The following is a 288,358-nucleotide window of genomic DNA, read 5'->3' as shown; positions in this document are numbered from 1 at the left end:
CTTTTCATTGTAAATAAATTATAGTTAATAATAAAGTTCAGGATCAAGGCAATTAATCCACAAAATTCTCATATTGTTGATAGGTGACAGGCATTTTTTTTTAATTTACAGAAGTGTTGCCCAGTGGCCAGGACGAGGTGAGAAGAGAGGAAGTGAATGAGGAGGAGGAGGAAGGGATTGAGTACTGGAGTGAAGAGGAGTGGGGAGAAGAATGCGAGCAGTGGGAATTTGTAACGGAAGATGATGAGGAGGACCAAGAGTATGAGGAAGATGAAGAGGATGAGGGAGATTAAGAGGATGATGATGAGGAGGAGGAGGAGGAGGAAGAGGAGGAGGAGGAGGAGGAAGAGGAGGAGGAGGAGGAGGAGGAGGAGGAGGAAGAGGAAGAGGAGCAGGACCAGGAGGAGGACATGGGAGAAGGAGGTGCCAGTGTTGCTACGGATCTGTGCGTGGACTGCGTTTTGCAGTCTCCCTTTGTTTAACCAGGGTGACACGCGCGTGGTTCAAGTCTATGGCAGTGATAGTGTTTGTGTATCCTCTTTTTGACAAAGTGGATCACAAAGGCTGTGATTCTGAGTGTTTTGTTCAAGGTATTGCATCTGGTGATATCGATGACATTCAATAGATTGGAATTTTCCTGTGTGTTTGTGAGGTTGGCGAGTATTGAAGTTGTATCTATTGTTGATTCGGTATCTTGAATTTCGCCAATGGTGTTTGATGGCCATTCTCGTGGTGGTCGTAGAAGCTAGGATGAACCATGGTTCCAGTCTCCTAGTTTGGAGATGAAGACTTTGGCATCTACTCCTCTAGTGATGATATCTGCAGGGTTTGATAAGGTTGGACAGAATCTCCACGCACTGGGTGAAGTGATATCGTTAATGAGTCGTACTCGGTGTCTGATAAATTGCTGTTGTAGAGCCTTAGTACATTTTGTCCCTTCAGGGGTGTTGCATCTCAGATAGGCTACTGCACCGTATGCTAACATACTGCTGTCACAAAACACATGCATTTTATAACTTTCCCACTGATACATACTTTATGGTGGTTACACTTCAAATAGCGCATTAAAGATTTCTTTTTTGCGAAGGACACCCGCGAAGGTCTACCGTATCTTTAAGGAAATGCAGATGAGATAGTTATAAAGATTTTTTAATTCTCACCGTTCAGTCGTCGGATATGAAACCATGAGGGGGCTGAAAAATAAAATCCTGTGGTCTTGCCTTCTTAGTGCGGTTATTTAGTTCACACATTTTGTATTTTCTGTTGTAGTTATAGCTTTGGCCCGTGATCTCTTGTTCACACTTAATATCGCAGAGGTGAGGAGTCGCCAATGACCATTTCTTGATGATGGAAAGCTTGAGAGCCATACCTTGAATGCATACTTCTGTCCTGCATTGATAATTAGCTGTGACAAGCTCCATCAGAAACGTGAAGAAGAGGATTTTTACAAGGCGAAAAGTCCACAGCTCCGCTGTTCATGAATCTACAGTTAACATTCATAGCAACCCAACCGAGTTTAGACGCTGCCGTTCATCCACATTGTTTTGTTAAATAAACAACCTAAGGCGTTTTCCCTCTTTAATCAAATGTTTTGTAAAGTAATGACAGAGGGGAAAGCAGACCCAAGCAGTTAACCTCGACACATTGGTGAATAATCCTCCCTCCCCTTTTCAAAAGTAATTCATCCCTTGAAGGAATTCCTTGTCCGATTGTTTAAATTTCAAAATTTTACATGGGCTCGAAACAGAAGTGACGTTTATAAGTTTTTGAGCCAGTGTCTTATTAAAAGAGATCGTTGACAATCTATATTTTCACCCTCACTGAATGTCAAACCCGTTGCATTTTCTCTCCTCACATCACCTGTTCGCATTCTTTAACACTTAGGGGTCTTAATGGTTGTTCTATGTAAAACAGTTTCACTAACGTCACTTCCATTTGAACAGCAGGTGCCCAATAATTTGTAGCAGGCTAATTGAAACCTCAATCCACTTCATTCTATTTTCTCTTTTAAGGCAACCGATCAAAACAAGAAGCCATCAGCCGTATCAGTTTGTTTTACTTGGTTACGGTCTTCACAGAACTTTTACTCTGAATTTTTATCTGACCTCGATCGAGTGAGTCGATCGAGTAAGACGTCCAGAAAATACTGATGATGACTGGCGTCAAACACGCATAACGCAAATGGTTTGAATGGAACTTGAGAGCAGAATGAAAACTCCAATATAATTCAAGTTTAAGGTCAGGACACGCTAAATCAGAAAAATGCGTTGGAAATTCACACATACAAAATGAAGAAAATTAATATCTACACACCTCTTAGCATGACTGTATTTCTTGAAACGTGCTTGGATTCTTTTCATATTAATTTATAGTATTGAGTTTTAGAAATCAAGGTGCAAATATGGTGCGCTAATCTAGTACATTTCTTTTTTTTTCATTACAGTTGATTCTCTCATGCTCATTAATTAAAAAAAGAGATGTTGTCTATCTGTATGGTGATGTCATTCAAACTGTCATTCAAACTAGCGTGAAATATTTACTGGTTATGCACTTTGGTTGTTTATCAATATGTTTTATGCGCATTTTAAATGAAATAAACAGGAAATGGAGAGCCCGCTAAGTTCTTATTCCTTCCATATAACACGCCAGATACTTTGTGAAAGATAAAATACGCGACAGACAGCAGATGCTGTTAATGACCATATTTTGAGCGCAAAACGTAAATTATAGTGAGGGCTCGCTTCCACATTTCCCAAGTTATGACATGTGAATGGGTAAAAGTACTGCAATTGGAAAAAAAAATAATTATTGTCAATGTTCCCTCTTTGGGCACTATTGCGCAGAGGGATTAATTACCTCACGCCACGCGACACACCTTTGTCTATTCTTTATTGTTTACAGTATTAGGTTTCAGTTTTGTTACAGCTCTCGTAACGTGAACAGTGTTTTGTCAAGTGGCGTTGTTTTTCGTACGTTTATTGATTTCAATGGGTCGAACCAAGCGTTGTCCAGGTTGTAAAATTCCCCAAGCCGAGCACAAGTTCGGGAAATTTGATAAACAGTGTCCCGGGCCGGAGCCAGATGATGAAGAAGAGTTAGCAGATGAAGACGACACCGCCCCCCAAGCACAGGACGCTTCTCTGAACGATTCAACCATTCAAGCTACTTTGAATTCTTTGCTCGGTGCGGTCCAGTCGTTAACTACTGGTTTAGCAGAGGTTCAAGCAGATAATAAGAAGCTACGAGCCTTGGTGGAGAAGACAAAGGCGACGGATGGTCACAACGCGTCCACGCCCCCGCTTTCTGATGGCCATGATGTTGCTCCAGCATCACAACCTGTTTCTGCCGTTACTTTGCCCGAATTACGGGCCATGGCCCGCCTCTCCCGAAAAGCTGATCAACAAGTCGCCCAGCTTGGGTTAGCTGACTCCAGTGCGTCGACTAGTGATTCTGATGGTGACGACAGCGATCTGCAAAGTCCTCTTAGTACGAAGGCCAAGATAGCACGGCGGTAAGTCTCTCAAGTCTGGGAAAGAAGCCAAGATAACAAGCACCGTCTTGTATCCACAGTCATGGCCACATTGTTATCTCAGCATTACTCACGGTCGCCGCGACGTCAAATACGAGGAGCTTAAACTCGAAGAATTCGTTGCCGGTTATGGCCAGATCCTCTTGTCCCCAAATTTATCTGAGGTGAAACTTTCTTCCCGTCTTAAACATCTGGTTTAGCTAATGTATTTTTCCCAGCTTTACGAATGGCAGGCTGTTTTGAGTTTTCACGGCGCAGTTCTGTTAGAGATCGAACGTGGATTGCGCCAATGGGGAGATTCGTTTCTACCTTTAGAAAGCCGTACTTTGTATGGTCATCTCAAGGCAACCAAGCCGTCCGCGAGCGCTTCTTCTTCCGCGGCGTTGTTTTTCCCGCCCACCCACCCATTTCTTGTGAGTGTGTTTAGGTGAGGTGGCAGAGAGGTTTTTCGCTTCCTTGTTTGTCACTGTTCGGTCCTATTTAATTATTCTAGGATCTAGCTGAATAAACTTCTCTCTTGGCCATAAACAGATTGTGTTGTTGTTGTGTTGTTGGCGGGGGGGGGGGGGGGGGTTATAAAATCAAAGAAGAATTGTGAATTCCTAACTGTTATTCCTTTAGTATACTTTGTTTGCACTGTAATTACACATTTCTCCCTGTTCACTAGGTGAGGATTAAAATTGAAAGTTAAAATAATTACACAATGAATTGCCAGAAAAATGAGGATATCGGGGCAGGCTATTGCCTCTACAGTTGCACGAGTCACACAATATCAACAGATTCAATCGAGTTTCGATTGAGTTAAAAAATAACTTTTAATTAAAAATGTTTTTGACCATATTGTTAGGTCTTTGTAAAACATGAAGTCCTTTAGTGGGTGTAAGCTTCTAGAAGAGTGTTTTTGTTTCATAACTCGCGTTGTTTAAGTCGATTTTTCTCGTCAGATTTTTGGGGTCCTTAAAGTTGTTACTGATATAAGTTAACAATTTTATTACGAAAATGTCTCGAAATTGTTAACATGGATTATATCTTGTTCAAGTAGAACCGCACAGTAAATTTAATGCGCAAGACATAACTAGAAAGACCGAATTATGATTAACAAAAACAAATGAAAGGAGAGTGCTACGTTCATTGTTTCAGTAGTTTATCATCACATAAGTGAGCATTGCGCAGCGTTCATGACCACCGCTAAAGCGTTATTTTGGCGTCCATGTCTCGTTTGCTGGTTATAACACATCTAATAACTGTGTTGAGCTTGAAGCAAATATCTTGAGAATAATTGGCATTCTGAGTAATTTAAAACCTTTAAAGAAATTAATGAAAACAGTAAAAATCTCCAAGAAAAGACGAAAACTTCGCCCCTGCTTTCCTAAGAGTGAGTGGTAACGACAGCATAATTGCTTTCCCGAGAAAGTATCTTGTGAAGATTTCTAATTGTTACCCGACTTTGTTCAACGTGTAAATATTAAGATTCCAAAATGATTATGAGACGTGTTGTGGTTTTACGCCTCTAAAATAAATTACAATACCCTGCCAATTATTCCGTAAGATTTGTAAAAGTTGTTCTTCACCCCTGTCAAAATATTTTTGGATTACTTAGTTTCGATTAGACATAAAAATTTAATTAAAAGTTCAAACCTCTGATCTCACTTTAAGGCATGCAGTAATAATAATATCAACAACAAAGCAGAGAATCTTCAATTACAACTTTAATCATAGTGCCTGCTAAACATAATCAAAAGTCTGCGCATGAGTTGAGCCTCAGTAACCTATAACCTCGGAGTTTATCCTGGTTAAGGCAACTACAGCACGTACTTCCTTGTATATTACACGCCTACACCTACGCCTACAGTTGCTGTTACAAAAAAATTAACATTCCTCAGTGGGTAGAGACAATGTAAGTTCAAATACCTGGCTTAGAAACAGAAATAGACCTGCAGTTGTAATTCCAGCTCTAAGGGAGATAAAAAACCTCTACTTCATTGGGAGTAAAATGGTAGGTTCCAGCTAACACTGTAACCTTTTCCTTTACTTCACTTGGAGCCAAGAAAGAGTGACCAAAGTTGGTGTACGAATGAGCATTATGAGCTGCGTTGTTAGCAACACAAATATCGTGGCCACCGCCAAATGTTGGACCATAACTTATCCCCATATAGATCGCTTGGGAACCACGCTTCACCATACTTTTGAACGGCGCCAGTCCTTCTTTGTTTTCAAGCGAATAAATGAAAGCCTTGTCGGTCTTACGATATCCTTCATACGGATCATCATCTACAGGTCAAGACAATGAGAAAAAATTGCAATCCTTTCATAGAAATGTTTTTACTTAGTTTACTTATTCTATAGAAGCTGGAAACATACAGCCGGAGTTGAAGGAAATCATCTAATGACTTATTTGTTGCATATTTTTTGTCATGAAGGTATTGAGACTGAAAAAAGGGAAAGAGGAAAATACTAATATGTATATCTCATGAAAAATTACATTTATTCTTACTGCAATAAGCCCAGTCACGTTTGAAGACAGCCTCGAATGAGCACCACCTTCCAATAAAAGAGCCACTCTTTGTGCAGGAGTTGTAGGTACGGCCTTTATACTTGAAAGGGAATACACAACAGCGACCAGACCGGTCCTTTGTTCTTGCTCCCGGAGGACAATCGGCTAAGGAAACATTTTAGTTCAATGCATCATTAATAGCTTTTTTTTCGGATGATCGGTTTTAAATATTATTCACGAAATCTTCAAGATAGAAAGGGCATAATCTTCTTGCACCAAGTTTTGAAGTTAAGGGTTATGGTACTGATTTTACATTACATATTTGCACATGAACTAGGGAGGGTACTATTACTTTATAACGGTTACGTATGCGTGAGTCGTTTTCGTGATTTCTATCTATAACACTCAGTCTGGTTATAAAAGCTGGTTACAAAACTGTCGGAGAAAGTTGAGGTAACACATCTAAAGATTGATTCAAGTAGCTATAACATGAGTGCAGTCATAAACTGGTAGGTAGTGACGGATTGACAAAACGTCTTAGATATGATCGATATTCTTTTAAAGTCTGGATTCGCGCATGAAGTAGTCTCCATGTATCTGTATGTTTGACATTGGAACTTTTAATCTTGTTATCCGAAAATGAGAGGGCACGTTTGCTAAGTGTTGTTGGCATACATTGATTGACGTAGAGCGGGGAAGAGGAGTGAAGATACTAGATCAGTTGGGAGTCATTTCGACTATCGCCAAGAGATTCTTAACTTTTTTTGTTTGACAGATGTGACATCGATAGGCGGACTACATGCGAGTAAGATCGTCACTATTATGTTTAAAGAGGATACAGTTTCTTACCCCATGGAATATCGGTGTACCCACCAAAAACATTCTGGTCTTTCTGTATAATTGTTAACATATCTTTCTTTCCGTCGCAACGAGTGTGGAAGGCATCGCCAGCCCAGCCATGTGAAGAGGCTCGGTAGCAAAGCAACCAGTGAGAATAATGTCCAACGGCAGGAACCAGGAACTCACGAAGATATGCGAAGTAAGATTCATTTTTCGACAATATGACTGAATTTTTTATGTATCCTGCAACAGTAGAAATGAAAAACACGGATGGTTTATGCTATGTCTCTCTACCTAGAGAAAGAATCAGTGGTTGATCCACACTCTGGCTACTTTGCAACACGACGACACCATTGGAAAAATTATGTTCCAAGCACGAGAAAGCTACATTTTCATCACGTCGGTCTTTTTAGTGAAAACTTGTACATTAAAGTGTTCAAATTTTAGATCTCCTCTTTGCGTTTTATGAGCAGTATTAAAGACTTTTTGCTCCTTGCCTTACAACTGAATCGTTACATTTTCGTTATCGTTATCTTTATGCAATTTGCTGACCGCAAACTCCGTCAATCATAAGAGCAAACCTTACTTCATAATTGTTATATAGTGCTCTATAGAGAATAATACATGGGCGTGGGTAGATATGGAATTTCTCTTCGAATGTTCAACTCGATAGCTCACGAGTGAGCGCAACGAACGAGTGAGAGGTCGGGTTGAACACGGGAAAAGAAATTCCATATCCACAAACAACCATGTATTATTTTGTTTATCAGCTAAACACAATAGCCCTTTACTGGCAATGAATAGTCAACTTTAATAATGAATGAAAATAAAAGGATCGACCATCTCCGAATTAAAATCGTAAAGTGCGTTGGCTCTAAGGCTCAACATGAAAAATGCGTTGGAACACGACAAAAACAAACCATGGGCATAATTTTCAATATACAAAATTCTCGGATACACGGCCAAAATCGGCCTGTGGCAAATCTTCCAGTTGTGGATTTTCGTTCTGAGCCGCGAGAAAAATTCCATCACCAAGGCCACTGAAAACGTAATTTTCGGTTTTTCTTTCCATATTTTGCTTTTCTTCCCTTTTCTAGGAAAGTTTGAACGCCGTTCTTTCATCAACCTGACCGAGTGGCGCCAAATGCGAGTGAAGTGTCAGCATCTGATTGGCGATATAAAACACAAGTAAAAAAAAAAAATACGATATTTTTTCACGAGTGCTGTTACGGCTTTTCTCAGGGCTAGAAACCCTTCTATAACACTGTAGTTTATATGATAAATGCCGGTAACATATTGACAAACCTTCACAATTGTGTCCGTCTCCGATGAACCCAGGTTTACAACTGCATCGAAATGATCCTGGCGTGTTTTTACAAACCCCGCTAGTTAAACTACATGTGTGAGTATTTTGAGCACACTCGTCATTATCTGTAAAAAAACTCAGTAGGTTTATAGCTAGTTGTTTCTTTGCCCGAAGGCATGTAATACCGGGTTTTACAAAGCTAAGGGACCAGAACCGCTATATTGCAATACGAGCTGGCGAAGAAGATATATAAGATTTAGCATAATATGTTTAGTATGTAATCATGAAAGCAGGAATTTGTCACCATGTTTTATTACTTGATTATGACGCACTACCATTTTAACATGGCTAATATATACACTATAATCAGCCTACCTATTTCGCAATTTATTCCACTAAACCCAATTGCACAGCTGCATCTGTATTTGTTGATATCGTCAAAGCAGGTTCCTTTGTTCAGACAAGGACTGTTAGCACAGTCGTCTATATCTACAAAATCAATTTTTCGGCAAATCTCCAGCTGTCTTTGAATCATTTCACTATATGGTTATAAGGATAGGGGTTTTTAAGATTTAAACTATACTTTACTAGGAAAATATCATTCTTGAAATATGTATAAAAATGCTCGTTTCTTCGCATACAATAAGTCACGGTTTTCCATCGGTAAATCTTGTTAGTTAGGCCCATTTGTAAAACTGTTTCTCAGCAAGACCGTTAGTTTTAATTTATTCAAAACTTAACTCCATCATTTCGTAAAATGATTTTTGATTAAAGAGTTTGGTAAATCCCAGTTGACATCTGTAGTGATATCTTTAAATTAAGTCGATATACTTACCACAACTCTCGAATATCTCACAGGAACAATAATTAATGCCTATTTAATTAATTTTAAAGTGAGAATAAAACATTGCTTATCGAACCTGTTTCGCAATGATCCCCAGTGAATCCTTGTAAACATGTACATTTGTATCCTTCACTTTGGGGGATACAGGTTCCTTCATTGTGGCATGGATTTTGGTCACAGCCAGAAATTTCTGATAAAGAAAAAAAATTGAGAATGTGCTTTCAGGCACTTCAGGAAACTTAACAATATGGGATGCTTTTTCTTCATTCGTGCATGAGTCGTTTTTGATGCTTACAACGGTGACAAATACAAGGGTCGGAAAATAATCTCGAGGCCTTTGTCCATATGAAATCATCCCTTAATAACTCCTTCTAAATTAAGGCGTGTCATGTATTACAAAGTGCCTCTCGATCGAACATGGTAAAGCCGAACCAAGCTTGCCAATCAGAAAAAAAGTTTCAACGAGACGAGAAACAAGAGACATTTCAAAGTATTACAGCTAGCCGACCTCAACTGCAGGAAAGTCTCTTTTACTTATGACCTTCAGAGAGTAATCCACGGGAGGAAAATATGCCACATTATGCTTAGCGTTGACGTTGGTACATATCCTCAGTGGTGGGGACCGGCATCGATACACTTCACAAGTTTGTTCGTAATTAAAAGAAGTACTCATCAAAATAATAGAAAATTACCATATCATCCCAACGATTTTTCATTTCAAATAGAAAGGTAGCTTCACCTTTCAAACCCCTATCATTTTATCCTACAATACCTCGTTTTCGCGTTTGGCGACTCAGATCTGTCGCCACTATGAATACGGTGAGGAATCATGAAACAGATGAGTTCCTTACTTGCACAATTTTGACCATTTCCCACATAACCAGCCTTGCATTTACAAATAAATGATCCCTTGGTATTATGGCATTCGGCATTAGCATCGCATCCGTGAGTTTTATTTTTACATTCGTCAACATCTAAATAGAGAGAATTAATACCAAAAGCACAGAGTAATTCAAACTGTAGTAATCACAATTAAAATGAAGCTGTGGGCACGTTATACACTAAAACAATCCCTTAACATCGATTTAGCTAGTTGGTTCCAGAATATGAACTGCTAACAATTTTTGTTGTCGACAAAAAACTGGTACGAACGCGTTTTTACTTCTCACCTTGTTCACAGTGAGCTCCCGCAAATCCAACAGAACATACGCATCGATATCCCTTGCTTGTAAAACCAGACTGACAAATGGCGTTGTTATTGCAGCGAGCACGGCTACAAGCATTCTGAAAAATAATAATTAAAAAAATAAACAATAAAAAGAATAATAAAAAAGTGACGTTTAAATGTATAAAGAAATGAAAAACATAATAAATACAGTAGGTAAGGATTAAGTAAACAAATAAAAAAATTATATAATATCATCATTCTACAAAATATTTTTGGTGGAGGCTGTTGGTTTGGTTTTAATGTTCACAAAGGTAAGTACATTAACAAACATGGAAATGTTACAAAACAAAACAAAAATTCTGAAAATTATTAAAAAGGAACCTGTTGATTTGGTTCCAACGTATGAACACTGTAACAAAGGTAAACAAATTGAAAAAACGTAAAATTCTCCCTTAGAACTTAGGATACATTTAAATCGATCGCTTAAAGACATTGTCTCCGTACTTTTGTTCCATGGTACACATAGTTCGTTGCCTTCACCAGATCTTTATCATGTTCTTTACTTGTTGAGTTGTTAAGTTCACAGTTTTGTATTCCTGCTTCACTTGGTCCAAAATAAAAGTTGACACTGACACAGTTATGGTTCAGGTAGCAACTATATTCACACGTGTCCCTGTCAATCACACTGATGTTTGTTATGGTATGGTTCACAAGACGTTCTCCCACGAAGAACAGAGTGGATGGAAATGCTAAGATACGGCATTGATCTAAAAAAGATGAAACGTTTAAACCAAAACACTAGGACTGATCTGAGGAGGATTGTGGATGTTCTTGATTTTCATGAAACACTTTTTTATATAAACGTTTGAGTACCGGATATATGTTTCCACGCTCTCTCAGATCATGAAAGAAGAAATTCTGTCTGAAATAGGCGATATGATCCGTGTTATTCAATCGAAGACAAAACGTGTTGTTATTGTTATTAATATCATTTTTCTTTTTAATATGAATTGAAGGGTGATACCCCTTCATGGTGTTTTGACAATTCTGTCATGCTGTCAAACAATTTTGCCAATATGATAATTTCACAAATTATGAATACTTAAAAATCCGGCATAAAGTTTAAACGTGGTTATCACCCCTAGTTGGAGTTATTCTGACACTAAAACAAAAGAACATGAATTGAACTTAAGCACAATAGAGTAAGGATTGATGAATAAAAATAATTCAGAATCGAAATGAAATCCAGTCGTGAGGCCAGTATAAGCTAGGGATGATCTATTTTCCGCAAAACTCGGTTAGGAGGCTTATTGCATAGCTCGTTGCATATGCGTGCTATAACTGTGCTATGACTGAATGTAATCTAATTTGAGGAAATACTTGATAAACTGTCAACATAATTTCAGGTAATGTGTTGCGAAGTAAAGTTTGGGTTTTTCACCATAGGACAAGAAAAGGTAAATAAATGAAATTAGAATATCGCCTCCAAATTGATCCAAACTTGCGACGTACTCCCTTGAGTACAGGATTGGGAACAGATTTCTGCACTGAAAACCGGAGGATTTTTTTTTCAGTCTTTAAAAATCCCCCGCTTCAAAACAACCGAGACCTTTAACATTAAAAGATAAACGTAAAGAAGAAAATAAAAAAGTAAAATATACATGGGTAACAATCGGAAGTGAAATGCAAATAAATAGCATAAAATGACAACTCGTGATAAAAGCTAAGAAAAGGCATAGTGACATATCCTCACCATCCAAACAAGATAAAACATTCTTAATCGGCAAGAAAAAAACAAAGAGGAGGAGAACATCCATTTTTGCAAAATCCTGCTTTCTAAACATGTGTGGAAGCTGAGGGGAAATTGTTGCAAATTTGAAGAACTTCAAGTCTTAATTAGCACCAATAAGTTGACTCGCACGTATTCAATTAATAGCTATGACTGGTTTGAAGGTGAACGTCAGACGCATTAGTTTTCAGCCAATAGGACTGTTGTTGATAAGCTGCTATTTAAACATGCCTCATAGGAAGTTGTTTTATTTGCAGTTCCAACAGAGTAGTCATTTGTTTACATTCCGCGGAAATTTATCTTCTATATCTTCCCGCTAATGTGACGTAGTAGGCAGATGCAAGTTGTATCTTGGTAAGATATAGTGCTAAGGTATTAAAACATTCCATTTTCCTAACGGTTATTACAGGATTGGAAAGATATTTTTTCATTTATGTATTATATTATAAACGTTTGGCGACAGGCAGTGTAATATTTGTAATTCCTCGCGTAACTTCTCGAATTTTGCGGCACACAATGCGAAAGAGGAGAAAAAGAGAGGTTCAATGAACCCTCGAACGGGTAAGCTGGCTACATTAAAGGAGCGTCAAGTAAATCATTTCAAAAATTTTGACATACCGGCCTCTCTGAAAAATGAAAACATATTTTGACATACCGGCCTCTCTGAAAAATGAAAACATATGTGCCTTAAACGTTGGTTGAACTCACACACAGCTGTCTTCAGGTGGAATTATTTGAACTGATAATGGCCTTAGCTCGCAATTAAATGTCAATGCCTCAAATTTCAGAAGCCTTTTGTGGCTATCTGCTTAAAATAAAACATTCTGTTGTCGCAAATTTGTAATTAGTTGATTTCTTTCGTATTTAAATCTTATACTTTTCGCACCCATTAATTTACGTTTATTTTTTTTCGTTTTTTTTTCACGTATCATTTATGCATCATTATTTCATCGCTTTAGGCGGGCTAAATTACGCCGCCCCATATAATCATGTTTCATGCCCCTTCCGGCGTTGTATGTTCTTATTTTTGCCTCTATGTAAACCTCTTCACTGCGAATGTTTCGTGTTTCGTACATATCCTCAACATTTAAGAAGTTTCGTCTCATTGTATCTTTATATTTATCTCTCCAGTCTTCTTTGTAAGTAGATTTTTTGTTAAGATCATTTTCCGCTTTTTACGAATTTACTTCTTCACGCGCCCTTTAAAAGAGTAGTAAATCGAGTGCTGAATAGATTAAAATGTGTTAATTGAAACAGGCCCTTGCCTCTTAACACTCAGTATCAGAATATTTCGATTGTCTATTAAATAACCCTATTGTATGTTATTAATCTACGTCTCAGGCAGTGGAATAGAATAATTAAAGATATGTTTATTTGGGAGCGAAAAGATTGTATGGGATGAAGATCACGCAACAACAAGAGACCCTTATTCTCTTAGCAAGGGCTGGTAACTCTACGCTTTATAGGTTCTATTTCTCAAGCCCCCCCCCCCCCCCTTCCGACAAGCTCCTAGATTTGCGCCCACTGAGTTACCAGTCCTCAGGCCTTAAGGGGTAGCAACAATTTCCAAGGGTGAAATTATTTTCAAATGACGATTTAATGACCCGTAAGGCATTTTTCAAAAGTGAACATCAGCGTTTATTTAACAAGTATCTTCAATTAACTGTTCAGAAAGGGAAACACCTTTGTTCATTCAAGACTTCCTCGAGTTCTTCCTCTTCTGCTTCTTCCTCCTCTCCTTCTCCTTCTCCTTCTCCTTCTCCTTCTCCTTCTCCCTCAGATTCGTTAAAGAGGGGAGAAGGATTTTGGAGATCACATAGTTTTCAAGGGGAACAGAGGGGGTATCACTCGTCGGCAACAGAGGAGTGTAAATGGGGAAAATATAAAAAAAATTGACTGCCAATTAACTGCCAATGAGTGGGTGGGGGGGAGCTATAGACAAGTCTGTCAACTAGAATATTTTCCTCCCATTGATCACCCAGGTGCAGAGCTAAAAACAGTTTCAGTTCAGCCATGTACATGCACATATCATACTGAAGTGCTTCTCTTTATATTTAGTTCAAACAGCAAGGAACAGTAGCAATCTTCGTAGCAAGAGGAGATTGGTAAGGTTAGCCAACTCTTATGTCTTTGCTTTTCATTTCTAATTGATTTTTCTCTGCCTATTCTGTCTCCACATCTGTTTTACGGCAGTGTACTTGAAATATATTGACCTACGCTGCACTCACTTTTTCAAGCATGCTTAATGTTGAAGCAAACGGCCCAGAAATTTATTTCTAAACCTATGCTCGGGGAGCCGTATCTGATAAGTTGGACCTGCGGTATGGCATTCCTCGAGGCTTGTGTCTTGGCCCACTTCTCTTTGCAGTTCATGCTAGTGCACCGTTTGATGTCATAGAGAAGCACCTCCCAACTGTTCATTGTTATTCCGATGACTCTCAGTTAAACATCTCCTTTAGTCCCAAGGCGCACTCTGCCCAGGCTGCTGCAGTTGCTTCTATCAAACGACACATTCGAGACATCAGGGAATGGATGCATCAAGAAAAATTGCTCATGAATGATGCCAAAACAGAACTTCTTTTAACTAAACGTTTGAACGTGTCCTTTAGTAGCATGTCGTAATGATGCGGGATATTGATCAAATGAAGCCTTTAAGTGCTACTGTGGTTATTTCTTTATTCACTCCGAGCTTTCGCCGTTCTACGGCATCATCAGGGAGGACCGAACGGGCTACATGACCGAACAAAAGAACACTTGACCACCGACAACTCGTCGGTAAAAAAACATCTCACAACACACCATCGCAACAACAGCCATAACATTGAAGTCAAAGTAATCACGCGTGAAAATGACCCCGTCAATCTGCGATTGTACGAAGCGTATTACATCAGAAAGCACAAGCCGGGACTGAACTCCCGTGAGGAATGCACTGAACTTAACGATCTTCTAATTTAATGATTTATTTTAATGAGCTATTCTAATTAACTGGTTTTAACACATATTTTAGAACATTTTATTACGCCATTAGTTTTCATGCGTCCTATTGGCTAGTTCTACACTATGCTAATTTACAGTGGCACCTCCAACGTTTAAAACCATAGCGCAAATATTTTATCGTCCTCCCTGATGATGCCGTAGAACGGCGAAAGCTCGGAGTGAATAAAGAAAAAACCACAGTAGCACTTAAAGGCTTCATTTGATCAATATCCCACAGAACTTCTTTTGATTGGCACCTGACTACATCTTGCTAAAGTCACATTTGATGCCATAACTATTGGACACTGTCATTGCTCCACAATCTCCCGTTTGGAATCTGGGTGTGTGGTTAGATTCTACCCTATCAATAGGTGATCACATAACGAAAACAATCTCGGCAACATTCTATTATCTGTACAATATCAGGAGGATAAGGAAATATCTTAGCAAAGAATGTACTGAAATTCTGATACATGCCTTTATTTCTAGCCACCTTGACTATTGCAATAGCTGTTATATGGCTTATTGGCGTATCAGATTCAGAAACTGCAAAGAGCCCAGAACGCTGCTGCACGCCTTGTATTCGAAGAAAGTAAATTTCGTCATATTACACCACTGCTGAGAGCCCTACACTGGTTACCAGTAGCATACCGAATAGTTTTTAAATAGATTTTATTGTTTACCTTTAAGGCCATTCATAAACTTGCTCAGACTTAAATTTCCGAACTTGTATCTCTGAAAGACACTGGGGGTGGATACTACCTAATATCAAATGACGGCAAACTTTTTAACATTCCATCATGCAAGTCTCTTTCCACAACTGGTGATCAATCTTTTTACATGGCTGCCCAAAATTGTGGAACGATCTTCTCCTTATTACTAAAATTTATCTTTGGTTAATGCCTTTAAAAAGGCTCTTAAAACTCATTTATTTCAGAAGGCGTTTCCCAGCTAATTAGTTGTTTTTATCGTATTATAAAGAATAATTTGTAAATAGGATTTTAGAATCACTGGTTTTAGAATTTTAGACTTATTATTTACTAACAGATTACTAGGTACCATTTGTAAACAACAACATATAAGCTTTATTTTTGTTATTATTTTAAAAAGAAAATTGTGTCTCGGTGGTTAGCTTGCTGAACTCCTAATCTAGGGTTCAAACCCTGTCTGTGTCCCTCTTTGAAGTTTTCAGACAAGACTTCTAATTTCCACATTGCCTCTCTCCACCCAGGGAAATAAGTGGGTACCAGAAAAATGTCAGAGAAATCGGACAAATTCCAGATGGACTGGAATAAGCATCCCATTTAGGCCTTGGTTGGTTGAAGGATGAGTAGTGCCATACAATAAAAAGAATTAATATTATCATAATCATTGTTGTTATTATTTTTAATACTATTGCCATTATCACTGGTACTTCGACTATTATTATGAGTACTGTGACATCGTGACAATTGCGTTACCCTTTAGTCTCGTGATCAGTGATGCGCGACAACGCCTAGTAAGCAGATCTCGTTTATAGTTTAGTGTCGATGGTGCTCTGGTTTCTCGATAGCACCCAAGTTTCTTCGAGACTTCTTATTTCACGTTTCTTTCACGTCGTTGTCCGCCCCGATCGGGATAGAGGTATGTTCATGTGACATTGTAGCGCTCCTAGGTTATGTTTATTGTTGTACATTTGATTTAAGTACTCGTTATTTGGTGATTTCACGAATGATCAATTCTGTTGTTGTTGTATTGTTTTCGGATCATTCACCTCAATGGTTTTCGCTTATTAGTTAAGCTTGTGATAATTAAGTTTAGTTGGCCATTGTATGATTATTTTCAGTTTTTACGTGTTGGATCATAATAAAGGATTGCCATCGTGGTGTTGCGAAATGGTAAAATATGGTTCGACTCAGTTTGTAAACCTATCGCCGCCGTTATAAGTACCATTATAATCACCGTGATTTTGGCGATCACTTTTCTCATAAGCACAGATAGTAAAATATGGTCTGCAAAGCCTTAGCACTGTGGTACAAGTCTTAACTCCATGCCACAGCTGAAAGATGCCACAGTGCGTAGAAATCTTTGAGGGTAAGCGTGATAAATTTTAATTTTTAAATCTATATTGCTGTTATGTGGATGACATTTTCAATAGTGTATAAATAACTAATTTAGGGTATGACTCTGTAGAATAATTTTCTAGCTCCTCTCTTTGCTTCACTAGTGATCAAATTAATAACAGATTATTTACGTTATCCAAACAAACCAGAGAAAGAAATGTGGATGTCCTGTTGATGCACGCACAATAATTAAGATTATTAAAATAACAAATGGGAACAAACAGGGCACTAAAACATGTAGCAGAAATCAAAGATTCTTTTCAAAGTATGACGAAACATAGCATGACTGGAATTCAAGCACTGAACAATTTCTTGTTCGAGTCAGCTGGACTGAGGGCTTGGAAGGCATACAATGTGGGCACCGGCAGGTTTTTTTCGCTGGCACAGCCTCAGAAGTATGGTACTCCACAAGGTCCCACAGGTCGCAAAGAGCTTCAGCCATTTAGCCAACCGTTACAAGATGTCGGCAAGTTTCGTGCAGGAGTAACGCAGGCCCAAGTTGTCGGACCATCAGCGCCAACGGAGGTGCAAATAATTCAATCAGACGAAGCAGAGTCGGCAACGTGATCGGTCGCCTCCTATTCCTGCCCTGAACAAGGATATGTCAAAGTCTACAAGGAATTTAAAGGTCTAGAGAAACATCTTGATGTTAGACGCCACCCTAATCAAGTTAGAAAGAGAATCGAACTATGACAGCATTATAGCAAAGTGCAGAGACCTGTAAAACTGTTACAGGAGACTATGTGCAAGGTGAAGTTGGTGGTGCACCGTCAGTGACAGAATCCCCATCAGTATCCGCTGACAATCCATCACTGGAGGAGGGTTGGGTAATGAAGAAATCAAAGAAGTCAATCCGAGTTTCCGAGCGCGTTCGCTCTTATTTGCCGGAAACATTCTTCCAAGGAGAAGAAACCGGTGTTAAAGCAAATATCGCTGACATTGTATGTAAAATGAGGAGTCAAAGATCGTCAAATGGAGATAAATTGTTTTCAAAGGAAGAATGGCTTTCAACACATCAAGTTGCAAGATATTTCAGCAGGCTGTCAGCCCTTAACAAGAGTGGTGTCCTAAAGCGAAATGTAAGTGCTTCCCAAGAGGAGGAAGAGGACCTTGATTATATCAGCGAAGTAGAAGCAATGGAGACAAGATTCCAAATAAGAAGGGAACTAGAACTTTAATTTAAAACATGTATTTAATGTATAATTGCGAAGTAATCTCTATTTAATTATGAATAACCTGCAAAAGGCACTCATGAATACCGTTAGGTAAAAAGTACCGTCTATAATATCTGACGAGGAGCCTGGCAAAACAGTGGAAAGCAAAACCCTCTACATTTGAGTACCACAACGCTACTAGCAACCCCTTACCACATAACAATGAAAGTGAAGATGTTCAACAAATTCCAGCTGGTGTTACTGATACTTTATTCACTACTACAGACTTTTTAGAAGACAATGAACGACAAAATATCCTTAATGTTGCTCCAGCTGAAGGTAGTCAGCCACTAACTGTTTTTAGAGACAAATACTGTGAAGAACTAGCATATCCTGGAATATTTTTGGGACAGCCACGACCGGATACTGAACAACGAAAAGTAAAAGTAGCATATAGTGATATATGTAAATCAGAACTGAGACGGTCAAATAGACGAGCTGCAATGTGTGTGGAGAATATATTCCTTAAGACAAAAAAACTTCAAATGAAAATCCTTTTGGGAAAGTGCCACATTGCTCTTAGAAAATGTAAGGGAAATAGCCGAAGCATTAACGCAGGACAGTTGAAACAACATGGAGCTTTAGATAGGCTTATTTCTCATGATGAAGGCTACAAAATTTCTAAATGCTTTGAGAGGTTCACCACCATATTTTGAAAAAGCCAAGAAAGACTTGTTTGCAATGATAAGACAGTTGGGTCCAGCTGCCTTGTTTTGCAGTTTCTCATCTGCTGAAACCCAATAGGTGCATTTACTTGGAATACTTGCCCAGCTTGTTGACAATACGACTTATACTGATGAGCAAATAGAGAATTTTAACTGGGAAGACAGATGCCGTTTGATACAGGAGTGACCCAGTTACTTGTGCCAGACATTTTGATTATCAAGTCAACCAGTTTTTAACTCACTTTCTATTAAGCTCTTCAGAGCCTTTGGGTAAAATATCAGACTGGTTTTATCGAGTAGAATACCAACAGAGAGGATCACCTCATATTCACATGCTGATATGGCTAAAAGATGCACCAAAATTTCATATAGATAGTGACAAAGAAGTGACGACATTTATTGATAAAATCATTACATGAATTAGACCTATAGACCACCCAGAACTGTTAAAACTTGTCAGTAGACAAGTACATAGGCATATGCATACATGTCGTAAAAATACAAGCAATCCTTGTAGATTCAACTATCCACAGCCTCCAATGAAACAAACAATGATATTGTATCCATTTGATGAAAAGACACCCAATAGTGACATAAAGACATACAAAGAAAGCTGGAAATCAATAAAAAGTTATCTGGATGATTTACAAAATTGCGAAGATATGACATTTGAGGACTTACTACTTAAGGTGAATATAACCGAAGAAAACTATTTGCTTGCTATCCGTTCATCTTTAAATGCTGCTACCATATTTTTGAAACGAAACCCAAATGAAATACACATAAACAACTATAATGCAGATTATCTAACAGCATGGAGAGCAAATATGGATATACAGTATGTATTAGATGTATACGCATGTGCTGTATACATAGCAGATTACATATCAAAATCACAAAAAGGTATGAGTGAACTTTTGAGATAGTCTTGTACCGAAGTTATAGAGAGCAATTGCAATATAAAACAGCAAGTAAGAGATATTGGCAGTAAATTTCTTAATAATGTAGAAATAAGTGCACGAGAAGCAGTTTATATCACTTTGCAGTTACCCATGAGAAAAGCATCGAGACAAGAGAAAAGCATCCTCTCTTTAAGAAGGGCAAGGTAGTGGAAATGGATAACTATCGTCCCATCTCAATTATACCCACTGTCTCAAAGTTACTGGAGCGGGCTGTTCATCATCAGCTTTATCAGTATCTGCTTGAACATAATATTTTGAGTCCATTTCAATGCGGTTTTCGAAAATGTCATTCCACCAAATTTGCTGCTCTTTCACTTGCAGACACCATAAGAAGAAACATGGATCAAAGGATGTTAACAGGTGCAGTTTTCATTGACTTTCGAAAAGCCTTTGATACAGTTAATCATGACTTATTACTACAAAAGCTATCTTATATGGGTGTATTAGATAAAGAGCTTGCATGGTTTAAAGACTATCTCCACGATCGAACTCAGGTTTTGGACTTCCAGGGTGTATCATCTGACCCAGAGCCCATTCCCATTGCAGTCCCGCAAGGATCCATTTTGGGACCTTTACTATTTATACTTCATGTAAATGATCTTCCCAATGTTGTGAATCGCTGCAGTATGCTTATGTATGCGGATGACACCGTTTTGTTTTACGCCGCCTCCAGAGTCGATGCATTACAAGAAAGATTGAACGAAGAACTTAAACACGGAGCGAGCCTATAAAAGGTCAGCGGTTTGCACTTTGTTGGCTTCCTTCGCACCGATAATGGCGGCTTTCTGCAACGGTCACTATCGTTATAAATCTTCAGCTAAATCTCTTGTTGTCTGCTTTCAAGAAATGATACATTAAATTATTTATTTACAACCCCCACCATTTGCTTACCTTTTCAAGAGTGTCTTAAATGTCGTTCTTAGACAAAAAACTCAAGAAACGAGCGAAAACTTCCTTCCCGTTCGGAGAAAATTCAAATTTCGCGGGCGGTCAAGATCGATGAACGCATGTCCTCCGTTGAGAAAATGGACCTGCAATCATAAAGATCATCTATTTCTGTAACTTGAGCATGCCTGCAGGTTCTGTACGATAGTGAGGCTTGTACTTTGAGTTTTGGCGGCGGGAAAGTAAAACAACAAAACAAACAGAAGTTATGTGTTCGTATGTATACGTTTTGCGACCATACTAGGCCGCCATAGTGCAAATGCACCTCCAAACTGTTCTATTCAGAACAAAAAAATCCGAAATTCTGGGTACTACAAAGAAAAGAAAGAGTCTTTAAAGGCTAAAAAGGTCAAGTACGACTTCAAAATAGAGTTAAACAAAAAAGAAGAAGGCCGCCTGGAGTCGCTGAAGATGAAAATTGCATCCATCAAAAAAGAGCTGCATTTGGATAACAAACTCGTACCTGCAGCAAACGCTCGTTTTATGGAAATTTTAGTAGACAACTGGCTTGTACATAATGCCAAAACCGAGGCAAATGGTTTAGAAACTGCAAACTTTGTGGACTTTGATAGTATGCAGTCAGTAATCGAAGAGGAGACAAACGCAAGCTCGCCCCCAGAATCGTTCCAGGACAGCTACATCAAGACCCAGCTGCATAGCGAGAGCCGAGAAAATGACGAAATTTATTTAGTGTGCGGATCTGCCCTCGAACGCTTGTTTAGACATTTTATTGACGGAAATGATTGTGTTTGCAAATGTGGGAATGCTAAAAATCTTTGCTCGTGATAAAATGCACCTCTACACTAAGGGAAGCTTATATACACTCACAGAAAGCGAACTACAAATATTTAATATTTGTGTGTCTCAGTTCAAGTATCTTGGCGTGGTGTTTGATGAACGCCTCAGTTGTAACGATCACGTTAAATTCATCCTAGCTAAAGCTGGTAAAAGGGTTGGAGTGCTTGGCCGAATTCGCTACTGCATTACTTGGCATAGTGCGAAGATTATTTATACTTCCATGATAAGACCAATTGTTGAATATTGCGACGCAGTGTGGGGATGCTGTGGACAAGTAAATAAGAATGCTTTAGAGTCCTTACAGAGACGAGCAGGAAGAATTGTATGCAGAGCTTCAAGTAGCGAGGATGCGATCGACAAACTGAATTTGACAACTTTAGCCTAGAGGCAATCCAAGCACACTTTGAATTTAGTGAACAAATGTCTAAATGGGCAATGCCCTCAGTTTTTTAAGAACTATTTTACTTTCAATAAGCATTTATATAGCCGTGATACTCGCCAAAAAAATTTAATCCATCAACCTTCGGGACGGACAAAAATTGCAAAACAATCGTTTTATTACTATGGATCCATAGTTTATAATTCATCAAAGTAGAGTAATTTTTATATACATAATTTTAAATTTAGAAATCTAAAACCTTATAAATGTGTTTTATATCTTTGTGTTTGTATTTCGCATGAAATTGTAATAGTTTATACTCAGGGCTCCCATTGATAGCAAGGGGCTCTTTAGGGTTTCTGGCGGGGCTACCCTGAGGTTTATATTTTTATTTTTAAATAAAGGCATCCATCCATCCACAAATCATATTTATAAACACTTCACCTCCTGATGAAAGGGTAGAGCTTTTGAGGCGTATAGAAGACATTAAAGAAATGGATGATGACTCTGAAGAAATATATACCACTGGGTTACTTAAGAGATATTGTAAGCGCCCACCAAAATTAAAAAATTTAACACTAGCAGATTGGGCTGCATGGTATGACAACTGTAGTTCAGAGCCATATGTTGAGGAAACACATGAGATTGATATTGATGGTCTTCCATTGGAAAAATATATTGATGATGAACAAAATGATGATGATGAGTTTGTCAAGACAACAAACAGTAAAACAAGGAGACGTTCTAAAGCTTGGGTTTTAAGAAGTGTATAGTTTAACAAACAAAAAGAACCAGAAAAACATTATCGTGAACTTTTAATGCTGTTTACTCCATGGAGAAATGAGGAAACTGATTTACTAGGAAACTTTGCATCGTATGAAGATAGATCTATGGTACTCCCCAATGTTATTAAAGAACAAATGAAACAATATGCTGTTTGTAATGAAGATTTCAATGAAATCCAGCAACAAATAAATCAAATAGAAGACAGATATGATGATATAGCCCCCAGCACACAAAATATAGAACGACAACATCAGGCAAAAGGGGACCAGGATTTACATCCTGATTTTAGTGGCAATTATAATCTATCAGATGATTTCGGAATATCATCTGTAGACAATAGTGAACCACGGACATTGAATGAATTACCAGATGATGAATACAGGCATATGGTGAAAAAAACTCTGAATAAAGAACAAAAAGAATTTTTCTATCATGTATTGCATCTGATTAAGACCCCCTGAAGAACCATTTTACTGTTTTCTTAGTGGTGGTGCAGGTGTTGGTAAATCACTCTGAAGCAATGTGACAACATAAGCGCGAAGGAACGCCGATGGTTGCTGGAAACGCAGCAGAATCGCAAACAAGGGTACAGGCGAAGACGAACGACGCCTTGGGCTTGTTCGGCTGGTGTTTTAGGAATTCCACGGTTTTTCTATACCAAAGTTCTAGGAAGATCTTGTGAAAAGAATAATGTTTTGGGTCTCATTCAGACGTTTACGGCATCACTTAGGGCCACGCAAACCATGGGTTATCTGATACGAACGGTTAATGGCAAAACTGTATACCTCGCCAAAGTTACCGACCGATTGGTTACCACGGTTAACCAACTTCAATCTGCTCTTCGCCAGATTGACTCGACTTTCTCCGATTGGCAAACCCAGCTAAAATTGTTCGCTAAGAACGAAAAATGTCATTTTAACAACTTCATGGAATTTCTTTCGAAATTTTCTTTAGAGGTTACTCGAACTTTTTCGCAACAACTCCGTTTCACAGAAATTAATGATATTCTACATCAGGCACATAAATTACATAACAAACAATTAGTCGGGTTTACCGCATTACCTTCGTTTTTGGCTACCGCTCTACAGTACAGACTAGAAACAATACCATCCTTACAGGATACTGTTACGGCATTGAGCGCGGGATACCCCCTCTTAATACAACCTTTCGTAGATTACCAATACCACATGGGGAAGTCAGTTGCAATTAATTTTCTTTTTACCATACCAGAACTAACTTCGGCCAACAGTCTTTGCACAATTGAGTACTTAATGCCACTCAAATACAACCTTTCAGGTATTTGTTTCCAAGGTCCAGTTATTCGAGATGAATTAGCGTTACTTCGATGCCAACATACCGAATATATCTTACATCGTTCCCTTTTGGGTAAATGTTATCGAACTAATGAAACCTTTGTTTATCCTCAACACATTTTACAACTGGTCAATGACACTTGTTGGTTGGGCCTGCCCTGGCACAGACACTCAATTTAATTTCGTTCGCCGCCACCAAAAGGCACCCGATTGCTCAAACATCAACGAATTGTTTCATTTAGGAGGACGTTATTACTTATCTACACAGCATGGTTCAATTAACGTTTACAATACCACCAACGGTTCTTCGCACATTCTACATATTTCTCCTCTTATCGTTTATCATTTTCCTTGTGATCTCACTTTCGCCTCTCAGCAAACCGGTCTGGGAACTTGTCCGGACCACATCACCTTTCATCTACCACTTTTCTCTCATAAATCATTTCGCTACATTCCGTGGACACATAACGACGACAAAACTTTGCGATTACATTACAGCTCATTGAATCTGACACCGCCGCTTCAATTCGACAACAAAACAATGACTTCTTTAGACCACTTTTCGTATACTAGATGGGCAACTTACTACCCGGTTAGCAACGTTAAAAGACGAGATATCCCACCTACAGAAGGTTCAATCTACCACCCTAAACGATTGGCTTACTTATTTTACTTTCGGTCTTGTATGCATTCATAGTTTTGTTTTCATAATTCTATACTTAAGCCAAAATCCTTTCCATCGATGTCAACCACTGTTTTGTCTCGACGCAAACGCGCCTCCGCGCAACGTGAGGACACGGCTACAGCCAACGCTGACGACCATGAATTACACGAATTACAACCAGCCACTTCACAAAATCAAAATTCGGTGTGTCCTACTTGTAACAAGCCGGTTCCGCTATAAGAATATTCATATCTTCTTTTTAATTGTTCACGCTGATGTGTATATTTCAAGGGCTGCTATCACTTATGTATGCTCGTTGTTCAAACAGTTCTCACTTCGCCATGATTCGGCTTCTATTCGCCAAATGAATCAACCAATGTTGTTCTTTCACTTGTGTTTATTTTTTCACTTGTGATTATTTTTCGCGCAAATCAAATTTTAATCTATTTTCATCGTCTTCTCTTTCACTGACCTTCAGACCAGCGTATTACGTAGTTTTTCCAACGAATTCTTTTCAACTGTGTGCTATTCCTTAGTTTATATCCGTCCACATATTTCATTTGCAATTATACCACAAACTACATCAATTTTCGCTTCGCTTTTCTCTTCATGTCTGTTCCAGATTTTCACGCCATGGATTTCGACCTCTTCCGTCCCATCTCTCAATTGGCGGAGTCGTCAGAGAGAACTCATTTCGTTTGTATCCCTTCATATGGTTTTTCTCACCCAGTTTCACCCTTTTTACTTTCAATTTCTAGTGATTTTTATAAGGCATATTTGGCACGCCATGATAACCAGTATACTGTTTCCCTATGTCAACATTGCCAAACTGAACATACTTCACAACAATTTTGTCTCCCCGCAACTTTTACTTCTTTAGAAGTCGATTTCATTTTAGATTTTCTGGAACAAACTCCTCAGACTGTTTTTGCCCCTCGTTCATTTTTTTCCGTTATTCGCCACTGCGATTATCCCCTTTTTCCGACACGTCATTTTTGATTTGATGCAAATTTATCTCCCTCACCATATGCACATTCGATCCCCCTTCACAGAGGATTTACTCGAGCTTTTACGCAACAGCAGTTACGCCGTTTTGGCTCAATCTTTTGCCGCTACCTATTTTTCTTGATCACGTATCTTTTTTTTTGTTCCTGGTCATGTACAGTTACCCTCATACACCGGTTTAAATCTACTTAACTAATTAGTACTTATTTCTTTCTTAGTTCGTTGAGCACCACTTGAGCGGCGAAGTTTACTGCTCGTGGCTCTATTGGTTTGGTCTATTCACTTGAGCGGTGAAGTTTACTGCTCGTAAACAACTAGGTTCAACTAATGGCTCAACGACCACATAATTTTTTTTATTTTTATTTACCTCCTTCAGCAAACCACACCAGTTTTTACAAAAAAAAAGAAAGAAAAAGGGCTTATTTACTCCCCCTATTTAGTCACCACGACATTTTCGTGTTTTATGTTAGCAACTTTAACCATATATCCGCTTAAGAATGAATCCACTTATCTAACCGCATATTCATAACTCCTTTGGGAGCTGGGGACAGCTCCGTCTAAGTAGGGAGAATTTGTTAAATGATAAAATTACAATTATAGTTAATCTATAATATCGTAAGGGTTTTCTGTATTGGTGTTAGAAAGAAAAGGAATGGAAATATTATATTATTCTAAGTCATTTAATGTAAATTATAAAAAGGGCAGGTTGATTACTTCGTACGCCTTCTTGGTGGTCTTATTTGTTTGTGATCGTGAAGTTGACATGGAACTTGTGATAGGCCTTGTTCTTAAATAAGTTAATTTGTTAGTCCAGGAAGAGTAAATCTCCCTGGTAATAGGTCGCGTTCGACACCTTGGTGGTGATTTTCTCTTAAGATACACTTTTAGGTATAAATAACACTCTACAACAAGGTTATTTGTAATTTTTATATTGTCGATCTCGTTTCTGTTCTGGCCGATCTCAACCGTAAAGATATGAAAATTAGGGAAGAAATTGATTTTGTAACTGCGTAGACAACCCTAAGGTGCTTGCTCAGTATGTGGGAACTATAACACGTAGTCAAGCATGATTCGCTAGTTGAGATGGTACGATGACAACACAAGAAGATTGACGGCTTAGAAATGTAATCCGCAGTGACACCTTTATAAGCAGAGACTCTAGTTTTCCCTGATATATTGAAGCTAGTCCCCATTGTAACAACTTGAGAAGAGAAGCAAATAAAGAAGGATCAACCAGACCACAAACGAGTGTTAGAGAAATCAATTCTAACAATATGGTGCACCAACAGATGAGCTTCTCAGGGACAGGCTCGTCATTGGCATAAAGAGTCAAGGTCACAAAGTTGAGACTCCTAAGAGAAAAAATCTCTGGACTTCAAGAAAGCTACACAGATGTGCATTATGAGTGAAATCACCTCGCAGCAAATCAAGATGATCATAGTAAGACGTCATAGTGAGAAGAGAGATGGAAGAAGATTGTCGAATTTAGAGAAGAAATCAGAAAAGAGTAGACCCCAAGGTCCTACCAAACCGACTACTGCACTAACACTGCGGTCGTAAACAACTTCATCAAAGAAGAACAGAGTGTCCTGGGTTCAAGAAAATGTGCAGTAAGTGTCAAAAATCAACAATTAAAAGAACACAAAGATGACAGTTCTGATGAAAGCAGTTTACAAGTGGAAGCTGTATCTCTAGTCCAAACTAAAGTAAACCAGTGGCTTGCAGAGATCAGTATCTTCAAATCGGCTAAAGAAGACTTCACAACAACCTTGACATGTCTATTACATGCTGGAGTTACAAGTAATGTAATAAGCTTGGATGACCTCTCAGTTATCACCCAGTTAGGAGATCCACCCATGAACACCTCCTCAGTTAAGCTGAAGCTCTTTAAAAGTATGACATTAAAGCCAGTTGGTGAGTGCAACTGAAGCTTCAAGTCATAACATACAAATGTAAGCACTTGCTATAAGCAGAAAACTGTGAAAAGGTACAACTCATCCTCCTAAATGTCTGCGTCTCCGAGAATGTACACCAGATATGTGAGATCCCACCACGAAAATGTCTTTCAAAGGAAGAACTGTTCGCGTGATCATGATGACGATCGAAGAAAGGAAAGAAAAGTTTATACCATTGCGAGCAATCTGAGGAACTCAGCGTTCCATTGTAACGAAAAATGTGACAAAGGTTAGCAACATTGTGGAGGACAAAACACTTACAACCAGCGTGCAAGTTCAACATTTAGAAGTTGTAAGTCGATTGACGGAAACGAAACTCTCAGTTCCTGGAGACAACATGATATGTGGAGAAGATTATCACATGCCAGAACAAAACAAACGATACTTCTCAACAGACCAACAGGACTACTCAAGAAACTATCAATCCACTCGCAGGATTAATTCAAACGCTTCCTGGAGGCATACTACAGCAGCCTATCAATCAGTTCAAGGCGAAATTACCGAAACTAATCCTTCCTAAATTTCGTGATGACGTAACGACCTGGACAGGATTTTGGGATTCATACCAGACCGCAGTTCACGACAACGAAAACATTTCAAAAATAGACAAGTTTAACTATTTCATATCACTTTTGGAAGGTGCCGCAAGTCAAGCCATTCAGGGCCTTGCTCTATCAAGCTCCAACTACGATTCAGCAGTGGAAATTCTCGAACAACGATTTGGAAGACCGCAACAGATCATTTCCGCGCACATGGACGAGATCCTCAAACTCCAACCCTGTACAAGTGATCGCCCATTGCCTCTTCGGATTCTCTACAATAAGTTTAGTGTAAATGTGCTAGGATTATCTTCACTCGGAGTTACAGCACAGGAGTATGACAGTCTATTAATACCGATTATCATGTCTAAGCTAACAAACGAAATAAGGCTTGAAATCGCGCGAAAATCAACCGCTAATGTGTGGAAAATCGAGGAATTTTTAGAAACCATCAAGAGTGAAATCGAGGCGAGAGAATTAAGAGAAACGATCAAAGCTCAAGAAGTTCAAGGACGGAAACACAACCATGGTTTGGGAAAGTTGCCCTCAACTGCGAATACGCCGGCGACTGTGCTTCTCAAGAACGAAGCAATGTGAAGAAAGGTTAATATAAGTAAAAACTGGATTCCACTCCTCAACCATTTGGAGCCCAGTGTTTAATATATCGCACAGCTTTTACACTTTTGTGCTGCTTGTGATAATGTTGATCATGACATTCTTCTCTCTCGTTTGATGGGCTGGAAAGGAAGCAATTTGACTTTGCATCTGCCTTGCAGCATTAGAGAAAGAAGGATAGGAGGATCGGATCAATATCAGTATCTGGGCAACTGCCCACCTGCCCCTCCCCTAACCCAACAACAGTCAATTGATAACAAGTTAGGGTTAATGTTGGGTTAGGGGATGGGTAGGTGGGCAGTTGCCCAGATACTAATATTGATCTGGAGGATCTTAACAAGCTAACTCAGGAAAAATCTTTCCATTTAATGAAAACATAATTTGAGCTTAATAGTTACAAGGGATCAGAAAGCATGAAATGAAAAAAGTGTTTGGCATTTTTTGGCGTCGTTTACTAAGGATGGGTCTGTCATTTTTTAAAAGAACGATTCAGCTTTATGATTATTGTACTGTTTACTGCTATAAACATATCAAAACTGTGAAGAAAAAACCATAACATGCTGGTGATAGTTTGGATGTCAGTTTTTTCGAAGTTTCAGTATCATAGTTTGACCCCAAACCATTTTTGAAATGACCCAATTTAAAATGTCACGAGGGACATAATTATGACCCATTTTGACTAAATTCTAGATTGCACACTGCTCTTAGATGTGGAGTTCCATAAGGATATGTTTTAAGACCCATTTTATATTTTTTTAACAAGTCACCACATTGTTGGGAAATTCAATTTGAGCTATCGTTTTTATGCTGATGATTCACAACTTTATTTGTCCTTCGAGCCAACTATACCTGGTGATAAGGATGTCTAACATAAAGAGCTGTGTGAATCACTGGATGCTGGTTAACCACCTTTAATTAAATAACGACAAGACTGAATTACTGGCATTCTGTGTTAAATATTTTTTAAAGGAGAACTGAAGTCCAAATTCATGTAATTTTTTTCACCGTATATCGTACATTTATGTATGATGGAACAAATTTCCGTCATTTTTTTCCCTCGAAAACGACAGTTTTCATCCAGAAAACGAAGGGTTTTTAGTGATAATTGGCTCGACATTTGACTGTGGTACGTTGGCTCAGAACACCAATGTCAGCGGTTCTTTTTGTACCGTGTGACGTAGGATATGGGGATGAAGGTAAACACAGCAAGAAACAGGCAAGTTGAATTCAGGACTGCGGCTTGCTCGCGGGAAAGAATTTGTGGTTTTCCAGGAGTAAAGATTGTGCAAGGTGAAGCAAAAAATGATTCAAGCGCCTCTCATATAAGAAAATTGGTCTTCTATCCAGGGATTGTGTAAGAGAAAAATATTTTGGCTTTCGTAACCCTGTGTCTCTGAAACGTAGTTACGTGTCCAGATCATGTGCGGCGCATCTTTTATACTTGGATTGACCTCGATGTTTTCGGAATAGGGTCTCCACTTTAATTTTTCTTGCATACTGGTAATTTAAGATATTTCATCTTCCATTCTGTTTCCCATATTTTGTTATTTACCTTTTTTAACATTAGTTTGCAACGCGTTTGTAGTCTGGATTTTGCAATGGCATGTACGATAACGCACGCTGTTAACAATGTCGCAAGAAGTCCAAAAGGAAATAAAATTTTGAAATTCGTGTTGAACTTTGGTTTATAAGTTCTCTATGATGGATTAAATTCTTGGCTTACGCAAGAAAGGATGTACAAATACGGAAGCCCGAGTTGTTTGAGTTTATTCTTCTATCTGTTCTTGGCGGTTGAGTAGTTCTCATTGCTATATTTACTTTGATTACTTTCGAGCTAAAAAATGGTATACTGCGCGGTGTTCGATTGTAACAACGACTCCAGGTACACAACTGGTATATCCTACCATTGCTTTCCGAGGGATAAAGCTCTACGATCACAGTGGCTGGCAAAGATTTCACGAGCGGATCTGGTCGTTTTGAAAAACTCCAGGCTGTGCTCAGAACATTTTACACCTGACTGCTACGAACGAGACTTGAAAGCAGAAATTCTTGGTTTGAAACCCAGATCTACGCTAAAACCAGGTGCAATACCCACGGTTTTTTCGCATCGGAGACCATCAAAAAGACCTCGACTTTCATTGGAGAAATGTTCAGAAGAGAAAGTCAGAAAAGAAGTAAGTGAATCGCGAATTACTCTCTTGTAACTGGGTTGGGTTGTTGCAAAGCTTGGGTTGTTGCAAACTCTTGAAGCTGCTCATCATTTATGCATGATTGATAAAAAAAAATTGAAAGGTGAATGCAGTTTGGGGGAAATAACAATTTATATCTTAAAGGATATCGACCGAATAGGTTCCATTGAGAAACATTAAATTTTCACAGAAAAGTATTTCTTCTCCTTACGCAAAAACAACATCCTGCCATGGAATTCCTTCTAGTTTCATGTTTTTTTTTTCTGAGTAATCTTTGTACTTCGTCTCTTCTGAAAATTTTTGACCAGTAGGTAAACAAAATTAAATTGTTTCAGAATAAAGTGATTATTTTTTAATTATAGGAACATTATACCTGTCCCTTGTTAACTAGCAGGTGAACAAAATTAGTACAAATAGACTATATATAAGTTGTGGATATTATTCTTTAAATAATGAATTCTTTTAACCTTCTTTACTTCTATGTGGATAAAAACTTAATACAACTGGAAATTCTAAGTTGAAACCAGTGCAGGCTTTCAACCAAAGGAGGGCAGGGTCAGGTGTTATATTTTCCAAGAAAATCCCATTGAATCATTGTGTAACCGTATAGTAGCATAGTTTATCCCCCATACCCACATTTTTCATTCTCTCAAAGGGTCACTAACCCATACCATAACAGAGTTAATATTTTTTCTGTTATAGTATATAGCCTCTATAACTGCACAACCTAGTTGTGGAATCGAAGAACATGCAGCTTCAGCTTTAGAACAGCCTGCACCTGTTGATGTAGTGAATTGTGGAGCAAGTACATCAACCTCAGACAGCCCATCATATCCATTCCCACATGATTTAGGGCCTAAAAGCACGTTGGTTGAGTCAAGCAGTGCAGGTGAATTTGCCAAACAAGGGTGTGGATTTTGGGATCCAAGTCAATCTTCGTGGTCTCCATTTAATGATGAAATCTACTGACACCCAAGTCGAGGTTGATGTTTCAGAAAGCAGCACCCAGACTGAAGAGGTATTCCTTCCTGAAATTGAAGATAACAAGGAAGAAGCAACTGAAGCTGCTGCTTCCCCAGAAGTCTCTCCAAGAAAAGATGGCATCTACCTTCCCACAAAACAGAAAGATTCAGATGATTCGAACTTGTCAGGATCAGACAACGAACACCAAGGGGAAACAAAATGCGAAAAGCCACAGGATGATACCAAATACATTGTATTTAAACAAGAGCTATTTAAATTGTTTAAGTACTGTCCTGAGTGTGGTGCAGTTTTGATTAAGAGGAACCAATCCACACAAGGAAGCCAATTATTTGTCACCCTAGAATGTATGAATAATCATAAGTACTCCTGGCAAAGCCAGCCAATGCTTGAGGGGATGGCAGCTGGAAATTTGTTGCTGTCATCATCTATTTTGCTCAGTGGCTCTACCTTTACAAAAGTAGCATCTTTGGCAGATATCTTAAATTTGAAAATTTTCAGTGAGAAAACATTTTATAATATTCAAAACAAGTACTTATTACCCGTAATCAATGAGTTCTGGCTTAAAGAACAAAATTCCACTTTTTCTGAGCTAGGGGGGCGAGATCTGTGGCTTTCAGGGGATGGGCGTTGTGACAGTCCTGGCCATAATGCAAAATATGGGACATATACCATGATTGATCAGAAAACTGATAAGATTGTTGACTTCAAGGTTTTTCAGGTCAGTGAAGTAAATAATAGCAATGCCATGGAAAGAGAGGGTTTTAAACGCTGTATGGAAAACATCTATGAAAAAGGGGGGGAAAATTATGGTTGTTGCAACTGACTGTCATGTGGGCATTAAGGCTGACATGAAAACAAATTTCCCTGAAGTTGATCATCAATTTGATGTGTGGCACCTTTCCAAGAGTATAACTAAAAAGTTAACTGAAAAAGAAGAAAGAATGTGCTGATCTCTCTCTCTGGATCAGATCCATCTCAAACCACCTTTGGTGGTGTGCCAAAACATGTGGGGGAGACAAGGAGATGTTGAGAGAGAAGTGGATATCCATTGTCTATCACACTGCCAATATCCACTCCTGGGATTCAGCTGACCTGTATGAGGAATGTGCCCACCAACCAATCCCTCCAGCTATCGCAAGAACTAAAAGGTGGCTTAGGCCTGGCTCCTCTGCTCATAATGCATTGAAGGAGGTTGTATTCGATAAAAATCTGTTGAAGGACATTCAGCAACTAACACTAAGTTGTCATACTGGCAATTTAGAGGTGTACCATAGTGTGCAGACCAAATATGCACCCAAACGGCAGCACTTCTCTTATAATGGCATGATTGCTCGAACTCAGTTGGCAGCCCTAGACCATAATGCCAACACTGGTAGACAACAAGCCACTGTATCCAGGGGTGCCAACCAAGGGGAGCTGCAATACAAGGTAGTGTTTCCAAAATATACAAAAGAATGGGTGGCAAAGCCCATATTTGAGAAGACAACCAATTATCATCTCAAGCCAATGCTTAATGCCATTGTAGAGAGAAAATGCTTAAAACCACAAGAGAGGAGTGCAACAGTCACAGCACCACACATTCCTGAAAACATTGCCAGCAAACCCCAGCATCCTAAAGCAGATGTCATTGCTAATCATACTTCGAGATTTTCGAATAATTAGATACAACAACTTTGTCAATAACACAATCAAATGAAAATAAAAGCAATCATCGTAGCAAAAAGCAATCAAAGTTAGGTTTGAGGTTTATTTCATTCAGGCCACGCAGCTATCCCTAGTAATTAAATTAATCCATTTAAAAACAAAGCAAAATTAATAAATGCATGGATTGTACGTTAAACTCTTAAGCTTAGTAAACAAAAATAAGCGAAAAATAACAAGTCGAAACAAAATCTTGTATTTATCCCATTTAAATTGTGACTGTTATTTAATGATGTCTCATGTAGGATATTGTCTATTCAATTTCATGCAGATCTTGAGAGGTTCGCCAGAGCTCTTGATCGTCGTAGAGGAAAAAATTGAATAAGTTGTGCTGCCAAGTTACGTGGAAGCAACATCCACGCTTTTTTTATAATTGTTGATCATAGTATACCATAAATTCTCGCTTTTAATCGCCTTCGTAAGTATGAACACTCAAATATGTCTTATCTACCAATGTAAATTATCTTCAAACTGGTAAATTTTAGCAACGTTTGTTACTATGTTCATGTACCTTCTCGTAAGGTATTATCTAGATGGAATGGACCCTCTGTACAGGTCTAAAACATAGAGACCGATATCAACTTTTAGAAATTACAATCGGTAATGCAAGCGCAAGTGTGGCAGCTGTCTCTGCATTTATGAGGCACAAGTTGTTCGCAGCCACTGATGGCCACATTGACCATTTTACGGACCGTCTGGTAGAGATGGCTGATGATCAAGAGCTAGATCAGATGGCCTTGATGTCCTACTCCCTCCTGGTTTTTGTATGCAAAATGGTGAGTATAGGAATATAAAGTGGGATAAAGAAAGTTGGCCACACTGAATGAAAGCCATCTGTTCTATATGCGACACCTCAGTTCTGATGTTTAGTGATTAGATTAATCAATTTGAAACAAAGCAAAATTAGTAAGTGCATGGATAGGAAGTTAGACCCTTAAGCTTTGTAAACAAAAATAAGTGAAAAATAACAAGTCAAAACAAAATCTTGCATTTATTCCGTTTAAATCGTGACTGTAATTTAATGATTTTTCACGTAAGATGTTGTCTATTCGATTTCAAGTAGATTCTTGAGAAGCCAGGCTTGCCAGACCTCTTGATCCTCGTAGAGGTAAACATTGAAAAAGTTGTGCTTCCAAGTTACGTGAAAGTATCCCATGTCACTGCAACATCTTTTCAGTTGCCAAAGGAAGTTTGCAATGACAATGACAACGACAAAGCGTTGAAGAATTTCTTCGCATCAATTCTGCTTTCAATGTTCAAACCTTAAGTATTGATAACATTACTAATAGCTACAAACATACATGTATATCTACATATGTATATATATTTGTAATTTTCTTAATAAGTTTCTTTCTTGTGTTCCATTTACGTCATTGCTTTGTTTCTAACAGTCCCCTCCACAGCTCGTATTTCAGTCAATTGCATGTTTTAGAATAAGTAGAATCAAACAATACGACATTGAATAAGTTTGTCTCTTAGCTTTTTTTGAGATTTGGAAGTTTTACTGTGTGGATTAGATATGTAAGTAATCATTTGGTTTTTTTTTTGTGAACATATTTGTTGATTTAGTCTATAAGTTTTTTATTTCTATGTCCCCTCGTGGGCATACATGTGTACATTTTTGTGACAATTTCGCATATTCCTCTTTTTACAATAGTATGGATATTTCAGTTACCTTTCTATACTAATTTTACCTTCATCAAAAGTCAATACAAAGGCATTTTATTTAGGTTGAGAGATGTATTTGTCAAGTGTTCTCCATGCAACAATAAGATTCTTCACGCGTGGTTTTCTTCCCCCAAAATGCACTACCTTTTACTTTGTCATTAGGCCTTTCCTAAACAAGTATGTTTTATTGTCTTTTGTTTCGATCACTACTCATTTTTAATTGATTTCTCTGATGAATTGGTTTCATTTAGTTGTAATTGTTTTTACTTTATGAGAAACACTGAGCACTAGTGAGGGAATAAATTCAAGTCTGGCTCTTTCATTGCCGGCAAGTCTTTGTTACTCTGTCGTCTCAAATATCCCCTCATTAGCCCGCGACAAGTTCCGAGCTTCATTTGGTGACAACCATGACCATCGCTTTGCTTCAAAATATATGTGTGTGTGTGTGTGCACAGTTTTTTTTTTTTAAATATCGTAAAATTTGGCGGACCATAATTATTATTTTGGAACCTCATCCAAAATCAGCCACTGCTGAAAACAATTTACAAAACGCCTCCGACTATATCATACAAAAGAGGTAAATCGCTCAAAGACATACTCGTCAGAGTGAAGCTTTAATTAAAGGCTTTTGCGTCGCAAACGTAAAACCACACAGGGGAGTCTGTGTAGGCCTGTCTATGACCTTTTCAAGCCGAAGAACAATGCGTTAGCGCCTTAGTGCGCTTCCATCAGCGTAGACTTGTTAGTCACAAGAACAAACTTGAAACGGCTAATATTGCCAAGTCTCGATCACAATACAATGTAAATGCACGTGAAAGATCACGTTCGCCCTTGAGGAACACTGTAAATACTGATGCCGACAGGATAGACAAAATAGAAAATCAGCTTTCAGAGCTGAAAGATCTTATATGTACACGCTTTCAGAGTGATAATAAACATGTTGAAAAGTACAACAGTGTCATCTCTGAAAAATCAGTCGCCAAACCCACTGCAGCAAAAGGCTATCCAAGAATAATAAACGCAAAAAGCGTAGAAAAAATACACTACACAAGCGAGTGACTACAGAAAGGGAGAAAAATGAAAAATACCTTAAAAACCTTTCAGACAATACATTAACTGATCACCAAGTCAGCGTGTTAGCAAAAGGGCTTAAATTTATTGAAACACCCGTGACAAATGAAAATAAGATCAGGCAACAATTGTTGCGTGACTTCGAACAATTCGCTAGGCGAATGAGACTTAGATTATATTCCACGAGAATGACAAGGGGAACCACATCCTTTCCACGTCAAATCAAACTGGATACCACCAGTACAACCTTCTATTGCCCTTGAACGCTACTTCGAAAATATCAAGTTAAGCCTTGCTGAAATAGAAATAACAAAGCCAAAACACAACCTGTCATACAACGAACACAAAGCAGTCAAAGAACTGCAAAACAATACTGCCATCAACCTTAAACGTGCTGACAAAGGCACCACAACAGTGATTCTCAACAAGAGGGACAAAATTCAAGAGGCCCAGGTTCAGCTCGACAACAGAGACCACTACCGACCTCTTGAAAACCCCATGGTCACTGACACATTAAAAAAAGTTAATGAGCTTATTGCTCAACTGCACAATGGCAAACATTTAGACGATATGACAAAAAAGTGGCTTTCACAGACTCCCAATCCGCCCAGAATACCGATTTTCTACACTTTAACAAAAATCCACAAACCTTTGCTAGTGGGTAGACCGATTATATATATATATATATTATATATTATATCTGCGGAGGACCAACTGAAAGGATATCATCCTTTGTGGATCATTTATTACAGCCTATTGCTCAAAAGCAAAAATCGTATCTCAAAGATACGACTGATTTCATCAACTTTATAGAGAAAACGCAAGTGTCAAATGATACTATTTTAGTATCAATGGATGTAACAAGCTTGTACACAAACATCCCACAAGAAGAGGGTATCACAATAGTATGCCAAGCATACGAAAAATACCACAATAACAACCCTCCCATTCCGTCCCACTACTTAAAACAAATGCTCGGGCTTATACTGAAAGAAAATTCGCTCCAGTTCAACGGAGTAAACTATCTCCAATGTTTTGGAACTGCCATGGGAACACGAATGGCGGTTGCTTTCGCCAATCTCTTTATGGCAGAAATTGAAACAAAACTGCTTCACCAAAGCAGTATCAAGCCGAGAGTATGGAAGCGTTACATTGACGACGTTTTCTCCCTGTGGGATGTTCGTAAACAAGACATTGATCTATTCATAGAACAAGCTAACACGTTCCATCCAACTATAAAGTTCACGGCTGAGATCTCAGAGACTGAAATCACATTCTTAGACACGGTTGTCTACAAAGGTGAAAGATTCCAAAACGAAGCTATCCTCGACGTCAAAACTCACTACAAACCGACCGAGACCTTTCAATATACACACTATTCATCTTGCCACCCGCCAGGTGTTAAGACAGGCTTTATTAAAGGAGAAGCTATCAGACTTCTAAGAACAAACTCCTCGGAAAGAAATTTCCAGGAGGCCATGTGTAACTTCAAAACACGACTTGAAGCACGTGGTTACCCAAAAAGCCTAATTGAAAAAACGTTATCTGAGGTCTCGTTTGCCGCAAGGCAGTCGACACTTAAAAAACAAACCAAAAAAACTACAGGCAAAATATTGCCTTTTGTGACAGCATACCACCCAGGGGTTAAAAATTTAAAACAAATACTGATGCAAGAATGGAACCTCATCCAAAATCAGCCACTGCTGAAAACAATTTACAAAACGCCTCCGATTATATCATATAAAAAAAAGGTAAATCGCTCAAAGACATACTCGTCAGAGCGAAGCTTTAATTAAAGGCTTTTGCGTCGCAAACGTAAAACCACACAGGGGAGTCTGTGTAGGCCTGTCTATGACCTTTTCAATCCAAAATATATATGTGTGTGTGTGTGTGTGCACAGTTTTTTTTTTTTAAATATCGTAAAATTTGGCGGACCATAATTATTATTTTGGCTTCCTAATCAGGTGGCTCACTTTGTCAATAACAGAATATAGCCCTCTCGATGTGGTTGTGGGGAAGCTGTTGCTTATAATGTGCCTTGCTTAGCTTGGCACATTAAGGTTACTGGTATCAACCCAGTGATAACTGATGCCACAATACGGCATTTCATTACCTCAAAAGTAATAGGTTGCGTAGAGAGGTCAATTCAGTTTTGGAGCCGAACAAAAAGCTCACGAAAAAACCCAAGCTCTAAGCTCACAGATGGGCTGAATGACGAAAAATCTTTGTGCTTGGCTCATAACTTGGCAAGGTCAAAGACTTGCTTAAGAAAGGAGTTAACTTGTCTGCTACTTTTGATACTATTTATTATGATATTCTGCTCTCTCGTTTTTTGGTATAACTGGTGAGCCTCTAATATGGTTACTGTACCCGTCTGATCTTATGAAATATGTTTCTGTTGATGGTAGTTCCTCTGTGAAACATCCTCTTAGATGTGGAATTCCACAAGGATCTGCTTTAGGACCCATTTTACATCTTCTTTATATGTCACCTCTTTCAGACATCAAAGGATATTCAATTTGAGCTAACACTTCTATGCTGATGTTTCACACCTATTTGTCCATCCAGCCAACTATACCTAGTGATAGGGATCTAGCTGTGTCTAACATGGAGAGCTTCATGTATTTGAGTCTTCAAAGTTGGATCACTGCAGCGCTTAAATTTTATGGCCTACCTCAAGTGCTGCTACTTGACTCATCACACTTACAAGAAAGCATGACCACATTAAATCCATTCTTTTTAGTCTTTATCAGCTTTCAGTGAATCATTGCATAATTTTAAAATTTTATTCATAACCCACAAGGCACTCAACAACTTGGCACCATTGTACATTCGAAATATGCTTACACCCTACAATCCATTGGGTTAATTACGTTAATCATTTAAAATTTAGTTATTTAGATTTTACTTGTTTTCATTTTCACCTTTAAATACTCTTAATGTCTTACTTTAGGCCACCTCTACTTTGTTATGAATATGCCTCCACCTGGAAATGAGAAATCTTTCCACAGCAAATTGGCAACAAATGGCAAAAGAGGGGCTAATTGTCACACAGGGTTGTGTCACAATGTGGAGGCCCCTAAGCCAAGGATGTAAACAGTGGAAGCCTCACGACCACATGGATGAGACTTTTCTGGGAAATCAGACATGGTTATTGCTAGGCTAAAGCCTGAATGTTAGACTAAGTGAGGATGATTTACTGCGGAAGTGTCTACATGGCTAGAAAGAGAGGCAAAACCGTGAACATTGAAACATATTCCTTGCCGATTGAAAATGTTATGAAAAACTACACATAGCCCACGCGAAAACCACTTAACACTCCTTACAACTCAAAAGAACAAGCTCAATCTAAAGGTGAAAGACTGTAGCTCTCCTGTTTTTGATAGTGCAACACTGATAACTGGTCACTTTAGAGATGTGGCTAGTCATCTAAAGAAAATAAATCTACACGTGATCTAACTGAACTGCTTGCTCCACAAGCCTACACCGAAGTACAACAGCAGCTTACATCAAATATTAGCAATAGGTTGGCTTTGTCAGATGACCAGTTTTGCGGCGAGAGTCATCACCAGAGTGTCCATTTTCACATAACCACCAAAAGTAAATGAAGCTTTTTTTTGTTCACCATTCCTTATCAACACATTTTGAAAGATTCAAAAAGCCCTCAGAGCATTAAAACAATACGGTAGCCACACAGTTACCTATGACCATCACTGACCATCAAAATTTCGCAATAGCTGTAAGGTAAGAAATGAGAAGCAGAAGCCATTCAAAGTATTAACAGTTTGTTCCTTTCATTCATGTTTCATCTTCTTAGTTACTACATTAGTCTAAAACACATCTCTAAAGAAACAACTGTGAAATTTCTTCAACAGTAACAAAGTAAATTATTGAAAAGAAGATTCTGACAGTTTATAGTAATACTTTATGAGTTTAAATCAAATATTAGCAATAGGTTGGCTTTGTCAGATGACCAGTTTTGTGGCGAGAGTCATCACCAGAGAGTCCTTTTCAAAGCAAGTGTTCAAGTCAAATAAAATTATAGAAAAAACCACCAAAAGTAAATTTAGCTTTTTTTGTTCACCATTCCTTACCAACACCTTTTGAAAGATTCAAAAAGCCCTAAGAGCATTAACCCCAATACAGCAGCCACACAGTTACCTATGACCATCATTGTGACCATCAAATTTTCACAATAGCTGTAAGGTAAGAGATGAGAAGCAGAAGCCATTCAAAGCATTAACAGTTTGTTCCTTATATTTATGTTTCATCTTCCTAGTTACTAAATTAATCTAAAACATATCTCTAAAGAAACAACTGTGAAATTTCTTCAACAACAGAAACACAAAGTAAATTTTTAAAAAGAAGATTCTGACAGTTTCTAGTAATACTTTACGAGTTTAGGTGTATTTATTTATCAAGAGAGGCTTATGTTGCTGATTTTAAAACATGTACAAACAACCGCAGTTACTAATTTAACATATCAAACTATAGAACAATCAAGGAAAGCACCAGGAATGTATCGTTACACAGTCTAGCAAGTTTAAAATATAAATACCTTACATTTCCTTCAACATCATGAATGTATCCTAACTGAAGTATGTAAGCGACTCTAATTGCCCCATGATGCAGTCCGTTACATAGCAGTCTACAGACATGTTGCTGGGTGGATGTAGCTATTCACCATTCAGTTTGATCACATTCAATAATTAAAATTTCTTTTCACAAGAGAAAGAGAAAGCAAAACAGAAAGCCAACTAACACTAATTTTCTTAGAATAAAGAAGGCCATATGAGACACCACCACAAGCTCTGCCTGTTAAAGAAATACATCATCCATGACCCGTGCTCGACTTTTTTTGACAGAATTGTCAGTGTGGTGAGCTGCTTTACTTTGGGAAAACTTTTTGGACAGGATTACATGCATTGCAAAACTGCAAGTAATCATCAGTTCCAACCTCACCCTAAATACTATACAAACAACTGACAATTCTATAATGGTTTAGTTTTCATCATAAATGAAAAATCTCTGCTAGCACTATTTCCCAGAGTGCTACCCTATTTTTGTTGCCAAACCTTACCATCTTCTGAGCAATGTAACTTTTAAGCCACTAGCTTGTAAATTTGATTTAGCCAACTTTTTAGCAAATTTTAACAGTTAAACATAACTTTTATTTTGCTAAACAAAATATAAAATAATCGTAATAATAGAATAAATAAAGACTATTGTTTAGTTAAGATATCGATGTAACCAGATCTAAAATATTCTTGTGGCAATTCTCTGCAACCTTACAGGAAGTGACTAACCATTGTTCTGATGTTACTGTTTAGGGTTTCAAATAAGCTCTAATGATTTCATTCCAGAACGATCACAAGATGAGAGTGATAAGGAACCTTACTGTCCATGATGCAATAGCTGGTATCTCTTAATTGGTCTTGGAGATATACTCCAACATCAAAGAACTGTTTGTTGCTGGAGACAGTTAAGTGACTATAGATGACATCAAGGGTTTTCTACAGTTCCTTCCAAATTTGGGACAAGAAGAAATTTTCCTCAAAGAATATTTGAATACAACTTAAATTGGGCTAGGTGTCATCAACATAGAGCTCAACAATATCAAATTTATCCACTCATCCACATGTTCATTTCATGTAACAATACATAGGTCCTTCCCAGACCAAGGTAAGTTTTCACTCAGGCTATCTAGGAATCAATGGGAAAAGCCTTTTCTGGCCTTGTTTAATTTCCATAGGTACTGCTGTGAGATGGCTTCCAGCTTTTTGAGGTATAATACAGTTTGTCTTATTGTAGTGTGTATTTCAATGTAAATCTGTAACCACAACTAGCCATTTCACTGCCATTGCTGTTTAAGTTTTCCAATTAGTCCTCATTATTTCACTGCTCATTCACCTGTTAGATTTCTGAAGATGTCACCAATCTTGATTATGACTTCAATTAAGAAGTGGCTGTGTCCTTTTAGACCATTGACTTCCCATAAAATTAAAAGTGAGCAGGGCAAGGATTGTTTCCTTGAGTTTCTCTTTTGTCAAAATGATTAATGAACAAATTAAGAAACCATGTTCTCTAACTAATTAACAATAAGTTGCAGTCCACCTAGTCTTTGCCACTAGTTCAACATGTGTAACACATACAGAACCTATCCTTCTCATCCACAAGTTCATTTTGTATAACATTTCAAAGATCCATCCCTGACCAAAGTAAATATTCCTCTTCACTCAAGGCTGTGTGTGAGAACAATGGAATAGCCTTTTCTAGCCTTGTTTTCTTTCCATAGGTATTGCTGTATGGTGGATTCCAGCTTTTGCAGATAATAGTGCAGTTTGTTTTGTTCTGATGTTTTTATTCTCATTTCTTTTATTTTAATTTGAAATTAATGTAATATGCAATGTAATGTACTTTTTGTAATCTTTTTGAGGGCTTATTTTGCATTTCATATTTCTATATACACTTTGTTATACTTGTACTATTTTAATAGGTTCCCATTCAATTCAAAGTTGCTGCTGAACTTTTTGCATTTTAAACTACCCCAGTACTAGACATATTTTGTATATTTAAATATACAGCTTGCCAGCCTGGATAAATGCAGCTAATAAACTAAGATATAAAATAAATTTTCACTTTCAACCTGTAAACATTATTAACTCAAACTTGCATTGATTTTGTTGGATTTATTTTTTATCATTATCAATTATATTATATATGTTTATACATCCATTTCATAATGGAGACCTCAAGGGGGTTAGTTGGAACCACACCATGAAGAGGTTTAACTGCTCTCCATGCAGGCCCTCAAACTGTAGCTGCAATGTTTTCACAACACAGCACTAACGCAATGCAGCATTCTGCCATGAATGCCTCTATGTGTTTAACCAACAATAAAAAAAGAAAAGCAAGTATTGTTCATTTATCCCCTGTGAATCAGGAAAGAAGACGTTTGGAACATTTGAGCAACTTTTTAAACAACCTTTGCCTTGAAGGAATTCCCATTGACAGCTCTTAAGGCATTTAAGGAAGAACAATCTGACTTCATGCTTGGTCTATGATGGCAGAGAATTTGACAGAAAAAAGCTTATTTCTAATAATTCACCACATGTAACAGTTGCAACTGAGGACTACGCCATGTGGTTCCTAACACATGAACATTACAGTGGTACAGGTAAGAGTAAGTCTGTTTACCAGAAATATGATTGATCAGGCCAGTGTTTGAATCCATTTTCAGTGGCATGAGTTGACTAAGAGTATTCTAGGATGAGAGGCCCCAATATTCATATTAATTTACATGTCTTGGTAACTGCTGTGTCTACATACTGCAGATTGTTCCCTCTTCCCTGATGTCAATTACCAGAGACATTGTTTCTAACAAAAGTAAAATAAAAAAGTAACCTCTAATAAGATATTACAAACAATGTGTTTTTACATCATTTTAATTTTCTTTATGCATGTCCTTTTTCTCTTTTGGTACATGCCATTACCAATCAGATCCTGTAGCAGCATAGCTACTTTTAAAAGATATCTTTAAGCATTTCTTTTTAGGAAAGCATACAGTACTAGTTTATAATACCTGATGCAATGCAAAGCAATGTTGAATATGTGCATAGTTTTAAAAGCTGTATAAATGTTTATTATTACAATTATAAAACATTCTAGATAAATTCAACTTTAGTTTTTGAAATGTTGATTTATTTTGATTCTGGCTATCTGCAGCCAGACACTTCTTACAATAAAAACAGTTTCAAAGCTTTAGTTTTAATTTTAAGTTGCTATAAGATAGGCCATTATTTTACCTTTCTTGTTCCTTAGTAAGTTAAACACAGAACCCATAGGATGAGAAGTTGATGAATATTCACATGTAATTATTATTAAACCCAAGTAGACACATTTGTAACAAGTCATTTCCATGGGTCATGAAAATGATCTCATTATGAAATCAGTGTTAGATTAACCACTGACCAATTTTCAAGACCCATGAATTTATCATCTCATGAAATTTCCTGGGCTTTGGCATACCTTAGTAAGGATTTCACTGTCCCTGTTGATGTTGTTAGGGTACAGTTTAATGTGGATTGCCTCTTTCACCCTGCATGGGCAGAAATGGGGATCATGATTAATAAACTTTACCTCATTCCAGAGCAGGCAGAGTCTGGAATTGTGAGCATGCTCTGAAACAGCCAAAGTGCCTTCATCTGACAAACATTTTTAATGAAAAAAGACAGCAGTTTAGCTATTTTTTTGGCAGGAAAATGAGGGATGTATGTTGCTCATTCAAGATGTTTGTTGGCAACTTTCTTGTGTGGTCCAATACAATGTTGCATTTGGAGCAATGTTGCATTTGGAGTAGAACAGACAGCTAAGCAATTAGTAACTCTGCAAACAATCTCTTGTAGTTGTTTATACAGAAGGTTTGTCATCTTTAAAATCAGAGTTAACAGCAGTCAGTAGAGAGACACCAAAAAAACCACCACAGAAAAGAAATATGGTACATTTGATTCTCTTTTTTTTTTTGGAAATGATAGCAAGTTGTACAACTCATTTGGACTAAGAAAGCAATATAGAAGATGGTTTGCTGTTTGTTTGACCACAACAGATATCTTCATTTGCTATTTAACAACAATGCACTTGAGAAATGCAACATCAATCCAAGAACACCTAGTAGATTTGGGATGCTTTTTAAGATAAATTTGCAATTTTATGGCTAGTAAACAGCCCCAACAACCAAAGTAAGTTCAAATATATTGTAAGTTTCTAATAGTTGTGGCGGCATGTCTTTGGAAAGATTTCTAGTGTAATTTGTAGTATTTCGTATGTTTTTGAGGATTACACAGGATTTACCTGAAATTCATGGCTTCATCACCACATGAAACATGAGAAACTCTGTATCAGTAACCTTACTCAAAAGTAAAAACAAAATTTGTCATATTACTTGAATAACCTTACTCTATAATAATCAACAATAAATAATAACTTTTTCAAGCACTTCATTTTGTAAAGTAGTATCCAAAGAATTTATTAAATGAATCATGCCTGATAAATATTTGGTACCCCCCTCTAAAAACAATATTTTAAGCAAAATCACTTGTTTATTTATTTACCTTCAATGCTGTTCCTTTTAGAGTACTTTCATTATTAACTGATGACAGCTTTCCATGACTTCAATTATGAAAAACAGCCCAGTGAAGAAATGATGGTGAAGGTCCACTTTGCAGAATTGACACAATCAACAGCTGAGCAGCCAAGCAGCAATCCCTTTGATTTTAAACCACCATGGAATCAGTTGGTTTACCCATAAAGAAAAGAGCTCTTTCAACATAATCCAGAATTTCTGTAAGGGAAACACAAAACATGGTGGGATATTGTAGTCACATTGTCCATGGAGCTCATCAAGTTATGGTGTGAAAAGACTAACTGGTATTTGGTTAAGTCCATTTATATCATCAAAAACATAGTGAAACTGCTAAGGAAACATTTAAACTTCTTCATATCCGTACCCCTTGACACATTTATGAAATACTGTACATCCATAAATTAGCCTAGATGTGTTTTGTTCAGGAATTATCCCTAAATACTGCAAAGAGACCATTGCATACACAACCAGTACTGTTAAGGTATAGAGAAAATCTTTCATTCCAAGATCTTTTTCACAAATTCTCCTTAAACTTCAGTCATCTGACATTCTGCAAGTATTTTGTGTGGGCATTATCCTTAAATACTGAAAATTAAACATTGCAAACACATCCAGTACCAGTAACATACTGTATTGAGAAAATCTCTCATACAAAGGTCATCATCTTTTGCAAAATCTCCTTAAATTTCAGTCACCTAAGCAACAAAGTTTTCTGGGTCTCATAATTACCTCATTAAGGACACAAAAAGGCATACCTGTGAAGCACTCTCTCCTTGCTCCCCATTGTCTACTGTCAGTTCTCCAATGAATACAATTTTAACATGGTCATCTGCACCTCATAGCTGTCATAGTCTTAAACCTCATGGATCCTTTTTTGGTGAAAAGCATGTTTTGTTAGAACTTTATTGAGAATCACTTCAACAGTGGCTGTTGACTTTTCATTCTTGAGTGACATTTTCCTTGGCATTGCTTCAGGTTCACGGCTCAAGGTTCTGAACAAACAAGTAAAATATAGCAATGAATATTGATATATCTTTGTACATATGAACCACTTCGCAAAAGAAATGTTGAAAGACAAGCTTAGCCTTTTAAAACCTAACATAAGTATGCTTAATCTCCATCCACACTGTTCTCTACACATTTCTTAAGGTGCTAGCAAAGAGAATTTGTTTAACAATCAAGAACTTCTTTTGTTAGGGATCATTTCCCTATTCTTGTGACCTTAGTGTGTTTCAGGTGTGATATTTTAAGAAGAAATTATATGTGGATGCTAGTTACAAAGAACCCAAGAATCAAAAAGAGCTGCTTCTGCAGAGATCTTTTGCATAGGAGGCAATCTTACCATGATTCACTAATGATATGACTCCCTTCAATCAACCACTTTTTTCTTCACATAACAACATACATTTCACATCATTGTCATCATTGTTGGAACCTACCTTTGCTATTTGTTATGCAAGATCTCCTGGTTCATTACTGTTATCATTCCAGTTGGACAGTTATTATTGTGATCTTTGAGGTATTGATATTTTGAAGATTCATTCTGATACTCAATGCCATTGTTGGCGATGATATTGACCATAAACCTCTCTTGTCTGAATACTCACATTCATAGCTAAAATGGGAAAGATCACATGTCAGTATATCTGATCACAATGTTATGCTAATTAATTAAAGCACTTCCTTTAAACATTATATACTATTACAAAATTAAAATAAAATAATTCAGAGTTTCCAGTTGAGTTTAAGTGAAAATCCCACCCTATTTCAATTGTTTGTGATCTGATGTGAAAAACAGTTTAAGGTCATTGGCTGATTGATTTGATTCAATAATCTCATGTCAACATTAGCATCTGAATCGATGGGGATAAGCTTTTAAACACTTCAACAAACCAGAATAATTGGGTGCTTTTCAAAATTCATGTAATTGACAGCTGCATATCTTTCTTTCACTCAGTCAAAAAAAAAAAGAAACTTGCAGTCACAATTAAAATGTTCCAAGGTATATTGTTTGGAGGCAGGAGACTTGGTGCCAAAACACTTGTTTAAGCCACACCCCTACCTTTTTATCCTATTTCTCTGCAGCCTATTTGAGAATAAACATGGTAATATAAGTATTTGTATGACATTATAATAGCTACGTTTCAAATCTGGATTATATTTTTAAAGCAAAACAGGGACAAAATAAGTGTTTTTTAATCGCAATGCAACGAACCAAATATTTAACAATTATTAGCAAAAAGTGGAAGGAATATTCTATAACAATTCCCTCTGTTTCATCATGGGTATTATCCTTTCTGGGTATCAGAGCCAGAGGATGATTATTTTTTTGTTGCACTGTTATTAGTCAGCTGATTATCAAACTTACTGCATTTTGCTAACATTTTCCATTTTCACACACTAGTTTTTAAAAAATTTTAACATGCAATTACATCATAAAATACTGCAAGACATTGCAATATTTCTTAGATAAAATCAAAATCCAAAACAAACCTTGCCTTATTTTTTCAAAAGGTATGTGGCAAGCAAGCTAAGAATCTCTGCCAGAGATCGGTGACATCCATCACTTTTGAGAATGCTACTAAGTGTTAAACCATTGGTCTTTGTCTCCGACAAATCACATGTCAACAAAAATTTCTCAGCTAGCATGGCTTGAATGTGTTGTGTATTCCGAATAAAAGGCCAGGAACACAGTAACTAGATCAAGATGGCGGAAGAACTATTTTTAATCTAAAACAGAAAACCTCGTGTACAATACCAAATATGGAAAACAGGTCTCGTGACACTAACTTCTACGTAGAACAGGGAAACCAAAATTAGGAAAAATCTAACAATTTCCTCCCTTTTAAGACTAAATAGTACACTAATGAAAAGAAAGAATAAAACAAAATCCAAGAAACAAATTTCAAAGTATCTTAGATAACATGTTGGTACTGTGACCACAGAAAGAAAACACCACAGTTCCCTCTAGCCGCAAACATAGTCCTTCAACTTAGGAGGTGGTTTAACCAAACGACCGGCACGGGTGGTAATCAATTCAGGTTTCGGATCTAGTTGATGACCTTGTGGTTCTGGAGGGGAAAACTCCCCAATAGGCGTCACAGCCAAAGGTGGTGCATCCTTCCACTCAGTCTCCGTAGCTACAGGCGGTGTGTCATGTTCGACCTCCTCCGGAACAGCACAATCATCAATCGTTTCCGCGTCAGGTGGGCAAAGATTGCTATCCCGTAGCTGCTCGACATGACGTTTCCAGGTTTGGTCGTTTACCTTGACTTTGTACAGGACTGGACCCGTTTGTTCAATGACGGTGCCACGCACCCATTTTGGACCTCTGCGGTAGTTGCGGACCCACACGTTCTGGTCTTGGTCAAAAGACTTTAAAGTGCGGTCATTGGGCTGGAGCAACTTCTTGTTAACTTTTCTTGAAACATCCGGCTTAATCAGGTCCAACCTTGTCTTAACATTCCGACCCAGGAGAAGCTGTGCAGGGCTAAGCTCAGTAGTGGCGTGCGGCGCTGATCGATAAGCTAACAGGAACCTATCAAGCTTGTGTTGCAGGGTTCTACTGGACTTGTCAGCCTTAACTCCTTTCTTGAAACTCTGTACTAATCTTTCCGCCTGACCATTGGTTGATGGATGGTAAGGTGCACCAGTGACATGCTTTATACCGTTCGCAGTTGTAAATTTCCTAAAGGTTTCAGACGTGAACTGTGGACCATTATCTGACACCATCTGCTCAGGGAGTCCCATGCGGGCAAACAGAGAGCGCAGCGTGCTAACGGTTTCTTCAGCAGTGGTGATCTCCATCACGAAAATCTCCGGCCACTTGCTGTGGGCATCGATCACTACCATGAGCATCTTTCCCTCGACTGGTCCGGCAAAGTCAATATGCAGTCTTTGCCAGGGAAGGGAAGGGTACTCCCATCGATGCAGGGGTGCACGGGCTGGATTATTTGCCAACTCTTGACATCCCTCACAGTTTCGGACGGCCCCTTCTATGTCCTTGTCAATGTTTGGCCACCAAACAAAACCCCGGGACAGACCCTTCATCTTGACCATACCAATGTGACCCTCGTGAAGCGTTTCCAAAACTCTCTCTCTCAGTTTGGCTGGGACGACTACTCTACTACCCCACATTAGAACTCCATGATGAATCGTGATTTCGTTACCGCGATGGGCATAGTGGATGAGCTCTGGGTGAAGTTCGGTCCCTTGCCATCCTGACTGCACAAGCTCCAGAACACGGGAAAGTACTGGATCCCTACGGGTCTGCATTCTCAAGTCGTGCTCTGTAACGGGGAGGGCCTCGACAACGGTGGTATGGAATATTTCAATTTCATCGGGCTTGTCAGCGGGCGCTGATGGTTGGGGTAGGCGAGATAAACCATCACAATTGGCATGTTGCTTGGTACCTCGGAACTCGATATTGTATGAAAAAGCTCCTAGGAAGAGACACCAACGTTGAATCCTCGCTGCTGCTGTGACTGGCACCGCCTTCCCGGGGTCCATTATGTACTTCAAAGGCTGATGGTCGGTGACCAAGGTGAAGTGGCGACCCTCCAGGTACATTTGGAACTTCTTCACACCCCAGACCAAAGATTATGCTTCTTTCTCGATTTGTGAGAACTTCTTCTCTGTTTCGGACAGGGACCGGGACGCATAAGCGATAGGACGCTCTACTCCCTCAGCAGTACGGTGTGACAAGACCGCTCCGAGACCATACGAGGAGCTGTCTGTGGCAAGAACTAGTGGTGAGTAAGGGTCATAGCGCATCAGAACCCTATCCTGTAGCAACATTTCTTTCACCACAAGAAAACTAGTTTGTTCCGCAGCTCCCCACAACCACGTCACATCTTTCTGTAACAGCCGATGAAGTGGAGCAAGATGAGTGGCCAGATCGGGCAAGAATTTGGCGTAATACTGGACCATGCCAAGAAAAGCACGCAGTTGAGTAACATCCTGAGGTTTCGGCATCTCAGTGATAGCCTTTACTTTCTTTGGGGATTGGTGCAGTCCTTCTGCAGAGATGACGTGTCCTAGGTACTCCACAAAACTTCTAAGGAATTTACACTTTTCTCGGTTGGCTTTCAAACCATACTCTTCCAACCTCTTCAATACTGCGACTAACCGCTCCAGGTGTTCCTCTATGGTATGGCCGGTTATAATGATATCATCCAGGTAACAGAAGACCCCTGGTAGTCCTTGCAGGATCTGATCCATAGCTCGCTGCCAGATGGCTGGCGCCGAAGCTACACCATAAGGAAGGCGCTGGTACTGGAACAAACCACGGGTTGTGTTAATGGTGAGGAAAGGCCTGGAGTGCTCCTCAACCTCCATTTGTAAGTAAGCCTGACGAAGGTCAATGACGCTGAACAACGTTCCCCCACCTAGGCTGGCGTAAATATCATCAATGCGGGGAAGTGGGTACTCGTCTACCTCCAGCTGTGAATTGATGGTCACTTTAAAGTCACCACACACTCTTACACTGCCATCCTTCTTCACAGGTGTCACAATTGGAGCAGCCCACTCACTAGTAGCTACCTTCTTTATAACTCCTTCAGCTTCCAGCTCTCTCAATGCTTCGTCCACTGCTGGTTTACGAGCCAGCGCTACTGGGCGGGCTTTCCAGAATCGAGGCCGGGCATCCTCTTTAACTTGGATCCGTGCTTGGATATTCTTCATTTTGCCCAAACCTTCAGAGAAAACATCTCCATGCTTACTCAGGACATCTTCCAGGGCTGGGATGGTGTCGGATGTTTCCAGACGAAGTAAGGGCCAGTCCAGATGGATAGATTCCAGCCATTCTCTGCCAAAAAGGGTGGGTCCCTCATTCTTCACTACATATATGGGAAGTTTCTTTGACTGTCCCTGATACTGCACAGTCACATGGCAAAACCCCATAGGCTTCACTGACTCTCCTGTGTATGTGCGCAACTTCAAGGAGGTGTCCTTTAAAGGAATGTGGCGGAGGTAATCCAAATACACCCTCTCACTCATGACTGACACCACTGAACCTGTATCAAGCTCCATAGTCACTGGGCGGCCTTCAAGGTAGATCTTAAGTGAAATGGGCTTTGTGTTTTTAATGTCTGAGACATGGTACAGGTTCCCAAATTCTCCATCACTTTCTTCGGAATCATCACCCTCCATGACATTTATTCCAGCCTCAGTCATCTGTGAGGTGGCCTGTCTCTTCCTACATGCTCTCTGTGTATGTCCAATGATGCCACAATGAAAACAGCGTTCTTTCATGAAGGGACACTTTTGTGAGTTATGTGACCCTGAACAGCGGTAACAAGGTTTAGACTTCTTACTGTCCTTACCTCGGGGACCCTCGGCCCTAGGTGGTGGCTTGGATATGGCTTGTTCTTCCCCAGTTTTGACAGTGTCAAGTTTATTGATTGGGGTGCCTGGCCCTTGTTCTCCCTGAAGCACCTGAACATCTTTATTAGCCTGCTCAATGGCCAAACACTTTTGAACCGCGAGATCAAATGAAAGGTCGGCGAGTTTTACTTTCAACAATTCCGTAATCATCTTCGAGTCGCGGATACCTGAAACTAATCGGTCACGAAGGCGCTCGGTTCGCATGGCCTCTCCAAACTTACATTCTGTGGCCAAGTGCTTCAGCGTGGCTACATAATGACTAACTGACTCACCGGAATTCCTGGCTCGGTTGTCGAACTCATACCTCGCAACCAGCGCTGATCTTTCAGGTTTCAGTTGTTCCCGCATTCGCTCCACGATGATCTCATAGGTAATGGCGTCATTTTTCAGTTGTGTGGGGGCCACTAAATCCTTCGCCAATTGGTAAGTTTCCACCGGAAGGTTCGTCAAAAGTACGGCCTTCATTGTTTTAGGTTCCTTGATTCCATTTGCAAGAAAGTAAAAATCAAGTTGTTCGGTGTAGGACTCCCAATCCGCTCCCACCACAAACTTTGTCACTTTGCCGATGGCTTGACTCGTGTTAGCGCTCGGTGCTTCGTCCGGCATAATTTTATTTTCGTCGTCTCTGTCCTTTTTTGAACGTGATTTGTACGACCCACTCCTGTTAACCGCTTGTGCTTGATCAAAGGAATCCCATCCTCGTCGCCAATTGTTGTGTATTCCGAATAAAAGGCCAGGAACACAGTAACTAGATCAAGATGGCGGAAGAACTATTTTTAATCTAAAACAGAAAACCTCGTGTACAATACCAAATATGGAAAACAGGTCTCGTGACACTAACTTCTACGTAGAACAGGGAAACCAAAATTAGGAAAAATCTAACAAATGTATTTGGTCCCAGATAGCGCAAGGCTTCGTCTTACAAAAATTCCCACCAGACTACCTAATGCACATCAACATAGACAGTATTCTTTCAGTAATTTCTTATAAGCCTTTCATTAATTTGTTGTAAGCTTTGCGTTGAAAAATTAATAAAGAAAAAAAGAGTGAACCAGATTGCATTCCCAAAACATTTGCAGCACCATGTTTTTGGTTCAATTGACTTGTCTCCAGTATTCTCTTATTAGTCACACTGTTACTAACCAGTCTGGATCATTATTAGTCAGTCACAAGTCACCCAAGCTCTTTTTGTGTGAGTGGATGTAAATTTTTCTGAATCCCATAGTGAACAGTGGGAGGGTGTTGTCAATGTCAGCCTAAACTGTTTTGTCAGAATAAAATTATGACTGATTGTCAAAACCTTTTAAAAGTTTTGTTGTGCTTATCTGCAACAAGGTGTTTTATTTCCTAAATCTCCATTCCTACTCCTTCCCACCTCTTCTCCGAGCAGATTCTTAAAACTCCTACTACTTTTTTCATTTCCCTGCCTACTTGAAAAATTATTGACAGCCCTGCACGAGGGTAATGCTCCAATCACCAATTGGAATCAAACCCAGCACAAATGCCAGCTATGACGAATTAACAACTGTGAAAAAATAACAAGTAAAAATATTTAATTAAAACATATCTATTAAATTACCATTATCCAGAATTTAAATGCGTGTTACATACATGTCACTGAGGTGGCTCTGTCTCACACAGCCCTGTCTTTCCTATCACATCGACAATCTGCCAGGTCTGCCATTCAGGTCTGTCAGCTGTTTCGTTCGATCGTTGAATTGCTCGGAAACAGAAATTTAAAAAGATCCAATGCACATGTTATTTACTAAATGAAACTATGGTATTGACTCCCAAACACATTCAAAGTTGGAAGGAAGCGAAAGGATACCTGAATACCGTGGAATCCTGGTCAGCTCTCGCATTCCGCCATTTTCAATCGAGTAGGTCGGTCACGCCAGGAGCGTGCGCACGGGGTTCTTGAATGGGCGTCAAATCGCTACCTTGCGCAATACACTAAGTCCGATTTTGTAATTACTCGTACGATTACAGACCGAATTGGACGACATGAATTACTGTCACAGTTACTTAATCAACAAGAAGTAGGGCGTGTTGTTGTAATATACGACAATCACAAGTTGTTTAGGCCTCGTGCTGTTGAGACTGATGCGTTTTCTGCGAGTTTTTTTAAATCTAAGGGCCTTACCTCTTCGCGAAGACAATTTCCTGAAGGCTATGTTTTTCCTCTCGCGCGCTCGGGCAAGTTGACACCACGAAAACATAACGGCTTGCAAGGGAAGAAAGCCTTATACATTTTAATCCTTTAAAAAATAATAACATATTCAAAAGGTCTACTCTGTCCTTCTCCTAACTTGCTCTCTGTGTCGCTCTTTACAACTGGTCATAGCTTTGATCTCAGTCCATACATTGTGTTGTAGAATCTAAAGAAATTCAGTGAATGGAATTTGCAATTGTCCCCTCAAGTTCAGAGAAATTGCCTCATTCAACTTCAGTTTTACGGCGGAAGAATAAAAAAGATTTTCTGGCACCATTAAAGGGAAAAACATTTTAATTATAGCAATATTTTTCATTTTTTTTTACACTAATTTGAAGTTACTTACAGAGAATTTCCTTGCCATTTAGAAGTGAACAGACGAGAGAAACCTGCGTAGATCATGAATTAAAGTGTCTGACAGTCAAAAGATTGACGATTACTCCCATTCATCTACGAAAACAGACCTTTCCGTGGGAAAAAATCTTGCGGAGCGTTCATGCGGTGACTGAGTGTTGAAATGCTAAATGTCAAAAAAGCGGAAATGGTTAATTTGTGTCTTATCTCATGGGGGTGTAATTTCAAGATCTTGCGAGTTATTCCAAAGTCGTTTTGGTCGATCGTTCCTGGTGGAAAATATCACATCAAGGTAAACTCATCTGGCTAGAATTTGCAGCTACAGTTGTTAGAAGTTTCCTCAGCAGCAGTGTGTGCGTACAATCAAGTACTTTTCCTTCCTTTGCTCTCTGGCCTTCCTTTAAGAAATTCACGGGAAACGATGAGAAATAAGAAAACACGCTGTTCTCTCTCCCCTATTAAGGGCTAGGATAAGATCCGCACACAAACGAATTCGCGGACACGAATTTCACTTTATTCCCGAAAAGTTCAACGATGATACACTCAATCTTGGTCGGGTTTAAAAAGAAAATATCGTTTCCTCAAGAGTCGGTTCTGCGGTTAAAAAAAGAGAACAAATGTTGCAGATGCGATAGAACACAAAAGCTGAAGGTACAAAATCTAGAAGCTCAACATACAAACCTTATCCGCGTTTTTCGTACACAAGAAATTAACGGCACAACTTGAACTTGGACCCTAACTGAACTAAAACTAAACGTGCAAGGTACAAAATGTGCATAATGAGGATGTTTAAATGTGTAAGGGTCCCTTGTGACCTAACGCTTGGTAGTTCGTGTAGACAACGAAAACAAAGGAAAAAAGACAACCAAATAAAAAGATGCTAATGCACATACCGCAGTGACAACCAAGCTGAGATGAGATCGTGTGTATCGACTACTTTGCTCAAACTGTTGTTATACAAATTGAGGCCAGGAAATGTGCGTGCAATGCGTGCACAGGTACCTTCACGAATCATACCATGTTTAGAGATTTTTTTTTTGGCACATCAAAATTAAAGAGGCCGTTTAGACTTGATCATGTTCTTAGTTATTAACTGCTGTAAATTGACAAGGTGGGGTTACCTTGGATCTAGTTTTTTTAATATCATAAGTGTTGATAAAATCGTGCAAATGGAACAAAATTTCAATCACCAGCACGTGCATATCAACAGTTGCCTAACAAACTATAAACGCTCCCACACTTGATAAGTCATCAGGTTGTGCCTGGCAGGTAACATTCAAATTATTACAAACAATTGGATTATTTGACTTCCTTAGGTTATTCGGATTTTTTTTTCTATTTGTAGCTCCGTGCTAATAAAGACTCTTAGAGCGTAGCAGTGACGTGCTGATAGAGATTGTAAAGAAGACGACTGAACTGGTGTGACAGGCGCAGTGAAACGATGTGGCAAAGCGCGCGCACATACACGGTTTTGAGTTTGTAAACTTTACCAAGTGGTGGATGCAGTTATCACGTGAGCTTATTGGAGTTTGCTTTTTTTTTTTCTTTGATGTTTCTTTGACCAGTTTCCCGGGTATTTTACCCAATGACTTAAAACTTATTTCGCTTGAACAAGAAAACGTGACTGTAACACGATCTATTTACCAGGAAATTCTAATATGGTTGAGAGGAAGCCTCGACATGACAGGAAGTGACAATTTCCTGTGGAGACAACATTTCTTGCGAACCTTTCTTGATCTAAATTCCCATTTATTTGAGAAAATTATCAGGGTTTGTAGATATGATGGATTTTCCTGTGGGCAATGGGAGATAAAATGGACGGTGACATAATATTTTGAAACAGTGTACTCGGATCGCATTTGTAGCGGTTTTTTCAACTTTGGAAGCTTCCTGACCACTCTTAATAATAGCTATTATAGTCTAATGCCGAACAGTGGCATATGAAACCCGATGAAACAAAACAACATTAATGACAACCCTCAGTCGTTTGGGCTTTACCGGTTCAAGGAAATTCTTAAATGAAATGTTGCGTTAATTATTTTGATCAAATACTAAAGGCCTAGCCAAACGAGGGGACAAGTCTAGAAACTATGTCTCCATGTCGCGCGGAAACACGAAGTGAAAGGCACAGCGAAGGTAGAAAGTAATCGATAGAAACACTACTATTACCAGTACAATTTGACCATCAGAGCTACTACTAGAGCTTGTCAGATCTGTACAGCTGTAATTGGTTAGATTCTAGAAGCCTCCAAATAAACAAAGCTTCATTGCGTTGAATCTTGTTTTGGTCAACCAGCGGGAAACCAGTTTGTCGATTATCGAAACAGAAGCCCAAACTGCTTGTTAGAATGTCACGTTATTTACATTTCATAAGAACAATATAACCGAAAAAAACATACCTTCCTTTTTAGCGTCGGGTTAGAAAGAGATGGAAAACTTTAGATCACGGGTTTGGATCTAGCAGATCTCCTTAAGAGCTCTTGAAGTTCTAGAGCGTCCACCCTGGCTGACTGACGTGAAGCTACGTGACGCAATTTGGCACATGGTGGGACTGGTTAGCCATTACTTGGCGCAAAACTACGTATCCTATTAATAAAAGAGAGATTCCAGCTAGCGAAAAACTTACGAAGTACTCGAAGTGCTCGCTATCTGTATTTTCTTAAGTGTTCGCTACTCGCATGAAAAATTTGACAACTGCTTGTGCTAGCAAAAAATAAATACACTGCTCGCACGCACGCAATGCTCGCAAAGACCATTCGACACCCCTAATGACACTTCATTGCATATGTAAACCTGACTTGTACTTGTCTGTTTCCAGGTGTAACTGCATCCGTTGAAGCTAAATGTTACCGCTTCCGAGAAAAGCTGCGAAACATTTTCTGGTGAGATTGACGCCCCCGTGATTAGTTCCTTTTCGACAGAAAATTATAGTTAGCGTTTCAGTTCAGGGTAAGACCCCCGTGTGATAAGATCGTTTTTGAATAGATGACAATTAAGATCGTAATCCTTGATGAAGTAATCAAGACCCGCGACCGCTGGTAAGCAATAACTCGTTTTTAACTCGTGAATTGCGCGCATGCGCAAGAGCGAGTTATAGATACGATGTGGGGAATAGCATTCGCTCGCTCGCTCGCTCGCTCGCTCGATTGGTCGATTCCTGTAAACTTTTTTTAGATTTTAGGCTTTTGAGTGCATTTGATAGTTTTTGGCGAGCAATAAACAGACGAAATGGCGACCTTTGTTGCTAAGAATAGTGGTGGGACGAAAAAGAAGCCAATGATAATCTTAAAAGAGTTTTTTTTTTCGTTTTAGTTTCAACAAGCGGCGCCAGCGACTGGCAAGCATTCAAGGATTCACACTGAAATAACAGAACAACCTTCGTTTTTCATAAAATTGTAATTTACAATCCTTGAACTTGAAAACAATCCGAAGATTCATTGAAAATATCACTTACTGCGAAGCGCTCGGAGTCTACAGATGTTCAAAAGCTTTTTCTGTTATAGCGTGAGATTGAGGACAAAATTGATCATTACGTTTCGTCGCGTGTGTTTTTCCTGTGTGAAGCAACAGAAGATGCCGGCGACTGACGAAATAACAAGTTAACACGAAAATCAAATAACACCTAAACAAACAATTTTAGTACCGATTTTCAGTGAATTTTTAAAGAACAATTTTCTTTTAAGTTTCAAGACAATTTGAAGATTCAACATACATACAACGTACTAAAATGCGAAAGTTACACACCATAAAATTGATAAATAGGCCTGAAATGAAATTCTATCTTGTTATTGATTATACGTTGCCTAGCACGTGACTTAAATCTACCCAGGCGGAGATCTAAAATGACGGTGGCAGGCTTGGCTTAGTTATATCACTCAAAACTCGTTCCCGTTTGTCTCATTTGATAAAGAGGGAATCGTTAATGTTTTCATTAAGACAGTATTGCCTTGATTTTCAAATATTTACAACGAAAGCCAGTAAATTTCACTTTTCACCCACATTTAATTCCAACCTTTTCTTTTGAACCAGAAACAAAAATGATAGACGTTTAAAACACATGACATCATCCACCTTGTCAAATGTAATAGCATGATCATTTCAATTGTAATGCCTTCTTATCCCAACGTTACTTTGTTTCTTTGCTACATTAGCGAACACTGAACTACTGCTCGTACTCTAGATATGACAATCAACCACAAAATTCCCTAAACCAGATAACATTAAACATAATCTAAAAAATCATGTGTCAATTCACGAGTTTGCTCACAGAGCACTTTGATTTGATTATGTTACCTTGCTCGTAGTTGTTACTCAAAGCGAAACTTATCGCTCGTTTTTTTACCTTTCTGTCTTTAAAGTAAGTTAATAAGAACGCAAATGGACACAAATGGCCCCACAACAATCAAAAGATACTACGGTTACTATTTCGCGCTTAATTCTTCCGTTGTACGTTTTCAGAGTGCATATGGTCCACACCAGAATCATCGCCGTTTTTACTCTATTGCTGTATTTAAGCTGAATCATGCAATGGTATCTGGTGTAACATCTTATTTAAATAAATGCTTACTTGGAAATAAATGGTTACGCCTATGAATTGCCGCTAGTAGAGACAAGTACGAACAAAGCGTTAGTAGTAAAAGCAGCCCTCGAAATCTTATTCCTTTATTCCCAGATCTCTAGGTAATCAATCAATCAATCAAAAAGACTGTAGATCGGTTATCTAATGAATGTAAGGAGAGTGAAAAAATCTCTCTGTCTTGTGAAACGTTGCACAGGGAAATTTATTCCAAAATATGTTGAAAAAAGTTTTAAAACTTTAAAACCGAAAAAGACTGATTTGACTGGCTCGGTTTACGTGGATTTAGCGAGGAACAGAGAAAATTTTTAAATATGACGAGAGAACAGAGGAAATAGCTACCGTGGACATCATTACAATACCAACCACTACCACAACACTATCAGCCACAATGTTACACCATGCCATCTCCTGAAAGTATACATCTTCATATGAAACAAGAGTAGAAATATGAACTTCAAGCTGAATACCAGCGATACTACCCACCAAGGCCAATATATAACTTTTGGAAGGAAACGCAGCAGCAAAAATTACATTAATAGATACCATTAACAAACGAAATGTAATGACAGACGGAGTGAAGATAGATTTATGGATAGACTTTTTTTTTTTTACCAAAGCTTCCTGGTAATAAAAATAGAGCCTACGAGAGAAACAGTTCTCAGTGATCTCAAATATGATATATTCGGGTGAGCATTGGCAGCGTTTAGGAAGTGAAGGACAGTACTGCCACCATCACATTCACTGCTACTCGGGATGAACCCACTGGCAAGTTATTTGATAGAACTTGAGCCGTTTCGACTTCAAATGAGATATAAGCGACTACTCCAATGGTGACATTCAGTAATGTCATCGCTACATAGGACAAATTCATCACTGAGAGGGCCTTAGAAATTATCTATCAACGGTCAAAATCGAAAAAAATTAAAATAAATTTACCGTCAACCGTCAAAGCTATCTCCTTTCCCCCTCATCTTTCTTAAAGACCCTCCTATAGGGTTTATCATTAAGTCTTTGTCCCAGAATTCATATGCTAAAGACTGATTAGCATTTTACATGTTTCAACAGGGGGAGAGAGAAAACTTAGTTTATTAAAAAAAAACATTCGACAAAAATACTCCACCCCCGGTGGGACTCGAACCCACAACCTTTGAATTAGAAGTCCAACACGCTAGTCCATTGCGCCACGGGGGCTTTACAGTGCATTTCATTATCAATTTAAATGTGATTTCAGCTCTGTTTTTGTTTTTGTTGTTGTTGTTGTTGTTGTTGTTGTTTGGCCATGAGCGAAACATTACCCAGTTCCCTTTCAATATCTTCACGGGTTTTGCTTCGTAAACGGAAACCATTTACTGGTTGAAATGCCTGTTCTATGAAACTATGATCTCAAACGCGGTGTTCCATTTGAAATGGCACTCCGCAGTGTCTTACCAGAAGTTGTTATCAGTACTTTAATTTATCGCTGAGATCACTCAAAAACGTCAGACGTCGATATCGATTGTGAATTCGCTTGATTCTCTTTATTACTCTATTTCCAGGGTCCTCAAAAACGATGACAAGAACATCATGAAAAAAAGCAATTTACACAATTTTCCTCTTTATTTCCAGTGGGATATCATTGTGAGGCGATCCAGTTTGATCAACGCTTACAATCTACCACACTACGGCTATGAACCTTGGAAATCGCTTCATGACTTTGACGAAATTTATGAAAAAAAATTTGGCAAACTACTGGTCATTGTTACACAGAGCTATAGCACTACCTGGATATTCATATCATCCGTTGTAAGAAATCTTTTCTTATTTTACGGTAGCACTGATTAGTCTGATGAATGTATCAAAAAAGAAAAAGATTTTAAAAAACGTATAGACGACAAGCAAATAAAAGGTTGCCACTCAATCAGATGGAAATAAATCAAGGAATGAAGATGTCTGAAGACTGGTAAAGGGGTCTGAAAGTCAATAACAATTATACTCTTCCCCCCCTCTCTCAATATTCGGTAATTGTCGGACGAACCTCCTTCGGTACTACTTGATTGCAAAACGTTGATACCTAAAAAGTGTTAGCAATGAACAATGAGACCCAATGGTGTTTTGGGGCACATGTACAGAATAGCCACAATTAAGTGCATGTGGTAAATGATGGAAGCCATACACGCGTTCCTGAAAAAAAATAATTATCGTAAACGAACGATTTGCCCTGAATAATACAAAAAGTAAAGCACTGATTAGGTATAACTGTGCAAACATTTCCGATGAAGCCATTGGGTTTTATCATTCATGTTTTCGCAATCGAGTGTGACTTAATTTCAAGGTTCTTGTAGTTTCTTGGAAGAATATTTGATAAGAAAGTTCTTCGGTTAATTCAATCATAATCTTGCTTGTCATTTACCTCCTTTTTCCTCTTCTTTTTTCTCTTTGTTTTTTCCCCTCAGGGACGAAACTATTGGAGATGATGTGCATTTCGCTCGACAGGGATTGTGTGGCTGTAATCCAATGCTGATTCGTCTTTCACCAAAGTACCAGACAAGTGAGTTTATTTTTTCGAGATTCATTGCATGAATTCCTGACTAAACCACCTTAATAAACCCTCCGTAAACGCCTGCAAAACACGCACACCTTATACTTCGATTTACCTATGTTTCAATAAGCCGTGTGTTTCCTATATAACAAAATGCTTTCTCGTAGGCTTGCTGTTACGTTAGCAATGCTGGAGCCATTTTTTGAAGGACAAACACTGGAAATGGCGTTGGAAGCAAATAGGATCTTTATTGTTGCTTTAGAAATCTTGGCCCGGTTAGAACTAGATGAGTCAAGAAAGGTTCGTTATATTGTTTGTATAAAATAACCGAGATAAAAAGAACGCCCTGATTTGTAAAAAACCTATCGGTTGTTGCACCGCCAAACCCATAGAAAATTGAGGTTTACCTTTTAAAAGCAACAGACCGCGCATTCTATCGGTTTACCAGCGTAATAAGCCACTCGGATTATTTGGAGAACACTAGCCTCCGGCTCGTGGTTTGCAAACTTTTCTCGTATTTCTCCTGACGTACCAAGTGGGTTGTAATGCCAGTAAACTGTCTTTTGCTTTCATGGCTCAATTTTTTCATGATAAAACGCTTTTAAAAGAGACGTGGTATGATTCTAGAACGTGTAAGAAAAAGAGGGAAAAAAGCAAAACAAAAAAAAAGTAAATTGAATCACTGAGAACAAATTACAAAGGTGCCAATTTCTACCAAGATACTTACACAATTTCACATGATCTTTTTAAAACATCTGCATCAACGCCAAAAAAAATCGAGAAACAATAAGTGAAATTTTTTATTTGGAGGCGAGTAATAGTTCTGTAGGAACAAAAATTGTAAGTTCGATTCACAGAGTTCATAAGCTAAAGACCAACTGACCAGCACTTTTCCTCCTTCAACCAGACCAGTGATCGAGACAAGAAAAATACTCCAACCCCGGTCGGACTCGAACCCGCAACCTTTGAACTAGAAGTCCAACACGCTAATCCATTGCGCCACTGGGGCTTCACAGCAAGCCCAGAAAATCTTTAATGTGGCAAATTATACTTTCAACTCAGTTGATAAAACCAAATTATCATTTTGGAATAGTTTGATTTCTCCATGGATTGTTTGCCAATCTCTATAGAATGTGTCTCCCATGGCATTGTTCTTCCTGAGTCCAACCGAGTGTTATCTTGTTCCTATCGCCATCCAGCTCTACGAGGAGATGATAATCCGGTACGAACATCTAGTCAGTATTTTGCAGTTACAGATATTGCGAAAAACACCAACGCTAAGTATCTCACCGTGCACTATCAACGCGTGTGCCAGGTCACAGTAAAATTTACCTAGTCCCCCCATCATACTCTGTTAGCTACGATTGATCCCCCTCTTTAAACCATGCAATCTCCTCCCGAAATCCTCCAACAAATGTATAGTTAGTTTAAGGACCTGAGTATACACATTCGATAAATGAAAAGTTTTCTTGACAAATTTTCTAAACATATTTCTTTAGAACTGTAGATTGATTTAATACTTTCCGATGTAAGAGAGATTTTATCTTTTTTTTTTTTCTATTCTGGATTTAAACCCATGATAGAGGCCAGGGCTTAATATGATGGGATAAATTGGCTCACAAAACAACAGAAACAGGGACGAAAAAGACATTGAAAGAGACTTCAAAGCTCTCTAAACTGAAAAAATAAAATAACCGGCTGATCCCGACGTGAATCGAACACGCAGCTTTCTGATCTGATTTTTATTGACCATTTGGCAAGATTGGAGAATGGATGTGCATGGCACTCTATCGGCGGACCTTGCGCAAAGAGGAGTAAGTTCATATATAAAACTTTTTCAGTTTTCATCAAGAAGTGTAAGGAACAAAAACAGTAGACAACTTAGGGATCGAAGTTTCACCGCAGACCACAAATCATGGCTTTAAATTTACCATTCGCGGTTGTACACCTCCTTCGTCTATTAAGAATCGTGTTGGTTTGACGCATGGCAACGCGGGAAATCAAACAATGGATTGATTCGATGCATTTTAAGGTAATGATTACCTTAAAATGATTTTTCAGCACGCGGAACGAAACGTTCACATCTGGGTTATCATCCAGATTGCAGAGCGATTTTAAGAAAAAACGAGTTTTCTGCAACACATAGCAGTAGAGTTATGCAGGGATAGGCATGTCTCTTAAATGCAGCCTTACCATTGTATTCATGGAATCTATTTATTTTATGTAATAAAGAAGCAAAGTGTTTATAGTGAATTGTTATTTTTTTTAACGTGATGAAGTGCACTTAGAATATTGTTCTACACCCTTTTGGTAGGCAGGTATTTCAAACAAGTAAGTTGGCTTTTGACAACAAACAAGTATTTGAATAACTTTTCATGTTCATTTTTTAAAGAAAATATACAAGCTTGATATTCAAGTAATTGCTTTGAAGTGGGGATACACTTTTGAGTATATACGTGTGGGATAAAAGATTTAATTGCATGGGCAGTAATTTTGTGATTAGTTCCTTGTATGGTTTTCAGTGCAAGAAGAAATGACCAAATTGATATGTAATGGTAATTGAACTGAGTAGAGTGCAATTGGGTCAGAAATCGTACGTATAATTTGAAATCATAAGTTTGATTTCAGACCAAACTTGCACGATACGAAGTTCAATTACCACTTTATTACATCTATTTTGAAATCGCAAAATTCAGTCGCTCAACGCAAGTTATTTTAGTCTGTTCAAATATTTAATGGATCCACTTTATGGAACTAGTTTAGAAATAGTTGCAAAACTTTACTCTCATTTTTCTGCAATTTGATTGATTTATGTAAACAAGCCTTAAATTTTGATCGGTTGTTTTGTCTTAATAAAGCTGTTTCATTGGCTGAAAAAAGATGCGATTTAGGACATAAAATGGTGCGATTTGTAACAAAATCACACCGGTGAGAGAAAATCAGATTTCAAGAGATTCAGAATGAATGTAATAATTATGTAAATATCAATTTCTTTTCGGAGTATTATTTAGCCTTTTCAAGAGGTATTTTTCAATTAAGAAGATTTAACAATTATTCGCTGAAGACGAAATCTATATTGCGAATAATTTCCGAGACGAATTTTAATTAATTTACCAATTGGCGCTGAATAGAGATCACAACGACAACATAATCAGTGGAAATTTTTATTGACCGGTTATTCGCAAGCGGAGCTGGTGCTTCAACAAGGTGGTAAGTTATTCCGGTCTCGTTTTCCATCTTTTGCTTGGTTCTCACTCGCATCCCCCATGGAAGTTGCTGTAGAGAAAAGCATATTTCGAAGCTATTGAATGAAGTTTTTTTGAATACACCGTAATCATGGTCGAGGTATATGTAGTGCTGATAACATTTACCAAGACTTGGGATATTGAAAATGAACTGGGTATTGCAGTTATTACAAAACCCAAAAGCCATATCTGCTGTTTTATAGGAAACACTTTGAGGAATAGGTCGCATGATTTTAACTTAAAGAGAATTTTGAGCACGACAAAACCTTGTCACCTAGTGGTAGCAAGTTACAATGTTGCCGGACGAGAAAAATCACAAAGAAAAATTTATTTTAGCTCCAGATTTTATGAGGCCATGAATCTTTATACAGATGGTCTTCATACCTCGAACGGACATGGGAACTTATGCCCTCACCGTAGTACAAGGAGGGGGAGTTGTTGAAACTCACCCTCCCCTCCCCCTCTAGTACTATCGTTGTGTTGATATGTTTTGAAAATTTGTTACCCCAAATAGATAGCCTGTTATGTCATCTACAAGGTGATGTTAATATTTGCAAATTATGCTGCTGGGGGTCAGTGGGGCTTTTTTTACATTTTTCACTTCTTCCACGATAATTTGAAGCATTTTAGAAGAACAAAAGCTATCCAACTCGAGAGTTGGTTTATTGTACTTGGTTTATTGTACTTCCCTTTTCAACTTCAAAGTATCAATTTCCTTCATAGTTCATATCACCTCAATTGAAACTTACAACTCCTATATCTATTAGGCGATTTTCACCAAGTTCCCACTGCCAAACATGTCTCCAAGATAAAAGAACAGCTTCTGGGGTGGACAGTTACCAAGATAAATCCACCCCCCTCCCTTTGTCCGGCCGAGGGTTTTCATTTCGTTTTTCAATTTGAGATGACACTTACCATCTTTTGGGTGAGCAGCAAGCGTCGTGAGTTCTTCCGAATCGCCCATAGCAAGGATTACAGCCAGGATCCCTCTCACGCTCCTTCTGAAACGCACCATAATTCAGGACATTTAACATTCAATTGCCATATTAAAAGTAAATAAATCTTGAAAGAAAGGAACAGAATTGAGCCATTTAAGTAATCAAATTAGTTTACCCTCTAGATAAATGATCTAGTTAGTAAACAAAAAAAATATCTGCAAAAATATTTTTTGCTGCGGGGTGGAGGCGGGATAATTGCGAGGAAGAGGCAGCTACTGGGATCGGAAAAATCAGCTGTATTGTCAGTGATCTGGTGCTGACTCAGCTTATCCTTGAACATACAAGAAAACATTCACTGACCCCAATTATCACAAATTTGCCTCACCAAATCATCATAGTTCTCTTCACTATCATCTCTAATCGTCAATGACGTAGTCATAGCAACCAAGGCCAACAGCACCAATACAAGTCGTGGGTTCATCTTGATCTCTGAATCGCTGAAAAAGAAAATCTAATAAAAAAACAACAACAAAGAAATAGTCAAAACTAAAAAACGTCTGCGAGTTTCAATTCGTTTTCGCTTGTTCATCACTTTGCAGAAGATTTCCTGAAATGAACATTTCTTCGCCAGGGATGTTTTGAAAATTTTCTCTATTTTCCAACAATGTTACTCTCCAGTCTCTCCTTTGTGCTACTAAAGTTTGAGAGATGCAGCAAAAGAGTTTTCGGGGCTATCAATCGAGGAAACAGGTTATTTCCTCGGGATCACGCATCCTTCTACCGAGTGAGCTAAGCAATTTGTAATGAAACAATGGGTAAAAAATAAAAGGTTTTGGGGGAGTTGTTGCCTTTTTGGGTTGAAGAGCGGAGACAAAATAAAAAAAAAAAAATGATTCCGTAATGGTTCCTGTCTGCCTCAAAGTATATATTTATATCTTTGTTCTTTTCGTAGCACGCCCTTCGAATCAAAATTCTATGTTTTCTTGTTCCAGCAAGATTCCTTTCCTTTTGGAAAGCAAAATCTATGCCCTTTGTTTAGTCCACAAAACTATTTGCACGAGTCAAACACAAAACGAGATGAATAAAGGGGTAAGTTTCTAAAGAAACTGTGGTGCTGCGTCGGTGGGAGAGTATAGCAGGTAATTTAGTGTTAACAACTGGGTTGAAAACGTAAATTAGCCACCGTAAAGGGTAAAAAAGCTGACGTTTCGAGCGTTAGCCCTTCGTCAGAGCGATTAGAGGAATTGTGGGTTGTGTGTGGATTTATATGTAGGATCATTGATCACTTTACGTGTACCTCCGCCAATGTTATTTACTGCATAACTTGCACTTATTGCAATAAGTTATACATCGGCGAAACAGGAAGACGACTGGGTGACCGATTCCGAGAACACCTTCGCGATGTGGAAAGAAATGACAAAGACGCATCCAAACCAGTCGCTAGACACTTTAATCTTCCTTATCATTCTAAACAGCATATGGCAGTTTGCGGCCTTTCCTTAAATCTTGGCAGTTCGGAAGCCGTAAAACACTAGAACAAAAATTTATATTCCAAATCGGCACCCTTAATCCCCACGGAATCAACGAGCGCTTTTCATTCAACTAATTTATTCCTGTTTTCTCGTCACCACATTCCCACCAATGGCATAGCTCCACTTCCTACATATAAATCCACACACAACCCACAATTCCTCTAATCGCTCTGACGAAGGGCTAACGCTCGAAACGTCAGCTTTTTTACCCTTTACGGTGGCTAATTTACGTTTTCAACCCAGTTGTTAACACTAAATTACCTACAAAACGAGATGGTTCTACTATGGGCAACGAAAAGCAACCGGACAATGGGAGACTGTTTTACCAGTTAAAGTCAAATTGGGGACTGGATTTACATGCGATTATGAAAACAATAGCTTGAAGGCTACAACTAGGGTCTTTTAATCGAAAATATACCTTTTTATAAAAAAAAAAAAATGCCTCAATAAACGATTAAATATTAAATAAAAATTATAAAATTTGAACATTTCTGTGACAACTTTCTCAATTATAGCAGTAAAATGACAATAGCTTCCGTCATGCACAATGAATGCTGAAAACCATATCATTTATTGTGATAAAAAATTCCTTTTTATTTGCTTTTGTTTTTCAAAAACAATGCCGGGTTATTCTGTGTGCAATTATGAGAACAATAGCTTCCAGGAGACAATGGGTGTTGTATTATCTAAAAGATATCTTTTGATATTTGATTTAGTGAACCCTGCTTCAATAGACCGTTGAAAATGTCATTAAGAAAAATAGAAAATTTGAACATTTCCATGGCAACTTGCTCAATTTGGGCAGTAACACGACAATAGCTTTCGTACAGCACCGTTAATGCTGAAAACCATATCATCTAATATCTTTATTTGTTTCTCAATAACGAGGCCGTGCTATTTTGCATGCGATTTTGAGAACAATAGCTTCTTTGCAACGATGGTTTTCTTGCGCTCTATAATTATATCGCTGGCCGCCCTCGTGCATGGACAATATGGGGCGAATCTGTGTTCTGAATCGCTACCCGAGCAGGCAAGACGGGTCTCTATATATATTCATTTTCATACAATAAACGGTTGAAAATTTCATCAGACGAAAATAGAACAATAGCTTCCGTACAACACAAATAGTGCTGATAGTTAGAAGGTCTTCCAAAAAAAAGAAATTTTCTTCTCGCATTCAAACAGTTGTAATTGGCATGTTTAAGAAATAAAGCAGTTAAGCCTGGCTGTGTCATACTCTATTGTAAAGCACGTAGGAAGCGGCTAGAGCACGAAAGAAGTGCAGAGAGAAACACCAGACGTAGTCGAGTGTTTCTTACCACTTCTTGAATACGAATTTGATTTAAGATAGGTGTATTTTCTTTTTGTTGTTGTTGTTGTTGTTGTTTCTGTTTTCTCGCGCTATTTCTTTAAACAGTGGCTCAATAGGCTATTGCAATTGATATTAGATAAAATTGATCAATATTCCCTCGAGAACTTGCTCAATTAGGGCTGTAGCATGACCTTGCATAGCTTCCGTACGGCGTAATCAATTTTCAGGCTAACCTAAACGAGATGGTTTACTCAGAGTTGACCTCTTTCCTGGAAGTCGAATAAGATCATGATGATCTCTTGACTTTTGTCACACACTTATTTTCTTTGCACGAGCAAATAAATTTGTAAATACCAGGAACATCATAAAAGTAAAGTTCATCAGAACATCCTCAGTAAAGTTGCTATCCTGATAATTCAGTGAGAAATAAGACTAAAGCTGACTTTAGGATATAAATTTAACGAAATGTGTCGTAAAGCGGATTTCAAATTACTGCTATCAACGATATCTTAATATCTTACCTCAAGACGGACAAAAGTGGTTAAACGCAAACGCGATGTTTCTTCTTTGGGCAACCAAAAGAAAACTGGAGTACCTAAGACTGTGCCACAGGTTTTTAAGATCAAATTGGTAGTTGGATTTTCTACGTCATAGCTCTTGGATCATCCAATAGGATGCCCAGGATTAGTTAATTATTTCAAGAAATGTTAAACAGATGCCACACCTTAAAATCGGTGTATCAAATCCATTTCAACATATTGCTATACTTAATGTGATAACATTGCAAAATGTTCTTGTGGGACTTTCTAACATACTTCGGAGACCTTGAAAACCTTATCATATCGTTTGCTTGTTTTCCAATAACGATGCCTTGGTATTTTACAGGCGATTAACAGGACAATAGTGTATACGCGACAATAGTTGTCATTTTAATCAAAGATATACCTTCTTATAAAGAACACTGGCTCATTAAACGGTTGAATATTTCATTTAATAAAAATTGGAAAATTGGAAAATTTCAATGGCAACCTGCTCAATTATGACAGTAACGTGGCAATGGCTTCCGTACAGAACAACAATTTTTAAAAACCAAAACCACAACATCATTTCTTTTACTTGTTTCACAATAACGCGGTGGTGATATTTTACATGCGATTTTGAGAACAATAGCTTATTTGCGGTAATAGATCTATTTAAATCTAACATATACCCTTTCATAGGAAACACTGACTCAAAAAACGGTTGAAAAGATCATTAGATGAAAATTGTAAAATTGGAACTTTCCCACGGTAACGTGCTCAATTAGTGCACAATGGCTTCTGTACAGCACAATAGATTTAGGGGGTTAACTTTGATCATATTCAGCATCTGCCTTAAGAAATAAATTGTTTCCTTCATGATGAAATAACTTCCTCAGAGCTAACCTATACTGATAATCTGTCCTACCAATCAGACGAGTTCGTAACGATCTTTTTGCTTTTGTTTGTAAACCCTTTTGTTGTTCTGTTTTCACGAGCAAGTAAATTTGTAAATACCAGGAACAACATCCTCAAAGAAGCGATCCTGAAAGTTGTTTTTCGTTCTATTTAGAAACGTGCATCGAATGAATTCTTTTGGAATTATAGGTATCAGGGAACACTGGCTCAGTGAAGGATTGAATATGTTATTAAATAAAAGTTATAAAATTTGAAAATTTTCAAGGCAACTTGCTAACTTATGGCAGTAACATGACAATAGCATCTGTAATGCACAATTAATACTGAAAACCATATCATTCATTTTGGTGAAAAACATTTCATTTTGTTTGTTCGTTTTTCAAAAACGATGCCGGGATATTTTTGTGCAATTATGAGAACAATAGCTTCTATGCGACAATGGGTGTTGTAGAATCTTAAATATACCTTTAGATATTTAAAAGAGCTAGGGAACACTGCTTCAATAGACCGTTGAAAATATCATTAAAAAAATTATAAAATTTGAACATTCCCATGGCAACATGCTCAGTCGAGGCAAAAAAGACAATAGCTTACATACAACACAATCAAAGATGAACACCCTATAATTACCTTTGCTTATGTTTGAACAACGATGCCTTGATATTTTACAGGTGATAATGAGAACAATAACTTATATGAGGCAATTGATGTGATAAAATCTAAAATATACCTCTTCATAGGTCGCACTGGCTCAGAACCATCGATAATTTCGTGAAATAAAAATAAACAAATTGAAACATTCCTATGGCAACTTTCTCAATAAGGGCAGCAACATGAGAGTAACTTCCGTACAGTACAATCAATAATGAAATTCATATAATTTCCTTGGCTTGTTTCTTTTTTATCATTGTTACTTCAATGACGACGCTTTGAATTCACGTTTGAATGTCATATTAGATGAAAAAATAAAAATATTGAATATTCCAGGGCAAATTGTTCAATTAGGGAAACAAAGTGACAATGGCTTCCGTACAGCACAATGATTAATAAAAAACAAAACTATAATATCAGTTCTTTTAGTTGTTTTCACAATAACGAGTCCGTGATATTTTCTAGCGATTTTGAGAACAATAGCTCATTTGCGATCATAGATCTATTTCAGTCTAATATATAGCCCTTCATAAGAAACACTGGCTCATTAAATGTTTGAAAATGTCATTAGATGAATATTAGATAATTGGATCTTTCCCATATTACCTTCCTCAATTATGGCACCAACATGACAATGGCTTCCTTACAGCACAATAGATTTAGAAGGTGTCAGATGAGTTCGTAATGATCTTTTTGCTTTTGCTTGCAAATCCCTTTTGTTGTTCTATTTGCACCAGCAAGTAAATGCGTAAATGCCAGGAACAACATCCTCAAAGTAGCGATCCTAAGAGTTATTTCCCTTCTATTTAGAAACAAGCATCAAGTGAATTCTTTGGCGTTATATGTATCAGAGTTTGGCCCATTTGTGGCACACTTCCTCCCGAGAAATACAATGAAGCAAATAAGAAATGGGATCGAAGATATCATATCTGACCTTCGTAATGATCTTTCTCTACAAAGACTCTGTAGTTCAGTGGTACAGCGAACGAGAGATCTTGTCGCATACGCTACGCGTGATCGCTATGGAAACCAAGCTCTCTGTGGCTCAGTGAAAGAGCATCAGAGCACGGATTCAGTAGGTCTGAGGTTCGTTTCCTCAGGGGGAATCAGCGTGGGACCTTTGTCCCACGCTCGTGACAAGACGAAAAAGTCTCTCTCTATATATATTAACCAAGCTGATAAGTTATCATTTTTGTACTTTATTTAGTAACCTCATTTATCTTTTCAATAAGCCGAAAGCCTTCAAGTGCTAAGAAAAACATATTTATTAAATGATCCTCTCAGGCGACTTAGTTGTCTCGGAAGGAAAACTGTGAGTTACTCAACAACATTTCAAAATGGTCCTGCCTTAAATACATAATCTAAAACTGAGAACATGACAAGATGTGAAAAAATGCTTCAGTTCACTTTTCATTCAAAATTGCTTTCCATTATTATAAGTGGGAGAGGGCTTTTGATTTTTTTTCCACTAAAGCACCAGTTAGTTGTGCTACATGCCATCCTACCGATTTCAATTAAACTTTGCCAGTTTAAACGATCTACCCCAAAACCTTTTGGTTTTTTCCGGGGGGAGATAGACCACCCCCCCGTAGTTTTTCTCGGTCTTCATTAAGGAAATCTCTTCAAAATAGGTAAAATGTATGAAGCTCTCACTGCTATGGTATTCAACCAATTGCTCTGAGGATTTGCATAAATATTATTATATCCTTAGTAAATATCCGACACAAGTATCAGTCAATTTAATCGACGGCTTGTTAATCAACAGAGGCAAATAAATTACTGTGTTTTCAGACTTTTCGATTCATACGAATATTTGATAACTTTGAGGTCAAATATCTCCCTTGCTAGAAAGTTACAGCACTAATTTAATTCCCCTTTATAATCCATCATTTTATCTCTGAAAACCATCAAAAAAATCTTTGGGCGCTATCGTATTTTTGTCTTGGATGCCTTTTAAAATCTGCGACTGTGACAAGCTTCTCTCAACTGCATCTGTCACGCAGTTCTGGCTCTAGGCGGTCACTTGACCCTATAACCCTACATTTCATAGCTCGCTATACAAGATGATTGATCAAGAAAGCTAAAAAATGTGAAAAACTTTCGAGGCTTTTGGTAGGAATGGAAAATTTCACGTTAAGAGAGATGCATGTAGGCGAAAAATCGATGCGAAAATCGTAGCGTTTCTTTCTCTGTCGTTTATTACTTTGGAGATTTGCTAAAATTGACAAATAAAGTTTTTTACGGCACAAAACGTTCATTAGTCTATAATTTGATTGTTTATCATCATCACTGCTCATTTTAGGAGATTTTAAAGTCACACGCTGCGTACTGGTCGACACTATTACAAGTTCCAGTGTGCGACAACTTCGGCTTTTACAGACGGGAAATTCTGCGCTCTCACTTTAGAGGAGTTATCAATAGTTCTATCTAACTAAAAACTGTGCTACTTTTCCGAAAATAAAATTAAAATAGTGTTGTCGAATTCACTTACAGCCATCGAACATTTCCATGCAGAACTCCGCCAAACTAACATCTGTGGCGTGACCCGAAAACTTTTTGTAAGAATTATTTAAGCGCGTTGTTCATGCCAGCTGTCTGCACGATAACAGTTTCAGAAGATTCTGCAGATCTCTATGTTTATTTGCTTGCTTCGATTCGATCGTAAAGTATCTGCATTTTTTTCCAAGCATTTTATTACTACATTTGAATCTATTACTACATTTTCAAATTCTGTTATAAATTTGTTTTGTTGTTGAAACCATTCTGTTACAATTGTTCTGATTATTAGTGTCGAGAAGCGCAGCCAGTTTCCACTAGAACTTTACATGTTTTGCATAATTCGATCAGCAAAAACTTCATGTGCTTCTTTTGAAGAGTATTACATCATACTTTTTAGAGTCTTCTGTGCTCTTCGGAATTGAAATTTCTATGTTACCACATTTATTACTTCTTCGGTGACATTGCCAAAACGCGAGGCAGCCATTTTGAAATTTGGCCCCCCTGCTATAAGCGCCGCGCGCGAGGTGATTATCGCTAGATTTGACGCAATCCTCGACAAATCAGAGCGCACGCATTTCTATAATGACTGGAGCAATAATAGTAGAGGGTGATATTCCGGTAGTGTAACTTGAATACTTACTTGAATACTCGTTTTCAGATGATGGAAGTAGGTGTTACACTATCGATAAACCTTCCTTTCCGAAATTAGAATGTTTACTCTTGTTGTAGACTGTTATCCTTTAAAACGGAAGTTAGATGTTTAACATTAAAATGTGTTTTTGTGGACGGAATATTGTTGTTGTATTGCACACGTTGGTTTATTATGGCCAGGCGACCTACGAATAACAGTGAAAATTAGACATGAAAAAGATTGACCGCTGTGTTTTCTAGCGTCACCCACTCGCCATCCGCTGACCAGGAAGCCTTTTGACTCGGGAAACGAGACTTACTTTGAGGAGAGAGTCTAAAAGTTGATCAAATGATGCCCAAAAGGATTTTGATCCATCGATCAAAAACAAAAGAAGTATGTTTGGAGTCCCCGTGTATAGTCAGAGGTGTAGGTTTTCTATTCAGGGCCATTCTCTACATGGCGTGATTCAAAAAGACTCTTACGAGGGTACTACTCTGGCGTGTAGTGAGATAGATACGCGGCCGAGACTCTCTATAGGTGCGATGAGAATTTTGCCCAGCGATTGGTTAGTTATGACAAAAGACTAAAAGAACACTTCACTCTGATTGGAAGACAATAATGACGTAAGATCAAGTGCGTATGGAAGAGCAAAAGTTAGCTTTCGCGCATGCTTCCTTTCAGGGTGCATGCAAGCTGCGCCTTCCTGATTTCACAAGACCCTTAACCCCTGAGATTATCAAAGTGATTTTTTTCCTCGGAACGAAGAGTTTCGGCAGACTAAGAAGATTGAAGATAAGTTCGTTAACCTCTCCTTAGTCCCAAAGTATGAATTTTCAGATGGCAACCACCGGCGTTGTCTCAGACAATTATTTACTTTTAGAGCTTTCTATGCTAGAGAGTTTTTGCGCTTATTTATTACAACGTTAATCATAACCATCACCATCTCCTCAAGTGCGATTGGTACATCAGCTGCTTCATTTTTCACTAATCATTCTGTACAGTTATAATCGGACAGCGTGATCGGACAGTTGGCTGTAATCGAACACCTGTAATCGTACAGTTGAAGCAGCCAATCATACTAGGTCCACTCATCTAAATCCACCAATCACTGAATTGATCACAATAACCATAGCAACAACCACTTATCCAAAGAAAAACAAGGCAATTTCCAAAATGGAGGAATATTTAACTTAAGACATTGTCTCCATTGGAGCTATTTGTTCTTGGTGTATTCGTTTTTTCGGAAATTGAAATGGTTATGATTAATTGGTAACAGGATTTCTTGTCATCCAATTCTGTCTGTAATCATACTCGAGATAAACAAATCACTTGTATGATTACAGACCGAATTGGACTCCACTCGGTCCAATTACTATCATTAATTTTGTCTAAAACTTAGATAATCCCACTAAACATCTCCGGAGCTTAATTTACCAATTGGCGCTGAATAGAGATCACAACGACAACATAATCAGTGGAAATTTTTATTGACCGGTTATTCGCAAGCGGAGCTGGTGCTTCAACAAGGTGGTAAGTTATTCTGGTCTCGTTTTTCATCTTTTGCTTGGTTCTCACTCGCATCCTCCATGGAAGTTGCTGTAGAGAAAAGCATATTTCGAAGCTATTGAATGAAGTTTTTTTTGAATACACCGTAATCATGGTCGAGGTATATGTAGTGCTGATAACATTTAGCAAGACTTGGGATATTGAAAATGAACTGGGTATTGCAGTTATTACAAAACCCAAAAGCCATATCTGCTGTTTTATAGGAAACACTTTGAGGAATAGGTCGCATGATTTTAACTTAAAGAGAATTTTGAGCACGACAAAACCTTGTCACCTAGTGGTAGCAAGTTACAATGTTGCCGGACGAGAAAAATCACAAAGAAAAATTTATTTTAGCTCCAGATTTTATGAGGCCATGAATCTTTATACAGATGGTCTTCATACGTCGAACGGACATGGGAACTTATGCCCTCACCGTAGTACAAGGAGGGGGAGTTGTTGAAACTCACCCTCCCCTCCCCCTCTAGTACTATCGTTGTGTTGATATGTTTTGAAAATTTGTTACCCCAAATAGATAGCCTGTTATGTCATCTACAAGGTGATGTTAATATTTGCAAATTATGCTGCTGGGGGTCAGTGAGGCTTTTTTTACATTTTTCACTTCTTCCACGATAATTTGAAGCATTTTAGAAGAACAAAAGCTATCCAACTCGACAGGAAAATAGAAAATAAGACTTAGAAATAAAGAGTTGGTTTATTGTACTTCCCTTTTCAACTTCAAAGTATCAATTCTTTTATAGTTCATATCACCTCAATTGAAACTTACAACTCCTATATCTATTAGGCGATTTTCACCAAGTTCCCACTGCCAAACATGTCTCCAAGATAAAAGAACAGCTTCTGGGGTGGACAGTTACCGAGATAAATCTACCCCCCTCCCTTTTTCCGGCCGAGGGTTTTCATTTCGTTTTTCAATTTGAGATGACACTTACCATCTTTTGGGTGAGCAGCAAGCGTCGTGAGTTTTTCCGAATCGCCCATAGCAAGCATTACAGCCAGGATCCCTCTCACGCTCCTTCTGAAACGCACCATAATTCAGGACATTTAACATTCAATTGCCATATTAAAAGTAAATAAATCTTGAAAGAAAGGAACAGAATTGAGCCATTTAAGAAATCAAATTAGTTTACCCTCTAGATAAATGATCTAGTTAGTAAACAAAAAAAATATCTGCAAAAACATTTTTTGCTGCGGGGTGGAGGCGGGATAATTGCGAGGAAGAGGCAGCTACTGGGATCGGAAAAATCAGCTGTATTGTCAGTGATCTGGTGCTGACTCAGCTTATCCTTGAACATACAAGAAAACATTCACTGACCCCAATTATCACAAATTTGCCTCACCAAATCATCATAGTTCTCTTCACTATCATCTCTAATCGTCAATGACGTAGTCATAGCAACCAAGGCCAACAGCACCAATACAAGTCGTGGGTTCATCTTGATCTCTGAATCGCTGAAAAAGAAAATCTAATAAAAAAAACAAAACAAAGAAATAGTCAAAACTAAAAAACGTTTGCGAGTTTCAATTCGTTTTCACTTGTTCATCACTTTGCAGAAGATTTCCTGAAATGAACATTTCTTCGCCAGGGATGTTTTGAAAATTTTCTCTATTTTCCAACAATGTTACTCTTCAGTCTCTCCTTTGTGCTACTAAAGTTTGAGAGATGCAGCAAAAGAGTTTTCGGGGCTATCAATCGAGGAAACAGGTTATTTCCTCGGGATCACGCATCCTTCTACCGAGTGAGCTAAGCAGTTTGTAATGAAACAATGGGTAAAAAATAAAAGGTTTTGGGGGAGTTGTTGCCTTTTTGGGTTGAAGAGCAGAGACAAAATAAAAAAAAAAGTGATTCCGTAATGGTTCCTGTCTGCCTCAAAGTATATATTTATATCTTTGTTGTTTTCGTAGCACGCCCTTCGAATCAAAATTCTATCTTTGTTTTTATCCAGCAAGATTCCTTTCCTTTTGGAAAGCAAAATCTATGCCCTTTGTTTAGTCCACAAAACTATTTGCACGAGTCAAACACAAAACGAGATGGCTCTACTATTGGCAACGAAAAGCAACCGGACAATGGGAGACTGTTTTACCAGTTAAAGTCAAATTGGGGACTGAATTTACATGCGATTATGAAAACAATAGCTTAAAGGCTACAACTAGGGTCTTTTAATCGAAAATATACCTTTTTATTAAAAAAAAAAAAAATGCCTCAATAAACGATTGAATATGAAATAAAAATTATAAAATTTGAACATTTCCGTGACAACTTTCTCAATTATAGCAGTAACATGACAATAGCTTCCGTCATGCACAATGAATGCTGACGGGTCTCTATATATATTCATTTTCATACAATAAACGGTTGAAAATTTCATCAGACGAAAATAGAACAATAGCTTCCGTACAACACAAATAGTGCTGATAGTTAGAAGGTCTTCGAAAAAAAAGAAATTTTCTTCTCGCATTCAAACAGTTGTAATTGGCATGTTTAAGAAATAAAGCAGTTAAGCCTGACTGTGCCATATTCTGTTGTAAAGCACGTAGGAAGCGGCTAGAGCACGAAAGAAGTGCAGAGAGAAACACCAGACGTAGTCGAGTGTTTCTTACCACTTCTTGAATACGAATTTGATTTAAGATAGGTGTATTTTCTTTTTGTTGTTGTTGTTGTTGTTGCTGTTTTCTCGCGCTATTTCTTTAAAAAGTGGCTCAATAGGCTATTGCAATTGATATTGGATGAAATTAATCAATATTCCCCCGAGAACTTGCTCAATTAGGGCTGCAGCATGACCTTGCATAGCTTCCGTACGGCGTAATCAATTTTCAGGCTAACCTAATCGAGATGGTTTTCTTAGAGTTGACCTCTTTCCTGGAAGTCGAATAAGATCATGATGATCTCTTGACTTTTGTCACACACATTTATTTTCTTTGCACGAGCAAATAAATTTGTAAATACCAGGAACATCATAATACAGTAAAGTTGCTATCCTGATAATTTAGTGAGAAATAAGACTGAAGCTGACTTTAGGATATAAATTTAACGAAATGTGTCGTAAAGCGGATTTCAAATTACTGCTATCAACGATATCTTAAATATCTTACCTCAAGACAGGCAAAAGTGGTTAAACGCAAACGCGATGTTTCTTCTTTGGGCAACCAAAAGAAAACTGGAGTACCTAAGACTGTGCCACAGGTTTTTAAGATCAAATTGGTGGTTGGATTTTCTACGTCATAGCTCTTGGATCATCCAATAGGATGCTCAGGATTAGTTAATTATTTCAAGAAATGTTAAACAGATGCCACACCTTAAAATCGGTGTATCAAATCCAATTCAACATATTGCTATACTTAATGTGATAACATTACAAAATGTTCTTGTGGGACTTTCTAACATACTTCAAAGACCTTGAAAACCTTATCATATCGTTTGCTTGTTTTCCAATAACGATGCCTTGATATTTTACAGATGATTAACAGGACAATAGTGTATACGCGACAATAGTTGTCATTTTAATCAAAGATATACCTTCTTATACAGAACACTGGCTCATTAAACGGTTGAATATTTCATTAAATAAAAATTGGAAAATTGGAAAATTTCAATGGCAACCTGCTCAATTATGGCAGTAACGTTACAATGGCTTCCTTACAGAACAACAATTTTTAAAAACCAAAACCACAACATCATTTCTTTTACTTGTTTCACAATAACGCGGTGGTGATATTTTACATGCGATTTTGAGAACAATAGCTTATTTGCGGTAATAGATCTATTTAAATCTAACATACACCCTTTCATAGGAAACACTGACTCAAAAAACGGTTGAAAAGATCATTAGATGAAAATTGGAAAATTGGAGCTTTCCCATGGTAACGTGCTCAATTAGTGCACAATGGCTTCTGTACAGCACAATAGATTTAGGGGGTTAACTTTGATCATATTCAGCATCTGCCTTAAGAAATAAATTGTTTCCTTCATGATGAGATAACTTCCTCAGAGCTAACCTGTACTGGTAATCTGTCCTACCAATCAGAAGAGTTCGTAACGATCTTTTTGCTTTTGCTTGTAAACCCTTTTGTTGTTCTGTTTTCACGAGCAAGGAAATTTGTAAATGCCAGGAACAACATCCTCAAAGTAGCGATCCTGAAAGTTGTTTTTCGTTCTATTTAGAAACGTGCATCGAATGAATTCTTTTGGAATTATAGGTATAAGGGAAAACTGGCTCAATAAAGGATTGAATATGTCATTAAATAAAAGTTATAAAATTTGAAAATTTTCAAGGCAACTTGCTAAATTATGGCAGTGACATGACATAATAGCTTCTGTAATGCACAATTAATACTGAAAACCATATCATTCATTTTGGTAAAAAAAATATCATTTTTTGGTTTGTTTTTCGAAAACGATGCCGGGATATTTTTGTGCAATTATGAGAACAATAGCTTCTATGCGACAATGGGTGTTGTAGAATCTTAAAGATACCTTTTGATATTTAAAAGAGCTAGGGAACACTACTTCAATAGACCGTTGAAAATATCATTAAAAAAATTATAAAATTTGAACATTTCCATGGCAACATGCTCCGTTGAGGCAAGAGACAATAGCTTACCTACAACACAATCAAAGATGAACACCCTATAATTACCCTTGCTTATGTTTGAACAATGATGCCTTGATATTTTATAGGTGATAATGAGAACAATAACTTATATGAGGCAATTGATGTGATAAAATCTAAAATATACCTCTTCATAGATCGCACTGGCTCAGAACCATCGATAATTTCGTGAAATAAAAATAAACAAATTGAAACATTCCTATGGCAACTTTCTCAATAAGGGCAGCAACATGAGAGTAACTTCCGTACAGTACAATCAATAATGAAATTCATATAATTTCCTTGCCTTGTTTTCTTTTTTATCATTGTTACTTGAATGACGACGCTTTGAACTAACGTTTGAATGTCATATTAGATGAAAAAATAAAAAGATTGAATATTCCAGGGCAAATTGTTCAATTAGGGAAATAACGTGACAATGGCTTCCGTACAGCACAATGATTAATAAAAACAAAACTATAATATCAGTTCTTTTACTTGTTTTCACAATAACGAGTCCGTGATATTTTACATGCGATTTTGAGAACAATAGCTCATTTGAGATCATAGATCTATTTCAGTCTAATACGTAGTTCTTCATAAGAAATACTGGCTCATTAAATGTTTGGAAATGTCATTAGATGAATATTAGATAATTGGATCTTTCCCATATTACCTTCCTCAATTATGGCACCAACATGACAATGGCTTCCTTACAGCACAATAGATTTAGAAGGTGTCAGATGAGTTCGTAATGATCTTTTTGCTTTTGCTTGCAAATCCCTTTTGTTGTTCTATTTGCACGAGCAAGTAAATGTGTAAATGCCAGGAACAACATCCTCAAAGTAGCGATCCTAAGAGTTATTTCCCTTCTATTTAGAAACAAGCATCAAGTGAATTCTTTGGCGTTATATGTATCAGAGTTTGGCCCATTTGTGGCACACTTCCTCCCGAGAAATACAATGAAGCAAATAAGAAATGGGATCGAAGATATCATATCTGACCTTCGTAATGATCTTTCTCTACAAAGACTCTGTAGTTCAGTGGTACAGCGAACGAGAGATCTTGTCGCATACGCTACGCGTGATCGCTATGGAAACCAAGCTCTCTGTGGCTCAGTGAAAGAGCATCAGAGCACGGATTCAGTAGGTCTGAGGTTCGTTTCCTCAGGGGGAATCAGCGTGGGACCTTTGTCCCACGCTCGTGACAAGATGAAAAAGTCTCTCTCTAGATATATATTAACCAAGCTGATAAGTTATCATTTTTGTACTTTATTTAGTAACCTCATTAATCTTTTCAATAAGCCGAAAGCCTTCAAGTGCTAAGAAAAACATATTTATTAAATGATCCTCTCAGGGGACTTAGTTGTCTCGGAAGGAAAACTGTGAGTTACTCAACAATGTTTTAAAATGGTCCTGCCTTAAATACATGATCTAAAACTGAGAACATGACAAGATGTGAAAAAATGCTTCAGTTCACTTTTCATTCAAAATTGCTTTCCATCATTATAAGTGGGAGAGGGCTTTTGATTTTTTTTTTCCACTAAAGCACCAGTTAGTTGTGCTACATGCCATCCTACCGATTTCAATTAAACTTTTCCAGTTTAAACGGTCTACCCCAAAACTCAAACACACAAACTCAGTGGTATCTGTTTTGGTTTTTTCCGGGGGGAGATAGACCACCCCCCCCCCAGTTTTACTTGGTCTTCACTAAGGAGATCTCTTCAAAATAGGTCAAATGTATGAAGCTCTCACTGCTATGGTATTCAACCAATTGCTCTGAGGATTTGCATAAATATTATTATATCCTTAGTAAATATCCGACACAAGTATCAGTCAATTTAATCGACGGCTTGTTAATCAACAGAGGCAAATAAATTACTGTGTTTTCAGACTTTTCGATTTATACGTATATTTGATAACTTTGAGGTCATATATCTCCCCTTGTTAGAAAGTTACAACATTAATTTAATTCCCCTTTATAATCCATCATTTTATCTCTGAAAACCATCAAAAAAATATTTGGGCGCTATCGTATTTTTGTCTTGGATGCCTTTTAAAATCTGCGACTGTGACAAGCTTCTCTCAACTACACCTGTCACGCAGTTCTGGCTCTAGGCGGTCACTTGACCCTATAAACCTACATTTTATAGCTCGCTATACAAGATGATTGATCAAGAAAGCTAAAAAATGTGAAAACTTTCGAGGTTTTTGGTAGGAATGGAAAATTTCACGTTAAGAGAGATGCATGTAGGCGAAAAATCGATGCGAAAATCGTAGCGTTTCTTTCTTCTGTCGTTTATTACTTTGGAGATTTGCTAAAATTAGCAAATAAAGTTTTTTACGGCACAAAACATTCATTAGTCTATAATTTGATTGTTTATTATCATCACTGCTCATTTTAGGAGATTTTAAAGTCACATGCTGCGTATTGGTTGACACTATTACAAGTTCCAGTGTGCGACAACTTCGGCTTTTACAGACGAGAAATTCTGTGCTCTCGCTTGAGAGGAGTTATCAATAGGTCTATCTAACTAAAAACTGTGCTACTTTTCCGAAAATAAAATTAAAATAGTGTTGTCGTATTCACTTACAGCCATCGAACATTTCCATGCAGAACTCCGCCAAACCAACATCTGTGGCGTGACCTGAAAACCTTTTGTAAGAATTATTTAAGCGCGTTGTTCATGCTAGCTGTCTGCAGATCTCTACGTTTATTTGCTTGCTTTGATTCGATCGTAAAGTATCTGCATTTTTTTTCCAAGCATTTTATTACTACATGTAAATCTACATCTCTCTCGATCGAGTGTTTCCGGTGTTACAGTCGATTTGGAACCCCCCGGTCCAAATCCGCTAGCGGATATGGACCCCTCTTCGCAGATTTGAACTCCCCCCTCCCCAAACTTCCTTTTAAGCATCGTTTAAATCATATTTGGTAACTAATTCTATTTGCAAGCTCTTTGCCGATGTTCTTTTCCATCACAACACAACATTTCTCAATAAAGGTAAAGAAAAACAGTCATTTCGTTCCAATCCTGCCGCATATATTATAGTGAGTCGTACAGTATACGCAAGAATTAGATGCAAACAAACTACTGCATTCGAACTATTGAAATTGTTCCAGTAAATCTTTGCTTCTTCTGATGCGAATCAACATTAATACGAAGCGTCATAACAATAGAGCCACTCGTCCTCCGGGGCAGTCTTAAATCCCTTGTAGCTCATGTCCAACCATTCCCCGCGCACCTTGCACTGTACCATGTCGTCCCAACACTCGGGCATTGTACAATCACAAAATAGATTAATTGTAGAAATTTTGTCTCTTATTGAATCTAGCGGTGTTCGACTATCGCGGAAAAGACTCAAAAACGACCTGTCTCCAAACATTAAACTAAATGCTTGCGCATTTTCCCTTGGTCAAAAGAAACAGCCGAAGGGATTTCCAGCTGCCAGTTGCATGTTTTGAATCAAAAACATACTTTGGTACGCACTGAAACGTAAAGTATTATCTATTTCTACTAGAACGTCAAGGATGATGTTTTCACTCAGTTTTGTTGGGGGGTCCAAATCCGCGGAGGGGGGTCCATATCCGCGAGCGGATTTGGACCGGGGGGGTCCATATCCGTTAGGGGATTTGGGCCGGGGAGTCCAAATCTAGGAGGGGTTCAAATCCGCTAGGACACCAGCGTTAAATTGCGTGACTTGTAAAATTCATTAAAGAATGAGTCAGTAATGTTTTGACCAGTAGGCTTCCTGCAAATTTCCCTTGACGAAAACATTCCAAGACATAACCAGTTGTTTTCGTGGGCAAAGACAATAAATTTGATAGAAAAGTGAGATGCGAAGGTCTGTATTTTTTGTAGCATCTGTACTGTTCCTACGTACAGAGGGAGGCCTCTTCAATAAACCAATTTTTGTTAGGGCAGATAACCTGCTGAAGTATCGAGCTATTTTCTGCTCTATCAAACACTTAGTCTTAGGACATTTCTGGCCGGTGTCGTCTCTCAAACTCAATATTTGGAAAGCCACATTAGAGGCGGTTGCCTTAGTAGTTTCGTCCCCTGTCCAGCACACGTCTAAGAGAGAGTTCTTTGCTTTCTGATAAAAGGCGGCTGCTTTTTGTGTTTCCCAAAGAGCCCATTCAAGATCCACCTGGCCAGCTAGTTACGGATTGTTTGTCAGAATTTTGCCTGAGGTCCGACCTTGAACGTAGCCAACTCCTACAGAAAGGAAAGCCTCCGTTCATTTCTTCTTGATCTCATCATAGGCGGATTTTTTGTCGGCTTCACTTTTTGTTTGCCTATGTTAAGGTGCTCTCGGCCCAGATGACAGTGAATGACTGAAAAGTCTTAATACATCCTTCCTCTTAACATGAATATCTCGCTTTCGTGTTCTGTCTGTGACGGATTGAATATACTTTTTGCGACGACCCGCGTTCAGAGATCTGTACGCGTTGATAACCACCAGTTTCTACGATTAGTTTGCTGAAGGACTGGGGTAGACCGTTTAAACTGACAAAGTTTAATTGAAATCAGTGAGATGGCACGTAGCACGACTGCCTGGTGTTCTCGTGGACACACTCCTAAAAACTTCTTAAATGGACGGTATCATTATTTTGGTGAAAATTTTAGTGGGGATCGCGGAATTGAAGAACCTTATTGGGGACCCTCTACAAAGACAAGTCATCAATGAATTCAGCTATTTTTCAATAACAAAATATTTTGTGAAATATCCAAATATTAGTAAAAAAAAAAACGATTTAGAGCGATAAACCAAACATTTTTGGAAATCTGGAGATTACAGGAGCGAAGTCAGGATTTTTCCAGAGGTACGCATAATTTTCCAAATGCCCCCCACCTCTGTCCCCAAGTCCCAAGTGTTCTTCAGGTGACTTGATTAAAGGCGAGGTTACGTTGTAAACCTAGCGTTTTTACTGTATATCAAATAACAACTAATTTTTTGTTGCCTTTTTCATGGACTGCAGCACCTCAAAGACAATCGCTAATCATTTATAAGCCATCAAGCTTATAGTATCTCAGACTAATTTATAAATGTGTGTTTTTTTTACCATTGTTTTTCTTATTTTTCACTTTTTTATTTTATTTTTCAACTTTCGACTTTTTTAGAAAGGCACGTGCGTATCGTGCGTAAGGGTAGCTTTGCCCCTGGACAAGTTTTTCTGGAGATTCTTGCCGATCCAAAACTGTTTCTAACAAGTGGCTTAAATGAGCTCGGAGGTTCTTTAAACCGTTCGACAATTAACATTGATTTGTATTTTTGCATAAAGCCCCTTGTCGGCTGACGGTTAAACCCCAATGAGACCTTCTAAGATTAACTCCACTCGACAGGCCCATGAAATTGGCGCTAAAAAGAGATCACAAGGACCGCCAAGATCGAGAAAAGCACACCAGAAGTACGGCGTCTAAATTAAACTTACAAATTAGGTTCGGGAAGTAATAAAGTTCGGCCAGCCCTGCCGTGCTACACGACTCTGGCGCGACAGCAATCAAACGTCGTATCTTTGCCGCGCCAAACAAAATTCATAAATTATGCTAATATATTTTTGATGGGATGGCGCTCTTACGGGAAGTTATGAGAATGAACTGTTACTTCATATAATCCTGAATTTCGTACGACTCTCACCCGATTTCTTACGTTGAACCTAATTGTAATTAAGTTCGACACGGCAGAAGCACCACGACTGAACAGGGCCTTGCAAGCCCCGCAATGCTGCACGACTCTCTGCCGCGCCAAACAAAATTCATAAATTATACTAATGTATTTTTGGTGGGATGGCGCTCTCACGGGAAGTTGTTAAAATGAATTGTTAGTTCACTTCATCCTGAATTTCGTACGACTCTAACTCGATCTCTTAGTTCGAACCAAATTTCCAAATAAGTTCGACACGGCAGAAGCACGACGATTGAACTAGCCCATATTTGTGTTTACAAGGAATTAAAAACGTTAACAAATTGTAGACAAGTGTCACCTCTTCTGAACAATGGTAATTTTATAAGTCTTTTGTGTTCGGTTGAGTGTTTGTATCTCAGATTGGTATACATAAACAATACATTGTAAAAATAATCGTGATGACTTGAGCCGTGGGGCCTTTGTACATAAATTAGTCCAAAACGGGCCTCAGAATTTGCATCTGAATTTTGTGAAGGATTATAGAGAACACTGGATGTTTTCAATCCTTACCTCTTTGCTCTGAGCTATTGAAAACTCCTGATTAACCATCCAATAAAAGTTCTCAAGACAACTTAGAACTATTTAACGTAATAGAAAAATTGATTAAAAATGAGAAGTCATCCAAAAGTGAACTTCGGGGAAAAAACAGTAGAGGTCGTCTTTGAGAAAAAGTATGGTGTATTACCAACGTGAACAAATCATATTTCTGAGCATATACTAGAAAAATTAAACTGATTGTATCAAATACATTGTTCTGTTCTGTACGTGAACTAATTTTCTTTTCACTCTAGATCTTAAATAAGCCAGTAAGAAATGGTTCAATACAAGAAGACTTAAAATCCTTCATATTGAGTTTTAATGAGTAATAACATGCAATTCTTTCGTTGCAAATATTTGGCGTTAGAGGGCAGTAAAAAAAAAACCCTTACACTTCTGATGGGGGTGAGGAAGATTTCCAGACCCCTGGGGCCTACCCTGGATCCGTCGGTGGATTCGCCTTAATCTCTGATGTCCAGACAAACAATGCATGGTTCACAGCTGGGCTAAGCCATCTTCATTCGGCGTCTGAAAAAGAAAGTTCATTGCTTTGGCCTTAAAACTCAATTAAAGCCAATTCATTATTCATCACCGGGACGGGGTGGGCGATGATTTTGGGGGACATCAAATTGTTTTCAGGGAACGGGAACAGAGGGGATCAGTCGTCAGAGAATATAGAAAATTGACCGCCACGTAACTGCCAAAGAGGGGGGGGGTGGGAGAGATCATAGGAATATCGCAGAGCCCTAGGGGGGTATCAGCTAAATTTTATAGATACACAACGAAAATCCTCTGTCCTACCCCCCAAAAGATAATAATAAGGGGTTCCTCAGTATCAATCACTGAAATAAAAGTGCAGAAGTCCGTTTCTAACTAGAGTAGATGAAATAAAAAATTATTTAGAGGTCAGGCAGACATCATTTTGAACTTGTCATCGCGATAAGTTCAAGAACTGTCCCTTTAAAAAGGTGTTTTTTTGGTTTTACTAAACCCATTCATTGTCATACATAACGTATTGTCCCCGTAATCGTCTATAACATATCCAGGTGCTGTTATTGAAAACTGAAAAAACACAATTTTATGGTTTTCGATAATTTATAGGTAAGCAAGGCATCCCCAAAACACAACTTTACGATGTCATGTTGCTAAGCATAGCAATATTCCGAAGAAATGTTTTTTTTTTTCTCGAAGTGAGACACTGGTTTTACCATTAAAAGAGAGATAATTATTCAAGGGCAATGACGCGGAAAATCCACCCCCGATTTAGTTAAAACGTGAGAACAAACAGTCTACAGTCGTCTTTGATTTGTGTTGCTAAAGGATAAACATCTCGCTTGTATTTGACTACCTTTGCCTGTATTGAGGTAAGATGATTTCGTTATTAGTAATAGAATCCGCTTAAACACGCCTCATTAAATTCCAAGGGCAAGCCACCAGGCACTGATTATTCGTAATTTTGCCATAAAGTTACCAAAACTTTTATACTCAGTTTTTATTGCTCATTTGAGGAAAACTTGTACCACAAACGGGCCAAAAATTGTAACTGTAATGCAAAATTACACATTGTTACAAGTTTTCTAGATAGAAGGACAAATCACTTTACAGGATAAATGAATAAAGGGTAAGTTTCTAAAGAGTATAACAGAGTAATTTAGTATTATCAACTAAGTTGATAACGTAAACTGGCCACAGGTAAGAGTTTTAACGCTGACGTGTCGAGCGTTAGCCCTTTGTCATCGCTAACTTACCTTACGTTACGAGACAGCTACTTTAAGGATGTTACTCCGGTCTTCACAAATCTCTTTGGTCATGCAAATAGTGCAGCAAAAGGAGTTTCCTAGTTAACGTAAAATAAATTTTCCATCTTCGGGCTTTCATAGCCATTGGAATTCATGGCAAAGCATGGCAGTGATTTCTACTGAAGAACAGTCGTCCACTACAGACTGGCAATGGTAATCATGAAAAAAAATTATTCCAACTAAAACACATAATAACTCGTAGATAACCTGAGGCAAGTGATTTGTTCATTTATATATGTCGAAGCTTGTTTGATACTCCACTTGACTTGAGCAGAGACTCAAGGTAGCAGAGGCTATTGTGCAATCACTTTTTAAGGCGTCTCTGCTCTCCAACCCAAGACTGCATACCCAGCAAAGCTTTTTTTTCGCATTGTTTCATTCGAACCAATCATTATCAGACGCGTCAAACAATACCGAGCTAAGTAAATTGCAATTATTCTGTAAACGAAACGTCATGAGAATTTGTTTGTCCTTCTAATGCTTACTTTACAAATTTCCCAGTCATAATTTACATATTGATTAGCTTATTCGGGGAAGGATCCGTGATCTGGAGGACATAGCCTTACCTGTTTCCTCGATTGATGGTAACAAAACGTTTTTTCTTGCATCTTTTAAAGTTTATCATCTGAAAAGGGGAATAACGTTGTAGGAGAACCTACGGAAGGTAGATCTCAAGACTTTTTTTGGCGAGAAAATGTTATTTTTCTCCCTATGGTAGGTCTTCTGTCACAGTCCACTAACTGAATGGATGTGTCAGATTCGACCATTTGCGCTCGCGTTCACTATTAGGTGCAGAACAGGAGAAGCAGTACGATATAGAGATAATTTCTGAGAGCTAATAAACAAGGGGAAACAAACTGAAACTCGCGAGGCTTTACCTTTTAGTCTTAAGTAAGTTTTTTTCCGGATATTTTTTTTTTTAATGATCCAGGGATCAAGATAAACCTGCGACTTGTATTGATGCTGTTGGCCCTGGTTGCTATGACCACTTCAATGACGATCAGGAACAGAAATGATCATGAAGAGTACGACGATGAAGGAAGAAAGCCGGTGATCAGTGAAGGGACTGCGAACTCACAGGAACAGGAAGACGCTGAAGAGAACGATGATGAAGAGGGAATGGTGATCAGTGATGGGACTGAGAACACACTGGAAGACACTGAAGAGAACGATGATGAAAAGGGAAACATGATCAGTGCGATCACAGACATGATCAGTGCGATCAGTGTAAGTGATTTTAACTCGCTGGACAAAACTATACGAGCCTCTGATAATGTAAATATTTTGAAGCGTCAGATTTTTAATTCATTGATTTAAGTTTTGTATTACACATAAGATACATTAGTTTTTAGTAGCATCTTTTAGCATTTTTATTCATTGTAAATTTTTAATTTTTAATTTTCGAGGTCCTTTTTGTAAACCACTTTTTAGTGAAAAAGTTTCCTCATTAAAGATTGTCATTATTATTATTATTATCACACAGGAAGGCACTGAAGAGATCGATGATGAAGGGGGAGAGGTTATCAGTGAAGGGACTGTGAACTCACAGGAACAGGAAGACGCTGAAGAGAACGATGATGAAGAGGGAATGGTGATCAGTGAAGGGACTGAACTCAGAGGAACAGGAAGACGCTGAAGAGAACGATGATGAAGAGGGAATGGTGATCAGTGAAGGGACTGTGAACTCACAGGAACAGGAAGACGCTGAAGAGAACGATGATGAAGAGGGAATAGTGATCAGTGAAGGGACAGAACACACTGGAAGACACTGAAGAGAACGATGATGAAGAGGGAATGGTGATCAGTGAAGGGACTGTGAACTCACAGGAACAGGAAGACGCTGAAGAGAACGATGATGAAGAGGGAATGGTGATCAGTGAAGGGACTGAGAACACACTGGAAGACACTGAAGTGAACGATGATGAAGAGGGAATGGTGATCAGTGAAGGGACTGTGAACTCACAGGAACAGGAAGACGCTGAAGAGAACGATGATGAAGAGGGAATGGTGATCAGTGAAGAGACTGAGAACACACTGGAAGACACTGAAGAGAACGATGATGAAGAGGGAATGGTGATCAGTGAAGGGACTGTGAACTCACAGGAACAGGAAGACGCTGAAGAGAACGATGATGAAGAGGGAATGGTGATCAGTGAAGAGACTGAGAACACACTGGAAGACACTGAAGAGAACGATGATGAAGAGGGAATGGTGATCAGTGAAGGGACTGTGAACTCACAGGAACAAGAAGACGCTGAAGAGAACGAAGATGAAGAGGGAATGGTGATCAGTGAAGTGACTGAGAACACACTGGAAGACACTGAAGTGAACGATGATGAAGAGGGAATGGTGATCAGTGAAGGGACTGTGAACTCACAGGACCAGGAAGACGCTGAAGAGAACGACGATGAAGAGGGAAAGATGATCAGCGCAATCACACAGGAAGGCACTGAAGAGATCGATTATGAAGGGGTAGAGGCAACCACTGAATAAAGGGGGTAAGTTTCAAACCTAACTAAGTTTCTAACCCTAACCCTAAGCAATTTACTGAGAACACACTGGAAGACACTGAAGTGAACGATGATGAAGAGGGAATGGTGATCAGTGAAGGGACTGTGAACTCACAGGAACAGGAAGACGCTGAAGAGAACGATGATGAAGAGGGAATGGTGATCAGTGAAGAGACTGAGAACACACTGGAAGACACTGAAGTGAACGATGATGAAGAGGGAATGGTGATCAGTGAAGGGACTGTGAACTCACAGGAACAGGAAGACGCTGAAGAGAACGATGATGAAGAGGGAAAGATGATCAGCGCAATCACACAGGAAGGCACTGACGAGATCGATTATGAAGGGGTAGAGGCAACCACCGAATAAAGGGGGTAAGTTTCAAACCTAACTAAGTTTCTAACCCTAACCCTAAGCAATTTACTGAGAACACACTGGAAGACACTGAAGTGAACGATGATGAAGAGGGAATGGTGATCAGTGAAGAGACTGAGAACACACTGGAAGACGCTGAAGAGAACGATGATGAAGAGGGAATGGTGATCAGTGAAGGGACTGTGAACTCACAGGAACAGGAAGACGCTGAAGAGAACGATGATGAAGAGGGAATGGTGATCAGTGAAGGGACTGAGAACACACTGGAAGACACTGAAGTGAACGATGATGAAGAGGGAATGGTGATCAGTGAAGGGACTGAGAACACACTGGAAGACACTGAAGAGAACGATGATGAAGAGGGAATGGTGATCAGTGAAGGGACTGCGAACTCACAGGACCAGGAAGACGCTGAAGAGAACGACGATGAAGAGGGAAAGATGATCAGTGCAATCACACAGGAAGGCACTGAAGAGATCGATTATGAAGGGGTAGAGGCAATCACTGAATAGAGGGGGTAAGTTTCAAAAGAAACTGTGGTGCTACGTCGGTGGGAAAGTATAACAGGATTATTAACTGTTAACAACTGAGTTGATAACGTTGGCCAACATCAAGAAATTAAAGGCTGACGTTTCGAGCGTTAACTTTTCGCCAGAGCGATTGACAAAGGGCTAACGCTCGAAACGTCACCCTTTAAACTCTTTACGGTGGCCAATTTACGTTATCAATTCAGTTGTTAACACTTAATTACCCTGATCACTGAATAGACCGATGATGATGGGATAAACCGATGGGGTCAGCAACTGTTTTCCTTTATATTCAAGGATGTGTCAAGCGTAGGGAAAGAAAGAAAAGACACATTTATCTTTTCCAGATCGCTGACAATACAATTCATTTTTTCGACTTCAGCAACCACCTATTACCCTCAGCCAACCAGCTTCCCCATGGCAACGGAAAATTTCGCTTACAGCTACCATTTTCCAAAAAATTTAAAATATATATATTTTGGTAGATTGTTCTATTGACATCATCTACTGTTTCTACTGTTTAAGTAGCTACCCAGGTGACTAGGTGTTCTCGAGTTCAAAATTCTTGTTAGATCATGCTACCGATTCTTAAAAGTTATTCCTTTAAGGAACATCTGCCTTTTGGGGTTAAGTAATATCTTGAATTAATTCTCAGGTTTTCTGCAATACCCAAGGTCTCGGTAAGCGTCATCATCACTACACTTAATTTACCTCGACCATAATTATTGCTTATATTACAAAACCTTCATCCAATAGGTTCGAATAACGTTTTTTTTCATATGTATTTTCTTTTTTTTCAGCAACTTCCATGAGGCTGCAAGTTATGCATTGGTTAAATAGGAAGACGACTAGATGACCGATTCCGAGAACACCTTCGCGACGCACAAAGAAGCGACAAGAACGCATCCAAACCAGTCGCTGAACTCTTTGATATCCCTTAACATTCAAAGCAGCATATGGCAGTTTGCGGCCTTTCCCTACATCCAGGCAGTTCGGAAAGCCGCAAAACTCTGGAGCAAAAATTTTATGTTAACAACTGACCGCTTAATCCAGTGTGACCACTTAATACGGTGCCACCGTATACAGCTTCGACTGTATCACGTCGTCCGAACATTTTTGGAACTCCAAGTGAAATGCAAAGGGAAATCTAAACATATCACCTTTGAAATTGCAACATACAAAAGGTATAAAGAAACATAAAGCAAGTCGATAAGTTTAATGTTCTTGAAGAACAGCATATGAACAGAAGTGTATTAAAAACAACAACCTAACAAAGATATTTCTGCGATACGACAACAGAGTTCTTCCTAGTTATAGTTCTAAATTACTTTGCAGTGTCCAGTTTGACTTAATTCCCAAGTACACTACGCTACTTTATCAGTACAAAATCGCTGCTAAAACACAAAAGGAAGTGATCTTTCAGGCGATTCAAATGTATCTATTTTTCATTACAACGAAGTAACATTTTGTCACTTTGTGACACTACAGATCAAAACAGCGGCTCCACGACACCATTTGGGCTGGTGTTGACAGGAAAGAACTCAAACAATGTACATGGATATAAATACTATACAAGTTACAAACAAAATATAGACAATATTCACCTAAAACATTTCTGGGGCCCTTTGAGGGGAAAAAAACTAGACCTACTGTTTACATTTTTTAACCTGGGGTTGTAGCTACCACAAAATGTCCATACATCAGAGCTTGCCTTTGGGCCCATAACATATAGTTATCAATATCGAACCTCAGTGATGAGTATTTATGGAGTGCAACTTTTTCTTACGTGACTAAAATGTTTCAATATCAACATTTAAATGGTAAAAGTGAGCTTCTCATTTGAAGGCGTTGCTGTTGGCGTGCTTTCTCACACTGTGTGAAGAGAAAAAAACTACCATCTCCATTTCTTGTATTCTAATTCTTGTGCGTTACTTTCAGCAACCCATTAAATGAATTGCGTGACGAAAACTTGTCACGCCATAGTCACACATTTTTGCTAACGACCGTAAGGATGGAAGGTTGTTCTGGTGTATGACATTATTGGTCCAAAGGCACTGGGGCGACCATCTGCAGCACAACAGAAAAACAAAAGTATAAAGATGTAATCAAAGCCTTCAACCCTTGAACTGTGTCACACAATACTAACTGCGTACCTTTGGTGATTGTCAAGACTATGAGCAAAGCAGTTTAAAAAAAAAAAGAGGGGGAGGAGAAGAGAAAATTATTTGTTGATTTTCCCTCACAAGTTCACTCAAAAAGACTGCTTGTCTCAAGAAAGTGTCCTTCAGCTTTGTAATCTTTGGCTAATAAGATGAAACCTGTGGTTTTTCATGCAAAATAAACTTGTATGCGAATCTACAAATACAAAGAGTGAGCAAGGCGAAAAGGAACAGCTTAAACTACTGCAACAAACACATGCAAGAACAGATTTGATCACATACAGAACAAACCTTCAAGATCACTAGAGTACAGAGGGTCAAATTTTAATATTTCTCAAGAACAAATTAAAACCTTGCCAAAGAAACTAGTACTCTGTGTGTCAGCTCTACTGAACAATGCTTATGAAGAAAAAAAAAAAAATAAAACAGAACAGAAAAAAAAGAAGACAGTGAAAAGCTGGTTTCTGAGATAGGAATTGCTGTAAACAAGAATATTTGCAGCAATCTAGTTCATTATGAATATTGCATTGTTTATGATATTCACAACTGATGGCATTATTTCACAATTGACAATTCAGAACAATCAGTTACATTACATTACAAAGATGTTTTGAAATATAGATTAATATTTACGTTAACTTGTTAGTGCTTCATGCTAATGTCAGTGTTAATTTACTTACAAGTGATAGCTTAAGCCTAACACCTTTACAATATTTACATATTTACTTCCCTTTAACTTAAACAGTGCTTATTACTTTAAACTGTGGTTTAGCCTTACAATTGTACCCTTGCCATGTGGAAATTAAAATCCCATTAACTTGCACAACTACAGCCAACCTGACGGTTTTAAGGTGCGCATTAAGCTTATGATGATGTGGCTAGCATGCAAGTGTCTAAACATAGCATTCGTGAGAATACACACAGACTTCAAAACTTTGTCTTGCACTTTTTACCCAATCAGGGTTTAATTTACTTTTCAGCTATCTACTTGGCAGCAACTGCTTAATGCGAGACACAGCACGTTAGGCTGGCCATAGTCTAAATTAAGTGCAGATAAATTTTAATTACCAGCATGACCTCAAAAAGCTTCCTTAAAAATTAGTCACAGACATCCTTAAATTTGCTTTTCCAATCAATTGTTCCTGCACATGATTTATGAGATTATAAGGGGTGCTTACATAAATTTTGGGCTGTGGTACTGTGGCCACACCTTACCTGGCACCCTTCTTTAATATCATCGAAAAGTGCTCAAGGAAGTGCCACCACTGTCATCTGTGTCCACGACACCACTTCCCTGCTGCGGGAAGGAGCCAATCAGATCACTCGCATCTGTCACGTGATGAAGGGTCAGCGACTTAGAAGAAAACGCTGCCCAGCATTATTTGGCAACACTAACACAGTTCCCTTAGAATCAACTAGTTCAACAAAATTGTGCCATAAAATTGATTTTAAGAATGCATTCGGATATTATGACAGGTTTTAAAACAGTGCCCATAGAATTTTTTCACTACATTTTAAGTATAATGGATAAAAACTCCTCAATGGCTACTCCTCAGATTAACATACATATATGTGTATAATAACATTACCAAAGAATAATTATTCGTTACTACAAAGAAATTTCTTTTACACAATCTTTAGAAACCTCTACTTGCATTGACAAGTCACATAGAATACAGAGGAAACAGTTATTTTCTTTAAATGAATTTAAGGATTATAAAGCACACTACCAAATATTTTAAAAAATTAAAGACTAGAGCTTGTTAATTTGATGCATATACCACATATTATAAAGCTTAACAATGACCAGTTAGTCGCATATTAATCACCTATGTAATAGTTTTGCATCTAGCAACCTCCTTCCAACTTTGCCTAACAATTCTACAAAGCCGAAAGATCTGTTTCCATCTTTCCTTTTCTTTGCAAAACAATGAAGTTCTGAGATCTAACATTTTACATCTAACAGTGGGTATTACTTCTACATATAGTTAATTGGGATTTAGTGCAATCTAAACAGTAAAACATGCATTTTATTACTCTAAATATACAAATCTATAAATGGAAACTTGATTATCATTAAACTTAGTTAACATCGTCAGATCAATAACTCAGAGAAAGAAGACATTAACTGTACGAAACAGCCACTGAAGCATTGAAAGAGTTGACTCTGAAGTTAATTATGGACTTAAAAGAGGATTCTGATTGAGCAGTATTATCTATGCTCTTAAAAAGTACAACTACAAGCTACAAAAATTTACCATTATCAACAAATACTAAATTCTCATTCTTAAGAGGTAATATCATGTAAAGATGATTAACAATTATGACAGTGAAGTTGCATCATATACCACAGCTTGTACATTTTTCACATACAGTGACACCTCTCTCCTTCTTTGTTTTGTAGTGACTTCATACCCCCTGGTTTGAACTGATAATTCTTTTTAACCCTTCAATTCCCAAGACCTGGGGGCTACATCTCCTTACAAATGGCCAATGACCAACCAAGCATTATCACCTGATGTATTACAAAACTGGTTGACCGGTGTTTTTAAATTGTTGAAAAAATAAAATAGTAAATGACTGCTTTTAAAAGTTTAAAGGTTAATCCTTCTCAACACGGAAGTGACCAATATATAATTTCTCCTAAAAAAAATACTTTGCTGAAGATTCCTGAAGGTGATTGGAGAAACTAAATACATCACCTGGTTGAACCATACTTTCAGAGGAGACAATACTAAAAAAATAACAGGGCAGACTGTAAGGAAAATTCACAGTGAGATCTTGGAATTCAAAGGGTTTGCAGCTTATCCTTTACAGTGAATGGTCTAAAAAACGTTCTGATGATACTTTGGGCCTCTGATAGTACAATATATATCAAGTTTTTCTTTAAGACACAATCAAGACTAAGAAAAAAAATCATAGCAAAGATAAACCAAGACCAAACAAATAGAAATAAAAAGGTACAGTGCTTTTCAAACTCGATGAATAAGCATGAGTGAAAGGAACAGTAGAATCCACCACTTAGAGTGTACTGTCAGAATATCTTTTTTGATTCACTATAAGGAGGCCAACTTTGTGATTAATGTATCAGAGGTTTTGCCTGACAACTTTGTCTCCACTTGTCACATGCAATATTCACAAAAATATCAAATAAAATTAAATCAATGGTTCACTTGGAAATAAAAACTTCCTAACTTTTCTTTCAGCATATAATCCAAACACATCTCATTGTCTGTACAAGGTAATAGATCAGTCACTTTTCCAAAGGAAAATAAAGGTATCATTTTTGATTAAAAGCTAGAATGAACTTCATGAACACAACACAATACTAAGAAAATATACACGCAAGGGTAATCTCAATATCTTTGGGAAAATATTACAAAAACTGTGCATGATTCAACACAGAACACCCTCTTGCTTTGCAAGACTTGTATACGTACATTATCTTTCCGTCTTAACTTTACCCTTGCAGTCCTAACCTAAGCTAATGCAAAAGTTCTTTCCTTCTTCCACTAATAAAATGAAAGGATGCTCTCAGTTTGTCAGAACACCTTGCTTGGATAATCTTGTATCTTAATGGAACCCCTGGATTCAGAGATCTAACAAAACTGATGCTGGGGGAAGGGAACCTATCCTTTGGGTATGACTTATCAGTTTTCTTTGCCCCTTTGTCAAATGTGTGCAACACAATGTGCAAGAGTTTACAAATTAACAATCATGGTGCATACAGTTTCACCATTCTTTGGGCCATAATAAATACAGAATTGCACAAACCTGACACAAGGGGTGGACTTTCTTTTCATATACACCAAAAAGAACCCATTCTCCCGGTTGAACAGACCTGTTTTAAGGAAAGCACCTTACCTCCACCTTTAATTGAAAAAGCAACTGGTGGAGAGACCAGTTACATTGCATGATAAATTGAGGTCAACACTGCAAGGGTAAAACAAGAGCTCATTTGTTGACCAATGACTGCTGATGTTAAAACAATATGTGCACAATGAATGGATAGCATTTTGTCTTCAGCCAATGACTACAAACCCTTCTTGTGTTGAAAAATATGTGATTTGTACATTTTTGTAGATTATACACTAATCAACTCTGTAGCTGGCCAAACATTAAATCTTCCTTAAAGTTCACAGCACACACTTTTTCTCCTGATAATTTTGGTACTAAATGGCCCACAATTCATATGTTTAGACCCATGCCAAGAAAACTTGTGCTGATAGACAATGAAAGTAAAAGCCTACAAGTTACCTTTTCTGGAAATAAATTGAGAAACAATGATCTTGTAATTTGTTAACTGCTGTTTTGCAAAGCCATAATGCACAACTAAAAGCACCTGTTAGGCACTTAAGAACCAAACATAATATCTTCCACTACAAACACAATCTTTGTTTGCTTCTTTGGCTCATTTCGTGTGGAAAGACCCAATCTGATACACAAGATGCAGTTCTTCACAGCTTGTTTCTAGACATAAAGATTGGGAGCCATTTGCACGTATTGTTTGAAAGGTGAAAGCTTACAGGACTTTTATGCATGGTGGTTCTCTCTCTACGTGAATTGCCCTAAATCCTAACTTTTCCTAGCAAATATTCCCTCCAGAATGCAAGCCTTTACAATCTTGCAATTACCTCATTATCAAGAAGTCTAAAAAAGTTTGGGTTTGAAGAAGAGTGTTACCCAAGGAAATTTACATTTACAGATTCATTCTTTGAATGTCAGACACAAATGAATCTGGCACAAAAGGAGCAAAACAAGAAAAAAATTGGAAAAATGGAAATCTATTTCAAATCAAAAAATAGTTACAAATCTTGTATGCAAAAAAACCAATACTTGTAATTCTCATGAAAATGCTTCATTGACCACTGATTTTACTACTTCCAACACCAAAACATGAAAGACAGTCCTCTAGCTATGTGGAAGTCAGTTTATCCAACCAATTTACATACCAGCTCTGAGGGCCTCTTCACATGAGGAAAACAGATGGGGCTTGTGTATACACGTTGGTACTGTATATGAGATAATCTTCACTTTGCCAAATTCAGATGTGCATTTGAGGAAAATGACTAGTTTTTAAGTAAGGTCTCAGGAGCTGGGCTGGAAAATTTTTATACGCACATTCCGGCCTGGTTACTGGGATAAACTTGCAAGGTTGCCCCTTGTTGACATTGGTAACCAAATGGAAACTTCCCACCAGGCTAGAATCTAGGCTCAGCAGCCAGAGGGAGCTTTCCCATATGGATTGACTGCCTAAATTTGTTCCGCATACCAGGACAGACTGGTTTCTAGTCTGGCCTGGTATGGCCCAACAGGATGCAAGTGGCCTAACAGGATGTATTCTTCATTACATTTATCAGTACTTTCTTTCAATTTGTACCATGTAGACTATCCCTATTACACATTCATTTGTTATTGCCTTAATTGCAACACAAAAAAGAAACATTTGCAAAACTCAAAGCTATACTTTCTAGGGGGGGGGGGGGTATCATCACTTCAACTTTGGGATGCAAGAATTTCATGACTCAGATGTTGGAGTTATGTTTAAGTTTCATTTGTTCTTCAATGTCAGATCCAAATAATTTTTACTGATCTCAATACCAACTGTACTCACTTCTAAGGAAACAAAACCCTGATGATCCTTATAACTCATAAGAAACTAAGAAAAATTCTAACAGCTAAACTAAAATTAAAAAAACAAAGAAATATATGGTCCAAAAAAAACCAAACCAAAAGAACATCTGGCAAACATAAATTACGCACTAACAGGTAAGGCCTTGGTACATGCTCACATAGCCCCTGGTGTGCACTGAAATAACCCAAGCTAACCAACAAATACTGATGAATGTACATTAAATAATGACCTTGACAAATTCAATTCACTTTATAGAAAATATAAGACTCTGTATGAAAATGTCGACCTCCTGGCTCTCAATAAAATTCATGAATAAATACAGCATTCATGCTGAGTGCTGTTGGTTGGAGTATACATACAGCTGTACTTCTCTGGGAAACTTAAAGGTTGGATGACGACCCGATAAATAAATCTTTTCTAATTGCACCTCTGTGATCCCTATCTGGCATACACATGCCTAAAATGATCAACAGAAAAAAATTTGAGTTGGTCACAGCTTAGGAGAGAAACCTCAAGTAACATCAACTTCCAAAGCCAGGTAACTCCCTAACATCATTTAATCTTCTTTAATTGGGTGTCCAAGTAGAGTTCTTCCAACTCAACATATCCCAGAGATGTACAATAAACCTTGAAAATATAACCTCTTAATAACTAATTTTCTTTCCAAGTAAATACAAGACAGATTTCACAACAGTGAATTGATGACCTAATAAAAATAATTATAATGACAACTTCCAAATCCAATGCTGGAGACAAGGTGACAAGCAATCAAATCAGGGGCTTCTTTCTTGTACACTTGTTCTAAAATCCTCAGTGAAAATAGTTAAATTCAAATACACACATTCGTATGCCTTCATTGTGCATTCAACACTTCTTTACTCTGAACTCCCTGCATACCTGGATATCGTGCATCTCTGCTGGCTCCGAGATGTAATTCATACCCACTGGGGTACCCTGTGGCTGCGGTGGGAAACGTTGCAGGGGAGTACCCTGGGTAGCCAGGTATACCACCATAGGAAGTAGGGTAGACAGTGTCATAGGCTGCACCTGTGCCAAGTGCTCCATAAAGGGCAGCTGCAGCATATGAAGGGTTATAAGCAGCAGCAGCGGCTGTGAGACTAAGCCCAGCAGTTCCAGCCGCCGTACCAGCACGGAATGGACCTTGAACACCAGAATTTAAAACCACAATGTGAGATGAAATGTATTGCCGTAGATTTGATAGAATAACCTTCCAGAGAGTAAGATTAAAAAGGTTCAAAGCTTTTTTTAACCCTTAACCCTTTGACCTCTAAGAGTGATTCATATCTTATTTTTCCTTATAATATCACCCCCCTGAATATCAAGGTTATGAGAATAAAGGAAATGATCATCAACTTTAGAGGCTATTGATTGTTAAACAATTCTCCTTGTCAGCTCCTAAGGACTTGTATAGAGAACAGTATGGAGAATATGCCTACTGTTGTAAGGGTGTAAAGGGATAAACCTCAGGGTTACTAGCACCTAATCTTTCACTATGGTATCACTGATGAATCAAACACTAAGCTAATGAGAATAAAGAAGATGGTCTCAAAAAAAGGCTTGATTTTTCTCTAGATTCTCTCAGTCAGTTCCATAAGAAGTGCATAAAGAACAGTATGGAGAAAAAGAGAAGCCAGCTGGTTACGAACATATAACATGTTTTTTCTATGGCCCATAAGATGTTGCAAGGTCATGAAAAGAAAATGACTCCTCCATTATATTGACCCTTTGATTACTGTGTGCTGTTGGTTGGAGTATACATACAGTGCACTGTAAAAAGCCTTACCTCTGCTTATACCTGCAGCTGGTCTTCCTCTTCCAGGCACAACTCCAAAAGCTGTGGCTGCAATGGAACAGTAAAATTCACATAATATAAACACAAATTTCAAAATTTCTGCAAGGAACTGAGTGGAAATTGAGTGGACATTACTTTATAAACAACACTCTATCCTAAGCTCAGTCTTGTCCCACTAAACAATGTATAAAAAAGAATAGAGCCAAATTATTGACAATCAAATGTAAGAACAAATAATTACAAATAATTCAAGGTGAAAACATAAAAAAGAATAGAGCCAAAGTATTGACCATCAAATGCAAGAACAAATAATTCAAGGTGAAAACATTCTGGGCTCACCAATTGCTGGGATCATTCCTCTCCCTGCCACTGCAGCACGAAGTGCAGCTTGCTGCTGTTGAACTTCTTTTGGAAGAGCTCTTTTTACTTCAACCTTAATCACAAAATAACAAATGGATAAATTCACTCTTCACTCTGGGATGGGCTAAACAATTTACATTATCAACGCTTCTTACCTAGTGCAAGCTCACCTTATTACCATCAATATGATGGAACTGTAATTCACAAATCTTGTCTACTGTGTCTTCTGAATCAAAGGAAACAAAACAGAAACCTAAAAGAAAAGATTAAAGAAAATTACTGCATTAGACAAACGAGAGTGTAATGAAAAATGCTGTGGTCTAAGCTATTGCTTATTAGAATACCATGGCAAATACAAATTTGTTTAATTTTTTTGTTCCTTTTTCTTTTGAAAACTTTTTTGGTCTCTTTCTGAGTTATCCAAGTTTTAAGCAAGCCTGTGCTGTTGGTACTAAAGCCTGTCATGTAATTCAAATACCTTGCACATGGGGTATTTAATCTCTAGTCTTTCTTGCAACCAGAACTTTATCTCTAACACAATTTTTATAACTTGTGACTCTTACGTTTTTAGCTTAGAGCAGGAGCAATTGGGAAAATATACACTTAACACTTTACATCCTAACATCAGAAGGCATATTCTCCATAATGTTCTCCACAATTTCCTGACATGTTGACAGGGAGAATTTGTTTGACAACCAAGAGCTTCTTTAGTTGGTGATACTTTCCTATTCTTGTGACCCTAATTTTTGATTCAGGGGGTGATACTGTATGTAGAAATTAGACATTGGCCACTCTTAGGGGTTAGTGAGTTGACCCTTTAGCTCCCAGAAGTGATTGACATGTATCTTCTTCCTAAAATACTTGTACATTTTTCAGCAAAAAGGTTATGAGAATACTCAAACTTATCAGGTAGAATCAGTTGCCTTGATCTTACAACAAATTCTCAAAACTAATTTACATGGAAATGTGTAACAGCTGGAGGGGAGAATTGACAATCAGATCTTGGGAGTCAAAGGGTTAAGTCAATGCTCTTGAACTATCTAACTGCATACCTCGTCTCTTCTGGGTTAAATGTTCTGTGACATATTCTATGTCTCTTACCTAAAATCAAGAAACAATCAATCAACTTAAAGTGTAAAGTTCAAGATTGTTGCAAGTGAAAGTTTCCCAAACATTCAAGATGTTTTAACTGGAACTGCCCTTCATTGTAACCTGCCTTCAGAATTGATGCAGGACACTTTTTAAGACTACATCAGCATTGCTCCCATTAATTTTGTCTCTGTCTCACACCATCATCTCCTCATGCAGTGCAAAATTGCCAAGGCACCCCTCCCCCCTTTCAACCCTGCCACACCCTTTCATTATCTCAGTAAGCTAGCCAAATAATCTGCAACATTCTTGTTATATGAAGATGCAGGTTCACTCTGTGAAATGTTGTCAAAATCCCTAAAGGAGCTAGTAATATTCAGTGTTCTCCTTTTCAGGTGGTAACCAACTAAATTTACCACCTTCAGTACCTCTTATTACTGCCTAAAATAGCTTGAAATTCTTGAAAAATCAGCGGGTGAAAGGATTGCTATACCAGTCCAAAAATTTATTCTGCCTGTCTGGCTTAAAATAAGGGAGAATGCTGACCATTACAGTTACTGACACTAAAGTTATCTTGGGCTTGTCAATTGTGCAAGTGGGCAGGAGAAGTTGTCATATTTCTCAAAAGAGAAGTCTGCTTGTGCCAGATGGACCAATTGATCAATCTCCTTGCCCTACATCCTTACCGGTGCATAAGTTGATCCAAAATAGTCTCTAATCTGTTGATCAGTGGTCTCTGGTTTTAGTCCTCCCACAAATATTTTCTTTACTCTCAAATGAGGTGGCTGAAAATTGAAGATCACTATGTTAGGGAAGGCTTCAATTGCAATTACTATAATTATAATAATAGGATCACACACAAATTCACCCCATATCATAAGAGTACCATGGAGGGGGACAACATCAGGGAGAAGAAATAGTGTTTCTAGCTGAAGTGGATACTTAAGAATTTTTGTCCCTTCCCAGTTTAACACATTTCTCTGCGGTGGCATGTAATGTAGGGGGGGTGTTATGCATTGATCTATTTGAATGATAAAACTTCTACTCTGCTCACAAGATTCCCCATCCCACTATCCATAGTCTCTAAACTCTTCTCTATACATTTCCTTTAGTACTGACAAGGAGAGTTTGTTTATTAATCAAAGCTGCTTAGACTGGTGATCTTTCCTTTATTCTCATGATCTTAGTGAGTGACTACTGTGAGGAGAAATTAGATTCTGGTCACTCTTAGAGTTTAAAAGGGTAAGTGGTGATTAAGAGCAAGTGCAAATATAGCAACTTTGCTTATAAAACTGTTGGTGGGAGAGAGAACCCATCAAGAAAGTTGATGAACATTCATTCAAGTGGTTACAGCCTGAGCAAATAAAATTTGTAGTTAGTTTAACAATTCTATAAGACATCTAGTAGTGCATCATTTGGTAAAGTTTTTCTCCTGGTGGAGGTTTACACTCCCTGTTTCTAATATCTTTACACACTAACCTTATTGATAGGTGCTGCTGGCTTGGGATCAACCTGGTGGGGAAGTTACAAAAATATTCAATGGAAGTCATCAATCAAAAACCAAATTTCTTCACTAAATCATATCCACCCTACATGTATGTGGACACCAAATGCCTCTAAGTTGAAAATAATACAGATTTATTGTCACAGAATGTGACATTGCAAACTCAATCTAATCTGTGATTCTTGCTACATTGTTCAGCGTTTTTACTGTCCCTCCACCCCACAACCCTCCCAAAAGAGAAGCAGTGGGAGAGTTTGTTTATTAATATCTTGGCATTTCGATAAACACCTCCTTGATGTACAATTGAAAATGACAATGAGTAACCACAGCTTTGTTCAAAGCTTTTAGGTAGACTTACTGTTTTCCCATCTAATAAATGTGGACCTCCATGCTGCAAGACCTGAAATTCCAACAAGTAAGGGTTAACTTCCATCAGTTTGCCAAGACTGTGGCAGTTGAGAAGAATATTACTCTTCCATACTGCCATAGTGTCTATATTTAACACATCAATCTTCTACTCTGGACACAGCAATGTACAAGCAGAATATCGATTGCAAAAAACAAAGCAAGACAATATCATGCACAAGGAAATTGTAAATTTGTACACAGTCAATATCAGGTCATAGCAAGAGTGCATGTCTTTACTTAAATCCAAATCTGGATCTTCAAATCCAAAAAAAGACATTTCTTGACAAAAATCCACAAACAGATTATTAATACAAATGATCTTGTTGAAGGTGGATTCTTTGCATCATGTCCAAATCCTGATACTTTGGATATGTGATACGTGATACATGATCCAAAGCATTTCAGAGCAGAGTGAACTTTGTCAGCAGTAACTTGGGAAAAACATTATCATACACAATGGACTAGACTTGTTAAGTTGTAAATATGTCGCTGCCATTTTACAGCATGAATCAATTAGACAAAAGCAAGAAAACTTTAACAGCAACCAACTTTTGTCTGGTAAGAAATCTGATAAAGTCCGCCTGTAAACATGGTATGCTGTTGCTCTGCACATGTCAAATTATCGGCATCTGGACAGAGGCCTCCAGGGTTTCCAAGGATCCAAAGGGTGATCAACAGTTGCCTTCTTAGCCTGGCTGATGATCATCCGATTGGCAGGGTTCCATGGATAGTCAAGAGGTTTTCAAGGACAGAGACAGTATATCCAGACATACGGAAATGACTACAGAAATCACGAGGAATGATTTTTGCTAATGCAATTTATTTCAAACTCTCTTTTCCCCTTTTTTCTTCTGCCAGAATAAGCTGACAAGAGCTCATGGGATTCTTCATTAGGAGTTTTAATTGCAATTTCTCTGAGGTAATCTTCAAGATTGAAATCTAATAAAAACCACAAATATGTTAGCTTGGAGGTTGTTTTTGCTGACATTTTTTGTTGCTGGGACACTGCTAATATTGTTGGGTGGTTTTCAGAGAGAGTCCATTTTTGGATATATACTTTTTTTTCCTATACAAAAATGATAATAACTGATCTTGGATTCTTGTAGAGAAATGCTATCAAAGACTTTAATCTCTTGAATAGGAAGAAAAATGCATCAAATGATAACATAACAAGAAATATGTCTGAGAATACTATCATAGCTGGAGCGTCTATTGTCTTCATGACTTAAGGAAAGGCGTCTTTCACCTCAGTCTTACCATACCCAATCTCAAACCAGATGAAAATTACATTTTTTGAGCTGAAACATACCATGGCTATTTGAATTCTAAATACCACTAAAGTAAAAGACTCAAGCAACTAGTAACCTAACTGAAAGTTAGTGGCAAGATTCCAACCTTGATCACGAGAGAGGCATTAATCAAAATGTCAAAGAAGCTTGATATAGTAGCTAAAGGAAACCTTCTACACTGAGAACTGATCAACACCACCCCATCAAAACAATGGTACTTAACTTGATGGAACTGATCATGCAATTGCAAGCACAAAATTATAACAATTTGACGGATAATAAGATGATAATTTAGTATTTGACGATAGACTAAATGCAATTTTAAGTTCATCATTCACTTTCATTCCACAAAATTGTCTTGAAATCAAAATGATACAATCACTGAAATAAATTAAATCATGCATCAGAGCACATATACATTGAAATTTTGGTGGATTTCCAAGATCGACAAACACGAAAATTCGAGAAGGTGATACATTAGAATAAACATCTTTGTTTTGTTCATTCAATTGTAATTCAACCTAAAAGTCTTACAGTGGTAACTTTGATTGCCCTAAGTTCTCAAGGCATCTAAAAATCACTACCAGCAAATGAAGTACCACACGATAGACACAAAAATATCTTTCATGAAAGAGCAAAAATAACTCTCTTTATCTTAGTCCTCAGTCAACACACAGAGATGTCAGCCTAATTACAGGTAACAAAAGAAGTTTAAGCTCAGTTTCCTAATGAACAAGGCATAAATTTGAGTTTCGATACTGTAATCCACCTACAGAGTTCACATGTCACAGGAATATTTCAAGGCTAGTCATAGGAACCTGCTTCACTAGCTCAATCTCCTTCTTGCGTGAATAAACAATAATTTGTCCAAATTAGGGAGCTGTGGGGTGCAATTTAAAAACTAAGCAGCTAACTTGTATGAAGAGACCCTTCACTTACTAGAATAGAAAGTTAACCTTTCAATAACTAAATTCAGTCTCTAGTTAACAGCATACAAAAACACCACTTGAACTTCAATTTGTGTTCTTGCTTTCTACCACCAATAAAAACATGCAATTTACCCAACACAAATACATGGGCCATGGCTGTTGATTCTTACCAATGGATTTCTTACTCTAATTACCCCTTCAAAAACTATACGATGGAACCAAAATAATACAAGTCTTAACAAAAAATCACACTCAGCATTAATGGTAAAGACAAACAGCTTTGTTATAAATCATACTAGATTAGAAATGTCTCATTCAGTATTGAGCACAATATTTTTCATGTCACCAACTTCCTTATCATGCAACCTTTGCCAGCACTTCCTGTTTATCACAAAAGTGGGCATCAAATTTTCGTCATTAAAATCAACTTTTAATCACTCCTAAGTCACAACAAGACATTTTAGATAGCCACAGGGTAAACAGACACTATTTTTATGGGCTCAACTTGTTAATTTGCCCTATGGTAATTTAGCTAAAACATCACCTGCTCCTTAATTGAGACAGTTTACCAAAGAAAAAGAAAGTTAAAAAAAACATCACGAGATCTAAATAAGTGCACTTTGAACATGTGGAATACAAAACCTCATATTTATTAATATGGCAGTTCAGCTTGTTTTTCTCTCATGTCATGCAACCAATTATAGCACTTTGCCCCTCGAAAACGATGGCAAATGTTTTTCGTATTCATGAATGAACTTTATTGCATTTACTAGCATTCATCAGTTTACAGTTTGGATCAAGACTTTACATCTGAGGGAATAAACTTCTGCTAAATTCTGCTAAATCATTGTTAAACACATTCAAGATGCAATATAATGTCCGCAATAGAATTGTCTGATTGGTTAACGGGTTATAGATCTCCAACCATCTGTGACAGAGCTTGTTACCCAATATATAGTGTGATATCTTGTCAAGAAATGACTGGTCAGTCGGTACTTAAAAATACTGTTGTTATGTTCCATTCAGCAATAACCACTGAGGCTCTGGTAGTCAGATGTCTAAAGAATGAACCTGCTCACCGTTTTTCCGGATAGTTGGATAATAAACTTAAGCCATTAAAAACAGAGTCCTTGACGCAGGCATTGTTAGGGAAAATAATAGTGCAAAAGACTAAATTCTAAAGTACAGTACCTCATACTTTATGAGCTATTTATGGCCTAAGTTATGATAGAGTTTACACCGTACCGCGTTTGCTTGTTTCGGATCCTTAAATTGTACAAATGCGAACCCTCTGAAATGAGAGAAAACAAACAATAAGAGTTCGAATTCACTGACAAGTGTCAATTACATGAAAGCGCGAGCAAAGAACACCATTAAAAGATTAAGAATGAACTTTTACAGTTCAACGACCATTTATAATATGTTTCCCGTTCACAAACATATTGTAAATTTAGCTGAGTTTCGCCTAACATCAGCAGGCGCAAGCCATAGAATATAGATTTAGAAATTCTGTCAGTCAAAACAACAATTGCTGGCGCCTTTCTCGAGTCCTCTTGAATCATCCATTAATTTCCTTATGCGCTTATGGCGTGCTTCTACAAAGTCGTGCGAATGTTTATGCTGCAAAATGACCGCGAAAAATATTTCGCTACAGGGGGTTGTTTATATCGAACATTAGACACCGGTGGTCTTTTATAGGACTGTTCTTTTTACTTGAATTGTTTAAAACCAAAAGAGAAAACCCGTCGATCAGTCGCCTATTTCCTTACTGTATTTGGTCAATTGCTTTTATTTCACAAATTCGTGAAAATTTAAGCAGCCATTCTCCGAGGCGTTATGAAATTTCAAGAGCCAGACAAAAGAAAAACGTGTATTGTCACACGAAGCCGCGAAAAGTAAAGCTGATTCCTACATACATTATATATGTAAACTGAGAGATGTCGAGCACGTGGGCTCGACTACAAAAGAATACATTGTCGGTTTAAAATTATAACAAACTTGCCTAGTACATGAGCTCAGCTGAAGTTTCGATTGACAATAGTAAAAATACAAAGTAAAGTTAAAACTAACCTTGAGCGACCCGTCAATGCATCCATTTTTATTTCAACACCGACAACTTCACCAAAAGTATTAAAATAATCCGTCAAAGTTTCTGAAATTGGAAGAAGAGTTTTAACGGCAGGTCGTAAACAACCTCCTCGACACCTGGTTTCCCCAGACATAAGAAATATACAACTTTCTCTGATGTGTATTTTCACATTTGGTAGAAAAAAAAATTAAAAAATTGAAAGTAAAAAATTCAAGGTACCTTTAGTGGTTTCGTAGCTGAGTCCGCCCACGAAGAGTTTGCTGTGAACGGAAGACAAAGAGAAGGGGAAGTTGACAAGAAAGCTAGAAAGTGGTACGGCGCCACGCATTCGAAACAACTTCACATAAAGAGTTGCATGAAGCGTAACAACACACGTACACAGTCACAATGATTTAAACACACACTACAACCCAGCAGGCTAGCACGAGATTTAAGACCTGTGAAATTCTTAACCCCTTATGAGACGCCGATAATAAATTACAAATTATTTTCACGTAAATTTTCGCGAATTTTGCGCGTAATATTGATAAACTTCATGAGTATACCCTTCGTCGTCCTCTTTCGTCATTCTCTTTTTCGCCTCGGCCGCCTGGCTTGCGATACCATTCACAATTTTGCTGGTGGCCATCGCGCAAAGTCCCTGGAGCTTTGCAAAGCTGATTTTTAACTTATAACCATCGCTTTAACTATAAAGTGCTCGCCATGCCACGAACAACTCTCTTCAAAACTGAAAGCTTCAGGCGCCAAATGCTCGAAATTCCGGTTCAATGAGGGGCATGCTGGGAAAACCCGCAAGTGGTCACGTGTAATCTGATGACCGCCATCGGATTGGTGGAAACAACGGGAACAACAGCGCGGAGTAACCTGGAGAGAAAAATATCGGCTTGCGATTGGCTGATTTGCGTCAGACACTTGTTGACTCTCAAGTCGACACTTGGAGCGATATATATGCTCACTTTAATCCATGTTGATGTTTTCACCTTTGTCTAATTTTGGCAGGTTGACATCATCGGGTGCAAAGCACGCGATCGTATATATATCACGCTTTATTGGATTTCAGCAGAAAATGCAAAGCACATGAAAAGTGCTAGAAAAAAACAACTTTCGAACTCTTTAGTTCGTAGCAAAACATGTCCAGAGGTTTAGAATTTTCAAAGGACAGCATAATGTTGATGAAGCCAGAACAATTAATCACAAGGTTTCAGCTATAAATGTTGCGCCTTCTCGGGTTTATGCGCTCAGAAATTAGAAGAATTGTAACAATTCATTAAGCCTAGCTGGGCTTGGCCTTCGTGATATGACGCACATGTACTCTTGTTTCAGACGGAAGCATCCCATGCAATTGTTCGCACTCGAAACAAAAATTGCTCTTCGAAAAGACAACTTGTACAATACCTACTATTGGACTCTGAGGTTGTTTCAGAAAAAAAAGGTTTATTTATCCAAAATTTTTATAAACTAGAAACTAACGTACTATTATTGGGAGAACTGCAGTCAATAATCTCTCATGAAAGTCGAAATTTTCATCGGCGAAGTTCATGCAACGTTGCCACGGCGGGTCGTAACTTCAGAGATCACACGGACAGCACCGCTGTTGTTTTGTTTGCGGGGTAACTCGTTTAGCGTGCAGAAATGCTAAAACAAAATGTAACTAGGAGAAATATCAGAAATTTCAGCGCGCCTGTTTGTTGACAATTTTCAGCAAGCCTCTTATTCTTCGCTGGCTTAGACTCAACTCACGTCAGTGTCACCTATGGTTTCTAATGAGTTTTAATAATCACTCCAAGTTGTGTGTTTCCTCTGCCCATAAACTGACCCCGGCTGTTACACAGGGATAACAAAACGACACTTACAGCTTGCATGTCATTCAAACGCACGAGTTGCGCTGGTGATCGAGCGAGTCAAATTCCATTTTTAATACTCAGCTGACTGACTAAAGACTGGGAATGAAAGCTTCGACACTTGTTTGAACATTGTCCCTGTAAACGAAGATCTGCACGTGGAAATAATATATGGCGAGTCAAAATCGGGCGATCGCTTTCACCACAAATTTCGTTTCCTCGGCCCTCTAGGCAAAATGACTACCACAACAAAGCGAAATATCTTATTGTTTTCTACCTCGTTTGACAGTTTCAGAGTTTCGGTTTCTTTCAAGCTGTGTTGTAACAAATATATTTCTAATCCAAAGGCGTTATTTTTAAAGATCATTAAAACGGTGTTAGTTGCCAAGCCACTGTTCCCGTATTTGGTGTGACCAAGGAAGTCTGATAAACCATTTATTACAAAGGTTTAGAGTTCCTGAAACCAATACAGCGCAATGCACTACCGTTTTGAAAGTACGCTGTTTTTTTATTATTTAACTTCCTCGATCGTGGTTTTTCTTTCAGTTTTTATAATTACAAAGATGGTATGAAAGCATTTTACTGAAGGTCCTTCGCCTTTATGGTTTTGTTTGACGCACGCTTATGATAAAAACCCGATCCTTGCTTATTCAAAGGTCTACAGTAATTGAGTTTTCTATCATTGTCAAATGGCGGAAAGAGCTCACTCTGAGGCTTTCGATGAATCGCCTCGTCTCGGGTCTTTTTTAATGGGAATGAAAGTCCATTTGCCTACAGATCGACATGAGACATTTCCCAACATCAGGTGTAGTCTAAACATTGGATCGCAAAAAAAAAAAACGTTTCAAAATAGTTTTTTAGGAACAGCCATTTTCGGCAACAAAGACTGAAATAGACTTATTTAATATACAGCCTTTAGCTGACCAGCAGTCATAAACTAACAATGTCCCGCTTTCAGCCTTCCGGCGGCAGGGAATTTCAAGAGAAGACGTATGACGCCCACAGGGCACTTCCGCAAAATGAGACTTCTGTTTATCTGGCGTTTCCTCTTTTACCCAAATTTTTTCATTTTAGTACTTTGGCCTGACTGCACGAGGGAGTCACAAAAAAGGATGGATAATAATTCTTTCTAAAACTGAAGGGAAGTCGGGTGTTTTTTTTCTGACGCTTTCAGTTAAAATTGATCGACTCGCTGTCTGGCATTCATGACAGTTTAAACAATGCTTCAGCTGGTTTTTAGGACTTTTTAGAGACTAGACAGTGCCGATTATTTCAAACAGTAAAAAGCGTTGGCTATCCAGGGAGAATGAAACGTGAATTTGCCAGCTGCTTGTCAACTGCTTCAATTTTCTTCAAGTATTTTAGACTACAGTAGAAAGAACAGAGTAAAGCGAAAGTAAAATACTAGACTTAAGTCATTTGCTGGGCTAAGGATGGCCAAATTTTGTGTAAACAGCAAGTAATTAAAGAGAAATGTATGCTTATTATCTTGAGAGTAAGCGGTTACTAATGCAAGGACACATCTTTTTGCGTTCAGTGTGACCACACTTTCAAGTGAAGCACTGTACCATTGGCAAATATCGCAGGTTGTTTTAGCTGGTGGATCGATGGCTACCCGCTCCATGCACCGTTCCTAATTAAGTGGAACAAGCTTGCTCATTTTAATTTTTTAGATAATGTTTCGGGGAATTGCGAAAACCAAGCTGAGGAAAGAGATCGCCATAGAAATAAGGTGCTTTAGTTACATTCGATCAAGGCTCTCTCTCGATCAAGGAAATGGGACTGAAAGATCGAATGCATATAGTTCAAAATTCAAATGAGTTTCGACAGAAATGAGATTGAAATATAAGAGGATCATTGTTCTGCCAGAAATTTTTAAAAAAGTAGGCTCTATTTTGGATCGCGGCATTGAAAACGACTAGACTTGTTTATTTGGCACATACTGGGTTGATCTCTCCGGGAAGTTACAGATCTATACTGTAACTTGAGTCCGTCACGCACATAAATTCACGCGGACTGTATAATGACTAATTTCACTGCGTTACATGTAAGATGTCATCTAACTTTATCCTTAAGAGCAGGGAGATTTTGGCGAGATTTCACTGATATCCTTCTTTCATTACATGGCTAGTGATTGCAATGTGTGTCCTTAAAGTTAAACTAATCCACCACTGCCACTCAATGATTTCCTTTTTCTTTTTAAATAAAACTAAACGCAAACACCTTATTCCTTAAAAATCCATTTTAGCTAAGAGAGTAACAACTGTGACACGACGGGCCTTCACCACTAACTTCAATTTTCATGCATCAGAAACACGAGGAAACGAGGTGCGCTTGCACTGCACGGGGAACCAGCGCATGTCGGGCGTTCTTTAGTCGCGTGCAAAATGGCTTACCACACCCTAAATTGATCCAGTTTTCCCGTGGAAAAGGTTACCCTTCGAAGAAGACCCAAAAAGAACTGTAGCGTAGATAGTGCGCAGCACAAAATTCAAAACCTCAAATAAATGATTTGGAGAAACCTGAACGATGCTTCTCTGTCTAACAGAAGGCGCTGGAGGCTGAGTATTCAGCTGAGAAGTCAACTGCAAACTATATTAGTTTCATAGCCGATCAAATCTTAAGAACACTTTTTTCTAAATACTTAAGACTGGTGGGGAGAGAATAAATGATAATACTCTTATATCGAAAGAAATAAGCAGTCAAATTTAATTCATATCAATGAATAAACAGCACATCAACATATTGTGGAAAAAATTTACATAGCAGGCAGACGAAATAAAACCCTTTTATCCTCCTACTTATCGCGTCCATCTGGGATAAAAACCAGCGAATCAGCTCATTTTTTAAAATAATGATAAATATGTTATTTTATAGTTCGAGTTGAAGTTAATATGTCGGTCACGTTCGTTTGGGTATAAATTCCATAGTTACTTTCACGATCATTGAAACATTTTAGGAGTTTCTTCTGGCACTGATAATAATCGAAAATTCATGATTGTACGCTTAACATGTAAAAATAATTGAAGGCCGTTTTCTGAAGTAAGCTTGAAAACTGATGAAAAAAAAAAAAAAACAAGCTTCAGAAACTGAAAATCATTTGTTTTTCCAATTTTATCGCCCCTATCCACCCACATGGCGGTTTTCTTTTATTTTCTTATTTTAGGCATATCACGTTCAAGTTACCAGCTGCTGGTACGTATATACCAACTGGCGAAATAAGAGCGTCTTGTAATATAGGCTCGCAGCGTTGGGTTCCTCCTGAGGCACTTTCCCACGTACTCGACTTACATGACGCGTCATTACAAAGCAAGATCTCGCGGTAACACGCGATATTCATTTGGAATCCAGAGGGATCAGGCGATATTACAAGCGTCAGAATCAGTAACCATACGGAAAACGACGTCAAAAAATGGCTGTGAATACGAAGAGAAGCGTGGAGATAAAATTTCAAATTATGTTTTATCTAGTAATCGCATTATCTGGTGACAGCTTATTCTATGTCCTCTAAGCTTCTCGAAGAAAAAAAAAAGTTTTAATGATCTAACTTTCTCCTAACTCAGTCAATTAACCCATTAAATGGTTAAGAAAATTAGTATTTCTTGCGAGGGCGTATTTTTATGATTTTTTTAAGGATTCATTAACCACGCTTATTCAAGCAAGGCCAAAAAATAGTCATTCAGGTTGCCAAATAAGCGCGAGCACTGACTTGTAAATCTACGAGAAAAGCCACTGGTGGCCTCTAGTTTTTTTGCCAGTATCACTAACGTAGAGATGATTAATTTTGTGAGGCTCAACGCTTGTTATTTCATCTGTCGTTAGAGGAACAAATATTTTGTATTTGTGGTAGTGGTTTTTTTCCCACGAAGATTCTATCGGTTTTTTTTTTTTACGCATTTTTTTCGGGCTTAAGATATACGTATTTAACAGCTGGCTACCACTAACATAATTTTTAGGTTTTCTTGCGTGCTCTTCAAGTAAAGCTAAATGTAAATAGATCTGACAACTATAGCTATATCTTTTCCATTAAAGGACATCAATATTTTATGAGTTTATCAATTGTCTTTAGTTATTTCAAAATAATTAACGTTTTGCATTTTGAGCTACAATATATTATGAAACCATCATTTCCAACTTAACGCTAATAGCACCGGCTAAAAAGCATTTAGGTCATTGTAAAAACCCACGCTTTCAAAATTAAACGATTTAACTGGTAAAAATAGAGATAAAAAAGGGAAGAAAGCAAGGAACCTGTTATTCTCAGAAACTTATAAATATAACAATAAGCTGGAGTACAAACATCGCGTTAGAAGGTCCACAAATTATATCGCCAGTTTACTTTTATCATTGTCACTGTCATTTTTGTTAGTTTCATCATTGAGCTGAATGAATGAGTACCTTTTAAATACTTTTAAAAGCTTTAATTTTTCGCTCGCATTAACAGAAGGCTCTATTTCTACAGTTAGCGATCCGGGAAAAGCACTTTGGAAAAACCTAAGTATGTTAATTTTACCAGCCAAAGCGATGAGCGGCGAGATATAAAAAAATGCTTACTTATCACAAAACAGATTTTTACCGCAGCGGCCAGTAGCTTACTCCCAGCCAAGTAAAATATACACGATACGTGACATTAATATCAAAACCACTCAAGAGCCTGAGACCATAAATAGCCCTGTCGCTAGCGAGAATGCGCAGAAGAGACAAAGTTGTCGCGTCTCTTTACGGATCGCGTGCCTGGTGAAAGATTTACACCAATATATTTTTTGTTTTTCGAGACATGAAATATCTAATTGAGTTCATTAACTTCACTTAAAAACTATTAACTTTCTCTTGTTAAAATAAGTAGCACTTGCGGCAACAAAAAAGAATTGGCTGGGAATATTTTTGAAGTAAAGTTGTTAATTGCAGCTCACGCAAAATTACAATGCGGAGGAGATATTAAAATAAACTGAGGTGATCTCAATTCCTGTCTCGTTGAGTCTAAGTGAATAATGTCAATCTACAGCAAACTTCAAGAATAAAAATATTTTAACCTGAATACATCGCATTCTGCCTGAACAAGACGAGCCGAACGAAAGCGCAGATTCAAGGGTCTGGGTTCGAGTTCAAGCTGGTAAATCGCGTTTTGCTCTCAGGCAAAAGGAGAGAGGGGTATAAAGAGAACCAAGAAACTGTCAGGGAAAGCATGCTGAAATACCGAGGCGTAAACTTTGATAGATTAACTACCCAGGAGCTAGGAACAGACCATGCTTATCACGAGGATTGTCGCTTCATCTGTTCACAAGCTATGGAGCTGGAGCAAGGATAAGCTCTGCACGCTATGCGGGCCATGCGAGTCAGTCTCGTATGCCTGGATGTGATTCTAACAATGGATTTCATGGAGAGACCTCAGAAATGTCCTCTTTTGCCTCTTATTGGGGAAAAGCTATGATTTATCGGCCGGGTGGGGTCGGAAGGTTTTTTTCGAGAGATGACATGGCTTTAAGGGGAAACGAAGAAGAGATGGGACCAGTCGTTGCTAGCAGAGTATAAAGCAGGTACTCTAGAAAATTGACTACCAATGAGGGAAGATCATTGAAATAGCACAGAGCCTTAGGGAAGATCAAAGTTAGTGTTAGGGCTCATTGTGACACTTCAGAATTCTTCTTTACTATCCTCACTATGGCTGAGTGCGTTTTATCAAGATGGCTACACAGTGCTTAAGCTTTTACTGAGCTTTTTTTTTATTTGCTAATATCCGCGAAGACGCATAGATTATCGACATCAATATTTATCCATTCTTCTTTGTTGAAAAAGTCTGCTATAAGCATTTTTCTTTCCGTTTTGCCTTTTCTTAATTTTATTTCTTCATTGTTTCCATTTGCCCCTTTTGCTTCTTCTTTTTTTTTGTTTTGTTTTTCGTGGAAACGAAACGTGGCAATTCCCTGACCCACATTGCCCCATCAGCCAACCAGTTAGACCGCAAGGATTCGCATCTTATCTTACCCGCTCTCCGAAAACCAGGCACGTAACATGATAAGATTTTGAAAACCCTAATGAAACTTAAAAATAACATGTACAATACCTTCTTGTGCCTCTAAATTTTCAATCTTACTCCCAATGGCTGCCTTAATTTACCCCGTCGCTCGGGAACTAAAGGTTATTGACTACCGAGAAGGAAAGAAGTAGTGTCTCCCATCAAAGTGATTACCCCTATTTACATAAAGACTTAGAAAGCGACGTACTTCTCAGAGTCCCTAACACACCAAAGCTCCACTGGTAGTTGTATTAAATATCGTCCACTTACCGTTGTGTAACTTAAAAGATAGAAAACCGAAGATAAAAAGAGAGTGTTCATTTCAAAAGGACCGCTTTGAATTAAAGTTCTAAACAAACATTCCCCAATAAACATGTAATTGCAAAAAAGAACGACACCTCAAAAGCGTGTATAATGAAAGATGATAGCCACCTGTCGCATGGGTCAGATGTACTTGATGACCACCATTAGTTGCACGTGGTAAATGATGAAAATTATCCAAGCTTTCCTAAAAGAAAAAGATTATCATAAAAAGAAGAGATTTTCCGTAAATAACGAGGGAGAGGAATCACATTACAAGCATCTGTGCAAACTTTTTCCATTAAGCCGTTGGATCTCGTCGTTCAAGGATCATCCTTTTAGACGGTTTTGCAAGTAAACTGTCGATGAAGCTGTGGTGTTTCAAGATTCTAATCAATTCAGTTAAAAAACTCTGTCCCCCCCACGACGATAACAAGGCCAATGTTTTCCCGAGGTCATTTCCTTTGTGATGACCTACCTGTAAACAACACTAAAATACCATGGTCCTTACTTCTCCTTGGAAGAGTAATCAAATTAAGAAATGCATTCTATGTTACTGTGCGTCTGTTCAGTAATAGACCACAACGTAGCATACGTGTAGCCGTACCCTCCACCCCTCATGGTGAAAGGGAAGTTTCACCGGGGGGGGGAGGGGTAGGCTGCACGTTGGCCACGAAAGACGTTACAATATGATAAGAACGAAAACGCGTCACAAGAAGCACTGCCGAGCAAGTCATTGATGTTCTTACCACATTTTCACGTCTTCTGTGATCTATTGCTAATTATATAATAAGCTCAGTTATGCACGCATTCTGATTGGTTCTCACTTATTATCTACTGGAGGACAGCCGTGACGTCATCGTTAAATTTTTTTTTTTAAATTCTTTATTATATAAAACAAATAGATTCCAAGTTGCCGTGCGCCTGTTCAGTAATAGAGCACAGAGGAGGTCAAAATGTGGTAAGAACATCAATGACACATTTGGCTGCGCCTCGTGTGCCACTTTTTTGTTCTTACCACACTTTGACGTCATCTGTGATCTATTACTGAAAAGACGCACGGGAAATTGGAATCTATTTGTTAATTATATAATAAGCTCAGTTATGCACGCATTCTGATTGGTTTTCACTTATGATCTATTGGAGGACAGACGTATAGATGACGTCATCATTAAAATTTTTTTTGAATTCTTTATTATATAAAACAAATAGATTCCAAGTGACCTTTTTGTTCTTACCACATTTTGACGTCATCTATGACCTATCACTGAACAGACGCACGGCAACTTGGAATCTATTTGTTAAACAGACCTACGGCAACAACATCGAATCTCTTTGTTTTATATAGTAAAGAAGCAAAAAAATTTGTCACGTTAACGTGTTTGTCATGTTTTCGTTTTTTCCTCCAATAGATCGTCAAGTAACCAATCAAAATTTGCGTAGAATTTAGCTTATTGTATGAACACAAGCAGAACACTCTAGGAAATGTAAGACATGTATTTAACAAATACTGAAAAACGTAAGTGGCAGGGAATAACTCATTGAATGACAAAAGCTAAAAATATCATTAAAGTTAAATGAACTGTCACTGCAGCGAAGTTTTGTGTTTTATCGAATCGCTGAGCTGTTCAAAACGCCTTTTTTCGGGATCAGTCCGGATCATTCCCTTTTACGCGAAAGGTAGCTAAAGGCTGTTGTGAACTCTTACCACTACTGAAGGGAAGTCTGGAACCGGGAATGAATACTCAATGAAAACCCTGGGAACTAGGAATAGGTGACCACGCCAAGTAGAATCAAAACAAGATGGTGGTAGTCTGGTGGATTTCTGAATGATAAAGGTCTCTCTCTGCTTTTAAATTTGTTTTCTCATCATAGGAAGCATTTTCCTCCCTCTCAGTGTATGCTTCACTCTATTTGGAAACTGAAAAGATATATACACCTTTTACTCTGAATTAGGAGGGACAATTAGGGAATTTAGTGGTGAACATAACTTACGTTGCTGAGTCATCCGAAAGCTAGAAATGGCTTCGTACTTTGACGAACACGAACTTACCGACCGAACTAGCAATCCAGATTTCTTCCTTGAGCTTGCAAGGTATTTTTATTTATAATTATGTATCCTAGGTCCGTGCAGGGTCCTAAAATGCGAAAAATGTTCTGAAACTTGTAAGCCAGATTTCAAGACCTTGACGAATTATACTGGGTTGTTAATACATTGGCGCAATCACATCTTTTGACCGGTTCTCTGGTATAATTCTGCTGAGGCTAGGTGATCTGAGTTGTAATCTCAACCCTGAGGTAGACTGCAATATGATAAATGGTTTAACCCAGGAATAACATTGTGAATCCTGTGCTCTAATCATCTTAGGCCCTGTTTAACTGTCAAACCTTCCATAAGAGAGTAGACTAAGAGAATTAAGTCCATGGTAGGGTTGAAGTTTGAATCAGTGGAATTTGTCCAGCAGAATTTGGAATGGCCATCACATTCTTTCCAACTACCTTGATGGATTGAATGTTTGAAGATTGACTATTAAATTTTATGAATAAGTTACGAATTTCTTTCTTTGAAATCCTACTTAACAAATGGTGTTCTGAATTTGGTTTGACTAATTATGTTGATTGTTTGACACTATAATTGAACTTTACCCATTTAGTAGTAGTCCTGAAAAGGTTTGTTGTTGAAAATAGTGAGTAATGTTTTTTGAAAACCACAGTAGAAGGCATCATCAGAGTTAAATAAAGGGTTTTTTGTGAGATAAGTTTTTTTTTTGCATCAATTTTTTTCCTGTGATGTTATAACAAATAACATTACCAGAAAACTGGCCCATCAGCACCCATGCCTTCATCTTCCATGCCTTATATTTGTGTTATATTACAGAATGCTCCTGTCTCCAAGTGACATCCTTGAAATTTCCAGGTAATTTCTTGCTAAATCTGGATCAATATTTCTTGTATTTTTCAATTGTCGAGCTAATTATGTGCTAGAAAGGAAGTTACTCGAGAATTTGTTAGTGTAACACTCCTCTATAAGTTTACTTGCTTTTAAAAGTAAAACTTGACTCTGCTGTTTGAAATACTCCTTGCATTTGAAATGTGGTTGGACTTGTTCTTGTCATTGGGTATAATGGACCATCAGGCTACTTTTTTTTATATTAGGTACTCTGGGTACACAAACATATCCCTGGGACATTTTGGATGTTACAAATCAAACTAGTTTCAAATCATCTTAACCAGAAATTGTATCAAACTGAAATATATGTCATCAATTGTATATGACCAGTATAAAACTTTATAAACTAATTTTAATTTTTCTATGTCTGAGATCTATTACAATACGATCATCTGGGACAAAAGAAAGCAGAAATTTAACTGATATGGACTTCTTTTAGCCAAAATAAAATTAAACACAACACTCGCAAGCTCATTGGTGGTCATTGTAATATTATTTTATATTTAACCTAATTTTGAGGACATGAACAATTTTTGTGGTTTGTATTTCTCTCAAACATTTAATTTAAGCCTTTAGACCCTGATATTAGCATAAATATTCTCCACACTGCTATTGTTACATTTCCTTTGGTACTGACAAGGAGAATTTGTTGAACAATCAGGAACTTTTGGTGATCATTTCTTCTATTCTCATGACCTTAACTTTTGATTTGAGGGTGGTACTGTAAGGAGAAATTAGATGCCAATCATTCTACAAGAGAAAAGGCTTAGGGTCAATTTGAGCATTTTCTTCAAATTCTTCTTTAATTTTATGATTGTCTTTTTTTTAACAGAATGGCATTTGATCAAATTCAAGCACCACCAGCTTCTAAAGAAGTTGTTGAATCTTTACCTTCCATACCTATTACTACTGAACACATCGGTAAGTTATTGATTGTTTAATTTTGTTCTCTCTTGCAATTGCTGTTTAACAAATCAACAGTAGTTTAGCACGGTCTGTGCTCTTATTAACAACAATATTTGTCATCACAGCGGTCAAAATGTTGTGGAATTATGAGATGCAGCACAATGATTCAGCAAAAAATTTTGACTGCTGTGATGACAAGTATCTTTGTTGATAAGAATACAGACCATGCTAGACTGCTTTTGATTTGTTTTTATACCACTGACAATATTGATGTCAAATAAAATAGTCTTTCTTGTTTGAGAGATGATAAAAACAATGATAAAGACATTGTGTGATGTGTCGATGCAAGCAGTGTTGTCTGTACTCTTATTGACAACAGCAAATTGGTTGATATGATTGCAACATTACTTCCAATTGTGGTGAAAAGTTACAACAGAGCATCTCTGATTAATTTTCCAATGTCTGAGGAAAAGTCAAGCTGCATTTTTGAGGTGAAGATCAATCTATCAACTTTTACTCAAAAGTACTGGTCGGTTAACTTATTGATTACTACAACTGTAATGTGCTTGCACATGTACACAGTCTGGCAACTTATGAATGTATTATTTAAAGAATAATGTTTATCTTTTATGTGTTCTCTTTCTAGTTAAAGGTTGTTCATGTCCCATATGTCAAGTGGAATTCAAGGTGAGTAATTTGAATTCTCTTCCTCCACAGTGTTAAGCATGAGTGACGCAAGCCGAGAAGGGCCTACTGTAACTTTTTCTTTTATGATGAAATAATGCCTACAAAGTGAACAGGAATCATTGTATCAAACACGAACTATTTTCTTCTTTTTATGATGTCAGATTGGTGAACTTGTCAAGAAACTTCCTTGTGATCATATGTTCCATAAGAGTTGCATTCTGCCGTGGCTGAACAAGGTAATAGTCACATGACTTAACAGTTACTTAACACTTTGATCCCTTAGAGTGACTAGCATTATTTTCTCCTTACAACATCACCCTGGAATCAAATGTCAAGGTCATGAGAATAAAGAAAATGATCACCATCTTAAGAAGCTCTTGATTGTCATTTGTGATTTTTTACTAAACCGACATGCAGTAGCATGGAATAGTGTATTTGTTAATTTGATTACTCTTCCAGGGAGGAGCACTCTATACCTCTATAAGAGATGTGATACTTTTGTGCTGTTTTTGGACATATCATCATAATGGTGATGACCTTGCAAAAAAAAAATTCGTTTAGACCTTGTCTTTTTTTCCATATAGATTACTCCCATTAAGGATTGTCAGGGGCTTTAGTTATTAACTTTCCCACTTCATTCTAGACCAACAGCTGCCCTATGTGTAGGCATGAGCTGCCTACAGATGATCCTAAGTATGAAGAAATGAAAGTTTTAAAGGTAGTTTGCTATTTGATTAACTTGAAACAATTCAGCAGAAAGCTAATAGTCTTGTACAAAGTTTTAAGGGTAGTATGCTACTTGATTAACTTGGTCCTAAGCATTGGGTATGGTTTCCCAGACAATTGGCTAAATTCAGCATACAGACAGCAGTGGGGTGGGCAGGGGGATAGTAATGGTCTTTTGTGTAGTAGTTGTGCTACCCTGCAGTTTTAAACAGAGAGTCCAGTCCCTGATCAGCAAGAGGCTCTTTATAAAACAAGTAGCTACAAAATAGCAAATTATATATTTTGGGAAATCCAAAAACAGAAACATATTTATAAGGTTGTTTTGATTTGGATGCCTGAATTACAGATTTGAATGGCAGCCAGGTTTCTTTTTTTTTGTATGCAATTGCTTATGACTAAGGGCCTACAATAGTATATTTTTTATGAATACCAGTAGGTTGCAACTTGGAGCATTTTGAAAATGTTTCTGTGACTCTACCATCTAGGAACTGAAAATAAGATTTTCTTTTAAAGCAAAATAAACTAATTTCTTTTACAGTTATCAAATATTCCTCAGGCCAGGCAGGAAATATATTATAATTAGTTAGTTCATACCATGCTATGAGGTTGCACCTGCTTTCCTAACTTCATATTTAACTGTCCTACACATGTTAAAACTCAATATCAAGAATTTATGGCTATTAATAATTATTCATTCGATAAATGTCTTGCGGTTTCTATGTGCAGGTGAAGGAGCAAGATCAACAGTTCAGGGTGGAAACACTTCATGACTCAATGTTTTCTTAACAAAATCAGCTGCCTCAAAGAGTTTTGAAGTGTTTATATTCTACCAATTGATAATGTTATGGAAATGTTACTTAAGGCAAAGTGTGACAAAGGCCAACACTTAGAGATTTAAGTATCTATAACTCTGTTAAATTTACTTAATATTACTTTTTGACACAATTGCTATCATTTGAAAAAATTACAGCCAGCTGAAAGGCTTTTGATTAGTATTGCATCAATTGCGAAAGGATGATCACAATTTTAACAATTTCAGTGACTGTGTCAAAAATCATCTAGACTAAGAATTCCCATATTAAACTCTCAACATCTAAGAGTGATAAGTATCTGGTTTCTCCCAAAAGTATCACCCCTGTATGAAACATTAAGGTCATGGGAGTTAAGGAAATTGTAGCAATCTCAAGAAGTTTGGTTAAATTCCCCTTGTAAATATCATAGGGAATGTATAGAGACAGTATAGAGAAGATAAATACTGATAATACTGTGAAAAATGGTTAATGCAGAGCTATCTGATTTTTACCCCAATAATCTAAATATTTTAATTTTAAAAGGAGTTCATTAAGATTGTAGAAAGGTCTATTCTTTTCAAACTTTTGTGGGTAAAAATAAAAATTCTCTGAATCTAAATCAGTACAGGAAAAAAAGAACAACTTGCAATATTCAACTGGTGCTATAGATTGTATAAATATTTTAACTCAAGCTTAGTAAACCACACTGTAATCATGATTCAAACCAATTAATTATATAAAAAAATAGAAATGAACTCCATATGTATTATAGCTTTTACTGAAAATAAAATATAATTACATATTCCCCACTGTGATGTTTATATATTGTTTCATCAAAAGGGATTCTGTGTGCTGACATTTCTATATTTTAAGTACCTTTATTGGGTCAGAGGAGAATCTGGGGTGAAAATCTACTTTTTCCCATTTCCTTCTCTCCTGTCAGCTGTTCTTTATTTAGAAACGGTGATGAGTTATGTATAGCAAATACCCACAACTTTGTGTTTCCTCCTGTTTCTTGCCTTCATTCCTGCCTCCCACGAAAAAAGCTGCTTCTGCATGTATCCAGTTTCTCTATCCTGTTATTTGCACAAAGGGATTAAATGGCCGCTAGTAAGCTAGAACTTGATGGGCTCTACAAATTGCCACGAGTTGCTAAAAGCAGAAATACCACGAGGCTGAATTTTCCTATTCTTCTCTCTGACCCGTGACACACCTGTCCGTTAGAACCGGGATTTATTAAATCGAAGAAAAGGACCTGGGAAGCACACTACAGATCCAATATGGCGGACACGGAGGCGAAAATGGAACCAAACGCTACACCTCCAAAACACGAAGCTAGCAGTGATGATAAAGACGCACACGATACTTCATATGAATCGAAACCAGAAGAGCCTGTCGAAGGACTAAAATCGGAAGCTTCAGGTGGAGAAGTGATGTCTTTAAAAGACTGCTGCAGGGAGGCCTTCGCCAAGATCACCGAATATTTGAACGGCGAGCTAGCTGGTAAGCTGGATTAATGTCATAAAATACGTTCAGATGGTACAAAATTTGCTGTTTACGTATCTTAGAATATTACTATATATGAATAAATTCCAATCGACCCATGAAAACCGATGTCGAAACTGTTGTCAATTGTGAATCGTATGGTCGTTTGTTAACCCCTATACACCTAAGCTAACATCAGTATGTATATTCTCCATATTGTTCTCTATATATTTGCTATGGAACAAACAAGAAGAGTTTTTCAAACAATCAAGTGCCTCTTTGGCTATCGTGACTATCGTGACGTTAATGTTTGATTCAGGGTAATACTCTTGTGAGAAATTAGATACTAATCTTTCCTAGGAATTAATGAGTTAAGCCGTAGATCTGTAAAAAGATATTCACTTGACACAGTTAATGCGATTGATACTTTTGGGATCGGAATACTACAATTTAGTAGACGCCATGATGGGTTTAATGTGATCCCAAGGAGGGGCAGGGAGGGAAAGGTGTATAGCATCCCATATCTTCATACCTGTTGTGAGCAGGATATCATTATTAGGACTTTGGTGTGTTGCTCTTGTTGTCTGCAGGAAAGTATAATAACTTGAGCAATGACAATTAGTTTCAGACTCCAGACTCGCCTTAAATGTCTCTGTGACAGAGAAATACCTGTCTTGCAGAGCTGATAATGGAGGCCTGTTTGCAGGCTATACACCTTTTCTTTTCCTATTTTTCCCCTTTTTGTAAATTAAAACAGCCAATTTTCTGAAGCAAGTAGTGATTTTTTGTTTACACTCTACCATGGTTTCTGCCAAAAAAAAAAAAAAAATGGTGAGAACTTTACCCAACACCCTCTGATGATTTCAGCTCATTGCTAAGCATTCGCTAATTAGGATCATGCTGTATAGGTTGCTTCTCCAAAGATTACTTTGACCATTTCCTAATTTTATATTGTTGTTAGGTTCAATACAAGATTATGTTCTTCTTGAAAAGCTGAATAAGCTGACAATTACAAAGTACAGTGAAATGTCAGACACTGCAAAGACACTTATCACAGTCATGGAGGAATTAGACAAGAAATGTAAGTTCTTCACTGCAAAAATCTCTAACTTTTTCATGACTTAGCTGTGATAAAAATAAAATAGACTGTAAGCAAATTAAATTTGCACAGGGGGTAATCCATTCATTGATATATTTTCCATTTTTACATTATGGTCTAAACTAAAAAAGATAAACAAATTATTGGTTGATGTTCCCTGCCTTTTCCCTGATTTTTTCCTAACCTGTGGCAACTTTGTGTAACAAATATGTTGTTGTAAGAGAGGAAAAAGAACTTCTAACAACAAAATAAAATGATTTATGAAATTTCTTTTTAAGATAAAAACCTGGAACCATATTTAGAGCAGATCGACAAAGTAGAGGAAAGTGTTGCAAGCCTCGAACAAGCCGCGTACAGACTGGATGCTTACTCTAAGAGACTAGGTGAGGAAGAATGTTAAATTATAGTGGTTGATACGAAAGCAGTTTCCAGTTCAATAACAAATTAAAGTGATCCTGGATTGATTTATTTTTGCTTTGCTTTGCTTTGTGATTGGTCTTCAAAATTCACACCACCATCTCCACCAATCAAATGCAAAAATAAAACTAATCTCTATTTGGTCACCACATTTTCATGCACCTCAGGCAGGTTGTCTGTTTTTAAACTGTGATTTCTTATTGGTTAATAAGAGAAGCTGTGTTCTGATTGGTAGATGTAATAACTTTGAAGTTGGTTTTTCAACACTCAGTTGAAAACTGCTCTATGGGCAAGTAAGACTTTGTTGTTTATTACATGAAGGTTTAAACTCTTTCCCTGGCAATATCTCACCACTAACTCTTGTTACAGTCTTCCATAAGTTTGTGATGTTAGTTTAGAGAATTTAGTCTAGGATCAACTTATAATCCCCCGATTGACATTCTTCTTTAATCTCATCATATGTTTGCTTGAAAAATATTTTGATACTGTAAAGAATTCTGTCCTGATCACTCATGGGACAAGGGTAAAATCGTCTAATTGTTGGGTAGAAACACACAGAATTTCCCCCAACAAGGGGAAGACCCTCCTCAGTTGCAAGTAGGAAGTATGAATTGGGAAGGGGATGCGATGTTTTGGTATTTGTGGGTCCAAGAGCATGGGAAAAACGGAAGCCAGCTACAAGGTCGTGGGAAGTGGTGTTGACCGAAAAAAAAATGGGAATTCCATTGTTAGTTTGCCAAAATTGTTAATCATTCCCTGCCACTGGTCTGAATATGGAGCGAATGATGAATGTAATGGCCCTTATAATCTTTTTCCCATTTATTTACAGAGGCTAAATTCAAGAAGTTGGAAAGAAGGTGAACCGAAATTTGAATGTTCTTCAGGATAAAGAGTTAGAATTTAGTCACGAAAACAGATTACTCCAGACAATTTCTACAAGAAAAGAGGTAACCTGACATGGGTGAATTGATAGAGGACTAGGTACCAGAAAAATGTTTAACATTTAATTGTGACTAGACAATATTTATAATTATGAAGTAACTGAGAGAGTAAAAGCACACTGATTGGCCACAGACGTATTATTTATGGCTCTAGTAAAGCCATGGAATATTGAAGTTTATTTTATAAAAGCAATAGACTGCACTCTCTATTGGTTTACCATGTAATAACCCTCAAGGGATGTTGGAAGCTCACTCAATGTGGAACACCCAACATACCAAGTGGTTTACTATGCCAGTGAACCGATTAGAGTGCAGTCTATTACTTAAAGAATCAGTACACTGTCGTGAAGACAGGTTAGGAGAATATGACAAGTTTTTAGTTAAAAGGATTTGGTGGGGAGATGCCTTAGTGGAGTGTAGATGCACAGTTTTGTACAAATGGCGCCCTTAATATACTCTTGGGAAAATGGGAGAGAAAACCTGTTGAGTAAATACACAGAAGAAAAATTTCAATATCTGATCTCTCTAGGTAGCTTAAATTTTTCCAAACATTGTCAAAAGTGGGATGGCAAAACAAACCTTGTAACCTCCCTTTTAAGCACCAAAATTCAAAGTCCTACCGTTCTTATTACACAGCTAAGAACTTAAGTTGCTATCTCATCTACGTCATTATCTAAGAAAATGCACACCCACCCCTCCCCTAACCCAACAACAGTCAACTGACAACAAGTTAGGGTTGATGTTGAGTTGGGGGGGGGCTAGGTGTGCAGTTGCTCAGATACATTGATCCTTTTTGTTCATAACCGAAGTGTATTTGCGTGTTTTACTTGAAATAAACCTTAAAACTAGGTGGCACTGAACGTTTCGTTTTCCTTTCCATTGGATGTTTGGGCTCAAGATTGAACTTTCTCATCAGCAGGTTTTGTAAATGCGTTAACTTTACCAAAGGTCACCCGGATAAACCACCAACTACCACATTATCTGCGAATTGAGCGGCAGAAAATTTATTGGTGAGCTTCTAGCAGAGTGGGGAAAGTCGCGCTCAAGTTAATAGCGAAATTAAACTAATATGCTTGCAGTTCTTTTTTTCAATAATAACATACACCTTTCAGTAAGTTATTCAAATACTAATTTACGTAAGGTAAAATAATTTTAGTAAAAAGCTTATAGTAACTTTAGAAACAGCGTTTGCAATATGGACTGAACCTTCAACAATGTCTTGATTCCTTTCAATACGAAGCCAAGAAATATTCATGAGAGGAATCTGATTGAAATGATCACTGAACACAAGATACATTTCAGAAAGAAATTATTCACAGGAAAATTCGATCAAATAATATGCTTTAAAGCTAAAACCTCGTTTGGAGGAACCAGCTGAAATTTAACGCCCTGCGTGAATGAAACCTGACTGTCCTCCCCAAAATTTCACAGCCACAGTTCGTTTGAGTCGTTACTGCCACCTTTTCAGAACTTCTGACGTTCTTCCAAATTCAGAAGATCTTCGAAAAGACTGTCGTCCACCATAACTTTCACGTCTTTCACGAAAACCGCCTGTCTTTGCACCAAATCTTCGATCCATTTCACCGTAACTGCGAATCGACCTCGTATCTCTCGTGTCACTGCGTTGCGGTCTTTGCCTCAACTCTGGCAGTTCAGATATTTTCTCTACAGCAGAAATTCTCCTTTCCTTAAGAAGATTTTCAACCTAAGCGTAAAAAAAGAAATTATCTCATATAAATAAGGCAAGAGGATTGCAAAGGGGGATCCTGTTTCACGCACAAAGTTCAGAAAAATTCACGCTTCACAAATACTTAAAACTGCATTTCACGCGTCGTAGATTAAAAAAGGGAAAACTTCAAATTTCTCATCTTGTGTAAAAGATTTCAAGGAAAGGTTTCTTAAGATTTTTCCAAAACGAAAGATAAATCAGTTTATTCTATTTCGTTTCCCAATATTTCCTTTTGATTGAATTTCATTAAAAAAAAGCGTCTCGATCTTGATAGTAAATACGGCAAAAAAGAGATTCCATATTGTTGTGCGTCTGTTTGCCAATAGATCACGGATAACGTCAAAAAGTGCCAAAGTACACAGCGCAGCCGCATTTTCACGTCTTCTGTGATCTATTACTGTACAGACCCACAACAACACAGAATCTGTTTGTTGATATGATAAAAACACGGAACAATTGTCAATGGTGACGCCATCTTTGCGTCTGTCCTCCATTCGATCATAAATGCGAATCAATCGAAATGCGTGCGTAGTTCAGCTTCTTATATAACATTCTCAAGATCACAAGCGACGAAGTCATTAGCAGTATGGATATTCTGCTTCCCATTCTGTTGGTGTGATTTTCATTACACCGTAATCGTAGCTCTGTGCATCTGAAAACGGATTTGATTCCTTCGCTTGAGAAAACCAGCCTTTGAGTGATGAGGTACGATCAATTATTCCCAACTTACCCCCATTAAATCTTCGAGATGATCAGGCACATCCATTACCACACCCTGTCGAGTACACGGCAAATACAATACTTCAGTGAAATTCGTGGAAAAAAAGAATTACAAAATGTCGATATCCCCCCCCCCCACGAAAAAAAACACAATAAAGCAATAATGCACCACGTACTTTGTATTAACTAGCTTCGTATGATTCGAGAGTAACCGCAAAGCTCAGATAGCAATTATCAAATACAGAGGAGAGTATGTCAGTTAAGGGTATTATGCAGAAGAGATTAATTTGTTAAAAAAACCCCCCGTCATCGTCCTTATATTCAGCGAGGCTTCTAAAGATAAAATAGAAATACAATTTCCAGGCAGAGAAAGCAAAACCAATTCTGAAAATGTTTATTTATCCCTGAGTTATTTCTACCGCTTTGATAACTATGGAATTGGAGTGGGTACAAAAATTCTTCTGTGTAACTATATTTTCGGAAAAACATCAAGTCAGACTGGGGTCCAACAAATTTTATCACATGGGGCGGTTCATTCAACGAGATCGAGCGAAAATAGACCTTACTCGCCTTGTTATCTTACTGTTTCGTAGGAGACCATTTGACGGTACTCTAGGGATTACAATCTAAACACATTACTCAAGTTCACGCCTGGATTTAGCCTTCAAATTTAAGAGAAGGAATAAGACCTCCCGAGGATTTAACGCGATCTGTACTGGACAATTGGTATTTAGCTCAAATAAGGTTTATCAACCTTTGGACCCCTGAGAGTGACTTGCATCTAACTTCTCATTACAATATCACTCATGAATCAAAGGTCAAGGTAGGAGAATAAAGGAACTGATAAGCAAACAAAGAAGCTCTTGATTGTTCAACAAATTCTCCCTGTCAGCACCTTGCGAAATGTATCGAGAATAGTATGAAGAATATGTAAACTGATGCTGGGTCGTAACGGGTTTAATAAGCATGTAGAGTACATCAGCTAAAATAAACAATCACAGCGCACGTGATTATTGAGAGATACGACAAGTCAGGGCGTGAAATTGCGCCTAATACAGGCGCCAATGCGACTAAATTTTTCACTTTGGCGACCAAATCCTGAAAATTAGTCGCCAAATTGGCGACTAGAATGTTTTATCATAACCTTTCCAAGAGATGTAGTGAATTAGACTTCGTCGTTAAGTTTGTTTCCAAAACGCAGCACATGCATCCCTATCGATAACTAGACGCCATCTTGGATTTAGTTGAGCTTAAACGTTGTATATCAACCATCCTAGTGTCCACTTCGTAGCTCCTTAAAGATCTTTTCCCTAACTTAATTTTTGAGGGTCAATCTAGAACTCTGACAGCGTAAAAAAAGGTTTTGTTTGTCTTTGGAAATGGCGACCAACTTTTTTTGAATTGGCTACCACTTTGAAGAATTTAGGAGCCAAGTGGCTATCCGAAAAAAAAAATTAATTTCACGCCCTGACAAGTGATGTAACACAAATCAAATACTCCTTACCATACTGTCCTGACAGAGTCTCATGTTGCGCGCATGTCTTTTTATCTCTGGGAACGTTTCCAGTGCCTTCCATATGAAGCCTGTTCCAGACATCTCCAAACGAGATTTCAATAAGTAGGTGATGAAACCCTGGGACACGAAACGAAAACAAATCGAAACAAAAGAAAAAAAGCAACGACCAGATTTGAGTAATATGAAACTTCTGTCACTCTCCTCACGATCTCACTACACTAAATGGGTGACACGAATAGCTTAAAATAACTTCTCGGCTAAATAGTGTTATCTTGATTAACAAGCGCTCTAGGAGAGAATTATCAATCAGAGTTTTGGGAGATAAGAAGGCTCTGAAGCCTAATTATTTTCTGAACAATTTAACATCAATACTTTGACTAAAATCCATCACAAACTTTTCAGTGACTGCGCACGATTGGTCTAAATGTGTCACGTGACTGCATATTACCAGACTTGTATCGTAAGGTGGCGCGAGTTTTCACGACCAATCTTGGAGGACTCTTCAATTCAAGTGAAATAACTTGACGCTCTACAAAGCTGCATTGTAATGTAATGGTTTGAGGGTGGCTATTCCTGAAGAGAACCTCCATCTTGACTGGCGTTTCTTCAACCCGTGCGGAAGTCATCATCACATTCAGCGCCACCTGGGATAATGCCTTCCCACATATTGTTGAATCGCCAGTCAATGTCGGCCTTAACGGGGTGGAAATAGTCCTTGTAGGACAAATCAACTCTCACTACCGGCTTAATAACATTTACTGCACAAAACACACCTCTTCGCCTGTTATGAGAGAACGCGATTTGATCTCTTTCGTGTTGGAGATGTGCGCCAGTGCAGCTGCTAATGCTTCAACAGCTCCCAGTTTTTCCACCAGCGCTTGAGCAAAATCTCGGAACTTCTCCACCACATCAGGAGAAATTTCTTCAATAAACCTGGCGAAGAGAATGATGATCGCATCAAACGTATAAAAAGTAATTCTCTCAGCTAGATAATCGTAGCATGAAAAAAAGACCAAGGCCTAAGGGTAGACAAACCACATCGATGCAAACGAGTTCGAGCACAGACCGGATACACAGTACATATTCAGCCATCAAACAATCAGGGCCAGAAGTAAAAAGACCTGAGGAATTATGGGGAGACAAAAGGTGGAGGGGGACGGGTGGGTGGAAAGATTATGTGCTTTGGAGTAGAACCCGTCCAAGAAAAAAACGGCTATACTCAGAGTGATACTCTTTTTCCCCTCATGCTATGGAAACCGGGGCAACTGCTGACGGAAATCTTACCCTTATGTATCTTAAGGGGTGTCTTTAGGATTCAAAAAAGTATGTTCTTACCTTTCTGCATCTGAAGCAGATGCCTTAATGATATCGTCTGCTGATGGAGGTGTAATGCGCTTAAATTTGATTCCCTGAAATAAATAGATTAACTTGTCAATGTATCAATAAATAAATGACTATACAAAACATGAAGGTAAAAAAGTTTGAACCAAATACGTGATTAATCAATCCCCGTGACAAACAATAATATCCATACAGCGTGTATTAACCCCTTAATTAACAAATAGTTAACAGTCAAGGCTTATCTATTTGTTTTATAATAAAGAATCCGTTAAATTCCCCAAGAATTACTTTCAATTTTCAAAACAAATCTTATTTCCAAAGCGAACAACAGTGTCGTCAGCATGCTCTATACTCTCATAAAGCACGCTACAATAAGCCAATCAGAATTCCTGTTAAATAATTCCTCCCAAATAACCTGATTGGCTGTACAAGACTAAAGCTGTCAAAAATGTCAAACCATCAAAGTTCATAAACCATCAAAGTTCATATTCTGCAATAGTTTACAAACTAAAATAGCTCGGCATGTCGAATTTAACACTTTTGCCTGAAGTTTTTTAGTTTCTAATACAGGATCTGAAAGTGAAATGTTCAGTGAAATTCGGCCCAATCGTGGCTCACAAAAATACGCAAGTTATTTCACATTACAAGTAGAAAACAAACTGTTCAAGGCGAGTGTATTATGAATGAACAACAGCCGAATTCACCAAGACAAAAAGATCGCTCGGAATGACAGCGCCGTAAAACTCGGTTGCAGTGACTGATCTGGCCTTCCACTCAACGCATCGGAAAGGTAATCAGGACAAGCTCTTATTTTTTCACTCGAAGGGTAGTCGATTTAGTTCCTGAGGCTTGCTCCACTGCGATGACCGAAGATCGCCATGATTAGCTAGCCGCGATAGACCTTAAGTCTTTGACACCGTCATGATTAGTATGAATTTTAACAGTTATGCCAGGTTATATTTTTCACAATTCCTGTTTTTTTCTAGTTGAAATCGAAACTCTATATACTACACAAGTGTTAGCTGTGTTTGATTTTTATTACCGTACGTAAACTCGCAATCTAACTGAGCGTGAAAACCGTTAAAAAAACTCGGACTGTCTATCTTGTTTTATCTTTGAGGATTTTTGTCTCTGCTCACGTTACAGTAACGTAAATTACTGCGCCTGGCATTTTTGCAAACCTTTGCTTGCTTGTTCCGAAATTTCACTTTTATTAACGAAAGAAAAGCTAGAAAGAAGTCCCGGAAAAGGTCGGACATACGATTTGGCAGATGGCGTGACAGCTTTAGCTCAGTTCTATGCTCTATACTCTCATAGAGCACGCTCTTTCAACCAATGACAGTACGTGTTATATCCGAGCTTTATTATAACTCCTATTAGTGACCAAGACCGAACATCTCCTTACAATATCAATACAGTATCACGCAAAAGAGTGATGAGAACAGGAAAAGTATCAATTACGGGATTATCAGTTGATCCAACTCCAAATTCTCGGAGCTAACGTCATAAGAATTGTATGGAAGTCAGTAAGGAGAATCGCTGATGAGATCTTAGGAGTAAAAGGGTTCAGGGGCCAGTCATTGATCATCGCCTGAGGATGGGGAGGTTGGAGTATTTTGGATGTAGCACCATCAAATTTACCTAATCCCCCTATAAGGCTCTGTACCATTCTCATGGTACCCCCCTCCCCCTTCAATGGCAGTCAACTAGCAGTCAATTTTCTATATTATTTTTCTGTATACGACCGATCCTTCCTCTGTTCCCCTTAAAACCACGTGATCCCCCTAATTCTCCACAGTCCCCCTTCACACACTGTTGGCGACGACTGATCTCCCCTCTGTTCCCCCTAAAAACTACGTGATCCCCCAAAATCCTCCAGCCCCCTTGACTGATCCCTAAAAATAACATACGTAACATTAAAAGGATCTGAATGATTAACACTTTAGACTGAACTACACAACATCAACACACAGCGTTATTTCTTATGCGTTATAAAATGATATCTGGTGAAATCTTAATTGAATACAAAGTACGGGTTAATTTTTCAAGATTACAAATTGTTTAGTCTCTTGAAAATTCACTCGTTTATATCCACTCCAAATTGTACTCGTACTCATTTGATAACCCAAGAAAAATTATTGTTTAGATCTGCTATTTGAACCCCATGCTGCAGAAAAAAAAGGAAAAAAAACTTGTCATTGCAAAATCACAAATTTGCGAAATAGCAATCCTGAGAACTCTTTATGTCACACTGCAAGCGACTCAAAGTTGCTTAAAAGAGGAACATGCTACTGAATGTGCCCAAAACTAAATAATCAATAACCTCAATGATACACTTACAGTACTTTTCTCCACTGCACGCAACTGCGCCAGCTGACCTGGACCGTGAATTACAACGCTTACTCCATTACGGCCGGCCCTACCCGTTCTTCCTGAACGATGGATGTACATGTCAAGATCCTGAAGGGACACAAAAATTAACCCTTTAATTCCCAAGGTCTGAATGTAAATTCTCCCCTCTCGCTACTTCACTTTTTCTTGTGAATCAGTCACAAGGATTTAGTGTTAGATTAAGATAACAACTTCTACCTGATAAGTTTGATTATTCTTAGTAACAGTTTGCTGGATTATGTGTGGATATTACAGGGAGAAGTTACATGTTAATCTATTCTGAGAGTTCAAGGATTAATATGCAACTTCTTTGTAATCATAAAAGCTAGTTGAGAATGCAAGGCATATATGTGGTTTTTCTAAATAAAACGGGATGCAAATGACGACCGAAAAAGACAAAACGAAAAAGAAAAAGTAATTTTGGTGCGTCGGTGGATCGCGTAATTGCTAAGTGCGTCATGAATGGTACCTTTGGCGGGCCGTAAATTTAAAACTGGGTTTGTCTCCGCCAAATAGATATTTATCTTCAATTTGTCCTACCTTTGGTGGCTAAATACGAGTTTGTTATCTCCAATTGCGTGTTATAACCTGCTAATGACTGAATTACGCTTTCGACGGAATTGACTTGCCTAAAGAGAGCTTAATGAATGGCAGTTAGAAAGCTGGACTAAAGGAGCCAGAAAATAATGTAGAGATTGTCCTTTCATACTCACCTTTGGTGGTTGCGTTAGAACAACCAGGTCCACTTCAGGGATATCCAGACCTCTTGCTGCAACATCTGTGGCTACAAGACACCGAACCTTTCCCTCGCGAAAACTCTAATAACAAACAGTTCGTTGGGAAAAAAAATCAGTGTTTCGGCAAAATGAATAGAGAAATTTTAACCCTTTACACCATAAGATCAGTATGCATATTCTCCATTCTGTTTTCTATACTCTTCCTAAGATGCTGATAAGGAGATTTTGGTTAACAATCCGGACCTCCTGTACTTGTTGATCATTTTCAATATTCTCATGACCTTAATGTTTGATTTAGGGGTGATACTATAGAGAGAAATTAGATGCTAGTCACTCTTGGGGGTTAAAGGGTTAATTGAGAAACCTTACAAATCAAGGACTGTTTTGCTTTGGTTCACCCTCACAAAAATGACACATCATCGCAAAAAGCAACATTTAAATGTATATTTTCCTGGACACCCTTAAATTCATAATACAGTTAGGCACGACAGGACACATACCCTTAAGGTTATCTCTCGCTGTTCTTGATTAATATCTCCATGAAGAACTTGTGCATCCTAAATATAACAAAAATAGCAGGATGATAGATGTTATGCTACTACTGTCAGAAAGACACAACAATAACGATGGAACACCGTTAACTTTTGTAAAATGATAAAGTTTAAAAAACAAAGACCGTAGCGGGCTCTCCAAGTCAGCAGTCTGTGTCACATATGCAGGCTAATGTAGTGTGTGTAACTGCGTTATAACTAGTGCCTTTGAGTTCTCGAGAAGTTTGATTGACGGGTGCCAGGAAGGGAGGCTCATTGCTTGTTTACGTGGATTTTTGACAGCAATGGGGAGGCACTCTATCATGAGGTTAGCTGACTGCACCAACTTCCGCGCAGAGTTTCAAAGGAAAACATGAGAAACAACTGCTGTCTCGAAAAATAAGCAAACGAAAATTGAAACGTTCATAGAAATCTGTACTGGAAAGGACATAAAAATAAGGAAAAGGAAAACTCGAGACTTTTCGAACAAAAAGCTTATTCGAGTAAGACGTGTCCTGTTGCGTTACCGTTTTGTTTAGAGCTTTATCAAAAAAGGTTTTACGCTTCTAAAACACCCTGACTTACTAGGCTGTGCAGTTGAGATAATTTGGTTCTGACACCCTGAAAGCACGCCACTAAGTCATTACACCGTTCGCAAATGCGCAGACGTTTAACGGTTGTGTTCGGCAGGGCAACCGTTGATCTGAATTAAGCATTGATTTTAGAGGACTATATCCCTCAAATCGAAATTATACCTAAGAATCTTAGCTTTAGAATTTGACACCAGTGAGCCTGCCTAAAGCTATAACATACTTGCTTGAGGACAGAATTCAATCCCAAATAGCTTGCTTCGTTCCTTGTTTCGGTAAAAATGAGCGTTCGGCTGTGGGCGCCGCAGTATACCTGAGGTGAAGAGAAAAAAAACAAAGATGTCCTAATGTCAGAGAACATCAGTAACATAACCGAGATGTTAGGAACGCCCTGATTGGTCAAAAACCTATCACTTATTGCACCGATAACCCATTGGAAACATTTAAAGTTTATTTCATAACCCATTGTCTGCCCGCTGAAGTTAAGAACAATTAGCTACAGGAGATACTAAACTGGTACAAAAACAGCAATCAATCAAATAATTTCATTTAGCGCACAAATGGCTGAACGCGGAAGGCAAGAAGAGTTAATTTGAGGGTTTTATTAACATTTGCCGTAAACATCATGCTTAACTCTTGCAAGTTACAGCTGTAAGAGTGACCATCATCCAATTTCTCCTTACAGTAATAATGCTGAATCATTCATTAAGGTCATGAGTGTAATGGAAAAGATCATCAAACTAAGAAGCTTTGATTGTGAAACAAATTCTCCTTGTCAGTACCAAAGAGAGTGTATAGGGAAGAGTAGGGAGAAAATTAATATTGATGTTGGGGTGTAAAGGGTTTTAAAATCTCTCTGACTTTCACAAACCTGGACAACGTCACTTATTACGGAAGCCAAGTTATCCTTGTTGGCCTGGACTGCCAAGTGCTAGAATAGATAAAAAAATCAAATCTGATCAGTACGGTACTACGAAAATCACCATATGTTAGTTATGTTAAAATAGTTGGTGTGCATAACTCAAAATTGGCACAAGACTTCTTTGCGCTTCTGCTACTAAATAATACAAACTGTCTGAACTGAAAATTTTTAGCGCTTGCTTACGAAAGCTGGTCGCAAACGGGGGTTCGATTTCAAAGAGCCTGCGGCCGCAAACAAAGTTTTACAAGCCGCAACAAACTTTTACAGTAGACGAGAACAATTCATACCTTGCCTGAGAGGTTATCACATGATAGCAACAAGAAATAAAAAAGAAAAAACAACAACAAGTAAACACGAAAAACGAAAAAAAAACAAACAAACAAACAAAGCAAAGGCAAAACACTCCTTACTGGAGAACAAATCCAAAACGAGGGAAATTTGAATGAAGTTGTTTTGTTTTGGGTGTCCTGGAAGCAAATTGAACTTGCGTTTCGTCGATGTGTTAAGGTAACAAGTGATTCCGACCTACAAAGGATAAGAAATTAAGATAAACATATCTACCTGCACAGTTTCAGCTGCCTTCAGTGACTGTGTCCCGATAAGATCCACTACTTTCTTGTCTTCACTCATATACTTTTTGGCTGTATTGTGAACCCATGATGGTAATGTTGCACTATACAACAATGCCTGAGGCTTCTCCCCTAAAATGAAACACACACGAGATGAGTCAAGAGAATCGCAATGTTACTGCCGCCAAGCTAGCTGAATTAGAAATGCACCAGACGGACTGGACGGGAGAGTCCGACCCCCAGACAAATCGATACTAAAAGTTTTATTACAACTGGTGTTGGCGCGAATCTACGAGGGAAATATAACAAATACTTCAATCTGATTGGCTTAGCTACACGCTACGGCACACGCATATGGCATGACATACTTGTACATTATCATTATTGAAGAGGAACGTTTGTCTGTCTCAATGACTGTGAATATATGAAAGTAATGTGAACTGCGGTTTAAGTAATGAATATGAAAGCGATCTTCGCAGTAATTATCACTACTTGGGCAGTAGTGAAATAACAAGGCCTTGAAAAAATTCAGGCCTATGCGGGATTTGAACCCATGACCTCTGCGATACCGGTGCAATGCTCTACCAACTGAGCTAACAAGCCAACAGGAAGCATGTCATTATGTTGGTAGCTGGTAGAGCACTGCACCGGTATCGCGATGGTATTCATTACTGCGAAGATTTGCCCATATCATTGTTCAGTTTTGAACGACTTACAGGTTTACTTAATTTGCAAATCCTTGGAAAATGTTGTTTTCTCAGGTGAGGACTATAAATCGAAGGAACCTTCTCTACGTTGCCAGCGTCAATGGTTTGTTGAGGACGTAAGATATATTGATAATATACAACCAATTTTATCTCTTTCCCTCCCGTTACGCACTGTTTTGAAATAACTGACTTGCTCAAAGTCAATGTACATGCTCCAACTTTTAAAATGTCTATTTCAATTACCGTAGCTGTATGATTCTTGAAGAATGTCATCAACAACGTCTGAAAATCCCATATCTAACATCCTGTCAACTTCATCGATGACCACATACCTATAAAACATTATGATTACGTTATAATTAAAAGAAAACCGTAACACCGGTTGCAAGATGGAGCGGCAATTTAACAATAAAGTCGATCCAATATTAGGCAGTCACCAACGGGGAATAGCAAGGTGACCGCTTACCATAGGTTTTACATAATAGGGGTCAAACGCGATAAAAAATGCCATTTCATCTTAACCATAACACTAACAAAAGTTTAAATGAGGCCTTAAACTACTATTAAATTGATGTTATAATCTTATAAAAAACCAAATATTCAACGATCATAACAGTCCTAAGAAGAAAAACAATCTGCAATGCGTTGAGGACATTTGAACACAAAGTGCTAACACTGATTTCGGGAGATACCCAAGAGGTAAACATGGAATAAATTTTACTTTAGAGATTATAGTTAGTCTTATTTGGGGAGTTCTCTTTAAGTGACCGTTCATTACAGGTGGAGGACAAAACAAACAGACTGTTGAGACTTAGTATAGGGTGAGCAAGACCAGAGGTGAAAGTTTCAGTAGCAAAGGAGAAAGAATTTCGAGACTTTGACAAACAACTGATTAATACAGCACCACTTAAGACAGGTTTGATTGTAGATTTACTTGATTCATACTCCATAACACTTCAAATACTTATGGGAAGCCATTATGGGTGAACAAAGTGTGATTTTCTTTTCATATACAAGAAGAATTCAAAATTACCTCAACTCTCTGAGGTTTAGACTTCCATTAACCACGTGATCCATGAGTCTTCCTGGTGTTCCAACTACAATATCCAGACCTCTTTCAATTGCATCAGCTGCCAAAGTCAATATAACAAAAAACAAATTAGTGACCCTAAGTTACAATCATTGCCCATCAAAACAAGACAATGACATTTTGATGATAAGTTACATTCATACACATGTTCATGTAATCATTTCTTATCAATTGGTCATTTTATCATCATTGAATTGCAATCAGAGTATCAAGATTCCTCTTTCCGGAAACTCTTACTACGTCTGTAATGTAAATGCAGAGCCACTCTAATTACCTGATAGTTCATGGTGGCTATGTGCATACAATACAGTGAGTGATTATAGTACATGTATTTCTTGACCTTTAACTCCCATGAGTGACCAAGACAGAATTTTTCCCTACAATATCAGTACAATATCAACCAGATAACTGATCCAGTACTAAATTCTCTAAACTATTATAATTATAAGAATTGTATGGTTGACAGTAAGAAGAATTGCAAATTTTGATCTGGGAGTTAAAGGGTAAATGAAGAGTTTGGCCACTATCTTTGATTTTTACAACTGAGGAAGGCTGATGAGAGTCTGAAATGGAGATGGAGAGTCACCTTAATTATCTGGACCCAGTTGTTCGAAGACCATTTAGCACTAAACCAAGGTTAAATTTTAATTCTGGTTTCTTTATTCCTTTGTTCCAAAGTACATTTACATTTACATTTACAGTTCCATTTTAGTTCATTTTTTTCTTAGTGAGAAGTTTGGCCATCATCTTTGATTTTCACAATTGAAGAAGGTTGGGGAGAGATGGAAATTCCTGACTTAAACATGGTAGCTCAGAGAAAGATTGTGAGCTAGTAAAGCCATCAAGCTCTCTCTTACAAGCTGTCTACAATGACAGAGGATGAGATCAAGCTTATTTACATCTGTCAACTGCAATGTCACTTACCTTGGGGGCCAACTGGAACTCCTCCATAAAAGCAGCCCACTTTTAGACCTGATTTGAAATAGTCAAATTCACCACCAATCTGCAAACATAAAATAAGGGGAATTTAATTTACTTGTCAGTATCAATAGATTAGCCGTGAGTTACAAAAACTCAAAAATATTTCTTCCAAACTCATAAAATTTATCACAAACAAATGGTAATGAGGTACTTCACTTTAAAGAAAAATGAAAAGTAAATCAGGAATTTTATGATCAAAGCTTTCAAAAATATAACAGACCAATACAAAGAGATCCAAATTCAAGTGAAGCTACTTAACCCTTTACACCCTAACATCAATATTCATATTCTCCATACAGCTCTCTATACATTTACTTAAAGGTGTTGACAAGGAGAATTTGTCTAACAATCAAGAGCTTCTTTAGTTGGTGATCAGTTCTTTTATTCTCCTGACCTTAATGTTTTATTCAGGGTGATATGGTACAGAGAAATTAGATGCTGGGAAAAGTTAATCAAAGGCTAATGAAACTTTTTTAAAATGACAATTATTATAATTGCAATTACATGTATTTTGAGAATCAAAAATAAAGATTCCTACCTGTTTACAAAGTTCCCTTGTTGGTGCCAAAACCAACACCTACAACATACAACAAGTGTTTTGAATGATCTCCTAATTGACTTCTATTTTTCACTGATTATTAGATGTTTGAAATAGATTTGACTTCCAATCATATGCTCTTGCATTTTACTTTTGTAACTTTTCCTCTGTTCTCCAATGAACACACGGTCAGGGACACATAAGGTTGAACTCTATTTTATGCTGAAGGATCTTCATGTACCTTCATGTACATACATAAAATTCTCTTCAAATTCAGTAAAATTGATTGACCTATTGGGTTAACAAAGCAGCATAAAATTGGAAAAGACCTCATCAAATAGGAGAATGCTATTACAAGAGCTAATATCCTGAAAATGTGCTAGGGTGAACCTGAGCCTCCCAAGAAACATGAGGCCTACTAGGCCTGTGAAACTACCTGCCTGCAAATCTTAAGTAACCATTAATTTTGTACTACATTTTAGAAGAAACACAGTAAACTCAGGTTCTTAAGGAAATCTTAATGTCTTTTCAGAGCCTTTGCACATACCTTTGGAGCTTGTCTATAAGATTCAGACCGATTTTCTAACTTGAGTTTTTCAATTAGAGGTAATATAAAGGACAGCTGTGAAATAAAGAACATAAATATCATCAACATGAAGCCAAAATTTTAATGTTTCATGTTTATTTTAATTTATCTTCACTTAAGATTTTATCTCTGAAGATAGAAAATATGGACATGTCATTGGAATCCTGCTAGTTGTAATTTTATTTGTGCTCCAGTCCATATGGTACTTGCAATTAGTTAAATGATAACAAGAAAATTTTCCACTCACTGTCTTCCCAGTGCCTGTCCCTATTTAACATGAAAATATATATTTATTAAATGAGTCACAAATTTGTCCTCATATGTAACAAAGCTAAAAAGTAAAGAAATTGACCAAACTCCAAATTGATCTTCTTCTTTATTCTCATCACCTATCTGTTTGATATTTTATGATGTTGTGAGGAGAAATTCTGTCTTGGTCACTCGTGGGAGGGAGTTAGAGGGTTAAAAAATTGTTTGATATTTACTATCTGGGAGGCACTCATTCAAGCCCCATTAATTTTTTCTAAAGGTTTACAGTTTTGTAATTTCTGTAATTGAAGTTCAGCTGAATTATGAAATTTAAAATTGTCAATGATCATACACTGGTCAAGATAAGACATTTTCAGCATGCTATTGGTGAATAAATAATTTCATTTACATCAACTCACTTACTGAATTCACTTTCATTTTGGAATAATATGAAATAACACAAATGTTCCTAGACTTACTTGCTTGAGCCATAACATCTTCACCATCATAAATGAAGTCAAATGTTTCACTTTGGATCGGGAAAAGATGAGTGATGTTCTTTGCTAAAAATAAAAATTGCATTGTCAGTTACAAGAAAGTGTTTATGAAAACAAAGCATAGTAAAAATTTTTGGATTGAGCTTTTCTATAAAAACTGTCAAACTACTGCCAGAGTTGGAGCACCACAATCAGTGTAATGTGACCTATATTTTACTTTGGATAAATTCTATGAAAATATACAAAATCTGTCAATCAGAAGGAAAAAATCAATCCAACCTTTCAGAAGCTCAACAGTTTCTTGAGATAATCTAAATTTTGAGAAGTCCCCTGATTCAAGTTTTTTTCCATTTGAATCCACTTCCTAAGAATTCAAAGTAAACTAATATAAATATACTGTATTATACCATTAAAATAAAATAAAATTATGAGTACATGTACCATCAGGTAATTTTCTCCTAATCTCAAAAATTAGTTACCGCTAAAGCTAATGCACCCTGAGCAGGCTTCAATTCAATTTAACACTCATATTGGACCAAAATATTCCATTGAAGAAAGCTGAAAGTTGCCATGAGAGTGGGAAACACAAAAAGTATCTGAGTTCCCCTGACAAGTGATTTTAAAATTCATCATCTCTTTTCATTTCATTAAAAATCAACATGGTGCTCCTGACAATGTTCATGCTATGATAGTTTGCAGGACATCTGTTACATGTGAATCTTGTAAATAGCCCGGTTTACAAAAAAGTTCCATGTAATCCAGCAGTAGAACGGCTGAACAAGAAATCAGAAGATCAGAACTTCAAATCTTCTTGAAAGACTTTATTTTTCATTTTTCTTGGTAACACAACTACAAAAAATGTTAACAATCTCTTGGTTGGTTCCAAAGCTGATAAAAAGTAGAATTTATTCAGTCACTTTCACAATTTTCAGGACAATATTTGGTGAAACAGGGCATTGTTTTATTGAACTCATCCATAAAATAAGTACCTGTACTTGAGGATGCAATACTGACAGTGCTCTTGGTAGCTGGTAACTGACTGAACTGGGAGACCTGGGGAATAAAACACATTTATTTATTCAAGGACATTTATTTGCACAGTCTCATTGGAAATTTTGCAACAAGTGGTAAACATTTGGCAGGTACTGGTAGTCATCAGTCAGTTTCACTTTTAACAAAACCAAAGGCTTGCTTAGCTTTCAGTGCATTTGAAGAATCTCAAAAGGCTAAAAAATGTCCAACCCTTAGGAGGGTTTACGGTCAACTCGCCGACGGACCAACTCGCCGACGTATAAAATCGAGTAGAGACGTCGGCGAGTTGGTCGTCAATCCAATACAACTTATTAGAAGCTAAACATACAGAAAATTAAACGATATTTAGTAAAAAAACATTGGACATTGGTGAACATCAAACAGGAGCTTAAACATCGGTGAACATTGGTGAACATCACCAATGACTATAACAGCTTAAGACGCGAACGAGTTATTGTGCGACAACAACACCGTAAAGACTCATCATGTCAATCGCTCAGATTTTTTAACGAAAACTCTCTAGACGAGATCTTAAGTAAAAAGCATTTCTTTTTATTTGCAAAAAAGTTTATAAGGATCTTAAGGCGAATAAAGCGAAGTAAACATCACCAACGACTCTAACAGCTTAAGACACGAACGAGTTATTGTGTGACAACAACACCGTAAAGACTCATCATGACAATCGGTCAGATTTTAAAGGAAACTTGGCTTTCTAGTCAAGATCTTTAGTAAAAAGCAATTCTTTTTATTTGCAACGAAGTTTATAAGGATCTCAAGGCGAATAAAGTAAAGTAAACATCACCAATAACTCTAACAGCTTCAAACACGAACGAGTTATTGTATGACAACAACACTGTAAAGACTCATCATGACAATCGGTCAGATTTTTTAACGAAAACTTGGCTTACTAGACAAGATCTTTGGTAAAAAGTATTTCTTTTTATTTGCAACAAAGTTTATAAGGATCTTAAGGCGAATAAAGCAAAGTAAACCTCACCAACGACTCTAACAGCTTCAGACGCGAACGAGTTATTGTGTGACAACAACACTGTAAAGACTCAGCATGTCAATCGCTCAGTTTTTTTAACGAAAACTTGGCTTTCTAGACAAGATCTTTAGTAAAAAGCATTTCTTTTTATTTGCAACAAAGTTTATAAGGATCTTAAGGCGAATAAAGCTAAGTAAACCTCACCAATGACTCTAACAGCTTCAGACGCGAACAAGTTATTGTGTGACAACCATAGCAACCACGCGGAACCACGTTTTTTTTTTAACTTTAAAGAAAGATTTATTCATGATCGAGAACGTTTGATTTACGATAAAAACGATAAAATTCCATTTATTATAAAGATCAGATGAACATGTGAAAGTAATGTATATCATGCAATTACTCTGCTCTTGTAGGTCCGTTTAATCTCGACATCGATTTCAATAATTGGGCTGCTGTTCTTTCACAATTTTCATATTTCTCCCATAATCCAAACACCTTACTCTGTAATTGCCTAATAAAAAGAAATGCTTTTTACTAAAGATCTTGTCTAGAAAGCCAAGTTTTCGTTAAAAAAACTGAGCGATTGACATGCTGAGTCTTAACGGTGTTGTTGTCACACAATAACTCGTTCGCGTCTGAAGCTGTTAGAGTCGTTGGTGAGGTTTACTTCGCTTTATTCGCCTTAAGATCCTTATAAACTTTGTTGCAAATAAAAATAATTGCATTTTACTAAAGATCTCGTCTAGAAAGCCAAGTTTTCGTTAAAAAATCTGAGTGATTGACAAGATGAGTATTTACGGTGTTGTTGTCGCACAATAACTCGTTCGTTGGTGATGTTCACCAATGTTCACCGATGTTTAAGCTTCTGTTTGATGTTCACCAATGTTCGCCAGTGTTTTTTTACTAAATATCGTTTACTTCTCTGTATGTTTAACTTCTAATAAGTTGTATTGGATTGACGACCAACTCGCCGACATCTCTACTCGATTTTATACGTCGGCGAGTTGGCGTCGGCGAGTTGGTCCGTCGGCGAGTTGACTGGTTACCCTTAGGAGGTGGACAGTTTTGCATACCTACAGTACTGAAAACACCTGTACAGTATCATCTTAGACAAAACCTGTTGCCACAAATCTAGATTACACTCCAACAAGACATATCAATAATATTTCCCTCTCAAAAAGCATATTTACCCCTCTCCCAATTCAATGTTACTTGAAATAATAGAGAAAATTGATTGCAAAACATGTAACCAACATATAATACAACACCGATTGATGGGGGAAGAGGACAAGAATGTCTTGTCTTAATAGGGACTGATGCAAGTTAACATGAAATTTGTTCAACTGTCTCAACAGTTTCATCCAAGATTGTAGGTTCTTTACTGAAGACAAAGGGAAAACTGGAGAGGAAAGTTTGTAACCTTGTTTTTCAACTACAAAAGTGCCACATACAAACATTCCTTAAATACAAAACAATTTATAAATGACCAAAAAAAATTGCAAGGATGATTTTGCCTCAAGCATTTCAATTAGCAAGTAAAGAAATATATTTACAGTGCACAGAAATGAATTTCTGTAACCCTATTATAAGCCAACTAAAATTAAAGAACAGTGCTGGGCTGGTGTTTTACCTTTTGGTTACAGAATAAACGGTTCTCAAACTGTGATTTGATGGATGATTCCTCATTCTCGTTAGCAGCAGCATGCTGGCTCTCCTCAGCAAAGCAGACATTTTGGAATTTCACACCCCTTTGGTTGATCTCTAGTCTAAAAACAACAAACAATTTGTCAACATAATAACTATCAAAAGTACTTAATTATAATTTTAATTTTCATTATTAATTTCATCTGTTCATTGCTTTAATTGTATGCAGTCTTAGTTAATAATGACAATAATAATTATTTAGTAGTGAACAATCCATGAGGTGACTCTTCCTGTCACTGTTTCTAGGTTGCTTTGGAATTTGGAATATTGGTTTCTGTGGAGGTAGAAAAACTGGAGGACTTGGAGAAAAACCCTGCTTCCCAAAAATATATCAATCAATAAATAAATAATTAAATAGTTGATTGGTTGATGACAAAGCATGACACTTCATGTGGGTCACCAAGGGAATCTAAAAATCTCTATTAGCTAACTATTGCATGACTATCTGCCTAATTTTAAATGAACAAAGGTCACATATGGCTACCCATTAATACTGGATGTGATTATATCCAACATGAGATGGTGCAGTTAGTTAATGTTTCACTATGAAAAAAAGAAATCCTCTCTGAATATAAAGCTGCTTCTTGCAGGGATTTTTGAAGTCAATTGTTCATGACAGTCTTGGATGTTATTTTTCATATATTGCTTATAAGACAGCTAATTTCTAGTTGATGTTTCCCCATGAAAAAGAATCCTTTCTGAATCCAAAGCTGCTTCCTGCAGAAAGTTGTGTGTAAGATTTCCTCACAGCCCATACTGTTGCAAAGTAAAGCCATAGTCCCTAAGGCAATTTACAGTTTTCATCATTTTTTTCACAAATTGTTCCCTTATTCAAGAACTGCAAACATAGTAAAGCTTAAGGTAAATTTCCACACAGCCTCATACTATTGTAAAACATATTTGTTTTCCCAATGGCAATGTATGATTTTTGTCATTGTTTTCTCTATCCAAGAACTGAATGTATAATGTAGTATCAGGCTGTGCGGAAATTTTACTAAGCTTGGGGCTGTGCAGAAATCTTACAGTGCTATGAAGTCAATTTGGTTGAGTTCGTTGACAGTTTTAAAATATCTCTACCCCTCTGCAAAGCACACATATTAAACAAGTTTGAGAAGGGCATGCATAAACAAAACGTATAACGTCCCACCACGCCTTGTCAAAATAATGTAGTTATGCACTCTGGTAAATAAAAAATCAACAGAAGGCTACTCTGAACTACAATCAAATATTTCAGTCAAACGCACATGGATTACCACGTGTTGACATAACTGAGTGCTGCCTCACCGCTTCAGTCTGCGTCAATCTAGCCTGGGTGATGATTTCACTAGAACAATTTATGTACCTAAGATTATCCTCTTTGAATCACGATCAATTCTTAACAGTCTTCCACGGCAAAGGCATCACACTTATGCAATACATGCCGAAATATTAAATTTGCCGGTAGGTCGCCATTTTGGCATCATATTGGCCGCTTAATGATAAAAAAATATCTCTTAAAGGTAAAAAAATTTCTCTGTTAAGCAGTGCAGTAAAAATATGGAAAAAAACCCACCTTCAACACTTATCCTGTTTATAAAAACCTTTTTTTTCGTGGTTTCAGTCTAATTTTTCTTGCTAAAAATCATACCCCGCACGTAAAAAGCATGGAGGAGGATGGGAAACTGGGACCAAAACATGTTACGACGGTAGAGTTATGTCGGTAAAGTTCGGAAATTGCTGGACTGCGAGGAATGACCTCTCTTAGATCTGGTTAATCCACGGTTTCTGGGATAGATATTTAAAATAAGCGTAGTTTTTGGTTACAAAAGCTTTCATTAAAGTAAAGAGTTATTCGCACAGGCGAGGGGTTTTTTCATCTTTCTTCTTTGATCGATCACATTTGGCACAGCTGGCATCCTTCCGGCCTCTTTCCGAAAATCTTACGAACTTACTGGTGGTCCCAGTCCAACGCATTTAAGTTTCCAAAACATGGAGGATTCTTGGGAGCTCGTTTCCGTGCCGTCTGAGATTCAACATTCAACAATCAGTAAAGAAACCCCTGATGAGAACACTGAGATCCCGCAGGAAAACAATGAGGGCAGTAGTAAGTCAAAGGTAAATAATTCAACGTGCATTGTGCGCTCACGTTTTAATGAGAGGTTAAATTCAGGAACACGAAAATGTGTCTTCAGCTCTCGAACCGCGGCAAGTTCGTTACGACCCCAAGTGCACACGTGAGAAACAGTTTTGAAGATGTACGGTTCGTGATGAATTTTTATAATTATTAATAACGTGGTAGATAATTACGTGCCGGTGTCAAAAAGCACGCCCCTACCGAAGTTGTACCACGGAACATGCACAGAAAGTTCTGCGTCACAGCTTATACGTTACGATTCTTACAGAACAAGGAAGTGTTGAATTTAGTTAAGTGAGCAGTCGAAGCCAGTAAGTGATATTTGTGAAGTAAATCGAAAGGAATATGTTCTTTTTCGCAGAGAATTGCAGAAATGTTGCGATTTTTCACTTTCTATCTTTTTCCGTATAACATGGGCTATGATGGAGTTGCCTGTTACTCTAGCCTCTCTCTCTTTGATAACATCATAAACCTTTTGCTCTCCAAATGATTACCGGTATTCCGATCTTACGTGTTTTTGATTTTGAACGCTTTCTACTAAAAAATCCAATAAAAATAACATTCATTATGGGTGTTAAGTGCACAATTCTCTGATTGTATAAAAACTTTGGCCTGTAAATAAAGACAATCCTCAGAGCCAGGGTGTGCAGGTGCATATAAATTCTCTCGCCTCAACTTGCTTTAGGTGAAGAGGTCTCATTCAATTTTAAGTAATTTTGATTTTTAAAAAATAGTTTTACATAGTCAGGAATAGTAAAGACCATGACTTGTTATTTCCCCTTGAAGCTGTGACGTACAATTAAAATAATGTTAGATCAAGATATTGTTATCCCTGTAGCTGTTCAATATGCCTTTTCTTATCCGCCAGGCTCACTGAATGATCTATTGATTATTTAACAAATCAGTTGGGGAAGAGTTTTGTTTAAAGTACTCAATAGGAATCAATTTAAATGGTGTAGTTGTGTGTATCTGCATATACAGGAGATTTGTCATTTGATCAGCACGAGTGTCTTTTAAGAGGAAACTGACCTCGATATTAATTCCTTTTACTGCCACTCATTTCCTCTCACAGTAAATTAGAGAATTTGTCTTTAAAAAAAAATGTTAATTGATGTTTTCGTGTTTCATTATCTCTTGCGATGTTTGTATATTGATATTCTTTACTGATCACTGTTGAAAGTGAAAGAATTCCTTAATGGATTCTTTTAAGCCTGATAGTGGTAAATTTTTTTGCTTTTTATAGAAAATTACAAGTGGAACACCAACACTCTGTGGATTTTTGAACAAGCTGGGTGGTAAGTAGATTTTATTTAACCCTTTAAACCCAAAGAGTGACCAGTATCTAATTTCTCTCCACGGTAATACTGCTGAATCATTCACTAAGAGAATGAGAATGAAGAAAATTATTGCCAACCCAAGAAGCTTTAATCTTCACATGAATTCTCCTTGTCAGTACTAAAAGAAACATATGGATGAGAGTATAGAGAATATGGATACTGATTTTAGGGTGTAAAGGGTTAACCTATGTCCAAAATTATACTCTTTTGCTTATTGTTATGGATTGGTGCCATGAAAATGTGACCCCTCCTGTAAAAAATAGGACCTTTTGTAAAGTTCCATTTCCAAGTTGTAGTAAATCTATAATTATAGCGAAAAGATTCCATGTTGCCATACTGCATCTTTTCAGTTATAGATCGCAGATGATATCAAAATGTGGTACAAAGAGAAAAGTGGCAAACAAGATACAGCTGAGTGTGTCACTGATTTTCTTACAACATTTTGATTTCTACTGTGATCTTTTACTATACAGACCAATGGTGACATGGAGTCTATTTTTTTATATGGAGAAAGAGAAAAATGTCGTCAATGGTGATGTCATTTGTGTGTCAGTGTCCTCTAATAGGTCACAAGTAAGAACCTTGCGTGTAGGATTCAGCTTATCATATAATTATCAGTACAGCGCAGTAACAGTCAGGTAACTTTCCCTTGGAATTTCCAATAAGTTATCTGATCATGGGTCAGCTAAAAGGTTAAAGGATATAAACAAGAATAACTGTGAACAATCCTCTCTCTATTCTCCTGTTTGTTCATTACATTGTAGCAAAGGGAATAAAAACATGGAAAACAAGATGGTTTCTGTATGAGGAGAGGAAGTGCAGGTTGTATTATTTCCGTACTCCTCAGGACAGTACACCTCTTGGGTAGGTAACGTTGCTAGCGATTGCAAATATGTTCCATTTGAACTGTGTAGAATTATAGTGTTCCTGATCTTCACTTCTTAAATTAATGACACAGTGTATATGCAGAACAGGCTTACAATTTGCTTCATCATTTAAGCCCTAGGAGTGACTGGCTTTTAATTTCTCTTCACAGTATCACCTTTAAATTAAACATGAAGGTTATGAGAGCAAATAAAAGAATCACTGAGTCAAATCAGAGTCAAATGAAGAGTTGTTATCAGTTTAGTGATATATGTCCAGTTTGTGTAGACTGTGTGTGTTATTTTAATTTTCAGCTCTATTGATCTGGCGAATGCATCTTTCACTTTTGAAGTTGAAGATTCAGACAGACTAACACAGTTTCAGATTTGGTGAGAAAATTTTTAGATACTGAATCAAAGATGATCTTTTCAATATGCTGTCTGACAACATACTTCAAGGACATCTTAGTATAATCTTAGGACTGCTCAAATGGGGAAGCGGATAAATATATGCTTGCTTAGGGGGATTTTGGTATAGGTTTGAATTTTTTTTTTACAAATGTTTTTACTTCCATAGCACATCTGGAAGAACCTATCAGCTGCAAGCAAAAGATAAACAGACTATGATGTTCTGGCTTCAAGAGCTTCAGGTTCTAGCTGCTGCCATACTTATTGTGTGGTCTGATGCATAAAAATGTTTGAGTCAGTTTGTGGGTCAACATGAAGAAAATGCATTTTATAAATTTAACATCAGTTCTGTTCACTCTAAATGATTAGGCTAATCATTCTTGAAAGGTCAGCTTTGGAAACTCTGTAGGGTGGACAATTCACATTTAAAACCATATATGCTGTAATACTCCCTGCTGATGCAGTGCCACAGTTTTTTTTAGGAAACTCAACTTTTTTATTTGTTTAACCAGCTGCCTCATGTGAATGAAAGGTAGATGCAAGGGGTATATCTTAAGGGATTTCATTTTTTGCCAGCTAGCTTCCAGATAGAATACTGGGCTCAGTTGTTCAAAGGAGAGATAGCCCTAGCCAATGGATAAATTGCTATCCAGTGGATCAGTGTTAGCAAAATGTACTGGGCTATCCAAGGGTTAAAAAGTTTTTCAATGGATAGTGATATTCACCCTTTGAACAACCATACCCTGCTCTTTTGGCTAGCAAATCCATGCTGCCCAGACAGACATGACTCTTATTTCAGACATGTACCTTTCCCTATTGATTGGATCAGTGAAAGGAAAAGGAAAAAGGTTAGGGGAAGAGAAGTGATCAACAACTGTGTAGAATTGCTGGCAATAATTGCCACTAAATTATTCAGGACTGTTCAAAATAACCATTACTAACAATGGAACTCCAAACCCTAAGTTTCAGCTATAACAGAGTAGCAACATTTCATAATTATGGGCTTTGCTCTTGTTAGATTGTCTGCAGATCTAGACCTGAAGAGCCCGCACTTAGAGCTAGTGACCATTAAGTTTCACTGTATATCATATATGTTTTTATGCAATATTTAGGGAAGACGGCTGGAGTACAGTAGAAAGAGAGCAAATGCAGTTGTACAGAATAGAGGAGACATTTCAGCTCTTGGGGTAAGTTGTGATTCTATATATTTATGTGCTAGATATAAATTAATATGCAATGTTCCTTGAATTTGCACATACAGAAACTAAATATCATTTGTTCAGCTACAGGTTGGATTAGCCCATAAAGGGCAGGTTCTAGAATTCCAATGAGATGAGGAAGAAAAAAAAGGGCAGTTGGGGTATTTTAAGTTAGTTTGATACATCAAAATCAGGATTTTTATTTGTTTCTTTTTTCCCAGACAGTGAAGACAGTGCAACAAAAATTATATGCCTGGTAACTTTCATCATCACCTACAACAAGCACCAATTTGATTACCACAATGCTTTACATAATTATTCAAGTTTTTATAACAGTCAATTGATGCCAACTGGTTATTTACCTTGTTCTTACTTATAACAGCAGTCAACCTGTGGTTTATTAGCTGAAGAGGAAGAAAGAGAAGTTGATCCCAATAAAGGTGAACACCTGACCCAATACACCATAATATGGGTATGCATCTTCTCTATACCGTTCTCTATACATTTCCTAAGGTGCTGACAAGGAGAATTTGTTTAATAATCAAGAGCTTCTTTAGTTGGTGATGATTTCCTTTATTCTTTCGACCTTAATGTATGATTTTTGGGTGACATTGGTTGTAGATAGAAATAAGAAGCTGGTCACCTAGAGGGATTAAAGTGCCCCTGGGTTGAAGGGGCATCTACCACATCATTCCAGTGATCAGTGGCTGTTTAAAATAACTGTTCTTGCTCGTAAAAAGTAAGCTCCACTTACTGGCACCATTTTCACCCCTTATCCCTTTAACCCCTAAGAATGACAGGTGTCTTATTTCTCCTCACATTATCATTGCAGAGTTGAAAATTAAGGTCATTCTAATGAAAGAAATTATTGCTAACTAAAGAAGCTCTTGATTGCTTGGCAAATTCTCCTTGTCAGTAACTTAGAGAATGTATTGAGAATGGTATGGAGAATATGCATACTGATATTAGGTTGTAAGAGGTTTAGAGTGTCTGATTACAATGTCACTCAATAAGCAAAGTTGCCTATTAAACAAAATTGACTGGTTGCATCATGGGAAATGAACCAGTCATAACTGACAGCGAAATCCAGTTGTTCCAGTCATTGCTTAGAATGAAAGCAATTGCAAAGATAGTAAACAATTCAGATGGAGAATTCACTGCTCACTACCTTTGATCATTTTTTGCAAGTTATTCTGCCAACACTACAGTTGTACTTGAACAGGAGCTTCCATTGCACTGTGTTAACCCTTTAACTCCCACAAGTGATTAACATGTAACTTCTCCCTATAATATCCATACATTATTCAGCAAACAGGTAATGAGAATATTCAAACTTGTCAGGTAGACGCTGCTATCTTGATCTAGCCCAAGTTCTCATCACTAATTTGTAAGGAAATGTGTAGCAGCTAGAGGGGAGAATTAACAATCACAGCTTGGGAGGGTTATAACCCATTAAAACTCTAAGAGTGACCGGCATTTAATTTCTCCTTACAATCATACTGCTAAGTCATTCTTTAAGATCATGATAAACAGGAAAAGATTGCCACCTTAAGACATTTTGATTGTTAAACAAATTCTCCTTGTCAGTACCAAAGGAAATATACAGAGAAGAGAATGGAGAATATGGGTACTGATGTTAGAGTGTGGAGGGCTAAGTACACATACCTGTGTGTAACTAATAAGAGTTTATTGTTGTTGTCAACAGATCCAAAGACAGTGCATATCATAGAGCCTGTCCCTGCACCAGAGTCTGTTGGTGAGGAGGCTGCTGCCTTGAAAACACCATCACCTGGTATCCTCTCCAACTTTTCATTCACAAATTTGAAGACTGAGATAAAGAACATAAGGTAACTCAAACTGTTTTTATTTAACAAATAGAGAAGCCTTGACTGTGCTCTGTTCTTTTGTAAAGCACGCAGGAAGCGGCTAGAGCACGAAAGAAGTGTAGGGGGAAACACGAGACGCTTCCTAAGTGCTTTTCAACAGAACAGAGCACAGTCAAGGCTTCTCTATTTGTTTTATAATAAAATAATCCGTTAAATTCCCCAAGAATTACTTTCAATTTTCAAAACAAATCTTATTTCCAAAGCGAACAACAGTGTCGTCAGCATGCTCTATACTCTCATAAAGCACACTACAATAAGCCAATCAGAATCCCTGTTAGAATGGTTCAAATAATCTGATTGGCTGTACAAGACTAAAGCTGTCAAAAATGTCAAACCATCAAAGTTCAAAAACCATCAAAGTTCATATTCTGCAATAGTTTACAAACTAAAATAGCTCGGCATGTCGAATTTAACACTTTTGCCTGAAGTTTTCTAGTTTCTAATACAGGATCTGAAAGTGAAATGTTCAGTGAAATTCGGCCCAATCGTGGCTCACAAAAATACGCAAGTTATTTCACATGACAAGTAGAAAACAAACTGTTCAAGGCGAGTGAATTATGAAGGAACAACAGCCGAATTCACTAAGAAATGAAGATCGCTCGGAATGACAGCGCCGCAAAACTCGGTTGCAGTGACTGATCTGGCCTTCCACTCAACGCATCGGAAAGGTAATCAGGGCAGGCTCTTATTTTTTCACTCGAAGGGTAGTCGATTTAGTTCCTGAGGCTTGCTCCATTGCGATGACCGAAGATCGCCATGATTAGCTAGCCGCGATAGACCTTAAGTCGCTCTGACACCGTCATGATTAATATGAATTTTAACAGTTATGCCAGGTTATATTTTTCACAATTCCTGTTTTTTTCTAGTTGAAATCGAAACTCTATATACTACACAAGTGTTAGCTGTGTTTGAGTTTTAATTACCGTACGTAAACTCGCAATCTAACTGAGCGTGAAAAACCGTTAAAAAAACTCGGACTGTCTATCTTGTGTTATCTTTGAGGATTTTTGTCTCTGCTCACATTACAGTAACGTAAATTACTGCGCCTGGCATTTTTGCAAACCTTTGCTCTCTTGTTCCGAAATTTCACTTTCAATTAACGAAAGAAAAGCTAGAAAGAAGTCCCGGAAAAGGTCGGACATAGTACGATTTGGCAGATGGCGTGACAGCTTTAGCTCAGTTCTATGCTCTATACTCTCATAGAGCACGCTCTTTCAACCAATGACACTACGTGTTATATCCGAGCTTTATTATAATAATTATTATTCCACTTCTATGCCATTCTACCATACTAAGGTAACAGAATGTGCAAATCCAAGGGTATTACACTGTAGACCTGGGCAAAAATAGGGATGAAAAGCAGATGAACAAAATCATAATGGCAGCATGGAACGATTCATGCTTAGGTGTCATTAATTTTTTTAGACTTGACTTGGTAACAAACTTTTAAGCGCAGCAGATTTTTAAGTCATCGGATAAGGTTTATATATTACAGGCAAAGTGACAATAACTGTAGCCAAACACTACAGGTAATTTAACCATGTGTAATTTGAGTTGTGATGCGTGGACTTGTATCCATTATGGAGGAGTTAAATTATGCATGACTGTTCCTAGTCATATGGGACGTGCTTTCTATGGTGACATAGAAGCTTGGCATGTGAGTAGAAGCAAGCTTTTACCCTGCCAGGCTTGTGCTGTAGGAGGAGGTGAGGTTCCACAGCAGCAGAACCGCCAGGAAACGGGGAGTGAGTGGTGTAGAAGTTAGGAGACAGTAGTCACAGGAGAAAAGTTTCTTGGGCTCAACTTCACCCACCCCCCCTTTCACCACCTTCCCCCCTAACCCCCCCCCTTCCCCCCCCCCTTTCCCTATCCGTACGCCTTAACCACGGTGGCAACTGTGAATTCAACTCCGGCGAGATGATCCTGGCAAAATAAATATTATTAATATAAAATATTTCTTGTCATATCAGAGATGCAAAGAGACAGTCTGTAGTTCTATCCCAACAACCCCCACTCAACATATCAGCACCTTTATCTGGCACAGAATTGTTACAACAAGTTCAGGCATTGGACGAATCCAACAACGGTATTGGCCAGTCATCAGCAGATGAGAAAATGGCTGATGAAAGCAAAAGGTATACCAGGATGAGTAGCGGTCATTCTCTATATACCCTCATAATATGGGAAGCAAAAAAACTTTATTAACAACAAAACTTATCTTTAGTTCATTCTTAAACACAGGAGATGCAGTCTCTCTCTTGCTAACATTGATTCAGAGACTTTACAGCTGACCCTTTAAGAATATTAAGTATTTGCATGTACTAAAACAGTGGATAGCGTTTAAGGCGCGTTCTGATTGGCTGTTTAACCCCAATCTCCTTTGCTATTGACCTCTGAGCAACTCGCACGGGCTCTGCGTCTGAAAATATTGTCATCGTTGCAGGAATAACTGAGTAAAATCACCTTTTTTTGCCAGATTTCCTCGCTGTGTTTTTTATATTTTAAACAACTCTTTATCTCAGAGTCTGTGACTAGCGGTAGATATTTACCTTGCCGCTTGGTGGGTCGGTAAATTTCCATCACTAGCCACCTCCTCCTTAGTGGGTAGTTGTTAACTATTAATGTTGATTGATTAATGTTGTCAACCAATGTGGCCATTGTATTGGAAGATACATTGTCTCGCCTAGTTTGAATTGAAATGAAAGGCATCAAGTGATTCAAATTCTAAGTATCAATTATCAATTTAGCAATAATTACTCATTGTTGTTTTCTGTCAAGTGTCTTTGCTTAACTGTCTTCTGTTGACTGTTTTAACATGCTCGCTCCAGCAATTTGTTGCCAGCAAGAAGCGGACGATATTGCCGGTGCCTGGTTCATAGTAAAACCGAGAATTTTACGGATTTTTCCTCTGTTATCATTTCTTATCCTATAGTTCATTCTCAAGTTACATCAAGAATGACAGCAACAACCAACAGCAACAAGAAAACACAGAAGAGAAAACAAAACCATTCAGGTGAGTGTTTTATTTTTTTGCGCTTGTATCATGTTTATAGAATTTGTTTGGATTCCTTAAGAACCGAGTGAGTCTCCAAACATTTTTTTCAAGTATAAAACAAACTCAAAAAGACCATTTCCAAGTTCTAAGAACCCTCATTGTTGGGATTAGATAAATTTCAAAACCTCCGTTGTGAAAATGAGTTTCATTTGCGTGAGAATAGAAAGTAATTTTCTTTAGAAGCGTTAGACTTTCCTCTTTAGAACAATAAGCTTCAGGATCTCAGAAATCGGCGGCAGAAAAAAAAGACTTTTAGTCGGTGATCATTTCGTTAATTCTCATGACTTTAATGTTTGATTCAGCATTGATACTGTAAGGAGAAATTAGCGGGTAGTCACTCTTAGAGGTCAAATGGTTCAAAAGAAATCCACCAATTTTGCCAAACTAATCTTTTGAGCTCCCCATTGTCAGAGATACCCATGCGATTCACAACAAAAGACTTCAAAGTGAAAATAGATATTGTTTTTTTCCTTTTCCTGAATTATAGCTAGCGTCCATTTATACGCTTTATATGATTTTTGACTGGCGATGAAGGGAACCATTGACGCTGAGAGAACAAATTTGTCTTCCGCGGCTCTAAGCTAACTAAGACTCCATCACACTAACTTTCCTATGTTCATTTGTAGCTGTTTTGTATAATCATCTTATCGTTCTCTATTTACTCTTTCAGTTTCAAGGCCGGAACACTTCGCAAGTAAGTACATTATACGAAAGGCAACTACAATAAGGTTCTGCCAGACCCTATTTATACGGTTTCGAATAACCGAGACAATCCTCCCCCTCGACAAAACTTGACGGAGCTTTTTTGTGGAGTTGTGAGTTGTAACAGCTGATCCCTCACCAGTCTCTCTCGTACCAGCTATTCAGTTAACATACTAGACAAACTCTGAGTCGGTTCGTCTCGGGTAGGCGAGTCGAAGTGTTTATATGAGAAAAAGATGTCTCGCTTGACAGGCTTACAGTTAGAGAACACACCCTCCTGAGTTTGCTCGGCTCTCGAGACCAGTCCGTCAGATTCATACAAACGGTTGTTTGAATTTTTCAAAGAAATAAGGGAAAAGTGAATTTTTTCAAAGAAATAAGAGAAAAGTTATCTCGGTTAGATTAACTTAGAGGGAGGATTTTCTCGGGTTCCGAGACCATATGAATGGGTCCTTAAATCTGACTCTGCCAGTGTCGTTGGTAATGATATCGAAGTTATCATATGATTCCTATTAATGTGATCTCTAAAGTTATCTGCAGTTACTTTGTTAATTTGTATTCTTTGTTTTTGTTTTTTTTCTTTTTTCGCTCAGGAAATTTGCCGGCGGTCGAACAACTGGTCAGTCTTCGGGAGGAGGAAGACCCACATCTCGATGCTTGACTCGATGCCCGGATTGTGAAAAGGTATATTTTAATCTGTGAATTAAGGTTGGGAGATAATCGGGGCTACTAACTATTAAAACCAGATTGTTGAGTCATTGTTTACCAGAATTTATTTTTTTCAACTCCTTGTTCCCTTTTTTGCAACAGTTTGTTAGAGGCCTCTTGCAGGCTTTTAGTTAGAGTACAATGAGCAATAGTAGATTAGGGGGAAATCAGGGGGGAAGTTTGGGACGGAGAGCTAGCTTTAAGCGTTACATATATGTAAAAGAAATGCAGAACGATGGACAGCTCGGAGTAGCCGTTACTTGCCAAAACCTTCTCTCCTTTTTTCTTTTTTTTCTTTTTTCTTTTTTTTTTTTTTTTTTCACCTCCGCGCCATAAAAGCGCCCAATTTCTTAACTAGGCACATGGAACAGGCTGCATGAGATTACTGTATAACTGAATCTCGCTTTGCTGACTGCCTGTACAGACACTGGATGGGGATGTATGAGGAGTAGAGGAATTTAGGGAAGCCTTTTTTTTTTTTTGAGCCAGTGTCAGGCAAGAAATTTATACATATATTTTTGACTTCTGCTAATATTTTTCCTTCAGCTTCAAGACGCTCTTGCTGCTGCAGAAACAAGCCTAAAAACAGCTCAGGAGTAAGTTATTCCTTTAAACCAATTAGTTGCAAGCTAAAACCATGTGCAACTTGGTCAGTTGTGCTTTCCCGGGCTTTGGTTAGTTTTTTTTGGTCTACTTGAAGTATCTGTTGGCTACTCATACGCGTGATTTAAGCATGTTCAGTTGACCTCTGGGACACCGAATGCAGTCGTTCGCTTCACGCGATGTACTGCCAGTTTGCAAGATTACATATTGTGTTTAGCAGCTCTTGTATTTTATTGTCTGTCTTAGCGAGTACATTCCGTGACCCATCAATCCAATTAGTTCAATTCTATTTATTTATTTTCTCTATTGTAATCCTGTAGCGAGGTACAAATTCGACAAGATGTGATCGAAAGTCTTCACGAGCATCTCAGGTAATATCAGTTGTGAGCTGAGTTAAATTTGAATGAATGAATGAATGAATGAATGAATGGAAGCAATCGGAAGGTGTCCTGTGAAAACTGTCGATACCTCCTGTTCAAAAGGATTTTATTGAAGAAGTTGAATCCTACTAAGAATGTGCTTGTTTGTGTGTATAAGTGTGTTCCTTAAAAGTTTACCGCTTTTCAGTTTCCATAATTTGCCCAAGTCTCAGACACGGCTTTCTAGTTACTTGAAGATAACTCATGGGAGTTTAAATTTTCGTATTTTTGAGTGTAATGACTTCTTGTTTTTAATATTTGGTTGTACTTTTCTCTTACGGCAGGTCTCATGAGTTTGACTTGCTCTTGATGTTTGTTGATTAAGACCAACATGAATTGTACTTTGCTGAAAGTGAATCAATGTGCATTCATGATCGAAAACACGGTTAGCTGTAATTAAATGCATTAACAAATCTCGTTCCTTTTATTGCAGACATTTTGAGATAGAAAAGAGCAAAAGGTATGATATAACTATTTGTAATAATTAGAATTTGTTTACGCTTTAATCCTTAACTCTTTTAAGTGACCAAGACAGAATTTATCCCTGCAATGTTAATACAATATCAAGCAGATAAGTGATGAGAATAAAGAAAAATATCAATCTGGGGATTATTAGTTGATCCAATGCTAAATTCTCTGAACTAACATTGTAAGATTTGTATCGTCGACCGTAAGGAGAATTTCAAATTTGATCTCGGAGTTAAAGGGTTAAGAAATACTGGAAACTCATCGGCGTTTTAGACGCGCCTGAAAGTTTTCATGTTATTTTCGCTCTGTCCCCAAACGATTTTTATCATATTTGCTCTCCTAAGGACACAAGACGAAGATGATGAACAGAGATCTTTATCAGAAGAAATGAAGGACAAACTCATATACATTGCACAAGTTAGTTTTATGTAATCTTTACTTAGTAGCGAGCTTTTATTATGGACCATGGCGGATGATCCCTTGAAAATCGTGGGTCTCGTAAACTTTTTATCTTTTCTGGAATCTCGTCAGTCTGTGATGATGGAATTTTTTTATTTATGGCCGAGAGCCTTATTCAGTGTCAGCTAAGGTAGCTGTAGGACCTATGGAATTCAGTGTATGATCGCTGCTGGTCGAAATATTGGGAAAAGAAGCTGATATATAGCAAAACCGACTGCGGAGGAGCTTTACAACTTCAACACAAAGATTTTGGTATTTTGCAATAATCCGAATATGGTTACCACATGGAACCGATGAGAATCCAAATTAAAAATCAGTACACTCAAAAAGGTGGTTTTGAGTGTGCTTTGCTTTTGTTTTGTTTTGTTTTGTTTTTCGATGCTATGGTTACTATTTGTTTTATTTTTGGGGGATGTAGGTGTGTTTTTAGCATCTTGCACTCGACCCCATGCTCGACGCCTTTCTCTTTTCTTTTGTCTGAATTTGTGAGTTGGATAAATTTTTAACTGTTGACCAATATCTTTGTTTTGTTTCTTTTCCTGTCTGAGCAGTTGGAAGAAAAACTGAAGGAGCAGACTGCAGAGCTGAAAAAGACTGACGTTGCAACCAAGTAAAACTGAATTCACGTATTACTGAATTAATTACAGAACCGCGACGTTCTTTCACCCATAAAACTCTCTACAAAAATGCATACTTAGCTTCAGGCCACAAAGTGGTCGAAACCAAAGCTTATAGCGCTTCACCTACCGATAGAGCCTATATTCAGTTTTCTCTGTCACGCAAGAGGAGTATAAATCAAGTACCCTTTTTATCACTCATTCATGAGCCAGTTATTGCTCTAGACCGTTGATTTCCGCCTTTCTTGTAGGGCGCTGAATAAAGAACTTCGAGAGAGCAGGGACCAAATCCAGATGTACCAGGAGATGACAGCAGTTAAGGACCAAGTCGTTGTCTCGCTCACTAACAAGGTAAACGAAGGTGTTATAGTAACAAGCACTTGTTAAACAAGTGTGCTGATTCCTTCACTTAACTCTTTTCACCCTAAAATCAGTGTGGATATTCTCCTTACTGTTCTCGATATATTTCCTAAGGTGCTGACAAGGAGAATTTGTTTAACAATCAGGGGTGATAATGTAAGGAGAAGTTAGATGTAAGTGACTTTTAGGGGTCAAATGGTCAGGCGCTTACTGCTGCTATAATGTCTTGGTGGTCCTCTGCGTCCGATGACATCATGGGCTCAGTATGTTCTTCAAAGTTCAACTGTTGACAGCAACATTTTTATGGTACTTCGGAAAAGCTCCAATGCTTTCAACAAAACATTTTTTATTTGTCTCCCAGGTAACTTAATGAAAGAAAAAGAGTTTCACAGGTTCAAAATCGCTCGCTATGTTTGTTCTTATCCTTCAAGACAAAAATTGCTGACTCCTCACAAACTGGTTTACAGTATAAGTCAAGCAACATACCACTGTTCACGGGGGTTACCGGGAGCGTTACAAATAGTTTATTAGGGGACGTAGAACAGGTGGCAAAAGATAATCACTGACCTGTACACTTTCTCTCTTTCTCTCATTAGTTATACACGTTGGAGAAATCCACTGTAGAGGGTGAAGAAGTGCAAGAATTTGACGACGAAAATAATGAAGAATTTGAAAGGTGTGTACTACTAGAAAGTTCTCCCGTTGAAATGTTTTTTTTTTTCTTACGCGAACGTTCTTTGGTCGCGAAGCTTTTGTAACACGCCTTTGCGTTTCATTTATCAAAGAGGTAGAAGGTGCTGCGCTTTTTTTCCGCGCGCGTTCGCCCCATGCCCTTGCTCGGCTCTCGCTCCACTCACGCATCTCCTGCCTGGATGAAAGAAAGCGGGAAGGCTTACGCAAGCTATTTTTCTCGTCACGCCCGTTCTTCTTGTTAGGGGCTAGAGTGTGTTGCGTGACCAAAACAGAACGAGGCTACGAAAGTGGAAATAACAGAAAACGATTAAGAAAATAGTCGCATCGATTTAAAACTTTAGCAGGCTTCCTCAGTTTGAACAATTCAAACGTAATAAATTGAGTTACCTGGAAGTCGGACAACGAACTTAAAAAAGCGGACTGTATACCGGCCTAAATTTGTGAGTTTCTGATTTCTTTACAAAGGGAACTAAAATTGCGTGCAGTAGTCGACAAACCGTCTGTTCGGTCAAGTAGAGTTTCCTGCTGAGAGGGAATGTCTGCCAACCAGAGCAAGCATCATACAAGTGATATCTCAACCTTTTTACAGTCGCATTTTAAATGTCAAATATGCTCTGGCATTTTGTTTGATGAAATATTTATGAAGGGAAAGGTTTGGACGGTATTTTCTGTGCTTCGTTTGTAGTTCGCCGTCTTGTAAGAACAGTGATACCAAATCCGCAGAGAATAGAATTGATGATATGCAGGAGGTAGAAAAACTCAAGGTAGGGAAGAGCTCAATAGTATTCTGTTCTCAAGCTCTATATTACTGTAGCTTGAGATCAGAAGGCTATTGTACTCATTAAGTGGTTACCTGCTACACAATACGTTGTCTCGTTAAGCTAGCTGCTTCCTTAAAACCTGTCTTTTTTAAAGTGTAAATATCAGTTCTCGGCTCTGCCTGCCGTACAACTCTCATTATTTATCTTTGGGAATTTGGTTTTAAATCAAACAAAGTTCCCTTTGTTAACATTCAATTTCTTTTTCCCATCACATCTCTGTGTAGCAATGTATTTAAATGGTAGGGAAAATTTAGGTTTTGTTTAGTCTTGGGAGTGAAGGGCCCAACGCTACCTGGCATTTTGGGCCTGTTTTATAAACGAAGTCATTTTTAGGCTCAGTTTCAGACATTCGATCACATGCGGCCCAAGCTGCAGCTGTGAGATGATCATGTTGCGCAATAACAGTCATGGCGGAATTATAAGAGTTTGTATGGGCATATTTACGGCCGCCCTAAGAAATAAAATAATACGTCAAATTCTCAAAAAAAATACCTCGCCTTACTTCTACAGCGTAACGCTTGTTATCTGGCCGCTTACTTTGATGAAAAGGACGCATTTTAGCGAGTTGTCCATTTCGACGTTTTCAACCGTCATAAGAAAAGCCCAAGGCTGAACACTCCATTTCCGAACGCCTGATCCGAGAAGCGAACTAAATTGAATACTGGAATAAATCCTTCCAAGGTTTTCCTATGACTCCGAAAATAATCACAGATTTGTGGTCGCCCGGTCATTCTGAGCTTGGATTTTTCGCTTCTCGGATCAGGCGTTCGGAAATGGAGTGTTCAGCCTTGGGCTTTTCTTATGTACGTTGAAAACCTCGAAATGAACAACTCGCTAGAATGGGCTCTTTTCATCAAAGTAAGCGATCAGATAACAAATGATACGCTGTAGAAGTAAGGTGAGGTGTTTTTTTTTGAGAATTTGACGTATTTTTTTTTATTCCTGAGGGCGGTCGTAAATATGCACATACAAACTCTTATAATTCCGCCATGACTGTTATTGCGCAAGATGATCATCTCACAGCTGGAGCTTGGGCCGCCTGTGATTCGATAGACTTCGAGACGTTTTGACGAGTGGTTTGTTTGAAGTAAATTGGTGATTTTTCAGTGTTAGCCAAATGCTTTCTTGGCACTGTTCACAAAAATCAACGTTTAAATAAAATGCTTGTGGAGCTCAATTATTTAAATTTTTTAAGTGCCTACGTTTTTGGAATTTTCACGGAAGCAACGGTTCTCATTCCGAACGAGCCAATGAAATGTCAGAGAATACTATTATATCATTTTTACACTAAACACCCTGTTTTACTCTTTCCCAATTCATCTTTTAACTCTGCATTACTGCATTTTAGGTCTTAAACACCTTTTCAAACACTCGAGCACCATCTTGTTCCATTTCCAAAGAAGAGTGTCACGATACCATTAGTCGGCAGTTGTCACATAGGTGGTTTTAGAATGACACTTATCCTCCTCCTTGGTGCCCAAACCGGTTTTTCCTAAACTAGTTGTCCAGGTTCATTCATGACAAGTACTAGGCAGTATTTGTTACTGCAGAAATTGGTCCTATTTGTTCAAAAATTAGCATAATGAACAAATTTAACTTCAATTAAGTAACGATGTTGTTCTTTTCTCCTTAAAGGAAACATGCCAAGCCTATGTGCTTCAAAATCGGTTCTTAAACAGCGAGATTCTGGAATTTAATAAGCTCAGAGCGCATGACAGTGAGATTCTCAAGGCGCAGGCGATGTAAGTATAATGCGATTTTTCATTGATTGTCATACGAAAAGAGCCACGGCAATCACACTGGTCAGTCAGAACAAAGGAGAACACCCCAGTCATCCAATGAAAAGAAAAGACAAAGAGAAAACAAACAAACTGACTCAAGGGCGGGAACTTAAGTGATCAAGACACGAAACATTTTGGTTGTGCACCCGACTGACGGTCATACGAGTTTTCTAGAGCAATTACAGGGCGTAGTCAAGTCAAAATAATGAAAAGCTGTGGTTCGAGTGAAAAGTACCCTTTTTTAACAAATATAGCACCGTCATTTTCAAAATCACGCTGGACGCTTTGTTCTCTATTTAATACCACAATTATAAACCTTTGTTTCGCGTGGTGGTATCTTTCTGGAGAAACAAAAGACGACGCAAATTCTTGTCGTCAGTGTTATGAAATTTGTCTTGGTTTTTTCAGGCGACTGGCCACCGTTGAAGCTGAGATGTGTAAATATAAAAGCAAGTACTTCCTTGTACTTAGAGAATTCCAGAAACCGCGAAAAGGTGAAGTGTTGGTTTACTTGTTGGGAAATACCATGACAGCCTTTAGAAGGAAAGTCTTGGTGAATCTTTTGATGTCTTCGTTCTGAGGAAGGAGTAATTTTGTTCAAAACTTATCCTTCGATCTTCACAATGTGAATACTCTACAGGTCTGCACACAAAACCCGTGATGCTATCATTGGCTTGCATAGAGTTTAATTCGTGTGGTTTTTGAGTTTTTGAGAGGCTTATTTCCCGTTGTTCTCAGCCCGATATTCTTGATATTTTAAGGATTTCTTAACTAGACACCAGGTTACCTTCAAGACCTCTTACAGGCAACTTAGGTTCCCGTTTTGCCACTCCTTACAAAGGACACGTAACCCTTCAACTCCCAGATCAAATGTGTAATTCTCCCAACTGTCAACCATACAATTCTTGTAATGTTAGTTCAGAGAATATAGTATTAGATCAACTAATTATCCTCAAATTGATATTTTTCTTTATTCTCATCACTTACCTGGTTGATACTGTATTGATATTGCAAGAGGAAATTCTGTCTTGGTCACTCATGGGAGTTAAAGGTTAAGTAATCATGTCCCGGTGAGGTTAAGCCTGTGGATGAGTCAATCTTGCATCAGGTTTCGCCCAAACCTACTTATAAAAGAGTATTATGGTATTAGCTGGAGAGGCCTTTAGCTGCAGATGTCTGGTTGAGCCAATCAATGGGAGTTTTTTTTAAAACTCTTTGAACTGTTAATGGGATATTTCGTTTAGATGGCGAGCGCTGGGACGTGGACGATGATGTCATCAGTAGACTGGTGGAGGATGCTATTGACAGCGAATCACGGGAGGTGTTGACACTGTCCCGGTCCAGGTCAGTTACTCGAGCCTGCGATTCGATAGAGCAGGACTACTAAACACCTTTGGGTGCCTTGCATAGGCTGCCAGCTCCGTTGTTTGAAAATTGTTTATTAATTCATTAGAGTTTATGGTCGCGGGCATAAATATGTTTCGGGCTCGACTAGCTTGAGCCGCGAGGAGAGGGTTAAAATGAGCACTGAGAGGGGTCCAGAACATTATTATGCCAAAAAACATAAAATGTCTTACCACTATTATCATTTTGGAGGGCATCGAGGAAAATAAAAATTATTAAAAAAACAAACAAACAAACAAACCGTCCGAACAATGACGCATTTTAGTCTGCCAAAAGCTCTATCTTAGCACGCAAAATACGCCACAATGCCCAACCAAGTGATAATTAAGTATCTTTATATCGTAGCATCTCTGTGCTTCAGCGTACAACATAACATATTCTAGAGAAAGACGCGTGTCATATGAACTTCGTAATAGACCTCGCTCACTGTGGAGTCTCTATGGCTCAGTGGTTAGAGCATCGGAGCGCGGTATCCAAAGGTCTGAGGTTCGATTCCTCATGGCGACTCAGAATTTTTTCTTTGTCCCACGCTCGTGACAAGACGGACAAAAAACATCTTCCTGTGTTTCTTTACCGAGCTCAAAACTTACCATCTCTCTTATTTGTATCTACATAACATATTCTGTTTGGCGAATCATCTCCTAAGAGGCTTTTTTGACTCTGCCAACTCGATGAGCTCGACGTACGTAGGAGGACATGTCAACAATTCTTGATTGAATTGTAGTGAAAAATTACGCACCTCTTTAAATCCCTGATGTTCCTTTTTTCCTCACCATCTTAACTTCTTATTGGTTAATTATAACTTCTTTTTGGTTTTTTCCGAACTAATATTTTTGTCTCCTTTTTGTTGAAGGTAATTTTGCACGTCTGAGATAGTAATTATTAATTCTCTCTTCTATATACACAACATTTCCTTGTTAATTAGCTAGGAGAGTTTGGTGTCATATCAAGGTGAAACCCTTTGGCTAATAAGTTTGTCAATTCTCAGCGACTGCTTGCTGAACACGTCATCGGAATTGTTGGTAAAAGTTAATTGCTAACCAGTGATAGTGATCTTATCATTAGTTTTTGTATCATTATTTTTTTTTTTTCCCAGTATTCAACCGTACGACCGCTGGGGCTTCAGGCAGAATCTTCAAGGCGAAGACGAAGAGGCATTCCTATCAATGGCGAAGAAGATGGACAGAAGATCAGAAGAACTCATGGCAAGTGGAGTTGTTTAGTTACATCCGGTAGTAAACGTTGCCTTATCTGAAACGTTGGTGATTCGTTGTGTTGCACTCGAAAGGTGTTGATGTTATTATGGATGTTATTATCGATTGACCACATTAAAAGACCTATGTTACTCGGTGGATTAAAAGTTCAGGGCGGGTGCGGTTGAGATCTCTAAATTGGACACACAGCGTCTCCCGTTAAAAGATGTTACACAAAGTAACATACAGCTTCTTTTCCTTCAGGAAAAACTAAGCTCACAAGAAATGTCAGTAGAAGTGAAGTGGGAAAACTATATGGTAGCACACAAGAACAGAGATCTGCAAAAAGCGGTGAGCGCTCAGATTTAATTTTCTCCTCTTTTCACAAGGCCACAGGCCTAACTGAGGCCTCATTTTTTCGTGTCCTTTTTCCCCTGCCTTATTTTTTTTTTAATTTGTTCGTCTGGTCTACATTAAAAGAACGTTGAAGAACAAAGAGGTAAGCTTTTGGTCCGGCTTTGGGATATGTCTTTGTTAACGTTTTTAGTTGTTAGTCTCAAGAACGAAAGTTTTTTTTTGAAACGTTCGCGTAAAAAGTAATATCAGTGTGATCTTCTCAGAGACCACAAATTTAATGGCGGACTGCGTGTAGACAAACCTTGTCGATGAAAACATATTCGAAAAAGAAGAAAAACGATTCTTATGAAGACAGTTTACTATGCAGATGTCAAAGGGAACATAATTTCTGTCTGAAACGAAAAACAACTGAAATGTGTATGTTGATATGTAAGTTGTGAACAATGTCGTCACAACGTTTGAATTTTCCCATTTCAGCCTGAACTGAAAGCGCTGGTTAGAACTGGTGTACCACACGAGCATCGCGCCACGATATGGAATTTCTGCATCGATGAGTGCGTACAAGAGACAAGGAGAATAGCAGGAGACGAGTATTATCATCATCTGCTAGAGTCCATCAAAGGTCGGCCGTCTCCTGCAGTGAAGCAGATCGAGCTTGACTTGCTGCGCACCTTACCGAATAATAAACACTATGACAAGCTAGACGCCGACGGGGTAGGTGCTTGAGGTCAACAGTGATATTACCTATCATTGCATATTGACCGACTCGCATAGATGCTGTAGCTCATTTCGATTTCTGTTGCAAGAAAACTCCAGGAGTATTGCCACTCCTCCTGAATGGGGTTAGTCCATCTCAAGTTAACCCTCTAACATTTCACCAGGTTTCCCTGAGCAGTTTACTGGTTTCCAGGCCCATATATACTGCTGAGTGATTAGACACAATGTAAAAGTAAAGTAACCTCTGCCCAAGAACCCAACCCAGTGAAACTTACGAAGGCCATTAAATTCGATCTTTCATCCGTCAGCGTACATTTTTTCTCCGGTTGATAACCTCAGGGAAATCTCCCTGGTTTCCACGAGAGTCAATTCTTTCTCCACGTTACATCAAGGAAATATCAATGATTCTTGTACTCTGCATGTGACTTGCGGAAATTGGACGCCGCTAGGACTCTTTTGTCCAATTGCTCATTCAGTTGGTCGGGGAAATTTGTTAGGGAAAAGTAAGGGAAAATTAAAAAAAACTATTTCTGTGGCAACCATCAAAGAGCTGTTTATGCTATTGCTATCGTTGCAGTAGCTAGCGCTTCGTTTGTTTTGCTTTTTGATTTGTTTGTTTGTTTATTTTCTAACAGACAACCAAACTTAGAGAAGTTCTTCTCGCTTATAGTTGGCATAATCCTGATGTAGGTTATTGTCAGGTAAGGTGATTGTTAGGTGATAATGTGTAAATTATGTGACGAATTTTTGTCACATAACCGTTCTATACTTGTTTTAGGACATTAGGGGGAAATATCTTGATCAAACTCGCTGAGTGAAGGGTGTAAGGAGTCTTGGGTCACAAAAGCTTGTTCGTTCTTGAGTGTACCATACCTTGCTGCTACAACGTCTAAAGTATTCTTTCTTATAGTAACTTTTACTACCACAATTTCCGAAAAGCTACGTGCTTACATTTGGTTATGTTTCCTTAACCTTGAAAGATGACGCAACACCTGCGCTCTATGTCAGGTAGCCACACTTGCTAACGGCTTAATATTACAGATAACTTCCGTAGTTAGAAAAGACTTTAAGATATGAACCGTGCGCTGATAAAAAAGCAAAAGTTTCAAGCAAATAAAACGCTTTATATAGTGATGACAAGAGAAACATCAAATTCAAAATGTGTCTCTCAATGTAAACCACACAATAGTTTTTAATTTGATGAAGGGCTAACGCTCGAAACGTCAGCTTTAAAGCTCTTTACGGTGGCCAATTTACTTTATCAACTCAGTTGAGAAAGCCAGTTTATCTCGTTTTACCCCCAACTGAAGCAGAGACTAAGAGACTAACCCCCTTTATACAGTTCCTAATTTAAGCTACACAACACATATTTTCATGATTTTCTCTTTCTTTTGTATTGTATAGGGATTAAACCGGCTGGTCGCCATTGCTCTACTGTATCTTAACGAAGAAGAGTCATTCTGGTGAGTGTGAATTGTTATTAGTTAGCTTGTGTTTTATATTCCGTTTTTCGTGACGGTCATTATTGATGATGGTGACGGTGGACACGGATGTATCATTGAAAGGTCATTAATTTTTCAATTGAAAAAGTTTGAAAGAGAAACGATTCCAACTCAGTAATAAAGCTTGAAGTCTGAACGGCTATCAGCAGTGCCATTTATTCAGGAATCAAGCTTTGTTTTACTCTTTGTCGCATTTTTTTTTATGGGCAATAAGAGAGGTAAAATGAAACAAAACAACCAATTAGATTTCGAGGCAATCGTGTTGTAAAAATGAAAGGAAAAACACCATAATATGACTGACTTCACACTGAACTTTCCCGCTTAAACTTTGTTCAGAAAAGGTTGGACGAATTTGGAAATGTGCATCCTGTGAATGACAGTAATGAGTTTCTTAAAGCTGACTATCATCTTTCAGGACGATTTAAAATTAGATGCAGTAAAGTGGAAATAGCACTATGTTTCGTGTAATTTTGGTTTGAAATCGCACTTGTTGCTGTCAGACCAAATTTGCACTTCTCTCAGTTCAATTGTCATAATCAATATGGTGTGCACTTTGAATGAATACATTCCAAATGTTTTACGTTGATTGCTTCAGGTGTTTGGTAGCTATTGTAGAACACCTCATGCCAAGAGATTACTTTTCCAAAACATTGGTTGCGTCTCAAGCTGATCAGCGCGTTCTCAAGGATCTGTTGGCTGAGAAACTCCCAAGACTAAGTGCACATTTCGACGCTCTTATGTAAGCAGTTGAGAAGCATCTCATCGAGGCAAAGTTTAACCTACAGCACGAACTACTTTAAGAAACTGACGTTGGAAACCTGGTTCAATAACTTAGAGCTGACTTTTTTTCAAGGATTTCAACAAAAACTGGCACCATACAAACGACTTATTCACGACATGTTATCTAACTGAACAGAGCAACAAATAGACACTGATCGATCATGACCGACTTACCCTACGTGAGTCTTATGAAAAATAACATCACGTCAGAATTAACTCATTAGTTTTCACCAATCAAACTTAAAACACTCTACCGACAAACAACTCTTAACTTATTGATGACATTTACTAAGGTTGTCTAAACCTCAGTCAATGTAAGCGACAACATCCCAGCTCAGAACTATTCTCCATAATCATCTGTTACCACTGGGTCAAAACCATTACTTTATTATCTGATCACTCTTTGCATGTTATTGTACTTGTATTGTCAGAAAAATTGATTGGTTTGACACTTTTGACAGTCGAGGATTATCCACGACGTGCGCTCTGCTGATTGATAATGGATCAGCTGTTTATGTTGTCATAGAACTAAAGCGACAGATGTGATTGGTTTGTTTGTTTGATTGACAGGGTGGATCTTTCGCTGGTTTCTTTCAATTGGTTTTTGACTGTGTTCGTGGACAGTTTTCCCATACAGGTAACAAAACCATAGGTCACCAGCTGTGCACATAACAGAATATCAGACTGATTTTATTGATGTCTAATTGTGATCCGATCCCTTTTGTAGTAATACATAGCCATTTTTCCTATTTCAGACAACCCTGCGAGTCTGGGACACTTTTCTTTATGAGGGGAATAAGGTAGGCCCTAATATAATCATAGCTATCTTAAAATTTAAGGATAGTTTTGCTTGTTTTAAGTAACGTAGGTGAAGAGGTAAACTCGGTCTTCTAAGACATTTGGCAGTAAAACCAACTCTAAGACTGCCCTTCAAAATTTCACTCAATATAACATTGCAAGTAATTCTCTCTGTAAAAGCTATGAGTATGTTGAATTTTTTCATAACTGTACAATTTTCGGGAAGCAACCTCAGCAAAAGAATCCGAAGAGACTTTTTTTTCCACTGAAGAATTGGCAAGAATGAGGGACCAGCCATTGTTTGACCCTTTCGCTCCTAAGATCTCATCAGTTATTCTCTTTACTGTCTGCCGTACAATTATTATGGTGTTAATTCGGAGAATTTGGTGTTGGATTAACTAATAATCCCCTAAATGATATTTCTTTCAATTCTCATCACTTGTGTATTGTAAGGATATTGTGAGGAGAAATTCTGTCTTGGTCATTCATGGGAATTAAAGGTTAACGTCGAGGCGAGGGGGGGGTGGATTTTGGGCGGAACACATGATTTTCAATGGGGAAAGTGGGGGGGTGGGTGGGTCAGTCGTCGCGAACAGAGTATAAAGAGAAGACTATAGGAAATTGACTGCCAGTGAGGGGGGATCTAAGAATACTTCAGAGCCGAGGGGGAGAAGAAATCAGGTAATTTTGATGGTGACATCACTAAAATCCTTCAAACCATCCCCCTTTTCCCCCTCCCCCAGCCATAAATGATGAGCGATCCCCTCTGTTATTGAAATTCACGAAGCATTGTCACTGTGAGAGATTTCGGTATTTGCTGATTGTGTTGTCCTTTTCTGTCAGGTGATGTTTCGCTTTGCTCTCGCGGTTTTCAAGAGCAGCGAAGAGCTACTTTTAAAGTGTGAGGATCACATGAGCATATTCAACTTCCTGAGACAAGTGCCTGAAAAAATCACCGATGCTAACATCTTATCTCAGGTTAGCGATAGCTCTTACGATATGTAGCATGTTTTAAAGCAAGCAGTCGAGGAAGATAATCCTCTAGATATACGTGAAGTCAAACAAGTCATCATACTTGCAGAGGCAAAGTTTGTGATAGTTTCTACGCTGTATAGCATGTTTTAAAGCAAGCAAAGGATTACCTGGATTATAGACTCGTCCATTGCAAATGGGAAACCATCACAGGGAAATATAAATGTCTTTTCTTTCTTTTTTTCTTTTAGATTGCCTTCCAATTTCTGAATCCTTTCCCGATGCAGAAGATTAGAACAAAGCGAGCCTATCACTTGGAAGTCGTTAAGGTATGGTCATAACTCTTCCCACAACTTAACGTCAGCTCGCATTTCTTGTGTTACAAAAGAACACTTTCCTTACCTTGTCGGAAATCTTCGAAAGAGTTTGGAAATCTTTGAACAGGGCAGTCCCGAAATTCATGTTGTTATTCTGTATCTCATACGTTTTCGGTGACAACTTCACAGTAAGTAAGTGTATGTGGAGGAAACTGGTTGATTCGTTGCCTGGCAGTCATCGCAAGAATGAAAATTTCCTTTTTTTTTAATCTTACAGCGTGAGCTTGCCGAGTTAGACAAATTACGCGAGGACTACGTTACAAGCAAGGCAGACGAGCCTGAATCTCGGGATGGAGACATTTTAGGTGAAGACTGAGAGCACTAGGAACCAGTTAATCCACAAGAGGGAAAGTGAAGAGAAGTCTAAAGACAGAGCCATTTTTTTGGAGTGCCTGTGGGTTTTATGAGTAATTTGCTTCTGTCTGAAGCGTCTTTATGTTAAGTTTAGCTTACGATTTAACCAGTGAATAATTGGTAAAGCCCTTGATAGAATTAGGGCTTGAAACCCAATTGTGTTAGAAAAATTTTACGTGGGTATTTTACTATAAATGTTTTAGTCATAAACGGGTGATTTTTTAAATTTTTTCTTTGCCAAATATATGGTTTTTCCAATCTGCTTCAAGGTTACTGAGCAGTAAATTGTGAATTACTCTTCCGTTCAGATTGCAACGTTTCATTCGTGACTCATTCGTTCTACTTCTCCGTCAATGGCCCCTTCGGTGTTTCTTCAAACCTTATCAGTGCTTCACTTCCTGCCGCCTAACTAAGGGACGTTGGTGCATGTTATGGAACACTGGGCTGGAGATATGTAAAATATATATAAATGCTAAACATACTTTATGCAGAATTATTTTGTATTGAAATAGGATAAGCTTTATACAACAAATTTTATTCATATGATATCAGTTGTTCAGGCAAAAATTACCCTCACGCAGGTATTTTTGTTTGGTTTAGGATCATACAGGTGATTCAGATGAAGATAACCATAATTTTTCAATGAAAAAAAGTTCTATTTTCTCTCTTTGCTCTTAAAAAAATGTAAATTTGATGTCAAGTAACATATTCTCAGAAACAAACTTAGGTACAGAGTTTTGCGACAATTAGCTAGAGCTTGAATATCATTTTTTTTTCCCTGATTACTTTCTCGTTCCCTTTCATTTTTTCTCGCTATAAAGACGTTAAAAACCGCTTTGTTGCATGTGGGTTTTAAATTTTGTGTATCATCCTTCATTCACAACTTTCAGAAATTATGGCGAACAACTTATGGTATCAACATTTTAGTTAATACATTTCTTAGAAGTGTTCCCAAGCGACTTTGATGAGGTGAATTTATGGACTGATTCTCCGAGAATGGCTTTGAAAATTAATTTTGAAGCCACGCAGACTGAGAATATGCTCACTAAGAAACGCTATGTCCTGAATTAATTTCATGAGTTTACTGTATGAGTTAGATGTTTGTAGATTTATATCTGAAAGAGCTGACACTTATCTGTAACATATTCAGTACCTTTCCTCAAATTCTGTAAAAGAACCGTTCATAAAGAGCAATAAGAGAAATATCCTATTTACTTCAATACCTATCCTCTTCAGTATTAATCGAACATACATGCAAACGATGATAATAAAAGTGAAGAGGAAAAAAAGAAGGAAATGCAATTCTTAAATTCCTTGTTTTCCTTCATACTTTAATGATCCCTAGTTTCAACCCATACATTCATTCTGAATTGGTTATGTGAGTACAATATCGTTTGGTTGCGATAAAGTTTTGCTTTTACTAATTTTCTTTGAATAAATTAAAACCTAAAGCATGTTGTGAGTGTTCTTTTTTCTTTTCTTTCTTCACTTTTTTTGTAAGAGCATACCATAGTTTTCGTTTCTGACCTGTTCAGTCCAAAGCTGGACTCCCGCTGAGAAAAAATAGACTCATATCTAAACACAGAGTTCTCATTACTAGAAGATAAAGTGAAAGCTTTGGCAAAACAGATTCAAACTAGTGCAAAACAAACTGGAGTGAAATTTTCACAAAGAATCCAAGAAGTAAACAGCGAAAATAGAGGGAAAAAAGGTTCGATAGACAAAGTTGTCTCCTTTAATTGGGAAATTTTTCAAAAAAGCACGAGCTAAACCTGGGCAACAGGCGCTTGGCAACAAGAAACGTGTAACTCGTGCGCGAAATACGAGACGCATGATTTTTTTGTAGTACATGATCTATGCGTAAAGTACCCGGTCAAATCGATTCCGTCATTGAAAATTAAGCAGGGACATTTGTAATCGTTGGGAGTCTAGATAAGGGATCTGATACGAGTATGTCAAATTTTCGCTGCAGTTTTTCGCGTGTGCGATCGTCCAGAAAAAAAAAATTCGTGGCAAAAAATTTAGACAAGAAATTTAACGTTTAATGAGCCATTCGACGACATTAAAATTTCACAGTGATCCGTGGACACAGAACTATCTTCACTGTACACAAGGGCTTTGTTTTTAATGAAACCAACCATGGAAGTGCAACGAAAGATTCCAATATCTTACAAAATTTGGATATATTTCGGTACCTTTCATCATTGAACAGCTTGATTGAATTTCACACCCGGAGTACAAGACTTTTGGAACATTGACAGGTGGCGCTAGAGAGTACAAACGCACATGCATTTGTGCGATTAATGCACCAGTGGAAAAAATCAGTGGTGGAAAGTTAGTGTTAAACAAAAGCAAATTAGTTAAGTTGAAGTTGTGTTGATCATTGGTTGCGGTCTACTGAGTTTATCGCGAAAACGGAAAATTTATTGATCCATAACATTTGGATGTTTTTTTTTCCAGTTGATATGCGTTGTTATCAACGTTTCCCATCTTTATTTCCATCAATTTAACTCGTGATTTAAAATCCTGCTGTAGCTGTGAGAAATATTTTTTTTATTTAGATCTGGAATCATGTAGTTCAGATAGGTGAACGATGAAGGATTCTTCAACTGTGCTCTACGCTCTCACATCAGTGTTGTTATCAGTTCTTGTACAAACGAGTCCTTTTGTCGGCGGGAACCAGAGGGAATCCGTAAACCGAGAAATTGCGAAGCCAGTCGAAGGAAAACGCCGACATACGTCAGATTCCTCTAAGGGTGTCTCTTGCAACTGTAGGAATTACTGCCCAGATCCTAACAGCTCCAAACTTGAAGTAAGAGATGTAATTAGTCGTACATGTTTCGCCATTGAGGAAAACTAATGAGCGTTTTTTCGTTTCTTTTCAATCAAATTGCCTTGCCCAACTCAATAGGGGTTCTTCGTGAAATGAGGAAATGTTGTTAGTGGTTCTTAAATATTCCCTTTTAATCAGAGAACCTTGATTCAAAATGACGTAAAATTTCGCCTCTTTACCTGCTGCATCTGTCGCTCATTGGAGGTTTAGCAAGAGACAAGAGCAAGTTAAAAGTTTGGAAGTCACAGGCCTTCGTCCAGTTCACATCACCTTAATGTGCCTCAATACTCCACGTTTTTAAAATTCGAATTATTTCTACTCAGGACTTGTAGACTCGCGAACGCCGAATCTGAACATACCCTGATGCTTCAATAACAACACCTTAAAGTTATTGAATTAAAAAGTCAGCTAACTGAGTGAATTTTGATCTCGAAATCGCTTTCAACTTTGTATTGTTTACGTTTATTTGCTTCACTCTCGGAAGTTAGTCGTTTTGTTTAATCCTTCCAGGGAATAGAGGGAGACAAATATAGGTGCGGATACATGGAGGCTTGCAGATTTATTTATTAGGAATCGTTTTATTGTCTGCTCTTGATATTTAGGCCTAGCATTTCATAGCGGTGCGTCCGCAGATGGTGCTAGTCACGCCCACATTGAGAAAGTCAGATAGAACTCTTACTGTTTATAATGTTTCTATGGCAAGAATTACAAAACATTCTTTTGGCTCTATAGTTTGACTGCGAAGAACTCGAAAAATGTCTACTGGACCTGGGTCAAAACCCAAGTAATTCTTGATAAGTATGTGTTTTTTGTTGCTAATCAATTGGCATTGTCATCTTTCTCTTTCAGTTAGTTTATTGGATTGAAAACCACCCAGTGTCCTGCAAAGAATCTGCGAGAATCGATATTGAAAACAAGGCTTACCTAGCACGCTGTTTCTTTGATTGCTGTCGCATTTGCAACGCAACCTACTTCAAATGTGTGCTTACTAATACCAGAGAGTCATGTTTAGAAGCAGCTTACAAATGTGCCGGCGTTTGCGTTACAGATAGCCTATTAAACATCAATATTAAAGGATGGTGACCTTAAAAACACCTTTCTGAGGGCTTACATCAAACGGTTGAATCTCTAGTAAGATCTGAGAACTTGAAATTGGAACTTGTGCAATCACAGTCGCCGAAGGAGTTCATATGTAAGCTCTGAAACATCTGTTGGTGTACACGTCCAATTTTATCCTAATTTCAATGTAAATTTAATTATAATTTTTTTAATGCCAATGGACAATAATAAGAAATATTAAAAGCAGATTTATAATAAAATGAATCATTTGACTGTGTCTTGTAACTGCAACAAACGATAATTTCAAGGTAATTGTAATGTGCAAGCTTAAACATTCTGTTTTTTTTTACACCTAGAGCGCTCAAAGAAAATATATTTAGACTCGTAATATTTTGTCACAGTGGAATCTTTCCCATACAGTCGCTGAATTATTTTATTTAAGTGTTATAACCACACTTGAGAAAGATTTACAGGGTCATTTTCAGATAACACATCTTAAGATTCAAAGTACATTTTGTAATGAATGCGTGCGGTTTGTTTATTTGATAAAACTTCAAAATCAGCGAGCGAGTAAAGAAAGCCAAAGAAAAACAAAAAAAAATAAGAACCGTGGTGTTGCGTCGTGGAGAGATTACAGTATGATATTGTTTTATCAACTGAGTCAATACGTAAATTGGCCATCGTAAAGAGTTTTTACAGCTGCCGTTTCGAGCGTTAGCCCTCCCTCAGAGCAAAATTCGTTATAGATGAGTAACAATTAGCTTAAGCTCCTAAATAGCATATTCTCTGACTTAATAAAATTGCAAAAATACTGCACAGTTTTTATCTGAGAAAATTGTGAATTCGTGCGACTCTCGCTCGGGCCAATAAGGTTGTTATAGCTTTCTGATAACAAATCAGTCATGGCTCGGTGGTTCTGTTACGTTTATCCAACCCCCTCAGTTACTTGATTCTATTATGGTATAAATTCTCATTACTAACTTCCCTTAAGTTCTTTCAATGTAAATTTGATGGTTTATCGTGAAAACTCCGGATGTGGTTCACCCTGGTATTTGACATTCGGTCAAATGAAATGAAATGTTTAAGTATTGAACACATTAGCCACATTGTGAAAAGAACAAAGGCATTCTCGATTGACTGCTTTTATCGATTGTTTTTATTGTGTTTTTGCGGGTTTTTTAGTCCCTTTGAGACTGGTTTTTATCTGATTGATCATTCACATTTCTATAGGGACCTTTTTGATCTGCGCAGGGATTTTGCAGTTTGTAATTGGCCTCAAATTTCCCTTAGTATATCTGGAAAACACACAATAGCATCGATTTTTTACATCACAGGAAAGAGAGCATGGGAATATTATTGTTTTTCTTTAGAGCCATTTTCTCTGTATTTGCACAAATATGTCCGTTAATAGGGCATTGTTTTAAGGGGTGTTATTCCTGAACAAAGTGGTGTGAAATGATCGCATCTGTAAGAGATCGTGGTCTTTGACCAGCGTTAAGTTCTTCTAAGTAGCCCAAGAATGAAACACTTGTTATCAGTAAATACCGAAGAGATGTGATGAAGGGAGCTCTATAATCCATTCTAAGAGATGAATATTTTTCTCTTCAAGGAATATTCCTGAGCAAAGCATATATGTGTCTTTTCATCACTAGTTTGAAAGAGATTTACTTTTTTGGTTGTAAGCTTGTCCATAAAATTTTCTATAAAAGATATAAAAAAGAGCGAGCTCGATTTTTACCCACGCCTCCCTTGTTACGATTTTTTTTTGTAATCTTCACATTTTGCCGTTCTGAAGAAACTTTTCTCTTGGTCTCTCCTTTAGTTCGTGAGATAGAAAAAAAGGTGTCAAGGTCTAACAAACAAACATTATCAAGTTCAAAGTATGTTTATTTATGGTACACGTGACTGTAAAGCTGATAACTGATAACCTCAACTATCAACTGTGGGAAACACAAAAACGTTTTGGGCGAAAGAGTCAGCCAACAGCATTTTGGCAGCTAATAGAAGAAAAGCTCTTCTCGTCTCGCTCTATTTCGTCTCACCAGGACCGACCTGTGGGGGAGCTTCACTTGCAGATTCGGCTGGGAGAGCTACAGGCCTCTGGAAAGGTAACTCGTCAAATGATCTCTCGTCGATGCATTGGCACATGCATGTATAGGCGCCTCGCATACATCTACCATAAACAGTTCCCCTCGCTAGGCATCTATAGAATACGTTATTGCAGTCACGGCAGCAATCAAACGTCTGCTTGCAAACGTACTTCTTTTGCTCTTCTTCGCCTGGTGGTAGCAAAATGGCTGAAGCGTCACGGCACAAAACAGGGAAATTCTCGTAGCTGAGGTATTTGGTTTCGTCCTGTTGAAGGAAAAGAATACAGCAAATAAAAATCACTGAGAATAAAGAAATTTGAAGGCAAATTCTGAGACGATGTCAATACATGTGCTGAGAATTTTTGTCAAAACTACACGATGTACCTATGAAATTCTCATTACCTTTTTGTTTGTTATTGCTTTACAATCATGAGAAAAATTTACGACTGATGGATCACATTTCGCTGTTAGCGGTTAAGCTTGATGCAGAGAAAGTTTTTAACTACACAAAATCATCTTTTTGATGAAGCGGAAAATTATCCGACAGAAGGAAAAAAAATATTTATTGAGACTTTCTTGAAAGTTTTTTTTTTGTTCTGTAGTTCGGCTGACCTAAACTATTTACCAGTGATGGACAAGAATCAGTCGAGGAAATTTTGAAGGGATTTGGAGTATTTGCTCCTCACGTAACATATTAGCTCGCAAGTTCTTAGCTCTCCTGTACCTGTAAATACGGAGGAAGTCTTTCTTCGTTCAGGTCGTTACAAACTCCATTGCAATCGCAGTTACGGTCGTGAGGTTTTGGGTTTGGGGTAGCAATTTCTGTTGGTGCTATTACTGACGGAGCATCAGGTAGACCTGATGAAGGGTCCTCTGTTGGATCCTGAAGTTGGAAAGAACGAAATCCTTGAGAGGCCGAAATAGCCACCGCGAGAAAACTAACGAACAGGTAAGACTTCATGCTGAGCAGAGAACCGAAAATAGTGCACTGAGCGAAAATGGGTGTGTAAAAACCTTTTATATTAGGAAAGCGGAAAAAGACATGCGTGATCTGCGTGGAGTGTTTGTAGTTTGTTTTCCATCCGTTGGACTGACTCATGCATAACGTCAATCGATGACAAACAGAAGCTGCACGTACGTCAGTTGACTTCACATGCAGTTGTAGATTTGAAAACGCCTCAATGAGCCACTAGCAAAAGAAGAAAACGCAAAAAAAATGGAAAGAAAACTCCACGCGATAATATATCTTAAACATTATTAGAAAACTTTGGTGCAATTTCTAATTGATAAAATTTGATGGTGCAAACGTAATGGTATTGTTTTCAACTTTGGAAATTTTTTCCTGTTTGTGCACGAGTGAATACTTTTACGTGAAATTTTAGGCCGGACCTTTAAGTAACATTACGAGTGATTAGTCTTTGAAAGTTAAGTAGCCGTTACTGAATTATCTGTATCTCTTGTACCAGGACAAAATGTAAAGGCATTTTAATCATCATGTTCCCATTAAAACAAAGGAAACCTATTCAATCATATCGTTTCGTTTTCTTGCTTCAAAATGTTGTTGACAAGATCACGCTGGAAAGGCGAAGTGTCTAGTGTGAAACTTCCGGAAGAAGCCCAATCTAAATTTTCATGCTTAAAATTTAAGTTTCCCTTAGTTGGAAAAACGTACCTTCTTTCGTGAGCTCTCACAGAGTTGGTTTTTTCATTGGTACTAAGCCCTTTAATTCAAAATTGTTTTTTTTTTTCTGTGGTTCATTGCTTTCACACATACGTTCGTGATTGTAAAATAAGATTGGCGTCTTTTCGCTTCAGTGCATTGCGGAAAAAGCATCGGTCAGGTAACTTTAAACAAACAAATCTAGCCGTATAAGCGTAATGATGCACCGGAAAAGCCAATATGTAGTGGATCTTACATTGAGAAGCATAAATCTCTTGTCAAATTGAAAGTTTATTAAATTGCTTCCTTTGTTACTAAGGACATATAGCGCTCTATTTTAGTCAACGGAATGGTGAAGAATTTTTAATAGCCCTTCACCTGACTGCAAAAGTTAAAACTTAGTGCAATTACCACTTGTAACAAGGTCTTTTTTTCATAAGTTAGTCTAGTCACTGAAGTGCTAAACCTTTTGAAACTGGTTCAAGGAGGATTTTAATGCGGTAACAATTAGAAAAACGAGGGAAAACAGAAAAAGTTAGACAAAGAGAGAAAGAGAACGATTAAGATAAGAAAAAAAAAGATCTTATAAACTGTTTTCTTCGAGAAATAGAGATTTTTTTCAAGTTTGGGTGGAGGGAACTGGTAGTTAACGGCCTTTAAGCCGGCAAGGTTCGAGGAGATAAATGACTTTCTTAATTATTGAGCTAATGCATCTATAGATAAATTGATTCAAGTGAGGGTTATGACACCAGAATGATACATTTAAACATTTATTTCGTTCCATAATTAAACAGTTTGCACAAGCCTTCTAAAGTTTTGGAGACTACAGTAACGCACTACACATGAGAATTATACAAAATGACACAAGTTGCTGGAAATCAAATTCCATAGCGTATCAAGGGCAAGCCCTTCCACTAACTAAAAAAATTTCATCGTTTATTGCAGATAAAAGCCCCTCATCGTCGCTCACTAGGGCTTGATCTGTTCTGAATTTTCTACGGGCCTGTGTTTATTGAGGCAGTCGCACTGGCACTTATATTGCTTCCTATAGCAGAATTCTGGTCCACCGGGAATTCTGCGCACATCTTTATTACACTCTTCGAATTGTGCATTGCAGGCCCGACAGCAGTCAAACTGGTACAGCTCAAGCCAGTCACACTTGTACGGAGGCTTAGCGAACACAACAGTGGATGCCAAAACACAGTCCGCCGCAACGTCGTCGAACTCAAATTTTCGGAAGTTCTCGGCCTTCTGTTCAGAAGGAAAACGAAAAAATTGATTCAAGATTTGCCCAGTATAGCAATAAAGATGGGTAATTAGGTATGGCACTACCACCCTCACAAGAAGGTGTGGCGATAGAACTTGCGAAGTGCATCGCAAATGATACGTATTAATAACCAAGGCAGAAGACTCAGAGAGATAGAGATAGAGACCCTTACCGTCAAAAAATCCTCTACTTCGATTTTTTCACAGTTTTTCTCACAGGCAGCTAAGCATTGGGTAGACTCGTCATGCTGTGGCAGCAGAGCTCGGCGAGGTTCATCCAGGAGTTGTAGGCTCGTTGTCTCGGGTAAAAGGTGTCGGTGCTCGGGACGAAAGAAACGTTTCACATGTTCTTTAGTGTTGAATGCATACGCGCTAATGCAGAAAACGGCGAGCGAAAACGTTACCAGAAAAATGGAAACTTTCATACTTTGAGCGAGTGTAAACGAATTGAACAGATTTGACTTCCAATACAGCTTTCTACCACTGAAGCAGCTGCTTTGTTTAACGAATCTTTTATATCGCCAAACAGGAACTAAGACTGGTCTTTTGTTATGGTGCAGGCCTATTGATGTGTAATGTTTGTCATTGAGTGGGTTTTGTATGCTCTATTAGTCATGCGTAATATCGACCGTTGTTAGGTCAGATAAACAAAATATTTACCCGTGAATCGACCTAAGGGGTATAGGTTAGGTTAACAACATAAAATCTTTTAAAACTGACATAAAAATTTTTTGATTACTTTTACAATAGTAACTTTTGTTTTATCAAAAAATACAATTTCTCTCTGTTTTCTTTTTCTTTTCATGATCGTGCGGTTTTCATACGTCAACGCTTTTTAAGCACGAAAATATGGCCATTAAATTCTTCAGTGATTTATGAAAAACACCATTATCTTTTAAAATTGTTTTGCACGTTCACCCGAAAGAGGAAAAAATTCCATCACAGTTTATGTTAATGGTAATTGTCCATCAAACAAAACCCACTAAGTCGTCAACAGTTTTATTTTCATGAATGAAAGTGATCTTCGCAGTGATGTGCACTACTTAGGCAGTAGTGAAAATAAGGCCTGAAAAAAATACAGGCCTGTACGGGATTTGAACCCATGACCTCTGCGATATCGGTGCAGAGGAAATACCTTCACATCGGGTACGCGTACTGTCTTCCTTTTTCTGAATGATTGATGAAATTGTTGAACGTTCATAAGATTTGCAATAAACTGTTTTGTTGCCAGGCCAACCCAGACGTAAATCATCAACCGAAGGATAATCGAGTGACTGACCCCAAACGACGCTGTATTGCAGCGGTACACCGTTGTAATACTATTTGTAGGCATCAGCAGGGAAGCTATGAAAACAGTTACGTTGTTAGCCATGTCACTCGTGGGTACTTCATGGCCAGGAAAAACTGTTTTAAATTAGAGACTTAACAATTACAAATATTTCCATTTTCTTCACTTTTAATAAGTAGATTTTCAGTCAGTGCTAGATTTTTTTGAGTCAGTTGAAACGAATAACAAGTCTTGAAGCACCGCACCTTTGCAAGTTCTGCGCGTTCGTGCGCTTAATTAATTTGAGTCCAAAGTCATGACCCAAACGTGTTCACGCAAGCGTAGGTCGAGACATCAGTCGTAAGTTAAGCCAAAATAAACAAGCTAACCTGACAAAAATGAGTAATAAAAAGAATGTCTCATGATTGTAAAGTACCTTTAAAATGTATCCATTCCGCTCGGTGCTCGAAAAGAGACTGTTTAATGTCTAAGTCAAACCGATTTCCCGAATGCTGAAGTCGTTCCATCAAAAGACAAAGTTAAGGTCGTTCTGAAAAGATTGTCAACGAATACCAATTTTTTTTTTTCCCAAATTCACCAAATTCGAGGGAGAAATTGGAAAACACAATCTCGGGAGCAAAAATCTGCTGTAAGCAACTCATAAAACTGAACAGTTTAACGAAGTATTTTAAATGGTGAATGGTGTCCAAGTTCTTTAACGAATGAAGCCACAATTTCAATTTATACTGAATGTCCTGCTAATCGCCATCTTTGTTTCATAAACCTTTGAATTTAATAGCGAGCTGATATTTTTATTTTAATGTCATGAACAAGTTTTTTAAAGACAAATATAGCCCTTTCGACGTATCTTCAAATGGATGAAAGAAAAAGAAACTCTAAGGCTTCGAGACTGAGTCGCCCAACTTTCTCCCTGATAATTTGATTTATCAAATGAGCTAATAACGAAAATTAACCAGCGCCAAGATTTTTAAAAAGAGCTTCAGAAACTTCTTTAAGGTGGCCAATTTATACTATCAACTCAATGGTTAAAACAAAATTATCTTGACGTGTTCCTCATCGACGCAGCACTACTGTTTATTTAGAAACTAATCCCTTTCATTTCACCTTTTCCCGTTAATTTAAATTAAACTCAGCCGAAACGTATTCGTAATTTTCAGTGACTTTATGAAGGTAGACATCTGGTTGTTTGACCTTAGTGAAGATGGAAATCTACAGTCGTTGCTGACTGTTATCCGTTTTCAACAAATATATTTTTATTAGTTTCGATTGAAACGTAGAACATCTTTGGTCACAAAATATTCACAGTCACAAATATTCTTATCAAAAAGCGTGGCGCAAAGAATGAACGGTTGTACCTAGCCCACGAACATCCTAATGAGATAATAAATGTATCCAGGTTGCTTGGTATGTGTGGCTATGAACAAATTGCCGCTACTATCGCACATTTTTTTAAACCCACTTAACGCACAGAGCAGGCTACATTTTTTATAAGACGGTCGGACCAGTACAATAAATTAAATATTTATCGAAGCGTGTAATGAACCAAACGATTTTTCTCACGAGTTCTTTTATTTTGGTCGATACCTTACTTTAATACAAAAAGCATATTAATTAAAGTGAGTAAACACGAGTTCAGAAAACTTCAGTTAGATCATGTGATGTATTCATACTGTATTCCGTAGAAATGCAGATTCACACTGTCGTCCAGTTATGATTAGGGACCTTTAGCAGTTAGGACAGCAACGTCAAGGAAGACATCGATATAAAAATGAATTCATATTTTCAGTTGGAATTTCGCAAATGACTGGATGTACTTACCATCTCTTATGGTGCCGCAAGTGAACCTCAGCATAACGTATGAGAGCGGCGTTGAGCTCCAAATAGAAACTTAAATAATCTGCCGTCGGGGTTTCCTTTCTCAGACCACGCAAAGTTTGATGATTTCACGTTTTTATTTTGCAGTGGACTGCTAGGAAATGTACATAGTTTTAGAACGCACGTCCTGAGCTACTGTTCTGCTCATTAGATCTTTTGTTTTGCCACGTTATCGTTGCCGTCGCCGTCGTGGTTTGCTAAAGGTCCCTATTTATAACTTGACAACTTACAAACTAATCTAAAAGTGTATCGCAGTTATAGAAAAAACTGTGCATGAGTGCAAAGGAAGATGAGTGCATCAGTTTTCTTAGTTGTCTGCTGATCCATATCCTGAAGGCAATTGCAGTGACAAAATTTTTAAGGTAGCTTTTCATAGAATACTTCGATGTTGGTAGGAGAGAACCGAAAGCTACCGGCAAAAAATGGGCAGTCGGCATGCGTGTATCCAGGGGGAGCGGTGTACGTGTGTCCACAATGGGTGTATGACTCATTGTTGTTGACGGCGTCGCTGGCTAATCTGATATCTCCTCCTCCAAACGAGGGTCCAGAATTGGAACAGTCCCACATGATAAGATTGGAATAACCACTTTGAGTGAGTTTCACCGGTGAATATCCATTGATATTGTGAAGCGAGTAGATAAAGGACTTATTGCCTGGAACGTAACGGCACGGGTTCCCTGTTGGTAAACCATAAATATTGAATTTAAGTTGATAAAAACAGCATTAAAATTTGTCATGAGGATTAAGGGAAAAGGTTCACGAAAGCTTTTTAAAGCTCTACTAATGCGACTGGATAAACAGTAAATCCGAAATGATACAAGCGAAATTCTACATCATCACCCGCTCATATTAGCCGAATCTCAGGGTTTGATGTTCATTTTCGCTGTAGTTGGAAAAGATTGTCTAAAGAGTTGATTTAATGGTTAAAGAAAAAAGAGAATTATAAAAATTTGTCTGTAGATTATAGGAAAATCAAATAATCAAATAAAATATTTGTAAATCTAAAACTGACCAGTGTTTGAAACGTTCTTGGTTATTTTATCTTGCAGGTATGAATTTATCTTTATTTGCTCTGGCAGTCGTCGTGGAAACAACTGACCTACTGCTCATCCTTATGAGGAAATATTTAAATTTACTTTCAATACTTACCACTCCACGGTACATTAGTATATCCACCAAATATGTGAGAGTTAACCTGGATGATTGTCACTGTGGGTCCCTTTCCATCGCAGTTGTTGTGAAATGTCGCTGCCGCCCATCCGTCTGTCTTGGCATGCCAGCATCTCACGAATACACTGTGGTCTAAATCCATGAGAACTGGACTCAAATAAGACCTCAATATTCCCAGGTACTTGTTGTAGTCAAGATTCCTGAGAATGGCGGATGCATTCAGAGCTATTCGACAGTGAAAAATAATTAGGATCTTCAGTTTATCACTTACGTCAATGGAAATCGATGGCTATAAAATAGTCGTAATGCTGGATGACAACTTTCCTTTTACCTTAAGGTAATTCCTCAATTTTGTACCGCGCATCCTGTATTGTGTAGAAAAATCGAGTAATCAGGGGAATGAGCGCGCGCGTGAGCGCATTCCGAGAACACGGTATCGTTTTTCAATCCATTGACCGGGTAAAGAAGTACGATGGTCTTTAGCTCTTGAACGAGCACGGTCACCTATATTTTGCATTGCATAATTTTGGAGAACAAATTATCCCCTTTAAGTTGAAGAAATTTTAAAAATCGTCGAAGGGAAAAAAAAGATGTAGCTAAAAGCTTGCATGAAGCCCGTTACTCGGGGATGCAAATTATGACCTCGAGAGCAACGACTCGAGGAACGTTTTAAGTCAATGTCGTTAAAAATTGCGTGATTTTTCCACAAAGTATACATCAATACATCAAATTATTTCATACTCGCGATACTTTCTCCCTATCATGTTTGTTTCAAGTGTTACTTTAAAATCCCTTGCTCTCAGCTACCGCAAAATACACTGTGAAGGGATGAAAAAACGCGCGTAATTGGTGCCGGTACAGGCATAAATGGGGTAAGTTTGGCCCATCATATCACCTAAACTAGCACGGTGACCAAAACAGACAAAACAAACATTGGTAAAGAAAATTTAAGGAAAGTTTAAAAAAATTGTTCGATAACTTTTTGTTTCTGAGGAATCACCTCAACTTAGAGAAGGCTAGCTAAGTGGGTGTGACTTGAAACTATGCAGTGAAAAAGTGCGAAAAGGAACAATTCACCAAATTTTTGGAGATGTGATAACAACATCCACTTTAAGATGTGAAAACAAAACAGCCCACACATGAACGCGTTTGTTTGGTTGCTTTATCTCTGTTCTTTGACAAAGTGTAGAGAAATTCTCTAGTGTACTTTTTTCTCTCTCAGATTTGATGCGCCTACCAAGGAATTAAGTAAATTAGGCAGCACATTTTAGAACCTCGATCCGCAACTGATTCAAAATAAGTCGTTCCGTTTTTTTCTATCTTCCTGTCTTCCTTTCTCGTAAGTGATGCATCTCTTATCATCAAGGATATTGGCAAATTCTCCGAACTATTTTGTATCTCACAAGAAGAAATTAAGTGAGTTGAGCGAACGAATTTACCTCTCTATCGCAATGCATAAGTTTATAATTCAAAGCTTACCAAAAGGTTTACAGATTTCTCCGTTTCCATAATAGTGTGGCTTACAAGTGCATCTGTAGGATCCCACAGTGTTGTTACAATAAGCATTGACATCGCAAGTGTGCGAGCCCTGAGAGCATTCATCAATCTCTAGAAATGAATGACAAAAATACACTCTTGACAACTTAATGAACACTAAGAGAAAACTATAAATTAGAGAAAAGAATAAATATTTCCTTGATAAGTTTCAGCTAACGAAATACTTGAAAAGCCCAGGGCTTTAGCGAAAAATTGTTCAAAATATACCTAAAATGCGCCCAATTTATTAGTAATGCAGCAAAAAATATAAAACGAAATACAAACGAACAAACAAAAAAACGAACAAAAACAATGAAATAGTATCTTCCAAGCATTACAATTTTATCGGCACTTGTTTGCAGAGAGAGGTTTCAGATTCGTCCTCAGATAATTAACAAATTGCTACCTTTTCAAGATAATGAAAACGGAAGTATTAATTAAACTGTTGGCAGGAAACCTTACAGGTGAAGAGTTCTCTAAGCCAGTTTAATTAACGGTTTAATTTCGTACCGATTTCACAGTGTTTCCCTTTGTATCCTTTCGCACAAAGACACACGTAGCTGTTTTCCTCGTACTGCGGGGTACAAGTTCCTGTATTTTGACAAGGCCAACTGATGCAAGGAGACTAAAGAGACAAACGAAACACGGCACACCTTCCGATCACAACTTAGGGAAAAGGAAGATTGAAGTTTAAACTCCTTTTTTTTTGGCGTCTTTTTTTTGTGTGTGGCTCATATTAAATCTATTATTTTTGGAATGAAATAACTAATATACCAGTAACCCAGATTTTTGAGTCATACAGAAATGTGACCTGACAGTCACGTGAGAACTACAACTTAATTTCGCTAGGAGAAAATTAATTCAAAACTTGATTTAAGATGTGTCAAGGCTGATAGCTTAGAGGCTTATTCAGTTATTCATCACAATCCGTTCCTCTACTCGAATTAACTGTACCTCTTCGCAAGCTTATTTTCAGAAAGATTCAATAAATCCTCTATGGGTAAATTGATGGGTGCTCAAGTCATTTCGTGAAACATTTTACAGCCGGAATAGGAACAGCGCTTCTATTAAATGATATGTCTCCAAGAACTCTGTGGAAATAGAACTCAGATACTCCCTTTTCGTGTTTCCTGTCCCATTTTTCCTAATTTAAATGTTGTTGAAATTGTAATCTACGTTGAGATTTTTAACTTACTGTGACACTGAAGTGATGGTGACTGTGACTGGCGGCAAACTTGTCCGAGTTGTTGTACATGTCTGATGGAAGTAATTCACACAGCAGTTTACCAATGATGTCATGAAATGCAGCCAGGTTAAAGGAGAAGCATGAAGGTATGCTGACACAAGCAAGTCCACACTCAATGCCATCGGGAACATAACTTGAACCAATGCCAGTGATGTTTAGGTAGGAAAATTTGTGAGCTTTGAACTTGGCATAAGCCAGTCCTCTATTGTGGCTGAGAATTTTTCCACGCACATCGACGACTTTTGTTTATGGAATTTGGGGGAAGAAAGAAAAAAAATCAATATTTAGATAACTAAGTACAAGTAAAAAAACATCGTAACTCATAAGCACTTGCCAAAGAATTCTCTCATATTTTACATACCGTTTGAGGCATCTGTTACAGAGATTACCATCAGAAGTACATAAAAATAGTTCTTGTATGGCTTTCGAAGCAAACGCCCCATATTAGGCGTCAGATATAGGCGGAGTTCACCGTGCGAAGTCAGAATGATATCTGCAATCCAATGAGCAGAGCATTGATATTCTGTAGGAAGAACACCAGATATTCTTTTCGGCATAATTCGACTTCGTAAACTACTGAATATTTTAAAAATTAATCCAAGAACCGTTTAAAGAGAGCACGTATTTATTCAACAGGTGAAACGGAAGCTGTAATTTGATCAGTATGTTAATATCTTTTCCGTGGTTTCAAAAGGCCTAAATAACTTAAGTGTTTGGTTTGTTCAAATTTGTATTTCGAATCATTCGAAGTTTCCAGACATCCGCTGGTCGTACTCTCTCATAACATTTCTCAATGGAGTCCAAGGGCAAAGCTTGGACCTCTTATATTCAAACTGACAGCTCAAAGCTAAAAGGTAAAAAAGGAGTACGTGCACTTAGCTTCGAATCCTCACTGATTTGGTCACGTGCATCGAATTGCGGTTTACAACGAAACTTTCCGCCAAAAAGAAAAAAAATAAGAATGAATAAAGAAGGTTTTTTCCCATCTTTCCTCATTATTTTTAAAACATTATTTTCACTTCACCCATGATTACTTTTCCTGCGGCTAAAAAGGTTTGTTCAATATACTTCCCTGGCATTATAGAACCGGCGAGTTGCTGTCATTAATTATTAAAAGGCTACATCGGCATATATTGTAGAGTTTATCTGTCATTCAGGCAAATGATGCTTTGAAATATTTGTGATGTGTTTCCGTAATTTATTTTTGAAAATTTAGTGGGTATTGCTAGAAAGTTTATTGCGCAAGAGGTGCACAAATTTAGTCTTTGCTTCTCAGACAGAAGTGTTTATGATGACATTAAAAAAATAACACTGAAAATAATTAAAAATGATGTCGATATTCTGCTGGAAGCAATTGAAGTGTTTTCACGTCGGTCGATGTTTGGGCCAAGAAAAACACAGTATTTCACAGCATTTTCAAGAAAGACACTGGAGCATTTTCATTGACTGTTTCGATAGAAAAAAGAAAAAAAAGAAAAATGAAAGACGAATATTCGTAAGCTTTAACGCGTCAGAGTCCTCCCAAAATTCATATGCGTTCGTATATGATTTCCTGTTTTTTTTTTTCCCATCATTCCTCTCGAACACAGCTTGGTTAAATTTCCGACCGTTCATTCCTTCTCCTCTCTTCAACACGATAAGAATGTCTCTTTGACAACACGATGAAAATAGTTTTCGTCTTTGGAAAATCTAGCACAATTCTTCGAACTATTACTGGTATCAATCAATTGAAAGCGTTTTTTTTCATCGAATTTAAAAACTTTATTTTATTCCTTGGTTATTCTTAGTAGCTTTATTCTTGCCTCTGTCTTCAATGAATAGCGAAATGTTTACACGGGGTCTCACCATCCGAGAATAATTTTGCGAATAAAGCTAACGAAATTTCTGCGCATGTCAAATTTCTCACGTTGACACGTTGCAAGTATCCAGAACGATACGTTGTAACTTATTTATTATTTTATTCCTTTGGCAATTTCCTAGAAGCTTCATTCAAAGAAACGGGTTCATAAAATAACTTATTAGAGAATGAACTTCATTTAAAATGCAAAACAAAACGGTAGCGTTGAAAGAATATCTCCATAAGGTGTCTGACGTCTACCATAACAATTACTTAATGTAATGCCTAAAGTTAATTTATGTAGATAGAAATAGATCATTATTCTTATTATCATCTTTCATCAACGTCAATTGTCTCCGTGGTATATCACACTGAGTCTTCAGTAGCTCCAGGCGAGAAGCGTCTTGCATGCGAGTAACGCAGTGTACGATTTTACATTTTGGTAATTTGGCAGGAGCAGTTTTGCAACATGTCGTGCATCGTGTCTCTTGGTACCTTCATTATGCTGTGCTCTCTGATGTGTGTTGTGAAATGCGAAGAAGGTGGGTAGATTTTCTGATTAATTTCAAGGAAAGTTTTTAAAACTGCTAATTTATAATGCGTTTGAAGTGGGAATAAACGAAAATAATTCACCTTGAATGTTCTATTGTGACTATTACAAAAATTCCCAATTTTTCAAAATTTTCTACCCCCTTATGGGGGAGTAAAAATGTTTATAAAGCTATTATGAAGAGATGTGAATCTTTAAAGACAGGTGGGATCTACCTCACGCAAACTGTTTTTAGCAGGCGGTTGGGATGAAAGGATCATGAAATTTAGGCTGTAACTTCGGCACAAATTCATGCTGCACTCTCTTTAATCTGTTAGTATGCTTTGACGCTGAAGAAAAAATTCCGTATGTGCCGTTATTGTCTTGAATATGGCTATGAATTTAGTGAGCTAAAGTGAAGCTTAATCATCCATTTTTCTCTCAGCATATTTACACAACGAAATAAATAAGTAGAAAATTTCAAAAACCTCCCGCGAAAGTCTAATCAGTCCTTTTACTGTCGTTTTCAAAATTACTTTCGATCAGAATCAGAAGCAAATATGTAGAATTGTAGAAACAGTAGAAATGTCAACAGAACCTTTTTACCGCGTGAACTTCCGTCGAATACACCCAAATCTAAATTGAGAGATAGCTCCTTCTGAAAGAAATTTAAACGTTTTATGGCTTCAAATTCACGGGTAGGGAATTATTTTCGATTAAAACAACGAGATGTGCTCCAGTTATCCAGAGACTGGAATTCTAAAGGAACACAATCATCCAGAAATAAAGAACCGAATTTAGTTCTGTTTCATCTTTCTATTATCATTATCTGTATTCGACACTGGCATAATGAACTTGGAAAAGCACTGGGCCTTTCATGAAAGCTGCACGCAAAATTTTTCTCCGATTTCCATCCCAGATCTTAGATCCTAAATTGCTCGTCTCGACACGTGTTTTGAGCGCCAATTCTTTGAGTTTTGTATCTTTCCTCTTGACGGGTACAGAACTGAAATATCACCCAACAATTACTTATGAATAGTACATGTTGCCTTTATTGATATCAGCCCCATGTCAAAAGTTTGGTACCTTCTTCAAAGTGGATGAAAACACGAACTCAGATCATCGCATAACTCATCAGATAGAAAAGGCGACGTTATAAGAACATGCGTGAGGATTTAAAATTGGACAAAACACTTTCAAGGCAACGTCTGTTGCAATCCTGCTTGTTAAAGTCTCAGAAAATAAAAACAAAACAAAACCAAAAGAAAACATAACAAAACAATGAATTTATTACCCTAAACGCATCAATAAACTTTTTCAATGGGATGAATTTCGATATTTATTTGAAAAGGGGACAAAACAGAAAAATCATAAACGAAACTTTAAGCCTCTCCTGGGTAAACAACAGAATGTAGTTATTGTGACCAAACCGACCATACAGGTTACACGTGCAGCCACTTCCAAAAAAACACACTGCATAGTGGTACATACAACACAGTCTAGGAACAGCGAACCTAAGTGAGGATTTCGTAATTGTCAATCGCTCTGACGAAGGGCTAACGCTCGAAACGTCAGCTTTTTTACCCTTTACGGTGGCCAATTTACGTTTTCAACCCAGTTGTTAACACTAAATTACCTGCTATACTCTCCCACCGACGTAGCACCACAGTTTCTGTAGAAACGTACCCCCTGCACCAGCCCGTAGGGCAAGTACAATTTGTAGTTTTCGAAAAATGTACAAGTGCTTATGACACCAAATTGCAAGAGAAATCACGTCATTACTTGTTAAAACACAGAGTCAAGACGGACGAAATTTGGAAAGCATGCGCATGTTATTTGTAACTTGCACTCGTGTTACAACTTTGAACTCGTGTTACATGAGAATGCACTCGTTTTCAGCCGATCAGAATCGCGTAATTTTTTCATGTACAATATTAATAAATAGAGAATAATACATGGGCGCGTGTAGATACGGAGTTTCTCTCCTATATATACAAGCAACCATGCATTATATTGTTTATCATACAAACACATTAGCCCTTCAGTGACAAGAAAAGCCGACTTCATGAATGAATGAAAATAAATTGAAGAATCGACAATCGCACAGTGCGTTGGCGTTAAGGCTCAAGATGGAAAAATGAGTTGAATCATGATTACAAAACAACAGTGGGCCTTGTTTTCAATCTACAAAATTCTCATTTATCGACTTTGTTCTTACCGACAGAAGAAGTCTTTCAGGTTATTTATAACACTCACCCAGACTCCATTCGGGCGAAATTATTTGCATGAACACAAAACACACTTTCAATCTTTGTTCTCATTAAAGTAATTATTTTTGTACCTTAAAATTTCTGTACATATTTACATAGAGTAAATCAGTTATGCCAATCCCTTTCAATATTGACAATGATAACAGGATGCAATCGAAACGTCATGTTAAACTTTTTTTGTCGATTTAAATTCGTGTATTCTTTTTATTACGTTGATTGCAGTTTCATTTATCAATTTCTCTACCTCCATCCCTTCCCTATTATTTACCTTCACCACTAAATCCGGTGTCTTTGTCAAATAGAGTATTCCCTTGTAACCAATGATATATTTTTTCAATCTCCTTTCTCGTTCATCCTCATGGAAAAATTATTATTCATCGTTCTTTTCTACAGACCACTGTCCTCAAGTGGATTTCAGTGCTACCCTTGCATTCAGAGGGAAACGGCTACTTAACCACACGATAAAAGAAATTGACATCGTCGCAAAGGACATCTGTGAAGCAGTGTGCTTCATGGTGCCCACTTGTGTCAGCTATAATATACTAGTATCCAGTGATTCTCCACCGATCACCAAATGCGAGATGAATGACGCTACGCATTTTGAACACCCGAGTGATCTGGTGTCATTTCCAAACAGCACCTATCGTGGATCCAAGGTGTGTTTACAACTGTAATGATTAGGATAAGGGATGCCTTTTTTTGGCCTATCTGTATGTCTTTGTCACAATTTTTTACTAGTTTATTCACGTCCTTTCTATTTTGACTGTAAATATATGAAAAGTAAAGTATTCATTTCTGTAAAGAAATGAATTTGAAAGCGATCTTCGCAGTAATGAACATTACTTAGGCAGTAGTGGCAATAGGGCGTGAAAAAAATTCAGGCGAGTACGTGATTTTAACCTATGACCTCTGTGATACCGGTGCAACGCTCTTCCAAATGAGCTAACAAGCCAACTGGGAGCTGGTCCGCAGTTCACCTTTATGATTTTCGTATATTTACAGTCATTTATTCTTCCCTACACGGTTTATTTGGAACCAACATAATGACCAGCTCCCAGTTGGCATACAAGACAGTCAGGTTAAGTGCTTTCAACCATCATTGTTTACAATTAACACGATTGGTACAGAGACGTAGATTACAAAATAACGCTTCTCTAACGTATGGTTAAATTTTATCCTTGATTAAATCCAATTACCCTTTGAATATGGAGTGTATGGTATAAGTAAACACAGTTTAAGCACCGGATGAAAAAAACACACGTCTTGAGCTGCTGTGAAGATTATGGGCACTGTTTAAAAGTTTTGTTTTTCCTATCTTAATTTTTAATCTACGAATTCTTTAATTATTTGCCTTTCCCTGAATTGGAGGAACTTACTAGAGCAGTGGCGGATCTTGGGGAGAAGCCCGGGGGGCGGCCCCCCTTATTTTGGGTAAAAAATAAAAAAAGTCGCAAAGGAAAGAGAAGCTGACAGGGAAAGCGACAAAAAATCCCCCTTCCCCCCCTTCCTCTTTAGCTTAAGGTCTGGATCCGTCACTGTGGAGGGTCTGCGGTAGGGCACTTTTGTTGGAATTTCCAGTTCTGTCAAAAAAACGGTCAAAAATTTTCAGCTAACTATCTTTGTCTGTTTAGTTCTTATGACTGATTTATTTTTAAAGCGGGTATATTTAACTCATTGACCTTATAGAGAGTATGTGCCGCTTAGGTGTCATGGAAGCACTGCCAACACTTAATTACCACCTTTCACTCTCGTCTCATTTATTCACCCTCAGAATGGCTCTGTTAATTTACCTGCTTACTCTTCCCTGCTAACTTCCTTAGACATCGCCTTGACCTGGCCATTTTCGTTTTCTTTGTAAAGAACGCTTGCATAAAGAAGCCATGCCCGAGTAATACGATCTGCCAAGCTGGTTCTTCGAGTGAGGGGTATACATGTGTCTGCGTACCGGGTTACATGGGTAAAGATTGCACAGAAGGTGATGTAGATATATGTTTTCAGTACCTAAATGTTAGTGGTCATTTAATAATTAGGAAAGTCGATAACCAGCTTTTTTATTTTAGTCTTTAGCACTGTCCTCGTATATTTATTTTCTCGTCGAGGATAAAGAAGGACCAGCAGTAAAACTGTGAGAAAAACCTGGGCAAACGTCAGGGAAAGAGGGGGGGGGGGGGGGGAATTAGGAACAGATGGAAAAACATTTATCAAGAGGGAATAGCCTCATCGCCGCTTCTTTCAATAGAGACCTCGGTGAACCCTTGCTGCAACTCAATCCAGCTAGTAACTCGACGAGTTCACTGTCTCTGACGCTGCGACATCTTCCCTTGAGTTCTAGGTAAAACATGACTAAATTGCTGCGGAGGTTTGCCTGTTAGGAGGACGTAACAGTTGGTTATTTCACGTTTTTTTTCTTGACTGGGACAGCTAAGAAAGTACAAGTTTTATAACGCGCGTGCTGTGTTAGATTTTTGCTCAATACCTCTTTTGTTTCGCTTCGTCTACGGTCTACGTTCTAAAAGTAATTAGAAAATTTAAAATATGAGGACCCTCACTCATTGTAAAATATGAGTGATTAGTTGTCTGTGCATGGTAGAAAATCGAAACCTTAGTAATTAAATTACTTCAAAATGTTTTTTCTTTAAGACGTTGATGAGTGCAGTCTGGGAGAACACAAATGTGATTCATATGCTGAATGTACAAATACCCTTGGATCCTACAGCTGCAAATGTAAAGAAGGATTTTCGAGAGATGGCCAAACGTGCATAGGTGAGTTTTGACTCTTATCCCTCAGCAGTTCTACACAAAAGCCGCACCACATTCCTGTCGTAACACAAAAAGGTCTATATATGAGACCTTTTCTTGAAATTCTGCATGCTTCATGTGCCCTTTATTGTATAATTTGAATGACAGGTAGAGCTTAGATTATAGACAGCGACGAAATTAGCTATTTGGAAATAAAACTGTGTTATCCATTCCACAGACCTCTTTTCAATGTCTTTCTGTCATTTTCAGATATCGACGAGTGTACTTTGGTTGATAATAATTGTACTAAGGGTGGCGCCAATTGTACAAACACTGTGGGGTCATTCAACTGCATCTGCCAAACTAAATATTTCTGGAATGGAATTGCATGTGAAGGTTTGTTTCCTGTACCTCTATCTTGTTCTATTATTTCATGGAGTTTCAGCGATAGATTATATAACCACTTAGAAATAACCGGCTGTCTGAGCCTTCATTTTCTCGTCTGTTTGTGTGTTCATATCTTCATCATTCTGTATTTCCTTTGAAGCGTTGGAATAGACCACTTCCAAGTTCTCGGACTTCAGAGATCTGGTGCCCAAATTACGGCGTGAGAACGAGGCTAAGTGCGAAGTCGCCCTCATCGATATACAGAATAAAGAGCTGTGTTAGTGAAAATAAGTGAAAATTTCTCGAAATTCGGCTTGGAGAGTGAAAAATTAGGAGATTGGCATTCTCCCTATTGCGAATCTATTCTTTCAAGAAAGAAGGTAATTGGAAAGTCGATACCGAGCTGGTTCAAAATTTTCCGTATGTTTTACATAACATCGTCACTGTTATGTGTCATGTGCCTGCTTTTATTATAAGAGGGTGGTAATAATGGATAAATAATCCTGACGATGAATGATGATGAGTTCTTGCAATCAAGGTTAAAATTAAAACCATGTGATTATCATTCCCTTTTTGAACTACAATTAACTTTCCAGCCGACGCATGTTTTAACTACTCAACTCTGAGCGAAGCTAACAGAAAGAGTACTTACGTTACACCCGACGGAACCGACGGTGTGTGTGACGACTCGCTACCTGTGGGATGGTATCGTTTTGAGGGAGCTGCAGGGACAAAAATGCCAACAACAGTGGTGGCAAGGTTCCACTGTAATACAGCCTTCTCAGGCTGGATGAATGGTGCTCAACCTACAATGGAGGATGGTGAAGTAATTAGGAAAGTCTGCTTCACCAGAACTTCTCACGAGTGCAGGTTTACAAATCAAATCAAAGTGAAAAACTGTGGATCCTACTTTATCTATAAACTGAATCCAGTTTCAACTTGTAGTTCTCGCTACTGTGGCACAGACTAAACACGAAGCAGATAAATACAAAAAAAGTTGTGGGTGAAAAATCCAGTGGGCATAATTTGTTGTTTTTAATTATTCTAATATTTAAACTGGTTCTGTTGCGTTTCTATGTGCAGTAACTTCAGAATGAATACACGTCATTTACTTCAATTTAGCTCTATTTAAGCTGAGGTAGACTACAACACATTGTGTAAATCATCAATTCAATGTTGTATGTTACTGTCGTGTTTGCCAGCCCGCCCGAAGTCACATTACTCTTTAAACTTCTGCCTGAGCCGCTTCTCAACGTACATGGTCATATGTGGTTATTTGCTAGCACTGAAAATGAACCTTAGCTGATTTGTGTTAAAAAGACATAATCGATATGATAGAATTGATCACGAAAGAAGACGCGAAGACCGGCATTTCATATTCCTTTTTCAAAAATAGAAGTCAGAAGGGACTATAATGAGATTGCTTTGATACAAATATGTGTTTTTATCCAGTATTTAAGAAGGAAAAAGCTTGTACTTTTGGCATCGTACGTGCTACACAAAATAGTACATAAAAATGTTCCAATAACTAATGGTACCTCTTAATAGCAAGATAATTCTGCTTTTTTAAAACTTTGTTTAGACTATTACAGTTCCAACATAGGAACTGCTGATAGCATCTCATTTTTCTGTGTGATCAAGATTGTTAGGTTTGAGCTCTGGGAAAAAGTCAAGGCATGACTTAAAAAAAATTAGTTACTAAAGGTTAGAAACCTGCTTGTTTCTTTTCTTCATTTTGGAGCAAGTAAAAGACCCCAATTCGCAGCGCCAAAAAACGGCAGTCGAAACACTGTAACACAAAAACCCAACGGACAAAGCAAAATTTCCAAAAAAGAGACTTGTCCGTTTCATCGAGTTTAGTACGGTAAAGACACTCTTAAGATTGAGGCGTCTATAGAAACATGAACAGGCACACTCTTCTTGTCAGATAAATGTCAGATGAATGTAACGACAACATGAATGTCTGAGATTTAGAGAATTCGTAAGGAATTAGCGAGGTACCCGTATTACAAAGGCATTCGTAGGGAGAGGTTCAGCCGCACCTTAAAACACTTTTGAATTCAACAAAAAGTAAATATTTGCTCAGTATTTTGCTGCAAGAAAATTATGAATCATCACACGTAAGGCGAGTCCCTTTTAGTCAATTCTATGTATTTGGGTTTTATCTGTTATTCTAACGCCTTTCCTGTAAGTTCAACGTGTGAAACAGTTTTCCAAAGGAATGCTGGGATGTCGAATACTGCGGCCTAGATTTAAAAAGATCGTAGCGGACAAATCTAAACTTGAGCGAGATTTTCTCTCTTTTACAAGAGGAGAAAATGCAACCGGCCAATTAACGTGTACATTTAGGTAACGCCTCACTTGCGTATATCTTCAATTCTTCGTATGCGGTTAAAGTATTTTGAGGCATAATTTTAGGACCCACGGGGACTTCAACAAACGCTGGAACTTGGCTTGTATGCTCATTTCGAGCATGCATTTCGTTTCACGATAACAATTCAACAGTGTCATACACAATACTTTGAAGGTCCTATTTACGTAAGTTCAGGCTGCATTTCAGTATTGAATGAGTAAAAAAATCATGATTTAAAGAAATGAAACGCGTTATTTCATTTTATTATAACAGGATTAGGAAAGGTTATTGATTTTTTATAAAAAAATGAATGTTCTGAAAGAATATAAAAGGTGCAAGGTTTAAGTTCCCAAGTACAAAAATAAGGTGATTTTCGTCATTTACACATTTTTAAGGTAATTCAAGTAATACATACAATTTTGATTAAACTTCGCTTTCTAAGTACCCTAATTAAATATAACTCATTTTCAACAATAAAATATAGTGGTCGCCCAACTCGTTTTTACGTTTTGACGTTAAATTAACTTGTTTGGAAAAGTAGGTGTATTTTGGCGAATATTGAACCATACTTTAACCCTTTACAACCTGAGATCGGGATACATATTCTCCATACTGATCTCTATACATCTCCAATGGTATTGATGTGGAGAATTTGTTTAACAAGTTCGAGCTTTTCTGTTTGGGGATAATTTTCCTTATTCTCATGACCTTATATTTGATTCAACAGTGATACTGTAAGGAGAAATATGATGCCAATCACTCTCAGGGATTAAAGGGTTAAGAGCAACCGATACCGAGTAGAATTATATATATGTTATTTGCCGGCTGGGAGGTCCGTATGGTGAAAAACTGTGACCGAGGTCTTGAAAATACCAGCCAGTAAATGGTTGTTAAAATAGAGGTGATGCAAATTCAAGAGAGATGCCTCAAAGAAACATTTTCATTTCCGTAACGATAATTTAAAAGGCTTCCAAACAAACTTTGAAACATTATTTTTACAAGTATCTGTCACAATCTGACACCTGTCCAATTAGAGAGTGCGTTAGTAAAAAAAAAGCGTAAGAACATTTGAAAAACAACGGAACTAGTTTGGCAAGATTCAAAAACAGTCAACAATCTAACGGAAAGTATTATTCACTCTCATCGACGATTCATTCATGTACGAAGATTTACCTCTGTTCATTAAGTAAACGGCGAGGAAAGTAATCATGAGCAAATTCAATTTTTTTATTTTGAAGTTGTGAGAGTTTGCTCGTTTGTTTACTGCAATGGCGTGTGTAAATCTGGTCTTTCCTTCACAAAAACTAAATTCGAATGGCGCACTCCAACGAGACACAAGGGGATTTAATGCGGCCTTTTCTCAAAAAATTCTTTCAGTTTCTGTTGTGCAATTTACGGTAAAATATTCAAATTGAACGGACTTGGAAAGACTCACCGAGAGCGTATATGTGTTGTAGAACTTAAATTAAAACTTCGCTCGCTCTTTCACTGCGAGCAAATTGCTTGAGAAAATTCAGGTATTAAATGAATGAAAGTTCCATCGTTCAGTTTAACTGTAACCAAATACCTCACGTTTTAACTTTCTAGGTACTTTTTGTGAACGATTAAAATTAATTGCAGACGGGTTTTAGGCCGCTTGTCAACCAACGTAAAGACACTATCGTTTATACAAATTCATTCTGAAACCAATATTTTTCTGTCAACCAAAGTGATTTGAGAAAAGAGAGGATTCATAAGTTATTCATCGGCTTGAGGTAGTGACCGACGTGTTTGGTTAAAATACTGCCCAGCCGGAAACACAAGATATATTTACGAAAAATGGCAACGAAAGTTTGTATGTACTTGGCGACTCACGAAAGCGTTACTGTGGCCCGTGGGCAGAGATAGGAATATAATGGCCGGGTAAGGAACCAATCAGATTGCAAGATTCGTTACCGTGCCCTCTCGAAAAAAAATAAAAATAATTATTAGACGAGGTTTTTGTTATATCCAGAATAATCAAGGTCGAGGTGTGGGTTATCTGCCGAAGCCGGAGGCTGAAGCTGATAACTCCCGAAACTGGAAAATGCATGGTTTTTTCCCCCTTCACTTATGCAGTACTCAAAATTTATAATGATAAAAGAACAGAGAGCAGTCCAATTCCGTCTGTAATCATACGAGTGATAACAAAATCGGACGACCACGCAGCGAAAGTAAGATTTGTTTATCATGAGTGTGATTACAGACTGAATTGGAAGACATGAAGGCTTATTACCAATTAATCATAAAAATTACAATTTCCGAGAAAAGAAGAAAAGCCAAGTTATAAAAGAATGGGAAAATTTTGCCTCATTGAAAAACAGGAAGTCAAACACATGAGAAACTTTCCCAAAGAAATGAGTCATCAGTTTTAGATTACCAGTAAAGTTTGTCACTAATCTCTGTGCGAAATGAAAATTACTAGGAGAATTTCCAAGAGACCGGCATACGGGACTCGAGGTTTCCTCAACATTTTTTGTTACCTTACCTAAAATCTAAACTATAAAACAAAATGTGTTACTGTTCGTTTGCATTTACCACTGTTTAGAGCTTGAAGTCAGACGGAATAATTTAGCTCGGTTAAAAGGTCGACGTCGGCTACGATAAATTCCCATCAGATGGAAAATAAACAACAAAGTGCACTCCTCTTTAGTTTCTCTATAGTTCGTGATAGCATTATTTAATCAAGAAACGAGACAGAACGCTTTTCTTAGATTAGAGCTACAGTATTTGAAGTTTGCATTTGATACTCATCAGGGACCCTCCCACACTTGTAGAATGTTTCGCCGGAAATTGATGGAAGGTTTTTTCTTTTATTTCGAGCCGCCATGGAGGTGTTTAGTTTTATTTTATACTGTGGAAGCGGAAAGAAGCGCTTTAATCTGGCTCAGACTTGAGCTGCACTAGTTGAATCACAGTTCGGAAGAAACCTGTAAAACAGGCACGCAACTCATCACGCACTAAAGAGGTAGCGGCATTCAAAAAGGAAGTTGTTTGTTGCTTGTTACTTGTTACCACTTATCATTCAGTCAAAAACCAGTTCCAGAAAAGTTATTTGACTCCTATTTAAAGTCCACCTAGGCGTTACATAAAATTTTGTTAGCGAGAAAACGAATTTTTTTTCATAACACTGGTAAAATTGGATACCTATCGAAATCGATTGCATGCGTGATTGCAGGATAAGTCATGTATAAATTTGCCAGTATATCGAGGGCTGAAAAAATGTCGAAATTCTCCAGCGAACAAAGCGCGGTCTACATGGTGCGCAGTCTGCGTTTTATTATGACCGCTTTCCCATGCTTTCTACGCAATTTGCTCGAACGTCAGGAAATACTTTGTCTCACAGAACATGGAGCTACTTTCTCTTCGATCAACTTCTTGAGGCGTACTTAATGCTCGGGTTATGATGAACATGCTTGCGATAGGTTTTTTTTTTCCGTTATGCTGGAAACTGAAGAATCAATCTCTTCTCAATCCACGAGCTGTGATCGTGGGTCCTGGCAATTTGAGGTTACAGGCACGCTGTGGTATGGAATTGTGTGATTATATAATTTTGCTATGAAAGTTATCTCACTGTAACATTTAATGGTATTAAGATTACATTAGATAATTTTGCTCAAGCTTTCAATGGTGCATGGTTATTCTTACCAATGCTAAACATTGATATAGGGAATTGGTCAAAAGATATGTGAGTTTTTCAAAGGTTGGAATTTGGAAAAGCAAGGATCCTCCTTTAATTAGGACTGAAGTTACTGTGGGGCCCTCCTATTTTAATTCATGTTTTTACTTTGACCTCCTCCCCGTTTAATGTTTAAGGCACATAGATAAAAAGAGAATATTTTTTTTGTATTTTAACGCATAAAAGTTAAATTAACTGGCGTCTACGTAATGCACAAGACAAGAATATAAATGCTTTGGCTTTATAGGTAAAATAATTAAAAGGAGAGTTGTACAGATCATATCCTACTTTTTATCCTCCTCTGGATGTTTGCTCAAATAACATAGCCACCATTAGTCTCATTCACTGTCACTGTCTGCTTAGCTTGTGGAAAGATGATAACTTCTGTATTTTTTAAAATGAAGAAAGGAAAGCCTGCCCTCTTACCACATATAGCTCTTTTTTGCATGAGCAAATTATTATTTTAAAGTAGTACCGTAAGATTAAAATTAATGGCAGACCCAGGGCTGTGGTTTGCCACCAATGCAAAAAAAAATTTCAATACTTGAGTTAGAACAATCATAAAAACTTTGATTGTGAAACGGTCAAAATTAATTTTCTTTGTAACGATACTGCGTTGTTTTGAAGTCAATTAATGAATCAGTTATAATTAATCGCCTGGGAAAGGAATCAGGGGGCTTAGAAGGGGATAACATGATTTTCGTGGGGAACTGAGAGCGATCAGTCTCACTAACTGAGTATAAAGGTTCGGACCATACAAACGCGATTGTTAACTGCCAATGAGGGACCATCATAAGAATATCACAGAGCCCTATGGAAGGATTAGGTAAATTTTATCCGAACTCCTTCCCCCTCCCCCACCCCCTCCAGACCGGTCTCTAACACTGAGCTATAAACTGAAGGACACTTTTTGTCTCTTTGAGAGGAAATTTTTCACGCATTTGTTTCCTGTGCGCGCCTTCCTTTGAGCTTCATTTATTTAATGGATAAATGGTAATTTCCTCCGTCAGTGCAGTTGATGGAATATTCTATAAGGCTTCCGGCGGCTAAAATACTGAATTACAAAAGACAACTACCTTTAACTACTTTATTAACTTATTATTTGCGCTGTTAGAAAATGTAAAATAATATAGTTATTTCGACATAGTTAATTTCTTGTTTTGATGAAGCAAACAATGGCTCCGCACCAGGTAGAAGAAAAAGTCTTAAGCCTCATTGGTCCTTTTATGAAGAAAAAAAAATAGTGGTGATATATGTCAGTGAGATATTACCTCCTTCAAAAGAGTTTTAATAAGTTACACAATCTGTCGCGCTAGCGTTGTTATCAAGTCAAGAACTTTTTAACATAAGCATACCGGCATCTGCCAGAGGCAACTTCTGTATATCATACGCTTGAAGAATTGGACGATGAGTGGGCTTCAATCTGGTAAAATGTTCACAGCCCTGTTTTTACACGGTGCGCTGAGTAAGTACAAATGATGCTCTACTACATCTTGTGGTTATACTATAGAAATGTTCAGCAAATAATGACTGGTTAGATATAGATATATATTTCGGTATTAGAACATCCTGTAGCTCCAAGCGAAATCCAACCGGAGAGAAGATGATTTTATCGGTGGCTTCTATCGGGCTCTCTCATCCAAACAAAGTGAACTCCGGTAATTTGAGTTCTTAAAGTTTTATAGTACTTGGAAAGTATTTCAAACTTTTCACGGTGGCTAACGTTTTCAACTCAGTTGTTAACACTAAATTATCTGTTATACTCTCCCACCGACGCAACACCACAGTCTCTTTTAAAACTTACCCCCTTTATTCATGTCCAGAATAAGCTACCAGGATTGAGGAAGGTGTACGAGGGAATAGGCTCGTTCGTTTGTGTCATTAATTTTCTAAACGTTCCTGTTGCCAATGTTTTGAGGAGGTTTGGTAGTCAGGGCAAGGTAACTGAGGATTTTAGCAGGCCAGCAAATTTAGGGGAAATATTCAAAGGGAAAGTGACTTTTTTTTAAACCTGAAACCTTTCATCCTTAAAGTCATACTTGTGCCTGGTAACTCATTCTTATTCTGATAAACTAGTTTTAAGATGATGCAATATTTTATTACATGAATTTGATGCATACCCTGTGCGCCAAACTTTAATGACCATACTTTTAGGGCCACGAACAATCCCTACACATAGTAAAATGTTTGTGAAGGAAAGAAAATTTGGTTGAAAATTAGAATTTGGCGTGGGCCGGATAAACAAGATTCCTTGGAAAAGAAATGTGTACTAACGAAAAATCCTCTCAAACTTTTTCACAACACCTGCTTGTACCTGTACGGCACGTAGTAACGTCATTCGAAGTAGTCACGACTTCCGTTTTAATGTTGAAAACATATGCGTATGCATATTTCCTATAAACCTGAAGTTCAAGCCTGTAATGACTTCAAAACTTTGATGTACACCTCAAAAGGAGAACAAATAAATTTCCGTGCAAAAGTATTTACCTTCTAGATATACTTTTGATATTGTTTCTTTCACCTTAGCGTTTCTTACCGTTCTTCCCACAATTTTCTCGTATTGTTTCTATGTAAATGTTTTAGAGCTTTAGTCAGTATCTCATTAGCATTTTTACAATTGATTAAAGAAGCGCATGATAAAAATTTAATTCTTCAGCTTGAAAATGACCGTTGCGCGATCGAAACGTCGTTACTCATTAATGTTTATTTCTTTTTAATAAAATTGTCTACAAATGTAAGTTTTAGTTTTTTAAGATGCAAAATGATTTGGAAACAGATAACCACAATAAAACAGCTTTTGTAGTTTTAAAATTTCAATGATAGTTATTGTTCACTATTGTTGTGTCTTAATTGATGTTTACTGCAAAACCTGTCAGAAGTATTAATTATGGAGGGTTTTAGGAACACAATCGCATAGTTCTCTACCTCTGAAGTTACTGTGACCAGATAAATACACAGACACCAAGTAAGATCTCTTTAGCGAAAAAACGAATTAAGTTCGTCGACTAAAACTTATTTAGACGTTTCGCTTGAACAATCTTGCACGAAAAGAACTGGGAGTTACATTCGTGCTAATTTTATAAAAACGCTACATAGAAAACTATAATTGTGGTAAATAGAAGGCAAGTTTGGAGAAGGACTTTTTACAATGGATGCCGTCAGCGACAGTTCAGCTTGTGACGGGTTTATTTTTTATTTCCCTTTTAATTAACTCCCTACTTCCTCGACTATTTTTATCGGCTTCAGTTGTTGAATGTTCTTCTCTAAACGGACGCCAATTATAGAATTCCACCCCTTCAATGGTTCCCCAACGGCACTCTCTTGCCATGGAATAATACAACGCAACTTGCAAAATTTTGGCATCGAATAAGGTGTATAAATTTACAGTTATCTGTTCCGAGAAGCGACAATTTTGAACTATTTGAACATACAAGTAAATGTCTAATCCATACGTTTGACCTCTCGATGATGAAAATGACTGAATTATCTTCAAATGTCAGCGGCGGTGGGAAATTTCGGAAAAACACAGCTATGGGGCACTAATATTTGCTTTGTTCCAAGCATTTGAAGCTATATGAAGTCGTTGCCTAAAGGAATCGGCGCCCATTCCGGTTACTTCGAGGCACAGTTACAAACCGACTATAAGCCGGATAATGTTTTGGCCTTTTTTCACCGCAATTTCTTATCATTTCCATATTAGTTTTGAGCTTCAATTAAACAAAATAAAAGGAAAGAGATAGATAACAGATTAAAGCTGTTTTGCGTATTATTCTTCAATTAATACTTTTTGCAGCACACAACCGCTATCAACATCTTTGGTTGAAAACGTTTTCTCTCTTTGCTGGTAGTGCTCGACTCTATGAACAATAGAGACTGTCTCTTTTGCTTTCCTCCTTCTATTTTTCTGTTTTTCATATGTCTTGAATAGGCAGAACAGCAACAACTGGGAAATTTCTCCTGGTATTTTAAATCATTTTATTAATCCTTCAGCGCCGGTTTAACTAGTATCTAGTTGTTCCATGTACGTTTGGTGTTTACCATACAGAGATCACTTTTACTCCCTTTTTCCATATTTATGGGGCAGAATTTCACTTGAAAATCAATTTCGTTTTGATTAAGGATACGGCAAGCCTTCGAGAGCTAATGGTTTGTATTTTTTATTGAGTTATTTTTTTCATGAAAACAAATAACTCTACGTTAACGTGTAGAGTGGTATGTTGCTTGCACTAATCAGACTGCTGCATTAGAATATTTATCTCGCACCAATCAGATTGCCGCATTATAGGGTATGTATTTCGCACCAATCAGATTGCTACATTAGGGTATGTGTCTCTCATCAATCATACACAGCATTCGGATATCTTGTAACAGTCGTGTTGTTTGAGTTTTGTTCTTGCAAATGATGACACGGAATCAGGAGGGCCGTGCACAAAGAATGACGTCAACCGGAAATTTTGGGCTGATTTGATAAATGTAATGATTGTGGCCTTCGCAAGAGCTTCGTCGATTGAGGTCGAGATTTATCGGGTTATGAAAGGTTCGCATTTAATCTTTTTGTACCATTTTAAAGTTAAAACGTGTTTTTCCCGCTCCCCTTATTACACCGCACGCTAATCCGTCATGTGCTATGGGAACAACGTCCAAAGTCCAATCAGAACATACCCAATCATTGCACTACGTGAACATTAGGAGATTTTTGAATTTGTCACGTAATTCTCCCGCGCTTTGAATTTTTCTACGAATAAAATTCGACTCTGGCTACCTTGGATTTAACCCCATCGCGTGTTAATACCTTGTAAACAACCTGCATTTTAACACCTTTTTCACGCACAGAGGGCAATAACCAATCAAGGAGCTCTCTTTGAAATGTTATCCTTTTATCTTGTTCAGTGTATCTTCACTAATTCGAGATCGCAATATATTTTTGGTAAGGGAACAACGGTTTGCTTTTCGTGGTTGAATTACGTAGAATTATGTTTTTGAGAACTAACTGTAGACGAATAATTTTGATTTTCTCTCTGTTAGAGGAACGGTTGTAAGCGTAGTCTCTTTCGCATATAGTCTCCTTACGCAACGCGCTCATTCTCCATTTGAGCAAATGAAATCCAGGACGTCGTGCGAGAAGGTCAAACAACGGCTGCAAAGGAGACTACAGTAAGCAAGGCACTGATGCATTTTATTGTTGCTCAGAAGTATTAAGACAGTAGAGACAAAATACCTGTGTGAGCTTAGATAAATTAGATTTTTCTGTCTCTTAAAGTAAAGTAATGCGATATTTTCGTTCTTTTGAAAGTTACGAAAATATTGGGAACACAAAGTGTCCCATCTCGACCTACCCAGCTAAAAAAGTTACTATGCATGCTACGCGTGCCTATGTTTTATTTAACGTCATTTTAGCATTTCTATTTCAATGATAGTTTCCAATAAAAAGTTGTTGTTAATATCAAGACGCTCCTGAGTAATTCTCAAAAACGTATTATTTAACCGAGTTCTTTAACCCAACAAAATGTGAGTAGTCAATAATAACATGTCACCAGAAATAACTCCCGAGGTGCTTTGTGAAGCAAAACATTCGGTTGTCTGTGAGACTGCGGATGGCGGATGCAGATGACGGATGGGAAAATGCGGATGGAAAAATGCAGATAGAAAGTGTGGACTGAAAAAAAATACAAAAATTTAGAAGCGTCGCCCGAATGAGTTGAAACAGCGTTTTCTGATTCTTCTTAATGGTACTGTGTCTTTAACCAAACAAAAAGGGAAAAATGACATGCTGTTTAACACTGAATGTTGCCCTTACCGGTGGCTCCGGTAATCCGTTCTAAATAATCTAGAAAAAAGTTACATGTATTTTAGATCATTGAAAAGATAGAGTCACAAGCATCATTTCCGTTTCATTATACCTCTTGGGTGGCAAACACTCAAACACCTTTTCGACAAGGTGAGCCCATGGAGGGAGAACTGCTCCATTGTCGCAGGAACTTTGTCTGCCTTGCCTCGAGAAAATCGACTTTAGAAGGGATTGCCAGGTCAAATCGCGTCCTTGATATGTCTGGTATTGGATGCCATCCATTAGTTTTTCCGGCATGGTCTGAGCTCTGACCACTTATGTGCGGTGTCGCCAATCACGCCAATATCGCTTTTAGTTTGCCCTTTAACAGTGTGCAAACCTTTCATTTTTTAAAATCTCAATATGGCCCCAAAGGGACAAATTTTTGTTATCAGTTTTCCGCTTTTTTATTCAAGGTCCGAAGGACCTGAGTCTTTGGCCAGGCCGCAGAGCGGTAGGCAATGCGGGTGAAAGCCCGAGGGGGCAGGATTACAACCAGAAGCCTTATGCCAGGCCCCGAAGGGGCAATCATCATTCTCACTCACCCCGATTCTTTCAGTAGCAAGTGTCTTTCTCTCGCCAGCTGGATTGTACTATAAAAGAAAAGAGTTGATAGCACTCGTTGATAAATCAAAACCAGCACAGCGAAGTGAAACACAGCAAAACACTCAAGGCCGGCCCTACTGGGCCTTAATAACCGCTCTGCGGCCTGCCTCTTGGGGGCTTCCTGTAGGAGTAAAGTCAATGAATTAATTTTTTTTTCTGTTTACTGAATAAAATGTCTGATTAAGCTTGTGAAAAAATTGACCGATTGAGCTTCCTTGCTGGAATTGGATGGGTTGCAAAGAAAGTCATCTAAGAACCGATAACTTCTGATCAGAGTTTAAATCTCATGAACTACGTGAAGTTCACTGTCGTGGTCGCTGCATCAATCTCGCCAAAACGATATCTTAAAGAACAAAAGATTTTGCCATCTTAAAAATGTTCAACCGATTTACAATGAATGCAATTGAGTTAGTAGCAGTCTGCGCAATCATTGAGACTACCTTAATATTTTATCTCAGTGATATGGATAAAGAGCCAGAGAATCCTAGCCCTAGAGGGGGTTGGCCGCGGAACGGCAAGCCTCTGGCCAGGCTCCGAAGGGGCGGAACTTCGTCAAAAGTTCATGATGGATACTTGTTGTTGATTTTGAAAATAGTGTTGAAGATAAAAAAAAAAAAAAAAAAAAAAAAAAAAAAAGAAAAGCTTAGCAACAAAGATCGGTGGAGCGCTCATTAATGCGACTGCCTTCGTTGGTGGGAGCTATCACGCAAAATATTTGATTGGAGAATAGAATAGTGTTAATAACTTTCCGATTTCTACAAGCCGAGTGTTCAACAACAACAAGGTGAAATGATCTATGTCGGAGGAATGGCTTTGGCTTTGGGATTGGTTACCGCTCTGTGGACTGGCTGAAGGCTTGCCAGTCGTTTCTTGTGAGCTATAATAAATTGGACAGAAAACTTTCGAGAGTTTGTTATAGTTCTAAAGGCTTTTGGAAGGGATTGCTAGCCGTAAAGAAGTTGGCTCAAGAAGCCGGAGTGACTGAAGATGAAGAAAAGCTTTAGTTGGTGAGGCAGACCATCTGGCATATTTATTTACTTGCCCCAAAACATATTCCGAGACCAACTCTTGATGTTGCATCTCCAAACGCAGTTTATCAAGCTGGTCTTCTTTTCCTTTATCATGACAGGCTTTCGAGAGGTAAGAAAGTCTTCAAATATGCGTCAACAGTTGTTGATGTTGCAAGCAGATTCAAGGCTGCTGGTGCAATAATGAAAAACTTATCAACTTAACTGCAACTCCTGCAACAGAGGTAGAATTCCTGTAAGAGAATTGCACAAACATAGTTGGAGATCTTTTTCATGAAGGACTGCTCTCAGACTGTCATACTCTTCTAATTCTAATTTAAAAAGAAAAAGAACAAATCAAGGCACACCACGACGTCTTCATAGGAAGATACAACATTGATACTGATCCTGTCGAATGGTTGAATTTATCTAAATTAGTTCTAAATACCGAAGATTGATAAGTTAATATATCAAATTTTTTGGAAAAATTATGACGAGAGTTTTGCGCTGGTCTCAGTGAGTAGCTGTAAAATATGATATTTCTTGGCAATGCAAAGCCAAGGACAAAAAATTGGTCCGGGCTTGACTCAAAACACTTTTTTATACCTTGTTTTGTATTGTCCCAAAAATGTCATTTTTCTAATACATTTTTTAAACATATTTTTTTCCATCCACACTTTTCTATCCACATTTTCCATCAGCATCTGCCATCCGCAGTCAGCTGGTCGTCGTTTTATAGACACCCATCCTGGGTGAAGAAACATCCTGGTTCTTCAATTTCAATCATGTACACATCTGATTTCTGTTGCACATTGAGATCTTTGCTATTTGTCTGCGCTTAAAACTAGACTATGAATGGCGAAAGATAAAAAGAGGGAAGAGTCCTTTGGTGAAAGTAAGAAAAGAATCCTGTCTGTAAGCACAAGAATTAAGGAAACTCGATGCGGAATAGTTGAAGAAACTCACCGAAACGGATAAGGGTTCGTGGTTGAAGCGACGAGCACTCGATCAGCAACCTTTAACGAGTTCTATCGAAGTGTGCTTAGGCCGCTTTTAAGTTGAAAAAAATAAAAGACATGAAATCGAAATGGCCGGCCAGCGGGTTATTTAACTAAGTTCTGGTGCGGAAAACTGCTACCGGCAAAATATGTTTTTGCTGACAGTCTCCTGAGACACCGCGGGACACCTCTGTGTTTGTATTGGCGTTCGGCATTGCATTACGAATTCCAGCCTAAAGGTTCGCTTAGAGCCATCGGATGAAGCTTTATTCAAATAACCGTTAGAGCTTTTTTAAGTTATTGACACTAAGGTTAGATGACTTCTGACTGTTCGCCAAGTTGGACGTCATAGACAATTAAAACATATTTCTCTTTTAAATTAATCTTCTTAATACCCGAAAGCAAACTTTATACTTATCGCATTGCTCTTCTTTTAGTTTAGTAACACATAAGAATATGGAAAATCCTCACAAAATTTTAGAGACCAACCGCACAAGATTCATTATTTGAGCGGTCAGATTTGATACCTGATTAATTCACTCAAAGAAACATCATCCGTTTCAAATTGTTGCGTCTCAGTCTGTTTACGATTACATCGAGCTAGAACTAAACTTTTCCTTTTTTTCTGGATGTCGCATTTATATGCTTTTCATTTATTAATAGTTTGTTTGCACTGTGAATAGCCCATTTAAAAACTTTTTCGGAGGGACATTTGCCAATGTCTACCTTATCCTTAAAAATGTTTTCTACATGGAACAAGTTTTGTTAAGCTGGTTGGTAAATTGCGGAGATGCTCCATTTTCTAAAATTTATCCGTCAGTTCCCTTGGGCAGGTAATAGAAGCCTCGGGTGGACGTAAAAGTGCATGTAACAAATAAAATGCATCAATACTAGTCTAACTCGAAATCTAATAAACTTTTTTATTGTTTCAAATTTTATCTTTGAGATAACAATCAATTGATCCGCTCATTTTTTCTTCTACAGTCATCCTTCATGTGATGATGGAATTGCCAGGAACAGGTGTAGTAGAGTAATTCCAATGAAATGTTTATGTACCTGAAAATGAACTAGAAAAAAAATATAATATCTGACTGATTTATCATAATAGTTAGTCATAGACTTCCTGTTAGAATTACATCGGATTGTAATTCAAAACGTAAGTTGGAAAACAAGACAAAGAATAACAGTGCTATCAACCTGATATCACCAATTTCCACTCGTAAAATCTAGCCTAATTCTAATTTTTGTTTCAGTGAGGTTTAGGGTTTTGATGCCTATTTTTTGTTATCAAAATTAATAATAAAAAAATACTTTCTCGTCTTCATCACTATCGTTATCACTGTTGTCATAAACATATATATTTTTTGGGTTTATTTATTTATTCATTAGTTTTTTTTCACAGAGTGCCTAGCAACCTGTTTCAAAAACTCCTCTTACATATTTTCCAAAAGCGGAAGAGATTGGTATAATAACAGGATTGTCTGTATCGTCCAGGGAGGTAACTTAGTGTCCATCGAAACTGAAGAAAAATGGCAGTTTATTAATTATGAGATTCGAAAGCGCGGTACTTGGAACTCTAGTACGTGGCACATTGGTTTAAGGAAGAGAGACGGGGTTTGGACTTGGGAGAGTGGAGAACAACTGAATGTTTCGAAATGGCAATATCTTGAGCCAGATCCTCACGACAGTTACGCGGAAATATCCGAGAATGGAGGCGTCTTTAATGGTATCTCTAAGTGTGATGATAAAGCTTATATCTGCGAGATGCCCGGAGGTAAGATCACATTCCAACCATAAACTACATTATGTGCTGAAACATTACTCTTACACTTTTGTCATGAAAATTACTCTTGCCTCTGAAATTAAAAATATTGTGCACAGAATATGCTCAGCTCACCCAACATGTGCGTTTGAGCGATGAAGGAACTTTTAAGCGCGCATTAGCAGTTGAACTCAATGCCCTTGCCATATCACTTTAGAGTTGCCATTTTTGCATCGCCTGCAGCTGGAATAACAGCGATCGAAATTGTACATTTCACAACTTTTGTCAAGTGGGCTGCGATTGGGATAATCTAGTCAACGGAATTTTCCTTCCCCACAAGTTACAAGGTGTGTTCACTGGGGTCAGTGAGCTTATGCATTTTGTTTTGAACATGACACATTGAAGTATTTCTATATTTTGTGTGAGGGTGGGTGCGCATGTGTATTTCTTGTATGAGTCAGGGATAAATATGTTATTCACCGGCCGGGGGGGGGTTCGTATTGGGTAAGACTGTGCCTAAGGTCTTGAGTACCGCTACTTAAGAAAGAGTGTACAGTTTTCCCCAATACGGACTGACCTAGGCTGGTGAATAACAATTTTTTTTTTAAACTTCACGAAATGTTTTCCAAAAGGACCCTAATGATTGAGGGTTGTAATTACGGCAAAGATCCACCGTGAAATGAACAATTTTCGAGCGAGTAAATGGTAGTTGAAACAGACTTAGGTAATGCAAATGAAAGAGAGGCTTCACCGAAACATGTTTATTTGTATAAGGAAAAGGGTGATTTAGAAGGCTTCCAAAGAGACTTCAAAACATTTTTTTACAAGTATCTGTCACACTCTGACACCTGTCAGTAAGAGAGCACGTAAGAAAAAAAGCGCACGCACGCTTTAAAAAAGAAAAAAAAAAACAACAACAACTGCACTGGTTTGGCAAACTAACTTAAGTTAAATGACTGTCGCGACAATTTTTTTTTCAAAAGCAGTCAATGATCCTAGGGAAAGTATTACTTCCAACGACTTTTGATGAACGAAGTACAACTCTGCTTAGTCAGTAAATGGAAAGTAATTGTAAGCAAATTTAAATCTATGTTTTGAAGTTGTGGGAGTTTGCTCGTTTGTTTGGTCCAATCGCGTCGTTAAATCTGGTCTTTAATCAAAAAGTGAATTTTTAATGCAGCTTTTTCTCGTTGAATTCCTTCGTTTTCTGTTGCGAAATTTACGGTAGAAATGTCCAAACTTACCGAAAGCTCATTTGAAGTATAGAACTGAACACTTCGTTCACTGTTTTTAATGGACAAATTGTTTGAGAGAATTCAGATAAATATGAATAAAGTTCCTTAATTAGTTCAATTTAAACACATACGTTACGTTCTAACTTTCCGAGTTACTTCTAGTGAAGGTTTAGGTTAATTACAAGCGGTTTTTAGGCCGCGTGTCAACCCATTTAATGACATTTGCTGATAAAATTAATTTCAAAACCATGTTTTTTCGCTGGTAACCAAAGTGATTCTAGGAAGAGAGAAAGAAGGGATTAATAATAAGTTATTAATCGGCTTGATTTGCCTTGAAATGAATTGCTTAAAAATACTGCCCAGCTGGCAAAACGAAAATCCGGAGCGTATTAAGAACCCATAAGATTGCAGAATTCGTTACCGTGCCCTCTGAGAAAAACAAATAGTAAATACTTTTCTTTCGAGAGAGGTTGTCGGAAGTGCAAACAATAACCCCGAAAGGTATTGCAGGTAGCTTTCAGGTCGTAGTTAGACGACCTCAGGATTTCAGGGAAATCAGGCATCACGGGTTGGATGAGCCTATTTAATTTACAAGACTGACTTCAAAATCTAAAAACGAAAAAAACGAAAAACGAAAAACAAGAACCTACCCTAATTAATTTATCTTTACTTTTTATTTCCATATTGATTACCGTTTCACATATAATCTTTTGAGATTGTCGCGTACACTTTAAATTTTTGCTCTTTTTTCCTACAACCTTTTCCATATCAACTGTATACAATTAACTGTGTATCTCCAGTTGCACATTCTTGGGAACTTACTTGAAGTCTGTCCAGATTTTTTTTTTGGGGGGGGGGGGGGGAAGTTGGTGTCAGCTCCACGAGGAACTAGTTAATATTCAAAAACTCAACTACCAAAATTACACGAACTCACAGATACTCTTAGCTGATGTGTAGTTAATAATTCAGAAAGACAGGTCAGAGATAGTTATGAAAGATGTATTGTATTAACTGACACTGATTAAACTGTTTTCCATCTCATTTGTTTTTTTTTCTTTATTGTCATTGTGATTATAACCTTTTTATGCTACCATCATTATTAGAATTATTACTTTGTTTATCATCATTATGATAATTAGTATTTTTGTTTTCCTTTTCATCATTTTGTAGAATGGCAAAATGTAACTTTTCAAAACTCTTGGTATATATTTTCGGCGTATGGAAGATACTGGCTCTGGAACAGAGTCACCTGCCAAAACCAAGGAGGGGATCTAGTTTCCATTGAAACCGAAGAGGAATGGAGTTTCATCAATGACGAGATTCAAAGGCGAAATAATATCCACTCTGACATTAAATGGAGTATTGGTTTAACCAAGGGGGCCGCGAATTGGACCTGGGTGAGTGGAAGACCGCTGACTATTTGCAAATGGGGACAAGGGGAGCCAAGTGCTGAACACGAAGCGGCATTCATGTACAAGCTGTCTAGTAATGGCGAACGGGGCGTGTTTGGTAGTGGTGTTAGCAATGTTACAATTTGGGAAAAGTGGCACGCTTATATTTGTGAGATTTCCATGGGTAAGTTTTTTTTGTTGTTGCATGTTTTTGTTGTTTCTGGTAATATTATTTTGAGTAAACTAGAGGGCACCAGAGGCGCTTAGGAGCATTAAAAAAAATTCTTTGCTAAAGTTTGTGATACTCACAACAGAATTTATGTAAATCCTCTGACAGTCAGAATCAAGTTTGCAGTTACCTTTGCGTAAATGAAAATATGTTTGAAACAATCTCAATGAACGTTTTTTACGATAAAAATGTCTAACTTTCAATCCTGTGTGCAGAGGAAAGTTAAAGATGGTTCTGTTTCCATCACTATTGTTAAGAGTAACAAAAGTTATAAGACTTTTAATCATCTGTTATTTTCATGTAGTTGATTTATCCTTTCGATTGAACAAAATGATGGTGAATACTAATTGAAAAGAATCATTAGTCTGATAGTCACCAGAAGGCGTATATACATTTCTTGTTTAAAAAATAGTCAATACTGAGTTGGAATTTAATTGATGCTCTGCTTACCAAAAAGATGAACATAGGCATGCAAAAGCTATTATTTTGGCCGGGAGGGTTGAGATGGGACATTTTGTGTTCCTAACGCTTTCAGCTTTCTGACAGAAAAAGAGCATAACTTTTAAAATAACGAAAATATCGCATAACTTCACCTTAGATAAGAAAAAAAAAAAACTTAATTTATTTGAACTCACACAGGTATTTTGTGGTCTATTGTCTCTATTATCTGCAAAAATCCAAGCAAATATAAAATTAATCGATGCCACGCTTACCGTTGTCTCCCTTTTGGTCTCGTCACACAATGCGGTCACCCAGTATTTTGGAAAATATTTGAACATGTGCTAATAGGAAAGCCGTACAATTTTGAAAGGGCTCGATTAACATCTCATTCTAATCGAAGATTTCTATTATCACCCATCTTTAGCATCGGCATCATCATCACCATCGCCATCGCCATCACCATCGCTACTGTCATCGCCAACGCCGTTGTCATCACCAACGCCGATGCAAATTTCAACTACAGCTCTAATAACAACATCTTATAGTAAGTATTAATAACAAAACCAATAAGAACGTATGTCGTAACACTGACAAGGAATAATACTATATTCTACATACTTTATACTATATACTATGTAATATGTACTCTGTAATGTATTCTATACAGTACATAATATATACTATATACTAGATACTTAGGTTTAGTACCTAGCTGTCATGTTATGAGGAAAGCCGTAAAACAGTGAAAGGGCTCAATTAACATCTCGTTCTAATCGAAGATTTCCATCGTTATCCATCTTTAGCATCGGCATCAGCATCGCCATCGCTACTGTCATCGCCGACGCCATCGTCATCACCAACACCGACGCAAATTTCGACTTCAGCCCCAATAAAAACATCTTATAGTAAGTATTAATAACAAAATCAGTAAGAACGTATGTCGTAGCACTGACAAGGAATGATACTATATACTACACACTATATACTTTATACTATATACTATATACTTTATACTCTATACTATATAATATATAATGTATACTATATACCCATACACTCACCTGGTTGTCATGGCCTAGCCCGCAGCCTGCACAGGGTGGCCCATACCTATGAAGTTTAGTAGTAGCCCATCAAGGCGAGAAAATTTGGTTTGGTGTGTTTCCGTATGACCTACCGTCCAAGGTACTACTTTTAGCATGCGCAGGCAACCGTATTGTGGGCTCAAATTTTGGCTATTACGTAGGTAAAAGGGAAATGGAATAGGTAATGCGCAAGGGCGGTTGCAAGCTTAGTTCGGAGAGACCGTAAACTAGCAGGCAGGCGTCTGTTATTCTTTGCATATTCGAACACATTTAAGTTTTAAGAAAGTTCTGGGATAAAATTAAGCTTTCTTCTGGACTTGAGAGAAGACAATTCATTTCCTGGAATGTGTCAAATTACTAGAGTGGACTTCTCAGATGTCAGCTAGTAAAACATTGCTTCTGAAATTTTACTGACTTAAAGATACTATAAATAGATGGTTGCAAGAAAAAGCACACAACATCAAAAAAATCACACTGAAGTGTCTATACAAACATTTGTTCTTATTGGTGATTGGCCTGTGATATTTTTGCGGTTTTTCCTATTCATCTTCAGGTTAGTTAGATTTTGGATTTTACATTCAAACTGGGTTGGGTTTATTAATTGCTTATGTTTCATCATGGTTTGTTTGTATGAAAAGGTAATTTTAGTTTAGGCTGAGATATGTTTTTGAAGCAACATCCTTATGAACTTCCATTCAAAATGGAATGCTTCGATAACTTTCTTCATTTCTCTTTGATACTACACCATATAATGTTTCTGGAGCACATCTGAAGGAAGCAGGTTGTAAAAAAGTTTTATTCACTTCAGAATTTGTATAAGTCGTGCGAACTACAGGTCTCTACGAAATCTTCATGAGTACGAGTTTTGTCAACATTAAAGCCTTACATGCATGCGCACGGGTACATGTAGGTGTTGTGAAAAGCTGTTAAATGCAGCGAACATTTCGCTTGGATTTTCCGCTAAAGTAAACTGTATGAGTATATACTTATTTTTTAAATCTTATTTTTCCAGCCCATCATGAATTCTAATTTTTCAACCAAATTTTATATTCTTTGAATATATTTAAATCTCCTTGTCATTAGTTATTAACCAGTTTTTTGTGCATTGAAAGCACGATTTGGCGCCCAAAAGGTGTCCCCAGTAAGCGCGCGGCCAAAACGATCATGTTATATCGTTGTGACGTCGGCAACTTTATTGGGGAAGGAGAAACCTAGAAGAAAGGACGAACGTACTGCATGGCCAGAGCGCCAAATGATGTCAGCTACAAGAATGATACATACCCGTATATACCGGGTAGTTTTTATACATTACCTTCCAAAGGATGTAACTGTATGGCCAATTGGACGCGTTTCAATCGTCGACATCGGGGAGATTTTACTCTTCAATGACGTCGGCCTTATGCTCCGTATCGGCTTCGAAGACGGCTGTTACGAACGCATAAGCTAAAAAGAATGCTGATTAAGGAGCCTGTTCCCACACCGTAAACGATTGTTCAACACTCTTTTCGGCTGACATGTCGCAAGCGAAGAATGCTGAGCTCCTTATTGTTGTTTGTTTCACGCGCTTGAGATGTACTGTCACTCCTTGTCCTTCCACATGACTATCACGTGGAAGGACTAGGAGCGTTTATAAATCCTATGAAAATCCTGCCATTTGTAGTTTCCATCGTATTTTGTTACCAGAAATACATAATTTGTAACAAAATTCAAGTCTTTTCCTGAATTGACCGATATCCTGTTATGTAAACAGTGCGAAACCTCTGGCAGATACCAGCTTGTATAAACACAAGCTCGATGGGGCCGTGTATTCTCCTAACCTTAGTTTCCCAAAATTCATCACACAAGCCATCAATTCCCCCTACCTTCAAGAAACTAAAAGTAACAACAGTAGCAATGGAAATGTAATAACAGCACTGCAACGAGATAAATAGAGAAACACAAATTTTATTGAATTAGATGATAGCGAATCCAAGTGATTTGTGAAAGTCGATGCACATTTGCCTTTGAGCGAAATGGGCCATGTGGAAATGCTGTATTTAAACTAAAGAAGTTTTTCCTATTAAAACCCAAATTTGGGATTAACTTAAATCAGATGACCGTAAACTCACTCGTTTTCCTTTTGACCGGCTCGACGACGATAGCTTCCCGATCTGCCTTTGCAATCTCTAAGGAAAGGAGCAACTTGCGTTGAAATTGCCCGACGACTTCTCGCCGAAAAATCATCGTGCCTCGTGCCAAAGCTGATTCTTTTGCTAGAAGTTAGCTTTTGGTTTGCTGAGGAAGTACTTTACATCAATGAAACTCTAAAGCACTGATCAAACCTTCGCCACACTCAGTGCGGAGGAATAAAATGTCAACAGAGACGAACACAGCTAACCATTCTTTGAAAAAATTTCGCCATAGCAAACAAAACACAAACGCAACAAACTAAAATTCAGTAACAGGAGTTTTTTGTTCTAATCTTGACCTGAACACCGCAAGCGAGAAACCGTCTTTGTCAGTCTTCGTCGAAATCTTCGTTTGATGCACGCGGTTCTCCTTCGTAGGGCTGAACCGTACTCGCAACTTCCATTTCTTCTTTATTACTTGGGTACGCTGCATCAAAACTCTCGGTAGAGCTTGCTGAAGGTAGGTATACGTCGCTATCTGACATTATTTCAAAAGTATTTCGATGCCGATCGATAAAAAATTACAAGAGATGTGAGAGATTTGTGATTGTCAACGGAGAATCTTCACAGTTTTCTACGTCATCACCCGCTAGCTCGTTACCAGTCCACGGGACACTTTCACGACTTAGTTTTGAAGTTTGAAATTTTTTAAATTTTTCCTTCCATCGGAATTGATTTGTACATACGATAAGCTATATGGTGTAGGGGTTGGGACTACCGTCAAACCTAAGTTTTATGTACAGGTTACGCATGAAATCTACAGATTTCATGAAGCATCCGATTCTTCCTGAAACTATATTATAAGAATGAGTATATAACAGAGAAAGTCGCCTTTTTCGTAACTAAGTTAAGTTTGTTTGTTTGATTTATTGATTTATTTTAACAACGTTATTTTAGATGCGGAGTTAAGCAAAAGAAAACCCGACCTTGTGGCGGTCATTTCCGGGGGCGCAGAAGTAACAAGAGGACTCCAGAAAAACATCACACTGAATGCCTCACTATCGTATGACCCAGAAGTTGCACATGGCAACCAATCAGGAATGAAATTCACCTGGCATTATGGCATAATCATAGCTAATCACTCCAGCAAACAAGCGGACGCGAAAGGGGAGAAAGATTTCTTTACGGCCGTGAACGAGTCAGCCATCCATTATTTCGGAAAAGCATCTGGCGAACAAATTTCCTTAAACACCGAAGCTTTGTCTCTTAATCAGACCTACATAATTAAATTGTTAGTGACCAAGGACAGTCGTATTTCCACCTTTTATCAAGTTGTTCATTTGATAAAAGGAGACCCCCCAGAAATATATCAAAGGTTAGGGGTCTACTTTGTTTTTTTCTGTTATTGAGTTTGTTTGGTTTGTTTTTAATGTTGTTTTTGTTGCCATCTTTAATACCTATATTTGTTCTTTACCTTGCTATTGCTCATTATTTTCACTACTGTTGCTTCTGTCGTCCATTTCTACCTGTTTTGTTTCTGGTTTCGTTAATTTTCGTTGTTTCTGCCGCCGTCTTTTTTTTTTTATAATTTGTGGTTGCTACTAATGATATATTTATGGTTAACATTTTCGTTCTGGTTGTTACTGTTGTTGTAGCTTCGTTAACAGTCATTCATATCAATGTTTAATTGCAGCCACTACTGCAGCTGTTCTTTTTAGATGCATGCTCTCACCAAATAACGGAAGCTCAAAACCCTTTCTTCACTGAGTGTTCGCCAAATCTTTTTTGCTTCTTTTTAGATGTTTCTTTAACTGCCACACTAAAGTGAGTCCCTCGGTCAAACTTAGCATCGAATCACAATGCCGCGGATTACAGTGCTCTAAAATATCTTCCTATGAGTGGATGCTCTACCAGCAATTTAAGCAAAACATGTCCTTTACCTGGCAAAGGAAACATAATCTACGACTCATCACAAGTACACCGCTGAATTCAAGTGACATTGTTATCAAAGAAGGTTCCCTTACTAGTGGAAATAAGTACCGCTTGGCACTAATAATTACAACTACGGACGGTTTAAAGGGAATGAATGCTTACGATTTCGTTATAGCGATACCTCCTACAGGGGGGAACTGTTCGATCACTCCGCCAAGCGGCATCTCACTGAAGACTGATTTCAATCTGAGCTGTAGCAACTGGGAAAGTGACAACACCCCTCTGACCTACCAGTTTCAATACAGACTAGAGAACGGTCTGTACAATGTGTTGTATCGTGGCGTTAACAACACCATAAGAACCTCTTGGATACCGCCTGGGAACAATGCAGATAACTTTACTGTCAAGTTTAACGCTACAGTGACTGACAATTTTGGAATTTCTGCTTTCCCAATCCCTTTGACAGTTCATGTAGGTCGCTAACCATTAATTTAATGTCTAGCATGAAAGGATGTGAGAATATTTCAATTTCTTTTGGTCCCTATTAGATATAGATTAGTTATAGTCATAGATACTCGCTTTTGACTGTTGCAGATCAAGCCATCTCAGAAAGAAAGACCCGATGCTATCACAAACTTTCTAATGGCAAATGAAAGTTTATTCGATGAATTCATCAGGAGCGGAAACCTGAGGAAAGCGGCACTAATAGCAAACTCTGTCCTGCTATCCGTTTCACAAGAAACCTCAATTGAATTGCAGGAGAGATACAAGGTACTTTTAAAACCCAACTTGTTACTTAAAAAGTGAAATAAAACTAGTTCGTTATGATCATATCCAAAAAGCAAAGAGCGTACTAAGAGCCAAACATACAAAAAAAGGAATAGATAATTTGTAATTAAAAAAGAAGATAACAAAAGAAATCAAATTCCGAAGAACAGAAAAATTTAATACACTAAATACAGGAACATATTTTTGAGAAAAATGGAGGCTTACGTGTTTAATATCTGATATTTTTGCAGCGCGAGAGTCTTGGCTTCAATGTCACTCAGATGTTCATTTTCCATTGTTAATTCTCGCGGGTTGAGAGTGTGAGCAAACAATTTTCTTTCGTTGTAACGAGTGAAGAACGAATTAAATTTTAAACGAATACTTACAACGTTTTGAAAGTGAGGTTTGAAATCACTAGGCATTCCTTCGTTTCAGCTTGGTGTTTTGATGCATTTAGACCAATCATGCGCTTGCAAACATCATTTTGATGGGTTTTAATTAGCAATTTTTAGTGGGAAACCTGATACGTTGCGTCTAAATATGCCTTTAGATGTGTTATCTTTGGAACGATCCTCCTTATGCGGGATACGGTCTGTTTGCTTAATTCTTTACTGGCTAAAATAACATTAAGCTGATATGTTTATCATTGTTCAAGGTTATGAACTACATCCTTGAAAGCTTTTCCTCCTTGGAAGCGAGAACTTTCTCCGAACTGCTTCAAAGTTCATCAGTTATCGGTTCTGCCCTTCAGGTTTTGGAGAAAGTGCCCCACCAGTCTCTGGTAGGTTAATCCCGTCATGTTGATTGGGGCTTGAAAAGCTATGGTTGTTACGTCAAGTTTTCATACCATGACATTATTTAACCAGAAAGGCTCAAGAAACAATAGCAATGACAACAACTGCAAAGTACTCACTTTAACTACTTAACCACAAATTATTCCTACAAAGGTAAAAGGAAATAAATCTGAAAGTAAGCATCTCCATTTATATTCATTTGCACTCCACAGAATATCTCCTTATCTGCTATCAGTTCAATGACGTCACTCCTGTGGTCTCTCGCCCAGGAAAAAGACGTAGCAGACATACAGCTGACAACCCAATCAGCAGAAAACTTGGCTTTGTGTCTAAATTACGCTCTGAAGGCGGCAGCAGTGATTGCATCAGAGGACTTCAAGTCAAGTTTTCAACAACAGGTGCTGTAATGAAAATTTAGGTGGTGTCGTAAAGTCTAAATTAAATAGACTTTTAAAACTTATTTATGCATGCAAGCATAATTGTTAGAATTTCTTCATTGGCGAATGGTCCATTGCAGATTGCTATTAACTTCACCGTTATTCTCTTCGTCATTCAGATTTTGGAACTTTGTTTGTTTGTTTGTTTCAAGCTTGCGAAAATCCATAACTTGCTTATATTCTCTGTTTATTTTATGCAATTTCTACAGGGTAAGATATTGGTGAAGATTTCAATGAAGGCCCTCGAGAAAGTTGCAGACTCAGTGTTGGCCCTGACAGTGCCTGATGAAAGAACAATACCAATCACAGTAGAACAACTATCCATGACACTCGGAAGATATAGCATCCAGAGACTCTCAGGACTGGAAATAAAAGCAGGAAAAGGCCAGTTTATCTTACCGTCTAATGGCCAATTGTTACTCTCTGGAGTAAACATAACAAGTTTCGTAGATGTTCAGGTAGGTATTCACGCCCTACAGGAAAATTTCAATCCAAGTTTTATTTCAGCAGATACCGACCCCAGTCAAGTTAAAGTAACACATTGGGTACCTTAAAAGTTTCCTATTACCTTCAGCAATCATATTTCTTGTCTTGCTTTTGGCATGTTCGACTCTGGCACTTGGAACGGCAAAAAGAGTCGAATAAAGCTTGATTTTCTTAACATCTCCTTAAATAAACCTTACAACTGAGTTGATAACAGGATCAGATCTCCTACTAGCCATTTTCGTCGTTTTACATTCTGGTTTCAAAAAATTGGCAATGAAAATATTTCATATTAAGAGACCACGTAAATATTAATTTATTTTTTTTTGTTTTAAAAATATATTTTCAGTTTTATTTTGCCCTTGACTTATGATAACTTATGATTAGTAGTGACACCGAATACTTTGTTTGTGTTCAGTTTGGAAGTCCACCAATAAAATCAAACAAGTAAAATTTTCAATCGTTCTTCTTTTAGATGCTGTCATTTTCTTTTAACCCTTACACTTGGGATAGTTCAAAGGAGCGAGTTGACTCTGATGTTGTAACCCTGCAGCTGAAAAACAACAAAGGAGAGCTAATTAAAGTATCAAATCTCTCGGAAGACATCGTCATCATTACACCTTTGAAACCTGGGAAAAACTTTACGGAAAAGGCAAAGTATTTCACAAGGAATGACAATTTACTTTTTCATGAGATAGAGGTTAGATTTGGAAACACCTTGCTGATGATGGAAATCAACCCTCAAGCGCCAAACGTATATCTGTTTGCATATATGCGTTTTGGTCAGCGGCCAACATCTCAAGACTACGACCTCAATGCCACTATCTCTCATGACGAAAAGTGTGTTTGGATGCTAAGTGCACATGACAAAAGTGAAGGACAAACGGTCTGCTCCTTGAATCCTCATGCACCGATACAAGTACTTGCTGAGCGTCCCGGGAAATACTTTCTTGGCTTAAAAAATTACAACGCCACAGTGAATTTATCTCACAAAAGAGATAAAAGGTCTTGTCTTGGAGGAAGGCGAAGAAAGCGTTCCTGCGTCGAAGTCAAAGATCCACCACCCACCCCACCCCAGGGTGAAAATGTCTCTGTGATGCCAGTTTATGATTCCACAACAGACCAGAAGTACACTCTGAAGGTGGTCTTAGGTAGTTGTGTTTACTGGTCAGAAAAGTTTGACAAGTGGAAATCATCTGGCTGTCGGGTAAGTGAAAAATTATATAACGATCTTCGGGACAATCTGTTTTCTAAATTTAACATTGTATTTGACACAGTTCAGATACTTGGAGGTTTCCTGAGTAATATTTGCAAAATTACTGTGCGATTGTAATAATCTTTACTCATTAGGTTCGTTATTGCATTCAGGCTAATCTTTGATAAGAGAACATTTTCAGACAAAAGTCGAATCGATTTGATAACCAGCCGGGGCTAATCAGCGCCTTAAAACAGAAAACATACAATGTGATTAATGGTGACAGCCAAAATGATTATTTTTCTTAATAATATCTTCCTTGCGTTTTATAATGCCAGGTTTTAGCAGAATTAGATGGATTCTTAAATTGTAGCTGTAGCCACCTGACATCATTTGGGGGAAGTCTTTCAGTTGAACCGAATCCTATTGACTTCGACAAGGTTCTAGTCGAGTTCCAGCAGTTACCAGAAACTGGAAATGTCGCTGTAATTGTGGCTATTGCGGTGGTTTTATTGTGTTATACAACTACGTTTGTTATCGTAAGGAAATTCGACAAAGAAGACGCGAAAAATGTAAGTGTCGACCCGGATATTGCTTAGGACCATTGTTTTCACGGGACATGCCCTTTCACTCTCAAACTCCGATTGTCAATTCTCCCCTCCAGCTGTTATAAATTTTCTTGTAAAATAAGTAATGACCATTTGCTAATAGTGGAGCTCGCAGTGCGTAGCCCGATAATTATACAAAATAGCAGTAACCCATCAAGCCGAAAAAATTTGGATGTAAACCGTACGACCGTACAAGGTGCTTCTTTTAACATGCGCGGTCAAATGAACCGCGGGCAACACCACGGCTTTGTTCAGTAGTCCAGTGGTCAGTGCACTGGGCTCAGAGTCGGACGACCCGGGTTCTAGTCCTGGCCGGGGCAAGACGTTGAGACGTGCGGGAGAAAAAGATGCGAGCTCCGCTTTTAGGCTTGGCTAAATCTATATATTATATCAAGATACCAACTTCTACTTGATAAGTCTGAATATCCTCATGACCTGTTTCCTGAATAATAGGCAGATGTTTGTTGGAGAAATTACATGTTGATCACTTCTAGGGGTTAAAGGGCTAGGAGGAAAAGGCTTTAATGTTGACGACATTATTCGCTTTTAAGGTTTGTTGAGATCGAGATTTTAACTTTTAAACGCGTTTAACATATCCTAAAAAAAAATTAAAATTTAAAAGTGAAGTGACAGTCAATTAAATTAAACCGTTTTCAGGGTTTACCATGATTGTTTTTTTCGGAAAGGGACAAGAAAGCGAATTAAGAATATACATTAGCTAGCCGTGTGAATAGTTCATGCTTTTTTACGTTTTTCTAGAGGAAATTACCAATCCAACTTCCATCATCATCTTCAAGTAGCACATATGAGTATATTATAGTGATTACTACTGGGGCTTGGAAAAACTCAGGCACGACTGCTCATGTAGCTTTGGAGATATACGGTTCTGAAGGAAAGAGTGGCATTCTTCAGCTTAGCCAAGAAGAGCCTGCTGCAGTTGATGTGTTATTCTCTCGAGGTAATTCAGATGTTTTTGTACTTTATGTTACCAAATCACTTGGTTCGATTCAAAGAGTGCAGATTGGGCATGATAATTTTGGAGATAATCCCTCGTGGTACCTAGAGGAAATTCTGATTCGGGATGTACAATCCAGGCAGTGTTGGAAATTCTTGGCCAGTCAGTGGTTTGCTCTTGAGCGCGGTGACGGGCGCATCGAGCGAATAATCGACAAGACCTCGAATCATCTGGATTTTAGCGATGAAGTTGCAAGACGTTGGCGAAGAGGCCTCGCGGAAGGGCATATTTGGATTTCAGTAGCAGCCAAGCTAAGAAGAAGCCGCTTTACAAGAGCACAGCGGCTTTCTTGCTGCCTCTCAGTGCTTTTGACATCCATGTTTGCTAACGCGATGTTCTATAAGTTAGAAGGCAAATATGAACAGCCTATCCAAGTCGGACCGCTGAAAATGTCGTGGAGACAAGTGGTGACTGGAATTGAAAGCGCGCTTGTTGTGACGCCCATAAACATTGTCATAGTGTTACTGTTTCAGAAAGGGGCTGAAAAGTCTGTGACGAACAATGGCTATTGTCATAAAGGTACCCTGATCAGTGGTATCTCTTGGTGTTTGTTGCTTTTTTCTTGTTTTGTTTCGGCTGCGTTTACAATTTTTTACAGCCTTATTTGGGAAAAGATTGTCAGCGAGCAATGGCTGTCTTCGATGCTTATCTCATTCGCGCAGGACGTAACGATCAAGGAACCAGTAAAGGTGTTCTTCACAGCTTTAACTGTCGCGGCCATTTTAAGGATAAAGGCGAAGAGATCAAAAGTACACGCCTGCGAAAGCCCTCAGCAAGTTAAAGCTGGGTACAATAAGAAAAATATTTGGGCACTGGAATTTTCAGAAGTGGAAAAGATGAGGAGACGACAAGCTAAGAAACAGAACCTGTCACGTTATTTCACAGAATTGGGTTTATACTTGGTCTTCGTTTTCTTACTTCTGGCAGTGTGCTATGGAAACAGAAGTGACCATCGGTACTTGATGACAAAATCAATCCGAGATGGACTACAAAACTTCGGCAAGGTGAGTAAACATTATTTTGTTATGATAAATCCTTTGCTGAAATTCCCGAGTTTGATTCATCTTACGGTGTTTCATTCCTATGGGGGTTCAAAATCGAGTATATGAGGGGAAATTTTACTTTGCCGGCCTCCTCAAGGACTGGTGATTGACTGAGGCATTTTCTGCTCTTGTAATCGACATTTTGAGTAGGAATATCTCTTTATAAACAGAGCAACAGAGATATGTTAGGGTGTAAGACCCGAACTCAGGACTGGAGAGAAATTCCAAGCGATAGTAGTATAATTCCATGAAGAGATTGGATTGGCATTCAATTCTACCATAGCAACTCACACAAACCTTATATTTGAGGGGATGGGTGCAATGGGAATGAGCACTTGGGAATAATAGTCTACAACAGTGTCTACGATAGGCCCATATATACTAACTTGTTTATGTGACTATATATATAGTGTATAATGTCTATTATATATATATATATATATATATATATGTATATATAATCAAAAATTAAAACACAGACTTCTTATATAAATATATATATATATATAAATTTATAGGGGAAGTCTGTGTTTTGATTTTTCCGTTTTACAGTGCTCGATACGTAGAAGTAGAGCGCAATATATATTGAGATACGGAAAAAAAGAGACTATACTTTCATCCCTGCAAGCCTGTTTCGAGATTACTCTCTCATCAGGGGATTGTATTGCTAAGAATATTCGTACCATCGTTTATATACTTTACAAATTTGCATAATAGGCGTGGCGGTAACTTTCAATGCTTTGTTCAATTGTTACGCAGTAACGCTTCGTTTCTGTGGCGGCATGCGGACACGAGTTCATTACCTTTATTGAGTGATGATAATTCAAGTGGGCAGATAATGGGTAATTTTTCTTTGAGGCAGAGGTTGCATCTTTTGCTTGCGCTGTTGAAGGGTGATCTAGATGAAAGGATGCGCCATGAAATAAAATGGTCCATGTTATTTTCCTTAAGGATTCAGATATGTTTGCTGAGTTCGATAGAGTTTCTGTGTTTTGTGTGTCGGAATGATGCGGTACAGTTTTTATATCTAGTCTTGCAGTCGATTTTCTGTAAGTCCGATATATGTTTCAATGGTGCTGTTGTCCTTACGTGTGACGGTTGCTTAGTAGATTTGTGGTGACTGAAGGCAGTTTCCGTTAAGTGGGCATGTTTTCTTCTTTGGGCAGTTGCAAGTTTTGGTCTCTTTTGTGTTGGTGTACCGGTATCCGCATTCGTCGAGTGCTTTTTTTTTGGTGGAGCGGCTTCGCCGAAAGATGCTTTGTCGGATGAAAGGGATGACAGTCTTGTTGATGCCGGCGGGTATGTCCTTTGTGGTGGTTGGTGCGTGGATGCCGCGGTGGACGTATCGTAGTGTGGTGTAAGGCTTTGTGAAGGGTTGGTGGGTGTTTTTGTTCAGGTTGAAAGTGACGTCTAAGAAATTGATGGTCTGTTTGTTGGCTTCGATGGTGATCCGTAGTTCATTGTGATTAAAGATGTGGCATATTTCTTTTTTGACGTTTTCTGTATCTCTCGGTGTGGCGTTTGAAAAGCCACACCGAGAGACACTACGATACGTCCACCGCGAGAGCAACCACCCGCAATTTGTAAACCGTTTGTAAGAGATTTATCGAAAGAACCATTGATTATTACCCCGATGCGAAATATTTTATGATGGAAAACACTGAGGATTTCTTAAACAAAATAGTGTTTCAAAATAATAATAAAAAAAAAAATCCCACGCGTGAGACAAAGAAAGCAAGTGAATCAATTTACACGCTAAACCGCAGAGTTATATTTTTAATTTATAAAAATGATCTTGTTGTGTCACACTGTCGTCTATATGCTTTCTATGCCAAAATGTATAAGTCCAATGTTTGATCGAAAAATTAAAATTCTTATAACCGAGAGAGTGAATTTGAAATAACCTAAGTTTACTTCCCGGCCATCGTCAGAGGCCGATAAAAATCGATTTTACTTCTATTTAACGAAACTGAATTCAAACATTCAGCTTAGCGTTTTTGTAAAAAAAATTCTGAAATCTTGAAAAGCAACCGATTTACTTAGAAAAAACGTATTTCAAACATAAGTGAATAAATCTGGAAGGAGTCATAATCTCGGACTTGGGCGAATCCCCTGAGGGAATTTTTGCGGCAACTGCTCATGATGTAACACCTCGGTGGCGCGACAAGAGAATCGTTTAAGAGAATCGTTCGAGAGAATAATATTCACATCCTCTTCAGAACTCGTTGGTGAGACATTGTGAATATTATTCACCTGTGAAAAATTCAAGTTGCCTTGAAATCGGGGTTGTTTAAAATGCGTCAGAAGTGTTTTTTTTTTTAAATCAAGGTTGAAATCAACCTTGGTTTTAAGGCTAAAAAATTCATGAATTGACTTGAAATCAAGATGTTTTTAAAAATGCACCAGAACCCGCTTTTTCTAACTACTTAAATACGTGTATATCTATCTATCTATCTATCTATCTATCTATCTATCTATCTATATATATATGCATGTATGTCTGTAGGTCTGTATGTATATATATATATATACACAACCCAATAATCTTGTATTAATTCAGGTGAAAAACAACACAATGTACTGGTGGTGGTTACAGCGTGTTTTCATTCCGGGAGTGTTTTCCGGCAGATGGTACAACGGCCAAAAGGAAAACCAAACAATTTACATTGGTAATAAACGCTCTCTTCTCATTGGAATGGCACGAATAAGGCAACTCAGAGTGAGATCGAGTAAGTTTTTTCTACTTTTATTGCTTTTTGCATTCCAGTGAGAAGGCTATTTACCCGCTCAAATTATTGTACCTTTTATAGTTGAGTCTGATAGAGAAGCGATCACTGTCCAACCTTAAGTGTAGAGTTAAACAATAAGTTCACTGAAATTCCTAAAGAACAATATAGAAAATGCACCGGAGACAAATTTCTCGGCTGCTGACCATCGTAACAATTATTTGGAAAAGAGTTTATAATTAGATAGCTGCATTTTTTTTTATGAACGTTAAATTTGGGTTTTAATGGACGGCATTCCTCTGCCCCGTGGGCAAACTTTGAAGGCTTCTTAGGCAACTTTAGTTCTCTATAACAGAAATGTCCATGTCTATTTAAAAGTACGCACTATGAGAAACTGCTGGGTGAAATGAATACCAAAACAAACTTCCAACTTCCTGATCATGATCCTTTGTTTTCCAACTTGCAGCACAATGTAAAGTCCTCAACTATATGGAAACAATGTTCGAAGAATGTTTCAAGGGATACTCGACAGAGAACGAAGAAAAGACCGCCTACAACAAACCAGGCTGGATGCCTTTTGACAATGCTACTAGGAATGACGAGTTATTACAACCTTGCCCGAAGCCATGGCGATATCAAAATGCCGAGGAAACCGACACTACACCCAGGTGGGGACAGTTCTCATTTTATGATGGAGGAGGATTTGTAGCAGACCTCGGCTATGATAGCCATACGGGATTCAGTACAGTAACAAATTTACAAGACAACGGCTGGGTTGACAGGCAAACCAGAGTTGTCCTGGCAGAGTTTTCGACATTCAATCCGTCGGTAAATATTTTAGGTGTTGCCACATACTTCTATGAAGTTGATGTATCTGGACTGAAAGCAGCCTCTGTGCAAACTCGTCTTCTTTCGCTTGATTCTACAAACGCACCTTCGCATCAGTTTTATTTGATTTGCTTGTTTCTGTACACTGTATTCGTTTTTCTGTATTTTGGAAGAGAAATGTTTAGGCTTTATAATCATCGCTCTCGATATTTCAAGTCCGTGTGGAACTGGGTCGAGATCTTCCAAATTGTTTTTTCTCTGTTTGCTGTGGTAATGTACGTTATACGACAAAGTAAAACCCTTTCAACTATGGGTAAACTGCATAAAAACATTTACGCAAATCTAAGTTTCCAAGAAGCTATCACTTGCCAAGAAGTGGAAATTGTCGTACTTGGAATTCTTATTTTCATCGTCACTACCAAGCTCTTGCGAATCATTCGCTTCAACAGCTATGTCGCTCTATTCTCCAAAACATTGAAAATATCTGCACGATCTCTGTCATCCTTTAGTATTGTTTTATTGATTTTCTTTGTGGCATTTTTGCATTTTGGTGTCTTGATGTTTGGCTCTGTATCTGAGCGCTACTCTTCGCTGTTGAAAGGAGTTTATTTCCAGCTCGAGCTAACTCTTGGTCGAGTGAAAGCTAGACCAATCAATGAACTAGCTGAGGCTAGTACCATATACGCCAAAATATTCGCCTTTTTAATCCTCTTCACTCTCACTGTCCTCTGCATGAACTTCTTTATCGGCATGATCAACGATGCTCTTTTGGATGCTAAGAACAATGTGAGCGAAAGTGAGCCGCTGTATGAACTTATTGATGAGAACCGTTGGTTGAGGTCAAAAGAAAGAAAAGAACTTTTCGATGCAATCAGTAATACATTGAAACAGTCGAGAACTTCCAAAACGTCAGCAAAAGTAAAAGAAAAAGAATCAGGAAACGTTGGCCTTTACTCCAAGAACAGTTCCAATCTCAACTTTGATTTAATAAGTCAAGCTATCATAGCTTGGAGGGAGAAAAGATCCAGAGAAACAATATATAAACGGCAATGCAGCACAAGGAGACAATCTTTGTTAGACAAGATAAGCAACATGTTAAAATATCTGAAAGGTGAAAGCAATGTTGACGGCAGCAAACGTAAAGAAAAAAAGAAAGTAAGATTTCAAGAGGACGTCGTCGAGTTTTCTCTCCGTAAATTACGTAGGAGACGGGATGACCTGTTACAACGGTTCGAGAGTATTGTTTCTGGGTTCTCGGAAGAAGATGAAGAATTCAATTATTTATTAAAAACAGCAGAGGCTTATAACTACTAGGCTGAGAGAGAATAAAAAGAAAAAGTGAAAGGAAGTAAAACACTTCATCGAAAATTAAGGTAAAAACAGATAGTAAAGCAAAATCATCTGGTAAACACAAAGAAATAGCAGGAATTCCCCACCGTGTCGTAGCATTGTGGTGACTAGCAAAAAAGGAAAAAAAATCGAGCAATCAATTTTTCGCATTTTTTTAAAGCTGATCTCAGAGGAAGAACTCGTAAACATTTTTTCAGAGCCTATTGATTGTATATAAATATGGCTCGTATTCAACGGCAATAAATATGAACTCTTTCACCATTTAAAACAGATTAACACTAAGGAAGTTGAGTATTGTTATGTTATAATTCTGCCTGTAATATTCTGTAGCAAAAAGATGGAGCGATTTCGATGAATATGTGCGAGCTCTCAAAGATTTTAAAGATTTTAAAAATTATTTGTATTTGAGACTTTCGGAATACTTCCTGTGAATATTATCGATCATTTTATTGCTAAGCAACAAGTAACCTTTATTTATCTTATTCTGATACATTTGATTAGTTTTATTTATTGAAACATAACTATGGAATTGAATGAGTGTTTTCAATAAATTAGACTTATTATTTACCAAGATAATTTCTTTGTTCGGAGAAACTAACACCACCATGCTACTCTGAAATTCGAATGGAAATAAACTTATGTATGTGTATGTGGGATTGGAATTTTGCTGGTCTCGAGCGTATCGACTCCCTCCACTCCCTCTTCACCCCCTCCTCTTTTGCTTGTCAAAATTTACATGAAATTTGGTTTGGCGCAGTTTAAGACGTTATTTTTATTTGGATACGATACAAATTGATCTGAACACGACTAGTCACTTAATCGTTTCGTTTTGACAAATTGTGCAACGGGCTTTTAATCCGAAATCTGTTACTCCTTTTGCTAGTGCTAATTTGCAGACTCTTTTGTTAATATGCTCACACATTGCAAGTAAACAAAAATTGTCCAAGTTTCTACTGCTTATTTGATTAAAAATGAGTAATTGGAATGCTATTGAAGGTTGCTATCCAGGTGTAATATGTTTTTCTAAAGAGCTGAAAGTCCCTTTTTTCATCTAAAGTTACTGCTGGACGGTCAGGCTTTGATTTTAAAGAACATCATCCAGAGAATGACGTTTCTTCAGGCCTCGAGAGCAGAGAGGTTACTTATTTTCTCACCTTTTCGATACACACAGCCCATATTACCCCACTGATTCCAGCCACGAAAGCTAAGGAAGAAGCTATAATGTACACAATTATCCAGTCCAATGACATTATCGAAACATGCGCTTATTTTCCCAAACTGAAGAGCTGAAATTCTTTTAGCACTAAAGGCAAGCTAATTTAATGTTTTCGGTATTCCTTTTCAGTTAAATTGACTTCTAAGGTACAGATTTAAATTGCGATGCAAATTGGGCTGGGAGCGTGCTTTTTGACAAACTGAATATGGCGCGAAATTAAAGAAATCTCCATGATTACGAGGAATACAAATTTTTTGGGGAATCAGGAAGCTATACATGCATTTTGGATTGAAAAGGAAAAGCAAAAGCGGGGAAAGGCAAAACAGTCGCAGTGAGCTAATCTTTTTCCTCTAGACCAGAAGATTGGTGTTCCGATAGTTCTTTTTTTTTTTCTTTGTCTGACGGAGTTTACAAAATAATTAAATATCTAATATACTTTGTTTTTATCAATTGGCAGTGTAACCTTTAAGCGTTATAAATTCCTTTGACCGATACTGTCGTCACCTAGCCTGTTTGTAAGTGCATTTTTTCGGGCAGATAAATGATTTTCTAATCTGCGTTTTATGCCTTCTTTATGCTCTTCATAATTAGCAATGTTTATATGGTAATGAACGACTACGAAGCGTTTTCTTGTTCCTCTGCGTGTGAAAAAGTTCTGTAGAGTAAAACTTCAAGTTTGCTTAGTTTGCGAACTAGCTTATTAACTGCGTTTGGATTTAAGAAGGATTTATATTTCACAAAGTATTAAAAGCAATTCATGTGTTCAAACTGAGCTCCTCTGGACCTTGTGAAACACGTCGTGCTCACTGAATTCCTTGTGAAAATCCTATGGGAAAGAGCCGTGATTTGCCATGAATGTTTCCTTTTTTATTGCAACTTTCGAATGGGACAGAAGAAACTCAGTATACTAGTATACTAATATTATTAGTATACAAACAAAATATCTTCTTGTCTCCATGATCAGTATTAACACTGTTATTATCACCAGTACACAATTTTTTCGTTTATTCATTTATCCTCACAAAATTTTGGAGACCAACCACTCAAGATTCAAATTGAGCAGAAGTTTTATTTGAGCGGTCAGTTTTGGATATCCGATTTATTCGCTTAAAGAAACCTCATCTGTTTCGAATTGTTGCCTCTTAGTCGGTTATACGATTACATCGAGCTAAAAAGGAAACCTTTTTCTTTTCTGTATAGCGCATTTTACATCCTTTTTGTTAGTTTATAGTTTGGTTGCACTCTGATTGGCTTATTTAAAAAAATTTATGAAGGAATTCGCAAAGGTGTACCGCATCCTTAAAAATGTTGTCCGTATGCAACAAGTTATGTTCAGCTGGTTGGTACATCGCAGAGATACTGCATTTTTGAAAATTACTCCATCAGCTCCCTAGGGAAGGTACTAAAAGTCACAAGTAGATGTTAAACTGCTTGCAGCAAATAAAATGCATTAGTACTGGTCTAACTCGAAATCTAATAAACTTTTTCATTGTTTCAAATGTTGGAGTACCAGTGCGTGGCTTATTGGTTTAGAGAATAAAGCTGGGGTTTGGACTTGGGAGAGTGGAGAAAACTGAATGTTTCGAAATTATAACGACGATTTCTCTGATATATCCAAGAATGGAGGCCTCTCTAATGGTATCTCTGGGTTTGATAAAAATGCCTACATTTGTAAGATGCCCGGAGGTAAGATCAGCGCGCATTAGTAGTTGAACACAGTGCCCATGAAAATTTCCGGGACATACATTTCCAAAAAAATTACTAGTTTATAACAAATGAATTACAAATGATCACTAGTTTATAACAATAATCAGTCATTGACTTCCCAGTGGCAGATACATCAATCGGATTGGAATTCTAAACGTGATTTGAAAAGTTATCCTTCTGCATCGACGCAAGCCAAAGTCGATTGTTGTTTGAAGTGCCTGCAGCTGGAAGAAAGCAATCAAAATTGTACATTTCACAACTTTTGTCGAGCGCGCTGCGATTGGGATAATCTAGCCAACGGAAACTTCCCCCTCCCACAAGTTACAAGGGGTGCTCACCGAAGTAAGTAAGGTATGCGTCTTTTTTTATAACATAACATATCAAAGTATTTTTAACAAACAGGCATACCTTTCGATCAAAACTTAGGGAAAAGGAGGATTGAGGTTTATACTCATATTTTTTTTCTTCTTTCGTGGCAAATCAAATAATTAAATAAACCAGTAACCCAGATTTTTGATTCATACAAAATGAAACCTGACAGTCACGTGTGTGCTAGAACTTAATATCGCTTGGAGAAAATTAATTCAAACTCTGTGTTAAGAAGGTTAAGACTGTTTAGACAAATTTAGAGGCTTATTCAGTAATTCACCAAATTCGGTAAGTGCAATAACAATCCTTTACTTGAATTAAATGTACCTGCTCGCAAGCTCATGTTCAGAAAGATTCCACAAACGTCAATGGGTAAATAAATGGGTGGTCAAGTCATTTCGTGAAGTTTTTTTACAGCCGGAATAGGAACAGTGCTTCAATCAAATAATAGGTTTCCAAGAACTTTGTGGAAATAGAATTTAGAGACTCCCTTTTTGCATTTCCTATCCCATTTTTTTTTTATTCGAATGTTGTTGAAATTGTAAACTACGTTGAGATTTTTAACTCGCTGTGATACGAAAGTGATGGCGACTGTACTGGCGACAAACTTGTCAGAGTTGTTGTTCATGTCTGATGGAAGTACCTCACACGGCAGTTTACCAATGATGTCATGAAATGCAGCTAGGTTAAGGGAGAGGCATAAAGGTATGCTGACACAAGCAAGTCCACACTCAACGCCATCGGGAACATAACTTGAACCAATTCCAGAGACGTTTAGGTAAGAAAATTTGTGAGCTTTAAACTTGGCATAGGCCAGTCCTCTATCGGCAACGCGCCTGAGAGTTTTTGCACGCGCATCGATGACTTTTGTTTATTGAATTTAAAGAGAATTTTAAAATAACTAAATACAGTTAAAAAAATACTTGCTGAAGAATTCTCGTATATTTACATAGCGTTTGAGGCATCTGTTACAGATGTTGCTATCGTAAGTACATAAAAGTAGTTCCTCTGTGGCTGTTGAAGAAAACGCTCCATATACCATGTTATGGGTGGAGTTCACATACGCATACGTCAGGATTGCGTGAGCAGGGCCGATGGATCATATGATATCAGTATCAATCCAATAAGCAGAGCATTGATGTTCTATAAGAGGAACACCGAATGTTCTTCTCGGCATAATTTGAATTCAGAAACTGTTATATATTTCTAAAACTAGTTCAAAAACCGTCTAAAGAGGGCACGTATTTAGTTAACAGGTGAAACGGAAGCTGTAATTTGATCAGTTTGTTAATATCTTTTCCGTGCTTTCAAGAGGCCTAAATCTGTTCGATTTGTTCAAAGCTTTCGAGTCATTCGAAGTTTCCAGACATCTGCTCGTCGCACTCTCTCATAACCCTTGCTAATGTTGTCCAAGGGCAAAGCTTGGACCTCTTATATTTAAACTGACAGCTCAAAGCTAAAAAGGAAAAAAGGATTACGTGCACTTAGCTTCGAATCCTCACTGATTTGGTCACGTGCATCGAATTGCGGTTTACAACGAAACTTTCCGCCAAAAAATTAAGAATGAATAAAGAAAGTTTTTTTTTTCCATCTTTCCTCACTATTTTTAAAATATTATTTTCACTTCACCCATGATTAATTTCCTGCGGCTAAAATGTTTGTTCAATATACTTCACTGGCATTATAGAACCGGCGAGTTGCTGTCATTAATTATTAAAAGGCTACATTGGCATATATTGTAGAGTTTATCTGTCATTTCAGGCAAATGATGCTTTGAAATATTTCTGATGTGTTTCTATAATTTATTTTTCAAAATGATGGTACTGCTAGAATATTTATTGCGCAAAAGGTGTACGAATTTAGTCTTTGCTTCTTAGACAGAAGTGTCTATGATGACATTCTGAAAATAACACTAAAATTAATTAAAAATGATGTCGATATTCTGCTGGAAGCAAATGAAGTGTTTTCATGTCGGTCAATGTTTGGGCCAAGAAAAACACAGCATTTTCATGAAAGAGACTGGAGCACTTTCATTGATTGTTTTGATAGAAAAATGAAAAGAAAAATGAAAAACGAATATTCGTAAGCCACTACGCGTCAGACTCCTCACAAAATTCATTTTTTTTCGAATATGCTTTCCTGTTTTTTTTTTTCATCATCCCTTTTGAACACAGCTTAGTTAAATTTCCGACCGTTGATTCTTTCTTTTTTCTTCAACACAATGAAATGTCTCTCTGACAACACGATAAAAATAGTTTTTCTTAGCAGCTTTATTTTTGCCTCTGTCTTGAATAAACGGCGAAATGTTTACGCGGGGTATCACCATCTGAGAAGAAATTTGCAAATAAAGCTAAGGAAATTTCTGTGCATGTCAAATTTCCCACGTTGACTCGTTGCTAGCATCTAAAACGAAACTATAAGAAATTTGCTATTTCATTCCTTGGGAAATTTCCTAGAAGCTTCATGCAAAGAAACGGGCTCATAAAATAGCTAACTAAAGAATGAAATTCATTTAAAATGCAAAACAAAACGGTAGCGTTGAAAGAATATCTCCATAAGGTGTCTGACGTCTACCATAACAATTACTTAATGCAATGCCTAAAGTTAATTTACGTAGATGTAAATAGATCTCAGATTTATCAACGTCAGTTGTCTCCGTGATATATCACACTGAGTCTTCAGTAGCTCCAGGCGAGAAGCTACTCGCATGCGAATAACATAGTGCACGATTTTACATGTTGGTAATTTTGCAGGAGTAGTTTGGAAAGATGCCTCGCATCTTGTCTCTTGGTATCTTCACTGTGCTGTACTCTCTGATGTGTGTTGTGAAATGTAGAGAAGGTGGGTAGATATTCTAATTATTTATTATAAGGGAAAGTTTTTAAAACTGTTAATTTATAATGCGTTTGAAGCGGGTATAAGCGAAAATAATTCATTGCGAATGTTCTATTGTGACTATTTCAAGAATTTCAAAGTTTTTAAAAATGTTCTACCTTCTTATAGGAGAGTAAAATGTTTATAAAGCTCTTATGTGGAGATATGAATCTTTAAAGACAGGTTGGATCTACCTCACGCAAGCTGTTTTAAGCAGGCGGTTGGGATGAAAGGATCATGAAGTTTACGCTATAAATTCGGCACAAATTCATGTTGCACTAGCTAGTATGCTTTGACGCTGCAGAAAAAACTCCCTGCGTGCCGGTACTGTCATGAGTATGACTATGAAATTTAGTGAGCTAAAGTGAAGCTTAATCATCCATTTTCCTAGCGGCATATTTACACAACGAAATAAATAAGTAGAAAATTTCAAAAAACCTCCCCCGAACATCTAATTAGTCCTTTAACTGTCGTTTTGAAAATGATTATCGATTGGCATCAAAAGCAAATATATAGAATCGTAAAAACGGTCGAAATGTCGACACAACCTTTTTATCGCGTGAACTTCCGTCGAATACACATAAATCTAAATTTAGAGATAGCTCCTTCTGGAAGAAATTTACACGTTTTATGGCTTCAAATCCACGTGTAAGGAATTAGTTTCGATTAAACAACATAATGTCCTCCAGTTATTTAGAAACTGGAATTTTTAAGGAACACAATCATCTCGAAAGAAATAACTGAATTTGGTTTTGTCTCGTCTTTTTTTCATCATTATCTGTATTCTGCACTGACATAATGAACTTGGAAAAACACTGGGACTTTCATGAAAGCTGCGCACAAAATGTTTCTCCAATCTACATCCTAGATCTTAGATCCTAAATTGTTTGTCTCGATACTAACTTTTCGTGTTTTGAAATGTCAATTCTTTAATAAAATTTGCATCTTTCCTCTTTGACAGGTTCAGAACTGAAAAATCACCTATCAATTATTTACCAAAAAGTACACTTATGCCTTAATTAAAATCAGCCCCATGCCAAAAGTTTGGTGACTTCTGCGAAGCGGTTGAAAACATGAGCCATAACTCATTAGATACAAAAGGCGATGCTTTAAGGACATACGTGAAAATTCTAAAATGGAACAAATCTTTTTCAAGCCAATGTCTGTTGCAATCCTGGTTGTTTAAGTCTCTGAAAATAAAAACAAGAACAAAAACACCTTAAAATAACAAAACTATAAATTTCTCCCCCTAAACATATCAATAAAATCTTTCAATGTGATAAATTTCGACATTCATTTGAAAAGAAGACAATACAGAAAAATCATAAACGAAACTTTAAGCCTCTCCTGGGAAACCATACAGGTTACCCATGCAGTCACTTCCAAAACAACACACTGCATAGTGGTACATACAACACAATCTAAAGAAGTGCCCTAGAAAGCTCGACTATCTTATATTCCAGATCCTCCTTATAAAAAAGAAAAGACCACACTTTAACCTTACAGAACATTACTCTATATCGTAGTATTCAGTCATGGCTTGTAGTTTTGATTGATTCTAGGTTAACTTTACCATTTCATGTAAGACCATAAAGTCTAGGGAGGGCCATCCACCCGCGTTAAGTTTAGGGAACGACACGATTTCGAGTGCACTTTAGTGTAAATAAGCACGAGTATACTTTTCAAAGACAACAAAATTGCACGAGCCCGTAGGGCAAGTGCAATTTGTAGTCTGAAAAATTTACAAGCACTTATTACACCAAATTGCAGGGGGAATTATGTTATTACTTGCTACAATGTACATGAAAAAACATCGCAGGAGGTCAAGAAAGACGAAATTTTGAAGCGTGAGTGCGCTATTTGTAATTTGCACTCGTGTTACAACTTTGGACCCGCGTTATAACTTTGCACTCGTGTTTCATGAGAATGCACTCGTTTTCAGCCATCGGAAGCGCGTAATTTTTTCATAATCATCTTTGATAGAGTTATTTATTTATAACACTTACCAAGACCTCATTCGGGTGAAATTATTTGTATGAATACTAAGCGCACTTTCAAGCTTTGTTCTCATAAAAGAAATCATTTATGTAACTTAAAATTTTTGTACATATTTACATATAGTACATCAAGTGTGCCAATCCCTTTCAATTTTGACAATGAAAACAGGATGTAATCGAAACGTCATGTTATGCTTTTTTCGTTGATTTAAATTCATACACTCTTTGTATTAAATTGATTGCAGTTTCCTTTGCCAATTTCTCTACCTCCATCCCTTCCCTACTTTTCACCTTTACCTCTAAATCCGGTGTCCTTGTCAAATAGAGCATTCCCTTGTAACCAGTGGTATCATGTTCTTCCTATCGGAAAATATATTATTCATCATACTTCTCTATAGGCCAATGTCGTCAACTGGAGTTCAGAGCTGCCATTGCATTTCGAGGAAAACGGCTGCTTAACCATAAGATAAAAGAAGTTGACAACGTCGCAAAGGACTTCTGTGGAGCATTGTGTTTCATAGAACCCAACTGTATCAGCTATAATATACTAGTATCCAATGATTCTCCCTCGATCACCAAATGCGAGATGAATAACGCTACACATTTTGAACACCCGAGTGATCTGATGTCATTTCCAAACAGCATCTATCGTGGATCCAAGGTGTGTTTATAGCTGCAATGATTAAGATAACCGCAGAGGTCTTCTTTTGGCCTATCCGTATGTCTTTAACACAATTAAAATTTGTACTGGTTTATTCACATCTTTTTAATTTTGAGTGTAAATGTATAAAAACCGTATATGTCAACTGCGGTTAAAGAAATAAATTTGAAAGCGATCTTCGCATTAATGAACACTACTCAAGCAGTAGTGAAAATAAGGCCTGAAAAAAATTCAGGCTTGTACGGGATTTGAACCCATGACCTATGCGATACTTCGCTAACAAGCCAACTGGGAGCTGGTCCACAGTTCATAGAAACGATTTTCATAAATTTACAGTTATTTAATCTTCCCCTCACGGGTTTATTTGGAACAAACATAATGACCAGCTCCCAGTTGGCATACACGACAGTTAGGTTAAGTGCTTTCAACTATCGTTGTTTGAAATTAACGCGATTGGTACAGAGACGTAGCTTACAAAATAACTCTTATGGTTACCGCACCGAATGTCAAAGATAAGTTTATAAGCATGACTCGATTTCAACCTTGATTGATTCGATTGCCCTTTGAATATGGAGAGTATGGTACTAGTAAACACAGTTTAAGCACCAGATGAAAAAAAAAAAAAAAAAAAGTCTTGAGCTGCCGTAATGTTAATTCTTAATCTACGAATTTATTTCAATTATTTGCTTTTCCTTCATTAGCTTTTAATTACATGTGACCGATTTATTCACAAAGCAAGTACTTGTATATTTAATTTATTTTATTGTAAAAAAACCTTTACTGTTAAAGTTTCCTGGAAGTATTGCCAACACTTGATTATCATTTTAAACTCTCGTTGCCTCATTTATCTGTCCTCAGAATAGCTATGTTCATTTACCTCCTTACCCTCCCCTCCCCGCCTTGTAAGTTGCGTAGACATAGCCTTAACTTGTCCTTTTTTGCTTCTTTGTAAAGAACGCTTGCATAAAGAAGCCATGCCCGAGTAATGCGATCTGCCAGGCTGGTTTTTCCAGTGAGGGGTATAGATGTGTCTGCGTACCAGGTTACACGGGTGAAGATTGCGTAGAAGGTGAGGCAGATATCTAAGTGTTAGCAATCACTTAACGATTAGGAAAGTCGGTGATCGTTTGTTTTATTTTAAGTCTTTAGTACTCTCCTAGTGCATTTATTTTTCTCGACGAGGATAAAGAAGGACCAGCAGTAAACTGTAAGGAAAAACCCGAGGAAACATCAGGGGAAGGGGAGGGGGGAATGTTGGCTACAGAACAAAAACATTTATCGAGAGGGGAATATCCTCATTGCCGCTTTCCGCAATGGAGACCTCGATGAACCCCAGCTGCAACGCAATCCAACCAGTAACTCGACGCGTTTACTGTTTCTGACGGTGCGACATCTTCCTTTGAGTTCAAAGTAAAACGTGATTAAATTGCTGCGGAGGCTTCCTCGCTAGGAGGACGTGAAAGTTAGTTATTTCACGTTTTTTCTCTCTTGTATGGGACAGCTAGGAAAAGTATAAGTTTTATAACGCACGTGCTACGTTATTTTTTTGCTCATTAGCTCTTTTGTTGCGCTACGTCTACGATCTACGTTCTGAAAATCCCTGGTAAAAATAAAAAATAGCGGACCCTCACTCATTGTAAGATATGAATTATTAGTTGTCTGTGCATGGTAGAAAATCGAAACCTTGGTAATTGAATTATTTTAAATTTTTTTCTCTAAGACGTTGATGAGTGCAGTCTGGGAGAACACAAATGTGATTCAAATGCTGAATGTAGAAATAACGTTGGATCCTACAGCTGCAAATGTAAAGAGGGATTTTCAGGAGATGGCCAAACGTGCTCAGGTGGGCGTTGACTATTATCCATCAGCAATTCTACACAAAAGCCGCACCGCATTCCTGTCGTAACACAAAAAGGTCTATATATGAGTCCTTTTCTTGAACTCAGCATGCTTGTTCATGTGCCATTTATTTCATAGTTTGAATGACAGGTAGAGCTTAAATTACAAACAGCGACGAAATTAGCCATTTGAAAATAAAAAATGTTTAGAAGCTCATGTAACATTTTAGCGTTATCCATTCTACTAGGCCTCTCATCAATGTCTTGCTGCTATTTTCAGATATCGACGAGTGTGCTTTGGTTAATAATAATTGTACCAAGGGTGGCGCCAATTGCACAAACACTCTGGGGTCATTCAATTGCACCTGCCAAACTAAATATTTCTGGAATGGAATTGAATGTGAAGGTTTGTTTTCTATACCTCTGTTTGATAAAATTTTTAAACCAATTAGAAATAGCCGTCTTTCTGGCTGTCTGTCTGGTTGTCTGAGCCTTCATTTTTTCGTCTTTTTGTGTGTCCATGTGTTCGTTATTCTGCATTTCTTTTTAAAGGTTGGAATAGGCCACTTCCTAGTTCTCGGACATCAGTGATCTGGTGCCGAAATTACGGCGTGAGAACGAGGCTAAGAGCGAAGTCCCCTCATCGGTATACAGAATAAAGAGCCGTGCTAATGAGCGAAAATTTCCCGAAACTGGGTGTTAGAGAGTGGAAAATTGCTTGTAGGAGAGAAGCATTTAGCTAAGTGCTGGCGGCAAAGTTAGAAAAAAAAAGCCGAGCTGTTCAATTTAAGCAAGAAAACAGATAAAAAACAACCCGCTTCTTCCGAACACTTTGCAATAAACGAGAAACACTTTCAAATGCACAACTTACTTCCACTCTTGATAATTTTTCAAGCGAACTTTATTTGACATGACAGATGATTTCCCCGTTTCGCCCTCTTTTAAACGCCCTAATCTACATACGGGTTATTGCCAAAATTAATTTTCGATTCTAGTGTGCCTTTAATACAAGGGTGGCAGGATTCTAGCTCGTTGTAAAAAATAATTTAGCGGACTGGCACTCGCCCTTTAGCGAATCTATTCATTGAAGAAAGAAGATAATTGGAAAGTCAATGCCGAGCTGGTTCAAAATTTTCCGTATGTTTTTACACAACATCGTCGCTGTAATGTGTCAAGTGCCTGCTTATATTAAAAAAGGATGGTAATAATGCATGAATAATCCTGACAATGAATGATGATGCAATCAAGGTCAAATTTAAACCATGTGATTATCATTCCCTTTTTGAATTGCAATTAACTTTCCAGCCGACGGTTGTTATAACTACTCAATTCTGAACGACGGTAACAGAAAGAGCAGTTACAGTACACCCCAGGGAAGTGAACAGTGTGACAGAAAGCTATCTGAGGGATGGTATCGTTTTGAGGGAGATGCTGGAACAAATATGCCAACAGAGCGTGTGCCAGCATACAGATGTGGTACCGACTGGTCAGGTTGGTTGGAAGGTGCTCATCCTACATTGGAGGATGGTGAAGTAAATAGAGAGGTCTGCTTTAGTGATCGTAACACAGGTTGCAAGGGCAAGATAAATATTTTAGTGAAAAACTGTGGATCCTTCTATATCTACTATCTCCATGAAACACCAAGATGTTATTGGCGCTACTGTGGGAATAATTAATGAGGGGCTAAAAAGTTGAAAAAAAAATTGAATGTTAAGGATTTATGAATTCCTTTGTAATTCCGAATGAATGTTTTTCTCTTATTTACCGCTCTTCAAGTTGAGATGGACTAAAAGTCATTGTATTTTTTATCATTTCTTACATGTTATTTTCTCGTTTGCAAGTCTCTCCCATAGTCAAATTTCTCTTCGAAGTTTCGCCTAGACTGCTCTTCATTGTGCATGGTTATCAATCTAGTCATATGCAGGCATTTAAAATATACTTTTCCTAATTTGTGTCGAAAAGACATGATGGACATTATCGAATGTAATCGATCGCGGAAGAAGACGAGAAGACCTCGACATTTTACTTTACTTTCAAAAATCGGAGACCAGAAAGTGTTGCAATGAGATTGCCTAGGTGACTAATTGGTGTTGGCCAGCATTTGAGCGGAAAAGATTATAATTGTTTTTGGTGTAAGGGCGCATAATCTCAGCATAATAATATCCTTACAACAATTATTTACTGATGGTGCGTCTTAATGTCGAGATAATTCTGTGCTGTTTAAAAAGTTACAGAAAGTAAATCTTCTCTTTGAATAATGGTTCGATAACTGCTCGTTCCATTTCTTTATTTTCGAGCTTGTATCGGACCCTAACTGTTTACATATACAGCGGCAAAAACACTGCAGACGAAGTTCTGTAATACAAAAACCTTATTGACAAAGCAAAGTGTCCGTATAAGGGATATGTTCGTTTCATTAAGTTCAATACGGTGTAACTCTCAAGATTGAAGTGTCCATAGCATAGGAACATGAGCAGGCACACGAGTGCTTCTTTTCTCCGAGTATATAGAGACCATAATTGTCTGACGCTCAGGGTGCGTTGTCCTTATTGTCCTCTATATCAGTAAGGTTCCTTATTAATGAAGAGAATATAGCAGAATTTGATCTAGATATAGAAGATTGTCCGCCGTTCTTATTGGCGAGGTGTCGGTATTGCAGAGGTGTTCGTAAGGAAAACGTTCAACTGTAACATAAGTGGTTTTGTATTTCCCAAAAATTTAACTTTTTCTAAATATATTAATAACATAAAAAAATCTAGGTCCCCACGTGTTAGGTTAGTCAGTTTTCAATTTGTATATTATTTCCTCTTTTATCCTGATCCCTCGCCCTAAGTTCAACGTTTCAACCAATTTTTCAGAGGATTGCTAAAGTGACTGAAAAAATCGTGGCGGAGAAACCTAAAATTAAATTATTTCTATGTAGACAAGGAAAGAAAAATGTGAAAGATTCGTTGTCATAATTGGATTCTTTACATTGTATGATAGGGTAGCATATCTATTGTGTATATCAGTTTTCCGTCAACGGTTGTAGTAGTTGATGCATAATTATGAGACGCACTGGAATTTCAGCAAAGCTTGGGCTTGCATACTCATTTCGAATCAAAATAAATTACAAAGATTCGTTTTCAGCTATGTTTAAAATAAAATTAAAAAGTGCATTAAATCCATGGCTCAAATTGTTTCTACCGACTTTATCAGGGCCAAGAATTAAACACATACTTTTAACTTTAAAGGCCCTCTGTTTACATAAGTTCAGGCAGTATATTTTCTGCAATTACTGGATAGAAAAAATCAGAATTTAAAGATAAAAAAATGCATTAACTCCAGTTGTTAACGACAGAATTGAGATGATGGTTTTAAAACTATTATGAACAAATAAATTTTCTGGAAATATATGAAAAGTTCAAGGACTAAATGAATAAGTACAAAAATAAGGTGATTTTCGTCTTTTTATATTTATAAGTTAATTCAATTAACACATGGAATTCTGATTAAAATTTTACACTCTCTAAGTACCCTAAATCTAGCAGTCATCGAAATCGTTTTTTCCGTTTGAACTTGTCTAGTCAAGTGTGGTATGTCTGAAAAAAATGGAACTATTCTTAAACCCTTCACATCATTGGATCAGCATGCATATTCTCTATACTGATCTCTACACATTTGCAATGGTATTTATGTGGAGAATTTGTCCACCAATTCAGAGCTTTTCTGGTGGCGGATCATTTCCCTGATTTCATGACCTTTATGAGTGATCATTTTCTTAATTCTCATGACTTTCACGTTTGATTCAAAGTGTAATTGTAAGGAGAAGTAAGATGTCAATCACTCTTAGGGATTAAAACGTTAAGAGAAACCGATTCAGAGTAAAATCAAATGCGGTAGATGATTCATCGCAGCAACAGTGCTGCAAAAGTTTGCGAGTCTTCCTTAGTTCTTTTAAAAATAATGGTAAATAAGATGTATCGTTTTTCATGTTGCCTCTTTTCTTCCATTATATACTAACTTAACTTGCAATACTGACACTACTTGAATACTGACGATCAACTGAAAAGCAACCATAGCTTACATTTACAAATAGACACCCACAGCTTGCTTACTGATATACACTGGCATAAATGACTGTAAATATATGAAAATCATATATGTGAACTGCGGAGAAAGAAATAAGTATGGAAGCGACCTTCTCAGTATTGAACACATCTTAAGCAGTAGTGAAACTACGGCCTGAAAAAAAATTCGGCCTGCCCAGTACTTCAACCCTTTACCTCTGCGATATCGGTGCAGCACTTTACCAACTGAGCTTAAAAGCCAACTGGGAGCTGACCATTACGTTGGTTTCAAATAAACCCATGAATTATAAATATATGAAAATCATATATGTAAACTGCGGAGAAAGGAATGAATATGCATGAATTCAAATCCCGTACGGGCCTGTTTTTTTTTTTTTTTCGAGCCTTATTTTCACAACAGCCTAAGGTAGTGTTCATTACTGCGAAGATCGCTTTCATATTCATACATTAACATGGTTGCAGCAGCCAGAGGTATTTGAAATTCCCTACTAATGTAAAAGTACCCTGACTAGGTTCACGTATCAGTCATGATAATGGTTTCCAGTCTCCCCCAACACAGCCATCCTCTCTATTAATGCTTGCAGCAAATCACTTACAGCGTGCATCAATTATAATGGTTCCTATCACAAAATCTTTTAGTTTTTATTTCCTGTCAAATTTTCTTACTTCACAAAGGTGACACGTAATACCACAACTTTTGTGCTCATCCTCTAACTGTGTTTTGGAAACAGACCCTTCCGGATTTTACGGCAACACACGAGGAGCCACAATTTGCAAAAACAACCTCTCCAGAAATTACACATAGAGCAATAATTAAATTGAAAGTTTTAATTAAAGGGCTTTCGTTCATTTTAAAGCTATGAAAACATTTTACACGATAATAAAAGTACTGATGGTCATAGTTTGTTTGAATATCGTGCAAATATTCACCTTCAAGGTAGGTTTTCGCCTTTTCTTAAGCCTGTGGGAACAGACCGATATGCATGGTTATCTCCACTGATACGCTTCCCACACTTTCCAATATATCTGTCCATCTCTGCCCTTGTAAAAAAAGGCGTTTTTATCAAGAAATGACCCCCAGCCGTCCGATGGAATTTTCAGTTTCCACTGTGTCCAAGCACTTAAGTAACCCAATGATTTTCTTAAATTGGTACTCAAACGGTAAAGTTTCCGATTCGTGTAAATAATCTCGGGATTTGGATCGATAATATTTTGATCCAACTTTCTTGTTACATATTCCTCCACCCTGAAATAAAAGAATCAGAACCTTAATTTTGTATAACTCACACGGCAAACATTTCTGGTGAATAAGGCAGCCTTAACTTTTACGCGTAACCAACACTTCAATTCGGCGTTCTTCTGTGTTGACGGTTACCCCACCAAGAACACTTCCCGGAATATCTTCTTTGATTGGTAAATGGGGACCACATAATGCCTTTGCGATGTTTTCTCTTCCTTGTCGTAAGTGGTTTGTACTTTTGTCCGAACTATTTCAGATTTGGCCCTCATGACCTCGTTTCCGTGCCAGTTCATACCGGACGACGGCCATTTTGGAATAAGGTGTGGTATTTAATTATTTCTCATGAGTCCTTGGGGGGTACACGCGGTTTTTGAATTAAGAGGAGGGGATTCCGACAATTTTGCATTAACTGTACCATTCCACTAACACTCTTCGTCAATATAGCATCACTGAAAGGATTCAGAGACTGAACGCCAAAGTCACTTTGTCTTTATTCACATTTATAAGTGAGCGGATGATAACGATGGAATAATAAAACTAACAGGACTGGAGCTTACGTTAGAACAATTTCCTCCGTCTCTCCGTCTCCATTTAGCTCAAATCCATCTGAAAGGGAAACAAATGTCTCATCTCTGTTAGACGGAGGAGTCTTCTCCCTTCATACTCACAAAATATCTACATAGCGCCATCCGCTCTATATTTTAAATGCTGCAGGAAAGCAAAGCAATTTCAGCCAGTATCTCGTGGGTACTGTATCCTTACACAGGCAAGCTAAAACCCAGGGCGTTGCCTCATTATTCTATCGTAGAGTGCAGAGACATAACCCTATGTAGCACTGGTGGACTTCTTCAGCCACAAGGGCCAAAACCTGAAAGAAAATAGCAGGAAACCATACTCATTATGAAACAAACATTCACATTTTAAGACGCATCTAAATGAACTTGAACGCATGTTGCACACTTGTGAAGGAAAATTTACCAAAGAAAAACAATCCCTTGAGAAATTTCTGGTCATTTTCAGAGGCAAATATCAACCTTAAACGGTTATTCAACTCAAAAGTAATTCACGAATCAGTTTCAGGACTTGCTGATAGAGACAAATAAGATATTTAAGAATTACTTTTAATAACTCAGATAACCTTAACGGCTGGATTAAAAAAATCACCAAACGCCGAAAACGGTAGGGGGTGGAGGGGAGGGGATTAACTTTATTACAATAAGGCTTACCTCACGTGGCGAAAGGGGTGTGTGTGGAAACAGCCGATTTCAAAAATTTATCTACGAATTAAATCTCACAGCACAAGAGCCTGTACGTACACATAAACAGCCGCAGTTGATGCTATAAAATTGGCTTCAAGCATCCGTCGTTTTGAACTTGATTAGAATTTTCGATGTATTCTCTAATTTTTTAACAACTCCTTCCACTCACAAGCGGAATTAAATATCTCTGAAACCATCCAAATCATCTGGGAATGGTCCTCCCTAAATTCATGTCAACGAGCTATATCAGTTAAAAACTTTTCACCAACGCGGCGCGGTAAATACCCACCGCCAGTCAGCGACACAGAGGTGAATAGTGTGGACTAAAACAGTGAGATAATAAAACACAAAAATAGGGTTTAACTCATTTATTCCTGCAACGATTATAATTTGTTCGGACGCAAATCTCGCGCGAGCCATATCAGTTAAAACTTTTCACCAACGCGGTGCGGTAAATACCCACCGCCAGTCAGCGACACAGAGGTGAATAGTGTGGACTAAAACAGTGAGATAATAAAACACAAAAATAGGGTTTAACTCATTTATTCCTGCAACGATTATAATTTGTTCGGACGCAAATCTCGCGCGAGTTGCGGGGAAGGTGAATGACAAAGGATATTCTGAGATTTAGTAGCCAATCAGAGCGCGCCTTCGACGCTGTCCACAGTTTTAGTTTATACTTATCGTTTATATCATTCTCTAAATACTTTGAGCACTTTGAGCACACTCATAAATCAATGGATATTTTTTGAACGGCACTTTAGACAATATTGTAACATTCAAACATAATTATTAGACTTTATTAACGAAAGTTTAAGTTTTAAAATTAATGAAGCGTGCGTTTGGTTCCTGAAACTAATTTTATACTTCGCTAAATGTCAGTTGAGAAAATAAAAATAGTGTACCTCAAAGATACACCGAAAACATTTCCGAATCTATCTTCAGGCAGAAATTTTTGACCTATAACGTCACTATTCCATCTCTAACTACAGGCATATCCGTCCATTCTTATGATTTTTCACTCGAATTTAAGTGCAGTATCGTCAACTAACCAACATGCAGGTCCACTGGCTCTATATTACCGTCGCTAAGTGTTAATGGAACACTGATTTTCGCCGTCTCCGACAGCTTCACATCATGTGAACACGAAAAATGAATAATCGGACCCAAAATCAATGCTTCTACGGTGTGGTCAATGCTTAGCGCTACTTGGTCCTCAAGTTTAAAGAAAAGACAATCACATCAGACGTTGACTTGATATAATGTGCTTTTGATAGCCAGCAGTGGTTTCCCAAATGAATTAAGAACATTAAAAAAAAAAAGAGTTATGGGAGTTTAGCCTAAGGAGCAGAAATTGTGTACTTGATTTTTGTTGACCTTTCACCCTTTTTACGAACAAAATGACAGCTCAGCATCTACAAATTTTATTCTAAGGCCGTTATAAGTTTCATGCTTATCGACCACACTAAGACAAAGTGAACCTCACCCTATGCAAAATTACGCTGTTACTTCAAGCTCACCACAAACGATTAATTCAACTCAAACAGTGTCAGGCATCTAATTTCTCCTTACATTGTCAAATAAAAAATTAAGAATACAAGAATAATAGCACAATATTTGTGAAACGTAGTTTAGCATATATTTATATTCTGTGCGTTTTTGGACCCGTTCATTGGTAGATGTCGTATCGGGTTGGGCGTTAAGTAGTATGGTATGTAGTCTCTTGAGTTTTTCTCATTCCTGAGTATTTAAGGAGTGCTTCGTCCTTAATTTTTTTCTCTCAGCGTGTTACCAGCACTGATTTAGTTTACTTTTCCTGTTTTCGCTAATGTTTCTTTTCTTTTTCAGTGCTGGGATTTTAGCCATTTAACGCGTAATTGTCCAAAATCTGCGTCTAGTTCATCATCGTCGGACCGTCCGCCCAGCCGGTTTTGACTATCTGTGGGCACTGTTTCTGACATGGATGTAAGCATTGTGGAGACTGATAAATAGTCGTTAATTATTGATTATTTGGTTAATTGGGCCGAGTTTATCGAGGGCTCCCTTGGTGTGAAAGGCCGCCTGAAACAGTGTGTTAGTCATTGGGAGTCTACCATTGCTGCCCCCCCGTTTTGTGCTTGATGAGATTTCTGAGGGTTATAAGTTAGCTTTGATTAGAGTCCCTGACCCATGGTTTATTACGAATAATCGTTCAGCCGAACTCCTTCCCAGCTGTGTTGAGGAACTGTTGTCAAGCTGTTGCTGGGTGATTGCATCGAGGAGCGTTTAGAGCCGCCTTACCATATGAATCCGTTGACAGTAGCTTAGGGTAAAAAGTTAAGGCTGGTGATTGACCTCCGGCATGTTAACCCGTGCCTTTTAAGGCATTCATTTAAGTACGAGAATTTACATAGTCTTTCCAAAGTTTTCGAGCAGAAATTTTGGTTTTTCACCAGGGACCTTGACTCCGGGTACCATAACGTGGACAACAGAGGTTCTTAGGGTTTTCCTTGCCCTGTAGCGGTAAGGTTCGTTTTTTCACTTTCAGGGTCCTTCCATTCGGTTTGAGTTCTTCTTGTTTTTGTTTGCGAAGTTGCTAAGGCCTTTAGTTAAGCGCTGGCGTTCGATGGGCCACTATTGTTTTCTTTATTTGGATGACGGTATCCCGGGGCTTCCGGAGAGGGTTCCGCGTTTGCAGCTAGTTGGGTCCATCAAAAGGACTTGAAATTGTGTGGCTTAAAATTGAACAAGGAAAAGTCGAAGTTGGAGCCTATGCAAGTCGGGCAGTGGTCGGGCTTGGTTACTGACAAAATTGGGATGCAGTTTGGAGTTCCTCCTATGAAAATCGCCCAGCTTAAGAGCGATCTAGATTTCTTTATTTCGTCGCGAACCGTTAATTTTAGAGATCTCGCTTGGGTATCCGGTTTCATCAACTCGTTATTTGTAGCAGTCGATCTCATCGCTAGTCTGTTTACCAGGCAGATTAATTCTACTATCCAAGCTGGCTGGGACTGTACATTTCCTATTTCTGTTCCTCTATTGAAGGGGTTGCGTTTCTGGTTTCTTAATATTGAGGCCTTTGACGGTTATGGGATTCAGCCAAAGTTCTCCCCCGGAGTAGTTATTTTTTGCGACTATGCTTTCGGCGGTTTCCAAGTTAACGATCAGCCTGTCAGTGGTATGTTTACTCCGTTCGAGAGCCAGCAAAGTTCGACTTTCAGGAAACTCAAGGCCAATTTCTATGTCATTCAAGCCTATGCTGTTTCTTTAAGGCGTAAAAAAGTCAAAGTTTTCACTGATAAAGAGAACGCTTCCAGAATTTTTGAAAGTAGGGCCTGAGAAAAGTCAGACCAGTACGGGATTTGAACCCATGACCTCTGCGATACCAGTACAGCGCTCTACCAACTAAGCCTACAAGCGAACTGGGAGCTGGTCAATAAACTTTCCAAGTGGTAAATAATAGCTGTAAATATATGAAAATCATAACTGCGAGGATCGATTCTATATTCGTTTCTTCAACTGCAGCGCTCATATATGATTTTCATATATTCACAGCCTTGGGAGGTTTATTTGGATCCAACATAATGACCAACTCCCAGATGGCTCGTTACCTCAGTTGGTACAGCGCTGCACCAGTATGGCAGAGGTCTTGGGTTCAAATTCCGTACGGGCCTGAATTTTTTTTCAGGCCATTTTTCAAGTATCAGTTCATAACTGCGAGGATCGATTCCATATTCGTTTCTTCACATGCATGATGTTCATATATTAACAGCCATTATTAACCCTTTGAGGTGTTTCATATCAGGAAAAAAAAATAATAAACAGCTTCTTTAGAAGCCACCAAATCAAAGAAAGTCTTTGCCTGCGAGTTGTCTCGTGAATGATTAAAATCTGCGATTTTCTATCTCCTTTTTCCATCCCAATCGGTTGAAAAGTTATTTCCAATTATTTCTTATGATTATTTATCACAACCCACCCCCAGTCTGGGCCAACGTGAGCCAGCGTTTTCTCCACGCAATCATGCGCAATATTACCCATCCACCGCTGATCGGGTTGTTATCTGTGTTTTTAAACAAGGATATACACTTGGAAAGATTTCAAGTCTTTTTAAGAAAGATCTTGAGATGATCATCTTGCGCAATAACAGTCATGGCGGAATTATAAGAGTTTATATGGGAATATTTACGACCGCTCTAAGGAATAAAAAAATACGTCAAATTATCAAAAAAAAAAGTCTCACCTTACTTCCACAGCGTATTGCTTGTTATCTGACTGCTTACTTTGATGAAAAGAACGCATTTTAGCGAGTTGTCCAATTCGAGGTTTTCAACGTTCATAAGAAAAGCCCAAGGCTGAACACTCCATTTCCGAACGCTCGATCTGAGAGGCGAAAAATTCCAGCGCAAAATGACCGGGCGGCCACAAATCCAATGCAGAATCCAAACACGTATACTGTAGTTTCATTTCAATTCAACACAAACTCAATCTTCCCCGTGCAACCGACGCTAAGCCGCAGTTTGCTTCAAAAATTTCTAGTTTAGAGGTTTCTAACAGCCCGCGTCTACATCAACCTTGACACACGACCATTGAAAACCGGCTAGTTAACCCAGTGCCTCCTTTTTAAACTGAGCCTTGCCGGGGACCCCACTGTAACTTGGAAGATGATCATCTCATAGCTGGAGCTTGGGCCGCCTGTGGAGAAATCAGGAATCTTGTACATATCGAGTGCGAATCCTTTATAGTTTTATGTAGCTACACAATTTTTATCTTTTCTGAAACTATTCTATTTTAGTTAAAGAATTGTTCGTTTCCTAGATGGAACCTCATTTGTTTTGATCCGATAAACATATATACTGTATTATGTGATAAGGATTTATGGTTCCTTAATTCAAAACACATTTTGGCTTAGTCTAAAATAAGTTTTTGATAATTTCTCATGTCAAAACATATTTAATACTCTTATTAATGCTTCTTTGATTTATGGATACGTCCCCTCTGAATGGAAATGGGCACGTGAAAATCCTTCGTTCAAGAATGGCAAATCAAATGACATGGATAATTATCGACCGATATCTGTACTACCGACCATATCCAAGGTTCTGGAAAGAGTAGTTCACACGCAGTTATATGATTTTCTAGCTAGAGAAAAGTTATTGAGTCCCTAGCAATGTGGCTTCCGCAAGGGCCACTCTACTGATTTGGCTGTCTTATCGTTCACTGACAGCATAAGGCGCAGTATGGATCAGGGTCTACTAACTGGAGCAGTTTTCATCGATTTGCGGAAAGCGTTCGACACAGTGGACCATGAGAAACTCACTATGGGATATGGAGTCACTGGAAAAGAGCTTGGTTGGTTTAGGGATTACCTAACCGATAGACGACAAGTGGTGACAGTCCAAAGTACTCTGTCAGACCCTTGTGATGTTGCTTTTGGTGTGCTGCAAGGTTCAATCCTTGGACCATTGTTGTTTGTGCTGTTCATCAATGACTTACCTACTGCTAGCAAATGTAATATATTATTATACGCTGATGATGCGGTTGTTTTTGCAGCCCAAAAGGACATTAAAATCTTGGAGGAAACTTTGAATGCCGAACTAGATGAATTGAATAAATGGACTCTCAGTAATTTTCTTTTTATCAACAAAAGAAAAACAGAATTTGTAATTTTTGGAACTGATGCTAGGCTTTCTAAAGCTACTGACACAGTAGTTATCAAAATAGGTGATTATGAAATTAATAGAGTTTATGATTTTAAGTATTTAGGCATCGTTCTTGACGATAGTCTTTCGTGGAAAGACCATGTTCGTCATGTTATTTCTAAGGTTGGTAAAAGAGTTGGTGTCTTAGGGCGCCTCAGAAGGAATATCACCATACATGCAGCTTTCGAGATGTATAATTCATTAATTTTGCCCATTTTTGATTATTGCGATGTTGTTTGGTCCAGCTGCAATAAAGCAGATATGGAAAATTTTGGAAAGTGCTTCTTTTCTCTGGGTATCAAGAGACCATGATTGTCTGAGATTCAGCGTGCGTTGTCCCTATTAGAGAGGGTCCATATCAGGAAGGTTCCTTATTATAAGAAGATATCAGAATTTGATCTGGATCTAAAAAAAATTTCAGAGGTGTCCGTAAGGAAAAGTTCAACTGTATTATAAGTGCTTTTGTATTTAACAAAAGTTAAAAAACTTTAGGTCCCCACATGTTAGGTAAGTCAGTCTTCAATTTGTAGATTATTTCATCTGTAATTCTGATCCCTCACCATAAGTTCAACGTTTCAACCAATTTTTTGGAGGATTGCTGAAATGACTGAAAAAATGGTGGTGGACAAACCTAAATTTATATTCTGTCAGACGAGGAGAGCAAAATGTGAAAGGTTCGTTGAGATTTACATTGTACAATAAGGTAGCAACCCCAATTGTGTATATCAGTTTTCCGTAAACGGTTGGAGTAGTTTGATGCATAATTTTAGACGAACGGTAATTTCAGCAAATACTTGAACTTGACGAACTTATTTCGACAGAAAATAAGTTATAACCGCGATTTGGTTGTCGGCTTGGAAAAAGTGGTAATTAGAGGAGGGAATTGCCAAGGAAATCGAAAATTAGGAGCACAATTAGAACACTCTGCTCGAGCGATTCTATGCCGAAATTAAAAAAAAACATGGTCAAACCTCGCAAACGACGATTTCATTTCATCGAAAGTGACTCGGACACGGACTGAATAATTCCTTGAACTGTTTAGCCGGACTTTGAACTTTTTTGCGCCTTAAAGATGTGAAAACATCTTTGTATTTTATTGTTCAGATCGTACGCTATTGTTTTGACCGAACGCACAATGTCATTTGCAGGCTTTGAATAAATTATTTTTGCACTTGATGCGCGCGCTTTGCTTCTGCATAATTATGATAAGCTATCTGGTAGTTTTTCATGTGTATTATTGATACGTAATCACATGATTTTTCTCGTAAATAAGCAGTTGTAAAATGTTAGTCTTTAAAAAAATTTACTCGTGCCCATTTATTCCAAATTGCACTCGAAATCATGTGATTACCTATACTTAACTTGCTTATACTTACTTGCATGACTGACACTACTTGAATAATGAGGGTCAATTGAAAAGCCACCATAATAAAACTTCTAACAATATACACCCACAGCTTGCTTATTGATATACACTGGCCTAAATGACAAAATCATGAAAATCATTTATGTGAACTGCGGTGAAAGAGATAAGTATTGAAGCGACCTTCGCAGCTTTGAACACTACTCAAGCAGTGGTGAAATTAAGGCCTGAAAAAAAGCCAGAATATCTCCATAAGGTGTCTGACGTCTACCATAACAATTACTTAATGCAGTGCCTAAAGGTAATTTACGTAGATGGAAATAGATCTCAAATTCATAAACGTGAATTGTCTCCGTGGTACATCTCTGTTCCAGCCGAGAAGCGTCTTACATTCTAGTAACGCGGTGCACAATTTTCCACTTTGGTAATTTTGCAAAAGCAGTTTGGCAACATGTCTCGCACCTTGTCTCTTGGTAACTTCACTGTGCTGTGCTCTCTGATGTGTGTTGTGAAATGTAAAAAAGATGGGTAGATTTTTTTATTAATATCAGGGAAAATTTTTAAAACTGGAAATTTATAATGCGTTTGAAGCAGGAATAAACGAAAGTAATTCACTTCGAATGCTCTATTGTGACTATTACCAAAATTCCCAAGTTTTCAAAATGTTCTACTTTCTAATAGGAGATTAAAAATGTTTATAAAGTTATTATGAGGATATGTAAATCTCCTAAAAGACAGGTGGAATCTACCTCACGCTAGCTGTTTTAGGCAGGCGGTTGGGATAAAAGGATCCTGAAGTTTAGGCTATAAATTCGGCACAAATTCATGTTGCACTCTTTTTAATTTGTTAGTATGCTTTGACGCTGAAGAAAAAACTCCCTACGTGCCGCTCACAAAATTTCATAGTATGACTATGGAATTTAGTCAGCTAAAGTCAAGCTTAATCATCTATTATTCTCTTAGCATATTTACACAACGAAATAAATAAATATAAAATTTCAAAAACCTCCCCCGAATATATAATTAGTCCTTTAACTGTCGTTTTGAAAATGATTTTCGATTAGGATCAGAAGCAATTACGTAGAATTGTAAAAACGGTCGAAATGTCGACACAACCTTTTTATCGCGTGAACTTCCGTCGAATACATCTAAATCTAAATTTAGAGATAGCTCCTTCTGAAAAAAATTTAAACGTTTTGTGGTTTCAAATTCACGGGTAAGGAATAAGTTTCGATTAAACAACGAAATGTCCTTCAGTTATCTAGAGACTGGAATTCTTAAGGAACACAATCATCTCGAAAGAAATAAACGAATTTAGTTTTGTCTCATCTTTTTATCATCATTGTCTGTATTCTACACTGACATAATGAACTTGGAAAAACACTGGGAAAGTTGCCCCCTAAATTTTTCTCCAATCTACATCCTGGATCCTAAATTGCTCGTCTCGATACTAACTTTTCGTGTTTTGAAATGCCAATTCTTCAACAAAATTTGCATCTTTTTCCTTTGACAAGTACAGAATGGAAGGTTCACCTATCGATTATTTACAAAATAAATACACTTATGCCTTAATTAAAATCAGCCCCACCTCAGAAGTTTGTTGACTTCTGCAAAGTAGTTGAAAACACGAGCTCAAATTACCCCATAACTCATCACTGAGATACAAAAGGCGACGCTTTAAGAACGCACTTGAAAATTATAAAATGGAACAAGTCTTTTTCAAGGCGATGTCTGTTGCAATCCTCCTTGTTTAAGTCTCTGAAAATAAAAACAAAACAGAACAAAACAGAACAAAACAGAACAAAACAGAACAAAACAGAACAAAACAAAATTATAAATTTCTCCCTTTAAACATATAAATAAACTCTTTCAATAGGATAATTTTCGATATTTATTTAAAAAGAAGACAAAACAGAAAGCTTTAAGCCTCTCCTGGGAAACCATGCAAGTTACACCTGCAGCCACTTCCAAAACAACAGCACTGCATAATGGTACATACAACACAATCTAAGAACAGCGAACCTACGTTAGAATTTTGCAATTCTAAAGAAGTGCCCTAGAAAGCTCGACTATCTTGTATTCGAGATCCTCCTTATAAAAAAAGAAAAGACCGGAAATAAACCTTTCAGAACATTACTCAATATCGTAGTATTCAGTCATGGCTTGTAGTTTTGACTGATCTCAAGTTCTGTTTAGAAAATGAAGGTAAATTTAATGTATCGTTTTTCTTGTTGCTTTTTATCTTCATTTATATTCTAACTTTACTTGCAACACTGAAACTACTTGTCTGAGTTATGAGAATCAATTGAAAAGCCACCATAATAAAACTTCTAACATTAATACCAATATACACCCACAGCTTGCTTACTGATATACACTGACATAAATTACTAAATATATGAAAATCATATATGTGAACTGCGGTGAAATTGATAAATATGGAAGCGACTTTCAAAATATTGAAGACTACTTAAACAGTAGTGAAATTAAGGCCTGAAAAAAGTCAGAATATCTTAATAAGGTGACTGACGTCTATCATAACAATTACTTAATGCAATGCCTAAAGTTAATTTACGTAGATGGAAATAGATCTATTATTCATCAACGTTAATTGTCTCAGTTTTACATCACACTGAGTCTTCAGAAGCTCCAGGCGAGAAGCGTCTTGCATGCAAGTAACGCGGTGCACAATCTTACATTTTGGTAATTTGGCGGGAGCAGTTTTGCAACATGTCTCGCATCGTGTCTCTCGGTACCTTTATTATGCTGTGCTCTCTGATGTGTGCTATGAACTGCAAAGAAGGTGGGTAGATTTTTTAATCAGTATAAAGAGAAAGTTTTTAAAACTGTTATTTTATAAAGTGTTGGAATCGGGAATAAACAAAAAAATTCATTGCGAGTGTTCTATTGTGACCATTACAAAAATTCCAAGGTTTTCAAAATGTTCTACTTTCTTATAGGAGAGTAAAATGTTTATAAAGCTATTATGAGGAGACGTTAATCGTCAAAGACAGGTGGGATCTACCTCACGCAAGTCTTTTTAAGCAGGCGGTTGGGATGAAAGGATCATGAATTTTAGGCTATAAATGTACTCTCTTTAATTTGTTAGTATACTTTGACGCCGAAGAAAAAACTCCGTAAGTGCCGTTATTTTCATGAGTATGACTATTTATTTAGTCAGCTAAAGTGAAGCTTAATCCTCCATTTTTCTCTCAGCATATTTACAAAACGAAATATATAAGTAGAAATTTCAAAAAACCTCCCCGAAAGTCTAATTAGTCCTTTAACTGTCGCTTTAAAAATGATTATCGATTAGCATCAGAAGCAAATATGTAGAATCGTAAAAACGGTCGAAACGTCGACACAACCTTTTTATCGCGTGAACTTCCGTCGAATACACATAGATCTAAATTTAGAGATAGCTCCTTTTGAAAGAAATTTACACGTTTTAAGGCTTCAAATCCACGTGTAAGGAATTAGTTTCGATTAAACAACGAAATGTCCTTTAGTTATCTAGAAACTGAAATTTTTAAGGAACACAATCATCTCGAAAGAAATAACTGAATTTAGTTTTGTCTCATCTTTTTATTATCGTTATCTGTATTCTGCACTGACATAATGAACTTGGAAAAACACTGAGACTTTCATGAAAGCTGCGCACAAAATGTTTCTCCAATCTGCATCCTAGATCTTAGATCCTAAATTGTTTGTCTCGATACTAACTTTTCGTGTTTTGAAATGTCAATTCTCGAATAAAATTTGCATCTTTCCTCTTTGACAGGTTCAGAACTGAAAAATCACCTATCAATTATTTACCAAAAAGTACACTTATGCCTTAATTAAAATCAGCCCCATGACAAAAGTTTGATGACTTCTGTGAAGCGGTTGAAAACACGAACCATAACTCATTAGATACAAAAGGCGACGCTTTAAGGACATACGTGAAAATTCTAAAATGGAACAAATCTTTTTCAAGGCAATGTCTGTTGCAATCCTGGTTGTTTAAGTCTCTGAAAATAAAAACAAGAACAAAAACACCTTAAAATAACAAAACTATAAATTTCTCCTCCTAGACTTATCGAAAAAATCTTTCAATGTGATAAATTTCGACATTTATTTGAAAAGAAGATAATACAGAAAAATCATAAACGAAACTTTAAGCCTCTCCTGGGAAACCATACAGGTTACACATGCAGTCACTTCCAAAACAATACACTGCATAGTGGTACATACAACACAATCTAAGAACAGCGAACCTACGTGAGAATTTCGCAATTCTAAAGAAGAGCCCTAGAAAGCTCGACTATCTTATATTCCAGATCCTCCTTATAAAAAAGAAAAGACCAGACTTTAACCTTACAGAACATTACTCAATATCGTAGTATTCAGTCATGGCTTGTAGTTCTGATTGATTCTAGGTTAACTTTACCAATTCATGTAAGACCATAAAGTCTAGGGAGGGCCATCCACCCGCGTTAGGTTTAGGCAACGACACGATTTCGAGTGCACTTTAGTGTAAATAAGCACGAGTATACTTTTCAAAGACAACAAAATTGCACGAGCCCGTAGGGCAAGAGCACTTTGTAGTCTGAAAAATTTACAAGTACTTATTACACCAAATTGCAGGAGGAATTATGTTATTACTTGCTATAATGTACATGAAAAAACATCGCAGAAGGTCAAGAAAGACGAAATTTTGAAGCGTGAGTGCGCTATTTGTAACTTTCACTCGTGTTACAACTTTGGACCCGCGTTACGACTTTGCACTTACCGTTGATTTAAATTCGTACACTCTTTGTATTACGTTGATTGCAGTTTCCTTTACCAATTTCTCTACCTCCATCCCTTCCCTATTATTTACCTTTACCTCTAAATCCGGTGTCCTTGTCAAATAGAGCATTCCCTTGTAACCAATGGTATCATGTTCTTCCTATCGGAATTCTTCTCTATAGACCAATGTCGTCAACTGGAGTTCAGAGCTGCCCTTGCATTTCGAGGAAAACGGCTGCTTAACCATAAGATAAAAGAAGTTGACAACGTCGCAAAGGACTTCTGTGGAGCATTGTGTTTCATAGAACCCAACTGTATCAGCTATAATATACTAGTATCCAATGATTCTCCTTCGATCACCAAATGCGAGATGAATAATGCTACACATTTTGAACACCCGAGTGATCTGGTGTCATTTCCAAACAGCACCTATCGTGGATCCAAGGTGTGTTTGTAGCTGCAATGATTAGGATAATAGAGGTATTCTTTTGGCCTATCCGTATGTCTTTGTTACAATTCATTTTTTTATTGGTTTATTCACATCTTTTTAATTTTGCCTGTAAATATATAAAAACCATATTTGTGAACTGCGGTTAAAGAAAAAATTTGAAAGCGATCTTCGCATTAATGAACACTACTTAAGCTGTAATGAAAATAAGGCCTGAAAAAAATTCAGGCTCGTACGGGATTTGAACCCATGACCTTTGCGATACTGAGCTAACAAGTTACATGAGAGCTGGTCCGCAGTTCATAGATATGATTTTCATAAATTTGTAGTTATTTATTCTTCCCCTCAATGGTTTATTTGGAACAAACATAATGACAAGCTCCCAGTTGGCATACACGACAGTTATGTTAAGTGCCTTCAACTATCGTTGTTTGCATATAACGCGATTGGTACAGAGACGTAGCTTATAAAATAACGCTTATGGTTACCTCACCGAACGTCAAAGATAAGTTTATAAGCATGACTCAATTGCAACCTTGATTGATTCGACTTCCCTTTGAATATGGAGAGTATGGTACTAGTAAACACTGTTTAATCACCGGATGAAAAAAAAAAAACACAAGTCTTGAGCTGCCGTAATCTTAATTCCTAATCTCCGAATTTATCTCAATTATTTGCCTTTCCATCATTAGCTTTTAATTACTTGTGATTCACAAAGCAAGTACATGTATATTTTATTTACTTTATTGCAAAAAAACCTCTCCTGGTAAAGTTTCCTGGAAGTATTGCCAACACTTGATTATCATTTTAAACTCTCGTTGCCTCATTCATCTGCCCTCAGAATAGCTATGTTCATTTACCTACTTACCCTCCCCTCCCCGCCTTGTAAGTTGCGTATACACAGCCCTAACTTGTCCATTTTTGCTTCTTTGTAAAGAATGCTTGCATAAAAAAGCCATGCCCGAGTAATGCAATCTGCCAGGCTGGTTTTTCCAGTGAGGGGTATAGATGTGTCTGCGTACCGGGTTACACGGGTGAAGATTGCACAAAAGGTGAGCCAGATATATGTTTCCAATATCTAAGTGTCAGCAGTTACTTAACGATTAGGAAAGTCGGTGACCATTTGTTTTATTTTAAGTCTATAGTACTCTCCTCGGGCATTTATTTTCTCGTCGAGGATAAAGAAGGACCAGCAGTAAACTGTGAGAAAAACCTGAGGAAACATTAGGGGAGGGGGGTGGGGGGGGAGGGTTGGCTACAACTGGAAAAACATTTATGAAGAAAGGAATAGCCTCATTGCCGCTTTCCGCAATGGAGACCTCGATGAACCCCAGCTGCAACGCAATCCAGCAAGTAACTCGACGCGTTTACTGTTTCTAACGGTGCGACATCTTCCCTTGAGTTCAAAGTAAAACGTGATGAAATTGCTGCGGAGGTTTCACCGCTAGGAGGACGTGAAAGTTAGTTATTTCACGTTCTGTTTTTTTTTCTTGTATGGGACAGCTAAGAAAAGTATAAGTTTTATAACGCAAGTGCTACGTTATTTTTTGCTCATTAGCTCTTTTGTTTCGCTACTTCTACGGTCTACGTTCTGAAAATCCCTGGTAAAAATAAAAAATAGAAGACCCTCACTCATTTTAAGATATGAATTATTAGTTGTCTGTGCATGGTAGAAAATCGAAACCTTAGTAATTGAATTATTTCAAATTTTTTTCCTTAAGACGTTGATGAGTGCAGTCTGGGAGAACACAAATGTGATTCAAATGCTGAATGTAGAAATAACGTTGGATCCTACCGCTGCAAATGTAAAGAGGGATTTTCAGGAGATGGCCAAACTTGCTCAGGTGAGTGTTGACTATTATCCATCAGCAATTCTATACAAAACCCGCACCACATTCCTTTCGTAACACAAAAAGGTCTATACATGAGTCCTTTTCTTCAACTTTTGCATGTTTGTTCATGTGGCATTTATTTTCATAGTTTGAATGACGGGTAGAGCTTAAATTATAAACAGTGGCGAAATTAGCTATTTGAAAATGAAAAAATGTTTAGAAGCTAATATAATCTTTAAGTGTTATCCATTCCTCCAAGCCTCTTATCAATGTCTTTCTGTTATTTTCAGATATTGACGAGTGTGCTTTGGATCATAATAATTGTACCAAGGCTGGCGCCATTTGTACAAACACTGTGGGGTCATTCAACTGCACCTGCCAAACTCAATATTTCTGGAATGGAATTGAATGTGAAGGTTTGTTTTCTGTTCCTCTATCTTGCTCTATGGGAATGTCATTTCATTGATAAAATTTTAAAGCCATTTAGAAATAATCTTCTTTCTGGCTGTCTGTCTGGTTGTCTGAGCTTTCATTTTCTCGTCTGTTTCTGTGCCCATATGTTCGTTATTCTACATTTCCTTTGAAACGTTGCAATAGGCCACTTCCAAGTTCTCGGACTTCAGAGATCTGGTGCCAAAATTACGGCTTGAGAACGAGGCTAAGTTCGAAGTTGCCCTCATCGGTATACAGAAAAAAGAGCCGTGCTAGTGAAAATGAACGTAAATTTCTCGAAATTCAGTGTTGGAGAGTGAAAAATTATTCGTGGGAGAAAAAAAAAAAAAAACCGAACTGTTCAATTTAAGCAATAAAGCAAATCAAAGAAGGCGCTGCCGACCACCTCGCATTAAACGAGAGACACTTAAAACGCCCAACTTACGTCCACTTTTGATAATTTTTCAAGCCAACTTTATTTGACCTGACTAATGATTTCCCCTTTTCACCTTCGTTTAAACACCCTGATCTAAATATGGGTCATCGCCAAAATTTATTTTCGATTCTGGTATGCCTTCAATACAAGAGTGGTGGGATTCTGATTGTAAAAAATAATTTAGGGGACTGGCGCTCGCCCTATGTCCAAACTGTTCTTTCAAGAAAAGAAAGTAATTGGAAAGTCAATGCCGAGGTGGTTCAAAATTTTCCGTATGTTTCACACAACATCGTCGCTGTAATGTGTCATGTGCCTGCTTTTATTAAAAAAGGGTGGTAATAATGGATAAATAATCCTGACGATGAATGATGATGAGTTCTTGCAATCAAGGTCAAACTAAATAAAATGTGGTTATCATTTCCTTTTTGAATTACAATTAATTCTCCAGCCGACGGTTGTTATAACTACTCAACTCTGAATGACTCTGACAGAAAGAGTGATCGCCCATCTCCCACCGCAAGTCTGTGTGACAACTTGCTGGTTGAGGGATGGTATCGTTTTGAGGGGGCTGCGGGGACAAAAATGCCAACAATGCCTGTGCCAGAATACAGATGTGGAGCAGACTTCTCAGGCTGGTTGAATGGTGCAGAACCAACAGTGGTAGATGGTGATGTAAACAGGCAGGTCTGCTTCACCAGACGTGCTAACACTTGCGAGTATTCTAAACAAATCAAGATGAAAAACTGTGGATCCTACTTTATCTACAAACTGTGTAAACCTCCGACTTGTAATTCTCGCTACTGTGGTACAGACTGAACATAAAGCAGATAAATAGGAAAAAAGTTGCAAATGATGAACTCAGTGGGCATAATTTGTTGTTTCTAATTCTTCTAAAATTGAAATTTGTCCTGTTGCGTTGCTATGTGTAATAACTTCAGAATTATACTCTAATTTACTCCAATTGTTTAACACATTGTTTAAATCATCAGTTCATTGTATATTATCATCGTGTTCGCCAGCCCGGCCGAAGTCACATTTCTCTTTAAACTTTCGCCTGGGTCACTTTTCAACGTACATAATCATATGTGGTTGTTTGCCTGCACTAAAAATGAACTAAAGCTAATTTGCGTTAAACAGACATGATCGACATACCCGAATCGTTCACGAAAGAAGACGCGAAGACCTTTGCATTTATATTCCTTTCAAAAGAAAAAGACGTCAGAAGGGATTGTATTGCGATTACTTTGGTATAGATAAGTGTTTTTATTCGGTATTTAAGAGGGAGAAAGACTGTACTTTTGGCATCGTATGTGCTACAAAAAAGAGAACAGGCATACTCTTCTTATCGCATGAATGTCAGATAAATGTAGAGACAACATAAATGTCTGAGACTTAGAGGGTCTGTATAAAACAGATTTTTTTTTCCCAACAAAACATACATGGATTTGATTTGCTCTCCGTAAGGAATTAGCGAGGTAACCGTATCACAAAGGTGTTCGTAAGGGGAGGTTCAGCCTCACCTACAGCGTACGTGAATCAAGATCGTGGCGGAAAAACCTAAACTTGAGCGAGATTCTCTCTCTTTTACAAGAGGAAAAACTGTAACCAGCCAGTTGATATGTACATTACGATAACACCTCACATGCGTATATCTTCATACGGTTGGAGTATTTTGAGGCATAATTTTAAGACCCACAGGGATTTCAGCTAACGCTGGAATTTGGCTTGCATGCTCATTTCGAGCATGCATTCACTTCACGATAATATTCCGCTTTCAGCTATGTTAAAGAATACAAAAATTGATTTTATCCATGGCTGAAATTTTTTATTTAGCATTTATCTGGGCAAAACATTTAACACATACCATATACTTTTAACATTGAAGGCCCTGTTGACCTAAGTTCAGGCTGCATTTCAGCATGAATGAATTTGAACGGGTCAAAAAACCACGATTTAAAGAAGTGAAATGCGTCATTTCTCTTTACTATAACAGTTTTCAGACAAAATTTATAGATTTATTATACAAAAATAAATTTTCTGAAAGGATGTAAAGAAGATATATAAACTGGAACTCAAATCTGGCTAGAATGTGGTAGAGCATAATTAACGTGATCATCGAAACAGCTAATAAAATCATAAATAAACAAGGTAAGAGTGTTATGTCAGATTTTTTTGCAAATTGTAATGATTTATGCCAGTTAACGGTGGCGACAAGTAGGTGCACCATGTGTATTTCATAGTCGCTATCAAGTAAATTTTGCCGGACTTTGAGTGTATCTCAAGATAGAAAAACACAAATACACAAGGAAATTTTTACAGTAACTTTATAACCATACTTTTGTCTTATAAAAGCTTGAAGCTCAGTAGATTGTGTCATATCGGTCATTGTTAAAACTGTCTTTGTTTTGATGCTACTTTTCGACATAGGAAAAGTATGTCGGACAAAAAATATTCACCAAAAAATAAATATTTCTATGCCAGCTTCAATAACGACAGGGGATTAAGTTAAGATGATAAAACAAAGGATTATGTTAACAAAATTACCGTAGGTCTAGTACATTCGTTACATGAGGTCACACAACTCGTGTAATATTCACGGTGGAAATTTGCATATTTGAGCGGTCGAACGAAAAAAGGCATTTCTCGAAAACTAAAATAAATTTTTACAAAAAAACTACACCACCATTATTAGAACCTATTGGGCTACAAAATATGAAAGTAGGAGGGAAAACAAATTTGGGTGACTTGCCGCTGTTTGTTTGATGCATGCTGACATTAGCTCTTAAATAAAACTCATTTTTAGCAATAAAATCTAGTGGTCACTCGTTTTTACGTTTTGATATAACAATAACTTGTTTGGAAAAGCACACAATTATGTTTTGGCGATATTGACCCATGCATTAACCCTTTACAGCCTGAAATCGGGATACATATTTTCCATACTGATCTCTGTACAATTCCAGTGGCACTGATATGGAGAATTTGTTCGACAAGTTCGAGCTCCTCTGTTTGCTGACCATTTTTCTTATTCTCATGACCTTATACTTGATTTAACAGTGATACTGTAAGGAGAAATAATATGCCAATCACTCTCAGGGATTAAAGGGTTAAGAGCAAACGATACCGAATAGAATTGTAAACAATTATTTGATGAGGTTTTTGAGATATCCAGAATAATCAAGGTCGAGGTAGGGGTTATCTGCCGAAGCCGAATGCTGATAACCTCGACTATTATAGATACCACAAAAACCGGAACTAACAATTGTTTTATAATACATTGAACGCAAAAAAAAAATGGTCACGATAGTAAAACAGTATTTCTAAAGGTATAAAAATTTCTAAACGTATAAAAATATACACATCAGCAAGGAACACAAAGCGCGCAAACTTGACATGATTATCCATAGAAGTCACGAATCGCGGTCAAACATGACATGATTACCCGTGACCTTGAATGTCCTTGATTTAATTATTGTATAATCAGCTAAATGACGTCCCAGTCGCTGATTTCGAAAATTCACTGTACTCTTAGTAGAAGACTCATCGAAGTAAAAGTGTTACAAACATTTCGGTGCCGCCTTTAATTCTAAAAAAAATTGGTAACTGCATCGTCTTTTTTCCTTCACTTATACAAAATTAATAATGGTAAAGAACAGAGAGGAGTCCAATTCGGTCTGTAATCATACGAGTGATAACAAAATCGAACGATTACTTAGCGGGAGTCCCATTTTTTATCACGAGTATGATTACAGACCAAGTTGGACGACACGAAGTTTTATTATCAATTAATAAAAAAAATTACAATTTCCGTGAAAAGGAGGAGAGCCAAATTATGAAAGAAAGGGAAAATTTGATTTAAATTATTGACAAAGGACGCATAAATTGATTAATGGTTGTGATTGGTTGAATTTAACTACACTTTTGAAAGTGATTAGCTTGTTGAACTGTCCGATAACAATTTGGCAAGTGATTAGTGGAAAATATGAATTTTTCTCAACCAATCACGATCGAATGTCATTTTTAGGATTAAAACAATAACATCACAAACCGCCACGACTTACCATTCTAACACTATCAAAATAATTAGGATTACCCGCTAAGCAGGCCTTACGTACACACACTGACTTACCTACGTTATTTGCGCAAACATCTATTTTGCTTAGTGTGCCAAATGTAATATTTTTTTTAAAACCTTACAATGACAAAATCGCTCACCAAAAAATTCAAATAAATTAATAAGACTAAAAAAATAAAATAAATTAGTCGTATAACTAGAGATTTATGTATTTGTAACTGAACACTACATACTTTTATGTAAGTAAAAGCTACATACGATACCAAATAATAAAAATCATTAACTTTTCCCAAATTTTCTGAAACGGGTGTAACGATTTGCTCGCAATATCAAAATCGTTGAATTTTTCAGTTTCCTTTCTATACAATAAGAAAGCTTTGGAAATTCACATCGTCAGCGCACTTGCTTAAGTAGAAAATGTAACATTTTAACGACTAAAATAGAAATGTTTACAGTCTGTCACCCATACAAGATTTTTCTGTGCCAATAGTGTCATTTTTTAAGCGTTTTTTGATGCCACCAATCCTGACATTATTCGGCCCTTTAGTTTTTTCGTCCTTCGTGCCCGCAAGTCACACAACGTTTTAAATGTTTTTCCTTGTTCAATTGAATTTCCTCTGTTGTTTTGCGTTTTCCTATTCATTCTACTTCGTAATGACTTGTAGTTATTTTTTCCTTTTAGCAACCACGATCAACCGTAAGGTAAATAAATGTTAAAGCGTGCGAGTGTTGAAACCTGTTTTTGTTGGCAGTCACAACGTAGATTTACATAGTCTTACCAAAGTTTTCGAACAGAACTTTCGGTCACCCAACTAGTTTAGCTTTTTAGTTATTTTGGGTGTCCCACTACTGTATGTACTGTTTATTTGTTTATTTATAATTATATTCTTGTAAAATTCTTTTAGTTGTTTACTGTAGTAGAAATAAACTGTTGTTGTTGTTTTTCACCTGGGACCTTGAGTCAGGATACCATCACGTGGATATTTTTAGCGGGCATCAGATGTTTTTAGAGTTTTCCTGGCTCTTTAGCGGTATAGAATCGATACTCGCAGTTATGATTTTCATATATTTACAGCCATTATTCACCACTTGAAAGGTCTATTGACCAGCTCCCAGTTGGCTTGTTAGCTCAGTTGGTAGAGCGCTACACCGGTATCGTAGAGGTCATGGGTTCAAATCCCGTTCGGGCCGAATTTTCTTCAGGCCATTCTTCAAGTACCAGTTCATAACTGCGAGGATCGATTCTGTATTCGTTTCTTCAACCGCAGTGCACATATATGATTTTCATACGATTTTCAGGAAAAAAAGAAAAAACGGCTTTTTGTCCGCGAGTTGTGTTGTGAATGATTAAAAATCTGCGATTTTCTATCCCCTTTTTCCATCCCAATCGGTTGATAAGCTATTTCCAATTATTTCTTATCATTATTTTTCACAACCCGCCCCCAGTCTGGGCCAACGTGAGCCAGCGTTTTCTCACCGCAGTTATGCGCAATATTGTCCATCTACCATCTATACACTTGGAAATATTTCAAGAAAGATATTGAGAAATCAGGAAACTTGTACATATCAAGTGCGAATCATTTATCATTTTATGTAGCTACATAATTTTTATCTTTTCTGAAACTATTCTCTTTTAATCAAAGGATTTATGGTTCCTTGATTCAGAAAACACTTTAGCTTATTCTAAAATAGTTTTTGATAATTTTTCATGTCAAAACGTATTTACTGTATTCTGGTCAAGAATTTATGGTTCCTTGATGCAAAACACATTTTGGCTTAGAGTGAAATAAGTTTTTGATAATTTTTCATGTCAAAACATTTTTCCTATATTCTAGCTAAGAATTTATGGTTCTTTGTTTCAAAACACATTTTGGCTCATTGTAAAATTAGTTTTTGACAATTTATTATGTCAAAACATATTTACTGTATTGTAAAAGCGAATATCATCAACGGTGCTGCGCTAGTTTCGGCCCTTTCTTCTGTAATTATAGGCTTTTCAGGGCGCGAATGCATTCAAATCTCCCGCTTCAGTGCCGGATGAATAATTAATGACGTCCAGGCATTCTGCGCAATGATTCTGTGCTGTTTAAAAAGTTACAGGAAGTAAATTTTCCTTTAGAATAATGGTGCGATATTTTCTCGTTCCATTTCTTTAATTTCGAGCTAGTGTTAGACCCTATCTATTCACACTTACAGCGGCAAAAACACCGCAGTCGAACCTCTGTAATACAAAATAACTTGTGGACGAAGCAAAATGTCCGTGTAAGAGATTTACGGTGTAGATTTACGGTGTAACTCTTAATATTGAAGTGTCTATAGAAACATGAACAGGCATACTCGTGCTTCTTTTCTCTGAGTATCAAGAGACCATGATTGTCTGAGATTCAGCTTACGATGTCCTTATTAGAGAGGGTCTATATCAGGAAGGTTCCTTATTATAAGAAAAAAAAATTGTCCGCCGTATTTACTAGTGAGGTGTTGGTATTTCAGAGGTGTCCGCAAGGAAAGGTTCAACCGTATCATAAGTGCTTTTGTATTTAAAAAAAAATTAAATACTTTTGGTCCCCACGTATTAGGTAAGTCAGTCTTTAATTTGTAGATTATTTTATATATTATTCTGATCCCTCTCCATAAGTTTAACGTTTCAATCAATATTTTAGAGGATTGCTAAAATGACTGAAAAAGTCGTAGTGGACAAACCTTAACTTAAATTCTGTCTATACAGACGAGGAAAGAAAATTGCGAAAGATTCGTTGAGATTTACATTGTACGATAAGGTAGCAACTCAATTGTGTATATCAGTTTTCCGTAAACGGTTGGAGTAGTTTGGAGCATAATTTCAAGACGAATGGTAATTTCAGCAAATACTTGCGTTTGACAAACTCATTTCGACTGAAAATAAATTACAATGATTCGCTTTCAGCTATGTTAAAAAATACAAGAATTTATTCAATCCATGGCTCAAATTGTTTATACAGACTCTATCAGGGCCAAGAATTAAAAACATATTTAAAAAATAAAAATTCATTCATTCATTCCATTTTTTAAAAACGTAATTGAGGTAATGGTTTTTAACTAATATGAAAAAATTAAATTTTCTGGAATGATATATAAAAAGCTAGGCCTAAATGAATAAGATGATTTTCGTAGTTTTTTTACATTAACATGGTAATTCAAGTATAACCCATTCAATTCTGATTATACTTTACGCTTTCTAAATACCCTAAATCTAGCGTTTAAACTTGTTTACATCATTGGATCGGTATGCATATTCTCTATACTGACCTCTACACATTTACAATGGTATTTAAATGGAGAATTTGTCCACCAATTCAGAGTTTTTCTGGTGGCGGATCATTTCCCTGATTTCATGAATTTTATGAGTGACAATTTTCTTTATTCCCATGACCTCAAGGTTTGATTTAAAGTGTTACTGTAAGCGATTCTACGCCGAAATTAAAAACAAACATGGTTAAACCTCGCAAACGACGATTTCATTTCATCGAAAGTGATTTGGACGTAGACTGAACAATTCCTAGAACTGTTTAGCCGGACTTTGAACTTTTTTTGCGCCTTGAAGATGTGAAAACATCATTGTATTTTATTGTTTAAATCGTGAGCGGTTGTTTTGACCGAACTCACAATGTCATTTGCAGGATTTGAATAAATTATTTTTGCACTTGATGCGCGCGCTTTGCTTCTGCATAATTATGATAAGCTATCTGGTAGTTTTTCATGTATATTATTAACATGTGATCACATGATTTTTCTCGTGCAATATGGAAAAAATAAGCACCTGTAAATTTTGACCGCAAATCACACTCTCCCTACGGGCTTGTGCAATTTTGTCAGTTTTTGAAAAAATTTACTCGTGCTTAGTTGTTCCAAATTGCACTCGAAATCGTTTGATTACCTATATTTAGATACTAGCTCTACTTGCAACGCTGACACTATTTGAATAATGAGGATCAATTGAAAAGCTACCATGATAAAACTTCTAACATTAATACCAATATACACCCACAGCAGCTTGCTTACTGATATATACTGGCTATATGTAATTGACTAAATACATGAAAATCATATATGTGAACTGCGGTGAAAGAGATAAGTATGGAAGCGACCTTCGCAGTAGTGAACACTACTTAAGCAGTAATGAAATTAAGGCCTACGACGTCTACCATAACAATTACTTAATGCAATACCTAAAGGTAATTTACGCAGATGGAAATAGATCTCTAACTCATTAACGTCAATTTGTCTCCGTAGTACATCACACAGAGACTCAGTAGTTCCAGGCGAGAAGAGTCTTACATTCTAGTAAGGCAGTGCACGATTTTACATTTTGGTAATTTTGCAGGAGCAGTTTGGCAAGATGCCTCGCATCTTGTCTCTTGGTACCTTTACTGTGCTGTGCTCTCTCTTGTGTGTTGTGAAATGCAAAGAAGGTGGGTATATTTTTTTTATTTATATCAGGGAAAATTTTTATTTTATTTTTTAATTTATAATGCGTTTGAAGCGGGAATAAACGAAAGCTATTCGTTTCGAATGCTCTATTGTGACTATTACAAAAATTCTTAAGTTGTCAAAATTTTCTACCTTCCCATAGGAGAGTAAAAATGTTTATAAAGCTATTATGAGGTAAATCTTTTAAGACAGGTGGGATCTACCTCACGCAAGCTGTTTTAAGCAGGCGGTTGGGATAAAAGGATCATAAAGTTTAGGGTATAAATTCGGCACAAATTCATGTTGCACTCTCTTTAATTTGCAAGTATGCTTTAACGCTGAAGAAAAAACTCCCTACGTGCCGCTATTATTATGAGTATGACTATGAAATTTGGTGAGCCCAAGTGAAGCTTAATCATCCATTTTTCTCTCAGCATATTTACACAACGAAATAAATATGTAGAAAATTTCAAAAAAATCCCCCGAAAGTCTTATTAGTCCTTTAACTGTCGTTTTGAAAACGTTTATCGCAAATATGTAGAGTTTTAAAAACAGTCGAAATGTCGACACAACCTTTTTTACGCGTGAACTTTCGTCCAATACACCTAAATCTAAATTTAGAGATAGCTCCTTCTGAAAGAAATTTAAACGTTTTATGGCTTCAAATTAACGGGAAGGAATTAGTTTCAATTAAACAACGGAATATCCTTCAGTTATCCTTTAGTTATTCTAAAGGAACACAATCATCTCGAAAGAAATAGCCGAATTTAGTTTTGTCTCATCTTTTTATCATCATTATCCGTATTCTACACTGACATAATGAACCTGAAAAAACACTGGGCCTTTAATGAAAGCTGCCCACTAAATTTTTCTCCAATCTACTTTTTAGATCTTAGATCCTGAATTGTTCGTCTCGATACTACCTTTTCGTGTTTTGAAATTCTTCAACAAAATTACATCTTTTCCCCTTTGACAGGTACAGAACTGAAAAATCACCTATCGATTATTTCAAAAAAAAAAAATCCACTTATGCCTTAATCATATCAAACTTTTTTTTTTCACTCACCTAATGCGACTATGAAGATTTTGTTTGAGAATTTTTGGCTAAGAATAAAATCACTGAAATGGAAAAAGGTGCGAAAATCGCACCTTTTGTTTTGCCTTCAACGGCGATGTTTACTTGCTTCAAGAGACCAAAAAACGCGAGGCCTGACAATAGTCTAAGTAAACCCGCCTTTTCACGCACTCTCGACATCGAGCGCTGTCTTCATTCCTTTTTTTTTTCTTTTCTTTTCTTTTCTTCTGTTAGCAGTGGAACAATTAGCCAAAAGCGAAATCATTTAAACGTAAAAAGGTGCAAAAGACAAAATAGTCTTCTTGTCGATCAACGTAGACCAGGCGCAATTGGTCAAATAATTATTAAGCCATGCACGAAGTAAATTTAAACAGAAGTCATTTTCAAAGAAGCATAACGCATAAGGCGTATTAAACTGAGATAATGCATAGCAGCCGCCCGTTCTCATCGCTTCCAGCTGCTCACCGCCGCTTGCTTGCTAAAACATGAGCTAAAACATAAACTTACACAGATATAATACAACAAGCTGTATTCTAAGTGTTAATTATTTTACTTGACGACTAAAATAAAAGTACAGTACAGTTAGGCTGAGTAAGGCCGAAACATACGCGCGCGGTATGACAAAAGTTTAGTCAAAGCAGTTGGCGTACTCTTGAAATTTACTGACTCACCCCCTATTGGTTTGTCTTTGGTTTCCAAAGTAGGCTACCGTTGGGAAAAAATGTAATCAGTGACAATTTTCCGACTGAATCTGATTTGACTCGAGTATAATTTCGCGAAACCGGACAAAAAAATCCCTAAGGCCAGACAACAAAAGGATTATTGTCTTAAAAAATTTAAACCATAACAATAGGTAAAGTTTGAGATGTCGAAATCAGTCCCATGTCAAAAGTTTGGTGACTTCTGCGAAGTAGTTGAAAACGCGAGCTTAAATTATCCCATAACTCATCTCTGAGACACAAAAGGCGACTCTTTAAGAACGTACGTGAAAATTATATTATGGAACAAATGTTTTTTTAGGGCAACATCTGTCGCAATCCTGCTTGTTCAAGTCTCTGAAAATAGAAACAAAAACAAAAGAAGCCAGAAAATAACAAACTTATAAATTTCTCCCCCTAAACATATCAATAAACTGTTTCAATGGGATAATTTTCGATATTTATTTGAAAAGACAAAACAGAAACCTTTAAGCCTCCTGGGAAACCATACAGGTTACACCTGCAGCCACTTCAAAAACAACACACTGCATGGTGGTACATATAACACAATGTAAGAACAGCAAGCCCTCGTGAGAATTTCGCAATTTTAAAGAAGTGCCCAAGAAAGCTCGATTATCTTATATTCCAGATCCTCCTTATAAAAAAAAGACCAGACATAAACTTTACAGAACATTACTCAATATCGTAGTATTCAGTCATGGCTTGTAGTTTTGATTGATTCTCGGTTAACTTTATCAATTCATGTAAGACCATAAAGTCTAGGGAGGGCCATCCACCCTCGTTAAGTTTAGGCAACGACATGATTTTGAGTGCAATTTGGTGTAAATAAGCACGAATATATTTTTCAAAGACAACAAAATTGCACGAGCCCGTAGGGCAAGTGCAATTTGTAGTCTGAAAAATTTACAAGTACTTATTACAACAAATTGCAGCGGGAATCATGTTTTTACTTGTTATAATGTACATGAAAAAACATTGCAGAAGGTCAAGACGGACGAAATTTTAAAAGCGTGCGCGAACTATTTGTATTTTGCGCGCGTGTTACAACTATGCACCTGCGTTAGGACTTTGCATTCGCGTTATATGAGAATTCACTCGTTTTCAGCCAATCAAAAGCGCGTAATTTTTTTCATGTGCATTATTAATAAAGTTATTTTTTTTATAACACTTACCCAGACTCCATTCGGGTGAAATTACTTGTATGAATACAAAGCACACTTTTAGGCTTTGTTTTCATCGAAGAAATCATCTATGTACCTTAGCATTTCTTTTCATATTTACATATAGTACATCAATTGTGCTAATCCCTTTCAATTTCGACAATGATAACGGGATATAATCGAAACCTCATGTTCTGGTTTTTTCGTTGATTTAAATTCACACACTTTTTGCATGACGTTGATTGCAGTTTCCTCTATCAATTTCTCTACCTCTATCCCTTCCCTATTATTTACCTCTACCACTAAATCCGGTGTCTTTGTCAAATGGAGCATTCCCTTGCAACCAGTGGTATTATGTTCTTCCTATCGGAAAATATAATTCTTTTCTATAGACCAATGTCGTCAACTGGGGTTCAGTGCTACCCTTGCATTTAGAGGAAAACGGCTGCTTAACCACAAGATAAAAGAAGTTGACAACGTCGCAAAGGACTTCTGTGGAGCATTGTGTTTTATGGAACCCAACTGTGTGAGCTATAATATATTAGTATCCAATGATTCTCCCTCGATCACCAAATGCGAGATGAATAACTCTACACATTTTGAACATCCGAGTTATCTGGTTTCATTTCCAAACAGCACCTATCGTGGATCCAAGGTGTGTTTATAGCTGCAATAATTAGGATAATAGAGGTCTTCTTTTGGCCTATCCGTATGTCTTTGTTACAATTCATTTTTTTTTACTGGTTTATTTACATCTTTTTAATTTTGACTGTAAATATATAAAACCATATATGTGAACTGCAGTTAAAGAAAAAAATTTGAAAAAGATCTTCGCATTAATGAACACTACTTAAACTGTAGTGAAAATAAGACCTGAAAAAAATTCAGGCTCGTACGGGATTTGAACCCATGACCTTTGCGATATCGGTGCAGCGCTCTATCCACTGAGCTTACAAGCCATGTGGCAATTCATAGTTAACACAAATTATTTATTCTTCCCTTCACGGGTTTATTTGGAACCAACATAATGACCAGCACCCAGTTGGCATACACGACAGTTAGGTTAAGTGCTTTCAATTATTATTTTTTGCAATTAACGCAATTGGTTCTGAGACGTAGCTTACAAAATAACGCTTATCGTTATCTCACCGAAGTTTCGATATTTACCGAACGTCAAAGATACAATTTTAAGCATGAGTCAATTGCAACCTTTATTGAATTCGATTGCCCTTTGAATATGGAGAGTATGGTAATAGTAAACGCAGTTTGAGCACCGGATGAAAAAAACACAAGTCTTGAGCTGCTGCAATTGCTAATCTACGAATTTATTTCAATTATTTGCCTTTCCTTCATTAGCTTTTAATCACTTGTGAACGATTTATTCACAAAGCAAGAACATGTATATTTAATTTATTTTATTGTCAAAAAAGCATGCAATGTTAAAGTTTCCTGGAAGTATTGCCAACACTTGATGATCATTTTAAACCGCTCTCGTTGTTTCATTCATCCGTCCTCAGAATGACTGTCAATGTACCTCCTTACCCTTCCCTCCCCCCCTTGTAATTGCGTAGATAAGCCTTGACTTGTCCTTTTTTGCTTCTTTGTAAAGAACGCTTGCAAAAAGAAGCCATGCCCGAGAAATGCGATCTGCCAGGCCGGTTTTTCCAGTGAGGGGTATAGATGTGTCTGCGTACCGGGTTACACAGGTGAGGACTGCACAGAAGGTGAGGCAGATATACGTGTTCAATATCTAAGTATTAGTAGTCACTTAACGATTATGAAAGTCGGTGACGGTGACTTTAGTACTCTCCTCATGCACTTTTTTAAATTTTTTTGTCGATAGGACGAAAGGCGTTTATCCGGAGGAAGATATCCTCATTGCCGCTTCTAGAGATGGAGAACGCGATGAACCCTCTCTGCAATGCAACCCTGCCAGTAGCTCGAAACGTTTACCGTTCCTGACGGTGCGACTTCTTTCATTAAGTTTAAAATAAAAAGTGACGTAGTTGCTAAGAGGAAGTTAAAGTTGGTGATTTCACGTTTTTTTTCTGTATGAGGTGGCTAAGTAAGGTTGCATAGTTGCTTTGCTCATTAGATCTTTTGTTTCGCTACGTTTTCTTTACTGTCGTTGTCAAGGTTTTCTTTAAGTCCCTAATAAATTAAAGATATGCAGATCCTAACTCATTGTGTTCCGTGCTTTACTAGAAGTCTGTGGTCTCGAAATCTCTGTAATTGAATTTTTACATGATCTTTTCTTTAAGACGTTGATGAGTGTAATCTAGGAGAAAACAAATGTGATTCAAATGCTGAATGTATAAATACCCGTGGATCCTACGACTGCAAATGTAAAGAAGGATTCATAGGAGATGGCCTGACGTGCACAGGTGGGTGTTAACTGATAACCACCAAATAAAAAGTACATTATCCATCAGCCATTCTACATGCAGGTCGCGCCCCATTCCTGCCACAACACAAGCAGGGCTATGAGCCCTATTATTCAGCTTTTACATGCAAGTGCATGTGGCATTTAATTTATGGTTTAAATGACTATTAAAAATAAAGGAATCCTTCTTACTATTTTCCAGTCTGTTTCTCCCTCTCCCTCTCTCTCCCCCTTTTCCCCTTTTTCTCCCCCTCTCTTCTTAGTCCAATGCTCTCTCTCTGTCATAATCCCTATCATTAGACTCTCTGTGTGTCTGTCTTTTTGTCTGTCTGATTATCTGCACTTGCATTTTGTTCGTCTGTCTATTTTCCAACTGCTTGTAATTCTTTATTAACATTAAAACGTAAAAATCGGAATTCAGTTTCATTTTCATTCTGTGGTGAGAACAGTAACGGAAATAAATGACGAGGGCATGTTTTCCGACAAAAAGATTAATTTTCTGCAATCTGAACCCTAATCTGATCGGCGATATTTGTTACTCCTGAGCTTCTTCTGGCGCCAATATTAGCAAAAACAAAAAAAAGTGAGAGGCACTCAAATGTATAATTTGCCGTTGAAAAGTTATTTCATTTTAGCTTATTTAAGCTTTTTTGAGGTGAACCCTTAGCTGTTCAATTTAAGCAAGAAAACAGATCAAACAAGCCGCTTCTGCTGACCACCCCGCATTAAACGAGAGACACTTAAAATGCACAACTTACTTCCACTTTTGATAATTTTTCAAGTCAACTTTATCTGAGCTGACTGATGATTTCCCCATTTCGCCCTCGTTTAGGCGCCCTAATCTACATATGGGTCATCGCCAAAACTCATTTTCGATTCGGGTGTGCCTTTAGTGCAAGGGTGGCAGGATTCTCGTTGTAAAAATTAATATAGAGGACTGGCACTCGCCCTATAGTGAATCTATTCTTTCGAGAAAGAAGGTAATGTAATTGGAAAGTCAATGCCGAGCTGGTTAAAAAATTTCCGTATGTTTTACACAACATCGTCGCTATAATGTGTCAAGTCCCTTTTTATATTAGAAAGGGTGGTAATAATGCATAACAATCCTAACGATAAATGATGATGAGTTCTTGCAATCAAAGTCAAAAAATTGTGATTAGCATTTCCTCTTTAAATTACTATTTACTTTCCAGCTAACGGTTGTTATAACTACTCAACTCTGAGGGACGCTCAGAGAAAGAGTACTTACGAAACACCCAGATATAGTGAAGGTGTGTGTGACAACTGGCTATCTCAGGGATGGTATCGTTTTGTGGGAGCCGCAGGGACAAAAATGCCAACAACGTCAGTGGATGATTATCACTGTAATACAGTCTTCTCAGGTTGGTTGAATGGTGCTGAACCTACAGTGGGAGATGGTGAAGTGTTTAGGACGGTCTGTTTCACCAGAAGTGCTGACACTTGCAAGCATTCAATTACAATCGTAATGAAAAACTGTGGATCCTACTTTATCTACAAACTAGTTCCACCTCCGGCTTGTAATTATCGCTACTGTGGCACAGACTAAGCAAGAAGCAGGTAAATGGGAAAAAAGTTGCAGGTGAAAAACTCAGTGGGCATAATTTGTTGTATTTAGTTCTTCTAAAATTTAAGCTGATTCTCTCGCATTGCTATGTGCAGTAACTTCAAAATGAGTACTCGTGATATACTCCAATTTACCTCTATTTATGCTGATGTAGACTACAACACATTACATAAACCATTAGTTCAATGCTGTATGTTATTATCGTGTTTGCCAGCCCGGCGGAAGTCATATTTCTCTTTAGACTTTCGCCTGAGCCACTTTTTAACGTACATGGTCATATGTGGTTATTTGCCTGCACTGAAAATGAACTTAAGCTAATTTGCGTTAAAAAAACATGATCGACATGACCGAATCGTTCACGAAAGAAGACGCGAAGACCTCGGCATATATATTCCATGGTCATATGTGTTTTTATCCAGAATTTAAAAGGGAAAAAGACTGTACTTTTGGCATCGTATGTGCTACACATTCAAGCACATAAAAATGTCCCTGAACAACAATCATTCACTGTTGGTGCCTCTGGCGAGATGATTCTGCTTTGTTAAGACCTTTAGCGAGAAAATAGTTTTTACTGACTTAGGCTATTACAGTTCCAACGTGAAACTGCTGATAGAATCTTATTTTTCTGTTTAAAAAGATTGTTAGCTTTGAAATCTGGGAAAAAGTCACGACATCACATAAAAAAAATTTTAAAAAAATTAAAAAAAAAATAAATTAAACAAAGGTTTAATAACTACTCGTTTCTTCTTTTCATTTTCGAGCTAGTTAAAGACCCCAACTGTTATAATTGCTGCGCCGAAAAACAGCAGTCGAAACACTGTAATACAAAAACCCAATGGACAAAGCAAAATTTCCAAATAAGAGATTTGTCTATTGCGTTCATTACGGTAAAGTCACTCAGATTGAAGCGTCTGTAGAAACATGAACAGGTATGCGCTTCTTATCACATGAATGTCAGATAAATGTGAAGACAACATAAATGTCTGAGATTTAGAGGATCCGTATAAAACCGATTTTTTTCTAACAAAACATACATGTATTTCATTTGCTCTCCGTAAGGAATTAGCGAGATACCCGTATCACAAAGATGTTCGTAGGGAGAGGTTCAGTCGCACCTTAAAAACATTTTGAATTCAACAAAATACATTTTCTAAGTATTTTTATAGCATGAAAAGTATGAGTCATCACATGTATGGCAAGTCTCTTTTTTCGATTCTATGTATTTGGGTTTTTTCTGCTATCCTAACCCCTCTCCTATAAGTTAAATATTTCAAACAGTTTTCCAAAAGGAATGCTGGGATGTCGAATACTGCAGCTTACGTGAATAAAGATCGTAGCGGACAAATCTAAACTTGAGCGAGATTCCCTCTGTTTTACGTGAGGAAAAAAATGCAACCGGCCAGTTGACATGTACATTAAAATAACACCTCACATGCGTATATCTTCAATTCTTCGTATGCGGTTGGAGTATTTTGAGGCATAATTTTTAATACCCACGGGGATTTCAACGAACGCTGGAACTTGGCTTGCATGCTCATTTCGAGCATGCATTTCATTTCACGATAACATTTCGCTTTGTTAAAGAATACAAATGCTATGTTAAAGAATACAAAAACTAATTTAATCTATGGCTCAAATAATTTACTTAGACTTTATCTGGATAAAACATTAAACACATACCGCATACTTTTAATTTTGAAGGCCCTGTTTATGTAAGTTCAGGCTGTATTTCAGCATTGAAGGGGTCAAAAAACCACAGTTTAAACAAGTGAAATGCGTTATTTCTCTTTATTATAACAGTTTTCAGACAAAACTTGTCTGAAAGACAAAACTAAATGTAGTGGAAGACCCATCGAGGTAAAAGTGTTACAAACATTTCATTACCACCTTTAATTCTAGAAAAATGGTGACTGCATCTTTTTTTTCTTCATTTGTACAAAATTAATAATGATAAAGGGACAGAGAGGAGCCCTATTCAGTTTGTAATCATACGAGTGATAACAAAATCGAACGATTACGCGGCGGAAGTCCCATTTTTTATCACGAGTATGATTACAGACTGAGTTGGACGACACGAAGTTTTATTATCCATTAATCAAAAACATTGTAATTTCCGAGAAAAGGAGAATAACCAAGTTATCAAAGAAAGGAAAAATTTGGTTTAAAAGATTGACAAAGGAGGCGTAAATTAATTAATGGTTGTGACTGGTTGATCTAAACTACACCTTTGAAAGTGATTGGCTTGTTGAACTGTCCGATAACAAACTGTCCGATAACAATTTACAAGTGAATTAGTGGAAAATATTAATTTTCTCCACCAATCACAATCGAGGGAAATGTAATTTTTATAATTAAAACATTTACATCACTAACATAACTTACAATGCTAACACTACCTAAATAATGAGGATTGCTCAATAAACAGGCCAAACTTATACTACCAACTTGACAATAATACCTAACTTAAAAGCATAGCTCGCTTATTAACATTCACTGATTTACATACATTATTTTCACAAACATCTATTTTACCCGGTGTGTCAAATGCAAAATTTTGAAAACCTTACAATGGCAACACCGCTAACCAAAAAATTCAAATAAACGAATAAGACTTAGAAATAGAATAAAACAGCAACATAACTGGAGATTTATGTATTTGTGACCTAACACTACACATGTTTATGTTAGTAAAAGCTATATACGATACTAAGTAATTAAAACCATTAACTTTTCCCAAATTTTCTGAAACGTGTGTGACGATTTGCTAGCAATATCAAAATCGTTGAATTTTTCAGTTTCCTTTCAATACAATAAGAAAGCTTTGGAAATTCACATCGTCAGCGCACTTGCTTGTGCAGAAAACGTGACATTTTACGGCTAAAATGGAAATGTTTACCGCCTGTCACCCATACAAGATTTTATTGTACCGATAGTGTCACAAAGGGTACTCGTTGCTCTGAGAATGTAGGGAAAAGAAGAGAATGAGTTCAATGCTCGCAGTGCTAAATGTAGCAGAAACGTAACGTAAGGATATGTATTCATTTTTGCGTCCTAGTAATAAAACTCCACCGACATGGAGGTTACTAATGGTGGATATTTACTGAGCCGTGAAGCTTCAAGGTGAATATCCACCACAAGCCACCGACACTGAGGTGAATAGTAGTTTTAATGTATACTGTTGGTAGAATCTAACCGACAGAAAGAACACCTTACCCCCAGAGACTCAACTACTTTATTAAAAGATGTGTAATATTCTTACTTAGAAGCGACTCCAATAAACAATACAGTAATTATCCTCAATAAACTCACTAAAACCCCCTACAAACTATGACTCAGCTCTCCACAGACACAAATCCACAGTTTTCTATAAAGCTCCTTAAAATGAACAATCCTGCGCAGTAGCTCTCTCTTTGTATAGCTTTCCAAAAAGTCTGTCACTCCCGACAGCAACAACTCTAAGTACTAGCTATAGACGAATGAGTCCCTATATATATTTGAAGAAAAATATAGAACATTCCAAAAGCTTACAGCGCGACTTTTTTATTAGTATTAAATCATGACTATGTGAAAAGGTTCTAGACTTGGTTCCATGTTTTGAATACCAGCATGACTAAGCATTCTAGAAATTTCTAGATATTTATCTTTACAGGTATTATGCATAACAATACTAAAACAGCGAGATAATACAGCACAAAAAGATGATTTTTTTTCATTTATTTCGGTAGCAATTACAATATGTTCAAGCACGAGTTGCTTAGAGGTGGATAGCAAAGGACATTCGGAGTTTGCGGATTAGCAAATCAGAGCGCGCCTTCAATGCTGTCCACTGTTTTAGTATGTATACTTATGACATTAACAGCATAGCACTTAAAAACCAAAAAACCTACGAGGTAAGTTCATTTCTTCTACTGGAAAATAAGCTGTGAATTCAAATTCCTACGGAATATGGAAGCGAGCTTCGTAGTAAAAAACACTAAGTAACAATAATGAAAATAAGGCCCGAAAAAAATTCAGATCTGTACAAGATTTGAACCCATGACCTCTGCGATACGTTGCAGCGCTCTACCAACCTAGCTAACAAGCCAACCGGGAGCTAGTCATTATGTTGGTTCCAAATAAACCCGTGAAGTCATGAATAAATGACTGTAAATATATAAAAATCGTATATGCGAACTGCGGAGATAGAAATGCATATGGATTAGTTCAAATCCCGTACAGGCCTGAACTTTTTTCTGGCGTTATTTTCACTGTTGCTTAAGTAGTGTTTATTACTGCGAAGGTCACTTTCAAATTCATACTACGTCATGGTTGCCGCAGCCATAGGTTTTTTGAAATTCCCTAATAATGTAAAAGTACCCTGGCCAGCTGAGGTAACAGGTTCACCTATCAGTCCTCATAATGGCTTCCAATCTCCCCCAACATAGCCATATTCTCTATCCATGCTTTCAGCAAATCACTCACAGTGTGCGTCAATTATAATGGTTCCTTCCACAAAATCATTTAGTTTTTATTTCCTGTCAACTCTTTTTGCTTCATAAAGGTGACACGTAATACCACAATTTTTGTGCTCACCTTCTAATTGTGGTGGCAAGATGCGCCGGTTGAATGACCAGCTGCTTAGTTTCTTAGGTCCTTTAAATTTTGTTTTATTACTGCTCTAGCTGTCATTTTCAATTCCAAGACCTTTCAGATTCTCGTAAGAGCCTGGAAATTTGAATGATGTCACTATATTCAAGAAATTTTCTGCTATCGTTGCGCTTTTCCCGTGCGTTGTGGAAGTCACCTCACGCGTAACAGGGAGGGAACTTTTTTAAAACCGCTTTCTTCGTCAGTCTTCGAAGCATTAAAAACCGTCAGAATACTACGTCGATTCCGTGGACAACGGGGCGGACAACTGAAAAGTTCTTCCCGTTTTTCTACATGGTTTTTTTCATCGAAATTTAAAGTTTCAGCAAATATAGTCGATGTGCACAAAACCCCTTCTGTCTCATCAAATATTCAAGTTCAAACCTATGATGTCATCATGGAAACAATTCCTAATGCTGTTTCGCCTTATCCTTCTACCTCATCGAGCGGCAGGTCGACGTTTGAGTCTACAACCATAAACGTAGCTTGTACGCCTCGAGGTCAACCTTTTAGTAGTTCTGCCCGGCGTAATTGTGCAACATCAAAGCTCAAGATCGTCCACTTGAACATTCGTTCCCTCCGTAGTCCATCGCATTTTATTGAGCTCAGGGATAGGGCTGCAGCGAATAAAACCGATGTTATTACCATCTCTGAAACTTAGCCGAATACCACCGTAACCAACTCTGAGGCTAGCATTGACGGCTATAACCTCTACAGACAGGAACGGTTACGTAAACGCGGCGGGGGAGTCTGTGCTTATATTCGCAAAGACATTACAGTCAGAGTACTGAAGGGCATTTCCCATTTATCTGATAATTATTTCCACCAGTTTTGGCTAAAACTGCCATACAGGAAATTGCGATCAGTCGTGATTTGCATATCCTACAGACCGCCTGATTGTCCGTTCTCCTGTTTTGAAAAGTTGCTGAAACCGAGTTACATTCAAGCACTTACCATGAACAAGCCCATTACAGTCTTAGGAGACCTTAACTGTAACGTCTTAAAGGAGAGGCTAGAGAGAAAAGCTTTGTCTAATTTCTTGTCTGAGACTAACCTGAAGCAGATAATTACAACACCAACAAGGATAACAGACAGCTGCGAACCTCTGATTGATGTTAATTTAGTCTTATCTCCTGACTTCGTCCATGCGCGTGGCGTTACTAACGTACGTGGAGTTAAAGCTGAAACTCCCTAAACCTCTACCATGTTATATCTCAACAAGGAATTACAAGCATTATAACCCCGGTCTGTTTACCGCAGACCAAGTTTCTTTCGATTTTTTCAGAGGAAGAAATAAATTTCAAACTTGCAACGTTTAATGTCACTTTTCTTTCCATACTGGACGCTCATGCATCAATTAAGTCGATCAGAATTCGCAGTCGTCCTTGCCCTTACGTAACACCTGAAATGAAGGATCAGATAACCTTTAGAGATCAGCTCTTTTGTCGTTATCGACAAAGCCGATATGCAGACGCCTGAAAGGCCTACAAGGAAGCCCGGAGATGTGTAAAATGACTTCTTAAGAATGCCGAGTGTGACCACATCCGCACAGAAGTCCAGTCACACAAAGATAACCCTGGATCTCTGGGGAAAATAATCAATACTTGTATTCCATCTATCAAAAAAGAAACTCCAGTCTATAGTAGAGACACTGAGCTAGTTACTAACGATTTCAAACAATTTTTCTCCTTTGTTTGGAGAAACGCTGCTCAAACTGCAGCACAGTTGGCCATAGACAACAACATCAATATTTCAGACACATGCCTAATTTCACCACCAACGACTAGACACTCATCCGAGGAACTCTTTAATTTCACCCCTGTTACCTGTTACGCAGGTCGAACATATCGTATCATCTATGCCTTCTAATAAGTTTCCAGGCCCCGACAAAGTCAGCATGCGCATCATCAAAGACTGCCTTCCCGTTATCCTCGGCCCGTTGACAGACATCATCAACCGTTCTTTCGCAACTTTTACATTTCCAAACTCCTGGAAAGGGTCTGAGGTCATGCCACTACTGAAAGACGGAGATCACGAGGAGCCATCAAATAATCACCCCTTTCGATGCTTACCGTTGCTTCAAAGATCTGCGAGAAGGTAGCACTTCAACAGTTCAGCAATTATTTACAACGTAACGGCCTCCTTAATAAACATAATAGTGGTAATCGTAAATACCACCCTATAGAGACTCTTAATATTATGATCAGCGACTTCTTATTAGATGCTATGGACAATAAGAGACTGTCAGCCCTGATACTATTACATCTATCGAAAGCTTTTGACAATATTAGCCATTCTATATTATTACAGAAGCTGAGCCTTGTTGCCGCCGACAAAACCACGAAATGGTTTGAGAGTTACCTGACTGACAGAACTCAGGTGGTCCATATTAGTACATCTACATCTACACCCCTCCCTATCACCCATGGTGTACCACAGGGCGCCATACTGTCACCACTTTTGTTTTTTATTTATGTCAGTGATCTTCGTCTCGCTCCACAAGTATGCAATCTCGATTCCTACGTAGACGACTCTAAGATCTTCCTATCAATTCCAGTCAAATATGCCGAATCTGCAGAACGTGTTCTTGAAGAAGATTTAAGACTAGTGACTGCCTAGTGCTGTAAAAATCAACCATTAATCAACCCTGAAAAGACCAAGTTCCATATGGTCGGGACCCAAAAACTACTGCGCAGGCTTCCTAACGAAATCACGATCTCTTTCTTGGGGAAAGAGATCACACCCGTCTCCAATGCCAAGGATCTCGGAATAATTCTAGATAACAACTTAACCTATGATCAACACATCCACCAAACATCAAGAAGCTTCAAGCTGTTCAGAATTTCGCGTGCAGAATTATCACAAAAAAAAAGAAATTTGAGCACATAACATCAGTGTTACGCGAGATCAAACGACTACTGGTAAATAAGCATCTTCACTACAGAGACACTGTAATGACGTTTAGGTGCGTGAAGGGCCTGGCCCCCACATACTTGTGGGAGTCTCTCCGATGACGCAAGTCTATTCACCATCATAACACTAGAAACAGTGAATCCCTTGATATTCCTCAAA

General features: G+C 37.7%; 16 protein-coding genes, 2 long non-coding RNA genes, 1 other non-coding gene and 1 pseudogene across 22 annotated transcripts; 11 read left to right on the top strand and 9 right to left on the bottom strand.

The window, feature by feature from the left end:
* Window positions 1-5,392: 5,392 nt before the first annotated feature.
* Window positions 5,393-12,053, bottom strand: LOC131771833 (uncharacterized). The gene is made up of 8 exons (XM_059087692.2): window positions 11,935-12,053; window positions 10,686-10,948; window positions 10,183-10,297; window positions 9,865-9,987; window positions 9,090-9,203; window positions 6,873-7,106; window positions 6,024-6,188; window positions 5,393-5,800 (listed from the first exon to the last, which is right to left on the bottom strand). Exons 1-8 carry the CDS (start codon window positions 12,023-12,025, stop codon window positions 5,484-5,486), a joined length of 1,422 nt encoding a protein of 473 aa, XP_058943675.2. The 5' UTR covers window positions 12,026-12,053; the 3' UTR covers window positions 5,393-5,483.
* Window positions 12,054-27,785: 15,732 nt separating this feature from the next.
* On the top strand, window positions 27,786-28,870 carry LOC136280714 (uncharacterized). Its single transcript, XM_066166380.1, has 2 exons — window positions 27,786-27,963; window positions 28,170-28,870. The coding sequence occupies exons 1-2, from the start codon at window positions 27,786-27,788 to the stop codon at window positions 28,868-28,870; spliced, it is 879 nt and encodes a 292-aa protein (XP_066022477.1).
* An 8,482-nt stretch (window positions 28,871-37,352) lies between these two features.
* LOC136280946 (uncharacterized) lies at window positions 37,353-38,293 on the top strand (annotated as a pseudogene).
* Window positions 38,294-60,289: 21,996 nt separating this feature from the next.
* On the bottom strand, window positions 60,290-60,363 carry Trnar-ucu (transfer RNA arginine (anticodon UCU)). The gene has a single exon. It is a non-coding gene; the product is annotated as a tRNA-Arg (tRNA).
* A 4,483-nt stretch (window positions 60,364-64,846) lies between these two features.
* LOC131781111 (uncharacterized) lies at window positions 64,847-69,304 on the bottom strand. Its single transcript, XR_009339925.2, has 4 exons — window positions 69,239-69,304; window positions 66,259-66,384; window positions 65,851-65,936; window positions 64,847-64,966 (listed from the first exon to the last, which is right to left on the bottom strand). It is a non-coding gene; the product is annotated as an uncharacterized lncRNA (long non-coding RNA).
* Window positions 69,305-75,410: 6,106 nt separating this feature from the next.
* LOC131781089 (uncharacterized) lies at window positions 75,411-76,967 on the bottom strand. The gene is made up of 3 exons (XR_009339924.2): window positions 76,841-76,967; window positions 76,433-76,518; window positions 75,411-75,530 (listed from the first exon to the last, which is right to left on the bottom strand). It is a non-coding gene; the product is annotated as an uncharacterized lncRNA (long non-coding RNA).
* Window positions 76,968-89,909: 12,942 nt separating this feature from the next.
* Window positions 89,910-91,512, top strand: LOC131781094 (uncharacterized). Its single transcript, XM_059097748.2, has 3 exons — window positions 89,910-90,587; window positions 90,656-90,973; window positions 91,042-91,512. The coding sequence occupies exons 1-3, from the start codon at window positions 89,910-89,912 to the stop codon at window positions 91,510-91,512; spliced, it is 1,467 nt and encodes a 488-aa protein (XP_058953731.2).
* Window positions 91,513-92,724: 1,212 nt separating this feature from the next.
* On the bottom strand, window positions 92,725-109,563 carry LOC131781110 (heterogeneous nuclear ribonucleoprotein A/B-like). 3 transcript variants are annotated; one of them, XM_059097765.2, is made up of 14 exons: window positions 109,348-109,563; window positions 109,022-109,062; window positions 108,784-108,865; window positions 107,959-108,004; window positions 104,446-104,487; window positions 104,063-104,095; window positions 103,270-103,368; window positions 102,547-102,595; window positions 101,665-101,747; window positions 101,474-101,567; window positions 101,126-101,182; window positions 100,219-100,482; window positions 94,902-95,015; window positions 92,725-93,594 (listed from the first exon to the last, which is right to left on the bottom strand). In XM_059097765.2, the coding sequence occupies exons 1-13, from the start codon at window positions 109,428-109,430 to the stop codon at window positions 94,921-94,923; spliced, it is 1,068 nt and encodes a 355-aa protein (XP_058953748.1). In that variant the 5' UTR covers window positions 109,431-109,563; the 3' UTR covers window positions 92,725-93,594; window positions 94,902-94,920. The 3 variants fall into 3 exon arrangements, with proteins under 3 accessions (XP_058953748.1, XP_058953750.1, XP_058953749.1); XM_059097767.2 differs by lacking the exon at window positions 94,902-95,015 and having other exon boundaries at window positions 109,348-109,562; XM_059097766.2 differs by lacking the exons at window positions 92,725-93,594; window positions 94,902-95,015 and adding an exon at window positions 96,944-99,778.
* A 9,168-nt stretch (window positions 109,564-118,731) lies between these two features.
* On the top strand, window positions 118,732-123,824 carry LOC131781102 (E3 ubiquitin-protein ligase RNF181-like). 2 transcript variants are annotated; one of them, XM_059097757.2, is made up of 8 exons: window positions 118,732-118,797; window positions 118,916-119,054; window positions 119,838-119,876; window positions 120,742-120,830; window positions 121,462-121,502; window positions 121,664-121,738; window positions 122,146-122,220; window positions 122,955-123,824. In XM_059097757.2, the coding sequence occupies exons 2-8, from the start codon at window positions 118,981-118,983 to the stop codon at window positions 123,012-123,014; spliced, it is 453 nt and encodes a 150-aa protein (XP_058953740.1). In that variant the 5' UTR covers window positions 118,732-118,797; window positions 118,916-118,980; the 3' UTR covers window positions 123,015-123,824. The 2 variants fall into 2 exon arrangements, with proteins under 2 accessions (XP_058953740.1, XP_058953739.1); XM_059097756.2 differs by having other exon boundaries at window positions 118,740-119,054.
* Window positions 123,825-124,293: 469 nt separating this feature from the next.
* Window positions 124,294-127,816, top strand: LOC131781100 (biogenesis of lysosome-related organelles complex 1 subunit 2-like). The gene is made up of 4 exons (XM_059097754.2): window positions 124,294-124,522; window positions 125,466-125,585; window positions 125,882-125,986; window positions 126,850-127,816. The coding sequence occupies exons 1-4, from the start codon at window positions 124,300-124,302 to the stop codon at window positions 126,879-126,881; spliced, it is 480 nt and encodes a 159-aa protein (XP_058953737.1). The 5' UTR covers window positions 124,294-124,299; the 3' UTR covers window positions 126,882-127,816.
* LOC131781101 (nucleolar RNA helicase 2) lies at window positions 127,003-148,064 on the bottom strand. The gene is made up of 22 exons (XM_059097755.2): window positions 147,934-148,064; window positions 146,308-146,443; window positions 143,644-143,707; window positions 142,934-143,018; window positions 142,637-142,720; window positions 142,156-142,175; window positions 141,870-141,944; window positions 141,323-141,361; window positions 140,728-140,806; window positions 139,747-139,843; window positions 138,957-139,045; window positions 137,999-138,138; window positions 137,387-137,446; window positions 136,739-136,828; window positions 135,896-135,952; window positions 135,372-135,476; window positions 134,608-134,727; window positions 132,262-132,335; window positions 131,700-131,859; window positions 130,915-131,043; window positions 129,421-129,465; window positions 127,003-128,666 (listed from the first exon to the last, which is right to left on the bottom strand). The coding sequence occupies exons 2-22, from the start codon at window positions 146,406-146,408 to the stop codon at window positions 128,412-128,414; spliced, it is 1,968 nt and encodes a 655-aa protein (XP_058953738.2). The 5' UTR covers window positions 146,409-146,443; window positions 147,934-148,064; the 3' UTR covers window positions 127,003-128,411.
* Window positions 148,065-148,193: 129 nt separating this feature from the next.
* On the top strand, window positions 148,194-174,771 carry LOC131781104 (TBC1 domain family member 2B). The gene is made up of 34 exons (XM_059097760.2): window positions 148,194-148,475; window positions 149,738-149,789; window positions 150,596-150,695; window positions 151,010-151,084; window positions 151,272-151,344; window positions 152,215-152,289; window positions 152,684-152,741; window positions 154,007-154,148; window positions 156,158-156,322; window positions 157,120-157,200; window positions 157,913-157,936; window positions 158,538-158,628; window positions 159,199-159,248; window positions 159,576-159,626; window positions 160,108-160,134; window positions 160,487-160,559; window positions 161,153-161,211; window positions 161,470-161,569; window positions 162,175-162,254; window positions 162,957-163,035; window positions 164,728-164,834; window positions 165,282-165,367; window positions 166,118-166,217; window positions 167,374-167,482; window positions 167,735-167,821; window positions 168,305-168,541; window positions 169,180-169,245; window positions 169,949-170,007; window positions 170,642-170,785; window positions 171,397-171,463; window positions 171,582-171,626; window positions 172,468-172,602; window positions 172,848-172,925; window positions 173,191-174,771. Exons 1-34 carry the CDS (start codon window positions 148,350-148,352, stop codon window positions 173,287-173,289), a joined length of 3,000 nt encoding a protein of 999 aa, XP_058953743.2. The 5' UTR covers window positions 148,194-148,349; the 3' UTR covers window positions 173,290-174,771.
* Window positions 174,772-179,085: 4,314 nt separating this feature from the next.
* LOC131781107 (uncharacterized) lies at window positions 179,086-180,294 on the bottom strand. The gene is made up of 2 exons (XM_059097763.2): window positions 180,034-180,294; window positions 179,086-179,574 (listed from the first exon to the last, which is right to left on the bottom strand). The coding sequence occupies exons 1-2, from the start codon at window positions 180,268-180,270 to the stop codon at window positions 179,248-179,250; spliced, it is 564 nt and encodes a 187-aa protein (XP_058953746.2). The 5' UTR covers window positions 180,271-180,294; the 3' UTR covers window positions 179,086-179,247.
* A 1,429-nt stretch (window positions 180,295-181,723) lies between these two features.
* LOC131781106 (uncharacterized) lies at window positions 181,724-182,731 on the bottom strand. The gene is made up of 2 exons (XM_059097762.2): window positions 182,409-182,731; window positions 181,724-182,220 (listed from the first exon to the last, which is right to left on the bottom strand). Exons 1-2 carry the CDS (start codon window positions 182,658-182,660, stop codon window positions 181,939-181,941), a joined length of 534 nt encoding a protein of 177 aa, XP_058953745.2. The 5' UTR covers window positions 182,661-182,731; the 3' UTR covers window positions 181,724-181,938.
* A 2,373-nt stretch (window positions 182,732-185,104) lies between these two features.
* On the bottom strand, window positions 185,105-189,921 carry LOC131781105 (uncharacterized). The gene is made up of 6 exons (XM_059097761.2): window positions 189,712-189,921; window positions 189,300-189,589; window positions 188,615-188,729; window positions 188,048-188,176; window positions 186,548-186,793; window positions 185,105-186,075 (listed from the first exon to the last, which is right to left on the bottom strand). The coding sequence occupies exons 1-6, from the start codon at window positions 189,905-189,907 to the stop codon at window positions 185,756-185,758; spliced, it is 1,296 nt and encodes a 431-aa protein (XP_058953744.2). The 5' UTR covers window positions 189,908-189,921; the 3' UTR covers window positions 185,105-185,755.
* On the top strand, window positions 189,006-247,275 carry LOC131799973 (uromodulin-like). Its single transcript, XM_066166906.1, has 7 exons — window positions 189,006-189,509; window positions 239,073-239,160; window positions 241,589-241,851; window positions 242,806-242,920; window positions 243,572-243,694; window positions 243,970-244,095; window positions 244,995-247,275. The coding sequence occupies exons 2-7, from the start codon at window positions 239,088-239,090 to the stop codon at window positions 245,363-245,365; spliced, it is 1,071 nt and encodes a 356-aa protein (XP_066023003.1). The 5' UTR covers window positions 189,006-189,509; window positions 239,073-239,087; the 3' UTR covers window positions 245,366-247,275.
* LOC131781092 (polycystin-1-like protein 2) lies at window positions 224,738-226,056 on the top strand. Its single transcript, XM_059097746.2, has 2 exons — window positions 224,738-225,469; window positions 225,796-226,056. The coding sequence occupies exons 1-2, from the start codon at window positions 224,738-224,740 to the stop codon at window positions 226,054-226,056; spliced, it is 993 nt and encodes a 330-aa protein (XP_058953729.2).
* Window positions 227,722-233,111, top strand: LOC131781091 (polycystin-2-like protein 2). Its single transcript, XM_059097744.2, has 3 exons — window positions 227,722-228,084; window positions 230,684-230,852; window positions 231,316-233,111. Exons 1-3 carry the CDS (start codon window positions 227,722-227,724, stop codon window positions 232,989-232,991), a joined length of 2,208 nt encoding a protein of 735 aa, XP_058953727.2. The 3' UTR covers window positions 232,992-233,111.
* A 12,649-nt stretch (window positions 247,276-259,924) lies between the features above and the next one.
* LOC136281229 (uromodulin-like) lies at window positions 259,925-267,192 on the top strand. The gene is made up of 6 exons (XM_066167539.1): window positions 259,925-260,102; window positions 262,252-262,514; window positions 263,455-263,569; window positions 264,239-264,361; window positions 264,640-264,765; window positions 265,666-267,192. The coding sequence occupies exons 1-6, from the start codon at window positions 260,030-260,032 to the stop codon at window positions 266,031-266,033; spliced, it is 1,068 nt and encodes a 355-aa protein (XP_066023636.1). The 5' UTR covers window positions 259,925-260,029; the 3' UTR covers window positions 266,034-267,192.
* A 6,426-nt stretch (window positions 267,193-273,618) lies between these two features.
* Window positions 273,619-280,642, top strand: LOC136280713 (uromodulin-like). The gene is made up of 5 exons (XM_066166379.1): window positions 273,619-273,740; window positions 277,085-277,347; window positions 278,302-278,416; window positions 278,954-279,076; window positions 280,269-280,642. The coding sequence occupies exons 1-5, from the start codon at window positions 273,668-273,670 to the stop codon at window positions 280,640-280,642; spliced, it is 948 nt and encodes a 315-aa protein (XP_066022476.1). The 5' UTR covers window positions 273,619-273,667.
* Window positions 280,643-288,358: the final 7,716 nt, after the last annotated feature.

The sequence above is a fragment of the Pocillopora verrucosa genome, chromosome 5 (genome assembly GCF_036669915.1).
Source record: "Pocillopora verrucosa isolate sample1 chromosome 5, ASM3666991v2, whole genome shotgun sequence".
Classification (NCBI taxonomy): domain Eukaryota; kingdom Metazoa; phylum Cnidaria; class Anthozoa; order Scleractinia; family Pocilloporidae; genus Pocillopora; species Pocillopora verrucosa.
Note: the sequence above shows the minus strand (reverse complement) of the source record. Positions and strands in the feature narration are given on the sequence as shown.

Excerpts from the sequence above, each read along its gene's own strand:
- LOC131771833 (XM_059087692.2), bottom strand. The coding sequence starts at position 12,025 with ATGTTTAGAAAGCAGGATTTTGCAAAAATGGATGTTCTCCTCCTCTTT. Across the intron at positions 9,204-9,864 it reads AAATGGTCAAAATTGTGCAA|AAATTTCTGGCTGTGACCAA; the intron begins GTAAGGAACTCA and ends TTTCTTTATCAG. Across the intron at positions 7,107-9,089 it reads TGGGGATCATTGCGAAACAG|GATACATAAAAAATTCAGTC; the intron begins GTTCGATAAGCA and ends CTACTGTTGCAG.
- LOC136280714 (XM_066166380.1), top strand. The coding sequence starts at position 27,786 with ATGTCTGCGTCTCCGAGAATGTACACCAGATATGTGAGATCCCACCAC. Across the intron at positions 27,964-28,169 it reads TAACGAAAAATGTGACAAAG|GATTAATTCAAACGCTTCCT; the intron begins GTTAGCAACATT and ends ATCCACTCGCAG.
- LOC131781094 (XM_059097748.2), top strand. The coding sequence starts at position 89,910 with ATGGTGATCAGTGAAGGGACTGTGAACTCACAGGAACAGGAAGACGCT. Across the intron at positions 90,588-90,655 it reads AAGAGATCGATTATGAAGGG|CAATTTACTGAGAACACACT; the intron begins GTAGAGGCAACC and ends CCTAACCCTAAG. Across the intron at positions 90,974-91,041 it reads ACGAGATCGATTATGAAGGG|CAATTTACTGAGAACACACT; the intron begins GTAGAGGCAACC and ends CCTAACCCTAAG.
- LOC131781110 (XM_059097765.2), bottom strand. The coding sequence starts at position 109,430 with ATGGCCACCAGCAAAATTGTGAATGGTATCGCAAGCCAGGCGGCCGAG. Across the intron at positions 103,369-104,062 it reads CAGCAGCACCTATCAATAAG|CCACCTCATTTGAGAGTAAA; the intron begins GTTAGTGTGTAA and ends TTCAATTTTCAG. Across the intron at positions 95,016-100,218 it reads CAGAGATGCACGATATCCAG|ATGCGAGTGATCTGATTGGC; the intron begins GTATGCAGGGAG and ends ATCACGTGACAG.
- LOC131781102 (XM_059097757.2), top strand. The coding sequence starts at position 118,981 with ATGGCTTCGTACTTTGACGAACACGAACTTACCGACCGAACTAGCAAT. Across the intron at positions 119,877-120,741 it reads GACATCCTTGAAATTTCCAG|AATGGCATTTGATCAAATTC; the intron begins GTAATTTCTTGC and ends TTTTTTTAACAG. Across the intron at positions 122,221-122,954 it reads AAGAAATGAAAGTTTTAAAG|GTGAAGGAGCAAGATCAACA; the intron begins GTAGTTTGCTAT and ends TTCTATGTGCAG.
- LOC131781100 (XM_059097754.2), top strand. The coding sequence starts at position 124,300 with ATGGCGGACACGGAGGCGAAAATGGAACCAAACGCTACACCTCCAAAA. Across the intron at positions 125,586-125,881 it reads GGAGGAATTAGACAAGAAAT|ATAAAAACCTGGAACCATAT; the intron begins GTAAGTTCTTCA and ends TTTCTTTTTAAG. Across the intron at positions 125,987-126,849 it reads TGCTTACTCTAAGAGACTAG|AGGCTAAATTCAAGAAGTTG; the intron begins GTGAGGAAGAAT and ends ATTTATTTACAG.
- LOC131781101 (XM_059097755.2), bottom strand. The coding sequence starts at position 146,408 with ATGTCTGCTTTGCTGAGGAGAGCCAGCATGCTGCTGCTAACGAGAATG. Across the intron at positions 143,019-143,643 it reads TATTGCATCCTCAAGTACAG|GAAGTGGATTCAAATGGAAA; the intron begins GTACTTATTTTA and ends TTGAATTCTTAG. Across the intron at positions 135,477-135,895 it reads AGCGAGAGATAACCTTAAGG|AGTTTTCGCGAGGGAAAGGT; the intron begins GTATGTGTCCTG and ends GTTTGTTATTAG.
- LOC131781104 (XM_059097760.2), top strand. The coding sequence starts at position 148,350 with ATGGAGGATTCTTGGGAGCTCGTTTCCGTGCCGTCTGAGATTCAACAT. Across the intron at positions 152,742-154,006 it reads AGAAGTTGATCCCAATAAAG|ATCCAAAGACAGTGCATATC; the intron begins GTGAACACCTGA and ends TGTTGTCAACAG. Across the intron at positions 167,822-168,304 it reads ACAGAGATCTGCAAAAAGCG|CCTGAACTGAAAGCGCTGGT; the intron begins GTGAGCGCTCAG and ends TTCCCATTTCAG.
- LOC131781107 (XM_059097763.2), bottom strand. The coding sequence starts at position 180,270 with ATGAAGTCTTACCTGTTCGTTAGTTTTCTCGCGGTGGCTATTTCGGCC. Across the intron at positions 179,575-180,033 it reads GACTTCCTCCGTATTTACAG|GACGAAACCAAATACCTCAG; the intron begins GTACAGGAGAGC and ends TTCCTTCAACAG.
- LOC131781106 (XM_059097762.2), bottom strand. The coding sequence starts at position 182,660 with ATGAAAGTTTCCATTTTTCTGGTAACGTTTTCGCTCGCCGTTTTCTGC. Across the intron at positions 182,221-182,408 it reads AAGTAGAGGATTTTTTGACG|AAGGCCGAGAACTTCCGAAA; the intron begins GTAAGGGTCTCT and ends CCTTCTGAACAG.
- LOC131781105 (XM_059097761.2), bottom strand. The coding sequence starts at position 189,907 with ATGCCGAAAAGAATATCTGGTGTTCTTCCTACAGAATATCAATGCTCT. Across the intron at positions 189,590-189,711 it reads TGTAACAGATGCCTCAAACG|TCGTCGATGTGCGTGGAAAA; the intron begins GTATGTAAAATA and ends CATAAACAAAAG. Across the intron at positions 188,730-189,299 it reads ACCATCACTTCAGTGTCACA|TCTCCTTGCATCAGTTGGCC; the intron begins GTAAGTTAAAAA and ends TTGTCTCTTTAG.
- LOC131781092 (XM_059097746.2), top strand. The coding sequence starts at position 224,738 with ATGCTGTCATTTTCTTTTAACCCTTACACTTGGGATAGTTCAAAGGAG. Across the intron at positions 225,470-225,795 it reads GGAAATCATCTGGCTGTCGG|GTTTTAGCAGAATTAGATGG; the intron begins GTAAGTGAAAAA and ends TTATAATGCCAG.
- LOC131781091 (XM_059097744.2), top strand. The coding sequence starts at position 227,722 with ATGCTTATCTCATTCGCGCAGGACGTAACGATCAAGGAACCAGTAAAG. Across the intron at positions 228,085-230,683 it reads GACTACAAAACTTCGGCAAG|GTGAAAAACAACACAATGTA; the intron begins GTGAGTAAACAT and ends GTATTAATTCAG. Across the intron at positions 230,853-231,315 it reads GCAACTCAGAGTGAGATCGA|CACAATGTAAAGTCCTCAAC; the intron begins GTAAGTTTTTTC and ends TCCAACTTGCAG.
- LOC131799973 (XM_066166906.1), top strand. The coding sequence starts at position 239,088 with ATGCCTCGCATCTTGTCTCTTGGTATCTTCACTGTGCTGTACTCTCTG. Across the intron at positions 241,852-242,805 it reads GCATCTATCGTGGATCCAAG|AACGCTTGCATAAAGAAGCC; the intron begins GTGTGTTTATAG and ends TTCTTTGTAAAG. Across the intron at positions 242,921-243,571 it reads GGGTGAAGATTGCGTAGAAG|ACGTTGATGAGTGCAGTCTG; the intron begins GTGAGGCAGATA and ends TTTTTCTCTAAG.
- LOC136281229 (XM_066167539.1), top strand. The coding sequence starts at position 260,030 with ATGTCTCGCATCGTGTCTCTCGGTACCTTTATTATGCTGTGCTCTCTG. Across the intron at positions 260,103-262,251 it reads TGCTATGAACTGCAAAGAAG|ACCAATGTCGTCAACTGGAG; the intron begins GTGGGTAGATTT and ends TCTTCTCTATAG. Across the intron at positions 262,515-263,454 it reads GCACCTATCGTGGATCCAAG|AATGCTTGCATAAAAAAGCC; the intron begins GTGTGTTTGTAG and ends TTCTTTGTAAAG.
- LOC136280713 (XM_066166379.1), top strand. The coding sequence starts at position 273,668 with ATGCCTCGCATCTTGTCTCTTGGTACCTTTACTGTGCTGTGCTCTCTC. Across the intron at positions 278,417-278,953 it reads AGGTGAGGACTGCACAGAAG|ACGTTGATGAGTGTAATCTA; the intron begins GTGAGGCAGATA and ends CTTTTCTTTAAG. Across the intron at positions 279,077-280,268 it reads AGATGGCCTGACGTGCACAG|CTAACGGTTGTTATAACTAC; the intron begins GTGGGTGTTAAC and ends TTTACTTTCCAG.